The sequence below is a fragment of the Rana temporaria genome, chromosome 1, assembly GCF_905171775.1.
Source record: "Rana temporaria chromosome 1, aRanTem1.1, whole genome shotgun sequence".
NCBI classification, from domain to species: domain Eukaryota; kingdom Metazoa; phylum Chordata; class Amphibia; order Anura; family Ranidae; genus Rana; species Rana temporaria.
Genome location: NC_053489.1, coordinates 471,886,097 through 472,174,454, shown reverse-complemented (window position 1 = coordinate 472,174,454; position 288,358 = coordinate 471,886,097). Strand labels below are relative to the sequence as shown.

Below are 288,358 nucleotides of genomic sequence, written 5' to 3'. Positions count from 1 at the left end.
CCAGGCCTCCCAGGAGGGGAAGAGACAGGGCCTGAGGTGTAGGCCCTAGAAGCAATGGGGCTCAAACGGGAAGGAGGGTGGACACGCCTCCTGGCCTGAGGAGCCGGGGACCCCATAGCAGGTGTGGGTGGAGGGGTAGAGGGGGCCACCTCAGGGGAGAGGAGGGCGAAGAGCCAGTCGGCCTGACCTTGAAGAGCCAGGTCGCGGACCCTGGACAGAAGTAGCTCAGTGTCCATGGCCGAGGGACAGGGTCAGTCAGTCAGGGTCAGTCAAGGGCAGCTCTTCCCAGCACGTCAGCAGCTCTTCCAAACACGTTTACCAAAAGACCCAGAATTCCCTGGGGCGATCCCTTTTATCTGAGCTCAGGCCCATCCCATCCCCCAAATTAACCAATCCTTTAGCGACCACCACCTTGTCCAGTACCTGGCCATGCCCCATCAGTCAAGGCTCTCTTTCCCTAAGGGGCTCAAGAGGCCTTCATTGACTTTTTCATCAAATGGTAATATATCAACTTTGACAGGCAGAGAGAGGTTGCCCGTGGCTTTGCAAAGTCAAAACTGTACTGCCACTGGCCAATTTCTATCAAGCTCTATTAAGAAATAGTGTTAACAGTACAATTTAAAAAAATAAGGCTAAGCCCAAATTTCCTAGGAACAAAAAGCACAGACTGAGGTTTCACTACAAACACTACGAGACTAAAGAAAATAGAACAGTGTAAAATTGACCAGCAGCAGGATAGTTTTAATCAGGGATAATAGACCTATGCCTAACTTTAATGTTATCTGTGGGGATAGGGGAGTTCGGGAAATGTGAGTGATGTACTACTGTAATATTGTCAGGGATGTGCTGGCCATAGTACACCTAAAGCTCCTAGGCAGAGGCATATATGCATGCACAGACGTGCATCTGTAGGTGCTCCTCTTGCCGGACATAGGCACATGCCTGTTAGCCAATAATGCTGGCGCCAAATAGCCTATATATGGGCAGCAACTGCAGTAATGAATTGCTGTTTGATCTGCAGCTCCATATAACTGTTCCGGTGATCTGTGCTTGATTCCTGTGTTTGACCCAGCTTATCCTGACCATGCTCGCTCTTCTCTTATACTGACCTCGGCATGCCTTAAAGACTTTGTTATATCTTCCATCTGCCTGAAATCCTGTTGCCAGCCTCTGCCTGCACCTTGACCATTCTCTGCCTGCTGTTTATGCTTATACCTGATTCTCCGTTGCTAACTTGGCTGGTCTGACTCTGCATTCAGTTATCCGTCTGTCCTGCTTTGCATAGTGCCTGGTGACACTGGTCCTACCGTATTTTCTGGCGTATAAGACGACTTTTTAACACAAGAAATTATTCTTAAAAGTCGGGGGTCGTCTTATACGCCGGTACCTAACATGCAGAATCTCAGTCAGACCGCGGCCGTCCATTTTTCAAAAGCTGCGCCTCTTCCTCATGCTGTTCCGTGATAGGCGGAACACTCAGCTTCCCAGCAGAGCCTCTGTTCAGTGTTCCGCCTATAACGGATGCCCTCTCGTCCTCGATCTCGGAGGAGAGGGCATCCGTGATAGGCGGAACACTGAACACAGTGTCTGCTGGGAAGCCGAGTTTTCCGCTTATCACAGAACAGCACGAGGAGGTGCGGCTTTTGAAAAATGGACGCCCGCAGTCTGACTGAGATTCTGCATGTTAGGGATAAGGTAAGGGATCGTCGAGGCATGTAATAGTGGCACAGCGAGGCATGTAATGGTGGCACAGCGAGGTATGTAATGGTGGCACGGTAAGGCATGTAATGGTGGCACATTCTGGCATGTAATGGTGGCACAGTGAGGCATGTAATGGTGGCACAGTCTGGCATGTAATGGTGGCACAGTGAGGTGAGGCTCACTGTGCCACCATTACATCTGCTGTGTGCCTGCATCTGCTAATCCTGTTGCCATCCATTGCTTCAGTCATCCAGCCCAGCTCAGGTGACGCACTTGCCACACACTTCTGCAACCAATGGAAGATCTTGTAGGAACTCTTACCTCACCACGCTCTCGCCGCCACTGTCGCAACACCGGAGGCTCTTGAGCCAGGGCTGTATGAGAGGTCTCCCTCCACACGTCAGGCTCTGGTATGAGGTACATGACAAATATGAAGTGGCTCAACTTAAAATAATAAACGATATATCCTCAAAAAACAAACAAACATAAAACCTCAAAATACCAGCCCCCAAAACAAAGGGAAGCCTTTCAGAAAAAAAATTGCTATTGTTAAAACATTAAAGTGATTGACTGCCCAGAGAACAAGCAATTGGAAATAAAGTATTGTTTCCTAACTGACCTGTATCTTTTGCTATACAGTTTGTCCGCATCCCCTATCCTTTCCCTGCACCAATTTCCAATGCAGTGACACAAGGCTGCTCTGTGTCCCCTTTATAGTAAGGAGGGGGAGGGTGGATTTACCAAAAGCCCTCTTACTGGCTCTCTCAGCTTGCAGGCCATACAGTGCCTGCCTGTTCGTACAAAGTACGAACAGACAGCTTACAATGACAGTCTGCAAGAGCCCTGCTGATCACAGGTGCAATGCTTTGCAGGCTCCTAGTAAAACAAATGCTATGTTTTTTCCAGCAAAAAGATATGCATTTATTTATTTATTTTACAAAGGTGAACTTATCCTTTATTAGTGTACACTGCATGCTGAGCACTCTGCCCATTCCCAACATCTCTAAGATTCCAATAATAGCACCAGATGCCAAGACAATATAACTCCTGTGCACATGTGCAGGAGTTACACCATAGGTGGCTGCCTAATGGCTGAAGGAGGGATGCAAACTCAGTAGTGGAGGATTGAGAGATCATCAGGGGACATTTAGGGATTTTAGTGTTGGACAAAGTTCAAAAGTTGTGCACCCCTTTTCTTATGAAGCCCATAAAAAGCTCTGGTGCAACCAATTACCTTCAGAAGTCACATAATTAGTGAAATGATGTCCACCTGTGTGCAATCTAAGTGTCAGATGATCTGTCATTACATATACACACATCTTTTTGAAAAAAAAAATCTAAATCTTTGATGATTCCTAGGAGCACCATCAAATCTATCATAACCAAATGGAAACAACATGGCACAACAGCAAACCTGGCAAGAGATGGCCGCAAACCAGTATCTGTACATAGGACGACAATAAGCCGTATGCTCCATAGAGTTGGGCTTTATGGCAGAGTGGCCAGAATAAAGCCATTACTTTCAGCAAAAAACAAAATGGCATGTTTTGAGTTTGAGAAAAGGCATGTAGGAGACTCCCAAAATGTATGGAGGTCGGTTCTCTTGTCTGATAAGACTAATATGTTATTTTTTGTGCAGTTTTTCAGCAGTCTGGACTTGAAAACTGGTCAGAGTTGAGGGAAAGATAGATGGTGCTAAATACAGGGATATTCTTGAGCAAAACCTGTACCACTCTGTGTGTGATTTGAGGCTAGGACGGAGGTTCACCTTCCAGCAGGACAATGACCCCAAACCTACTGCTAAAGCAACACTTAAGTGGTTTAAGGGGGAACATGTAAATGTGTTGGAATGGCCCAGTCAAAGCCCAGAACTCAATCCAATAGAAAATCTGTGGTCAGACTTAAAGCGGGAGTTCACCCGAAAAAACATTTTTAACATTAGATTGGGCCTAATTATGGGAAGCAGAATTGGGCGTTTTGTTTAAAATCAATGCAGTACTTACCGTTTTACAGCTAGTTGTTCTCCGCCGCTTCCGGGTATGGTCTTTGGGACTGGGCGTTCCTATTTGATTGACAGCCTTCCGACGGTCACATACAGCACGTCACGAGTTGCCGAACGTCGGTGCGGCTCTATACGGCGCCTGCGCACCGACGGTCGGCTACTTTCAGAAACTGGTGATGCGCTGTATGCGACGGTCGGAAGGCTGTCAATCAAATAGGAACGCCCAGTCCCGCAGCCCATACCCGGAAGCGGCGGAGAACATCTATCTGTAAAACGGTAAGTACTGCATTGATTTTAAACAAAACACCCGATTCTGCTTCAAGGCCCAATCTAATGTTAAAAATTGTTTTTTTTTGGGTGAACCTCCACTTTAAAGATTGCTGTTCACAAGTGCAAACCATCCAACTTGAAGGAGCTGGAGTAGTTTTGCAAAGAGGTATGGGCAAAAATCCCAGTAGTAAGATGTGGCAAGCTCATAGAGACTTATCCAAAGCGACTTGGAGCTGTGATAGTCGCAAAAGGTGGCTCTACAAAGTATTGACTTTAAGGGGGGGGGGGCATAGTTATGCACATTGACTTTTTCTGTTATTTTGTCCAATTTGTTGTTTGCTTCACAATTAAAAAAAAAAATCAAAGTTGCGGGCATTTTCTATGAATGAAATGATGGAAATCCTCAAACAATCCATGTTAATTCCAGGTTGTGAGGCAATAAAACACGAAAAATTCCAAGGAGGGTGAATACTTTTGCAAGGCACTGTATGTTCTGTAGCACCCTCCTAGATAGGTGCTAGGATTAGATAGGTAGAATTTAGTTTGTGTTTTGATAGGTAAATTTAGCTGCAACCCTGTAGTCAGTGTGGCTGTGATTGTTTGTTAGGTAAAAGCATAGTTTGCTCACTGTACTCAGTGAAGCTGCATTCTGCTAGTAAGGTCTGCTCAGTGTGCTCAGCTGTTGCCAGTCTGCTGATGGCTTTTTCTGTATCCAGGAAACTTGAGAAGTTTCTGTATAGTAGGTGTGGAGCTATGTAGATGGCAGCATGATTATTGATACAGCCCTGGCCTACCCTAGAGAGGTAGGCTCTGATGGCATGCTGGGAGACCGCATATAGTCTGCAAGCACACTAGGCTCAGGGTATTTTCCTGGAGAGCATTAGTCCAGCCTTGAGGGCAATGCTGCATTAGTAGGCAATGCTGCCATGTCTGCTGTCATGAGGCCTCAGGTGGGTGACCTGAGGGCCTGGACGCTGAGACTGGAACTAAAGAGAGCTGACTGAGGGGGGCTGTCTGCAGAAGATCTGGTTTGGTATCACTAGAGTAAAGTGTCGCTTGGAGGTAGGAATGAGGCAACCAGCTGTCCTTGAGCCTTGTGTGAGTACAGATACTTCTGAGAGATCTTGGGCACCTTTGTGCTTCTGCCACCCCTCTGGTTCTAGATAGTCAGCTGTGGGTCTAGTTAAAGGGCTTTGCCCATCTAGTCTTCTACTTAAAGGGACTCTGCTCTTGTGGCTCTAAGAAAGAGAGTTACAGTTAAATACTACTACTACTGCTACTACTACTACTACTACTACTATTACTACTACCTTAAAGCTGAACTTTACTGTTTTCTACAAGCACAGACTTTAGAATAGTGTGTCCAGATAGAATATTTAAGTCCTCAATTTGTACATAGTTCTTGTTTTTGGAGTGTCCAACCTTATTCCCTCAGCCATGTCCCAGTTCTCTAAAAATTAAAACAACAAAGACAACACCCCTAGACTAGTTATTGAAGAAACGTTTGAATGATCCTGTGTGCCTGGCTGCGGAGCGAAGCTTGTGTGGAAAATCTGGATAGTATTCCTCCAGCTCCTACGGGAGTAGCACTACAGTCCATTATGTTAAAAGCAGCCATTCCATTTTATTAAAGTATTAAAAAGAGCAGCATAGGCCAGGCACAGGGATGCTTCCAAATAAGACATCTAGTCATAGCCATGTGGTGATATGATGAAGTATAATGAGCTTTCTTATGTCCAGCTTGTAGCTTTGCTGCAAAACCCTGCCATCTAGGGCACTCTTTCAGTATAATTTTGACAATGACAAACATTCTTGTGGAGCAAGCCTGGTGCTGTCGGGCGCAGTGAGCACATACTGCATGCAGTTAAAGCAGTTGTAAACCGCGGCTGGTAAAAAAATAAAATAAAACACCTGTAAGGCAATTGTAAGGCATCGCATACTAGCACATTATGGAATACGCACCTTAGAACGAAGACCTCCCGCGGCACCCGGTCACTGCCTAGAGGGCTGACAGCTTCCCCTGGTCTCTCTTCCGTGTTTGCACGCTTCAGGCTGTGTGATTGGCCAGAGCCGCAATGACGTCACTCGATTCCGGCACAAAGCTCCACCCGCAAGGTATGCCGGACTTTTTAAAATGCATGAACCAGTGATGTCACTGGCTGCATGTAGGGTGAGTATCTCCTAAATGGTGCAGGTTTAGGGGACATTCATTTTACCTACAGGTAAGCCTTATTATAGGCTTACCTGTAGAAAAAAATAACAAACTGCTTTAATAATAACTGCAAACAACTTAGATATGCATAATGTTTCAAGTATCAACTGTTCCTTTGTTGGAAGTGCTCAAAGTTCAGCAAAGTACAAGTAGCAATAAAAAAGAAATTAATTGATTAAAACTCATCACATGGAAGTCTTTTGCCATATGTAGAAACACATTTAATAGGTTTCCATTTGTTATGCTTGTACATTCAAATCACGTTAATTGTGTAATGCAGTAAATCTAAATCTAATTTTAGCTGTTTAAAATGTGATCGTTCAATAAAGTGGTCCACAAATACATTTACAAATCATTAAAAAGACATGTAAATCATATAATACATTAGCAAAATGGATATTATATTCTTTCTTTGGCAGGGGAGGTTTGTGATGTGGAGAAAGCTTCCGAATAGATTGATTTTTTTATTTTTTTTTACAGTTCTATGAATGTGTCTGTCAGAACAATTTAAAAGTACACAGGCATCTACTGTGTATGGCATATGTAGCAATGACTTTGAAAATGTAAGACTACTAACCTTGAATTTCAAGCTTTAAAGAAGAACTTAGCCAACTCAAAATTGTTTACATTGTTTTACCTGGCAAAGCAGGCTACACATTAGCTGATCTTATAAACAAGACACACAATTATTTGTTTCTTGTAATCCATATCATTAACAATAATAGACAGTGGACATTTGTGGTATCTGTATGTTGAAGAGGGTGTGAGCCCTAAAGAGGGCAAAGGCACAAAGCCTAATGCCGCGTACACACGATCGGACATTCTGACATCAAAACCGTGGATTTTTTTCCGACAGATTGTTCACTCAAACTTGTCTTGCATACAGACGGTCACACAAATGTTGTCGGAAATTCCGAACGTCAAGAATGTGGTCACGTACAACACTACGACAAGCCGAGAAAAATTAATTCCAATGATTCCGAGCATTGCGTCAAATTGATTCCGAGCATGCGTAGGATTTTTGTGCGTTAGATTTTCCAACAAGAACTTTTGTTGTCGGAAAAACTTCAGAACCAGCTCTCAAACATTTGTCGTCGGAAATGCCGACAGCAAATGTCCGATGGTCGGATCTTCCAACAAGCTCACACCGAACATTTGTTGTCGGAAATTCCGACCGTGTGTATGCAGCATAAGTACTGTATATGCCACCAAATGGTCACCAGAACACTCCACAAGGTTGATGACCTTTACTTTAGGTTGTGGCTGCCGGGCACATCTGTGCAGATAGTAGCTGACCTGAGCATAGAACAGAGTATGGCAGAAGTCAACAGGCCGATACAGGCCTTCCCTGCCCTCAGCTGCACGTAAGAAAGGGGGCACGAGGCAGCTTTTCCCTACATATGAGAGCGGAAAAAATTATAATATTAAAAACATTTAACAAAGTCAATTAGTAAATAATGTTTAACAAAAATGAAACGCATATAAAATAGTGTTGGCAAGTGGAAATATATTAATGTGGGATCTGCCAGGCCATGAACTGGAAGAAATGGGTTGTTTTCACCAGATGGCATGAAAGCTTTTGAAGTGTCTAGCAGTTTTGTCAAGCTTGCATTCTGGTGCTGGACATGGGGTGATTTGGGGACATTTGTTTTCTTCTACTCCAGCTATTGGGAGAAGGGAAACCTGGTGTGGGAAGGTGGATGTTGTCAAGTACTGCTTCCATTTTCGAGGCTTTACTGTGTAGAAGGGCAGGCAGCCTATGCCCTTAGGGTTGTATGGTTACGTTTTGCTGCTGCCTGCCCTTCCAATCTTGTCTCTGAAGAAAGACTCACAGGAAAAGGCCCAACGATGACTGAAGGTTACTCTGAATGAGTCTCCAACCAAAAGTGGCAGCCATGAAAAACCCATTTGCATCCCCCATACATTATCTTTCCCAGCTGCCAATATTTTGCTGTCCCTGCCCGTATTTACTAGACTTGTGCAGGGATGGCCTTCTGAAAAAAAGTATACTATTAAACTGTTCTGCCATTGGCAAATTTGAATGAAGTTGAAGGCTTTATGTTTCCTTAGGCTTTTAGATCTGTTGGAAGATCTAGGGAAGAAGAGAAATGGGAACTAGATTGTGTGCATTGCAGGTGCAGCCAGAGGGTACAGGATAATGGGTGAGTTGAGTACAGGTAAATGATGGAGGCCCAGGGTTAGGGGATATATATTCAGAGGTTAGGAGAAGCAGAGGGCTAAGGGAGGTAAAGTGGGAGTGCGATTTATATGAAGGGACATGCTCCAGTGTCCTGGAGTTGTTTTGTGTGTGTGTGTGTGTGTGTGTGTGTGAGTTTAGAATTAGCAGAAGTTGGTGAGTGTTGTAATAAGGAGAGGATAGAAGTGAGGTTGAGATATATATATATATATATATATATATATATATATATATATATAAGCTGTGGGGTGGAGGACAGGGGTGAAGGAGAGTTTGTTTAAGGATAGCTTTATTGATTTGTTTATTAAGATGATTTATTCTAAGAGGGGGTTTTGGGATGGAGATGGTTTGTGCTAGAAAGATTTGCCTACGGGATTGGCCTTCAGGGGATGGGCAGCTGAGCCAGAGGACCATGTGGACACTAGGTTTGAGAGGGAGGCCCAGAGCATTTCTCGATACTTCTCGCCTGGGTTATTCAGAATATGTGAAATTGATCATCAGGAGGTTATCTGCAGCATCGGTGTGAGAGGTGTGAGAGGTCTTTGGCCACCCTTATTTTATTTGTTTTATACTTGTTTGCTGTCACAGGGATTTGAGGCTGCCAGTAGAGTTCTGCCTAAAGGGGACGCTAGGCTGTATGTGACATACACCTGACCCCTGCACTATTTATGCTATATTGTACAACAGATGCTGGTTTCTCAGTGGTCACTGTTAATGAGGATCTTCTTTAAGGTGGGCTGTGTGAAGAAAAGCATATGTAATGGTGAGTTTCATATTTTACAAAATCAATATGCTAAGGTTTGTACATGTATGTTAGACTTTTGCTTATAAAAACCTAATTAAAGCATATGTTTTGGATAAAATTACTGTGGCACATGATACCATGTACTCAGTGAGTGGCTAATTATTCTCCATTGGGTGCCCAGGCTAAACCACCCTCCCTTCTTCCCAGGAAAAAATATCTATGGCCCTGCTAGATCCACATGCTGTTTTTAGACAATAGATTTCCTATTGGCATTGAAAATGGCCAGAATTTAGTATCACGATTCACCCACAGTACGCTTTTCTGTATAGTTTTCCAGTTCCCTGCAAGATGTTTTTACTGTGTCTTAACGTGACTGGAAATGATCCTCAAAAATTAGGAGGAGTTAGTTTGTGAGTGGAATTGTTAACCGCTTGCCGACCAGCAGCCGTCATTATACTGCGGCAAGTCGGCACGATCCCGCGTACCATCGTAGCTGTACGTCGGTTCCTTTAAGCGGGATAGCAGGCGCGTGCTGCACAGTGGGGGTGTGATGCTCGTGGCCAGCCACAAGCAATCATGGGCATGAGAGGCAGAACAGGGACGTGTGTGTGTGTAAACACACACATCCCAGTTCTGTGAGGAGAGAGAGATCATGAGTTCCTACGAGCTGGGGACCACAATCTCTCATCTCCTATAGTCAGTCCCATCCCCCACAGTTAGAACACACACATAGGGAACACAGTTAACCCCTTGATCGTCCCCTAGTGTTAACCCCTTCCCTGCCAGTGACATTTACACAGTAATCAGTGCATTTTTATAGCACTAATCGCTGTATAATTGCCAATGGTCCCAAAAATGTGTCAAAAGTGTCAGATATGTCCGCCATAATGTCACAGTCCCAATAAAAATCTCTGATCACCACCATTACTATTAAAAAATAAATACAAAAAATGCCATAAATCTATCCCCTATTTTGTAGACGCAATAACGTTTGGCAAACCAATCAATATACGCTTTATGCATTTTTTATTACCAAAAATATGTAGAAGAATACCTATCAGCCTAAACTGAGGAAAAAAATAGCCTTTTTTTAAAAAAAAATTGGAGCTATTTATTACAGCAAAAAGTACAAAATATTGTGTTTTTTTTTTTATTTGTCGCTCTTTTTTTGTTTATAGCGCAAAAAATAAAAACTGCAGAGATGATCAAATATCACCAAAAGAAATCTCTATTTGTGGGAAAAAAAAGGACATTAATTTTGTTTGGGTATAGCGCGCACAATCGCACAATAGTCAGTTAAAGCGATGCAGTGTCGTATCGCAAAAAACAGCATGGTCATTGAGCAGCCAATTCTTCCAGGGCTGAAATGGTTAAGAACTGCAAAAGGACCTGGAAGGAAAAGTGATTGATCTTTAGAACAATACCGGAGATTGGGTAGAGCAAGGTGAAAATGAATCTACCACTTTACCTGTGTTTGTTATTTCATTTTCAGTTTCATTTAATCTTAGAAGCTATATGCAGTATTTACTATATATATACAAAATACATTATGAATCATAATAATGTAAATTTTTAAAAATAATAAAAAGTAAAAAGAGATATAAATTTTTTTTTTCTTTCTGTTACATTTTAGCAAATTGCTGAAGTTGTGTTTTATTCTTTTGGTTAATACATTGCTCCCTGTGTAGAAATAAATACTGTATTTTTATTGGTTTTATTCTACAGTAAAGAATGAATGCAGAAGTACTGAATGCAGAACAGACTGAAGTGGATGAATTTGTTCCAATGTATTTTCCCCCCAGGAGTAAATGAAAAAGTCCATGACCATCAGGAACTAAAATAAAAGATGCACATCACTGGTTTTATTTTCTTGGGTTATCTGGTAAAAAAGCAAACGCATATAAAATCACTGAGAGCCTGTGCAGCCCATATAATTGCAGGATCTGTTTCATCTTAGCAAGCCAGCTCAGAAATATACTGAAAGGGCCTGGATTCACAAAGACTTACGCCAACGTATCTACTGATACGCCGTCGTAAGTCCAAATGTGCGCCGTCGTATCTATGCGCTGATGCTCTAAATCAGATACGCCTGAATTGTGGCAAGATACGACCGATGTAAGTCTCCTATGCCGTCGTATCTTGGGTGCATATTTACGCTGGCCGCTAGGGGCGCTTCCGTTGATTTACGCGTCAATGTAAATGAGCAAGATACGCCGATTCACGAACGTACTTGCCCCGTCGCTGTAATCTACGTCGTTTACGTAAGGCGTTTTTCCGGCGTAAAGTTAAACCTCTAAAAAGCTGGTCTAAGTCGTTTAGGGTATGGACGTCGGAAATGCCGTTGGATTTTACGTAGTTTGTGTAAGTCGTACGTGAATGGGGCTGGGTGTAGGTTACGTTCACGTCGAAAGCATTGAGCCGACGTATCTTTGTGAGTATTTGCAACGTGATTCTGAGCATGCGCGCGCATGCGCGCGCCTGCGCCGTTCGTTCGGCTATGCATTTTCATGGGGTCACGCTTCATTATAATACTACACGCCCCCTGCCTTGCTACTTTGAATTAGGCGGGCTTACGCCGGCCATTTTACGTTACGCCGGCGCAAGAAAGGGAGCAAGTGCTTTGTGAATACAGTACGAGCCTGTCTATGTTACGTCGGCGTAGCGCATATCAGATGCGCTACGCCGCTCTAAAGATACGCAGATCTCTCTGAATCTGGCCCTAACTATTTAGGTTTGTGTCCTGAACATTGGAGGCATGATCTACTGGAGGAAGAAGGGTAATATGGTTGAGGTTTGGATTTGTTGCAGCGAATCCTTCAGATTCTGCCAATTTGACTGAATTTGCCAGGACATTTTTTTTTTTTAAAACCAGTCCACCAACTAGAAAAGGGGACTCAGAGCAGCCATATTGTAAGTGCATTTGAATTACTGTATAGGGATAGGGAGAGCTGAATAACTGCATAGGGAGAGACTGTGCTTTACTTTTTTGTATTGCAGTTGTAGCATGTCCCCTTTCCATAGTTTTGCATTTAACCCAAACGCCCTTTTTAAGACTTTTATCTGTGAGAAAAATATAAATCACGCTACCTCTAAACCGTGTATAACAAATGTTTCAATCACAAAACACATAAAACTATGTGATATATATTGATATAAATCATAAACTATGTGGTATATGATGGTATATATAAATCACTAATATACCAAAAAAACAAGAGAGGTTGATAGCCACTAGAGGGCACTATATGGCACTCTCAAGTCCCTCAATAACAGTGAAACAGTGATAATATTGATAATGAACATAAAAAAAAATGGGATCATATCATTAGATCAATAAATATTAACCAAATAAAATATATATATATATATAGACATATAAATAAAACAAATATTGTAGCAATAAAGTCCATAAATGTTTAACACATGAAATGCCGGACACCCGTGCTCTGTGCCAAGTTCCAAAATCAGTTGAAAACGTGTCCAAAGCAAAGTGATGTATCCTCCACCAAACTATAGATTGGCTCCTTACCAAATCGACATGATCCCTTATGACAGGGGATCATGAACAGCATATAATAGATAGTCCCTCCCAGTCTTGCAGTTCAGACAGATATGATCCTTAACATTGGGTCTCATCCACAAGTGATTAAACTTTACCAACATCAATGCCCACCATGTAAAAAACAATAACAGCTCCACATAGCACATTAAATGAGTAAAAAAGATTTATTAAAAGTTGTATTGCACTTACAAACATGCAGTAAAAAATGCCTTGAATCTAATGTGCCGGCCGGTACACAAATTCCCAGACACCCATCCACTGGGGGAACGTGTGGAGCTCGTGGGTGACGACAGCAAAAAGTTTGATTGGAAGATTTTGAGCAATCAACTTTAGCAGCTGTCCCATCCATTGCAAACTGCAATGTGCTACAAGAACAGTACGTTTTTTAGTGCTCTTGATTTGTTCTTTTGTCCTTTCCTCCTGCTTGGTGCTACTTAGTACAGTCACTAGCTGGACCCTCCTTGCCCCCTTATGCTTATAGTTTTTATTTTCACTGCAGACAGGCAAGTTATTGTCTTCTTACACTTCAAAAGACTTGAAAAACATACTTTGCATTTCACTTAAGGTGTTACTAAGCCCAGGAGCCTGCATTTACTTTATCTGGTCTAGGGATGAGCTTCGTGTTCGAGTCGAACCCATGTTCGACTCGAACATCGTATGTTCGACCGTTCGTCGAAATACAAACGTTACGGGTCGTTCGCGCCAAATTCGAGTGGCGCGTCACGGCCCATAATTCACTGCGGCATTGCAGTGCATTGCTGGCTGATGATTGGCCAAGCATGCACTATGACCCGCATGCTTGGCCAATCACAGCGCGCAAAAAACGGAGAGCCATAATTGGCCAAAGCCAGGGTGGCTTTGGCCAATTATGGCTCAGGGGCTTTAGTACACGCCCCACACTATAAAAGGCCACCTGCAGGTCGGCCTTGTGTAGTGTGTTGCGGCGGTGGTTAGAGAGAGATTGAGAGAGAGAGAGTGTCCTTTTTTCTACGTAGATAGAGCAGGCAGGCTAGTCAGTTAAAGTTACAGTGTGTAGAGGATATATATGCATCCCAGGTGTTGTACATATATTTATACACTGTATAGTTTAGCTAGATCAACTATTCCTAATTTACTGGCAGGCAGGTGATTGTGCTAGCTGCAGTATTCTCACGTGGTGTATTGCCTGTGTCCTCTGCAGTGTGCACCATAAAGTTATTTGTTGTGTGTACTGCCTTTGTCCTCTGTAGTTTGCACCTAAAGCTACTTGGTGTGTACTGCCCGTGTCCTCTGCAGTTTGCACCTAAAGCTACGTAGTGTGTACTGCCTGTGTCCTCTGCAGTGTGCACCATAAAGCTACTTGGTGTGTGTACTGCCTTTGTCCTCTGTAGTTTGCACCTAAAGCTACTTGGTGTGTACTGCCCGTGTCCTCTGCAGTTTGCACCTAAAGCTACATAGTGTGTGTACTGCCTTTGTCCTCTGCAGTTTGCACCTAAAGCTATGTAGTGTGTGTACTGCCTGTGTCCTCTGTAGTTTGCACCTAAAGCTACTTGGTGTGTGCTGCCCGTGTCCTCTGCAGTTTGCACCTAAAGCTACGTAGTGTGTGTACTGCCTTTGTCCTCTGCAGTTTGCACCTAAAGCTACTTGGTGTGTACTGCCCATGTCCTCTGTAGTTTGCACCTAAAGCTACTTGGTGTGTACTGCCCGTGTCCTCTGCAGTTTGCACCTAAAGCTACGTAGTGTGTGTACTGCCTTTGTCCTCTGCAGTTTGCACCTAAAGCTACTTGGTGTGTACTGCCCGTGTCCTCTGTAGTTTGCACCTAAAGCTACTTGGTGTGTACTGCCCGTGTCCTCTGCAGTTTGCACCTAAAGCTACTTGGTGTGTACTGCCTGTGTCCTCTGCAGTGTGAACCATAAAGCTACGTGGTGTGTACTGCCTTTGTCTCTGCAGTTTGCACCTAAAGCTACGTAGTGTGTACTGCCCATGTCCTCTGCAGTGTGCACCATAAAGCTACGTGGTGTGTACTGCCTTTGTCTCTGCAGTTTGCACCTAAAGCTACGTAGTGTGTACTGCCCGTGTCCTCTGCAGTGTGCACCATAAAGCTACGTGGTGTGTACTGCCTTTGTCCTCTGCAGTTTGCACCTAAAGCTACTTGGTGTGTACTGCCCGTGTCCTCTGTAGTTTGCACCTAAAGTTACTTGGTGTGTACTGCCCGTGTCCTCTGCAGTTTGTACCTAAAGCTACGAGGTGTGTGTACTGCCTTTGTCCTCTGCAGGCCATTAGTATGTCTGGAAGGACAACAAGGAGAGGCAGAGAGTCACAAGGGCAAGCAGGCTCTGCGTCTAGAGGCAACAGTGCTGGTTGTGGACACGGTGCATCCTCATCAGCACGTGGCTGTTGGACATGCTCGTCCTTGTTTTCGGCAGCTGGCCGTGTTGAGCCGCAACATGCCGAAGACTTGGTAGAGTGGATGATTAAGCCGTCCTCATCCTCCTCATCCTCTCTCACCCAGGCTCAGGGTACTTTGTCTGGCAAAGCAGCTGCCAAGGTGTCCTCTTCCCTCTGCTCAATGGCATCAGTCACTCCTTCCCTAGCCCCACCATGTCCTCCTGAGGAGTCCCCCGAACTGTTTGACCACAGTCTTGGGTGCATGTTGCATGAGGATGCGCAGCGTTTTGAAGGCTCCGATGATGGTACACAGCTAGAGGAAGGCAGTAACGTGAGCCCAGAAAGAGGGGGTGCCCAAGAAGGACAGCAATCTGGCAGTCATGTTCCCCCAGCTGCAGCATACTGCCAGGTTTTCTACAGTGATGAGGAGGGAGGGGATGATGAAGTCACTGACTCTACATGGGTGCCTAATAGGAGAGAGGAGGAGGAGGCACAGGCACATCTCCAAGGAGGCAGGATGCCCTGCAGGGGCCAGCTTAAGGGCAGCACAATGACTGCATCACAATGCAGAGCTACGCATATGCAGGGCGCTGCTGTGTCTCAGCGTTATTCCAAAAGTTCTTTGGTGTGGGCCTTTTTTGAGACGAGTGCATCAGATTGCACCGCTGCTATTTGCAACATATGTCTCAAGCGTATCTTGCGTGGCCAAAACATCACCCGCTTGGTCACCACATTCTTGACCAGACATATGTCGACCTGCCATGCAGTACGTTGGCAAGTGTACCTCAAAGACCCACACCAAAGAACAAAGCGGACCTCCCCTTGCCCCTCATCAGCTGGGATCTCCAACCCCACTATACCCTTAGTCCTCTCTGAAGCCTGCACTGATAGGACTGAAGGTTTAGAATTTGGTGTGTTACAGCCTAATACATGCGGGCAATCTACTATTGGTACACCGATGGCAGATTGTACCAGGCAAATTTCCCTGCCCCAGCTGCTGCAGCGCCAAAATAAGTTCTCTCCCAGCCATCCACATGCCCAGCGGTTAAATGCTAGCTTAGCTAAATTGCTAGCACTTCAACTGCTGCCTTTTCAGTTGGTAGATTCTGCCCCCTTCCGTGAGTTTGTGGAATGTGCGGTACCTCAGTGGTAAGTTCCCAAATGCCACTTTTTCTCATGGAAGGCGATTCCGGCTCTCTACCGCCATGTGGAAGGCAATGTCCATGCCTCGCTGGACAGGGCGGTCAGTGGTAAGGTGCATATTACCTCTGACTCATGGTCCAGCAGGCATGGATAGGGACGTTACCTATCTTTCACGGTGCATTGGGTGACTCTTCTGGCAGCTGGGAAGGACGCAGGACAATGTACAGTAGTGTTGTAGGTTGTTCCACCACCACGCCTCCAAAATGCTACTACTGGTTGTGACACACCTCTCTCCTCCACCCCCTCTTCTTCTTCCTCTGTGGCCTCTTCCTGTGCTGATGTATCCTCTGAACCAGCGGTGCTCCGTAGGCGTTCAAGGGGCTACGCAGGTACGCAGGCAAAGAGATGCCATGCGGTGCTTGAGCTGGTGTGCTTGGGGACAGGGGCCACACTGGGCCAGAGGTTCTGTCAGCTCTGCAGGGGCAGGCTCAGAGGTGGTTGACGCCACGCCAGCTTAAGCCAGGAATGGTGGTTTGCGACAATGGCACCAACCTCCTCTCCGCTCCGGCGACAGTGACCCTGACCCATGTGCCCTGTTTTGCTCATGTCCTTAATTTGGTGGTGCAGCGGTTCTTGGGCAGGTACCTGGGCTTATAGGATGTCCTGAAGCAGGCCAGGAAAGTCTTGCTATTTTTCTCAATGATTTTCATCCATATTGCAGGGACCAGACATTACATTAAAGCCGCAAGCAGTTTTCAATTACTTTTTTCTTATAGTAATCTCATTTTGTGCAGGGACAGTTCTAAATATGTGCCACCTCACAGGCATACTATAGACACCCAGCAGGTACGATATTTAAAGGAATTTTTCATTTTCTTTTTTTCACTTTAAGCAGCATTAAAATCACTGCTCCAGAAAAAACGACCATTTTGAAAACTTTTTTTTCCATTGATACATGTTCCCTGGGGCAAGACCCGGGTTCTCAAACCCGTTTTCCGACAATAACTTGCATATAAGGCTTTAAAATTAGCACTTTTGAATTCGAGTCCCATTGACGTCAATGGGGTTCTAAATGTTCGCGCGAACGTTCGGTCTGTTCGAACCGAACAGGGGGCTCATCCCTAATCTGGTCTCCCACAGTTCACAGAACATGGAAATGCAATTGTTTTAGTAGATATAAACTACTAAATACCTTTTCTTTTCAGCAGTATATAGCAGTCTTGTGACTTCTATTAGTGCCTGGTTAAAGCTTGTAGAAGGAGTTAAAGCTTGTAGAAGGAGTTTTCATACTGCACTGGCTGTCCTATCAGGATGCAGAACCCCTGACCCTCTGTCTGGGCAGTGCTTGTCAGCACATTAACTAATTAGTTCCCTGTGCTGCTGTTTCTTCCTGTCATGTCAGCCTTGCTTAACAGGAGGCTGCAAGAGGCTGATACCTGGTCAAATTGATATACTTACACTACTTGCATTAAAAAACATTTAAAGGTTATAGAGCCGCAATATTTTGTTCTATTATATCTGGCCAAATTTCAGCTCTAAAGATGTTGAATACTCTATGCAGGCTAGATTTTTTTGGCTTCAAAGTCTGAGAAGGGGAAAACTGGACCGTGAGGCTATGGACTACATTGAGGCTCTGTGTGCTGTCTACAGAAGATTGGAGAAACTACTAGACTTATGCCGCTTACACATGATCGAAAATTTTGACAAGAAAACTGTGGATTTTTTTCCGTTGGAACTTTTCAGACCATCAAGAACGCAGTGACGTACAACACTACAATGAGCCCAGAAAAATTAAGTTCAATGATTCCGAGCATGCATTGAATTTATTACGCGCATGTGTGTTTTTTTGCGTGTTACATACAGACGATCGGAATTTCCTACAAGAACTTTTCCCGTCGGAAAATTTGAGAACCTGCTCAAATTTTTGCTGTCAGAAATTCCGACAGAAAAAGTCAGATGGGAATTTCTGACCAAAAGCTCACATCAAACTTTTCTTGCTGGAAATTCCATTTGTGTGTACGCAGCATTAATGTACGAATTTGAACATACTTATCAGTGTCGAGGAGAGAGGTTATCGGACTATGTTGTTTGAGTGGATCGAATCCTGCACCAAATTTTTTCTGAAAAAAGGGATTGATCCTCGGAAAGCGGACAAAGCCAGACTGGAAATAATTCTGCAAGGGGCTAGGCCCAACCATCCAATTGTGCTTTGACTACTACTGAAAAGAACACGAGAGGCTCTTACTTACCCAGAGTTGAATAAATTGGTGAGAGAAGAAGAAGCCCTGTTGGATGAGAAAAATCAAGAGGCAATTGTTTGCGGCGAAGACCCATCAGAAGGCAGAGAAAGTTGCAGCCTAGTCAGCTCAAGTGGACACCAGTGTGCCGGAAAGTGATGAGGAGTCAGAGTGGGCAGGGCCATAAAACTCCTGTGGCACAATCTACACCCAAAGTTACCCCAGTTAAGTCGCCAATTTCAAGAGCAGGTGCAACAAGTTTTGATGCATGTTATGGTGGCTCAAGCCAAAGCACAGGCCAAAAGGACCGGTATCTGGAAGTGTTTCAAGTGTGGGGAGCCAGGGCAGGCGCAGTACCCGCAGATGGAAGGAAATGCTGAGTTGTTGGCAGAACTTATAACAGTATTACAAAAGTTGTTCCTTTCAGGGGCCTCAGTGAAGGAGCCAGCTGAAAACCCTGACAAGAAACAGAGGTCCAGGATTGGAAAAAGGAGGAAGGCCAAGAAAAGACCCCAGTAGAAAAGTCTGGCATCGACGCTCTTGCTACCTTTGCAGTCAAGTAACTCGTCATTGGGTTCAGGGACCCAGGCACAGAGGGTCAATGTCTTATCACAACCTAGGGCCACTGTTAAGTCCTCTCAGGATACACCAAAGAGAGTTTGCAGACCGGACTCTACTAAAAACAACCTAGAGAGCTTCCCAGAGAGATTAGTGGGGCCATCCCCAATTATGTCTGTACAAGTGGAGACATTACACTAGGGACTTGCTAGACACTGGGGCCCAAGTCACGCTCTTATATCGAAACAAGTACCTGAGCCACATTCCTTTACACAAACTTGAAGAACTGGAGATCTGGGGAATTGGAACTGCCAAGTGCCATATGATGGGTATATCCCCATTCAGATATCTTTTGGACCAGCAGCTGTTGGGAAAGTGGAAGCATTTGACACCTTGGCGGTTGTGTGCGCCAGGCCATCAGGGGCCGGGCGGAATTTAATATTATTATATTGGGACAAACACTGACCTGGTGAGGAGGCTGTTGTCGTCTGTATTGGGAAAAGATGGTTCCATCCCTAACAAGATCTATCCCCAGTTACTTCAAGCCTGTCGACGTGTGGCAAGAGAGCAGAGTGCCTCCAGTTGAAGGGGTAGGATGCCTGTGGAAGTTGGAGACCAGGGAGAGAGTGTTGCAGCCTGGAGAAGTTGCTCATTTGAAAGCCACAGTCAAGCTGGCCTGGGACCAACCGAGCCCCTATGTTGTATTAGAAACTGATGAACAAGCTAAAGCTGTTGGATTAGAGATGGTTCCTGAATTGGTCCCCACCAAGGACATGTGCCGAACTAGAAAAAGTGCCAATTAGTGTTAGGAATGTCACAGATAATCCAATCACGCTAGGGGCACACATGTTGGTGGGGCGAGTGAGTGCAGATACCCCTGTGCTTCCTGAACAGACTACCGTTAAAGAGGATTGTCAGCAGATGCAGAAGGAGTTCAAGCGTTGTGCTGAAATTTTACCACCTGTATGTATCTCCATAGGTGACATTCTACAGGTTTTGAATTACAGAGGAGGTCTAGAGCTAGAATTATTGCTCTCGCTCCAACTACCTCACGTGTGGTTTGAATGCCGTTTTCATATGCGGGTGCTGCTCACATATGCGTTCGCTTCTGCTCGCAAGCTCGTCGGGATGGGGCACTTTAAAAAAAAAAAATTACAAAAGTTTCTTATTTATTTTACTTAAAAAAAATATTTTTGACACTTGGGTCACTTTTATTCCTGATACAAGGAATGTAAACATCCCTTGTAATAGAAAAAAAAAATGACAGGACCTCTTAGAAGGAAGGCACACTCCCTCTTCACACAGCACACAGGAACAGAGCTGAGACTGTCAATTGGCTAGAGGTCCCTCCCTTGTCACCTTTTTTTCTCTTGGTGTCAAGAAAACTTGTCAAAAATGACTTATGCAGATAGCAGAGGAATGAACCAGCAGAGAGAAATGGCATTTAATTCTCTTAATTGAGACAAGTGCACACTATATAGGGATATGTTTTGTTCATATTTTATGCATGGGCTTTACATCCACTTTAAAGTTATGTATTACCTCTCACAGATTCTGTAGTATTAGCACTTAAAATTATTTCATCTGCTTTTCTCTCCAGTAGGATAGATCCCGCTTTGTTCAGGAATCATGCAAGGTCATCATCTACTTCCTGGACTCAGATGCTGGCTGAGAGATGGAGCAGTCATGTAAATTCTGTTGCCTGTGCTGACCTTTTTTTGCTTGTTGTTCACAAACATCTTACAGAACTCATTCCCTGTTGTAGCCTCTCATCTTTTGACATCTTTTGACTTGCCACAAAATTAGAATGTTGCAGTCTGATCATTGGGTGAGAAAAGAATGAGACAATGCTTCCTCCTGCCTGCAGCAGACTGATGGCATCATATCAGCATAGGCTAAGTCACAAGACTGGATCTCAGAGACAGCTTTTTATTGATAGATGGAGTGGATTTTTCTGAAAAAAAAAAAAAAATAATATATATATACTGTTTCTGTATATTGTGACTTCTTAAGAATGTATTTGTGCAGACTAGGGATGAGCCGAACACCCCCCGTTCGGTTCGCACCAGAACCTGCGAACAGACCAAAAGTTTGTGTGAAATTTAGAACCCCGTTAAAGTCTATGGGACTCGAACGTTTGAAATCTAAAGTGCTAATTTTAAAGGCTAATATGCAAGTTATTGTCCTAAAAAGTGTTTGGGGGCCCGGGTCCTGCCCCAGGGAACATGTATCAATGCAAAAAAAAGTGTAGCGCCCCCTTTGCTTTTATCATGGGCACTACGCTAGAGTTAGTGGGGAATGGGAGAGTTACTTTGCTCCCATTCAAGATTCCGGACGTCTGTCATTCCAGAATTGTCCACTGGGTCAGTCTGTGGTCCAGGGATACAGTGCCATCCCTGGCCAGCAGTAGGCGCTAGAGGGTTTCTGGCAGAGCAAGCTTTCTCAGCAGCCAATTAGAGGAGTTTTTCCTCGCAAGGCATGCTGGGGGAGAGTATATCTGTGACAGGGGTCATGTGTTCTAAAACTTTCACGGGGTCCCCGTTCCACCTTCAGGGTACGCGCATCCATGGACCCCGCCAGCGTGGCTCACCTGGCCAAGGCTCAATACTGCCTCAAACCTCATCGGGAGGAAAAGGTGGACTTCAGTGTTTCGCTGGATTCCAGGATCTATTGAAAGAATCCAAGTCTGGGATCGGGTGTTCGGATTACTGACAGGTATGCTTGCTGTCATCCGGGGGCCTGTTTAGGAAAAAGTCTACTGGGAGGAGTTGCTCTTTATTCACCTAAGTCCTTTATTGAAATTGGCCTGTGACCAAGGCCCTAGAGCCGGGTCTGTGAGACAGACCCGTTCCTCCCAGACGGTTCAGAGTGACACTTCAGGCTGCCAGGCCTATCATAGGGGGCACTTTACCCACTCCGAGTAGAGTGGCGACGAGTTGCAGAAGTTGGTACTATACAGAGTAGTACTGACTGCTCCATTGTTATCCAGGCCTGATACCGCAAGGTTTTCTCCTCCTATCCTTTCATCAACCTTGTCCTTCCAAACTAATGTTGATGTTGGCCGTGTCGGCCTGGAAATAAAGCATTGAAAACCCTTCAATTATTGTCTGGACCTTCTATTACTATTTGTTCTACCACTGCACCCCTGGAGCCATGTCAGGGTAACTTAATTTGCCGATCCCAAATCAATCAGCGGTTCCTTCGGGGGTGAGCACTACAAAAGTTTTAAAAATTGACATTTTTTCGGGAGCAGTGAGTTTAATAATGCCTAAAGTGAAACAATAAAAGTGAAATATTCCTTTAAATTTCGTACCTAGGGGGGGTATAAAGTATGCCTGTGAAATAGCACATGTTTACCGTGCTTAGAACTGTCTCTGCACAGTGTCATTTCTGAAGGAAAAAAAGTCATTTAAAAATCGGCTCCCGGCAATTCAGAGAAAATTCATTCATAAAAAAAAAGCGTGGGGGTCCCCCCCAAATTCAATCACCTGGCCCTTTAGGTCTGGTATGGATATTAAGGGGAACCCCGCCGTCAATTTAAAAAAAATGACGAGGGGGTCCCCCCAAATATCCATTCCAGACCCTTCAGGTCTGGTGTGGATTTTAAGGGGAACTCCACCCCAAATGTTGATGTTGAGCTCATGCATGCTCTTTCCTTCCTGTACATTGTGACCTGGCCATAGATCTTCGTAACGTAGGTTTGGATATAGTTGCTATTGGATACTGAACGCTAGGGAGGGAGCCAGAACATCAACCCCCTCGCTACCAGAGGACCTGTCACCTTGCTAGTACAATGCTATACGACTGGTTGCTTCTAGCTTGTTCCTTTACTTGGTTACCCATAGCAACTACATTTTTTATTCACACTGCCCAAATGTTATTTTTGTCACAGCAGGCCTATTATTAATAAAATAATAAATTCTTCATGTACACATGTTAAAAGGAATATTTACTTTCTTTATGCACATAGAAAATATATTTTTTTTTCTTGACCCCTATCCCACATCCATCCATCCATCACCATGTCAGCAGGATTTTCACAGCCATGTGAAGGTGCATTCATCCCACTCCTGTGTGGGAGGCACCGAATGGAGCAATATGAATGGAGACTGCAGTGACAGCACCAACAGACACTACAGTGTTCCCGTGAAAATTAAGACTTCCCATGTACATCTTATCTGCTTCATTTTTTTTATTTTATTACGCACACACTTCCACTGACCGCAATCTTGCAAAAAAAATATCATATGAACTATTACAATATGCAATAAAACAACTTTAGTCAGTTCACTGGCAACTACATCTTTTTGCTGGGGTCTTATGAAGTAATGTGTCCCCGAATGAGCACAGCAGTATAACCAACTAAATAAGAGAGCATTGTGTGGCTGGAGGGTAAAGCTGGCTATACGCTTATAGATTTTCTAACAAACATTTCTACAAATATATGTAGCGATGGGTTGCTTCGAGTTACAACATCCACACATTTCACCCTGCTGCCAGACATCACTTAGAAACACTCCTTTAGTCAATGTTATTTTTTGTTATTTTATTAGGGGATTGAACTTGATTGGGGAAAGGGACATGGGATGCCCATAAAACAGATTAGTACTTCAAATGCCTCGTACACACGGTCGGACTTTTGACCGTGCAAAAGTCCGCTGTGAGTCCGTTGGAAGTCCGACGGAAAGAAAGAGAACAGATTCTCTATCTTAGGTCCATCGGACTTCTGACAAAAAAAGTCAGATGGAGGCTACACACGGCCGGACTTTCTGAGAAAAAAAGCCTGTCAGACTTTTTTTATCGAAAAGTCCGACCATGTGTACGAGGCAAAAGAGTATAGTAACTATATCACACTTCTTAGAAAGGACAAGATGGCTGACCCTAAACTTGACAGACATTTACCTCAGAACATCTCTTCCTCCAGCACACTGCTTGATCGATATTTACCTTAGAACACTTATTCCTGTCACAGTCTTAGTAATCCTGTCATGCCATCAGAAAATGACTAGGCCTCACTCTGAATAAGTCCCAGTTAATGTTTGAAGATGAAACCATTGTAGGCCGGGGGCCTGCAGTACACCCTCATGGCAGCAACTGGTTAATTGAGAAGATTTAATGGTGATGGACTAGTGATCCCAGCAAGTCTGACTTGCAAATCCTGCCTGCCCTCATGGCTGCATCGATTTGACACAAACTCCACAGTCTCTCCCTCTGGGTCTGCACCCAGCTCCCCTGGCATGCCTCTTCCAGATCTCTCCACTGTGCTTTCACTCACCGATACCTGCCCTGGATCCTTCCTGAAGGACTTACTCTGGACATGCAGACCAACTGTCTCTCCTAGCTCCTGTTCCAGGACACCTCTCCATGACCCTGTAAGGAGAGGCTCCCGAGCTCCTCAGATGGGGGTGTTGTTCCTGCACGACAGTCTAGCACTCCATCCTTCAGTTCACCCAGCTGACAACTCCTCCCCCAGTAGGTTGACCATGGTTATATGTAGGAGGCCTGCCCCCTGCCAATCCTAGTTGGGGATTGGTCAGAGCTCCTCACATGTACCCCATGTCACTCTAGCTCTAAGCCCTGACCTTTTTCCAGAAAATTTTCCCTGGAAACAGAGGAGGCGCCCAAAGTACATGTCAGTCACCTACTGCTACACTAAACCACTCCCCTGCCCCCAGATCAAAAACAAACAGGCCTAGCTCGCAGCATAGGCCTGCTTAAATTTACCTGCTTACACAAAACCCTACACTTAGCACCTACCTAAGGTAGAGGGTGCTACATATACATGCATGCATTCGTACAAGAAGTCTATGTACATTGGGTGGCTGGATGAATGTCGTTTTGAAGTTCTATAAAATTTTGTTCGCTTTTTAGCCGTTGAAAACCACACACACTATTAGAAATTAATTTGAGAAAATTTTTTTCCATCCTGCTCCTAAATTTTCCTGTCCCTGTAGTCACAAAAAGGAATGTCAATTTGACCCCACTAATGATTAGAAAATCAAATGAACATTCTTAACCACTTCAGCTCCGTAAGGTTTCACCCCATCATGACCAGGCCATTTTTTTAACACAGCACTGCGTTACTTTAACTGACAATTGCGCAGATGTGCGACGTTGTACCCAAATAGAATTGATGACCTTTTTTTCCCACAAATATAGGTATTTGATAACCACTGCGGTTTTTATTTTTTGCGCTATAAACAAAAAAAGACAATTTAAAAAATAACAATATTTTTTACTTTCTGCTATAAAACATATCCAATAATAAAAATTCGAATTTCTTGATCAGTTTAGGCCAATATGTATTCTGCTACATATTTTTGGTGGAAAAAAAGCCAACAAGTGTACAATGATCGGTTTGCGCAAAAGTTATAGGATCTACAAACTATGGGATATATTTATGTATTTTTTTACTAATAATGGTGGCGATCAGCGATTTTTAGCGGGACTGCAACATCGCGGTGGACAAATCTGACACTAAGTGCCAATAAAACAATTAGTGCTAAAAACAAAAGCACTGTTACTGTACTAATGACACTGGCAGGGAAGGGGTTAGCATCAGGGGCAATCAAAGGGTTAAATGTGTTCCCTGGGAGTGCTTGCTAACTGTGTAGGGGTTCTTTGACTGGGAGAAGACAGAGATCGGTCTCCATCTTCCCCTCTGACAGAATGGTGATCTGCCTTGTTTACATAGGCAGACTGCCGTTCTGCCTCTCTCAGGAACGATCACTGGGTGCCAGCAAACATTGGATCTGCCAGGCCCACTGATTGGCTCCTGCTGTGTCCAATTAAAATGACGTACCTGCTGAAGGGCCGCCCTGCCGCAGTACATGTACGTGGGGCAGTCGGGAAGCGGTTAAAATTAAATGAAATATTAAATATTACTAGAGTATTGTCAGTTTTAGGTATTTTGTCATGGCGAACTGAAGGTGGACAGCGCTATGCTATTCAGTTATCTAGGGCGGATGTCTAGGCTATCATACCTTAAAACTTCAGACTAAGTTTGCAGTGGGTACTGTGAAAACCAGGTATCTGCCCCCCACCCCTGCAGCCTCACTGTACACATCAAATGCAGCCACTGTGCCATCAAATGCAGCCACTGTGCCATCAAATTCAGCCACTGTGCCATCAAATTCAGCCACTGTGCCATCAAATTCAGCCACTGTGCCCATCAAACGCAGCCACTGTGCCCATCAAACGCAGCCACTGTGCCCATCAAACGCAGCCACTGTGCCCCATTAAATGCAGCCACTGTGCCCCATTAAATGCAGCCACTGTGACCCCCCCCCCCCCGCCATCTGACCGACACTTACCCCATCTTGGTGGTGGGTCAGGCAGACCCGAGCTGTATCCTCCGTGTGTCTCTTCTTGCTTCCTGCTAGGTGTCTAATAGCAGCGCCTGTCCTTTCAGCTAATCAGGTGACGTGCATCAGACCCACGCTACCTGATTGGCGGTTCAGTGTTAGAAAAGCCAATATTCATTGGCTTTTCTAACATAGCTGGGTGGGCTCCGAGCGCAATACTCTACGCTCCGAGTTCACCTTTTTTGAAGCCTATGGCTCCAATTAGGTGCTTCAAAAATACACCCCCGCCGACGTAATTTAGGCGCATGGCGTCTTAAAAGGGGTCAGATGCCTGAACAGGGGGTGGCAGCAGCGGCAGCCATGGATAGATTCATGCAATGGATACATTTATCCATGATACAAAGAGGGGGTGGCTGGATAGAGGGGGCAATGCTGTGTGACCTTAATGGACCTAACCCTTCTATACATGTGCCTGTATGGTCAAAGCAGTGTGACTTCTACTACCAGTCCGGTAAGGCCAAGTGAGAGTTGTCCTTAGCCTTTGTGAATAGTTCCACTTGGAGTATCCCACTCATCTCTTCTCCCATCCATGTTCCAAGACAAAATACAAAAACACAAATACCCTGGACTGGTTATTGAGCAATGAGTAAACCCTCAGCAACTAAGTGGGAACTATTAGCAATCAGCTACAGGTAACCAGAGAGAGGCCTGAGAAGTCAACACTCAGCAAGTCCCATGGGGACAGTGCTACATACAATTTAAATTATCTTTTATTTTTTCACCTATTATAGACCTTACTAACCGATCTGTGACTCCTGCCCCTCTCTGCCAATCTCTTCACTAGCTTCCACTAGTCAAACGTTCAAAATTCTAAATACTAACCACAACGTACAAAGCCATCTACAACATCGCCCTGGCAACACCAACATTATCTGCAGATATCAGCCAAATTATTATTATTATTATACAGGATTTATATAGCGCCAACAGTTTGCACAGCCTAAATCATCCTCTCCGCTCTTCCCAGGATGTCCTGCTCTCTAGCACTCTTGTTACCTCCTCCCACGCCCGCCTCCAGGACTTTTCCAGAACCTCTCTCATCCTCTGGAACTCCTTAACTCAATATGTCCAGTCAGCTCCTACCCTGTTTGTCACCTCCACCTAAAAAGCCACCTCCAGCAGATAAATCCCTGCAGTTATTACCTTTAGTACCATCTCCCCCTCCCTTTAGAGTGTAAGCTCCATGAGCAGGGCCCTCCTATTCTTTCTGTATTGTACTGACCCCCCCCAAACTGTTGGCGCTATATCAATCCTGTATAATAATATTAATAAAACAAAGCATGTTCTCTGTTGAATCAGTCAGGGGTCTCATCCATACTGACATTGTTTGATTACACATACAGCTAGGACAGTAAAGGCACCGGGATTTATGAAATTTCCTTTAAAACAATATTTTACAAGTAAAAATAGAGAGTCAAAGGTTACTTAGTGTGATAGCGTGTGCACGGTATAGTCTTTAGCGGAATAAATGGGAAAAAATGTGAGCACTCAGAGCAGGGAGATGATCACAGAAAAGCCTGGTAATTGAACAGCTGTGTCCTGTGTGTCTTTGCGGTGAAAACAGCAGCAACCCGATTGGTGTGACAGCCAATGACATTGGCGTGCAGCTGCAGAGCATCACAAGTAACCTCAGCAAACACGTGGGGCTGCTCCACGGACGTCATTCCATCCAAGCTGCACTTGAAGATCTGTTGCTGATGCTGGCATCAGGGAAAGGCATTTGCAACATCCTTCTACCGGTCATGCAATACAAACACAGGCTGCTGTGTTAATCATTTTAACTTTGTGTAACAGATGCCGCGTACACACGATCGGTCAAACCGATGAGAACGGTCTGATGGACCTTTTTTTTATCGGACCAAACCGATCGTGTGTGGGCCCCATCGGTTATTTATCCATAGGTTAAAAAAAAGCAATCTTGTTTTAAATTTAACCGATGGATACCTAGCCGATAGAAAAAAAAACGATCGTTTGTAGGCACGTCCATCGGTTAAAAATCCATGCATGCTCAGAATCAAGTCGACGCATGCTTGGAAGCATTGAACTTCGTTTTTTTCAGCACGTCGTTGTGTTTTACGTCACCGCGTTCTGACCCGATCGTTTTTTTAACCGATGGTGTGTAGGCGTGACGGACCATCAGTCAGCTTCATAGGTTAACCGATGAAAACGGTCCATTAGACCGTTCTCATCGGTTTGACCGATCGTGTGTACAGGGCATTAATGTTTTGTACAATGTAGAATGCAAAATCTTAAATCAACTGATCCCCAAGCCCTGTTCTTATAAAGTATTTATTCACATAGCAGACACAATATGCTGTAAATGTAGTGATGGGAATACATAACATAATGCGGAGGTATTCTGTAGTCCACAGAGAGAACAGGCAATAAATACTAACCGATAAAATTTAGAACAAACTTACATATAAAGTGTTGCCTCTGAAATGCTTTCCACAATCGTAGCGATTTTCGGAGGGGCTTTACAGGCAATGAGGAGGTGATATGACGCCTCCCCTCTGCCTGTTTTAACCAATTCAATATCAGGCACTTTCGCCCCTTTCCGCCCAGGACAATTTTCAGCTTTCAGCTCTGTCGCACTTTGAATGGCAATTGTGCGGTCATGCTACACTGTACCCAAATTAAATTTTTATCATTTTGTTCCCACAAATAGAGCTTTCTTTTATTGGTATTTGATCACCTCTATGGCTGTTGTTTTTTGCTAAACAAACTAAAAAAGCAACATTTTTGAAAAAAAGTTTTTTTTCATTTTGGTTAAAAAAAAATGTTTTCTCCTTTACTGACGGGCACTGATAGGCATTGATGAGGTGGCACTGATGAGTTGGCACTGATATGTAGAATTGATAGGCACTGATATGCAGCACTGATGGGCACTGACTGGCGGCTGTGATGGGCACTGACAGGCAGCACTGATTGGCACTGTTCTGATTGGCATTGACAGGTGGCACTGATGGGCAGCACGGATGATGAGGTACTGAGAGTTTCTACTGCTGGGCACTGATGGGCACTGACTGGCACTGTCGTGGGCACTAATTAGCACTGATAGGCACTGTGAGCTGTTTTTTATGGGGCACTGACTGACAGCTTATGGGCACATTTTAGAAACTGTTGTGGCACATCTGATGGGGCTGTGCTGATAATCAATGTGATGGTTATCAGCACAGACCCCCCCTGACAGGGAGAGCCGCCGATCGGCTCTCCCTGTCAGTGCAAACCGAGGAATACTGTTTACTGGCACTTCCTGGTTCATGCGATGATCAGCTGTGATTGATCACAGCTGATCAGATTGACATGCTGCACTCGCAATCGCCGCACTGCGGGCGCGCACCGGCATGTTGTTCTGCTAGAGGTCATATGACGCCCAGTCAGGATAACAGAACCACTTCCTGGCCGTCAATCTGCTATAGGCTGGGCAGGAAGTGCCACACCAATGCACTGCAACCATTTGCATTGAATGCAGTTGTGGGGCATTTGTCCTGCATCCCCAATTGCTTAAATGGGTCATGGTAACCAAGTGCAACATGAACAATAATTGTGGCCGCCGGCGCAAAGCAGCACAACCACAGCATGAAAACACCCCCCATTTGCATGCCTTTTCAACATGATGGGGACAGTTGGGTAGATGCTATAAACATAGCTCAACCACACTTTAACATCCTCCAAACAAGCCCTAAGCCCTGGTTCACATTGATGCGATTTACAATGTGATTCCCAAAAGTAGTTTCTGTACTACTTTGGCGATTTCGGGGTGCGATTTCCATTGACATCTGTGCAGAAACCCGCACAGATGTCTCTGAAATCGCCCCCGAAGTCGGGACTGACATGCGGAATGAAATTGTGCGAGTTCAGCTGAACTCACACTATTTCATTCCCGCAGTCAGTGTGAACCTAGGCTCAAGCACTGTACACACTAATGTTTTTTTTTTCATTCAACCCAGCAGGGCTGAATGAAAAAAAACTGACAGCTCCAAGGGAGCGATCAGCGATCTCCCCTACATCTCAATTGTACTCTGACAGGGGGGTGGCCCCCTCGCCAGAACACTCCAGTCAGCAGATCTTTTTCGGTCATGCCCCTTTGACAGAAGCCAGCAGTTGGACCAACTCCAGTACACACAGGCCAAATGTAGGCCAGTTTCTAGTGAACTGCCCAATATCGCCCAACATTCAGCCTGTGTGTACTGGGATTAAGAGCCCAGGAAGGTATCAGCTCAGATTTTTTTTATGTCTAGGTTACTAGGTATTTTTTCACTTAACAAAAAAAGAAAAAAACTTTCAATGGTATACTGTATTTCAAAGAGAGTTTATTGTGAGGCCGCGTACACACGATAGGATCGCCAGAGGAGAACGGTCTGAAGGACCGTTTTCATCAGTCCAAACGATCGTGTGTAGGCCCCATCGGTTATTTAACCTTTGGTCAAAAAAATGAGAACTTGCTTTAAAATTGAACCGATGGATTGCTAACCGATAGGTCAAAACCTATTGTTATTACGCAAAAGCATCGGTTAATAACCAGCGCATGCTCAGAATCAAGTCGACGCATGCTTGGAAGCATTGAACTTCGTTTTTTTCAGCACGTCGTTGTGTTTTACGCCACCACGTTCTGACACGATCGTTTTTTTAACCGATGGTGTGTAGGCGCGACGGACCATCAGTCAGCTTCATCGGTTAACTAAGGCCCTGTACACACGATCAGTCCAAACTGATGAAAACGGACTGAAGGTCCATTTCATCAGTCCAAACCGACCGTGTGTGGGCCCCATCAGTAGTTATCCTTCGGTCCAAAAATTTAGAACTTGCTTTAAAATGTAACTGATGGACTGATAACCGATAGGTCAAAATCGATGGTTAGTACGTAAAAGCATCGGTTCAAAACCCGCACATGCTCAGAATCAAGTCGACGCATGCTTGGAAGCATTGAACTTCGTTTTTTTCAGCACGTCGTTGTGTTTTACGCCACCACGTTCTGACACGATCGTTTTTTTAACCGATGGTGTGTAGGCGCGACGGACCATCAGTCAGCTTCATCGGTTAACTAAGGCCCTGTACACACGATCAGTCCAAACTGATGAAAACGGACTGAAGGTCCATTTCATCAGTCCAAACCGACCGTGTGTGGGCCCCATCAGTAGTTATCCTTCGGTCCAAAAATGTAGAACTTGCTTTAAAATTGAACTGATGGACTGATAACCGATAGGTCAAAATCGATGGTTAGTACGTAAAAGCATCAATTCAAAACCCGCACATGCTCAGAATCAAGTCGACGCATGCTTGGAAGCATTGAACTTCGTTTTTTTCAGCACGTCGTTGTGTTTTATGTCACCGTGTTGGACGTCGGTTTTTGAACTGATGGTGTGTAGGCACATCAGACCATCAGTCAGTTTCATCGGTTAACCGATGAAACTGACCTTCAGTCCGTTTTCATCAGTTTGGACTGATCGTGTGTACAGGGCCTTAAGACAAATGTCCTTCAGTCCGTTTTCATCGGATGGACTGATCGTGTGTACGCGCCTTAGGGTTTATCTGCCCTTTAAAGTGACACTAAACTCTGGTTTTAACCACTTCCCATCCGGCCTATAGCAAATTGATGGCAAATATAGCAATTGTTCTGACTGGACATCATATGACATCATTCAGAACAAGCCGCTCGTGCGCGCCCCTGGGGCAAACCGCATCTCGGATCACGGTAAAGAGCCTATTACATAGGCTCTTTACCATGTGATCATCTGTGACCGATCACAGTGTACATAGGAACTGTTGGTTATCAGCATTCCTTGACTCACGCTGACAGCGCATACAGAAGAGCTGATAAGCAGCTTTCCTTACAGGGGGGATCTGCACTAATAATCAGTGCAATCATTATCAGTGCAGCCCAATCAGCGATGCCTACAAGTGATGACAATCAGTGCCCATCAGTGAAGCCAATTGGTGCCAATCAGTCATGCCTGTCAGTACCTCCTCATCAGTGCCACCTGTCAGTGCTATCTATTAGTGCACATCAGTGCCACTTATCAGTGCCCAAAAAGACTACCCATCAGTGCCCAGAAAGGCTTTCCATCAGTGCTGCCTATCAGTGCTACCTATCAGTGCCCATCATTACTGCATATCAGTGGCGCCCATCAGTACCGCCTATCAGTGCCGCGTATGAGTGCCCATCAGTGCAGTCTCATCAGCACACATCAGTGAAGGAGAAAATGTATTTATTTATAACATTTTGTAATTTTTTTCAGTCTTTTTTCCTTTGTTTAGCAAAAAATAGAATAACTCAGTTGTGAATAAATACCACCAAAAACAAAGCTCCTTCTGTTTCCAAAAAAATGATAACAATTTTGTTTAGGTACAGTACTGCATGACCGCTCAATTGTCATTGAAATTGCGACAGCACTGAAATCTGAAAATTGGCCTTGGCAGGAAGGGGGTGAAAGTGCCCGGTATTGAAGTGGTTAAAAAATAAACATTTTCAAATATGCTCTCAGCCTCCTTCAAATGTCCACATTCAAATTTTTATTTTATTTTTTTACCGCTGTGATCTGACTTCTTATTAGTGGTTGGCTAATGTTCATCACCCATATTCCTATTGCAAGTATAAAAAATGCCACCATCCCTTGCTTGCTCCAAAGAGGGACTAGAAACTATGGACTATGGGCCAGATCCTCAAAAGGGATACGCCGGCGTAACTGCTGTTACGCCGTCGTATCCCTGTTTATAACTATGGAACTGATCCACAGAATCAGTTTTCCATAGTTAGGCAGAAGATCCGACATGTATAAGGGACTGATGCCGCGTACACACCATCACTTTCTGCGATGAAAAAAAACGACGTTTTGAAAAACGTCAATTTAATTGACCGTGTGTGGGCAAAAACGTCATTTTATGTCTTCTGAAAAACGACCAAAAAAAATTGAAGCATGCTTCAATTTTATGTGTCGTTTTTGGCCGACGTCGCTTTCTGTGTTCTAAACATTGACCGTGTGTACGTAAAAACGTCGTTTTAAGCACGCGCATGCTCAGAAGCAAGTTAGGAGACGGCAGCGCTCATTCAGGTAAAACGACTGTTCAGAATGGAATCAGCACATTCGTTAGGTCTTTTTCAGCTTATATACAAGAAAAGAAAGCGCTTCTTTAACCCCTGCTTTTAACTGCTACCCAAAAATGGCCGTTTGTTGCGGCTGATCTTGTTACATAGTTATGACAAGCTTTTAAGTAGTTTCTTTCTTGTTTGATAATGTTTATGTTTGTGTTCTGTTATTTAGTTGTATCTTCCATCTTCAAAATTTGAAATATATATATTGGGCAACCTTTTTTTTTTTTTGATTTTTATTTTGTCACCAATTTTAGTGAAAATCTCTATTTTGTGTTGATTTGGGAGTGTGTGAAGTGGCTGCAACAACATAATTTTTTGTGGAACTCACCCACAAGCATGTTTTTTGACCTTGTTAATGTTTTCAAAAACTTTTCGGGAATGGGTCTGCCCACTCACTAATGATCTCTCAAATCTACAAAAAAGAAACATAGTCAAATTTGGCTGATAACTCAAAAGTGCATTTATTCTGCACAAAAATTAACAATTAAAATGGTGACAACCCAAAAACACAACTTAATAAAAACAAAGATGCCAAGGAAGGCAGCACTTTAGAGCGTGCTTGAACTTTGATGAAAACAAGGGTCCCCGAAGCCACCAATTCAGCCTGTGAGTCAACATAAAATTCCATCAGGGGCACCGTTTTATTTTTTGGGCTTTTTCTTCCCAGCAGCCTTCCCTGCAGTCTTCTCTGCAGTCTTCCCTGCAGCCTTCCCTGTAGCCCGAGTCCTTGGGGGCTGGGTTCCTGGAGGCAATGTAGTGCCAGGAGCCAGAGCAGCCTCATGAAGAGGAGGAGCAGGAGCAGGAGGAGCAGCAAGGACAGGAGGAGCAATCCGCACAATGTCGGTGTCGTCATCGAGCTGCCCCAGGGATGCCATGCTTATGGCTTTGAAGATGAGGAGTTCGCAGCGCACACGCTGGCTCTGCCCAGATTGTGGAGCTTGGCTGCAATGAGCGCTGGGAACCCCTCTTCTTCACTGGGTGGCTCTCGGATGGCCGCAGTAGCTTGGCGAAGCAGGGCCTGGGTCTCCTCCTCCATTTGGCGCAGACTCCTGACCCGTTTAGCGGGATTGCGGAATGGAGGGATCCGGGAGATGGTATCCCGCCGCCGTGCCTCCTGGGTCCTTCTGGGGCCTGCCACCTCCTGGCTCCCAGTGGGTTCTGCCACCTCCTGCCTTGCAGTTGGCCCTGGCTCCTCCTGGCTCCCTGTGGGGCCTGGCTCCCCCTGGCTCCCTGTGGGCCCTGGCTCTTCCTGGCTCCCTGTGGGCCCTGGCTCTTCCTGGCTTTGGTCTGCCTGTGTATCAAAAAAAGGAACATAGTTTATTTGTGTTTGTCATTAATCACACACATTTTTCAAATCATGAGAGATGCAAATTGAATGTCAATATATATTACACACAGGGTCGCCATCCCTAATTATGTGGCCCCTTACACACCTTCAGACATGGTCCCCCTGGAATTATGGGGGTTGTTGCAGGCCTAATTTTGGAAATAAGTGGCCTTTTCCCCCAAAAATTAAGTAGTCAATTTCGTGTCAACTAGATTTTACACAAAAAGGGTGTTTCCCATCTGGGACCCCTTGCAGGTGTATTGCGTTAACCCCCCCTACTGGCCTCTCCGAAAATGCCACCCACTCCTTCTGAAACATTATTAATTGGCCAATTTTGGCCCCATCCTGTTTTGCCACTACTGACTATTGATCTTATCCCAAAACTTTGGAGATTCACTTAGAATTTCGAACAATAGTAACAGAAATTTAACATTATTACTAGACTTGTCATATACTAACTAAATTCATACAAAAAACACATACCATGCTCCATGGGTCACAATTGGGGTCCTCCAGGAACTCGTGCTCTTCCTCCGAGCTTGCCTGCTCTTGTCTGCAGAGAAGACTGGAGGATTGGCTGCTGGGAAGCTGGGAACTACCTCTTGGGGGAAGGGTAGACAGGGATGCCCTGGTCTCAATGTGGTCGTCCAGGAACTGCAGCTGACTGTAGTACCACAGGGTTGGTTTGTAGATGGAGTCAGCTGCAGCCCCAGACCTCATTGAGGCCAGGACTTGGACCCGTTGGGCCCTGTAGGTGCCCCTGATGGAATAAATTTTGCTCTTCACTGTGGCTTTTGTGGCGTTGGGGACCCTTGTTTTCAGAAATTCAAGCATGCTCAGCTTTGCTTTTTCCCTGGCATCTTTGTTTTTATTGATGGTATTTTTGGTTTGCCACAGAACAGGATGTTCCTTCCATTTTTGTATAAATTCAGTCAGGAACTCCGCATCCTTGAAGGGATCCATTCTTTCTGCACATGAAACATAGAAGCCAAAACATAATGTAATTAAAGCCACTAGCTTACTTCCCCTAACTAGCCCACAAACTCATTCCCTCTTCACTATAATAAAGTAGCAAAAAATAACTTACGTATCGTCGTTAGCAAAGATCGTGACTTCCGCCTTCTTCAACAGACTATGCACGCCGTTTACAAACACGTCCGATCCCTTTTTACACTACGCACGCGTGACGCTCCGCACGACACCCCGCCCCTGACGTTCGGTATCGTCCTTTCCACGCCCCTTCTCTGTCGTTTGGTGAGGGAGAAAAGATGGACAACATGGAGGTCTATTCCAGCTCAAGCCAGGAGGCAGGCCAGGCCCAACCACGCCGCAGATTCAGATGCAGAGCCTCCAACATGTCATTCAATGAAATGGTAGAGATGGTCACCATATTGAGGAGGGAGGACTATGATGCCAAGCATGGCCCCTACATGCATCCAAATAAAGTGAAGGCCACAATAAAGGAGAAGGTTATCCGTAGGCTCCAGTTTGGAAGTTTGGAAGACGCAGGAGCAGAGAGCACCTGCGCAAAAGGTGGTCAGATTTGAAGAAGAGGGAACCCCACCAACTCGCAAAAATAAATAGGGTGATTCGAAGAAGAAGTACGTTTTTTCCATGTGTATTAATTATTTGGGTGTGTTCTTTGTGCCATGTGGTGTTTTTTTGCAGGTTGACCAGAATTAATATTATGAATGTGGACGCATGATTCAGTCGTCGTAGTCGTCGTTCATTCGCTGACTTTCAATAATCCAATACCATATTACTGAGAAATGGCATCATGCCTAGTTTGCATGTGCAAAGGGGAGTTGAATCACTGTATCATAAATAAAAACGTAATTGTAGGAATTGGGGGCGAATGAACGACGACTCCTAGGACCAATTATTCGACACAAACATGAAAGTTGTGACATTTTTGGGGGTTAAAGGTGTCTTCAATTCTGGTATTGATGTAAATGTGTTTCTGCTTATTTTTGCCCAAAATTAAATACCTTGAGATACCGAAAAAGGAGCGTTTGCTCAGCATTTTTTTTATTGAACATGTTTACTCAGTAGCACAATTGTTTGTCACAATCACAACCTATGTTGGGTGACACACAGGGGTGAGCAGATCCAGGGGATACTTGGTTAGCTTACATATAGAAAAATACACCAATTGTACCCAGATTTTAAATTACTTTGTGAATGGATTAAATACTGGTCTATCTTCTTTGAACGCTTTTTAAAAACAACAATATTGCCATCTTTTCTTTTCTGTAAAATATTTTTGGGTCCTTTCAGGCCGCTCTAATGTTTTAACCTCCTGTTTTCCCTTTCTTCAATGTCGTAGGGCACAATGAAGCAGCAAGGCAGGAGGCACAAGCCAACCAAGCCACACCCCCGAGGGATGTAGATGAAGGGGAACCTGCCACAACATCCGGTAAAGTAACATATACCACATTTTCAGGGAATATAGATATAGGCATTAAATCTTTTAACACATGTTTTGGTTCCACATTTCAGGAGGAAATCGGGCTGGTCAGGGACTGGACACGTATAGTGCCCAGCTCCTCATCGCCGAGGTTCTGACATGCAGGGTCCAAGTCGAGGACATACGTCTGGCCTGCCGGGAAATTCGCCACAAAGCGAAGACGCTGGAACGTCAGCTCAAAAATTTAATTAATGTTTTGGGGAGGGTTTAATTGTTTGTGGTCCTTTTATTTTGTTTGTGAAAAAAAGGCTTTTAGATGTTAAAAAAAGAAAAAGATTATATTTTGTACTAATTAAAAAAAAGACAAAAAAAGAATAAAAAGATTATATTTTGTACTAATTAAAAAAAAGACAAAAAAATAATAAAAAGATTATATTTTGTAATAATTAAAAAAAAAGAAAAAAAAAGAATAAAAAGATTATATTTTGTAATAATTAAAAAAAATAAAAATATTTGTACTCCAAAAAATGTGTGGGTAGTTATTGGTATCAATGCTGACTCATTAAATTACTCAGGCATATTTGTAGAGTTATTAAGATTTACACTCATGGGAATTTAGGACATCCCAAACACATGGCTGGATGAGAACCTAGGAAAAAGAAACAATACACAAAATAACAAATAAAAATGATACAAAATAAATTTACACTGTTTAATCAAGAAAAAAGAATATTTTATTTTTTTAATGAAGATCGGGCATTGCAATGGCCCCCCTCCCCATAAAATAGTCCACATAGGATTGACGCACTGCACGTGCGGTTTGGGGGGCCAAGCCTCTATGGCTAGCCTCACGTCCCGGCTCCGGAGCCACAACATCTGCCTCATCAGGCAATACCGTGAGGTAATTGTGGGAATGTCTTTTTAAAAAATTGTGGAGAATGCAACAAATTACGTGATTCCACTTGTATTCCGCAAGGTTGATTGCTGTTAAAAACAATCGGAATCGGCTGGCCATGATTTCAAAGGCATTCTCTACCACACGTCTTGCTCTGGCCAGCCGATAATTATAAACCCTCCTCTCATGGGTGAGGGTGCGTTGGGGAAATGGCCTCATGAGGTGGGGACCCAAAGCAAAAGCCTCATCTGCAACAAACACGAAGGGCAGACCCTCTTCGTTCTCCTCCGCAGGTGGCAAGGCAAGGTCCTCCGACTGAAGCCGTTGGGCGAACTCCGTCTCCGCAAAGACACCGCCGTCCGACATCCAGCCATTTTTCCCAACATCCACATACATGAACTCATAGTTGGCAGACACCACCGCCATCAAAACAACGCTGTGGAACCCCTTGTAGTTGTAGAAATGGGATCCACTATGGGGTGGGGGCACAATGCAGATGTGCTTGCCATCAATGGCTCCTCCGCAGTTCGGAAAGTTCCAACGCTGGGAGAAGTCCGCTGCCACAGTCTGCCATTCCTGTGGCGTGTTGGGTAACTGGATAGAAAGATAAGAAAAAATACATTCAAACAAACATTGTGAACAGAATATATCTACAATTTCAAGGGATCCCCCCAAAAAATGAAAAAAAGGTTAAGATTAAAAAATAACATGTGAACACTGAGCATATTAATCACCCCCTCTGATGTTCAAAAACTATAATTAGGGGGAGGGGGGGCCCAAGATGAGTTTGTCACCTGAGAAACCACCCCCAAAAAAACTAACAAAAACAAATCAAAACTAAATATTAGTATGTAGTCAAACAATCTGGGGGGGGGGGGGGTTGGACAATGGAGACCACAAATAAAGGGGGATATAGGGACACACAAAATGCAGCACTACAATGGAGGCCACAAATAAAGGGGGATATAGGGACACACAAAATGCAGCACTACAATGGAGGCCACAAATAAAGGGGGATATAGGGACACACAAAATGCAGCACTACAATGGAGGCCACAAATAAAGGGGGATATAGGGACTATGCTAGGTGGGTTTGGCCACAAAATAGAATGATGGACAGGTTGGCTAAATACAATAAACATGTAGGGCTTTACAAATTGTGTAGAACAGCATACATGGAGACAAAATGAACATTCTGAGCATATTAGAAACAGGTTAATTTTTTTTTTTTTTTTGGCCATAGTTTGACCATTGAAAGAACACCACTTACCTTAACATAGTCCTCCTGAAGAACCTGAATGATGGCCGAACAGGTATCCGGGATTATGAGGCCCAGAGCCTGGGGGGAGATGCCCGTCGAGAACTTCAAGTCCTGCAGACTTCTCCCTGTTGCAAGGTAGCGCAACGTAGCAACTAGCCTCTGCTCAGCAGTGATGGCTTCCCGCATAACGGTGTCCTGCCTGGTGATATATGGCGACACCGAAGCCAAAAGCTGCTGAAATACGGGGTCAGACATCCTAAGAAAAATCCTGAAATCATCAGGGTTATTTTCTCGGATCTCCCGCAGCAGAGGCATATGAGAGAACTGGTCCCTGCGTAGCAACCAGTTCTTGGTCCACAACCTCCTCCTCACCCTGTTCATGGACCGTCGCCGGGATGCAGCACACATCCTAACAACAAGCACAGCACGATCTCGGCGACGAGTTCGTACCCGCAACATGGCTAGAAAACGGTCGTCAAATCAGATCAGACTAAAAATTACGCCCTGAAGTACAGAATGGCCTCTGAAGAACGACCTGCTAAACAGCACCGTGCACACAAAAACGTAATGCCAAAACAAATACGTCCTTAGTACAAGCACTGTATCACAGATCCGACGACAAATACACAAACTGTACAACAGAAAATGAAATTTAAAGCACAAACACTGAAAATCAGGAATCGTCTCTCACCAAACTTTTACTAACACGCAGCAACACGATATCAGCAAAAGAGGCCGTCTTCCGCATGGAAACGACCCATTATAGTGACGTCGTGCGTGATTGACGGAACTGCGCTTTGCTAGAGCGTTGGGAAAAAGTGATGGTGTGTATGCTACGTCGTTGTTCAAATTGAAGTTTCAAAAATGTCGTTTTTTTCAATCACAGAAAACGTCGTTTTTTTACATCGCAGAAAGTGATGGTGTGTACGCGGCATGACACTGCCGGATCTTAGGATGCAGTACCGCATCCGCCGCTGGGGGCATTTCGTGTCGAAATGCCGCCTCGGGTATGCAAATTAGCACTTACGGAGATCCACAAAGCTTTTACGCTTCGTTTTTTCTCCGTAAGTTTTAGTTTGCAAACGCAAAATTAGGGCTGCTTTTACAAAGTGTAAACTGTTTACACCTTGTAAAAACAGACCCTTCTGTCCAGCAACGCAATTTTTTTTGGTTTTGAATTTTTTTTTTTTTCCCGTATCTTTTTTTTTCCCGACGCAACTTTATTGACCCGTTGCAATCCACAAAGCTCGGCGTAACGTAATTTTGCACTATGCACGTCGGGAAAATTACGTCACGAGCAAGCGCAGTACGGCCGGCGCGGGAGCGCGCCTAATTTAAATGGGAATCGCCCCCATGAAAAGAGGAACACCTTGCGCCGGCGGAATTTAAGTTACACAGCCCAAAATTTCTAGGTAAGTGCTTTGTGGATCGGGCACTTAGGTAGAAATTTTAAGGCAGTGTAACTTAAATGGGAAAAATTAAGTTACGCCGGATCTTTGTGGATTACCCCCTATGGAATTTGTAGTGCTCATGGAAGAGTGCACATGACTGCAACTAATGTGCACCGCCTGCTCCAAACAAATGGAACTAATGGGTAAAGGTAGAAGTTCAGGTGCTCACAAAGACATTACCAGGAGATAGAAAAACACAGTAATAAACAGTTTCATGAAAAATATATTACAGGGCCACTAAATAGTGGATGTGAATGCATTACTTTTAAAGAATAAGGATGTTGTTTAGTGTCACTTTAAGTAAAAAAAAAAAAATGTGTAAAGTAAAAACTTTTCTGCTGACTTAGCCGTACTGCAATGAAATGAATATTAATAGAGACCTAAGATGACCTGGAAATAGTTGTGGAGACTGAATTACATAAATGCAGATGATGCTGCGTTTCAGTGACACTATTACAAGGATAGGGTTTTGTATGAAAGTTCATTTTATTTTGAGGATGATAAATATAAGAATTGTTCAGGATGTTATTTTTGCTTTTTTTTAGGGTGAATTAATTTATTAAAGAACTATAATATGCGTCTGTATTAGATAAGTAGAAAGTGCTGACATTTTGGGAAGGGAAACAATCAGCTTCCAGGTTTTATTGTGCAAATCCTAATTGAACAAGCTGAAGTTAGCTGATTGGCCTTCATACACAGCTGCACCAGATCCTGAGCGCTCCAGAGCCGGTTCACACAGCCACGGCACGACTTCGGGGGCGACTATGCAAGTCGTCCTGAAGACGACTTCAGAGGCGACCTGCAAAACGACTTCTGTATAGAAGTCAATGCAGGTCGCCCTGAGCCGCCACTAGGGTTGCCACCTCATCCCTTTAAAACAGAACACATATGAATTACACAGGTTCTGTGGCCGATTAAGGTGGTAATTGAACTCAAGTGGAGCCTTATCTAAATTAAATTAGCCTCAGAACCTGTGTAATTCATATGTGTTCTGTTTTAAAGGGATGAGGTGGCAACCCTAGCCGCCACCGAAGTCGTACAGGAACCATTTTCTAAGTCGGAGCGACTTGCGTCGCTCCTATTAGAACGGTTCCATTGCATTCAATGGGACGCGACTCGTCAGGCGGCTGAGCCTGATTTTACCGTTCGGCAGTTTTTGGCAGTTTTCCTATGGGAAAAACTGCAATGGAGCATAGACACGGCCAAGATTCCCGGCTAAAGCTCCATCACAGTTTTCCTGTCGGTAGGGGGAAAGACTGACCGAGCGGGTTCTCGGCTTTCCTCTCTGGATTTCCGACGGGAACTTTTCCCGTCAGAAATCCCGCACGTGTGTGCAGGGCATTATACTGTATGTATGTCAGTAATGTTTACTGTTTTTGGGCTTACCTTGCCCCTACACTTATCCTATTTTAATATTTGTATCAATACACTTGGCACTGTTGCCTTTTAATGAATTTATGTTCTCACTCAAATTCTTGCCTTAAAAGTCCAAGTTTTTTTTTTCCTGCTGCACTTTTGTGCACTATACATATATTTAAGAAGTTAACCTGCTGCATACCCATATAGCAAGCAATTGTGATGCAAGTTTGAAAATGACTTGCTAAGCTATTGCTAGACTTGCGCGGTTTCACAAGTTTGTTGCACAATTGCAGCAAGTCCGCAATGTATGACTCCAGATGACTCCAACTTTCTTTGCAAACATTCTGCAAGTCTGCTGCAAGTTCTAGTTCAGTTATGTTGTGCAATAGTCATCCTACCACAGGGGTCACTGTGGCTGAATTTTCATGTTGTAGACTTGCAAAGCTCTTGTTGTAGATTCACCACTGCAGCTTTGCTCTTGCCAGAGACTTGCAATGCAAATTTGATACAAACTGGAAAGGTGTCAACTAGAACTTGTGCTTCATGTGCTCTGCAAGTGTACAACTTGCCAGTGAAAATGTGCAGCAAGTAAAAGAGGAAGTAAACCCTGATGGGTTTTACTTCCTCTTTGTTCCCCTGCAAACCCTGCAAAGTAAAAGCATAAAGGGCTAGTGTGCATCACATACTAGCCCATTATGTGCCACTTACCTGCAAACGAAGCCTGCGTTGTCCCCGCATCCATCTTCGCCCCTCTTCCTACCGGGGCCGTGGACTCCATCTCTGCGACTGGTTGAGCCCGCATAACGTCACTCACACACATGCGCGTGGGGGCCATCAATCACGGCATTTGTGAGTGAAGAAACGGAACGGAGGTTGGTTTCTTCCCAGCGCATGCGCCAAAGACATCATCGGCGCACTACAAGGTAAATATCTCCTAAACAGTGCGCGTTTAGGAGATATTCCCACTACCTACAGGTAAGCCTTATTCTAGGCTTACCTATAGGTAAAAGTGACAATCGGGGGTTTACAATCACTTTAACAGACAACAGTTCAACTCTTTGTGGCAAGTTATCCTTGCTATCTGGGTAGTAACCACAGAGTCACTGGCTCAGCATGGCCATCATTTCGACAATGCCTTTTATTTTTCTCAGTCAATGCAAACCATTTTCTGATTGGAAAAGGTGGTGAGGCGGGGTGATGGAGTCATGATTCTATGAAATACAAACTATACCTGGAATTTAAAGCGGAGGTTCACCGGAATTTTTTTTTATAAAGCCAGCAGCTACAAATTCCGCTGCCGCTCGGCTCTCCCCGCCACCATCCTCGGTGAGGGAATCGGTAAGTGAAGCGCTGCGGCTTTACTGCCCGGTTCCCTACTGCGCATGCGTGAGTCGCGCTGCGCCATCCTCACTGGTCCCTGTGTGTTTCCCAGAACACAATGGGGGGTCAACGCGAAGGGGCGGGACTCCTGCGGGAGTCTATACCAGAAAGTGGTGCAAATACCTGTTTTATACAGGTATCTGCACCCCCTCCCCCCTGAAAGGTGCCAAATGTGACACCGGAGGGGGGGGGGGGTTCCGAAAAGCAGAGGTTCACTTTTGGGTGACCACATGTCCCGGATTGGCCGGGACAGTCACGCATTCTGCAGGTCTGTCCCGGGCACCTTCACTCTGGGACAATACAGTGTCCCAGAATGAAACTGACACAGGTCCCAGCATGAACCCCTCAGAGCTTAAGATGTGACACCCCCCCAAACTAGTGAAGAACTACAGGACCCAGCATAGATCTGTGAAATCTATGAGGTCACACCCTTAGATCTCGTGGGTTCATGCTGGGAGTTTCAAAATTGGGGGGGGGGGGGTCACATCTTTAGATATCATCGGTTCATGCTGGGAATGGTAGTCCTTTACTTTGGGGGGGGTGTGACCTCCCCAAAGTTAAGGACTACAGGTCCCAGCATGAACCCCCCCCCCCCTAGAGCTGAAGATGTGAGACCCCCTGCCCCCCAAATAGTGAAGAACTACAGGTCCCAGCATAAACCTGTGAAATCTATGGGATCACACCCTTAGATCTCAGGGGGTTCATGCTGGGTGTTGTAGTCCTTCAAATTGGGGGGGGTCACATCTTTAGATATTAGGAGTTCATGCTGGGACTTGTAGTCCTTCACTTTTGGGGGGAATGTAACCCCCCAAAAGTGAAGGACTACAGGTCCCACCATGAACCCCTCAGAGCTGAAGATGTGACACCCCCCCCCCCAACTAGTGAAGAACTACAGGTCCCAGGATGAACCAGTGAAAACTATGGGGAGTCACAATTTGTTTTAATAAAAAGTTATCTTTTTTTAGGAGGGGGGGGGGGGTGTTTGGAACTGTGGTCACCCTACACAGCACCCATCAAAAGGTGCCCATCAGCTGCCAATCAGTGCCCATCGCCAGCCTGTCCCCCTCTATAAACGCCTGTCAGTGCCCCTAAAACTGCCAATCAGTGCCAATCAGCAGGAAGGGGGTGAAAGTGCCTGGTATTGAAGTGGTTAAGCTTAGTTGGGAATAGGCTGAACTTCCACTGTCAGTAAGAAATGTGAACAAGGCCTTAAGCGTCTATAGGGATAAAAAGTGGGATTTCACTCCTGTACTATAAGTCATGGGAACAAACATGTGGAAAAGGCCTCTGAAAAACCCATCTACACTCGCACCGAAACCAGACCTTGCTGGCCCTCTGAAAAGTGATCGCTCTTCAGAGGGCAGGTGACAGGCAGATAGGAGACATAGAAGTGCGACTGCAGAAAAATGACCCTGTGGTCCATGGAGTATCCCCCCCCCTTTTTTTTTTGTTGACGTGTCACCACCTATTTTAACCACTTCCCTACCCGCCCATTGTCATATGACGTCCACAGATGGGATCTCCCATCCTGGGTGGACGTCATATGACGTCCTGGGCTTCCCTTCCCCTTTGGGGGCGAGCGGCATTGCTCGGGACCCGGTGCCCGGCGGCCGCAATGTCTGCCGGGCCCCCGCGATCACAGCAGGACCGTGGATCTGTGTGTGAAAACACATAGATTCACGGTCCTGTCAGGTGAGGAGACCGATGTGTGTTCCCAGTACAGAGGAACACACATCGGTCTCCTCCCCTTGTGAGTCCCCTCCCCCTACAGTTAAAATCTCTCACTGGGTTACATATTTAACCCCCTGGTGTTAACCCCTTCCCTGCCAGTCACATTTACACAGTAATCAGTGCAGTTTTATAGCACTAATTCGCTGTATAAATTGTGAATGATCCCAAATATGTCCGTCGCAATGTCACGGTCACAATAAAAATCGCAGATCGCCGTCATTACTAGTAAAAAAAATAAAAATGCAATAAATCTATCCCCTATATCATGGGTCTTCAAACTACGGCCCTCCAGTTGTTCAGGAACTACAATTCCCATCATGCCTATTCATGTCTGTGAATGTTAGTATGTTACAATGCCTCATGTGATGTGTAGTTCTACAACAGCTGGAGGGCCGTAGTTTGAGGATCCCTGCCCTATATTGTAGACGCTATAACTTTTGCGCAAGCCAATCAATATACGCTCAGTGTGATTTTTTTTTACCAAAAGTATGTAGAAGAGTACCTATCGGCCTAAACTGTGGAAAAAATATATATATTTATAGATTTTTTGGAGATATTTGTTGTAGCAAAAAGTAAAAAATATTGTTTTTTTTTTTCAAAATTGTCGCTCTATTTTTGTTTATAGCGCAAAAAATCAAAACCGCGGAGGTGATCCAATACCACCAAAAGAAAGTCCCACCATGTGACCCCCCCAACTAGTGAAGAACTACAGGTCCCAGGATGAACCAGTGAAAACTATGGGGAGTCACATTTTTTTAAATAAAAAGTTACCTTTTTTTGAGAGGGGGGGGGGGGGTTGTGTCCCTGAATGGCAGTGTTTGGAAATGTAGTCACCCTAGGTGAACCTCCGCTTTAAGCTTGAACATACATTCATTCTTGTAAGCTGTACATCTGCCCAAGCTTCTCAGAGATTCTTTGAGATGTGAATTAAAGGTCACTCTGACCTCATCTGCTATGTACCCTGAGAACTGTTGCAGGCACCTAAAGTTCATCTTCCAAGAATCAGTGGATGAAAAAAAAAAACTGTACTCGGCAAATGAGATGCAGATATCAGATGGATGTGCAGTAAAACCTAGAAGGATTTATGTGAAATTAGCCAGGAAGAGATCGAACTTCATGCAAAGAACACTTGGGTATAAATACTGACTTTTTCGCAAGGCAGAATTTTACACCTAAAGGAAACTGATGCTTGGAGAAACATGAAAGCTGCCATTCATGACCTTTCCTTTTGAAAGTGCAAGGTCCCTGGATGTCATGCTGATTTAATTGATTCAATGCTTTTTTAGCTGCTGGCCTTAAACAAGTTTGCCAGCTAGGAACTCTGTTTACTCTAAAACTTAAAGGGGTTGTAAAGGTTTGTTTTTTATTTTCTAAATAGGTTCCTTTAAGCTAGTGCATTTTGGTTCACTTACCTTTTCCTTCGCTTTCCCTTCTAAATGTTTTTTTTTGTCTGAATTTCTCACTTCCTGTTTCTCCTCAGTAAACTTGCCACCATCATCCAGGCGGTGGTTAGTCAGCCAGAACAGCTTACTGAGGAGGAACAGGAAGTGAGAAATTCAGACAAAGAAAAAAAAATTAGAAGGGAAATCGAAGGAAAAGGTAAGTGAACCAACAATGCACTAGCTTAAAGGAATTTATTTAGAAAAAAAGTCTTGTGATCCCTTTAATTGGTCCGGAGAAATGGGCGGGCAATGTCTGCAGCGCTGCTTGTGTGGGGCACTGTGACCTGGGGCGGCTTTGTGTGCTGTGTTGGGGGTACAGTGGAACCTTGGGGCCAGATTCACGTAGCCGCGGCGCAGCGTAACGTAACCCTTTTACGTTACACCGCCGCAATTTTTCAGATTTAGTGCCCGATCCACAAAGCGCTTACCTGGAAATTTGCGGCGGTGTATCGTAAACACGTCCGGCGCAAGGCGGTCCAATTCAAATGGGGCGGGTACCATTTAAATTAGGCGCGCTCCCGCGCCGGACGTACTGCGCATGCTCCCGTCGCAAATTTCCCGACGTGCTTTGCGCGAAATTACGACGCGCCGACGTTTTGAGAATCGCGACGTCAACAAAGCACTTACGCCGGGAAAAAGAAAACATTTAAAAAAAATTCAAAAGCGACGCGGGAAAGACGGGCATACTTTAACATGGTGGAGTACTTTTACACCATATTAAAGGTGCCCTATCTTTGCGACGGAAATCTAACACTTGTAACGACGGGAAAAATCTTCGTGGATCGCCGTAACTCCTAATTTGCATACCCGACGCTGGTTTACGACGCGAACTCCCCCCAGCGGCCGCCGCGGTATTGCATCCTAAGATCCGACAGTGTAAGTCCATTACACCTGTCGGATCTTCTGGCTATCTATGCGTAACTGATTCTATGAATCAGTCGCATAGATACTCTGAGAGATACGACGGAGTATCTGAGATACTCCGTCGTATCTCCTTTGTGAATCTGGCCCTTGGTTTAAAAATAACGCGGTTAACGAGCATTTTGAAAGACAATCAACTTTTTTTTTTAAATTCTGACTCGGTTTGCGAGTGTTGTCTCGCAAAACAAGCAGAATTCAAGCAAATAGGGTGTGCAGTACCGCATTTGGCCAGAGGTGCGGGGGCGCCAGTGACACTCGGAACGGTCTCCGACTCTGGCCACATGCGGAACAAATTATTTTAGTTTCCATTGACTTCTATGGGGAAACTCGCTTTGCGAGTGCTTTGGATTATGAGCATTCTCTTGGAATGGATTATGCTCGTAATCCAAGGTTCCACTGTATATGAGACCGAGCTGCCTCAGCAGTCATAGGTGGCTAGGCACAGCTACGGGGCTCAGATTTGTCTCAGATAACTCCATGTGTGCAGTGTGGCTCACGCTGGTGTCACCATACTGGTGGGTGTCACCCCCCATAGCGACGCCACTGATTGCACCCACAATCAGCAGATCCTCCAATTTAGTGCCTGTATCTGACTGAATGAACTACGAGCGTGCTCATCAGTGCACTTGCAGTTTAATGAAACTACACGTTTGTTTGCCACGGTGGCAGAGGGGCTTGTAGTTTTTAGGGTGCTTAAAGTGATATTAAAGGCAATAATTTTTTTTTAATAATAAACATGTCATACTTACCTTCTCTGTGCAGTGGTTTTGCACAGAGCAGCCCTGGTTTTCTTCTTCTCGGGTCTCCCCCCAGTGCTCCTGGCCCCTCCATCCTGCTAAGTGCCCCCAGAGCAGGCAGCTTGCTATGGGGCCACACAAGCATGCTCGCTCCCCAGCCGTTGCTTTGTGTGTCTATTCACACACAGAGCCATGGCTTGGACCCACCCTCTTCTCATTGGCTGTGATTGACAGCAGCGGGAGCTGGGAGAGTCCCCTTAGAGCCAAAGCTATTATGCACACCACTGGATCACAATGGGGCTCAGGTAAGTATTGGGAGGATGCAAAAGGGTAAAAAGCATTGAGTCGAACCACTTTAACAGTAAGAAGTCATAATCGGCAACTCTCAATTTCTCTTCATATAAATATCTCTAAGCAGTCTAATTGGAGAGCCCAAAAATGCCAGTCTGCTTGTTGGCAGCCTGTGTAACAGAGTAAGCAAGACAATATATTTTTTGGTAGGAGAGAGAAGGGGAATGAGCTATTAGCAGACTGTGTATTTAGATTTCTCTGGCTATTTATGCCTCTTGAACAGCCCAGCTGTATAAAGAACCTACAGGGAGCTGGCTTTCAAAAATGGAACTCACCATCTGCTGGCTGCAAGCAGTAAACATAAAACGCTCTTATGCAATATTTGATATTTGTGTGATAAGAAGAAATATTGTACAGATCATAATGAATAAATAAACACACATAAAAAGCACTATGCATTTCTCTTAAGAAAACATACTTCTGGACAAAACAAGTTATACATTGAACTCTGTACAGTGGAACTTTTTTTCTGTATTTTGACTTATTATATTTCTGTTAGTAATAATGCAGTGGCAAAACGCACACACCTTTCCACGACTGAACCTTAGAGCTGTAGATAAAAGGGAAAATTGTATCAAATACTTACCGTAATTTTTCTTTCCTGATGCCAAGACATGGCAGCATATATATGATATAGCTCCGCCCCTATATCCACCCACAGGACTCGTTTAACTCTCTATAAAAGTCTGACTGAGAGCAACCACCCCCATTCTCCGTATAAAGCACAAAGATTAGAGGGAGGGTTCGTATGCTGCCATGTCTTGGCATCAGGAAACGAAAATTACGGTAAGTATTTGATACAATTTTCCCTTTTCCTGACGCCAGACATGGCAGCATACATATGATAAATGATGAGCTTTTGAGAGGGAGGGTTTAATGCTGTGAACTTAATCTTTATTTAACAAAAAGACATAGAAGCTTGGATAGATTTCCTCCCAAACTCTACTGTATTAAGAGCTGCTGGATCCACTCTGTAGTGTTTTAAGAACATATAATGTGATGACCAGCTAGCCTCTTTGCAGACTGTCTCCAGAGACAACCCTGCCTGTGCCGTCCAAGAAGATGACATCACCCTGGTTGAGTAATGAACTCTAACCACCTCTGGAGGATCCTTCCCGTCTCTTCATGCCCACTGAATATTTTCACTATTCGGGCCGAAATGGTTCTGGCCGAAGCCCCTTACTCTTTAAATCGTCATGATTCTGAATGTAGAAGTAGCCCGAGATAGGCTTTGAGGACTTTTGGAATGTCCAACTTGTGCAGATCAGCATCTGATTCCGCTGGGAAGGCTGGAAGCACCCATTCACTGGAAAGATGAAATATGGATGCCACTCTGAAACAAAATGATCCAATGGTCTCAGCACAACCCTGTCTGGGAAGAATATGGAATAAGGTTGTGCCACCCCAAATTTTTGGAGTCAACACACTTTCCCCCGAAATCATGGCTAATAGAAAAGCCGATTTTAAGGAGATCTCCCATAAAGAACAGTCTTCTGTCAAGAGTACATGAGGGTTTGCTAGAAAATTGAGGACTACTGCCAGGTTCCATTGAGGGAACCTATTTCTCTTGGGAGGGCGTAGTCCAAGTGCCTCTCTCATGAAGTGATCCATCAGCAGGTTTGCTGCCCATTTCTTTTGGGTAAAAGCCAAGATGGCTGAAATTTGCACCTTAAGCAAACTGAGCCCCAAATCCAATTCAGATTGTAGAAAAGACAGGATTTGAGATACATTTGGGCCACTAGGGTCAAACTGATGTCCAGCTGCAAAGCTTGTGAACCTAATCCATATTCTGGAGTAGATAGCATTGATTGACCCTTTCATAGAACTCCTCTAAAGTTCTAATCCCCTATGGAAAACAACCTAACTCTTGTAACCTCTGCCTTACAATTTCCAGGCTGCTAAGGTTAGTCGTCATGGTTGCAGATGTAGTGTATCTCCCTCAGACAAGAGGAGATGAGGAGTCACCGGCAGAGTGATCGGTGTTCACACGCTGATACCCATTGCCAGAGAGACCCATTGTCTGTGAGGCCAGTAAGGAAAACCTGTGATGACTGTCAAAAATCTCATCAGAAATTTCAGGATTAAAGAAATTGGAGGGAAGGTATAGGCCAGTTGCCCAATCCAAGGATTGGTAAAGGCATCTTTCCCCTCCTCTAATGGATTAGGGTAGCGTGAAAGGAACCGGTTCCCTTTGTAGTAGGCTGATGAGGCAAAACAGATCCAGTTCCTGGAACCCCCACTCATGGATGATCCTTTGGAACACTTCGGGGTGAAGGGACCATTTGTTGGGATCCTTGAATTGTCCGGATAGACAACTAGCTTCCAACTTCTGATAGCCTGGAAGATATATGGCCCTCAAATCTGGGAGATATTGCTGGGCCAAAGTCATGATTGGTTCCACCTCTCTCAAGAGGGATTGGCTGTGTGTATGTGTCACCTTGTCGCTGTATATAGGACACTGCTGCCGTGTGGTCCAGACGGAGTAGGACTGGCAGACCCTGTATGTGTGGCAGTAAAATGTTCAATGTCATGAATGCTGGTAAGAGTTCCAGAATATTGAAAACTAGGCCCTGAGTGGGAAATTCCCACCTGCCCTGGATCTTGAGATGCTCGCAGATGGTGCCCCACCCTGCTGTGCTGGCATCTGTGGCAACGATTCATGGCTGCAGCCCTAATAGACTAAGCCATTTAGCAGTTTTTTTTTTTTTTTTTATCACCAGAAACTCTGGTGCCTCCGGCTGGAGATCCTTATTGGCTGGGCAAAACAAACTCTTCCATTGCATCAGGAAGCCTTGTTGGAAAACTGAGTTTCCAGTGAGCCCAGAGGATCATCGGAATACAAGAAGCCATTGTCCCGAGAGGACTCATGCACTGGGATGCTGACATTACTGGTGTAGCCAACGCCTGTTGAAACGTCTCCCTGGCTCTAGGTTATTTGAGGTGGCAAAGAAACTGAGGCCGCCTGAGTATTAAATTGGGCCCCTAGGTAAAGAATATTCCTCGTAGGCTCCAGCTGGTTTTGGTAATGCCTGCCCCTCAACTTGAAACTGCTGGTATGACTGAAGGATCGGGACATGCCGATGGGTATATTGCAAGTCCACTGAAATCCTCCAGTAACCTGGTTGAATGACCTGGATTTATGGTATGGAGAGACTCCATCTTGAGTCTATACCTATAAATTGATTCAACCTTTTGAGATAGTTCTGGAGGCTGCCGTTTGAACAACCAATAATGGCCTTGCCATTGGTAATTGTTAAGCACAAAATGAATGTGTGAAATGCGTCTATGTGACCTTGTGTTGGTGTTATCACTTTGAACAATAAAAGGCAATCGGAATTCCTGGATGTGCAGCCATTTCTTTTCTTTGCTTTAAAATTGTCTGCCGACAATTGTGTGTTGTCGGATTTTTCGATCGTGTGTACACAATTCCGTTGGACAAAACTCCAAAGTACAAACACGCATGCTCAGAAGCAATGCTCACCATAACACAACATTAGCAGAAGTTGCCCAAAGGGTGGCGCTAAAGAGCTGAAACCCCATGTAGTTTTGTGTTTGTTGGCTGACAATTATTTGCCGTTTGCATGCAAGACAAGTTCCTGGCCAAATTCCTGGCTTAAAGGATCACTAAAGGATTTATTTTTTTTGCTAAATAGCTTCCTTTACCTTACTGCAGTCCTGGTTTCATGTCCTCATTGCTCGTTTTTGCTCTGATGTTGCTGTAATACTGCTCTGTTCTGGACACTTCCTGGTTGTCTCCTTATGAAAAAAGTCATGGGAGAGTTTAGTTTCGTTTTCCTAGCCATGACTCTCTATGGCACTGTCCAGCACAGAGGCATGAAATAACATGCAAAGACTAAACTACTTTCAGTTTCGTTTTTGCATCTAGGAGGTACATTATATGATTGATTTTTATCTATTTTTAATCGTTTTTAAAAGGAATCAGTTAAAGTGGTTGTAAACCCCCGGATATAACATTATTTAAAAAATTAGCACATATCACAGGCAGCTGATCGCTGCCTGTGAAAGTGTACTCACCGCCGTCATTAGCTCTAAAATCTTATTTTTAGTTTTGATGACGTCACCGCGCTTGCGCATTGTAGCCCCGCAAAACCGGCATCTGAATGTGTTGCCGATTTTCATTTCCATTCTTTCCGGCCCTGAATGTGAGCGAGCTTCGTGGGCGAGCTTTCCCTCTGTCCGCAGAGGAGAAGTCTCGCGATGCTATAGTCCTCCTGTTCCTGATACTCCCCCTCCCGTGTGACTGAATATTGCCGTGTATCATGGTTGCTGCGGTAACAGCAATCAACATCAAGACTTGGTAACAGCTCTACGGCGCATGCGTGAGATTTAGACCAGGGAATCAGGAAGGGCGGAAGTGTCGTCAGATAAGGATTCAATCAGCAGCACTAACAATGGCGATTTCTATGTCCGGAAGGAGAGAAAAAAACAACGGTTGTTAAAAGGTATTTGCGGGCCTCGTTTTTCACAATCTTATATGCAATATGCATTGCCATGCCCTTGTGTGACATGCTATTTAAAAAATAGAAAAAATCGACCGGGGTTTACTTCCTCTTTAACTATTATGTCTCTATACCCTGTAAACAGTCATTTCAGCAAAACACTTTTTTTCCTTTAGTGATCCTTTAATGCCGCGTACACACGACAGTTTTTAATGTCATGGAAAAAGACAACGTTTTTCTCGACGTGATTCTTGTCAAGCCTGCCTTGCATACACACGATCGTGAAAAAAGATGCTCGAGCAAAGCGCGGTGACGTACAACACATACAACGACACTATAAAGGGGAAGTTCCATTCAGATGGCGCCACCCTTTGGGCTGCTTTTGCTGATTTCATGTTAGTAAAAGTTTGGTGAGAGACGATTTGCGCTTTTCAGTCTGGTACAGCGTGACGAATGTGCTATCTCCATTACAAACGCTAGTTTTACCAGAACGAGCGCTCCCGTCTCATAACTTGCTTCTGAGTATGCACGTTTTTTTCCCGTCGTTAAAGCCTACACACGACTGTTTTTCACAACGTGAAAAACTACGAGAAAAATTAGAGCATGTTCTAAATTTTTAATGCCCATTTTTCACATCGAGAAAAATGTTTTGGAGCCCACACACCATCGTTTTTAATGACCAATTAAAAAAATGGCATTTTTCTCATCATGAAAAACGGTCGGGTGTACGCGGCATTAGGCTTAATGCACACTAGCTTACACTGGCAGCTCTGAAACTTGAGTTTAGGAGCTTTTGGCGTTTTTTTTTTGCCAAAGCTCCTAAACTCAACTTCACAAAAGCCTATGTGTCAATGTACACATTATTATTGTTATTATACAGGATTTATATAGTGCTTTACAAAATGAAGGCAGACATTACAATTACAATACAAATTGGGGCAAGAGGAATCAGAGGGCCCTGCTCGTAATGCCGCGTACACACGGCCGTTTTTGGGGTTGTAAAAAATGAAATTTTTAATGGTCTAGAAAAAACAAAGTTTTTTTCAACCCGATCGTTAAAACGGCCTTGCCTACACACGATCGTGAAAAAAAAATGCTCTAGCAAAGCGCGGTGACGTACAACACGTACAACGGCACTATAAAAGGGAAGTTCCATTCCGATGGCGCCACTCTTTGGGCTGCTTTTGCTGATTTTGTGTTAGTAAAAGACAATTCGCGCTTTTCAGTCTGTTACAGCGTGATGAATGTGCTATCTCCATTACGAACACTAGTTTTACCAGAATGAGCGCTCCCGTCTCATAAGTTGCTTCTGAGCATGCACGTTTTTTTCACATCGTTAAAGCCCATACACGACCATTTTTTACGACGTAAAAAAAAAAACGTCAACTTTAAAAACGTCGTAAAAAATTAGAGCGTGTGCTAAATTTTTCATGGCCATTTTTTACATTGTGAAAAATGCTCTGGAGCCCACACACGATCGTTTTTAATGACATAAAAAAAAAAAGTATTTTTTTACAACCGGAAAAACGGCAAAACGGCATTAGAGCTTAGTTATAGGCTTTTAGCAAATTTTAGGAGCTGGTGCATTTAGGTGAGCTTCCACCTCCCTCTCCTGAAAGCGGGGTTCCAACCACAATTAGTATTTTTTAAATGTATGTCCTTTCATCATGCATTTTTATAATATAAATCCGGTCACTTACTATTTTACAATCCGCCGCCGCTCCGCATACAGTAGTTATTAAAAAAAGTCCACACCGTTGTCATTTTGCTTGTGGGCATTGTGAAGCCCACAAGCACTTACTTCCTGGAAGTCTTGGATGAGGAGTGATAATTGGGTAGCGCACTGCATCCTGGGAAATGATGACATACATTTCCCAGGAGCATTAGAGGGATTTCGTGGGACTGCATATCAACAGGCATTTCCAGATGAGTAAAACAATTTTTTTTTCTTTTTTTCTTTTTTAGGTCTAATGAGCACAATAATGAAAAAAAAATTGGGATGGAAACTCCACTTGAATGCGGAAGAACTGCATTCAGAATAGGAATGCTTTGACCACCTGTCAGGGCAAAAAGCAAAACGCATTTTCCCACAGCTGTGGTAAATGCAGGCCAGTGTACATGAAGCCTTATAAGGTTGGTTGGAGCAGCTGCATCAACTGATGTTACCAGCTTTTCTTTTGACAGTACTGTCAGGAGTGAAGATGGCAGATGGTGGTATGATGATATACTGAGGAGCAAAGACTTCTTCAGGACAAGAAGTAAAAATGGTGAAAGCTAGCTGCCAAACGTAGATTGTTAAAGAAGAATTCCAGGTATTGATTATTTTTACATAGTTGATCCAGCTTGAACCGATGTAACTATGCATATGCAGTACCATACCTAGCCGATGCCCCTGGAAATCACTTAGACACTGTTATGCCACCTACACACGCTCTGAATTTCCGACAACAAATGTTCGATGGGAGCTTTTGGTCCGAAATTCCGACCGTGTTTAGGCCCCATCGGACATTTTCGGTCGGAATTTCCGACAACAAAAATTTGAGAGCTGGTTCTCAAATTTTCCGACATCAAAATTTGTTCTTGTAAATTCCGATCGTGTGTAGACAATTCCGACGCACAAAATTCCATGCATGCTCTGAATCAAGTATGAGACGGAAGTGCTCGGTCTGGTAATACTAGAGTTCGTAATGGAGATAGCACGCTTGTCACGATGTAACGGACTGAAAAGCACGAGGCTGAAAAGCGCGAATCGTCTCTCACCAAACTTCTACTATCACGACGGGTATTGAACTTCCCTTTAATAGTGTCGTCATACGTGTTGTACGTCACCGCGTTCTTGGCAATCGGAATTTTCTACGACACTTGTGCGACCGTGTGTATGCAAGCCAACATCCTTCGGAAAAATATCCACGGTTTTGTTTTCGGAATGTCCGATTGTCTGTACGCGGCATTTCTCAGCCTTTTTAACCAGGTTGGCATGGCACCCTGGGGTGCAATGTCATTTCTGCAGGGGTGCCTTGGCAAAATTACAAAAATTTACCCAAATTGGCCCAAAAAAATCTCAAGTCATTAAGTGGGTCAAGCCTGCCTTTTCTACACCAATGACGTCACCGGTTGATAAGGATCACATTAGGTGCTCCTTGTTTGCCCCTCTCTGTCAGCACTGGGGTCAGGTTAGCTGGGTGAGGGAGAGAAAATAGAAAAAAGAATACTAGTCAGTAACAGTATGCAAAAGTGTATTTGCTTTTTAAGAATACGGTGCCTTGAAAAAGTATTTATACCCCTTGAAATTTTCCACATTTTGTCATGTTACAACCAAAATCGTAAATTTATTTTATTGGCATTTTATGTGATAGACCAACACAAAGTGGCTCTTAATTGTGAAGTGTAAGGTAAATGATAAATGGTTTTAAATTTTATGTGAATGTGAAAAGTTTGGCGTGCATTTGTTTTCAGCCCCCCCAAGTCAATACTTTGTAGAACCTCCTGTTGCTGCAATTACAGCTGCAAGTCTTTTTGGGTATGACTCTACCATCTTTGCACATCTAGAGAGTGACATTTTTGCCCATTCCTCTTTGAAAAAAAGCTCAAGCTCTGTCGGATTGGATGGAGAGGGTCTGTGAACAGCAATTTTCAAGTCTCGCCACAGATTCTCAATTGAATTTAGGTCTGGACTTTGACTGGGCTATTCTGACACATGAATATTATTATTATTATACAGGATTAATATAGTGCCAACAGTTTATGCAGCACTTTACAATATAAAAGGGAGACAATACCGTTATAATACAATAAAATACAAGAGGATTAAGAGGGCCCCGCTCAGAAGAGCTTACAATCTAATAGGGTGGGGCAGATGGTACAAAAGGTTATAACTGTGGGGAATGAGCTGATGGAAGTGATAAAAGATTAGTTTGTAGACGTAATTGGCTTCCCTGAAGAGATGAGTTTTCAGGGATCGCCTGAAGGTAGCAAGAGTAGGGGACAGCCGGACAGCCGGACATGAATATGCTTTGATCTAAACCATTCCATTGTAGCTCTGGCTGTATGTTTAGGGTTGTTGTCCTGCTGGAAGGTGAACCTCTGCCCCAGTTTCAAGTCTTTTGCAGACTCGTTTTCTTCTAAGATTGCCCTGTACTTGGCTCCCTCCATCTTCCCATCAACTCTGAGCAGCTTCCCTGTCCCTACTGAAGAAAAGCATCCCCACACTTTACTTTGTGCTGGTCTACACATACAGGGCCAGATCCACAACCAGCGGGCGCAACGTAAGTTTTGTGATTTAAGTTACACCGCCGCAAATTGTCCAAGTTAGTGCCCGATCCACAAAGCACTTACCTGGAAATTTGCGGCGGTGTATCCTAAATCAGTCCGGCGCAAGGCGGGCCAATTCAAATGGGGCGAGTCCCATTTAAATTAGGCGCGCTCCCGCGCCGGACATACTACACTTGCTCCCGACGCTATTTTCCAGACGAGCTTTGCGTTACGTTACGTTGCGCCGAGTTTTGTGAATTGCGGCGGGTTAAAAAGAGATGCGGCGGGAAAAAAAAATGTAAAAAAAAATTTGACAGCGATGCGGGAAAGACGGGTATACTTTTACATGGTGTACTAACTTTACACTTTGTAAAACCAGCCCTATCTTTGCGACGGCAAACTAATACTTACCGCGACTTCACGAAGGGAAAACCTTTGTGGATCTCCGTAAGTGCTAATTTGCATACCCGACGCTGGTTTACGACGAGAAATGCCCCCAGCGGCAGCCGCGGTACTGCATCCTAAGATCCGACAGTGTAAAACAATTACACATGTCGGATCTTAGGGATATCTATGCGTAACTGATTCTATGAATCAGCCGCATAGATAGAAACAGGGATACGACGGCGTATCAGCAGATACGCCGTCGTAACCCTTTTGTGGATCTGGCCCCAAAATCCCCAGGAGAAGACGACTTTTTAAAATAAAGCACTTGTCAAAAACCGACTCTTGATTTTTTTTTTTACATTTCACTGCTTTTTGGGGTAAATGGGTAGGAGTACGATGTACCCAATATCCATTCACATTGGGGACTGGGATCTGGAGGCCACCTCTTAATGGGAGGCTTCCAGATTCCGATAAGCCCCCCGCCTGCATACCCCCCCACGACTGACCAGGGTTGTCGGGAAGAAGCCCTTGTTCCCATCAACATGGGGGCAAGGTGCTTTGGAGGGGTCAGAGCCCCCCAAAGTACCCATCCCCTATGTTGAGGGCATGCGGCCTGGTATGGTTTAGGAGGGGGGGGCGCTTGCTCATCCCCTCCCTATCCTGACCTGCCAGGATGCATGCTCGGATAAGGGTTTGGTATCGATTTTGAGGGGGGGACCCACGCCATTTTTTTTACAAAAATGTGGCGTAGGGGGGGGGGGGGGGGTCCTCTCCGACTCCATACTAGACTTGCAATTTTTTGCCTGCATTTTTTTTTTTTTTACATTCAGCTGTCAGCAGAAAACCCTGCTGACAGCTGATGACTCACCAGTTGTTAAGGACACAGCGGCTGGCTTCCTGGCCCCCTGCTTGGCAACCATACAGTGTTAAATCACAACACTTGCTTTTCTGGTGCACGTCGATTGAAGTCTATTACACGCAAAACTCAGAAAAAAGTCCCTTTCCAAAAACGCACCAGCCGCAAAACGCATAGATGTGAGCTTGTACCATAGGAAACCATGTTAAATGGACTGTAGTGCATTTCTGCAAACTGCAAAACGCACTGAACCTAGGGTCAAAGATGCTTCTTTGCTGCTACAGACCCCAAATTTTCAAAATGTATTTCCATCACATTGCTACAGCACACATCAACTTGTGACAAAACTGGGAGAACATTTTTGGAAGCAACGATTTGCCAAAGTCATAATCCTTTTCATTTTTTATGGAAGATTTTACTAAACCAATGGTATGTGCCAAGCAGTCAGTGTGTGTCAATGTACTTAAAGTGATTGTAAACCCTCCCTTTGTAAAAACAACCCTTTCAGTTTAATAGAAATGAAAGGCAAAACATTTTTGTAAGGATGTAAAAAAACAACAGCAAACTGAGCTTCCCAGTGAAAGGCTGTGCAGGGAGGGGGTGTCAGGACAAGTCTGATCAGTGGCGGTTCGTCTATAGAGGGCTCTGGAGCGCCGCCCCCTCTGGCTCTCACCGCCACTGAGTGAAATAACATAGATTCATGCATTGCACGAATCTATGTTATTTTCGCCGCTGCCGCTGTTATTCAGATGGTCGGCGCTCAATGTCCGGCCATCTGAATAACGCCAGCTGGTTGGCTGTAGGGAAATGTCTATCAAAGCCAACGGCTCTGATAGGCTTTCCCAATACAGCCCTCGGGTCCCGGAAGCTTATTCTTGGAGCGCACAGACTGTACGCCCCCTGAATAAGATGACAGGCGTCTCAGCCAATCACGTTGGCCGGTTCTGGCTACCTGTAACCTGATTGGCTGAGACGCCTGTCAGTCATCGAGGGCGGGAGAAGACATCGTGGGACGTGGATGCCTGACTCCAGTAAAGGTAAGTGCCAGGCGGGGGGGGGGGGGGGGGGAGAACGCAATTTACAGGGCACAGTGGGGACAATTGACACATCGGCGACCATTAAAGGGCACAGTGGCTGCTTTTAATGGCATGGCACAGTGGTGACAATGGATGGCACAGTGGCTGCGTTTAATGGCATGGCACAGTGGTGACAATGTATGGCACAGGGGCTGCGTTTAATGGCATGGCACAGTGGTGACAATGTATGGCACAGGGGCTGCGTTTAATGGCATGGCACAGTGGTGACAATGTATGGCACAGTGGCTGCGTTTAATGGCATGGCACAGTGGTGACAATGGATGGCACAGTGACTGCGTTTAATGGCATGGCACAGTGGTGACAATGTATGGCACAGTGGCTGTGTTTAATGGCATGGCACAGTGGTGACAATGTATGGCACAGTGGCTGTGTTTAATGGCATGGCACAGTGGTGACAATGTATGGCACAGTGGTGACAATGGATGGCACAGTGGTGACAATGGATGGCACAGTGGCTGCGTTTAATGGCATGGCACAGTGGTGACAATGTATGGCACAGTGGCTGCGTTTAATGGCATGGCACAGTGGTGACAATGGATGGCACAGTGACTGCGTTTAATGGCATGGCACAGTGGTGCGAATTGATGGCACAGTGGTGCAAATTGATGGCACAGTGACTGCATTTGATGGCATGGCACAGTGACTGCGTTTAATGGCATGGCACAGTGGTGCGAATTGATGGCACAGTGGTGCGAATTGATGGCACAGTGACTGCATTTGATGGCATGGCACAGTGGTGCGAATTGATGGCACAGTGGCTGCATTTGATGGCATGTAACAGTGGCTGCGTTTGGGCACAGTGAGACTGCAATTTTTTTTTTCCTTTGCGCCCCCCGAAAAATTTGGAGCACCAGCCGCCACTGAGTCTAATCATTGGAGGGGAGCTCACTGACTTCACAGCACAGCTATAGAACTGACCATGGTGTGCTCTCATGCTTAGTGTGGTTAGTTTTTAATAGGAAAGCAGAGGGACTGGCAGGAATGTTTTGGACTTTTTATATCTGCCCCTGGTCAAATCAGATACGGTACAAAGTGTGTACACTAAGTAAAACACACTGGGCCGGATTCAGATAGGTTAGCGGATCTTTAGATCCGCGTAACCTATCTGTTTTACGTTACGCTGCAGCAAGTTTTTGAGGCAAGTGCTTTATTCAGAAAGCACTTGCCTGTAAAGTTGCGTCGGCGTAGCATAAATCCCCCAGCCGAATTCAAATTCGGCGGGTAGGGGGCGTGTAATATTTAAATCAGGCGCGTCCCCGCGCCGAACGAACTGCGCATGCGCAGTCCGCAAAATTTCCCAGCGTGCATTGCTCCAAATGATGACGCAAGGACGTCATTGGTTTCGACGTTAACGTAAATTACGTCCGGCCGTATTCGCGAACGACTTACGCAAACAACGTAAAAATTTCAAAACTCGGCGCGGGAACGACGGCCATACTTAACATAGGATACGCCGCACATACCCCTCATATAGCAGGGGTAACTTTCCACCGGAAAAAGCCGAACGCAAACGACATAAAAAAAATGCGCCGGGCGGTCGTTTGTTTCTGAATCGGCGTAACTCCTCATTTGCATATTCGACGCGTAAAAGATACGGAAGCACCACCTAGCGGCCGGCCTGGAATTGCAGCCTAAGATCCGGCAGTGTAACACAGTTACATCTGTCGGATCTTAGGGATATCTATACGACTGGCCAGCCTTGGAGATACGACGGCGTATCAGGAGATACGCCGTCGTATCTCCTATCTGAATCTGGCCCACTGACACACAGTTCAGTTACTTCTTCTTTATTGTTTCCTCTTTTCATGGCTTATTTAATAACAACCCGGATATTTGTGTCATACAAGGCAAGGCATATGCAAAAAACATAATACCTAACACTAAATAGGGCAATGGGCAAGCTGTCTGGCCAACTCATTCCTGTCTCCTGAGACATTTTTTGCATTCTAGATTTTGTTGTACCATTTAATCTTTCCACCTTCCCACTGCTCTGAGGGGTGTGGAAAGCTATTGTGACCCCTAAGGTTGTCCATATTTCTTTGGTCACTGAAGACATGAAAGCCGGGCCCTGGTCACTCTATAACCTCTGGGACACCATATCTGCACACTATTTCTGTCAGAAGTCTCTTGGCTGTGGTTCTTGCCGTCATGTTGGTGACAGGGTAGGCTTTAGGCTATCCGAACATGTCAACGATGACCAATGCATACTCATATCTGCCACTCTTTGGCATCTTGTTGTGGTCAATCTGTATTCTCTGAAAGGGGTACTGAGATTTCGCCAGATGTTTCAATGGTACCTTTTCTGTTCCTCCTGAATTGCATTTAGCACAGATGGTGCATGACTTGCAGAAATTGTTGGTAAGTGGGGGTGATCCCTGGAGCCAAGTAGCCAAGTAGTATTTGTTGATCAGGGCGTTCATCAAGGTTTTTGACAGGTGGTAAGCACCGTGGGCCCACTGTACCACTGCTGGGAACATGGATCGTTGCAGACACGGCCTCTTGTTTAATTCCATGATTCCTTCAGTTTCTGTGGCTCCTTTCTTGATCCACACTTCTTTCTCCTCATTGCTTCTTCTTGCTCCTTGAGATGGGTCATGTTCACAGGAGGGTTTTGTAGAACCATGGTGGTTTGTATAGTTATGGGGTATTCATCGGATTGTCTAGAATGTGTATATTCACTCTACTGACGACTTCTTGTACTCAGTTTGCAACTTGTTTTGCAGTGGCATCTGCCAGGTGATTGCCTCATGCTTCTTGAGTCCGTTAGATGTTTACTCTTTTCCCCTCTGCCAACTTGCATGCCATAGTCAAGGCTTGAAGTTCCGCTTCCTGCGCAGACTTGGAGGGCCTGGAGGACCGTATCCTCAGTAGTAATGGCATATCTGGTGTGGTACTGTCCTGTATGGATTGTTGCAGTCCTGGAGGATGTCATGAGGATCATTTCCTCCCCTCGAGAAGTGGGAGCAGAGTGGAAGGGTGGCACATCTAAGAAGGGTAATGTTGTCCAGGAGGAGCAAGGCACACTGAAGTCTTAGATGTCTTGCTGAGGACAGGTGTTTTGGCTGCACCTGGTTCAGTATGGTAGTTATGTCATGAGGGGCAAGGAGCACCAGAAGGTGTCCCAGGGTGAGGTCAGCAGTTTTGTCCAGAAGAGCCTGGGCTAAAAAAATGTCTCTGAGGCAAGAGGGTCCCCCCTTGGCCACTGGTTTCAGTTGGCAGGACAGGATCTTCTTCAGAACTTCAAAATTGGTTGTAGCTTCTGGAGACAGTGGGAAAGGGTCAGACTTCTAGCCGTCATAGAGGGGTTGCATCAAGAGGGTGGCTCTTGGGATCCAGAAGCGACAATAGGAGATCGATCCTAGAAACAGACACAGAGCAGGGGGTCATCTACATACTAAAGAAGTACGATGTCTGGGTGTAATTTCATCCAGGTGTCCAGAATGAGGGCCATTGCTTTGGCAAATTAGAAGGGGGAGTTCTGGGCCCCTTGTGGCATAAAAGTCCAGGTATAGCCCCCCCCTCGTGGGCGAAAGCAAACAGGAATTGGCAGTGGGAGTCGAGGGGGATGCTGAAGAAAGCGTTTGCTAGGTCAACCACTGTAAAGTACTTTGCTGTGGGCGGTATTCCTGCCAGCAAGGTGTGAGGGATGGACACGATAGGTGTTTCCATAAATCAATAAAGCTACATTTTTTACTTTTTCCTATAATAAATATCCCCCAAATATATATATATATAAAAAAATGAATTTCTTCCTCAGTTTAGGCCGATATGTATTCTTCTACATATTTTTGGTAAAAAAAAATCACAATAAGCGTATATTGATTGGTTTGCGCAAATGTTACAGCGTCTACAAACTATGGGATAGATTTATGGCATTTCTATTATAATCTTTTTTTATTAGTAATGGCGGTGATATCCAATTTTTATCAGGACTGCGACATTGTGGAGGACAGATCGGACACTTTTGACACTATTTTGGGACCATTGACATTTATACAGCGATCAGAGCTAAAAATAGCCACTGATTGTTGTGTAAATGTCACTGGCAGGGAAGGGGTTAAACACTAGGGGGAGGTTAAGTGTGTTCCTTCAGCGTGTTCTAACTGTAAGGGGGGATGGGCTACCACTGACATGACAGAAATCACTGCTCTCGATTACAGGGAGCAGTAGATCCCTGTCATGTCACTTCGCAGAACCATGAAATTCCTTGTTTACATATGCACTTCCCCGTTCTGCCTCTCCTCGCGGGTTGCCGGCAGACATCGAGTTCACGGGACCAGTGGGCACACTCCCGTGCGCCCGCTATCCTGCTTTTGTGGACTGACATATGGGGTCAGTTAGCGCATAAGTGCCATTCTGCCGGCGTATATCGGCGCGAGCCGGTCGGCAAGCGGTTAGAAAACCATTTAAGAATAGGTTTTTCAGTGCAGACGAGCGATCCCGCATCTCTTCTGCAATAAAGTTCCTTACCTTCCTATCTGCACATGCAGCTAATTTTACAATTTCAGCATCTGCTAAAAACAAAGAGAATGAACTTGTGTGTATGTGGAAATTCCAGTGCAAAGGCAGAAGATTAGAACCGGGAAGGAAACCAGCTGAAAATATTAGGGCCCATGAGGGATCTCCGAGACATCACAGCAACGTAATGGAGGTTAATATAGTTCCACTTCCGGGCCTATAAATATCATTTAGGGCAATCTAGGATGGAAAGGGTTCTGGGGTTTTAGTAGATCACAGGCTCAGCAGTAGCATGCAATTCCAAGCAGCAGCCAGCAGATTAGCATGCATCAAGAAGGGTATCTACTCAAGGGACAAAACAACAATCCTACCTCTTTCACAAGACTCTGATTTGGCCACATATTGAGTATGCTATCCTGTTATGGTCACCAGTCCTCGGGAAGGATGTGCTGGAATTGAAGATAGTCCAGAGAAGGGCATCAAAACTGATGAGGGGACCTCAGTTATGAGGAACGGCTACATACATTAAACGTATTCTCCCTGGAGAAAAGACACTTAAAAGGAGATATGATTGCAATATACAAATATTTAATTGGTGATCCTAACATTGGCAAAAGACTATTAAGACTCAGGTCACTTAAGAAGACATGGGACCATTCAATAAAGTTGAACCAGAAGCAGTTTAATCACAAACTGCGTGGGGGGGTTCTTTACTATCAGTGCAGAGTGTCAATAAGGTAAAAAAGCTCTTAGGCCGGGTACTCACGACCAAACATGTACGATGAAAGCGGTCCGTCGGACCGTTTTTACCGTACATGCCTGCCAGAGGGCTTCTGTACGATGGTTGTACACACCATCGTGCAGAAGTCCGCGCGTAAACAATACGCGGGGCGTGTCCGCGTCGTCGCCGCGACGATGACGCGGCGATGACGCGGAGACGTGGGCGGGCCTGCCATTTAAAGGCTTCCACGCATGCGTCAAAGTCATTCGACGCATGCGAGGGACGGCGGGCGCCTGGACATGTACGGTAGGTCTGTACTGACGACCGTACATGTCCGAGTGGGCAGGATTCCAGCGGACGGTTTTAAAACACGTCCACGAATATTTGCCCGCTGGGAAAAGGCCCGGCGGGCAAATGTTTGCTGGAATTCGGCCCGCTCGCGCCTACACACGACCAAACATGTATGCTGAAACTGGTCCGCGGACCAGTTTCAGCATACATGTTTGGTCGTGTGTACGGGGCCTAAGATGGGCATCTTAGCAAATACAATATACAGGAATGTGGGAAGTGATAGAGACATAAATTCATACACACTCATGCACCCACACAGGTTGAACTGGATGGACTAATTTCTTTATTGAACCTTACCAACTATGAAATTTTGAACTGCTGTGTGGCTTCCATTATGCTTTGTAGTATGGCAACTTTTCAACATTTAATGTATAATATAGAATACATGATGTACTTTTTATATAAGTATTTATATATATATATATATATATATATTTTTTTTTTATATAGAAAATTACCCTAGAGTTGTTGGACGCCTGACTATCACGCTAATATGAATTTGTTAGACATGCCATGCTAAAACCTTTTGCACTAATATGAAGTTGGCCCTCCTATAACAGGCTTAAACCAAAAGTGTAACCTCCGCTTATCTGCTTCCTCTCCCCCCCTCCGGTGCCACATTTGGCACCTTTCAGGTGGAGGGGGAAACAGGTACCTGTTTTTGGCAGGTACCCATCCCCACTTCTGGGAGACAGCACCATTCCTCTGAAGTTTGGCCCCCCTCCTCCTTTCCGCCTGGCCAGTTAGAAAGCACAGCGCACTTTACGTAAGCACAGTAGAGAACCGGCTGTAAAGGCCAAAAGTCTTCACTGTAGGGTGACCACATTTCCAAATTACCATTCAGGGACACCCTCCCTTCCAGGGATGGACTGGCCATTGGGACTACAGGGAGTTTCCCGGTGGGCCGATGGCTCAGTGGGCTGGCTTCAGTGACAGTGGACTGCCGCCCTCCTCTGCTCCTCTGTCTCTCCCTCCCCGCAGCGCTCACCTGGGGGGAACAAAGAAGCAGGGGGAGGACCAGAGGAGCAGGGGGGACAACAGAGGAGCATGGGGGAAGGGGACAGACAGCTGACTCAACAGCTATGGCCTTTCTCACTTTTGCCTAATCTTGTCCCATAAGGGGGGGCACCAAACTGATTCTTTGCCCCGGGTGAAATAATGTCTAGCTTCCCCACTGGTACTGCCTATAAGAGTACCAGCCGTTCTACTCTAATAAAGTAGAACGGCTAGTGGCTAGTGAAGGGGGCTCAGGTGGCCAGGGGGGTGCAGGTGTTGTCGGCCACCATGGGAGAGATCTGTCAATGTGGGCCAGTTTGGATGAAGTCCAGGGCCAAATTTCTGTCCCAGTCCAGCCCTGCTCCCTTCCCAAAAATCAGCTTGTGCTGTAACGAATCACAGCACAGTGATTGGACACAAGAGGCGGGATTTATTATTTCTCCAATCACAAGCAGGTGGTGGGGATTGTGCTCCTCCAGGCATTCCTGGCCAGGACAAGTACTGTCAGTGAGTAAAGCGGTGATGTGGTGGCTTTTTTGGGGGCATCAGATTGGCCCTGGGGGGGTTAGCTGTGTCAGTTTCATTCTGGGACACTGTATTGTCCTGGAATGAATGTGCCCGGGACAGACCTGCAAAATGCGGGACAGTTCCGGGCAATCTGGGACACGTGGTCACCCTACTTCACTGCCAGTTTCCCTTATGATGAATGATGGATGCAGCACTCGACACCCAATTTGAAAATTGACTGGCAACATTGTGGGCTCCCTGGACAGATAAGTGTCAATATATTAAATGTCAGAAGCTACTGTATTTGTAGCTGCTGACTTTTCATTTTTTTTCCCCCCAGACGGAACATCACTTTAACTTGCCTAGGCATGCTTTTTTTTTTTTATTTTTTTTTTATATGTAAGGGTTTCATATTTTGGAGTGTGTCTGTAAGACTCTATGCCTAACAGAATTTGTGAGGCCAGGTGATGGACAAGAGGACATGGCTTGTAATCAGAGTTTTAATTCACTCCAAAAAGATGTTCAGTAGGGCTGAGGCCTTGTGAAACCAAGTCTTCATGGACCTGGCTTCGTGCACAAGAGCGCAGTCTCGATGGAACCAGCGATACTTTTGGCAATAAGTTATTGGTGTGGTCGTCAGGTGTCCACAAACTTTTGGCCATATATTGTTATGTGCAATATATGTACAGTACTGCATAAACTGTCAGCACTACATATGCCTGCAATAAAGCGATAATAGTCATGTAAATATTTGTAGGCAATGATGGCTCATGTGGAAGAGTGAATGGTTGACTGACTGAACCACAATAAAAATAATAATGCACAACCAACACTGCCAGGAAAAAAATTATGTCACAGGAAACTGAAACTTAAAATATGTTTGACTTTTGTGTCAGAACATTGAAAAAAATAAAAAATAAACACAAGACAGTCTGATGTCTGATGATTTCAGACCTATTTTGTAATTGTTGACTTAATTGTTTTTTTTTTTTTTATTTACCATTTGGATACTGAAGAACTCTGCCCAAATGTCACAGGTGGAGTGGCAGCACATGTATGCATATACAACATAAACATTTTAGATTTGTTGCTCTTTTTGCTATAATGCAGTAATTGGAAAGTCATGGGCAGAGATTTTTTAACCATAATGCAATAGCAGATCTATTTCAGATTCAGTTTTTTTTTTCACTTCAGTTCTATATGTCAGTTCCTATTCATGTTAGTATGTCCAGGCATGCAGAAAAATGGGTTGTCTTTTCAGGTTAACCCTTAGTGGTGGCTCTGTGTTTCTGAGAGCGTGCATTTTTTTATTCATTTTTAAGCACATATTTGAATGCATGTTCCAAGAAAAGAGGATATGTAAAATGCATTTACTGTAATTACATTAATTTACAAAATGATTTTTTGTCCAAAAAAGCAGCAACATGCAGCTTGGAGAACTATTTAAAGCTGAACTCCAGGAACATTAACTTTAATTTGAATATATTCATCAATGACCACAAAGGATATAAATCTGCGTTGTGTGCACTAAACGTTTTTTCGAACCCAGAGTATTACCTTGTAAGAGTAGCAGTGACAATAGCATCATGCTTTACATAGTCTGTGCAGAGAGCAGAGCTGTGGAAGGTACCCAGCAGCCCCATACCCCCCCCCCCCCAACTACAAGCTGTCTGCATAAAACCACAGGAGGGGGCAGATACAAGACCAGTTATCTTGCACAAGAAGCGAGAGCAGCAGTCACCAGTCCTTATTACAGGAAAATCCTACACAGACGCAAAATGTAGAAGTTGTTTCATGCTGAATTACAGTAGGGATCTGAAAGAAATACCCAAAGGACATCAAAATCCAAGTAAGAATCTACAAGCCTGTTGTAGTTAGACAATATGCATGTTGCCTAAAGTCCAGCTTTAAGGATAAAAAAAAAAACGTTTTAATCAAGTTGAGGCTAATTCCCCCTATTCTCTGTCCCGTTTCTATATACACCCCGCACTGCTGACCTAAGATCAGCCAGCAACCTGCTCCAGCAGCTGGGGCCTACACTGAAGTGGGACCCGAAGAAGTGGGAGGCCGTTACTACATGGCCTAGACCAGGGGTCCTCAAACTTTTTAAACAGGGGGCCAGTTCACTGTCCCTCAGACCGTTAGAATGCCGGGTCCTTCACTGCCGCCCCCCACCAAAAAAAACTGAAAGTGCCCCAACCCGTGCCCATCATTGCCGCCTTACCATCATTGCAGCCTTACCGTGCTCTCACTGCAGCCTCACTTTCAATGCCGCCTTACTGTACCCTCATTGCAGCACCCTCACCAATATTACAGCCTCCCTCACCATCATTACAAGCCCCCTTTACCATCATTGCAAGGCCCACTCACCATCATTACAAGCCCCCCCACCATCATTGCAAACCCCCCTCACCATTGCAGCCCCCTCACCATTATTACAAGCCCCTTCACCATTGCAGCCCCCTCACCATTATTATAAGCCCCCTTCACCATTATTACAAGCCCCCTTCACCATTGCACCCCCCCTCACCATCATTACAAGCCCCCTCACCATTGCAGCCCCCTCACCAATATTACAAGCCCCTTTCACCATTGCAGCCCCCCTCACCATCATTACAAGCCCCCGTCACCATCATTACAAGCCCCCCTCACTATTGACGCCCCCACCATTATTACAAGCCCCCCCACCATTGCAGCCCCCCACAATAATTACAATCCCCCTCTCACCATTGCAGCCCCCCACCATCATTACAAGCCCCCCCCCCACCATTGCAGCCCCCCACAATAATTACAAGCCTCCCTCACCATTGCAGCCCCCCACCATCATTACAAGCCTCCCTCACCATTGCAGCCCCCCACCATCATTACAAGCCCCCCTCACCATTCCAGCCTCCCACCATCATAACAAGCTCCCCTCACCATCATTACAAGCCCCTCACCATCATTACAAGCCCCCCTCACCATTATCACAAGCCCCCTAAACATTGCAGCCCCCCACCATCATTAAAAGCCCCCCTCACCATTGCAGCCCCCCACCATCAATACAAGCCCCCACAATAATTACAAGCCCCCTCACCATTGCAGCCCCCCACCATCATTACAAGCCCCCCTCACCATTGCAGCCCCCCACCATCATTACAAGCCCCCACCATCAATACAAGCCCCCCTACTATTGCAACCCCCCTACTATTGCAGCCCCCCACCATCATTACAAGCCCCCCTCACCATTCCAGCCTGCCACCATCATTACAAGCTCCCCTCACCATCATTACAAAGCCCCCCCACCATTGCAGCCCCCCCCCACCATCATTACAATCCCCCCTCACCATTGCAGACCCCCTCACCATTATCACAAGCCCCCCTCACCATTATCACAAGCCCCCCCACCATCATTACAAGCCCCCCTTGCCATTGCAGCCTTACTGTGCCAAATGATGTCTCACCAGTCAGTGTGTGCATCGGGATCTCCTGCACCTGCTGTGTCAGAAGCTCACTGAAAAGTTTGGGCGCGCTGTGAAAGTAGTCCCGCCCTCCTCCTAGACTAGCTCATGTGATAGACAGAACACTGCGTCTATCACACGGTCTAAGAGGAGGGCGGGACTTTTATCACAGCACGCCCAAACTTTTTGAGTGAGCTCCTGACACAGCAGTCTACCGGCCCTGCGTTCAGTGGGCCGGATAAAGGTCGTCGGCGGGCCGTAGTTTGAGGACCCCTGGCCTAGACCAATGACTGTAACTGAATTAAGATCCTTCCTGGGATTCTGCTCTTATTTTTGCAGGTTTGTAGCAAATGTTGCCAGAATTGCTCGGCCCCTCAATGAACTGTTACAAGTGGCCACGGGGAAAGAGAGAATGAGTCCAAGGCAAAGAAGTCTGGCTGTCGTAGGAGGGGAGAATCAGTACAAGATCAATGGACTGATCAGTGTGAAGAGGCATTTTGACACCTAAAGAGGAGTCTCACCGAAGTCCCGGTTTTGGCCTATGCTGACCTTGGCAAGCCTTATGAACTTCATGTAGATGCCAGTAGAGATGGTTTGGGAGGAGTTCTCTATCAAGAACAAGACGGTGGTCTCAGACCAGTGGCTTATGTGAGTCGCAGCCTTACTCCTTTAGAAAGAAACTACCCCATCCACAAGCTGGAGTTCCTGGCTCTAAAATGGGCTGTAGTAGACAAACTGAAGGAGCTGCTTTCATAGTAAAGACGGATAATAATCCTTTAAACCTACCTTCTGAATTCGGCCAAATTGGATACAACAGGACATAGATGGCTGGCCACCCTTGCTGGATTCCAATTCAGCTTAAAGTACAGATCTGGGGCAGGAAATCAAGATGTAGATGCCTTATCTCATAGACCTCATAGGTTAGGGAAGAGCCAGGGGATTGGGCCTATGTGACTGCAGAAGGTGTACGGGCCTTGTGCCAAGACTTGGCTCGGAAGATCAAGGGAGATGTTGCAGTCAAATATATTGGAGTCCACCCCTCTGGGATACCCAGATGCTACTGTGGGCTGAAGCAAGTCCGAGGTGAGGGCCTTCCTCAGTTGTCCAAGAAGCTATTCAAGCCCTGAACAAGCAGGATGCAGACTTGTTGATGAATAGCTTTGTGGCTGGAGCGAAGATTCTATACCAGGAATGGAATAGATTTCAGTTAGGAGATGGAGTACTGTATAGGCATTGTCCTTCAGAGGATAGGGAGGAAAAAATGGCAGTTATTTCTCCCTGAGAAACATAGTTCAACCATCTTGACCAATTTGCATGATGACCATGGGCATTTGGGAACAGAAAGGACCTTCTGCCTAATTAAAGATAGATTCTACTATTAGATAGATTTTAATGAGAGGAGAGGTAGTAAGTAATTGTCACTCCTCTCTGGCATGCATCCAGCGTAAGACATTACCAGTTCGGGCTGCTCCAATGGGACACTTTCAGAGCCAGGAGCCTTTAGAGCTGGTTTGCATTGACTTCCTGTGCCTAGAACGTGATACAGGTGGAAGAAGTAATATCTTGGTGGTGACTGACAATTTCACCCATTATGTGCAGGCCTATCCCACTAAAGACGAGCGGGCAACCACTGTGGCCAAAGTCCTTGTTGAGAAGTTTTTTTTTTATCATGGGCTGTGTGACGGTAGTAGAATGATATCCCCGTCATACATTCCCTTCTTCCCATAAGGAAAATCACCCAATATTCCACAAGTAGGAATCCCTGGAATCGCCCAATAATCCACACACTGGGCCAAAGCTTAATGCTGGAACAAGAGAGACTTTAATGGTACAACACCTAGCTTATATGTAGTTACAAAACTGTTACAATGACAATCTCCGCCCCCCCTCACACAGTGGGGGCTCCCATACAGATTATAGGCAGACACTTCGGAGCCGACCCTGTAGACACATTTCTTAAGGGTAAACACAGGTCTTCTTCACACACTCAATAGATCAATTACCCTTTAAAATAGAGAGCTGGCTGGGGAAGGGACATTAACATTTCAACAGTCTGTTACACAGAGGAATGAGTCACACATGAAATCACCTTTTACCTCTAACACACACAGCATTACTAGCAGGGAGAATTAAACTGAAGCATATAGGCAAAAAGTCCTTCACAATGGCCCCCCTTTTTCTCCCTGCTCCGGCAACCCGGTTGGACCTTTCCTGGTCCAGTAGGGTTGACGGGTTCAGAGCTTTTAGTCCGAGGTTAACTCCGTTTGGCGTGACACTCCATCGGCATTCCCGTTTTGCTTGCCTGGGCGATAATGAATCGTAAAGTCATAGGGCTGTAAGGCCAAGCTCCAGCGTAGCAAACGGGCGTTGTCCCCTGAAACCCGGTTAAGCCACACCAAGGGGTTGTGATTGGTGATGAGAGTGAAAGCCCGGCCATAAAGGTAAGGTGTGAGCTTTTTGAGTGCCCATACCAAGGCCAAACCCTCTTTTTTCAATGGCGGCGTAACTGACCTCCCTTGGCAACAGCTTCCGACTCAGGTATGCCACCGGGTCGTCAGATCACACGCCGGTCAGTCCCCAAGTCTTTGTGCGATCTGCAGAGTCACCAGAAGCCAGTGTGAAGACGACGGATGGGTCTGTGCGCCACCGTCTAGGTGTCCCGCTATGGGGGGGGGGGGTTGGATCAGTGCCCCATAGGGTCAGCCACCCCCTGCTCCCTCCGGAGCCACCAGTTCTCCTCTTTGAGCTTCTCCAGCTCTGTCTCCAGCTCATGGAGCCGGGGGGGGGTCGGCCTGCTGTGACCTCAGGCGGTTGTTCTCCTCCTCCATGCGGCTCATGCACTTCTCCAGCTCCATGTACTCGCGTATCAGCTCCTACTTGCTCATGTCCTGCAGGCTCTCGGCAGCGCGACTTTGTGCTCTGGTGGTTACTGCGTGGACCTCCAGCGCAGAGGTAGAGGCGAACGCCGAAGTCAGGGGGCCAATGTCGTTGCCCAAGATGACTTCAGAAGGTAAGTCTTTCATGACGCCCACATGAACATTGCCAGCTCCCGCACCCCAGTCCAGGTGTACCTGTGCAGTAGGAATACGGTATACTGCCCCCCCTGCCACCCTCACAGCAATTGATTTCCCCGGTTTCTCTGATGCATTAATAAGGTGTATTTGTACCAATGTGATGGTCGCCCCACTGTCTCTTAATCCCCGGGCGGTTTTTTCGTTAACCATGACCAGCTGACAATGGTGTTTCCTGTTGTCCGTAATAACAGATTGTACCGTGAGGGCTTCGTGAAGGGTGCCCAATGATTCTTCCTGACCCAGCTCCTGGGGATCCCAAGCCGAGTCTACACAATGGGCTGCTGCTGGTGGGCGGTACCCAGGTCGAGACCAATTTGACCTGGTGTTGTCGTCCATGGGGCAATTCCGCTTGAAGTGACCCAGCTGTTTGCACCGGAAGCAGCGTTGTTCATTGTCCTCCCGGCGTGGATAGCGAGGGCTAGATGTTACCGGTCTGTTCGGAGGTTGGTATCTAGCGGCTGGTGGGTGTGAGGGCACTGTTGGTCGTGGAGGTTGTACCTGTGGTGTGACCTGGTTCGTCTTGCGAGTATCCGCATATTCATCCGCCAACTTAGCGGCCTCTGGTAGAGTCATGGGCCTGCGATCTCTCACCCAGTCTTTGACATCCGTCTGGATGTGATTGTAAAACTGCTCCAGGAGCATTAGTTGCAAAATGTCCTCTGCGGTGGTGGCCTGGCTGCTGTTAACCCAGTCAGAGGCCGACAGGGATAACTGGCATGCCCATTCCACGTAAGAGTCTTTCGTGATTTTGCGTGAGTCCCTGAACTTCTGTCGGTAGGACTCTGGGGTTACTGCATAACGAGCCAGGAGCACTTCTTTAACCCTGGCGTAGCTATGGATCTCCTGCTCTGGCACGGTCCGGAAAGCATCAGAAGCTTTGCCTGACAGTTTGCCTGACAATATTGAAACCCACTCTCTTCTAGCTATTCGGTGCAGGTTACATTGTAGCTCAAAATCTGCCAGGTAGTTATCAATTTCACAGTCTTTTTCATCAAAAGCTTTAAAAGCGCTAAACGGAATCTTCCTTGTGTCTGCTGTGCTGTACTCACTGTTTGGAGAATGTGCGGCTGCTTGTTGGACTGCTGCCAGTTTTAACTGTAGTTCTGCGTCTCTTATTTGTTTAGCCTCCTGCGCTAACAGGTCCATCACTTTCAGCACCACATCCGCCGTTGGGTTCGGACCGAACCATGCTAGCTTCTCTCTCATTACTTTGTTGGCTGGTGATTCCTCTTCCTGAATCACTGGTGTCTCCATCTCTTGTACTGCTGGCGTTGCTGCAACCAAGTTCTCCTGGTCTAGCTTCATTAATTCTGCTATGATGACCCGCTTGGTTTTGTTGCTAGCAATTTTTCCACAAACTTCCAGTAGTTCTTCCAGTGTCTGCTTGGAATCCGGGTGTAAAGGAGAGTAGAAGGGAAAATCCCGCTGCTGCCAACCAGTTGTGACGGTAGTAGAATGATATCCCCGTCAAACATTCCCTTCTTCCCATAAGGAAAATCACCCAATATTCCACAAGTAGGAATCCCTGGAATCGCCCAATAATCCACACACTGGGCCAAAGCTTAATGCTGGAACAAGAGAGACTTTAATGGTACAACACCTAGCTTATATGTAATTACAAAACTGTTACAATGACAATCTTCGCCCCCCCTCACACAGTGGGGGCTCCCATACAGATTATAGGCAGACACTTCGGAGCCGACCCTGTAGACACATGTCTTAAGGGTAAACACAGGTCTTCTTCACACACACAATAGATCAATTACCCTTTAAAATAGAGAGCTGGCTGGGGAAGGGACATTAACATTTCAACAGTCTGTTACACAGAGGAATGAGTCACACATGAAATCACCTTTTACCTCTAACACACACAGCATTACTAGCAGGGAGAATTAAACTGAAGCATATAGGCAAAAAGTCCTTCACAGGCTGCCTATTACAATCCACTCTGATCAAGGATGGGACTTTGAGAGTCGGCTAGTCCATCAGCTGTGGGCATAAAAAAGTCCCAGACCACGACTTACCATCCGCAAGGGGATACTCAGCCTGAGAGGTTTATCCGAACTTTGTTGAATATGTTGGGGACCAGGCCCAGACTGGCCATAGGGCAAATCGGGCCCTCGGCGGGCCGCATGTCACCTCTCCCCAGGGGTAAACCAAGAGGTTGCAGGCCGAGAGGGGACGCCCAGTTTACTTAATAGCAGAGATCCCCCAGAGAGAGATGAGCTTGACGTATCACAGCCAGCTCTGACATTTCTCCCCTCCCCCTGCTGCCCGCACGACCAGTTAGAGGAAAGGAGCTGCTTCTACTCTTCCCCCTCCTCTCCTCCTTTATCTGCCCCGCCCACTCTCCCCGACAGACACTGTTCTGCTGCCTAAGGGATGTGGGCGGGAAGATTCATGCTAAAGCTAAACAGAAAGAAAAGATGGAGTCTGATATCCATCCATCCAGTCCTACCCTCCTGCCTCTGAGTGAGTACTGTAAGTACTGTACACTGATGTAGGGGTGCCCTTCGTTCCCTTCTCTGTCTCTCTTCACCTTTCTTTCTTTCTCTCTCCCTATTATCTATCTATCTTTATCTATCTTCCTTCTTTATCTATCTATCTATCTATCTATCTATCTATCTATCTATCTATCTATCTATCTATCTATCTTCCTCCCCTTCTTTCTTTCTATCTTTATCTTTCTTTCTTTCTTTATCTATCTTCCTTCCTTCCCTTCTTTCTTTCTATCTTTATCTATCTATCTATCTATCTATCTATCTATCTATCTATCTATCTATCTATCTATCTATCTATCTATCTTCCCTTCTTTCTTTCTATATTTATCTGTCTTTCTTTCTTTCTTTCTTTCTTTCTTTCTTTCTTTCTTTCTTTCTTTCTTTCTTTCTTTCTTTATCTATCTTCCTTCCATCCCTTCTTTCTTTCTATCTTTATCTTTCTTTCTTTCTTTCTTTCTTTCTTTATCTATCTTCCTTCTTTCTTTCTATCTTTATCTATCTATCTATCTCCCCCTTCTTTCTTTCTATCTTTATCTTTCTTTCTTTCTTTCTTTCTTTCTTTCTTTATCTTCCTTCCTTCCCTTCTTTCTTTCTATCTTTATCTTTCTTTCTTTCTTTCTTTATCTATCTTCCTTCTTTCTTTCTTTCTTTCTATCTTTATCTATCTATCTATCTATCTATCTATCTATCTATCTATCTATCTATCTATCTATCTATCTATCTATCTCCCCCTTCTTTCTTTCTATCTTTATCTTTCTTTCTTTCTTTCTTTCTTTCTTTCTTTCTTTCTTTCTTTCTTTCTTTCTTTCTTTATCTAGCTTCCTTTCTTCCTATCTATCTATCTATCTATCTATCTATCTATCTATCTATCTATCTATCTATCTATCTATCTCCCCTTCTTACTTTCTATCTTTATCTATCTATCTATCTATCTATCTATCTATCTATCTATCTATCTATCTATCTATCTATATATCTTCCTTACCTTCTTTCTATCTTTATCTATCATTCTTTCTTTATCTATCTTCCTTCCTTTCTATCTATCTATCTATCTATCTATCTATCTATCTATCTATCTATCTATCTATCTATCTATCTATCTATCTATCTCTATCTACCTTCCTATCTATTTATCTATCTCTATCTACCTTCCTATATATCTATCTATCTATCTATCTATCTATCTATCTATCTCTATCTACCTTCTATCTATCTATATCTATCTACATATCTATCTATCTATCTATCTATCTATCTATCTATCTATCTATCTATCTATCTATCTATCTATCTATCTATCTATCTTACCTTCTTTCTATCTTTATCTATCATTCTTTCTTTATCTATCTTCCTTCCTATCTATCTATCTATCTATCTATCTATCTATCTATCTATCTATCTATCTATCTATCTATCTATCTATCTATCTATCTATATCTACCTTCCTTCCCTTCTATCTATCTATCTATCTATCTATCTATCTATCTATCTATCTATCTATCTATCTATCTATCTTTCTATCTATCTCTATCTACCTTCCTTCCTTCCTTCCTTCCTTCCCTTCTATATATCTATCTATCTACCTTTTTTTCTATCTTTATCTTTCTATCTATATCTATATTTCTTTGTATTTTTTTTTTCTTTCTCTCTCTCTTTGTCTATCTATATTTCTTTATCTCACCCCACATCCCATCATTAACCCTGCCGCGCCAGAGAATTACGTAATAAAAGGAATTTTGACATAAAAGTGAGAGTACATGATTTACAGCCTGGAGATAGCGTTACTAAAGAATCTGGGGGTTCCAGGGAAACATAAGCTGGTTGATTCATGGCTACCACAACCTTATGTCATTTGTAATAAGCTTCCTGGGCTACCAGTCTACCAAATCAGACCTAAAGGAAAACAAGGGCCTTTGAAGCTGTGGCATCAAAACCATCTACTTCTATTGTCTAATGCAGTTAGGGTGCCTCAAGTGCTTCCTTCACCTCCACCCAAGACTCACTCACAGCGACAAGCCTCTACTCCCACTGTATCACCAGAGGAAGAAGAAGATAATGAGGAAATGTGGTTGATGTCATTATAAACTTTTTAATAACTTTTTCTTCCCATAAAGTTTATTAAGTTTAATGTCTCCGTCTCTTTGGGGACCAAAGAATTCAAGTGGGGGGAGAATGTTGCCATTAGCTGGCTATTATTCAGAGACATTGTGTAGTGTTATTATTGTGGAGTTGTCTTCCTCTAGTGTTGACTGGAATCAATATGTAATTTCCTTTCTCTTTTGGCAAAAGTTAGAGCAAAGCACCGCAGGAGGTATAGTTCAGAATGCTGAAGTTTCAGTGGTAGCAGGACTGATCTGAACTACAACTAACAGAATGCTGAGAGAGAATATAAAAGGGCTGGTTGTGGCTTCATTCCGAATATAATAGTCTGCATATTGTTTTTTTTTTGTTGTGCCATTCTTAATGGCCTATGGGGTGAGGAGACAGAAGGGAGTGAACCTGATATAGAAACTACAGTGCCAGTTCTCTACCCTTCTGCTGACCCATTCACTAGGGATGAGCTTCGAGTTCGAGTCGAACTCATGTTGGACTCGAACCTCGAAGCCTGTTTGGCGAACAACGAACAATTTAAGGTGTTTGCGGCAAATCCGAAAAGCCGCGGAATACCCTGTTAAGTCTATGGGAGAAATCTAAAGTACTAATTTTAAAGGCTAATATGCAAATTATTGTCCCAAAAAGTGTTTGGGGACTGACATCGAACCCGCCCTAATCGCTGCCCACAATCACACCAGTGCTGCCATATAACAACAGCGGCTGGTCGGCAAGTAGTTAAACCCAAACACATATGAATTACACAGGTTATGAGGCTAATTTAATGAAAATAAGGCACTGAGTTGAGTTTAATTACGACCTTAATCAGCCACAAAATCTGTGTAATTACTAAGTGTTCGGGTTTGAGACCGGGTTCACACTTGAACGACAAACGCTCCGACATTGGGAGTTTATGTCGCATGACGTGGGAAAATCAATGTTTCCCTATGGGAGCTGTCTTAACTGGTCCGACACAAGTCGTTCCGACTTTGAAAATGCTCCCTGTACTACTTTGGTCCGACTTTGATCCTATTTCAGCCCATTGAATATCCCTGAAGTCGGATCAAAGTCGGATCGTCGTCTTGCCTGATCCGACTTTGGAATGTGACATGTGCTCTAATGATCTCGAAGTGGAACGCCAAATTTAAGGCTTCATTTCCGATGACGTTTTTACAGCCACTTTTCTGAGCGTTTTTTACAGCTTCAAATGGCATAGGCGTTTTTGTGCTGTAAAAAAACGCAGGATCAGGGCGTTCTGAAGCTCCAGAGTAGAGCTCAAAAACGCTCAAAAACGCCACTGATGGACAGGCGTTTTTAAGCTATAAAAAAGGCTAACACAAGTGGCTGTAAAAACGCCAGTGGAAATGAAGCCTAAATAAAAAAACGTCATGGGTTCCCCCTCCAAGAGCATACCAGCCCCTTCGGTCTGGTTTGTATTTTAAGGGGAACCCCTACGTGGAAATAAACGGCGTGGGGGTCCCCCCAAAATCCATAACAGACCCTTATCAGAGCACGCAGCCTGGCCGGTCAGAAAGGGGGTTGGGGACGAGCGAGCATCCCCCCTCCTGAACCGTACCAGGCCGCATGCCCTCAACATGGGGGGTGGGTGCTTTGGGGCAGGGGGGGGCCTGCACCCCCCTGCCCCAAAGCATCTTGTCCTCATTTTGATGAGGACAAGGGCCTCTTCCCGACAACCCTGGCTGTTGGTTGTCGAGGTCTGCGAGTGGGGGGCTTATCGGAGAATCTGGGAACCCCTTTAATAAGGGGGCCCCCAGATCCCGGCCCCCCCACCCTATGTGAATGAGTGTGGGGTACATCGTACACCTACCCATTCACCTGGAATAAAAAGTGTCGAAAATAAAACACACTACATAGGTTTTAAAAGTAATTTATTAGGCAGCTACGGGGGTCTCTTCCGACTTTGGGAGTCTCTTCCAACTCCTCTGCTCTCTCCGGTTTCGTTGCGCACCGTGCACACGACGTTACAGCGGGAGAGAACGTTGCGTCCACATCGGAAAAAGAGCAGAGGGAAGAAGACGATGGAGAAGACTGGGCCAGAGCAAGCAAAAGAGTGGGCAAAAGAGCAGAAGATAACGGAGGAGACCTGGCAGAAGCCAGCGGGAGAAGAACCGGAGAGGGCGAAGAAGAGGCTGGAGAGAGCGGAGAAGTTGGAAGAGCTGCCTAATAAATTACTTTAAAAACCTTTGTAGTGTTTTTTATTTTTGACACTTTTTTTCCAGGTGAATGGGTAGAGCTACAACCCCATACTCATTCACATAGGGTGGGGGGACGGGATCTGGGGGCCCCCTTATTAAAGGGGGCTCCCAGACTCTGATAAGCCCCCCCGCCCGCAGACCTCGACAACCAACGTCCAGGGTTGTCGGGAAGAGGTCCTTGTCCTCATCAACATGGGGACAAGGTGCTTTGGGGTGGTACGGTTCAGGAGTGGGGGGGGGGGGGCGCTCGCTCGTCCCCACCAATTTCTTGACTGGCCAGGCTGCATGCTCGGATCAGGGTCTGGTATGGATTTTGGGGAGACCACCATGCCGTTTTTTCGGCGTAGGGGGTTGCCCTTAAAATCCATACCAGACCGAAGGGCCTGGTATGCTCTTAGAGGGGGAACCTATGCCGTTTTTTTTTATTTGGCATGGAGTTCCTCCTCAAGATTCATACCAGACACCGTGCCTGGTATTGTCGGGGATCAAAGTCAGATCCCTGTCCATTGAAGTCGGACGCATGTCGTACCAGTATGAACCTAGCCTCAGACACTATATGCTGGCTGTCAGGTGCTGTGTGTTGTGTGATGGGTGTTGGCTGTCAGGTACTGTGTGTTGAGTGAATATGGGTACTGGCTGTCAGGTACTGTGTTTTGAGTGATGGTTGTTGGTTGTCAGGTGCTGTGTATTTGGAGATGGTTGTAAGGTGCTGTGTGTTTGGTAGTGGCCATCAGGTAAGGGGTGATGGTTGTCAGGTACTGTGTGATAGGTAATGATGGGTACTGGCAGTCAGGTGCTGTGTGTTGGGTGAGGATGGGTACTGGCTGTCAGGTGCTGTGTGATGGGTGATGATGGATACTGGCAGTCAGGTTCTTTGTGATGGGGGGAACTGTCAGTCAGGCACTATGTGATGGGTGATGATGGGCACTTGTTGTCAGGTGCTGTGTGATGGGTGATGATGGGTACTGGCAATCAGGTTCTTTGTGATGGGGGGTACTAGCAGTCAGGTACTGTGTGATGGGTGATGATGGGTACTGGCTGTGAGGTGTTGTGTGATGGGTGATGATGGGTAATGGCTGTGAGGTATTGTGATGGGTACTGGCTGTCAGGTGCTGTGTGTTGGGTGATGGGTACTGGCTGTGAGGTACTGTGATGGATGATGATGTGTACTGTCAGTCAGGTACTATGTGATGTGTACTGGCAGTCAGGTACTGTGTGATGGGTGATGATGGGTACTGGCTGTCAGGTACTGTGTGATGGGTGATGATGAATAGTGGTTGTCAGGTACTGTGTGATGATGGGTACTGGCAGTCAGGTACTGTGTAGTGGGTGATGATGAGTACTGGCTGTCAGGTACTGTGTGACGATGGGTACTGGCAGTCAGGTACTGTGTGGTGGGTGATGATGGGTACTGGCTGTCAGGTACTGTGTGACGATGGGTACTGACAGTCAGGTACTGTGTGATGGGTAATGATGGGTACTTGCTGTCAGGTAATGTGTGATGGGTACTGGCAGTCAGGTACTGTGATGGGCGATGATAGGTACTGGCTGTCAGGTACTGTGTGATGGGTACTGGCAGTCAGGTGCTGTGTGATGGGTCCTGGCAGTCAGGTACTCTGTGATGGGTACTGTCAGTCAGATACTCTGTAATGGGTACTGTCAGTCAGGTACTCTGTGATGGGTACTAGCAGTCGGGTACTGTGTGATGGGTACTGGCAGTCAGGTACTCTGTGATGGGTACTGTCAGTCAGGTGCTCTGTGATGGGTACTGTCAGTCAGGTAGTCTGTGATTGGTACTGTCAGTCAGGTGCTCTGTTATTGGTACTGTCAGTCAGGTACTCTGTGATGGGTACTGTCAGTCAGGTACTCTGTGATGGGTACTGTCAGTCAGGTACTCTGTGATGGGTACTGTCAGTCAGGTGCTCTGTGATGGGTACTGTCAGTCAGGTGCTCTGTGATGGGTACTGTCAGTCAGGTGCTCTGTGATTGGTACTGTCAGTCAGGTACTCTGTGATGGGTACTGTCAGTCAGGTACTCTGTGATGGGTACTGTCAGTCAGGTACTCTGTGATGGGTACTGTCAGTCAGGTGCTCTGTAATGGGTACTGTCAGTCAGGTGCTCTGTGATGGGTACTGTCAGTCAGGTGCTCTGTGATGGGTACTGTCAGTCAGGTGCTCTGTAAAGGGTACTGTCAGTCAGGTACTCTGTGATGGGTACTGTCAGTCAGGTACTCTGTGATGGGTACTGTCAGTCAGGTACTCTGTGATTGGTACTGTCAGTCAGGTACTCTGTGATTGGTACTGTCAGTCAGGTACTCTGTGATGGGTACTGTCAGTCAGGTGCTCTATGATGGGTCCTGGCAGTCAGGTGCTCTGTGATGGGTACTGTCAGTGAGGTACTCTGTGATGGGTATTGTCAGTCAGGTACTCTGTGATGGGTACTATCAGTCAGGTACTCTGTGATGGTACTGTCAGTCAGGTGCTCTGTGATGGGTACTGTCAGTGAGGTACTCTGTGATGGGTACTGTCAGTCAGGTACTCTGTGATGGGTACTGTCAGTCAGGTACTCTGTGATGGGTACTGTCAGTCAGGTACTCTGTGATGGGTACTGTCAGTGAGGTACTCTGTGATGGGTACTGTCAGTCAGGTACTCTGTGATGGGTACTGTCAGTCAGGTAATCTGTGATTGGTACTGTCAGTCAGGTGCTCTGTGATTGGTACTGTCAGTCAGGTGCTCTGTGATGGGTACTGTCAGTGAGGTACTCTGTGATGGGTACTGTCAGTCAGGTACTCTGTGATGGGTACTGTCAGTCAGGTACTCTGTGATGGGTACTGTCAGTCAGGTACTCTGTGATGGGTACTGTCAGTCAGGTACTCTGTGATGGGTACTGTCAGTCAGGTACTCTGTGATGGGTACTGTCAGTCAGGTAATCTGTGATTGGTACTGTCAGTCAGGTGCTCTGTGATTGGTACTGTCAGTCAGGTGCTCTGTGATGGGTACTGTCAGTCAGGTACTCTGTGATGGGTACTGTCAGTCAGGTACTCTGTGATGGGTACTGTCAGTCAGGTACTCTGTGATGGGTACTGTCAGTCAGGTACTCTGTGATTGGTACTGTCAGTCAGGTGCTCTGTGATGGGTACTGTCAGTCAGGTACTCTGTGATGGGTACTGTCAGTCAGGTACTCTGTGATGGGTACTAGCAGTCAGGTACTCTGTGATGGGTACTATCAGTCAAGTACTCTGTGATTGGTACTGTCAGTCAGGTACTCTGTGATGGGTACTGTCAGTCAGGTACTCTGTGATGGGTACTGTCAGTCAGGTGCTCTGTGATTGGTACTGTCAGTCAGGTGCACTGTGATGGGTACTGTCAGTCAGGTGCTCTGTGATGGGTACTGTCAGTCAGGTGCTCTGTGATTGGTACTGTCAGTCAGGTACTCTGTGATGGGTATTTTCAGTCAGGTACTCTGTGATGGGTACTAGCAGTCAGGTACTCTGTGATGGGTACTGTCAGTCAAGTACTCTGTGATTGGTACTGTCAGTCAGGTACTCTGTGATGGGTACTGTCAGTCAGGTACTCTGTGATGGGTACTGTCAGTCAGGTGCTCTGTGATTGGTACTGTCAGTCAGGTGCTCTGTGATGGGTACTGTCAGTCAGGTGCTCTGTGATGGGTACTGTCAGTCAGGTGCTCTGTGATTGGTACTGTCAGTCAGGTACTCTGTGATGGGTATTGTCAGTCAGGTACTCTGTGATGGGTATTGTCAGTCAGGTACTCTGTGATGGGTACTAGCAGTCAGGTACTCTGTGATGGGTACTGTCAGTCAGGTACTCTGTGATGGGTACTGTCAGTCAGGTGCTCTGTGATTGGTACTGTCAGTCAGGTGCTCTGTGATGGGTACTGTCAGTCAGGTGCTCTGTGATGGGTACTGTCAGTCAGGTGCTCTGTGATTGGTACTGTCAGTCAGGTGCTCTGTGATGGGTACTGTCAGTCAGGTGCTCTGTGATGGGTACTGTCAGTCAGGTGCTCTGTGATGGGTACTGTCAGTCAGGTGCTCTGTGATGGGTACTGTCAGTCAGGTGCTCTGTGATGGGTACTGTCAGTCAGGTGCTCTGTGATTGGTACTGTCAGTCAGGTGCTCTGTGATGGGTACTGTCAGTCAGGTGCTCTGTGATGGGTACTGTCAGTCAGGTGCTCTGTGATTGGTACTGTCAGTCAGGTACTCTGTGATGGGTACTGTCAGTCAGGTACTCTGTGATGGGTATTGTCAGTCAGGTACTCTGTGATGGGTACTAGCAGTCAGGTACTCTGTGATGGGTACTGTCAGTCAGGTACTCTGTGATGGGTACTGTCAGTCAGGTGCTCTGTGATGGGTACTGTCAGTCAGGTGCTCTGTGATGGGTACTGTCAGTCAGGTGCTCTGTGATGGGTACTGTCAGTCAGGTGCTCTGTGATTGGTACTGTCAGTCAGGTACTCTGTGATGGGTATTGTCAGTCAGGTACTCTGTGATGGGTACTGTCAGTCAGGTACTCTGTGATGGGTATTGTCAGTCAGGTACTCTGTGATGGGTACTGTCAGTCAGGTACTCTGTGATGGGTACTGTCAGTCAGGTGCTCTGTGATGGGTACTGTCAGTCAGGTACTCTGTGATGGGCACTGGCAGTGAGGTACTCTGTGATGGGTGATGATGGGTACTAGCAGTCAGGTACTGTGTGATGGGCACTGGCAGTGAGGTACTCTGTGATGGGTACTAGCAGTCAGGTACTGTGTGATGGGCACTGGCAGTGAGGTACTCTGTGATGGGTACTGTGTGTAGAAGAGAGGAGGCGGCTCTAGGACCGCAGCGCTGCCTGTTCTATCAGGGTGGATGCAGAAGAAAGAAGGAGGAGAGCTCCTGTGACCCGGGAGGAGGATAGGGCGAGGAGAGAGCAATGCTAAATCAAGGGTACTGTTAGGAGGCACAGACACCCAAGGTAGGGAAAGGATCGTACGAGGAGGAGGTGTGTATGTGATCAGCAGACACACACACACACAGACCAGTCCGGAGAGATCGGCCTCCCTCATTCTCCTCTCTAGGTATCACACAGCAGGTCGCCCCGATGAACATGTCAGTGTTGACTTTACAAGAATATGAATTCGAGAAGCAGTTTAACGAGAACGACGCGATCCAGTGGATGCAGGAGAACTGGTAGGTGCAGGCTGATCGCCCTCATTGATGAGTCTATGTATCTGGATGGATGGCATGGATGGCATATCACCCACACATTCATTCTGTAGGAGTGAGATGATGATGGTGATGATGTCCCTCCCAGAGGATTTCACCTTGTGGATCACATGCACGATGTGCCCTCCATGTGTTGCCCTGGGGATGCCTCTCCCAACATGCAGCCATAGGCCTTTGTGGCATATGAAGGGTGCAGGTGTCATGTGCTGGGGCCCTGGTCTATCCACAATGAATGGAAGCTCTATATTTCTGGACTGGGTGGCTTACATGGCTTTCCACATACGTGATCACTTGCATTGCCCGGGGCAAGAGCGCATACATGGGCAGGAGGGGGGTTCTGGTACAAGCTAAGAGGCCCTGCTTCGCAGACAACAGAATATTTCTGCCTTCATCTGTGCATGCTGATAATAGTCATCAATATATGGCAGCAGTAGTAATAGCTGGATCTGCTCTGCTGGGGTCAGGAAACTGCAAATCAATAGCTGCCATTGATCAGTTTATTGCATTCAGTTTGTCAAACAAGTGTTTGGGGTGTGGATCTCCTGATTTCAGGTACATTAGAATGTTGTGGATGTGCCAAGTTCATGCTTTTCTACCTAAATCTGCCATGGTCTGTTTGGAAATCAGGCCATGAAACACACAATTGCCTTATTTAACCTTGCAGAATGTTGTTGTTGTTGTTGTTAAATATTTTCTTATATGTATATATTTTATTTTGGTGTAACAATGTGTTGGGTTCATGTTTTATAAATATAGAGGATTGTTTTCAAAAATCTTCATTCATTCTTTATTCTGGATCTTAAAGTATTTAAAGACTTGAGGCAGGAGTAAAGATGCCCACACACGCATCAATACGATTGATTAAAATGATCACATTCAAGGTCAGTTAGAAAGCATCAGATATGGTTTATTCACCTTTTTATTAATCGTTTCCTTCACTGTAAAAAGTCTTTGAAAAAAGTAAAAAAAAAACAAGGTGATTGTTTCTGAATCAATTGCTTCATATGCCAAGTGATCAGCTTCAATACAATCAGTTTTCTAGCCCATCCAATCACTTATATTAGACCCAGCAATGTGGTCATTATAGCAGGAGGAAATCTATAAATGTTCAGTTAGGTCAGAATATTGATATGATTGTTTTATCAGATGAATGGATCGATTAACGTATGGGCAGTACAGCCTCGGAGTTCTATGCTTCTCGAGTTTTGTTCTACACAAGGTACTGTGCCCACAGGGGCATTCAGACACGTAGTACTTGTTAATCTAAATGAGTTTTGACAAAAGAATAAAATGCTCGGAATGAAGCGTTGACTTGATCCTATTGGTGGGCTGAGACATGTCTGTGTTAATAGAAGTTTTCAAATCTGTCCTGCACAGGGTAAATTGCCCGCAGTATATTGCACCCTTTCTACCCCAGAGGAACCCTTGATATTATAACCAAGTCCCAAGGAAAACCCTTGCTAAAAAGGAAATTATCTACCTTTTAGGTCTACTGGTCTAGTATGTTGTAGTTATAATTAAATAATACTGGGGTAGATTCAGGTAGATTTGCGCAAGTAGGCGCAGTGCACCGTTTTTGCTCTACCCTTGATTTCTGCGCTACCCTTGATTCACGGAGCAGTAGCTCCGTAAATTGCGTGGGCGCTCCGGCAAAATGCCCGGCGTAAGCGCGTGCAATTTAAATGATCCCATAGGGGGCGTGGATCATTTAAATTAGGCGCGTTCCCGCGCCGAGCGTAGTGCGCATGCTCCGTCGGGAAAATTTCCCGACGTGCATTGCGGTAAATGACGTCGCAAGGACGTCATTTGCTTCAAAGTGAACGTGAATGGCGTCCAGCGCCATTCACGATTCACTTACGCAAACGACGTTAATTTCAAATTTCGCGAAGCGGGAACGACGGGTATACGTAGCATTGGCTGCCCCTGCTATTGGCAGCCTTACGCAAAAACCGACGTACGTAAACGATGTAAACTGCGTACGCAGGGCTCGCGTAGGGTTGTGAATCGACGTTAGTATGAAATTTGCATACTATACGCTGACCACAACGGGAACGCCACCTAGCGGCCTGCGTAAGAATGCAGCCTAAGATATGACGGCATAAGGAGCCTTATGCCAGTCATTTCTTAGGCTGCAGTCGGCGTAACGAGGTTCCTGAATCAGGAGCATTCGTAATGCCGGCGCAGGTAAGCAATTGCGCTGCGTAACTATGGTTACGCAGACGCAATTGCTCTTTGAATCTACCCCACAGAGTGTGGCATACCTAGAATATTTGAAACCCCCTACTCTAGTTGATAAAGTTATTTGCCTAAAGCCTCGTACACACGATCAGTCCATCCGATGAGAACGGACCGACGGACCGTTTTCATCGGTTAACCGATGAAACTGACTGATGGTCTGTCGCGCCTACACACCATTGGTTAAAAAAACGATCGTGTCAGAACGCGGTGACGTAAAACACAACGACGTGCTGAAAAAAACGAAGTTCAATGCTTCCAAGCATGCGTCGACTTGATTCTGAGCATGCGTGGATTTTTAACCGATGGTTGTGCCTACTAACGATCGTTTTTTTCCCCATCGGTTAGGTATCCATCGGTTAAATTTAAAGCAAGTTGGCTTTTTTTTAACCGATGGTTAAATAACCTATGGGGCCCACACACGATCGGTTTTGACCAATGAAAACGGTCCATCAGACCGTTGTCCTCTGTTTAACCTATCGTGTGTACAAGGCTAAAATGAAAATGAAAACTATCAATAATGATCAGAAAACAAATGCAGGCAGACTTCTTTACATTGGTAGTCAATTGAGAAAGGCTTCCCAAAATTGTAGTCAGAAGGAGAGGCGTGCCCTAACATTGGTGGTCATTAAAAAAGTGGTCCCTTTCCAAGTGGTTGATCCCTGTTAGGTTGGAGGTCAATTGAAAGAATGAGCACTTTCATTGGGGATCAGTTTGAATAGCACTACCAAGAGAAAAGAAAGAAAGAGGGCGCACCAACCTTGTGCATTATCCTATGGTGTTTATTAAAAATGAAATAAAAAAACTACTGACAAACAAATGGAAAACATTTGCGAAAAACAAAAGATCTCCAAATGACAGCAATTGTTCTGAAGATGAACGACTCCAGATGGTACCAGAGGAGTAAACAGGGGCCACTGCCAGCTGACGCGTTTTGAAGGAACACCTTCTTCTTCAAAGCCCAGCCTTGCCGAATGTTTTCCATTTGTCTGTGATTAGTTTTTTATTTCATTTTTAATAAAACCCACCTAGGGATAATGCACAAGGTTGGTGCGCCCTCTTTCTTTCCTTTCTCTTGTGATCGCTAGGATACCCCTATCCTTGAGGGCAGCAAGGCCTGTGACACCGTCCTTTCCAACCCTAGTTTACCCAGTACCCACAGGAGTATTTGTCTTTCTGAATAGCGCTACTCCCTCCCTCAACAGGTGGCATGTTGTCAACTGGTATTGGCCCTGGAACTATGCAGGGACCATCAGATGCTAAGTCAATCAGCCACTGCTCAAGGAACCCCTTGCAACCCATGTAGGAGCCCTAGGGTTCCATAGAGCCATTATTTACAATGGCTGGTAAAAGAGAGGCAAGAACTTATAACAATGGAATCCTTTATTCAAGATGCTACAAATTCAGATTTAACAAGAGAATGAATTGTGCCCTAGCCAGCCATGTGCACATTCTCTACAGCCTGGGCAGGAAGTGGGTTTAAAAGTATCTGCAATTGAATTCTACTTTGGTATTATGTATAGTAATACTAAGGAAAGGATTAGTCCGCGGTCACAATATCTGTCCCTACCTCTGTTCTGGGCTGTGGGATTTTATTTTTTTTGTCAAAATAGTATTAGGCTGCATTCACACCTAGACGTATGTTACCGCGGCGTATTTTTCCGCGACAAATTGCGGCGTTTTGTCCCGTGATTTGCCGCGACAAAACACGGTAAAATACGCTGCGGTAACATACACAGGAGGGGTGACAACATTGTCAGCTATGGCCGAAAGCCGCCTGAAAAAAAGGTCCGGGACTTGTTTTGGGCTTCAGGCGTTTCGGCGTTCGGCGTGGAGATGTGAACCATCTCCATAGCCGACAATGTAAACTCACCCCTCCAGCGTATCAGGGGCTGCTGCGGCGTCGCGCTACAGGCGTATATACGCCTAGGTGTGAATGGGCACTTAGTTTTAATGTTTTCTTGGTAAAGGAGAGCTCCAGAGGTAACATCTTTTCTGATGACAGAGTTGTTTACAACTCAAGGTATCCCTTAGTAATATATTGCTTTTATTTCTGAAATTGAAGGGCTGCTGTTATGCAAATTAATGGTTATGTTAAAGCAGAAAGGAAGAATTTTCTTGCATCTGTCTCCACTGATTTATGGGAATCTGTAGGTACTATGCTGTACCTATACCTCCGCCCACCTTTGACAGTTAAGCCAATGTAAAGTAATTCTGCACATCCCGCATCGGTTGACCTCCTATACACCTCACTCTGAATGATCCATTCATGTGGCAGTGGTGCAGGATCGGAATGACCTTGTTGTGCAGTCATTCTGAATGACTGAAGGTCAAAGCCAGTCTGTACCTGCACCTCTGCTTTGTGAATGATTTATTCTGAATGAGATGTAAACATCAACAATGTGTTGTCAGTGCATGCGCAGAATGACCACAGCCTTCAATCGTACAGAGTGACTAAGGCCAAAGTCATTCTGCATCTGCACTACTGATGAAACATTGTTATTTCCCTCCCTCCTCCTGACTGCACATCGGTTATATCTCAGCCTAAATACTTGCACCTCTCAACCCCCCCCCCCCCCCAAATATTTTTTAGTTTTCATAGGGGGTCTATTAATCAATACCTATCCCTGTGATCCCTTGTTAGGTGAAGGAAATCTTGACAATTTGTATACAGCCATAGACAGCCACAAAGTCCTGTTGTGATCGGAGTTAGGATGCTACAAATCTGCTCAGCAATACATCCTGAACATAAGGAAAAAGTTACCTTTGGTGAAAGGTGCAAAAACAATTGTACACTGTGTACGTAGAGTTAAAATGAAAATGCAAAGCTTCTTTAATATGGTTCTCCATCTTTCTGTAGCTGCCCTATGTACACAATTTGTCCATTAACCAACCACTTTCCTTAAAGTGGATGTAAACCCACTCTCATACTTTCTAAACTACTGCCATAATGCTGATCTATAAGGATATAGATGCCTCCTGCATGTATCCTTACCTGTCAAATGTTTCCCCTCTGTCTGTTATAAGAACTGAAAAACTGCAGATTCTGTGGGTGGGTCTGTTGTCTGGAGCTCTGTGGGTGGAGTCGTGATGTCAGTAGACTCCCCGCCCACCTCTATACTCCCCTTACACTAAATTCTGCTATGATCACTAACATCCAGTCAAACTCCAGAAAAGTAACCACATGACTTCAGAAAAGGAGTGGGGGTGGGAATTAAAAAATAATGCCTGTCTTCAGGCTAGTGCATGAGATATGTAAATAACCTGTCATTCACAGCAAAGGGGCGGAACGGACTAAGGTTTTTCTCTGAAAGTCCGTTTTATTTCACTGAACAATAAAAGAGGATTGCTCAGAGCTGGATTAACTCTGTGTGGCAAGACTGGGCACAGATGATAGGAAATCTTATACTGTACATTGTGACATCAAAAAAAATCGGGTCTACATCCACTTTAGCATTATTATGGTGTCAGTAAATTAGGAAGAGCGGATCTAGCTAAACTCAATACAGTGTATAAATATATATACAACACCTGGGATGCATATATATCCTCTACACACTGTAACTGACTAGCCTGCCTGCCTGCCTGCCTGCTCTATCTAACTCCAAAAAATGACATTCTCTCTTTCTCTGTCTCTCTCTGTAAACCACCAACACACTACACAAGGCCGACTTCCAGGCAGCATTATATAGTGTGGGGCGTGTACTAACCCCCCTGAGCCATAATTGGCCAAAGCCACCCTAGCTTTGGCCAATTATAGCTCTCCGTTTTTTGCGCGCTGTGATTGGCCAAGCATGCGGGTCATAGTGCATGCTTGGCCAATCATCAGCCAGCAATGCACTGCGATGCCGCAGTGAATTATGGGCCGTGACACGCCACTCGAATTTGGCGCGAACGGCCCAAAACGTTCGTAATTCGATGAACGATCGAACATACGATGTTCGAGTCGAACGTGAGTTCGACTCGAATAAGAAGCTCATCCCTGGTGCCCACATCCTTGCAAAAAAATATTGCGCCCAGGGCAGCCATCCCTCCTGCCCACCTTTTGTCCCAGCCCTGGTGGTCATATACACTTTGATAAATGATCAACTTCTTTTTTCATAATTGGCAAAATCTGTGCTTTTTGCACTAATCCAAATCATTTGGTGGAGGGGGGATTATAGTGTGGTGTTGATTTTCAGGGATTGGGCTTGGCTCCTTAGTTTCAGTGAAGGGAACTCTTAAAGCGGTAGTAAATCGATGTGGTGTGTTTTTTTTTCTGGAACTTCCAAAGTTAAAGCGGTGGTTCCCCCTAAAACAAATTTCTAACAATACATTCGTAAGACCCGTTACACTGCGGGTAGGCTGGCTTTTGTTTTTGTTTTTTAGTACATACCTCGATCTCACCGTTTCGTCCCTTGGCGGTGGGCGTTCCTAGTTGATTGACGTTTCTCCGACGGGCGCATACTGCGCGTCACGACTTTCCGACAGAAGCCGAACGTCATTGCGCAAGCGCCGTATAGAAACGTCAATCAACTAGGAACGCCCACCGCCAAGGGACGAAACGACGAGATCGAGGTATGTACTAAAAAACAAAAACAAAAGCCAGCCTACCCGCAGTGTAACGGGTCTTACGAATGTATTGTTAGAAATTTGTTTTAGGGGGAACCACCCCTTTAAGCTATAATGTGCTAGTATGCAGCGCATACTAGCACATTATGTGAGACTTGCCTTAGAACGAAGCCCTTCCAGAGGTGAGCTGTCACCACCGATGAGGCTTCCATCTTCACCCGTCTCCCTTCTGGGTTTGCAGACTCCGGCTCAGTGAGTGGCCGGAGCCACAATGACGTCACTGCGCACGGAAGTCGCCGTTTATGGCACAGGACTCTGAAGGAACGGCCCAAGTTACAGGCTTATCTATAGGTATAAATTATGCACAGAAGTTTACTCCCACTTTAAGGTATCAGCATACCAAGACAATTTGGACAATTTCATGCTCCCGACTTTGTAGGAACAGTTTGGGGATTGCCCGTTCCTGTTCCAACATGGCTGCACACCAGTGCACAAATAAGGTCTATAAAGACATAAAAAAGTGAGTTTGGGGTGGAGAAATTTGTCTGGCCTGCACATAATCCTGACCTCAACCCGGTAGAACATCTTTGGGATGAATTAGATTGGAGATTGTGAGACAGGCCTTCTTGTCCACATCAGTGCTTTGACCTCACTTCTGAAGGAATGGTCAAACATTCCCATAGACACACTCCTAAACCTTGTGGACAGCATTCCCAGAAGAGTTGAAGCTGTTATAGCTGCAAAGGGTGGGCCAACTCAATATTGAACCCTACGGACGGAGACTGAGATGTCATTAAAGTTCATGTTTGTGTAAAGGCAGGCGTCCCAATACTTTTGGTAATATAGTGTATCTGTTAGTTATCAATCACATCTTCCTTTCACCACAGATGCGACCTCATCTGATCAATCAAAATATGACTGCATTCATGAGCAAAGTATCTCAGTGCTGCCGGTCAATGTAAAACCATCAATGATATTCCTCCCTGGCTGATTGACTCAGTTTGACTGAATCCAATCGAATTGAGTCCAAATCCATCGGAAGAGAAGTTATGGTTTTTCAATTGTCTGCAGATTCCATTGTTTTTATTAAATTGCACATTGATTGGATTAAAAAAATAAATAAATCATGTGGTCACCATTACTATGAGCAGGGCTGTGTGACAGCAGATCACTGTAAGGAAGGCAGAGGTGTTGAACGATTTCAAGGAAATTATGCATTTAGTTTGAGAAATGGGCAAGCTGAAAACCAATAAAAGATAACTCCACTTTCATTGGGAAAAAAATAGCAAATAAAGAAAAAATAATATAGCATATACAATTGCAATACAAGTCATATTGTAAAATTGAATGTTATAAAAAAAAAAAAAAAACGTTCCTTTTCAATCTGCAGCGACTGTAATATACTATAAATGCAAAGCATGATGGCTGCATGGAGTCGTTCTGTACACCGAATGTGAACTGACCTCTCCCTAGAAACACCATCCTGCTTGTGTGATTGGCTCACTGATTTTCCCAGGAGTCTGCCAAAGGTATAAGTCAGATCTCAGGCATCTCCTGCAACAAAAATGTCATTTTTGGTGAGATATTTCCAATTGGAACACATCTAAAGGGATACAGACCCAGCAGCTTTTCTCATTAGTGCCCTGCAGCTGTCACAGCTGACTGATAATTATGAAACCACTCCCATTAGACCTACTTGACACAGAGGCACAGACAAACACACATGGATGTCTTCAGAATAACAAAAGGTAGGAATCTGCAACAAAAGTTGTTATAATCCTTGCAATGCACATAGATCACCCAGAGGGGAATGTTTTTTTCCTCAACAAAAGTGGAGTTACTCTTTAAAGGAAACCTGCAGTGAGAGAAATATGGGTCAACATGACAACCAAGCTAAGTATATACAAAAGGAGAGGTCAGCCATGGCAGCTCCTATGTTTCTCTCATGAGAAGTTTCCTTTTAAGGCCGGGTACACACGGACAAACATGTATGGTGAAAGCGGTCCGTCGGACCGTTTTCACCATACATGTCTGCCAGAGGGCTTCTGTACGATGGTTGTACACACCATCGTACAGAAGTCCGCGCGTAAACAATACGCGGGGCGTGTCCGCGGTGTCGCCGCGTCGATGACGCGGTGTCGCCGCGACAATGACGCGGCGACGTGCGCGGCCCGCCTTTAAAATGCTTCCACGCATGCGTCGAAGTCATTCGACGCATGCGAGGGACGGCGGGCGCCTGGACATGTACGGTAGGTCTGTACTGACGACCGTACATGTCCGAGCGGGCTGAATTCCAGCGGACTGTTTTAAAACAAGTCCAGGAATATTTGTCTGCTGGGAAAAGGCCCGGCGGGCAAATGTTTGCTGGAATTCGGCCCGCTCGCGCCCACACACGACCAAACATGTCTGCTGAAACTGGCCTGCGGGCCAGTTTCAGCAGACATGTTTGCTCGTGAGTATGGGGCCTTAGAGGACTTCAGGGAAGAGAAGTATGAGTATTAGAGGAGATAGGCTATAAAGAAAATCTGTTAGGCCCCGTACACACGAAAGGATATCCGCTGGAAACGGTCCGCCGGACCGTTTCCAGCGGATAAATCCTCTGGCGGATTTGGATCTGATGGCTGTACACACCATCAGATCGAAATCCGCGCGGAATACATCCGTGGTGACGTGTCGCGGCGACGTGCGCGACGCTGGAAGGGTAATACTTCCACGCATGCGTCGAATCATTACGACGCATGCGAGGGAGGGGAGCGGACGGACTGATCCGGTGAGTCTGTACAGACGACCGGATCAGTCCGCTGGACTGGATTCCAGCGGATAGATTTCTTAGCATGCTAAGAAATTTTTATCCGCTGGGAATCCAGCGGCTGGATTTTTATCCGCCGGGTCGTCTGTACGAGGCCTAACGGTTACAACCTGACAGGTTTATTTGAAGGCAGTGCAAAGGGTAAGAATAGGGTTATCAGTTTAGAAATCAAAATAATAAAATATAAAAGGTCTTGTTTTTATGTTTATTTTGTATAATACATTCATAATGCACAATTAAAGGTGCGTGCACTATTTTTTCTCTACCGCAGAGCATCATAATACATGCTAGTGGCGCACATAAATGCAAGGGCATTGGGTTGCCTATAACTTTTGGCCAACCGCATATATGTAGGGGCAACAAAAGTGGGCTTTAATGCCCAGCTTGGGGTTACCACCAGCTCTCAGTTACAGCTCTTGATGTTGTAGCCCATCACGGTGGTCATGTGATAGAGAAACCGCACCACCTCCTGGGCATTAAAGCCCACCTAAAGGGCTGCTGGAAGGTGGCATTAAAGGGTTAAGCATACCAAGTTGTCTTTTGGAGCATTACCAAGGCACAGTTGTGTGAACCTATCCGAAGGCTGCTTTCACACTGGGGTGCGGGCGGCGGCGGCAGTAAATCACTGATATTTTTAGCGACGCTTTACCGTCGGGTGCTTTTAACCCTCGTTGGTGGCTGAAAAAGGGTTAAAGGCCCTTTGCCGGTGGTTCCCGCCGCGCTGCCTATTTACTTGAATGGGCAGGAGCGGTGTACACACCGCTCCAAAAATGCTGCTTGCAGGAGTTTTTTTAACATCCTGCCAGCGCATCGCCTCAGTGTGAAATCTCTCGGGCTTTCACACTGAGGCTGCAGGGGAGAAGTTTTTTTAGGCGCTATTTTTGGCCCAAAAGCGCCTGAAAAACACCACAGTGTGAAAGGGGTCTAAAGGAAACCTGTCCTGAGAAAAAATATGTATGGTCTTATTGCTGACACCTCCTGAAAATGCTAGATGCCTGGTTGTCATTCTGAGGCTATGGCTTCTAACCTTTGACGCGCTGATCTGGCATAAATATCGATAAAAGGAACTTTTCTGTGACTTTTAGGCTCCATGAACACTAGCATTTTTTAAAAGCTCAAAAAACGCTTGATGAACAATCCTGATAATGAAATGTTTGTGCCGGCTAGTAGTAGCGTTAGTGTTTTATTAGCATTTTTGCACACGAAGGGAGAAAAAAAAAAACACTTGAAAAAAGCTGTTAGGAGTGTTTCGTTTTTTTTTTCTGCCGGGAAAAAGCTCCCAAAAACTCCACAAAAAAATAAATAAATTCTGCTCCTAAATGCTGAAGCTTTAAAAATGCTTCTAGCATAAAATAGTGCACATGGAGACATATGATTAACATATATATTCGCTTCCAAGAGCAGAAAAAAATACTCATAATAGCGTCTTGGAGCTTAAAATAAAAAAAACGCTAGTGTGCATGGAGCCTTCATTTTCTGCATCCTTTTTCCCAGTCTGTGATTCTGAAGTATAGAAGCCAGAGAAAGGCCGGGAATTATTTTCACAAGATGGCTGGCAATGGTCTAAAATGTTTCTCCTTTGGCAGCAGTACTGTTATCTTTAAAAGGCAGCCATATACAACCATGGCATCCACTTGCCGACCGCCCACAGTACATTTACGTCATTACTTTGACATTAAATACCGTTGTTATGGCAACAGCTAGCTACCATAACACTGGTATTATTTTGTACTGTGGGCGATTTCGATTCTGATAAAAGCGGCCCCAGTGGTAGATTTGTCACAGGTTCACTTTTCGAGGCGACGGGATTGGTGCCGCCTCCTGCCGCTACACGATCGTCTCTAAGCTTACCCAAGCCGATCAGATCCCTCAGATTCCGGGCCAGGAAGTTGAGGGAGAGCAAGATAGTCCCCACATTGCTCTATGCTCTTGGAGGACCAGAGCAACGTTAGGCCCCGTACACACGACCGGATCTGTCCGCTGGGATTTATCCGCGGATCAGTTCCAGCAGACAAATCCGGTCGTGTGTAGGGCCTAGCGGACATTTTTCGGCAGACATTTGTCCAGCTGACCGTTTTCCAGCGGATAAAAATTTCTTAGCATGCTAAGAAATCTATCCGCTGGAAACCTGTCCGTCGGACTTATCCGGTCGTCTGTACAGACTCACCAGATAAGTCCGACCGATCCCCATCCCTCACATGCGTCGAAGTGATTCGACGCATGCGTGGAAGTATTTACCTTCCAGGGTCGCGCACGTCGCCGCGGATGTTTTCCGTGGGGATTTTGATCTGATGGTGTGTACAGCCATCAGATCAAAATCCGGAGCAGGACCTGTTCCATCAAATAATCCGCCTGTCTGTACGAGGCCTTAGACGTCACTTTCGCCTCTTCGGGTTTTGTATTTTTTTCTGTTGAATGCAAAATATCCCCCCCTTTTTTTTTATAAATAAAGGTAAATGAAAGATCTGGGGTCATTTCAGATCTCTCAATAAATAGGACCTGTCATGCTTGTTTCTATTACAAAGGATGTTTACTTTCCTTAAATAAGTAATACAAAAATAAATAAAGGGTCAGTGTAAAAATGAAATAAAAAATAAATAAAAAAAGCACTAGACCTCCTCTGTAACACTAAACAGGTAACCTGTAAAAATGTTTAATGTGTCCCATTTTTCAGTACTGTAGTTTGTCGCCATTTCAGGAGCATGCGCAATTTTAAAGCATGACATGTTGGGTATACATTTACTCAGCGTAACATCTTTTACATTATACAAAAAAAATTGGGCTAATGTTAAAGGTGTGTTTTTTTATTTTTATTTATTAAAGTGTATTTTTTCTAAAACAAATGCGTTTGAAAGACCGCTGTGCAAATACAGTGTGGCATTAAATATTGCAATGATCACCATTTTATTCTCTAGAGTCTCTGCTAAAAAAATATATATATACAGTATATAGATATATAAAATGTTTGGGGGTTTTAAGTAATTTCCTAGCCAAAAATACCAATTTAAACTTGTAAACAAAAAGTTCCAGAAAAGGCCTGGTCTATCCTGGATATGAAATTGCCTTAGAAAATTCAATAACTATTAATAAATATGCTAGCATTTAAAGTGGATGAATGTCACAGATGTGTGCTAAAATATGTTAACTGTATTATGTTCTGAAATGTAAATAATTGCAAGACCATTGAAGCCGGAACTACACCCTCTTATCCTTTACAGCCAAGGACGGTGCCATCTTAGGGCCAGATTCACAAAAGAGATACGACAGCGTATCTCCTGATACGCCGTTGTATCTCTGTGTTAGGGCCGTCCTAACTATGCGGCTGATTCATAGAATCAGTTACGCATAGCTAGCCCTAAGATCCGACAGGTGTAATGGAATTACACTGTCGGATCTTAAGGATGCAATTCTAGGCCGGCCGCTAGGTGGCGAGGCCATTGCGGCCGGCGTAGAATATGCATATGAATACTTACGGCGATCCCCGAACGGCCCGTCGATCTAACTGTACGTCGTTTCCGCCGAGTTGCGCCACGTAAAATTAGGGCTGAGCCCTAGTTGTCCTAAGCCATGTTAAGTATGGCCGTCGTTCCTGCGTCGAAATTTAAAAATCAACGTCGTTTGCGTAAGACGTCCGTGAATGGCGCTGGACGCCATTTACGTTAACGTCGTAAATTACCGACGTCATTTAGCTCAATGCACGTCGGTAATTTACCCGACGGAGCATGCGCAGTACGCTCGGCGCGGGAACGCGCCTAATTTAAATGGTGCATTTAATTTGGACCTCGAGATTCCTGTCACCTTACCTGGTGCACAGTACCACTGGTAGGCGTCCTTACCCCGACGCCACCATGGGACCTTATGTGGTCCCCCTTTCTTGTGGGTCCAATACCATGGATCCCCCTCTGTGGAGGCTACTAGTGGCCCGAGAAATCCTTATCCGGGCTCCTGTTCTCGGGGCCCCCTACTTGCACTACAAATCCCTGTATTCAAGTAGGTCCATTCGCCCATACACGTGCCCCATGGTCGGTACACGGGACCCTCTGAGGTGACGGCCGCCTCCCCCGCTGGCTTCATATGTGGGGGGGTTTTTAGACTCTTCTGATGAAGTGGCGCACAGCCACGAAACTAGTTAAGATGTTGTGATATGACCTTCTACCCACTATGCTTCTCCCCCTTCTGGGGACTACTATACTGGCGATTATGTTGGTCATACATTATGTGTTGTTTTGTTACCAATGTATCCCCTTTGTGTCGTTATCGACATTTTATTTAATAAAATTGTTTTTTATTATTTTTTACTTGTTTTGTTGTACACTACCCACATATACTACCAGTACCGTGATAGTCCAACAATGGCCCATTTACTTCCCCCATTTTGCTCTCGGGTTGGGGACCCTAGAGCTAAACTCTATATATCTAGATTCTGGATGATGGTACGCCCCCTTAAAGTGTAAAAATGTTATACACTCTCAGAGGTTATATAACTATTTAGAAAGGATAGCAGCATATACCTTAAATATAAAGTATAACCTCAAGTAATAGACTTTTCTTTTCTTTTTTTTTAAACATTTGGCCGACCAGGAAAGTGAATGTAATGGTTACTTAGCTTCCCCCACTCCTATGGCATGTCTCGTAGGCCAGTGGGTTGTGCACACTTCGGTTTTAATATACAAGGTTGGTGCACAGTGGACAGACACTTGTACAATGTTTGCCCACGTAGTTGCCAAGCCCCCATGTTAATTGCCTGATTGCCCTTATGCTTCCTTGGCCCCTGAGGCCCTGTACACACGAGGAGACATGTCAGATGAAAACGGTCCGCGGACCGTTTTCATCGGACATGTCTCCTGGGAGCTTTTGGTCTGATGTGTGTACACACCATCAGACCAAAATCCCCGCGGACAGAGAACGCGGTGACGTAGAAGACACCGACGTTCTCAAACAAGCAAGTGCAATGCTTCCACGCATGCATCGAATCAATTCGACGCATGCGCAGGATTTCGGTCCGCTGGTTAGACGTACTAACCAGCGGACATGTCCGACGGACAGGTTTCCAGCGGACATGTTTCTTAGCATGCTAAGAAACTTTTGTCCGCTGGAAACCTGTCCGCTAGGCCAGGAAACCTGTCCACTAGGCCGTACACACGACCGAACATGTCCGATGAAACTGGTCTACGGACCAGTTTCATCGGACATGTTCGGTCGTGTGTACGGGGCCTCAGCCTTTTCTGTTTCTCTTCTAGTGCCTGGTCCATGCTCTCCTGCTGCTGCCTTTTTTTCACCCCACATGTCTGTTCCTCTTTGTAGCTACAGCTCTTGGTACTCTCTCTGCTAAGCTTCTCCATTACCAGAGATCCAGGTGAGGTTCATCTTTCAGCTTTTCCATAGCTGCAGCTCGAGGTTTGATGTACTCACCAGCTTCTCCACAGCTATTTTCTTCTGGCACTCACCATCCATCAAATTCTCTATACCGGCACTCCACCAAGCATCTTTCACCTGGTATGCTTCATCCATCTGTGTCCCTCAGCCACTCTGAGGCCCCGTACACACGTCCGAGGAACTCGATGTGCCAAACACATCGAGTTCCTCGTCGAGTTCAGTGTGGAAGCCGCCGAGATCTTGGCGGGCCGACTTTCCTCATTGAACAACGAGGAAATAGAGAACATGTTCTCTTTTCGGCCCGACGAGTTCCTCGTCAGCTTCCTCGCTGAAAAGTGTACACACGACCGAGTTTCTCGGCAGAATCCAGCTCCGACCAAGTTTCTGGCTGAATTCTGCCAAGAAACTCGGTCGTGTGTACAGGGCCTCAGTCCTTACAGCTGGACAAATCTAGTCATCTTTCAGTGCTTCTGTTGGTTTCTTCAATTTCCTCCCTAGCCAGCTGTTTTTTTTTGTCTGTGATACTATCAGATCTTTCTACTGTGTCTGCTAGTATTAAGGGAAGCACCCTGGTGGCTTCCACTGTTTTTCACCATTTTCTTGCTAGTTGATTGGCTTATTTAGTCAGTTTTCCTTTTTGCATCCTCCTACTGAATCTGCTGGTATTCTAGGGCAGTGTTTCTCAACTCCAGTCCTCGAGGCGCAGCAACAGGTCATGTTAGTGACCTCTTGTTACTGTCTGATTTCTATAATCTCAATAAAAGGTTGCTTTCTTTCTTCATTTTTGAAGTTTATATTTTAGGCCTCATGCACACAGGGCATTTGCTTTTCTCCCCTGAAAAAAACTTCCTAAAAAAACTCACCTAAAGCTGTGTATTGCACAAGCCTTTTAGGTACATCAAGCATTTGAGCATTAATGGATTTCAATGGCCAGAATACAAATTTATTCTGGTCATTGGAATGCTTAAAGGGTCACTAAAGGAAAACATTTTTTTTGCTGAAATTACTGTTTACAGGGTATAGAGACATAAAAGTTACCTGATTCCTTTTAAAAATGATTAAAAATAGATTAAATTCAATCATATAATGTGCCTCTAGTTTCACTTTCGGTTTTAAACTGGTTTCATGTTTATGTGAAGTAAAGAGACCCACAGAACAAAAATAAACAAATCCAGGGCAGTGTTTTATTTTTAAAATGAATCTGATTGGTTCTGAGGAGTTTTAGACACACAGTAATGACAGCTTAGACCACCTTGAAAAGCTCCCAGTACCATGGTTATAAGGAAACAGGCAACCAGGAAGTGTGGAGATCACAGCAGAATTACAGCTACTTCAAAGCAAAAACGAACAATGAGGACATGAAACCAGTACTTCAGTAAGGTAAAGGAAGCTATTTAGCTAAAAAAAAATTCCTTTAGTGATCCTTTAAACGTGCCTAGCGTTTACATACGTTTAGGTGTGTCGGCCGTTTTTTGCTCAAGCTCCTTTTGCGTGTGTTTTTTTTTCTTCAGCCTGTAAAAGTTCCTTTTCTAATACATCTGTAAACACCTATGTGCATGGACACACATGATAACATCGAGGTGCTTTTACAGGATGAAAACAGAAAACTCCTGCAAAAGCTGTGTTTTTTTTTTTTTTTTTAAGCTCAGTATGCATCAGGGTGGATTTGATTTAAATCAAGTCGATTTAAATCACATTTTTTAAAGAGCACCTGTCATCTCTGTCCCGCAGCGACGCCTCCTCTGACCCGCTGTTGACTCTCCGACAGTCCCATTCACTTTATTGGGACGACTGGTGATGCGGCAGTGACACAACAAGGTGAGGGACGTGGCAGCAGCAGGTGAGTGGATGCCCGCTAACAGTCGCTGCTCTATGATGAGTCTGAAATGACAGGTGCTCTTTAAATGTAAGGATTCTTGCTGGTAGTTAGTCTTTATAATTTTCAAACAAAATGAAGGTTCCCTATTTAGAATAATAAGCTGTCAGGTTAGTAAAACAGCGATATCAGAACCAATTTAATCATACAGTTTTTAGTGTACATAGATTTGCAAAACAATGGGATAAAGGAATATTCCTGAACTTTGTTTTATCTCATGGTTACTGTGCCATTGTGTGAATGCATCAATGCAGTGCATGTTATCTCAGCTTTCAAAGCTTGGATTCATTGACTGAGTTTACCAAAAATGTAACTATTGCAGAATATACAGCATCATGCTACATACCTAAGCTCCATTTCATGCTGAATAAACTAAATTATTAATGTATCTTAAATAGACAACTATCTTAAAGTGGAGCTCCACCCTAAAGTGGAACCTGCGCTGATTGGAACCCTCCCCCCCTCCGGTGTCACATTTGACACCTTTCAGGGGGGAGGGGGGGTGCAGATACCTGTCTAAAGACAGGTATTTGCACCCACTTCCGGCCCAGCATTCACGGGCAAAAGACGGGCATTGCATCACATCCCGTCGCCCCCCATTGTGTGCTGGGAACGCTCGGCTCCCAGCACACAGCGGGAGCCAATCGGCGGGCGCAGCGCGACTCGTGCATGCGCCGTAGGGAACCAGGCAGTGAAGCCGGAGCGCTTCACTTCCTGGTTCCCTCACCGAGGATGGAGGGGGGAGCAGCAGAGTGACGAGCGATCGATCGTCCTCTGCTGCGGACGGCGCTGGACTCCAGGACAGGTAAGTGTCCTAATATTAAAAGTCAGCAGCTGCAGTATTTGTAGCTGCTGGCTTTTAATATTTTTTTTTGGCCGGACATCCGCTTTAAGATAGACTTTTACTCCAAAAGCATCTTATTCAAATAAATTGGATTAAAAAAATCGATTAAAAAAAAATAAAAAATAAAAATCAGATTTAATGTTTTTGTAAACCCACGAACCCCCCCCCCCCCCAAAAAAAAACTAGAAGACAAAGGCATAATGAGCTAGTATGCATGGCATACTAGCTCATTATGAATTACTTACCTTAGATCGAAGCCCCCGCAGCAGTCCTCATACCCCGCTCTGGCCGGCAACATCACTCCCGGATTTACTTCCAGGTATCGCGGGCTCCAGCACTGTGATTGGCCGGAGCCGCAATGACGTCACTCCTATGCATGCACGCGGGAGCCGCCAGTAAAGACACACTCACTGAAGCAACACCACGTACATGCCATCGCTTCAGTGCACGTGTGCCGATGACGTCGGCACATGCAGATACAGGAGATATCAGGGCCGGGTAGCTACAGGTAAGCCTTATTATAGGCTTACCTGTAGCAAAAAGTGTTTTTAACCACTTCCATACAGGGCACTTATACACCTTCCCGCCCAGACCAATTTTTAGCTTTCAGCGCTGTTGCACTTTGAATGACAATTGCGTGGTCATACAACACTGTACCCAAACGAATTTTTTTATCATTTTGTACCCACAAATAGAGCTTTCTTTTGGTGGTATTTGATCACCTCTGGGATATTTATTTTCTGCAAAAAAATAAATAAAAATTTACCGAAAATTTAGAAAAAAATTGTTTTTTTTTGTTTCTGTTATAAAACATTGTAAATAAGTACATTTTCTCCTTCACTGATGGGCACTGATGGTACTGCACTGACGGGCACTGATAAGGCGTCACTGATGGGCACCGATGAGGTGGCACTGATGTGGTGGCATTGATGGGCACTAATATGCCGCACTGATGGGCGGCACGGATGGGCACTGATAGGCGGCACGGATAGGCGGCATGGATGGGCTTGGATAGGTGGCACAGATAGGTGGCACAGATGAGCACAGATAGGCGGCACGGATGGGCACGGATAGGCGGCACGGATGGGCACGGATAGGCGGCACGGATGGGCACTGATAGGCGGCATGGATGGGCACTGATAGGCAGCATGGATGGGCACTGATAGGCAGCATGGATGGGCACTGATAGGCAGCATGGATGGGCACTGATAGGTGGCACGGATGGGCATAGATGGGCACTATCGTATGTGTTGTACTAATGGATGCCAATCAGTGCCAAACAATGCCTTCCAATCAGTGATGCCCATTGTGGGCACTGATTGGCATCCATTGCGGCACTGATTGGCATCCATTTTTTGTGTCCTTCTCATCCCTGGTGGTCTAGGGTGGCATACCTTTTTTTTTGCATCCCTGGTGGTCTAGTGGGCATCTCTGGTGGTCCAGTGGGCATCCCTGGTGGTCCAGTGGGCATCCTCGGGGGGGCTGTGCTGATAATCGATCAGCACAAACCCCCCCTGTCACAGGAGCAGCCGATCGGCTCTCCTCTACTCGCGTCTGACAGACGCGAGTGAGGAAAAGCCGATTACCGGCTTTTCCTGTTTACATTGTGATCAGCCGTGATTGGACACGGCTGATATCCGTGAGAGACTCTTTACCTTGATCGGTGTTGCGGGGTGTCATACTGACACCCTGCAACAACGAGCGCCTCAGAATCCTGAGAACGTCATATGACGTCCAGTCAGGATTCTACAACCACTTTGCCGACGTCAATTTGTCATTGGCGAGCGGCAAGTGGTTAAATAAAAAACTTTTGTTTTTTTTAATCATTGATTTATATCCACCCTGCTTTGCATTGGCTACAATGAGGAAAACTAGAATGTCAATGAAGAACTGTATAGGGTTTGCCTATCTCCCCACTTAAAACCAAACACCTATTAATTACACAGGTTCTGTGGCTGGTTAAGGTGGTAATTAAACTCACTCGGTGCCTTATCTGCATTAAATTAGCCTCAGAACTTGTGTAATTCATATGTGTTCAGGCTTAAAGGGATGAAGTGGCAACCCTGGCTTTGTAGTGGATGGGATCTGCACGTCAGCATCCAGCCCAGGGATTTTCAAGCCTCAGTTTGCCCATTATCAGCTTGCAATTAGCATAGGTCATTTGAAAGCATAGAATGCCTGTTTGGATGTTTATGAAAAAAAAAAGCTGAACTGGTCATTACTGTAGGTTACTTTTCTCTGCAGTGGATTATGCCTTGCCATGAATTTTTTTTTGCGGATTTGTATTGTTAGGACAGCAATGCCAAAACGTACAATGCACATGAGATTCCGCATTACCTTTTAGGATGTACGGTTTAGTTTAGGGTTTTCATAAATTTGATGGCTCTAATTTCCCAAACATGTGCCATGTACCAAATGCAGCATCCAGGGGCGGACTGACAACTCATTGGGCCCCCGGGACATAGGAGATTATGGGGCCCCTGGGCAATAGGAGATTAATGGGGCCACACAGTATACACACACACATATAGTATACATACACAGTATATACACACACAGTATACATACACACAGAATACACATACACACACTGAAAAGGTACTGGAAAGGCTATAAAACACAGCTTTTTACATACTGTCCCTGGTTTTACTGAGGCTGGCAGCCTTGATGGGGCCCCCTAGTGGCATGGGGCCCTCGGGCATGGCCCGAGTTTCCGAATGGTCAGTCCACCCCTGGCAGCATCATCCTTTAGCTAGGTCTGTGTGACATTATAGAAAGAGGGGAGGCTACAGAAATGACAGCCACAGCTATATCTTCTAATGTGCTGCAAGAAATAGACAAATAGGGGATAAATTAGGCAAAACCAATATGTGGGTTTCTTTTTTTATTATTATTGTGCTAATCCAGAGCAATGGCATTTGCTGTTCTGCACAGTTCTTTTATATGGATTTTAGAATAATAAATAAATCAAATAAATAACAAAAATATATTATATCTGTATTAAGACATGTCCTCTGAGAATGTTATCTCTCTCTTTAATTGATAATGACTGTTATGAAGGCACACACTAATTACCCAGGTGAATTATGCGCAATCAGAAGGCTGCAGACAAATGAATTCTCCAGATGACACTACTTGGAATGAACAGTCAGCGTAGAGGCGTAGAAATCTAGCCTTTATTTGCTCTGCATGCAGTTTACATCAAGCGGAGGATAATTGGTTTTAAAGGGCAAGCACATCAAAATGAGACTTGCCTGACTATTTTTCTGGAAGTACTAGTTGCTTGGCTGTCCAATGAGTTTAATATGTTTTGCATCATAGACCCGGAACAGGCATAACGATTTGGAGAGTCAAGTGAAGTCTGATCTTTTATACTTCTCTTGGGTCAGTGATTTAGAAAGTGCTGACATCATAGTTTCAGAATAACAGTCGCGCAACTACCAATTCCAGAAGATGAGGTTAGCAAAAGGCAGCACACATAATTTACATGATAATGGTTTCCTTTAACAAAGTCGTGCATTTACCTGTATTACACATAGGGTTGCCACCGTTTCTTCAAGTCAAACCCTAAGGGGTAGATCCACAAAGAAAGTACGCCGGCGTATCTATTGATACGCTGGCGTAATTTCAAAATTCCTGCGTCGTATCTTTGTTTTGAATCCTCAAAACAAGATACGACGGCATCTGGGTTAGATCCGACAGGCGTACGCCTTCGGATCTTAGATGCAATTTTTCGACGTCCGCGTCAAGTATGCAAATTAGCTATTTCCGACGATCCACGAACGTACGAGCGGCCGTCGCATTTTTTTACGTCGTTTCCGTTCGGCTTTTTCCGGCGTATAGTTAAAGCTGCTATCTGGTGGCGTACTCAATGTTAAGTATGGCCGTCGTTCCCGCGTATAATTTTTAAATTTTTACGTTGTTTGCGTAAGTCGTCCGTGAATGGGGCTGGACGCCATTTACGATCACGTCGAAAACAATGCCGTCCTTGTGACGTCATTTGGAGCAATGCACCCTGGGAGTTTTGACGGACGGGGCATGCGCAGTTCGTTCAGCATGGGGACGCGCTTCATTTAAATGAAACACGCCCCCTACCCGCCCAATTTGAATTCCGCGCCCTTACGCCGCGAGAGATACACTACGCCGCCGTAACTTATGGCACGAATTCTTTCAGGATTCAAAGAAAACAAAAGTAAGTTACAGCGGCGTAGCGTATCTCACATACGCTGCGCCCACGCAGATGTATGTGGATCTGCCCCAAACACTTTAGCGGTGCATAGCATTTTTTTATTTTATACATATATTTTGTTACTACATAACATTTCTAATCACATGAAGTTAATAACAAGAATCCCCCTTTACATCCACAGAGTTCCCCTTTTATATCTAAACTTGCAGAGTTCCCTTTCACTGTTCATGCCGCGTACACACGGACGGAATTTCCGACAACAAATGTTCGATGTGAGCTTGTTGTCAGAAAATCCAATCGTGTGTATGCTCCATCGGACATTTTCTGTCGTAATTTCCAAAAACAAAAATTTGAGAGCTGGTTCTCAAATTTTTTGACAACAAAAGTTGTTGACGGAAATTCTGACCGTGTGTACACAATTCGACGCATAAAAATTCTACGCATGAATTTCATTTTTCTCGGCTCGTCGTAGTGTTGTACGTCACCGCGTTCTTGACGTTTGGAGTTTCCGACAACAATTGTGTTTGACCGTGTGTATCCAACATCCGTCGGAAATGTATCCACGGTTTTGTTGTCGGAATGTCTGATCGTCTGTACGCGGCATAAGGGGGGACTCTGCAGACTCTAATGTAAGGGAGAAATCTGGGGATTCTGACATAAGGGATGCTCCGGGAACCCTGATTTAAGGGGGAACACTGAGGACTCTGATGTAAAGGGGAACTGTGATATAAGGGGTGCTCTGAGAGCCCTGATATACCTTAGTGTACTCCCTCAATGGCAGGAGAGTGAGTGAATAACTTATATAGCACTACAAATGCGAACTAAATCGCCTCAAGGCGCTTGGCATACATTTTTCCCATTCTGTTGACCTTCAGAATAGGTGGGTCTTGAGTTTTTTTCTGAAGGCCAGGTGATCAATTTCCGCTCGGATGCTGGTTGGTAATGCATTCCATAATCACGGTCCTTGGACTTCAAATCGTCGTTCTCCTTTGGTTTTGTAGCGGGCTTTTGGAATTTGTAATGGTTTTTGATTAGTTGATCGCAGAACGCGATTGGTGTTTTTTTTTATTTTCTCTCTTAAATATTGTGGGGCGGTTCCGTGTACACATTTGTGCGTCAGGCAAAGGGCCTTGAATATGACTCTGTCCTTTACGGGCAGCCAATGGAGGGATCTCAGGGATGGACTGATTGGTTCCCAGGGTTTTTCCCTGTTACCAGCCGTACCGCCGTGTTTTGGACGACTTGGAGACGGGCAATCTGGTAATTTAGGAGTCCGAGGTAAAGGGAATTTGCATAATCTAATCTGGAGTTGATAATTGTCCCAACTACCACTGCTAAATCTTCCTTTGCGATATAGGGAACAACTCTACGTAGGAGACGTAACAGATGATGAGATCCACTAACTACTGATCCTATTTGTGCATCCATTGTCATGTCAGTCCAAGACTTTTGACTTTGGTGCTTGCGGTGATGGTTTGTCCCAGAATGGGTGGTGGTGTCCAGGTAGTCCTGGCCAGTCCTTTTCTGTTTGCATGGAGTTGAAGGAGTTCTGTTTTTACTCCGTTGAGTTTGAGGTCACTATCCGTCATCCAGTTGTCTATCTGACTAAGGCATTGTTCTAATACGAGGTGTTGGTTCTTTTTTCCACTGATACGAAAATAAAGTTGTGTGTCATCCGCGTAAGAATGATAGAGAAGGTCTTGGTTACTAATAATTTTTAAGAGTGGGCAGAGGTAAATGTTGAAGAGTACAGGCGATAAGGGTGACCCCTGGGGGACTCCGCAAGCCACGGTACGAGACTCAGACGTGAAAGGTCCTAGTTTCACTGTCTGGGATCGTTTTTCCAGAAATGTGGAAAACCAGGGTAGCTCAGAGTCTGCAACTCCAGCTACCTCTGTGAGGCGGAGAGAGAAGGAGGGAGACTTCAGTCACAGACAGGGATGGATGGTGAGCTCACTTACCCCTTGGCAGTCAGCACCTCTCATCCAGATGTATCTGAGGCTGATGGACTTCAAATTTCCAGCCCCCACTTTCCTTTTCTGAGGCACAGCTGTGGAAATTGGAGTGTGAACAGACACAGAATGGTAGGGGTGAGAGGAAGAGGTGAAGTTCGAGCCCTCTCTCCTTTCCCGTCTGTGTGTGTGTGTGTGTGTGTTTGGGGGGGGGGTTGTTAGGGCTGGCTTTGGGCAGTGTGAAAGAGTGTAACAGACACTCTCAGCTTAGACAACTGCAGTCCTTCCCGGTCTAGCATGGATTTGGAGGGGACCCCTACACCAATTTAAAGAAAAATTGTCATGGGGTCCCCCCAAAATCCATACGAGACCCTTATTCGAGCATGCAGGTCAGGAAAGGGAGGAGACGAGCGAGCGCACCCCCTGTCAGAGTCAGACTGTGACTCTGACAACCACCGGGCAAGGTATGGTTTTTCCCCTACCTTTCCTTGCTTGCCAGGCTTCATGCTCGTATAAGGGTCTGGTATGTATTTTGGGGGAGACTCCACGCCATTTTTTTTATTTTGGCGTGGGGGATCCCCTCTGAATCCATACTAGATACAAAGCCTGGTGTGGACGTGGGGGGGACCCCACGCTGTTTTTTTTCACAATTTTCATTTTTTTTGCTGACAATTCTTTTTTTTTTTACATTCAGCGGAGAAGCCCGCTGACAGCTGATGACTCATCGGTTGTTAAGGACCCAGCAGGCCGGCTTCCCGGCCCCCTCTTTAGCAACCAGTTATATACAGTGAATGTGCAGCTAATAAAAAAATTGCGGCAAAATCGTGGTAAAAACGCAGTCCATTGAAGTCTATTGCATGCAAAATGCTGCATTTTGTGGGGAAAGATGAATGCAGCAATGTACGGAGACATGCTTAATGAAAACCTGCTCCAGAGTACTCTGGACCTCAGACTGGGGCAAAGGATCATCTTCCAACAGGAGACAACGACCCAGCTAAGATAATAAAGATGTGGCTACAGGGCAACTCTGTGAATGTCCTTCAGTGGCACAGCCAGAGCCCAGACTTGAACCTGATTGAACATCTCTGGAGAGATCTGAAAATGGCTTTGCACCGACGCTCCCCATCCAACCAGATGGAACTTGAGAGATCTTGCTAAGTCGAAGAATGGAGAAATTGCCCAAAAATAGGTGTGCCAAGCTTGTAGCATCATACTCAAAAAGACTTGAGGCTGTAATTGGTGCCAAAGGTGCTTCAACAAAGTATTGAGCAAAGGATGTAATGTACATGGAATTTATTTATTTTTTATTTTTAACAAATTTGCAAAGATTTCCAACAAACTTCTTTCAGGTTGTCATTATAGGGTAATGTTTGTAGAATTTGGAGGAAAATAATGAATTTAATCAATTGTGTGAGTGTATGTGTGTGTGTGTGTTTATATATATATATATATATATATATATATATATGTAGACACACACACACAAAACAAATATATATGTATGTGTGTGTGTGTGTATATATATATATATATATATATATATATATATATATAAACTGAGGAATACTCAAATTTCACATATTGCCCCCCCTTTTTTTTTTGTCCCAACGGTGTGTTAATCAGGCTGGCATAGATGCAAAAATACGTGAAAAAATAACTGCTCACACACGTACACATTTTTTTCTTCTTTTTTTTTTACAGAGTTGAGCAACAACAGGAATTTGAATGGGTTTTATTCTTATTTTGTCTTCCCTGACTGCATCGTACAGGCTAGCATCAGTGAATGACAGCTGCAACAGCTCTAATTGTCTGGCCAATGACTATTATCTTCTGATGTCTGCTGACATACAGAACGCCAATAGGAACGCAGAATATCTGTGCTGACTGCTGGAAATTAATCCATACAGGCTTACGTCATGGAGGAGGGAGCCTGTCTGAAAATCACACTGCTAGAAAGTTTTGAGTCATCCAACAGAAGGCAGCTGAATGAACAGCTCATTCTACGTTACACTGCTATAGTGCTTTCTAATGCAGCTTGCTCTATATCTTTGGTTTTGTATTGAGCGCTGTGAGCAGGGTTAACAAATTATAGTAGAACAATAGAACATCAGATCTTCACTGGTATATACAGTACAGCACCGCCAAGCTTATCTACGTATTGGACCAGATACCTTTTTGGCTTGTTGAAGAAATATATATAACTTTTCTCTATTTTTTCAATATTATTTTTATAGAATGTTTTGAAAGGAATACAATTAAACAAGTTACATTGTATAGATAGAATGTTATACATTTGGTCATCGTATATTAAAGTGTATCCAAAACTGAGAACAAAAATGTAACTTATTGCAGCTTCCATGTGGTGGATGGATTGGTTCCTTTTTTTTTTTAGGGCGGTACACACTGCTGTGATACCAGACATCACATGTGATTCGCACTTCATTGCTGTGCAGATCAAATGCAATGTCTGTACGATACAAATTTCAGCCATTACAAACTGTATGGCTGAATTTGCATTGCATTTGGACCAAACTCGCGCAAGACCCTTTTCTTGGTCCGCATCAGAATAGGATCGCATGGGTGTTCATCCGATTTTGCAAATCACGCTATTTTGCAAACTTATTGTGGGGTGTCGTTCACTTAACATACACTCCACACTCAGTTTGCATGAACGGGTTTGCGATTTTAAATGCGGTGCAAATTTGCAACCGCATCTAGTGTGAACCGAGCCTTATGCCGCGTACACACCATCACTTTATGTGATGAAAAAAAACGACACTTTCTGTGAAGTAAAAAATGACGTTTTTGAAACTTCAATTTTCAAAGACGAAGTTGCCTACACACCATCGTTTTTCTCACAATGATCTTGCAAAGTGAGGTTACGTTCCACCACGTTTTACCATTGAAGCTCGCTTTATAAGTAGCTTCTGGGCATGCGTGGATGAAAAAACGTCTTAGAAAACGACGTTTTTTGCTACACACGGTCAATTTCTGTGAAGTAAAAAGTGCACTTTTGAAAAACGACACATAAAATTGAAGCATGCTTCAATTTTTTTTGGTCGTTTTTTACAAGACATAAAACGACGTTTTCCCCCACACACGGTCAATTAAAGTGACGTTTTTAAAAACGTCATTTTTTTTCATCACATAAAGTGATGGTGTGTACGCGGCATTAGGGCTAAGTACATTCTCTGCAAGTACAGAAAATTACCTGTTGATTCTGTCTAAAAAATGTTTGTCTAATTTTTTCTTTACAACTTATTGTAGACTAAACTGAAGTATCAATTTATATAATTTTATCAGCTTTCGTTTTGTGAATTACAAAGCAGTGCCCCTCTCTTTTAGCCCACGTTCACATCAGGCCTTTTTTACATCTATTGACATCTATTGCCGGTGTCCTACCGATTAATGCCTCCCAACAGAAAATGCATCCAACGAACCGCGCATGCGTAGTGATGACGTCACTTTAGCTGACCAGGAGACCAGATGGAGTGACATTGCGTACTACGTATACAAAGATCGTCGGATGCGATACCTGACAAGAGGCATTATTCGACGTTCTGCAAAGCAAGGAGGCAGAATCTGACTATAAGATTCTGCCTCGCTCTGTACACGGCAGTAATCGGCTGTGTAAAGATGCTCTAAAGGGGAGGGGGAAGTGTTGGGGTCACATTATCCCCAATAATCTACTTTTTATCAGAAATGATTTCTAGGTGAATGTTTCAACTTAAAATCCCAGGGAACAATAAACTACAGCGACAATTGACCTCTCACATAAAGAGTTTTGCGGGGGGGAGGGGGGTTTATACAATGTGTACACTATAAGGGGAATCGCTGGCATTCCGTTCATTATGCGCAGAGAGAGCGAGGCAGAATCTGACGATGCCATACAGTGCTATTGCATGCTGTACAGTACCATCGCACGACGTACAGTACCATTGCATGCCGTACAGCACTCTATAGCTGGGTGATGATGGAGGACAGTAAGGCCTGTGCGCTCTATGGCTGGGTGATGATGGAGGACAGTAAGTCCTGTGCGCTTTATAGTGGGATGATGATGGAGGACAGTAAGGCCTGTGCGCTCTATAGTTGGGCGATGATGGAGGACAGTAAGACCTGTGCGTTTTATAGCTGGGTAAAAATGGTGGACAGTAAGTCCTGTGCGCTCTATAGCTGGGTGATGATGGAGGACAGTAAGGTCTGTGCGCTCTATAGCTGGGTGATGATGGATGACAGTAAGGCCTGTGCGCTCTATAGCTGGATGATGATGGAAGACAGTAAGGCCTGTGCGCTCTATAGCTGGGTGATGATGGAGGACAGTAAGGTCTGTGCGCTCTATAACTGGGTGATGATGGAGGACAGTAAGGCCTGTGCGCTCTATAGCTGGATGATGATGGAGGACAGTAAGGCCTGTGCGCTCTATAGCTGGGTGATGATGGAGGACAGTAAGGTCTGTGCGCTCTATAGCTGGGTGATGATGGAGAACAGTAAGTCCTGTGCACTCTATAGCTGGATGATGATGGAGGACAGTAAGGCCTGTGCGCTCTATAGCTGGATGATGATGGAAGACAGTAAGGCCTGTGCGCTCTATAGCTGGGTGATGATGGAGGACAGTAAGGCCTGTGCGCTCTATAGCTGGATGATGATGGAAGACAGTAAGGCCTGTGCGCTCTATAGCTGGGTGATGATGGAGGACAGTAAGGCCTGTGCGCTCTATAGCTGGGTGATGATGGAAGACAGTAAGGCCTGTGCGCTCTATAGCTGGGTGATGATGGAGGACAGTAAGGTCTGTGCGCTCTATAGCTGGGTGATGATGGAGAACAGTAAGTCCTGTGCACTCTATAGCTGGATGATGATGGAGGACAGTAAGGCCTGTGCGCTCTATAGCTGGATGATGATGGAGGACAGTAAGGCCTGTGCGCTCTATAGCTGGGTGATGATGGAGGACAGTAAGGCCTGTGCGCTCTATAGCTTGATGATGATGGAGGACAGTAAGGCCTGTGCGCTCTATAGCTGGGTGATGATGGAGGACAGTAAGGCGCGGGGTTCCCCTTAATATCCATACCAGACCTTAAGTGCCTGATATGGAATTCGGGGGGACCCCCATGTTTTTGTTTTTTTTATTTGGTTTTGCCGTTCTTTTTCAATGACTTTGATCTGTATTGCCGGGACCCGACAATTCATGAATAGCCACGAGTAGTTTTAAATTGCTTTTTTTCCTTTAGAAATGACAATTTGTGCAGGGACAGTTCTAAACACTGGAAACATGTGCTACTTTACAGGCATAGTATATACACCTCGCAGGTACAAAATTTAAAGGAATATTTCACTTTTATTGTTTCACTTTAAGCATTATTAAAATCACTGTTTTTAAAACTTTTTTTGCATTGATACATGTCCCCTGGGGCAGGACCCAGGTCCAAAAAAACACTTTTTATGACAATAACTTGCATATTAACCTTTAACATTAGCTCTTTTGATTTCTCCCATATACTTTTAAAGAGGGTTCAGCGGCTTTTCGAATTTGCCGCGAACACCCCAAATTGTTCGCTGTTCGCCAAACGGGCGAACAGCCAATGTTTGAGTCAAACTCATATATATATATATATATATATATATATATATATATACATACATATATAAAATGCACTTTTTATCTATCAAAAAGTGTTTTCCAGCACTAAACCTTTCATCTGATTTCTAAATGGCTGCATTTGTAAATTCCAAAAGCCAATATAAAGGAATAGTAGTGGTAAAAAAAGCACCTGTTGGTTTAATTCTCCTTTAAGGGAACGTGACAAGGGGTGTTTCCTATGCCTGCATACTTTTTCTGATAGGTGTCCCTCATTCCCATCTCAAAAAGTTGGGCGTTATATAGATGGGCCTGGTTGAGTGCAAAAAATGAATACAGAAAGAATACAGGGTGGGAACGAAAGGGGAAGGCTGGGTGGTGATAGGGGGGCAGTTGGCTGAATCTCTCAATGCTGGCAGACGCTGCTTCTCTGCTCTTAAAGCGGGAGTTCACCCATTTGTGTTTTTTTTTCTCTTTTCCCCATAGCTGGATGCTCGTTTTGTCTAGGGGAATCGGCTATTTGTTTTAAAATATGATCCGTACTTACCCGTTTTCGAGATGCATCTTCTCCGTCGCTTCCGGGTATGGGTCTTCGGGAGCGGGCGTTCCTTCTTGATTGACAGTCTTCCGACAGGCTTCCGACGGTCGCATCCATCGCGTCACTAGTAGCCGAAAGAAGCCGAACGTCGGTGCAGCTCTATACTGCGCCTGCGCACCGACGTTCGGCTTCTTTCGGAAAATCGTGACGCGATGGATGCGACCGTCGGAAGCCTCTCGGAAGACTGTCAATCAAGAAGGAACGCCCAGTCCCGCAGCCCATACCCGGAAGCGACGGAGAAGATGCATCTCGTAAACGGGTAAGTACGGATCATATTTTAAAACAAATAGCCGATTCCCCTAGACAAAACGAGCATCCAGCTATGGGGAAAATGTGTTCTCCATGGGTGAACCTCCGCTTTAAGTCCAAGTGCAAGAAAAAAAAAAAAAAAACAGCTCATGTGGATCATTACAGGCAGGGGCTGAGCCTGTAATCTGTCTAACTCTTGAAGGTAGTCCCCCATTTCGGGCTGTACACCCTCTTCTCTCTCCCACATGCTCCTGCTGCCAGCAACTCCCATTTACTATCTTTATTCTCTTGGTATCTTCCTCTCTCCCCCTCCTCTTCTTGCCCAAACACAGCCACTCCACTAAGCAAAGGGAGATATCAAATCGAGGTGTCCTTGCAGTTGGAACAATAAACTCTGAGCCGCTGTATCCCTTCACAGATGTGAAAAACCTCCCTGCCAGGCATCTGCAATACTATATTTTTTTTTTTTTTTTGCAAATAATACACAAAAAAATGATATATATATATATATTAAATATATATATATATATTATAATATAATATATTTATTTATTTATTCAAAAGCTGGCTGTGAACATGGGGGTGCTAAACGATTATTTTGGGGGTGTTTAGCACCCACCTGGCACTGTCCCTGCGCCTACCCACATTCTTCGCTTCCAGGACAAGAACAAGGAGATGGGGAGGGTGAGGAAATACTGTACAGTCTGAATTCGACAGTCTCTATTCAATAGCGCTAAAGTGGCAGAAAAAGGAGCTGGAGGGGGAGAGAGAACTCGACCAACATCTCCTCTCGGCTGTCTCCTCCACTTCAGATTTGGTATGCCACATCCAGTGCTAAGCTGATAGGAGTAGTGAGAAGTTGCTGTCACTACTCCTATCAATTTTCAGCATCAGTAACTCTGCTCATGGTGCCCCTCCCCTCACATGATACCATGGTGCCAAGGGCAGGCGTACCTCCTGCCCACGCCTTGACCACACCCTGACTTTTGGGGATGGTCCATTAAGGTGAGTTTGGAGTTCTCTTTAGAGATCTGAAAACTTGTTGGTAGCCCTTGTAGAAGGGGTGACCGTGCTACAGTTTTTTTGATGCCAAGTGTCAACATACTTCTCGTCCTTATTACTAGTCACCCTATATGCTAAATTGTGTTATTACTATTGTTAATCTATTTCTATGCTTACTTCGTTACCAACCATATCAGGTGACAACATATTAAAGTGATATTAAAGTCTTGGTTTATTTTTGTTTAAAAATAACAAATATATTATACTTACCTGCTCTGTGCAGTGGTTTTGTACAGAGCAGCCCTGATCCTTCTCTTCTTGGGTCCATCACCGGCGATCTGGCTCCTGCCGAGTACCCCCCACAGAAAGCAGATTGTCCATTTAGACTGGAGCTGTGGCTCGACCCCGCCCCCTCTCTCTCCTCATTGGCTCACTGACTTTCACAGCAGCGGGAGCCAATGGAGGAGTCCTGTATAGCAGATGCTCTTGTGCAACATCACTGTATCAAGATGGGATTCAGGTTCTTTGATATAGTGCTACTACTGGGTACTAAGTATTACTGTCAGTGATTTTCCGTGATATTGCATGCTTTGTAAACTCAACGCAGTCCTTACAGAGGTCAAGGCAAATAGAGTACAGCTTCTGAGCTTTGTAAAATTTCAATCAAGGGCTTTTGGAGCTCACATTTATTTATAACAAAGGAACAAAACCCAATGTTGTGCAAGTCTGCTAATGATTTTTGACTTGACTCAGTCTTAAGTCAGATTTCGGTGGCATAAGGCATAACCTTTTTTATTTAACTGTACAAAAAGTCTATATTCTAAGATGTTTTATTGTAGAATAATGCATTGGTATTGATTGAATTTGCCTTTTGTCTTAGAATTATTTTTTAATCTCATTTTACCATATTTCTACCTTGAATAACATTGACTATTGTACTGCGTTCCAACTTCTGATATTTTACAAATACATTTCTTGGATTCATTTTTCGGCAGCTCTGCCTGTCCCTTTACTATGTGCCTTACTATGTGCCTTACTATGTGCCTTAACCAAAATTGTGCCTTTAGCTGTGTTATACAGTTTTTTCCAATTTTAATTTGTTGTTGTTTTTATCTGATTATATGCCTGGTTGGTCCTTTTAGCAACACTTGCTGCATGCAGACAATTATAGATCCAAAAGCACCTTTTTAGAATGAACTAGCTCCATTACATTGTTAAAGTCAAACTCTGGATACAAATTTTTGATTTAAGCTTTATTTCCCAAAAACCACAAAGGATATCAATCCACTTTGTGTGCATGAAATGCCTTGGAAAAATAGCAGTGTCTTTAAACCTTTGCTGTACTTAAAGCGGAGGTTCACCTTAAAACTATTATATACCATCCCATCCAGCATACTTGCGTCAGCTACAGTATGCTGTTTTTTTTTTTTCTCTCGCTGTACTTACCGTTTAATCGTTCATTTTCTTTTCATCCTCCCGCGGGGAATAGGCTTTCCTATGAAGAGGCGTAGATGATTGACATGCGGCTAAGGCACGTCACACGTTCCGAAAATAGCCAAACTAGGACTCTGCTATATACGGCGCCTGCGCAGTCAACTCCTAGTCTGTGCGCAGGTGCCGTATAGCGCCGTGAAGAGACGAGTCCTAGTTGCCTTAGCCGCACGTCAATCATCTACGCCTCTTCATAGGAAAGCCTATTCCCCGCAGGAGGAAGAAAAGAAAATGAACGATTAAACGGTAAGTACAGCGAAAAAAAAACAAAAAAACAGCATACTGTAGCTGACGCAAGTATGCTGGATGGGATGGTACATAGATGTTTTTTAGGGTGAACCTCCGCTTTAAAGGGGTTGTAAAGGTTTGTTTTTTATTTTCTAAATAAGTTCCTTTAACCACTTTACCACCGGGCTTGTTTTTCAGATTCTGTGTTTACGAGACTAAAACATTTTTTTTTGCCAGAAAATTACTTAAAACCCCCAAACATTATATATTTTTTTTCGAACACCCTAGAGAATAAAATGGCAGTCATTGCAATACTTTTTGTCACACCGTATTTGTGCAGCGGTCTTACAAGCGCACTTTTTTGAAGAAAGAAAAAAAAAACACTTTTTTGAATAAAAAAATAAGACAACAATAAATTTTGCCCAATTTTTTTATATATTGTGAAAGATAATGTTACGCCGAGTAAAATGATACCCAACATGTCACGCTTAAAAATTGCGCCCGCTCGTGGCATGACGTCAAACTTTTACCCTTAAAAATCTCGATAGGCGACGTTTAAAAAATTCTACAGGTTGCATTTTTTGAGTTACAGAGGAGGTCTAGGGCTAGAATTATTGCTCTCGCTCTAACGATCGTGGCGATACCTCACTTGTGTGGTTTGAACACAGTTTTATTATGCAGGCGCTACTCGCGTATGTGTTCGCTTCTGTGCACGAGCTCGTCGGGACGGGCGCTTTAAAAAAAATCTTTTTTGTTTTCTTATTTATTTTTATTTATTTTATAATTTTTTACACTGATATAAAAAATAAATAAAAAATTGATCACTTTTATTCCTATTACAAGGAATGTAAACATCCCTTGTAATAGAAAAAAGCATGACAGGTCCTCTTAAATATGAGATCTGGGGTCAAAAAGACCTCAGATCTTATATTTAGACTTAAATGCAAAAAAAAGTAAAAAAAAATTTAAACTGTAATTTTTTCAAATGACAAAAAAAAAAAATGTTTCTTTAAGACGTTTTGACGTCACTTCCGCCCAGCAGAGCTATGGGGACGGGTGGGGGCGATTTTTCCCTCACTCGCATCCCCAGTCAGCTGCCGAACGGACCCGATCGCCTTTAAAAAAAACTCACTTACTCACTTCTATCTGGCTGTTACCAGGCAGTATTCGTAATCTGCCTAGTTCCTGGTTCTAGGTGGTTCAACTTCCTGTCCTAAGACCCCATTGCCTCCTGGGAAATGATGACACTAAAAATGGGAAATGTGCCTAAAAATTGCCCAGCATGCACCTCTCCCTGAAAATCAGGAAGAAAAAGGAACTGGGCTTTACATGCCCACATATATGATGGATACGGCCACAACATGAGCTATAGGATATAAGACAAGTATTTGCAATGATTTCTGGAACCATTGGGGAGCTATTTATATGTTTTAGGGACTATTTAATGTGATTAATTTTAGCTTGCAAAAAAAATAAAAAAATATGCCCGGAACCCCGCTTTAACTGCTAAATTCAAATCCTTCTTTCTAACCATTGTACTGTTTGTGCACATACGTGTAATTTTCCTGCTCATGTGACTGGTGCACTGCTATTCCAGGACTTTCTTATCTCCTCCTATTACAATTGATCATTTTAATTATAGCAGGTAGACCCTCCCATTTAGCTGTCAGAAAGTGACTGCAATGCATGTAATTGTATCCACAGAATAGTACAGTACCAGGAAATAGTCTACCATGAAGTTTGTTGCAATTCCCTTACTATCTATAGCTGACCTCGAGCAAGGATGTTATTTTTTGCTAACTTTAGGTGAGCTTGCCTGCAAAGGTCAACCAGCCCACCCGAGAAAGCATGTTTTTCTGTTGGCTCCCTGTATACCATAATCTGTTACACTGAATGGATAAATATTTAGGGGATCCACGCTATTGTGGGAATGGATATGCAGAACAAAGCTGAGTTTGTATAGAAATCCAAAAGATGTAACTTCATGGCAATAAAGCCTCTTTAACCACTTAAGCCCCGGACCATTTGGCTGGCCAAAGCCTGGGCCACTTTTTGCGATTCGGCACTGCGTCCATTTAACTGATAATTGCACGGTCGTGCAATGTGGCTCCCAAACAAAATTGGCATCCTTTTTTTCCCACAAATAGAGATTTCTTTTGGTGGTATTTGATCAGCTCTACGGTTTTTACGTTTTGCGCTATAAACAAAATAGAGCGACAATTTAAAAAAAAAATTCAATATTATTTTTTACTTTTTGCTATAATAAATATTCCTCCAAAAATATATATATAAAACATTTTTTTTCCTTAGTTTAGGCCGATACGTATTCTTCTACATATGTTTGGTAAAAAAAAAAAAAAAACGCAATAAACATTTATTGATTGGTTTGCGCAAAAGTTATAGCGTCTACAAAATAGGGGATAGTTAAATGGCTTTTATATTATAATTTTTTTTTACTAGTAATGGCAGCGATCAGAGATTTTTATTTTTATTGTGACAGTGACATTATGGCGGACACATGGGACACTTTTGGCACCATTTTGGGAACATTGTAATTTTTACAGCGATCGGTGCTATAAAAATGCACTGATTACTGTAAAAATGACACTGGCAGTAAAGGGGTTAACATGTAGGGGCCCCTGAAGGGGTTAAGTGTGTCCTAGGTAGTGATTCTAACTGTTAGGGGGCATAGCTAAGAGTAACACGTCACTGATCGATGTTCCCGGTGACAGGGAACAGACGATCAGTGACATGTCTCTAGGAAGAATGGGGAGATGTTGTGTTTACACTGACATCTCCCCGTTCTTCAGCTCTGCAACACGATCGCAGGACACCGGCAGACATCGAGTCCGCGGGTCCCACGGACACGGTCATGGAGCTCGCGACAGGGTCGACAACACGGCGGCGGTGATCAGACATCGGTCAGGGGCTCTTCTCCTCCTTGCTTCCGCTGTGTGTCTTCTCCCCAGGCATCCAATAGGAATAGCCTGTCCTTTCATCAAATCAGGTGAGGGGTATCAGACACACTTTCCGATTGGCCGGGTGGAGGATCAGTGTTGCAACAGCGAATATTCATTCGCTGTTGCAACATACCTGGAAGGGCTCCGGATGCATCCTCTGCGACCCGAGCCCACCCTATTTTGAAGCCTATTAGAGCCTCTAGCTCTAATCAGGTGCTTAAAAACAAATCTGCCCGCTGTAATTCATGCGCAAGGGGCCGGACGCATTAATAGGGGGTGGCCGCGGCGGCCATGGACAGATTCATGCAAAGCATGATTCTATCTATTATGCATATAGGGGGTGGCCTGGAGAGAGGGGGTGGCGCCCGAGCGCCCCTAATGGACGGGCCGCCTCTGTTCAGATGTTTTTTTCTGCATCCAATAAACTCGCCAGCATGTTCATGCACACGTAGACTGTTATGAACTGTTTTTGGCTGTAAAATCAAAACTAGCGGGTTCTGAGAGAAGTTTTTCAGCTATAGAAATGCTCTTTTTTTTAAAAAACGCTAAAAACACTGGGAAAACCTTGAAAAACTTACTGCAAAGTTACTTCCGTTTTTATACATGAGGCCTAATGCCGCGTACATGCGGTCGGAATTTCCAACAAATGTTCGATGCAAGCTTGTTGTCAGAAATTCCGACTGTGTGTATGCTCCATCGGACATTTGCTGTCGTAATTTCTGACAACAAATTTTTGAGGGCTGGTTCTCATTTTTTCCGACAACAAAAGTTCTTGTCGGAAATTCCGATCGTGTGCAGCCAATTCCGACTCACAAAAATCCACGCATGCTCGGAATCAAGCAAAAGCGCCGCACTGCCTATTGAACTTCATTTTTCTTGGCTAGTCGTACATGTTGTATGTCGCCGCTTTCTTGACGTTCGGAATTTCCGACAACACTTGTGGGACCGTGTGTATGCAAGACAAGTTTGAGCCGACACCCGTCGAAAAAAAATCCACGGTTTTGTTGTCAGAATGTCCGATCGTGTGTATGCGGCATTAGCATATAGGCAGAAACAAAGAGGGCAGAGGGGAAAACATGCAAACTCTATGCAGATAGAGTCATGGTTGGAATTTGAACCAGCTCTGCAAATGAAGTTGCTTCAGAGCTTAGTAAATGAGGGGAAGCTCTGCTGACTTCCATCATCCAATCATGTGCAAGCAAAAATGCTTTTTTTTTCCTTGCACGTGATTAGGTATTGTTTGCAATGTGAAGCTTTACCTTGTTTACTAAGCTCTGGAGCAACTGCATTTGCAAAGTGCACAGTCTATTTGTCTTCAGTAAATCAACCCCAGAGTATTGGTTGGTGCTGATAAGCCTGTTGGTTTAAATCAGGGGTCTCAAACTGGTGGCCTCTAGCTGTGGCTGAACTACATGTTCTATCACGCCTCTGCCTGTGGGAGTCATGCTTGTAAGGCCCCATACACATGATAGAATCCATCCGCTGAAAAATCCCATCGAATGGGTTTCAGCGGATAGATCCTATGGTGTGTACACTCCAGCGGATCTGTTTCCGCGGATATTTATCCCCTGGGATGGATTCCAGCAGATCAAAAATTCGCTGACATGCTAAACAAATCTATCTGCTGGAATCCACCCCAACGGATGGATCCGCTGGTCTGTATAGACTCACCGGATCCATCCGTCCGAAGGGATCCCCCGCATGCGTCGTAATGATTCGACGCATGCGTGGAATTCCTTATATGACAGCGTCGCGCACGTCGCCGCGTCATAATCGCGGCGACGGCGCGACACGTCATTGCCAGAGGATTTCGGCGCGGATTTCAATGCAATGGTGAGTACACTCCATCGCAGAGAAATCCGCTGAAATCCTCGAGAGGATTTATCTGCGGAAACGGTCCGCTGGACCGTATCCGCGGATAAATCCTCTCGTGTGTATGGGGCCTAACTGTCAGCATTGTGTAGCGCTACCACCGAAGGAGCCGCTGTTTGATTCAGGATCGGCTTTCTAAGTTACCTTCTTGACTTGGTCTAGGGGTTCTGAGTGTGAATAAAGAGCAAGTGTCCAGACACAAATTCAGTTTCAAAGCTTTATTCCAAGGCCCAAACTGGCCAACATCAACAAGGCACACGACAGGAAAAAAAGGCTGATGAGGGTAGGGAAACCCTAGTTTCAGGCCTTTAGATATTAGGAGAGAGCAAGCCTGCTCTCAGCAATGATGCAGATCAATTCGTCGCCACTCAATCAGGGCGGGTAAAGTGCCCCCGGACAGGCAGTTATCTCAGGCCTGGCAGCCGGAGCGTCACTTGCAAAAAATCACTGGGAGAATACAGGCCTTTGCCACAGGCCTGCCTCAGGTCCTCTGCTACAGGCTGGACAATTTAGGATTTAGAAAAGTCAGTTTGAGTAGATCCTCCCAGTTAGTTCAATCAATGCCACCCACTGACAGCTTAAGCATACCTGTCATACAGTGCGGCGACTGGATCCCCGGTGGTTCGTCTAGGCCTTCCGGACAACCTCTGGTTCTCGGTTCTCCCGAGCCAATTCCCACCGCACAGCTCCCAGCCTGGGATCCTCTCAGCAACAGTCTGGGACCCAGCAAGCCGCTGGGGTCCCTCTCTAATTAAAGTGCATAGTGCATGACTTCGGCGTGGCAGGACGCGGTGGCGGGGCCCATGGATGCGCGTACCCTGAAGGTGGGTACAGCACCTGGAACTCGGGCCCCGCAAGAACAACCCGCCAAAAGCGGCCGCCACAGATATATCCCCCTCCCAGCATGCCCAACGAGGAAAAAAAACCCTGATTGGCTGCTAAAAAGAGGTGGATCCCCCAGAACCCCTCTAGCGCCAACTGCCGCCCAGGGGTGTCAACGCACCCCTGGCGCACAGACTGACCTACAGGACAGATTCCGGAATTGGCAGCAGCCTAAATTTCACATCATTCGTGAATGGGAGTGATTAAGCCTCCCACTAATTTTAGTGTAACGCCAGTACTGAAAGTAGGGGGGTGCTACAATTGCAAATAGGGTTGCCGTCTTTTCTTCAAGTCAAACCCGAACACTTTAGCGGTGCACAGCAATATTCTTTAGTATAGTATAAACCAGGGCTCGACAAATCCCGGGAGCCAGGTCGCCATGGAGACTAGAAATAGAGTCCTGGCGACTTAGCTTGGAAGGGGGGCAAATCTGGTGGTGAGCCGCTGGTATTACCACCAGATGTGTAAGCTGGGGCCATCTGGTGGTGGCCGTTGGTATTACAAGTTAAGCATTACAAGTTAAACAGCAATTCTAATGTAATTTTTCACTATTTTCACTGCCATCTTCTTCCCTCTAATTAGAACCCCCAAACATTATATATATTTTTTATCCCAACACCCTATAGAATAAAATGGCGATCGTTGAAATACTTTCTGTCATGCCGTATTTGCGCAGCGGTCTTACAATTGCACTTTTTTGGGGAAAAAATTACACTTTTTTTTAATTAAAAAACAAGACAACAGTAAAGTTATCCCCATTTTTTTAATATTATGAAAGATAATGTTACGCCGAGCAAATTGATACCCAACATGTCATGCTTCAAAATTACGTCCGCTCGTGGAATGGCGACAAACATTTACCCTTTAAAATCTCCATAGGCGACGTTTAAAAAATTCTACAGGTTGCATGTTTTGAGTTACAGAGGAGGTATAGGGCTAGAATTATTGCTCTTGCTCTACCAATCGCGGCGATACCTCACATGTGTGGTTTGAACACCGTTTACATATGCGGTCGCTGCTCACGTATGATAGACAGGGGGATGTAGTGGCGCTTGCAAATACTAAAAACCGACAATAATTTAAAACAATAAATTATTCTAAACAATGATTCCTAAAGTATGAGAGTGAGTCCGTCCTCTACTGGGGTAAAGTTGTGTTCCACTCGAGGTCTATGCCCAAAGAATACCATCCAGCATCAATAATTAGATGTGGAAGGAACTGCGAGTGAATAAATAATGAAATCCAATGGATAAAAGTGCCTAACTGGCCGCACAGTGTACATGGGATAATAATCCTTTTTTAAAAAATATGTGTCATAAATCCTTAAAGTGCTTGATAAAAAACAAGTGCAAAGTGCTAATAAATAAAACAATAATAGCAGTGAATGAAAGCTCCAGCTCTCCTGGAAAGTGGTTAATTACTAATTAGCAAACACATGCAGGAAAAAGCAACAACTAAAAAGAAGTCCAAAAATGCAAGTGTCCTAAAAACCTAAATGGTTCAATCATAAAACTGTTGTTTTTTCTGTGCGATGAAAAAAATATAATAATATAATAATAAAAAAAAAAAAAAAAAAAAATCCTATGATTAAGCGACGTAGGGCTGTCGCGATACGCGTGAGGAGGACACAGAGGGCTTGCTGGTGAAGTCACCTGCTTTGCGGCCGCAGAGCGGTGACACTCGATTCTACACACGCTGTTTAACACAGCAATGTTTGTGAGTGTATTCGTTTTTCTTTATTAAACTGATATCCTGTGGTTTTATGCTATGGAGGCATTCCTGTGTTTCTTTTTGAGAGCCTGAATGGGGAGGAGTGTGAGTCGTTTTTGGATCCTGGATTTTATCTATGTGACTGCAGAGCAGCTCCTGTTACAGGCTTGGTAAAAGCCTCAGGAAGGTAAGAGGCTAGTAAAAATAATCCCCACACTGAGGAAAATCGGGCTGTTTTGATTCACAGACATATGAGCACAATGTAACAAGTCTTCACTGAATGAGCACAATGTAACAAGTCTTCACTGAATTAACCACTGATCATCTGAATTGTTGAATGGAGCACAGATGCACTTTGCACTTTGGACTTTATTTTTAATATTATCATTATCACTTGATTGTGCACTGGATATAGTTTTATTCACTATCACTAATCCTGCAGTGATATTGTACTATCTGTTTTTGGACTATTATTTATGATTTTTTTATTTTTTATTTATTATTATATTATTATATTTTTTTCATCGCACAGAAAAAACAACAGTTTTATGATTGAACCATTTAGGTTTTTAGGACACTTGCATTTTTGGACTTCTTTTTAGTTGTTGCTTTTTCCTGCATGTGTTTGCTAATTAGTAATTAACCACTTTCCAGGAGAGCTGGAGCTTTCATTCACTGCTATTATTGTTTTATTTATTAGCACTTTGCACTTGTTTTTTATCAAGCACTTTAAGGATTTATGACACATATTTTTAAAAAAAGGATTATTATCCCATGTACACTGTGCGGCCAGTTAGGCACTTTTATCCATTGGATTTCATTATTTATTCACTCGCAGTTCCTTCCACATCTAATTATTGATGCTGGATGGTATTCTTTGGGCATAGACCTCGAGTGGAACACAACTTTACCCCAGTAGAGGACGGACTCACTCTCATACTTTAGGAATCATTGTTTAGAATAATTTATTGTTTTAAATTATTGTCGGTTTTTAGTATTTGCAAGCGCCACTACATCCCCCTGTCTATCATATGCTGTCAGTGCGTGAGCACTATTAGTTGTGGCTGCTGCTTGATTGTAACTTTTAATTTATTTGTACCATTATATTTTTTCCCGGGTTAGGCTGGTTTGCGCATTAGTTCCCCCCTTATTTTACGCTGCTCACGTATGTGTTCGCTTCTGCGCGCAAGCTCGTCGGGACGGGGCGCGTTTTCTGGCTCCTAACTTTTTTAGCTGGATCCTAGATTCCAAGCAAATTTGTCAACCCCTGGTATAAACTATACATATATTTTGCTATTAAATAACGGGCAAAATGAAAATGAAGTTAATACCAATAATCCCCCTTTACATCAAAGTCCACAGAGTTCCCCTTTTTACATCTAAATCCACAGAGTTCCCTTTACCTGTAAGTTAGGACTCTGTAGACTCTGATGTAAGGGAGAACTCTGGGGACTCTAACATAAGGGATGCTCTGGAAACCCTGATCTAAGGGGGAACATTGAGAACTCTGATGTACAGGGGAACACTGTGGCCTCTGGTGTAAGGAGGAACTCTGATAAAAGGGTGCTCTGAGAACCCTGATTTTCCTTAGTGTACTTACGCAGGAGAGAGAAGAGGGAGGGACTTCTGTCATAGACAGGGATGGATGGTGAGTTTACTCACCCCTTGGCAGTCAGCACCTCTCATCTAGATGTATCCGAGGCTGCTGGACTTCAATTTTCCAGCCCACGCTTTCCTTTTCTGAGGCACAGCCCTGGGGATTGGAGTGTGGACAGACACAGAGGGGTAGGGGTGGGAGGAAGAAAAGCAGATCAAGCCCTCTCTCCTCTCCTGTCTGCGTGGGGGGGAGGGGTTGTTAGTGCTGGCTTTGGGCAGCATGAAATAGTGTGTAACAGACACTCTCAGTTTAGACAACTGCAGCCAGCAACCCTGCTGGGAAACTATAGTCCAGTCTGAATAATGTGCCTGGGTTTCAGGCAGTCTGAAACCCGGACACATGATTCTAAACCCGAACTGTCCAGGTGAATCTTGGACAGGTGGCAACCCTACTTGCAAAGCCTCATGGGCCAGTTTCAGACCCCTGGTTTAAATGACGTGGTCTTTTTCACTTTTGTCTATGCCACCTACATTTTTTTCCCCAGCATGCATTTTTTAACCATCTATATGCTGTGTTTCAATAAAATGAATATCTGTTGTAATGCTTTGGGTGACATTCAAAATGAATGACAACTCATGCTTCATGCAGTACGTTCATTTTGTTTTACCATGGGACTCATTGCTATAAAATCTTCAAAGTAACCAACATAGTATAAAAGGATTGTCATCTAGTTTCAGCTTGTAAATGGGGAATTAAAGGGGTTGTAAAGGTTTATTTTTTTAAACAACAAACATGTCATATGTACTTCCACTGTGCAGTTAATTTTGCACAGAGATCGTCCACTTCTGGGGTCCCACGGTGGCTCTCTCGGCTCTTCCCCGCAATAGCTAACCCCCTCTGGGAAGCTCTCTCGCTCTCCCAAGGGGGTTAGCTTGCGGGCGCGCTCCCGTTGCATACAGTTGGCATCCATAGATGCCAAGTGTATGACTCGGTCCCACCCCCTGGCGGCCACATCATTGGATTTGATTGACAGCAGCGGGAGCTAATGGCTGCGCTGCTAACAATCTATCCAATCAAAGCCGGGACTCCGTGGAGAAGAGCACGCCGGTGACGCGCACAGCAGGTGAACGGACTCAGGTAAGTAAAACAGGGGGGAGGGGGGCTGGGTACCCCGTGACAGCCAGGTATTTTTTCACCTTAATAGGATGCATTAAAGCGGAGTTCCGGCCACAATTTCACTTTTTAAATATAAATACCCCTGTAATACACAAGCTTAATGTATTCTAGTAAAGTTAGTCTGTAAACTAAGGTCCGTTTTGTTAGGTTGTTACAGCATTTAGAGACTTTATAAAATAGAAATTGACTGGGGCCATCTTAAGTGTGGGCATCATGAAGCCAGACTGTATGACTTCCTGGATTTCAGCCTTGCAGATCTCGCACATGCTCAGTGCTGCACAAGCAGTGTCAGATCAGGTTTCAGCACCTGTACTGTCCAAGTCACATGATTCTTCGAGACTGGGGAGTGCACAGACTCCTGGAAAGTTACACCCACTACATTCCCAGGAGTCTGTGCGGTGTAGGTTAGGAAGCTTAAGCACCTAGGTGCAGGAAGAGGGAAGATTAACTATTCTGCCTAGCAACAACACTTTGAAGGCATCTAAAAAAAAAAAAAAAATTCTTAAAGGACTAATGATTTTTTTTTAAAACTACTGATGTAATGTTATATTTATGGGCGGAACTCCACTTTAAGGTGAAAAAAACAAGAACCTTTACAACCCCTTTAAGGCTCTGTAGACAATTTTTTTCCCCATAAATGTCACTAGTCAAAGTTTTTAAAAAGACTGCCCTGCATTGAAAAGGATTATTATTTACCTGTGCCTCCATCCACACTGCCGTCTCTGCTGTTCTGAGCATTGCTTAAAGGTCTCAACAGCTGATACTGATGTATCATATGTCTGGTCTCCCACTGTGCGTGTCGGTTCCATCTGCTTACTCCTACATCACTCCTGTGTAGGCAGTGTTAGATGTTGGAGTCCAGGTAGCTGGACAGGTAAAGCTGGCTACACACAGTTTTTTTTTCCTCAATCAGCAGCTGATTGAGGAAAATTTTACATGTTCCTTCAACAGGATCATTTCAAGCTTAGAATCACACACTCAGTGTCCCAGATCAAACCAGTTGCAGTGTCATCACACCAATGTAAGCCAGCAATGATGTCCCTGATTGTTGCCACATCGGTTCCAGTGACACCAGACCACTGTATATCAGCAGAAGCATTCCTGATTGTTGCCACACTAGTCACCAGACTAGTGTAAGCCAGCAATGGTGTTCCTGATCACCGCCACACCAGTGCAATGTTGCCTCTGCCTGTACTAACCTTGGCCTGTTTATTGATCATGTTTCTACCTGTTGCCTTCACCGATCATTTGCCTGTTTGCTTTCCATGTCTCTCCCTGCAGCCTGAACTGACCCATCTGCATGTCTGACTCAAGGTCCAGCAGCAATGAGTCCTGGACTACCATCTAGTTGCCCAAATATAGGTTCATTGCTGGGTGAAATGCTTTAGTGTCATTAAACCCACATCCTATCAACTGTCAATACATGCATTACATTATGTTCATACTCCCTCTTCCATTAGAGCATTTGTTTTCTGTAGTCTGGAAAAATCCTGGTTGATCCTGCTGTTCACTGTCCCTCCCTCCTTGCCTGTGTCCCTGCTGCAGCCTGATATTTTGAAGACCAGCAGTTACTTCTATTGAGCATGCTATAGTTTCAGTTCTCTTCTAAGCTGTTAATTTCCTCCATTTTCTTATCTGCGCAGCCCTGTCAGGAAAGGGCTCACATGCTTATGGCACTGCAGCTCCCAGATCTATATGCTGCAGTTCTAGTATCCTCCTCCGGGTGTCTCTCAGCAGCCAGAAGCTCATGGGAATCCAACATTATCTGATGCTTGTTGCAGGAATTGTATTTAAAGAGGAACTGCAGTCTGCTCACATAAATTGTAATAAAAACATCTTTGCCATTCTGAAGCTTCGGAAGCTGTCGGAAATTCTGATGGAATTAGATAGAGAACATTTTCTAAATTTTTCAGACTAAAATAATTTCAATCGGAATTTCCGCTCGTCTGGATGCAATTCCGACGGACTTAAAACCATGCATGCTCAGAATCAAGTTAACGCATGCTCCAAAGCATTGAACTTCATTTTTCTGGGCTCATCGTAGTGTTGTACGTCACTTTGTTCTTGGTGGTCGGAATTTGGTGTGACCGTGTGTATGCAAGACACTTTGAGCGGAATTCCATCGGAACTTCAACGGAAAAACCGCCCGACAGAAAAACCGGTCATGTGTACAGGACATAAGGGTCAATGCACACTGGCTTAAAAATTGCTGCTCCTACGGAAGTTTTGTGTTCTGCTTGAAGAAGCAGCTCAATGTTATCCTATGTGTCCATGCACATTAGGACGATTACAGGCATATTTGAGGTTTAGCGTGTAGAGGCAGCAAAAAAAAAAACTTCTGGTTTGTGTTTTTTGATTGGAGCTTTCTGGCACAACAAAAGGCAAAACTCTCCTAAACTCGCCTAAACTGTGTACAAAAACGCTCCTATGAGTGTTTTTTTTTTCTGCCAGGGGTCGCGGTTTTTTTAAGCCCAGTGTGCATGAAGCTTTAGTCAACATTAAGGTTATAGAAACCAAGAAAAAAAAAAACGAATTGTTTTTTTTTTAAAGTAAAGCAAATAAAAAATTTGGCCACCACAAAATAAAATTGTACAAAAGAACAGTAGAAGCTATTTTTGGATTCGGTGTCTTCCATTAAAAAAAAATTCTCTTTATAAAACCCCAACCTTTCCTCTTCACCACCTTTTATTATACTTTCTTTTTATTACACTTTTTTTCATTACAAAAACAGTACATGAATACAAAATACATTGAGAGCTGGTTCACACCGGGGCTACACGTCAGGCGGCGCGTCCCATTGAATGCAATGGAAACGGTCTAATAGGAGCGACGCAAGTCGCTCCGACTTAGAAAAAGGTTCCTGTACGACTTCGGAGGCGGCTCGGGGCGACCTGCATTGACTTCTATACAGAAGTCGTTTTGCAAATCGCCTCTGAAGTCGTCCTCGGGACGACTTGCAGAGTCGCCTCCGAAGTCGTGCCGCTGCAGTGTGAACCGACTCTGATGCCGTGGACACACCATCACTTTATGTGATGAAAAAAAATGACGTTTTTAAAAACGTCACTTTAATTCACTGTGTGTGGGGGAAAACGTCGTTTTATGTCTTGTAAAAAACGACCAAAAAAAATTGAAGCATGCTTCAATTTTATGTGTCGTTTTTCAAAAGTGCACTTTTTACTTCACAGAAATTGACCGTGTGTAGCAAAAAACGTCGTTTTCTAAGACGTTTTTTCATCCACGCATGCCCAGAAGCTACTTATGAAGCAAGCTTCAATGGTAAAACGTGGTGGAACGTAACCTCACTTTGCAAGATCATTGTGAGAAAACGATGGTGTGTAGGCAACTTCGTCTTTGAAAATTGAAGTTTCAAAAACGTCATTTTTTACTTCACAGAAAGTGTCGTTTTTTTCATCACATAAAGTGATGGTGTGTACGCGGCATAATACTTAAATAGTACACAAACAAACACATATACAAATACGGTCTCAATGTACCTCTTCATAAAATCACATTTCTATTTATATACTTTCCCTTTTCTTCCTTTCTCCTTTTCCCGGGAGGTCCGCTAACCTATCGCATAGTAAAAGTATCCAAACCTGCATTTTTGGTCCAATTAAAAGGGGGGACAGGAGTACATTAAAGGAGAGCTATACTGGCCAGAGGATAACATAAGAATACAAGGGGGGGGGGGAAGAGGAGGGAGAGAAGGGAGAGAAACACTGGAGGAGAAAGAAAAAAAAAAACACACCCTAAAATGTGCAAAACTTAAAGGGGTTGTAAAGGTAAATGTTTTTTCACCTTAATGCATCTTATGCATTAAGGTGAAAAAACATCCGACGGTACCTGCCCCCCCCCCTCGTTTTATTTACATGACCCCTCAAAAGTCCCGCGCGCGTCCACGTGATCCTCTTTGGTTTCCAGCCTGGCCGTTGATTGGCTAGGCTGGATGGATTGATAGCAGCACAGCCATTGGCTGGCACTGCTGTCAATCACAGCAGATGACACGGCACGCAGGGGGGCAGGGCCGAGTGATACAGTCGGCGGCTATGCCCGCCGCTGTATCACGGGAGCGCGCTCGCAAAAGCTTTTCACGATGCAAGCTTGCTCGCATGAAGGTGGAAAGCTTTTGCGAGGAGGAGCCGAGACAGCCGCCGAGGGACCCCAGAAGACAGGGTTAGGGGACACTCTGTGCAAAATGAGCTGCACAGTGGAGGTAAGTGTAACATGTTTGTTTCTTTAAAAAAATAAAAAAAAAAGTTTGCCTTTAGTGTTCCTTTAATTCAACCACAGAAAAGAGAGAGAGAAAAATTTCTTTCCCCCTATGGAAGGGAAAAATGTATTTTAGTGTTATCATGTGTACATATCTTAACAAAGGCTTCATATTTCAAGCCTGTTTGTGTAAAAAAAATATATATATTTAGGTGTTTTAAATATTATATGTTCCTATAGGGAGGCTTCCCGTTCCTAGCCTATTTATATAAAAAAGGTGGGAGGAGAAAATGTATTTTAGTGTTATACTTGTGTACATGTCTTTACGAGGGTTTCTCATTTCAAGTCTACTTGTGTGAAAAAAGAAAGAGAGAAAAAAATATATATATATATAAACACCATAAAATGTGCAAAACTTAAAGCGGAGGTTCACCCAAAAATCAACTTTCTGCCATTAGATCCAGCATACTGCTGACATCTGCAGTATGCTGTTTTTTTTTGTACTTATCGTTTTATCAGCGTTGTTATCCGGCTCCGAGCGGGGATTTCTGTGGGGAATAGGCGTTCCTAAGCCAAGCGGATTTGATTGACGGGCTGCTAAAGCACGTCACGCCTTCCGAAAATACCCAAAGTGACACTCGAGTGTTTACGGCGCCTGCCGTGTAGAGCTGACTGCGCAGGCGCCGTAAACACTCGATCGTCACTTCGGGTATTTTCGGAAGGCGTGACGCGCTTGAGCAGCCCCGTCAATCAACTCCGCTTGGCTTAGGAACGCCTATTCCCCGCAGAAATCCCCGCTCGGAGCCGGATAACATAGGCTGATAAAACGATAAGTACAAAAAAAAAAAAACAGTATACTGCAGATGTCAGCAGTATGCTGGATCTAATGGCAGAAAGATGATTTTTGGGTGAACCCCCGCTTTAATTCTACCATAAAAAGAAAAAAGAGAGAGAGAAAAAAAAAAATTTCCCCTTCTTTTTCTTTCTCCCTCTCTTTGGAAGGGAACATTTGTTTTAGTGTTATACCTGTGTACATATCTTAACAAAGGCTTCTCATTTCAAGCCTAAATGTGTAAGAGAAAATATATATATATATATATATATATATATATATATATATTATTTTGGTGTTCTAAATATTTATGTGTGCCTATAAGAAGGCTTCCCATTCGAGGCCTATTTAAAAAAAAAAAAAAAAAAATGGTGAAAGGAAATTTTTTTTTTTTTTAGTGTTATACTTGTGTACATATCTTTACGAAGGCTTCTCATTTCAAGCCTACTTGTGTGGAGAAAAAAAAAACAAAAGGAGGGGGGGGGGGTTTGATCAGAAAGAGACGAGCTCCAAAAGAGAGAGGGAGCGGAGGGAATTATCCCTACGCCTCCTCTCCTCCACGACCTCCCCAGTCCCCCACCCCCCCCAATATATGCCTCCAATTCACTAAATTGCCTCCATCCTCTCCAAGTCTCATCATGTCTTGGTCTACGTTCATCATCAATTGACAACAACTCCTCCATCCTCCTGACCCTATTCATCTCTCTTAGCCATTCTCCCACTGATGGAGCTTTTTTTCCCCATCCAATTCCTTGGAATTAATCCTTTAGCTCCATTCAGTAGGTATGGGACCATGGAGTTTCTATACATTTTCCTTGTCATCCCCGTAGTATGAAACATGCAATGCCAGGGATCTTGTTTCATCTCTAGTCCACTTATCTTCTTTATCATGCTTAACACCTCTCCCCAGTAGACTTGTATCTGGGGGCAATGCCACCATATGTGGGCATGTGTTCCCTCTATCCCACAAAATAGGGGTGATACCTCACTATTTATTCTATGTAGCTTCGTTGGAACGTAGTACCACTTAGTAAGGAGCTTATAATTCATCTCTTTTACTTTTGTATCTGTTGATGTAGAATAGACAAAGTCCAAAACTTGCTTCTTCTTCTTATTTTCAGATATAGTTTGGTTTAATTCTACTTCCCAACATTCCAAAAGTTTCAAATGATCTAACTCACTCCTGGGTATCAATACCCTATATATATTTGATATCCCCTGTCTTCCTATGTCCCCACGGGCTATGAGTTTTTCCTATGGGTTCAAATCATCCATAGCTCGCAGGGGTTTCGGAAGTGATCTTACAAAATGTTGGACCTGTCTATGTCTCCAATTGTCCACAGGAATTAATCCATATTTTTCCAGCAACTCGAACATGGAACACAAGGTTTTCCCTTTCATTAAATCCTGAAGTTTCAATGCGTCCGAGGTTGCCCACCCTAGATACAAACCCCCCCTCACCTGGGGGGAAAAAGTCTGTACCCGTGAGGGGCAACAGCTGACTATTATAGGGCCGTTTTTTAATTTTATATATTCTATCCCATATTCTAAAGGTTTCTTTCGTTATTGATGGCATATCTTGTGTAAAGCCTCTATATTGCTTTGGGACCCATATTCTCTTTCCAAGTTCCTTTTTGCTTAAACTTTTTTCTACTTCTACCCACTTCTTTTTTTTTTGCCCTCGTCCTGACACCAATCAGTTATCCTCCTCAGGACAGCTGCCTTGTAATATCTTTTAAAGTCCGGTAGGTATACTCCTCCCTCCTGTCTAGGTCTAGTCAAAATCTCGACTGATACACAGGGTTTTTTTTCCTTCCATATAAACCTCCTTATTATCTTCCCCAAGACTTTAAAATATACATCTGGAATTTTTATCGGGAGTGTTTGAAAGATATACAAAGCTTTAGGAAATATCATCATCTTGATGACATTTATTCTACCCCACCAAGATAACCTGTCTGTCAAATACCCCTTTAATTCTGATTTTATTTATTTAATAAGGGGATATAGTTGTCTTCATATAGATATCTCTCTGTATTGGACAGGCATACCCCTAAATACTTCAACCCCTTCTGTTTCCACATAAATAGGTAGAGGACTCCAAGATCTCTGCGTTCTTCCGGACTTAAAAATATACTCAATATTTCAGTTTTTTCTTTATTAATTTTTAAAATTCGAGATTTTCCCTAATTTTTCATATTGTGCTATTATCTTTGGTAATGTCTGACTTGGGTTAGATACATAAAGCATCATGTCGTCCGCAAACGCAGAGATCTTATGCTCCCTTGCTCCCACTTTTATCCCCTCTATCTCCTGATTAGTTTGTATTGTTGCTAGTAGCGGCTCTAGAGAGAGGACAAACAACAGGGGGGAAAGAGGGCTTCCCTGACGAGTCCCATTATAAAGTGCTAAGCTATCCGAGAGAGTACCATTCATCCTAACCTGGGCCGAGGGTTTTGTATATAACGCTCCTATCCACCTAACCATATTTTGGCCTAAACCTACATGTCCCAGGGTTGCTAACATAAAATCCCAATCAAGCCTGTCAAACGCCTTCTCGGCGTCTATTGACAGAAACAACACTGATTCCTTACTTTTTTTGGCTTGTTGGATCAAAAATAGTGTTCTTAGAACATTGTCCCTTGTTTCCCTCCCAGGGACGAACCCAGCCTGGTCCTTCTCTATCAATCCTGTCAAAGGTCTTATTCTCTCTGCCAGGATTTTGGCATAGATCTTAATATCGACATTAATCAAAGATATGGGCCTATAACTGGCACATAATGAGGGATCTTTATCTTCCTTACCTATAACAACTATGTGGGCCCCCAAAGCTTCTTCACGTATTGTCATACCTACCTCTATGGAGTTCATATTATCCTGGAGGTACGGTATAATGCCGCATACACACCATCACTTTATGTGATGAAAAAAAACGACACTTTCTGTGAAGTAAAAAATGACGTTTTTGAAACTTCAATTTTCAAAGACGAAGTTGCCTACACACCATCGTTTTCTCACAATGTTCTTGCAAAGCGAGGTTACGTTCCACCACGTTTTACCATTGAAGCTTGCTTCATAAGTAGCTTCTGGGCATGCGTGGATGAAAAAACGTCTTAGAAAACGACGTTTTTTGCTACACACGGTCAATTTCTGTGAAGTAAAAAGTGCACTTTTGAAAAACGACACATAAAATTGAAGCATGCTTCAATTTTTTTTGGTCGTTTTTTACAAGACATAAAACGACGTTTTCCCCCACACACAGTCAATTAAAGTGACGTTTTTAAAAACGTAATTTTTTTTCATCACATAAAGTGACGGTGTGTACGCGGCATAAGGGTTTCTCCATAGCTCTTATAATATATAATGAAGTAAACCCATCTGGGCCAGGGCTTTTGCCCATTTTAATATAATTGTTTGGCTTATTTCCTCTCTTGATATTTCCTTTTCCAATTTTAAGATTACTTCTTCTGCCATTTCCGGGATCTTTGCCGTATCTAAGTAATTTTTAATTTTCTATTCTATTCTATTCTAGTCTGTGTTTCTGTTATACTTAGTTCTTTATTCACTTTATATAGATTTCGGTAATACTCCTCGAAGATTTTTGTTATCTCTTTAGTAGAGTGCCTCATGTCCCCATGCTTATCTTTCATTTTCATGATATACTTCTGTGTTTTTCTAGGTTTTATAGTCCTTGCCAATAGTCTCCCGGGTTTGTTCCCCATCGCGTAAAATTTCTTATTCATATTATCGAATACCCATTTAGTTTCCTGTTCCACTAGATCCCAAAGCTTTCTCTTTTCCTAGTTAATAATACCAAGGTTTGTTCTTCCTGAATTTCCTTGTGTTTATGTTCTAGGCCCTGGATCTCCTCTAATAAAGTCTGTTTCTGGGCCTGCCTGATTTTCTTCCTCTTAGCTTTTTTCGCTATCATCTTCCCTCTCATATAAAAACTTTACGTGTTTCCCATAGGATCGATGGAGCCACATTTTCGATATCATTTTCTTTAAAGAAAACACACATATCCTTCTCTAGATCATCGGCTATCTTAGTGTCGTTTAAGAGGGACTCATCTATTCTCCATGCTCTCTGACCAACCGGATCTCCCCTATATCTAGGAACATCTCCACTGGGGCATGGTCAGAGAGCGTTATTGACTTTATGTCTACCCTTCTCAATCCCTCAAGTAGCCGATGATCCAGCAGGATATGGTCAATTCTCGAATATGATTTATGCACAGAATAGTAGTATGTAAAATCCTTGTCTCTTGGATGTAGAATTCTCCATGCCTCAACCAAGTGCATCTGATGTAATTTATGTTTAATTGCTCTAAGATATTTTCCCTCCGACCTTAATGAAACAGATTGGGTATCTAATATTGGATCAAAGACAAAGTTAAGATCACCTGCCAGAACCACTTGCCCTCTTCACCACCTTTTATAGAATACCCAGACCTCCTTTTGATTATTGAAACCATAATTCTGATTGGATAATTGCTTAGATTTTTCTATGATTAGTTATAACTGTAAGTAATTATTTAAACATTTGCTATGCATTTTCCTGGTCAGCGGTGAAATTCTGCCAGTAATAGAGTTTATCAACATCAGCAGAATTCTTAAGTGGTGTTAATCACCAGCGTCTTCTGCCATCTGTTGTAATTTTTACATTGTGGAATCAGGAGTCATTTTGGTTAGCAGCACAGGTGCACCTTTTTGCGCATGTTGCAGATGCTGCAGATTTTCAGGGGAATGCTGCTAAATGTACATTTTAGCAGCTGAGCAGTGAGATCTGCAGTCCATTCTTTTACATGAAAAGACCAAACTCATTTACTAAGGTAATGCAGAGAACTAAGATGATCTCTAAGATGATTTGCAATAACCCATATCAAGCATTTTGACAGGTTACTCTGAATTACTACAGTTCACAAATATCATCTGTGTTCTTATAGTATAACAATTGGCAAAACTTCTTCCCTCCTTTTTTATTATTATTTCTTTATTTTTTTTAGTTTTGGATAGAGTGGCGATGGACAGGACCGTCTTTAATTTTGATTGGACCATGGGCAAACATTTTTTTGGTCACCCCCCGCCCATCCAATTTCGCGCTCCACCTACTCATACAATAAATAGCAGCTAGACTCAAAAACAGTTTACTCAGATCAAGCAGCTATTGTGATTGTTTGCTAGAGGTTACAGTGTATCATTACCGCTCACTGACTGGTTGCTAGAGGTTACAGCACACATTATGGGTCACTGATTATTTGCTAGGTGTTACAGCACATGACTTCTGTTTGTTGATTGGTTGCTGGAGATTACTGTACATCAACACTCCTCACTGGTTGCTAGAGGTTACTGGACATCCTCACCACTCAACAATTGGTTGCTAGAGAATACTGCACATTATCACTGCTCACTGATGGATTGCTAGAGGTTACTGCATATCCGATTCCTTACCGCTCCATGATTGGTTGCAAGAGGTTAGTGCACATCATTACTGCCCACCAATTGGTTGCTAAAGGTTACAGCATATCATCTCAGTGCAGTAAATAACTACTGCGGTATAGTTTGGATAATGCATATTTTCATGCAGTAATTTATCGCATTAAACTGGTTGCTAAGGAGCGTGCCGGCCGCTGCATTCTCAACAGATGACTCATCAGCTGACAGCTGAATGTAAATAAAATATGCTGGCAATTAAGAATTATGAGGATCAGCTTAGCCCTGGAAGGCTTCTGCCCTCTAGGGCAACATTGCCATATACTTGCTGTTTGTGAGGCCTCAGGTGGATGACCTAAGGGTCTGGATACTGAAGATCTAGTTTGGCACCACTGGAGAAAGGTGTTGCTTGGAAGTTGTAAGGAGGCAACCCCAGACATTTTTGTGAGTACAGACTACTGTGAGAGATTTGAGAGACTTTTGGGATGCTGCCTGTAATAGAGAGCCAGCTGTATGTTTAACAGGGACGTTGGCTGGTGTCCTGAAGAGCTTAGTCTATCTAGTTCTACATCAAGGGACTCTGCTCTTGTTGCTCTAAAGCAGTGGTCTCAAAGTACCGGCCCGCGGGCCATTTGCGGCCCGCGGACCAGTTATAAATGGCCCCCAGGCAGGGTGGAAGTGGGGGGAGCAAAGAGGGAAAAAAAAAAAACTTTTTTTTTTTTTTTTTTAACTGGCGCCATCTGGTGGTGAGCCGTTGGTATTACAAGTTATTACCACCAGATGTGAGCTGGCGCCATCTGGTGGTGGCCGTTGGTATTACAAGTTAAGCATTACAAGTTAAACAGCAATTCTAATGTCATTTTACACTATTTTCACTGCCATCTTCTTCCCTCTAATTAGAACCCCCAAACATTATATATATTTTTTATCCTAACACCCTAGAGAATAAAATGGCGATCGTTGCAATACTTTCTGTTACGCCGTATTTGCGCAGCGGTCTTACAAGCGCACTTTTTTGGGAAAAAATTACACTTTTTTTAATTAAAAAATAAGACAACAGTAAAGTTATCCCCATTTTTTTAAATATTATGAAAGATAATGTTACGCCAAGTAAATTCATACCCAACATGTCACGCTTCAAAATTGCATCCGCTTGTGGAATGCCGACAAACTTTTTTACCCTTTAAAATCTTCATAGGCGACGTTTAAAAAAATCTACAGGTTGCATGTTTTAAGTTACAGATGAGGTCTAGTGCTAGAATTATTGCTCTCGCTCTACCAATCGCGGCGATACCTCACATGTGTGGTTTGAACACCGTTTACATATGCGGGCGCTGCTCGCGCATGTGTTCGCTTCTGCGCGCAAGCTCGTCGGGACGGGGTGCGTTTTCTGGCTCCTAACTTTTTTAGCTGGCTCCTAGATTCCAAGCAAATTTGTCAAACCCTGACTTACACCAGTGCTGGTGGTAATAATGCGCTCGCTGACACCAGTGCTGGGGGGTTAATAATGTGTTCGCTGACACCAGTACTGTTGTTTTTGAAGTTTGAAAGTTTGCATGCGGCCCCCCATGGCATATGAAAACTTGTCTTGTGGCCCTCAGGTAATTTGAGTTTGAGACCCCTGCTCTAAAGGAAGAAGTCTGTGTATAACTGTTTTTGGATTATGCCACTCTGTTTCCCTCAACCCTATCCCAGTTACTCCAAAAATTAAAACAACAAAAGAGAACACCCTTAGTCTGCTTTTTGAGAAGAGTGACTGTAAGCATGTGCCTGGCTGCTGGGGCATTCTACTGGGAAAGACCCTAGGCAAATTTCCAGTGGCTCTTACAGGAGCAAGCTGTACATATATATATATATATATATATATATATATATATATAATCCCAAATTCAAATTATGTATTAATCAAGTCACAGCCTTAAAGCCCTTGAAGAACAGAGACATGTCGGGAGCTGTGAAGACGATCGCTCATGCTGTTTATATGTGTAGGTCAGGTTTCTGCAAGGCAGGCACTACACCGTGAGCATGGCAAATGTGTTTATCAAGATGCTCCTCTGCATTATTGATTGGAGCATCTTTATTTTCAGGCAAATGAAAACAAGCTAAAACAACATGACTGGGGCTTGTCTGGATTTTAACCTAGATCACCTTACACTGCTTTTTATTAGCCTTGTTTTTAAAGCTGTCGTCTTTTTGGAAAGACATCTTAAAGGGGTTGTAAAAGTTTGTTTTTTATTTTCTAAATAGGTTCCTTTAAGCTAGTGCATTGTTATTTCACTAACCTTTTCCTTCGATTTCCCTTCTAAATGTTTTTTTTTTCTTTGTTTTCTTTGTCTGAATTTCTCACTTCCTGTTCCTCCTCAGTAAGCTGTTCAGTAAGGATGAGCCAAACACCCCCCCGATCGGTTCGCACCGGAACCTTCGAACGGACCGAACGTTCGCGCAAACATTTAGAATCCCATTGACGTCTATGGGACTCGAACGTTCGAATTCAAAAGTGCTCATTTTAAAGCCCAATATGCAAGTTATTGTCGTAAAACGTCTTTGAGAACCCGGGTCTTGCCCCAGGGAACATGTATCAATGGAAAAAAAGTTTTTAAAACAGTCGTTTTTTCAGGAGCAGTGATTTCAATCACTTGCCACCCGCCAATGACAAATTGACGTCGGCAAAGTGGTTGTAGAATCCTGACTGGACGTCATATGACGTCCTCAGAATTCTGAGCCGCTGCGCGCCTCGGGGGCGCGCATTGCGGCGATCGTTGTTGCAGGGTGTCAGTCTGACACCCCGCAACACTGATCAAGGTAAAGAGTCTCTTACGGAGACTCTTTACCACGTGATCAGCCGTGTCCAATCACGGCTGATCACGATGTAAATAGGAAAAGCCGGTAATCGGCTTTTCCTCACTCGCGTCTGTCAGACGTGAGTAGAGGAGAGCCGATCGGCTGCTCCTGTGACAGGGGGGGGGGGTTTGTGCTGATCGATTATAAGCACAGCTCCCCCGAGGATGCCCACTGGATCACCAGGGATGCCCACTGGACCACCAGGGATGCCCACTAGACCAGTGTTTCCCAACTCCAGTCCTCAAGGCACACCAACAGGTCATGTTTTCAGGATTTCCCTCAGATGAAACGGCTGTGGTAATTACTAAGGCAGTGAAACTGATCAAATCACCTGTGCAAAATAATGGAAAGCCTGAAAACATGACCTGTTGGTGTGCCTTGAGGACTGGAGTTGGGAAACACTGCACTAGGCCACCAGGGATTAAAAAAAAAAAAAAAAAGTTTGCCACCCTAGACCACCAGGGATGAGGAGGACACAAAAAATGGATGCCAATCACTGCCGCAATGGATTCCAATCAGTGCCCACAATGGGCATCACTGATTGGCAGGCATTGTTTGGCACTGATTGGCATCCATTAGTACAACACATACGATAGTGCCCATCTATGCCCATCCGTGCCACCTATCAGTGCCCATCCATGCCACCTATCAGTGCCCATCCATGCCACCTATCAGTGCCCATCCATGCCGCCTATCAGTGCCCATCCATGCCGCCTATCCATGCCCATCCGTGCCGCCTATCCGTGCCCAGCCGTGCCACCTATCTGTGTCCATCTGTGCCACCTATCCGTGCCCATCCGTGCCACCTATCCAAGCCCATCCATGCCGCCTATCCATGCTGCCTATCAGTGCCCATCCGTGCCGCCCATCAGTGCTGCATATTAGTGCCCATCAATGCCACAACATCAGTGCCACCCCATCAGTGCCGCCTTATCAGTGCCCGTCAATCAGGCCCGGACTGGCCATAGGGCATACCGGGCATATGCCCGGTGGGCCGTGGTGGCCCGCGGGCCGCCAGTGTCACGCGAGTGTCCCGCGGGCCGCCAGTGGCCCGCGACGGCCCTCGGGCGGCATGGCATGTCTCCCCCCCAGCAGTGCTGTGTCTTACAGCCGAACCCCATGTCAAAAACTTGAGCGGTGATTGTCCAGGCTGGCCGCACTCACTACAATTGCCGGAGGCGGAGCCTAATACTCCGCCCACCTTCCTCCGCACCATCCTTCCTGCCCGGGCTCTCTGGACTGGATGAGAGAGTGAGGGGAACTTACATGCAGACCTGCACGTCCAGCAAGCAAAGCACTATTGCATCCTCCTCCTAAATGTAAGTGCTAGTTCCACTGCCACTTGCCAAGCCTGTGTGGCACGATGTAGCCAAGGAGGAGTTTGATGTACCCTAGCTGTTGGCTCCTGTCTCTGCCCACCTCCTGTCAGTCAGACCTGTGTAGCTAGCACAGAGCTGAGGAGGATTTTAAGAGCACTTCCTATGGTTCCAATCCATGCTGTATAGGTCTGTCCCCAGCAAACACATGGCTCCAGCAATGTCCCTGTTGGTGCAGACATGGACAAAAGCTGCAATTAAATGCCACATGGGTCTGAGGTGTCCCGTCCATTAAGGGTACATGGGCACTGCCCCCTCTCTACAGCCACCCCCTCTATGTAGAATGGATAGATTCATGCATTGCATGAATCTATCCATGGCTGCCGCTGCCACCCCCTATTCATGCGTCCGGCCTCTTTTCCGATGCCGAGCGTCTGAATTACAGCAGCAGGGGTGTTTTTTTGAAGCACCTGATTAGAGCCGTAGGCTCTAACAATCTTCAAAAAGGAGGACTGCAAGCACAAAGCATTGTTCTTGCAGTCCACCCAGATGTGTTAGAAAAGCAAATTAATATTTGCTTTTCTAACACTGAACCGCCTCTCCGCCAATCAGGTAGCGTGGGTCTAATACCCGTTACCTGATTGGCTCCTATTGGATGCAATGGAACAACAGAGGAGGGGAAAGAATGGAGGACACAGGAGCTGTCCCACAGCTCGACACCGTCACCCACTGCCTGAGATGGAGTAAGTGCCGGGCAGGCAGGGGCCACAGTAGCAGCATTTGATGGGCACAGCTGGCAGCATTTGATGTTCATGAGTGATTTCATTAGACGTGGTACAAGTGGTGGCATTTGATGGGGTAAAAGTGATGGCATTTGATGGGCAGGAGTGGCTGCATTTGATTGGGCACAAATGGCTGTATTAAATGGGGCACAAGTGGCTGTATTAGATGGGGCACAAGTGGCTGTATTAGATGGGGCACAAGTGGCTGTATTTGACGGGCACAATGGCTGCATTTGATGGGCACAGTGGCTGCATTTGATGGGCACAGTGGCTGCATTTGATGGCTACAGTGGCTGCATTTGATGGGTACAATGGCTGCATTTGATGGGTACAGTGGCTGCATTTGATGGGTGCAGTGGCTGCATTTGATGGGCGCAGTGGCTGCATTTGATGGGCGCAGTGGCTGCATTTGATGGGCGCAGTGGCTGCATTTGATGGGTGCAGTGGCTGCATTTGATGGGTGCAGTGGCTTCATTTGATGGGTGCAGTGGCTGCATTTGATGGGCACAGTGGCTGCATTTGATGGGCACAGTGAGGCTGCATTTGATGGGCACAGTGAGGCTGCAATTGATGATTTTTTTTCAGTATTTTTCAGTTTGTTTGCGCCCCTCCAAAAATTTTGAGCACCAGCTGCTACTGGGTCTGATAGCTTCTGTCCCTGCCTGTCACCTATCTCTTTGATGATAAAAACACCATGGCTCGGACTCACGTAGAGCGGCGTATATTTGTGCGGGCGTAGCACATCTCATATGCGCTACGCCGATGTAACATTGAGAGGCAAGAACAGTATTCACAAAGCACTTGCTCCCATTACAAGTAGCTGCTACTCACATATAAAACTGCTTGTTCCCAAGCTACAAGCGCTTCCTACTATATGAATTTACACTATGGATACCTGGGCTTTACTCTTTCATGTACATGGTGGGACTGGGCCATTGTGGTGGATAAATCAGACACTGTCACTTTTTTTGGGACCAGTGACAGTAATACAGTGATCAGTGGTAAAAATATGCCCTATCACTGTACTAGTTATTCATTTATTTCATTTTACGTACTTATATAGCGCCATCAAGGTGGATCCTTAAGAGGAAGAGGTGTGATTTACAGGTGATAGGGCAGGTTTTAAACATGAAGGGGCGTGGCATTGACAGAAAGGGGTAGGTCATATTTAAATTAGGGGGTGCACACGTTTAGTCAGGCCTAGGGCAGCACAAAACCTAAATACACCACTGCCCCCCAGTGCACTCTCAGCTGCGAGTCGGAGCCGCAGAGTGAAGTCGCCTCCTTTATGTCTACACAGGGGGAGGGAACCCGACATGCAGTCGCACACGGATATGAGGTACATTATGGGTCTGAAGGGAGGGTCTGTATTGTAGGGGGGTTTCTGTATTGTGGGGGGGGGGGTTCTGTATTGTAGGGGTGGTCTGAAATGTAGGGGGGGGGTTTGTATTGTAAGGGGAGTCTGAAATGTAGGGGGGGTCTGTATTGTGGGGGGTTTGTACTGTAGGGAGGGGGTCTGTACTGTAGGGGGGTCTTCACTGTAGGGAGGGGGTCTGCATTGTAGGGAGGTCTGTGTAACATGCAGGGGGTCCAGAACTGTTAGGGGGGTGTCTGTGTAACAAACTGTGGGCTATGTAATGTAAAGGGGCCCAGAGGTGCAGGGGGCTGTGTAATGTAAAGGGACCCAGAGGTGTAGGGTGCTGTGTAATGTAAAAGGGTCCAGAGGTGCAGGGTGCTATGTAATGTAAAGGGTCCAGAGGTGCAGGGTGCTATGTAATGTAAAGGGTCCAGAGGTGCAGGGTGCTGTGTATTGTAAAGGGTCCAGAGGTGCAGGGTGCTGTGTATTGTAAAGGGTCCAGAGGTGCAGGGTGCTGTGTAATGTAAAGGGGTCCAGGGTGTTGTGTAATGTAAAGGGTCCAGAGGTGCAGGGTGCTGTGTAATGTAAAGGGGTCCAGGGTGTTGTGTAATGTAAAGGGTCCAGAGGTGCAGGGTGCTGGAACCCCACATCTCATGATTAACCGCCGCAAAGTGAAGCCGCGCCGCCCCCCCCCCCCCCCGGGCTGCTCAGTCTAAAATGCCCGGGCCTATTTTTTGTCCCAGTCCGGGCCTGCCGTCAATGCAGTACCATCAGTGCCCATCAGTGAAGGAGAAAACGTACTTATTTACAATGTTTTATAACAGAAACAAAAAACTTTTTTTTTCTACATTTTCGGTCATTTTTTTTTGCAGAAAATAAATATCTCAGAGGTGATTAAATACCACCAAAAGAAAGCTCTATTTGTGGGAACAAAATGATAAAAATTTCGTTTGGGTACAGTGTAGCATGACCACGCAATTGTCATTCAAAGTGCAACAGCGCTGAAAGCTGAAAATTGGTCTGGGCGGGAAGGTGTATAAGTGCCCTGTATGGAAGTGGTTAATGATGCTTAAATAAAAAAAAAAGAAAAATTCCTTTTTGCCCCGATTAGAGAGCGAGAACCCAGAAAGAAGACCAGGGGGTGAATAAGGCGCCGAGACCTGCTGGAGTGCTCTGTTTGACAGGTAATTCTGGCAAAACGTGTTAATATGCCATGCATACTAGCACAATATGGCATAAGCCTCCTGTGGCCCCATAAAATAAAATGTGGCTGAGTTTAATACCGCTTTAAGAGAATATCTATTGATTTTTCTATATTTGTTCTTAAGTTTTTTTTCTCTAGGTAGTAAAAATAATAATAATAAAAAAAAAAGATTCACTATAAATAATTTGTACTTGCCATTTACAAATATTATACCATCCTCTAGATTGCTACAATCTATTGATTTAGATTTAATTTCAGTGTTTGTTTTTTGCTTATTCTTTACCAAATATATTAAAAACTTTGTATACCGACAGAGATCAGCAGCATACGCCTGACGCACACAGCAGAATAACTCACCAAAGTGACATTATCATTCTATTCAGTTCAAGGTTATAAACAAAGAATACAGTTTCAGTCAGACAAAGAACCACAAGGCAAATGTATTTCAAAATTCCAAAGTTTTTTTTAGCTGACCCATGTTGCTCTGTGAATTATTTTCTGAAATGTAATTTGTAAACAAAGATTGTAAACTATATACAAAAACCGACAGTTTAAAAATGTGTAAATAAAAAAACAAAAACATGTTGCTTGATAGTGAAAACAGCATGGCAACTGGCAAAATGAAGCAATGCAATGACAAATGCAAACAGTCCCGTGCATATTCAGGTACACCGGCAGCATACTGGTATGTATGGTGGATATATAAATGGTAAAATGTCGGGTTTCTGTGATGTAAAAAAATGAGACAAAGATTAATAATTTCACAACTTTTTTCACCTTTTCATGTGACTTCATTTTTCTCAGCACGTCGTAGTGTTTTACGTCACCGCGATGGACACGATCAGATTTTTGACTGATGGTGTGTAGGCAAGGCTGATGAAAGTCAGCTTCATCGGATATCCGATGAAAAAATCCATCAGATTAGATTCGATCAGATATCCGATCATGTGTACAGGGCATAAGTATAAGGCCTAGTACACACGAGAGGATTTATCCGCGGATACGGTCCAGCGGACCGTTTCCGCGGATAAATCCTCGAGAGGATTTCCGCGGATTTGGATCCGATGGAGTGTACTCACCATAGGATCTAAATCCGCGCCAAAATCCCATCGCGATGACGTGTCGCGCCGTCGCCGCGATGATGACGCGGCGACGTGCGCGATGCGGTCATATAAGGAATTCCACGCATGCGTCGAATCATTATGACGCATGCGGGGGATCCATTCGGACGGATTGATCCGGTGAGTCTGTACAGACCAGCGGATCAATCCGTTGGGATGGATTCAAGCGGATAGATTTGAAAGCATGTCTTCAAATTTTTATCCGCTTGAAATCCATCCCAGGGGATAAAAATCTGCGGAAACAGATCCGCTGGGTTGAACACACCAGCGGATCTATCCGCTGGAACTGATCCGCAGATCAATTCCAGCGGATAGATCCTCTCGTGTGTACGGGGCCTTACTGTAAGGCCCCATACACACGAAAGGATTTATCCGCGGATACGGTCCAGCGGACCGTATCCGCGGAGAAATCCTCTCGAGGATTTGCGCGGATTTCCATGCGATGGAGTGCACTCACCATCGAATCGAAATCCGCGCCGAAATCCTCTGGCGATGACGTGTCGTGCCGTCGCCGCGATGATGACGCGGCGACGTGCACGACGCAGTCATATAAGGAATTCCACGCATGCGTCGAATCATTACGATGCATGCGGGGGATCCCTTTGGACGGATTGATCCGGTGAGTCTGTACAGACCAGCGGATCAATCCGTTGAGATGGATTCCAGCGGATAGATTTGAAGACATGTCTTTAAATATTTATCTGCTGGAAATCCATCGCATGGGAGAAAAATCCGCGGAAACAGATCCGCTGGATTGTACACACCATAGGATCTATCCGCTGAAACCCATTCGCTGGGATTTTTCAGCGGATGGATTCTATCGTGTGTATGGGGCCTAAGTGTGCACACTTATACAACCATATTCTTTTATTCTTTTATTTTTTCTTCCATCCACCATAAAGATTTCAGTTTGTTGTTCAACTGAGTTGCAAAGTTTATAGGTCACATTTAAGGTGGACAAAAATTCTGAAATGATTTATCAAATTTTTTTACATGACATTTTAACAGGGGTGTGTAGACTTTTTTTTTTTTCATATCCACTATGTATGTTCTCTAAAGACCAAGGGCCAGATTCACAAAAGAGATATGACGGTGTATCTCCTGATATGCCGTCGTATCTCTGAGATACAATTGTCGTATCTATGCGCCTGATTCATAGAATCAGTTACGCATAGATAGCCCTAAGATCCGACAGGTGTAAGTGACTTACACCGTCGGATCTTAGGCTGCAATTCTAGGCCGGCCGCTAGGTGGCGTTTCCATTGCGGTTGGCGTAGAATATTCAAATGACTAGTTATGCCGATTCACGAACGTCCGCTTTGCCCGTCGCTGTAAATTTACGTCGTTTCCGTAGAGATACGCCGCGTAAAACTAAAGCTGCCCTCTAGGTGGTCTAGCCAATGTTAAGTATGGCCGTCGTTCCCGCGTCGAAATTTGAAATTTCACGTCGTTTGCGTAAGTCGTCCGTGAATGGCGCTGGACGCCATTTACATTAACGTCGAAACCAATGACTTTCTTTGCGACGTCATTTAGCACAATGCACGTCGGGAAATTTTAGGGACGGAGCATGCGCAGTACGTTCGGCGCGAGAAGGCACCTAATTTAAATAGTCCCCGCCCCATTTGAATTAGGCGGGCTTGCGCCGGGCGGATTTATGCTACGCCGCCACCAGTTTACAGGCAAGTGCTTTGTGAATCAAGCACTTACGCTAAAAACTTGCAGCGGTGTAACGTAAATGTAATACGTTACGCCGCCGCAGCGTAGGGCGATTCCACGTGAATCTGGCCCCAAGAGTATCAGCAGCAACATATGTGCAAATTGTATTCCCCAGTGGAGAGATCGTTGCTATCTCCTCTACTAATGACCAGAAGAGTGACCAAAACAACACTTCCTGGACTAATATGTTGCACTTGATTCTTGAATCTGTAAATCCTATTGGTGTCCAAAGTTCTGAGGTGTGGCTTTTAAGGGTCTGTATTGAAGATGCAGCATGTACCGGTTGGTCAGATGTACTAGATCTCATTTTTGTCTAGCCAACAGCATTAGTGCTATTTGATTTATACCATGTGCTCAAAGGTTTTACATCTGTGACAGTTTCAGCACCTACAATAGAAAAAGCATGGCCCTCCCAATCCACTTGTCTTGTATTGTAACCGTAGTGCCTGGCTTCATTTGCAAAGCACTGCACAACTTACTGGCGCTATATAAATATAAAAAATAATGATAATAAAAATGATTCATAAACTATAGCTAAAGGCAACACTTTTTTTAGTGGAGAAGGATTAAAATGCCTGTTAGTTTTTTTTTTTTTTTGCTGTCTGTGCCCTCCCGCTACTGGCAATCGAATCCAGTGATACGGGAGCCAGGGGGCGGGGCCAAGTCCAGCTGTCTGTGTCAATAGACGCAGCAACAGGACTCAGTAGCGTGCCGGCACGAGTGCCCCCATGCAAAGTGGCTCTAAGTGGGTCACTCGAAAAGAGGAGCCAGGAGCCCCACTGAGGGACCCCACAAGAGGAGGAGCCAGGCTGCTCTGTGTAAAACCCTTGCATGGAGAAAGTAAGTATAATATGTTTTCTATTTAAAAAAAAAAAAAGAACCTTTACAAGTCAACCCCTTTAAGAAGATCCACCCTCTCTGTTTGTCCTGTTTACCATTATCACAATAGTGAAGAAAAAAAGAAAATCACAAATTTGGTTTGTCCCCAGAAAAGTAATAGAGGGGAAATCTTCCAATCTTCCGTCAGAAAAAATCTGACAGGGATTATAACCCTCCCTTGCTCTATTCAAAAACAAAAATAAATAAAGTTTTGTCTATAGTCAGGGCTGGACTGGGACAGAAATTTGGCCCTGGACTTCATCCAGACTGGCCCACTTTAATTTTAAGTGTCCCCCTTGCATCAGAGTCCCCCTTACATCAGTGTCCCCCCATCAGAGCCCCCTTGCATCAGAGAGACCCCCTTGCATCAGAGCCCCCCTTGTATCAGAGTATCCCCCATCAAAGTCTCCCTTGCATCAGAGTTTTTCTTGCATCAGAGTGTCCCCCCTTGCATCAGTGTCCCCCCTTGCATCAGAGATCCCCCTTGCAGAGTGTCCCCCCTTGCATCAGAGAGTCCCCCTTACATCAGAGTGCCCCCTTGCATCAGAGTGTCCCCCCTTGCACCAGAAAGCCCCCCTTACATCAGAGTGTCCCCCCTTGTACCAGAGAGCCCCCTTTGCATTAGAGTGTCCCCCCTTACATCAGTGTTCCCCCTTGCATCAGAGTTCCCCCCTTGCATCAGTGTCCCCCCTTGTACCAGAGAGCCCCCTTTGCATCAGCGTGTCCCCCCTTACATCAGCATGTCTCCCATTGCATCAGAGAGCCCCCTTGCATCAGAGTGTCCCCCATTGCATTAGAGTGTCCCTCATCAGAGTTTCCCCCTTGCATCAGAGTGTCCCCCATTGCACCAGGGTGTCCCCCATCAAAGTGTCCCCCATCAGTATGTCCCCCCCTTGAATCAGAGTGCCCCCTCTCCTCCCACTCCCACATGTACTCATTCACAGCTCTTCAGAAAGGCAGCATTGTTCCTCTCTCCAGTCATGTGATAAGTGACAAGTGATAAGGGGAGAGAGGAAGGAAAGTCTGCCGGCTGTCTATCTCCCCCTATAGGGCGGGAGGGAGCAGAAAGGCTAATACTCAATCCAGCAAGTGACGGCTGCTTCTCTTGACAGGAGTGAAATCGTGATTACTCACTGTCAGAGACGAGCAGCTCGAGGACTGCACCTGACCGGCCCACTGAGCCATCGGCCCACCGGGAAACTCCCCGTAGTCCCAATGGCCAGTCCCTGCCTGTCTATAGTTCTAGTTTTAATACTCTCTGAATTGCAGGAAATGCCTCACCCCAGCACCTGTGTGTATACTGGTTTAGAGAGGTTTTGTACCAAGCTTGCACATGAGAACATGCACCAATTGCTCCAATGTAGAAGAAATGAAACTGTAGCTATACATTTAGCTTTCATTTTTCTACTGAAGTAAAAAGGAGGCCTGATAGGGTGTTTGGCGCAGCAGCTCCATTTTTTCTTCTTCAATTTTCTGATCTTGGCCTCCCAATTTGTCCCTGAAGCACAAATACCTGCTACCCAATCTATATAGAGTTTTTAAAGGACAGAAAAAAACAGAAACTATTTAAAGTGGCTGTGCCAAGATTGACACGTCCTGCTGAGTTGCAGCATAATGTAGTGATCATTGCTGAAGGGGGACACCTTTTAATTAAGGAAATCCTCTGGGATTACCTGTCTAACCAATGTCCCTCCAGTGATAAATGATCACTGCAATAAGTTATGATATCTCAGACTAAGTTCTACGCATACTGCAGAAACAGCAGCTCCGAGTAATTTCTTGTGCCAAAGTCGTAAAAGACTTTGCAAGCAAGGCTGTTGCTGTGTAAGCATTGGGACCATAGGGAAAACAAAAGCAGCAGCCTCACCTGTTGCAGGCATTAGCATTTTCTTGGAGGCCATGGTAAATAGTGAGGAAACCTGAGACGTTTCCAGCAGGAAGAATGGGAGCACACAACGGACAGGGCTAACTATGGGGAAATACAAAGCCATAGTGTTGGGGCAACAGTCATGTTAACATGTGAGGAAGGGGGATGAAAGGGAAAAACTTGGGAAACCATTCAAGGAACAGCAACTGCGGGGAGCACATAAAGGCAGACCCGGAGCTAGGAAAGAAATGGATAAGCGCAGGTCATACATGACAGGGTGGAAGGGGAAGCAGACAGCGTGGGGTTAATTGTGTAAAAAGTGGTAAGAAATGTATAGTTCTTATCGGCTTGGCTGATGAGATGAGGTGATGGGGAAGTGTGTAGGGGTAGTGGCGGCTGGTGCTCAACATTTTTGGGGGGGCACAAACGTAAAAAGAAAGAAATTGCAGCCTCACTGTGCCCATCAAATGCAGCCACTGTGGCATCAATTGTCACCACTGTGCCATGCCATCAAACGCAGCCACTGTACCATCAATTGTCACCACTGTGCCATGCCATCAAACGCAGCCACTGTGCCATCAATTATCACCACTGTGCCATGCCATCAACTGCAGTCACTATGCCATCAATTCGCACCACTGTGCCATGCCATCAAATGCAGTCACTGTGCCATGCCATCAAACGCAGCCACTGTGCCATCAATTATCACCACTGTGCCATGCCATCAAATGCAGTCACTATGCCATCAATTCGCACCACTGTACCATGCTATCAAACGCAGTCACTGTGCCATGCCATCAAACGCAGCCACTGTGCCATGCCATCAAACGCAATTACTGTGCCATGCCATTAAACGCAGCCGCTGTGCCATGCCATCAAACACAGTCACTGTGCCATGCCATCAAATGCAGTCACTGTGCCATGCCAAACGCAGTCACTGTGCCATGCCATCAAATGCAGTCGCTTTGCCATGCCATCAAACGCAGCCACTGTGCCCCTCAATTGTCGCCACTGTGCCAATTGTCACCACTATGCCCCTCAATTGTCGCCACTGTGCCCTTTAATTGTCACCACTGTGCCCTTTAATTGTCACCACTGTGCCCATTGTCACTACTGTGCCCATTGATGCCACTGTGCCCATTGTTGCCACTGTGCATGTCACTGTGCCCTTTAATTGTTGCCACTGTGCCCATTGTCACTACTGTGCCCATTGATGCCACTGTGCTCTTTGTCGCCTCTGTGCCCATTGTCGCCGCTGTGCCCTGTAAAATGCACTTACCTTAATCCTTTGACGTCCTCCGATGTCTTCTTCTCCTGCCTTGGTGACGCTTCAGCCAATCAGGTTACCGATAACCAGAATCGGCGAACCTGATTGGCTGAGACGGCCGTCAGTCTTATCCAAGGAACGCACCCCATACGTTCCCTGGATAAGACGTCCGGGAGACGAGGGCTGTACATGGAAAGCTGGCTCTGATAGGCACTTCCGCACAGCCAACCAGCTGCCGTTATTCAGGTGGTCGGCGCTCAATGTCTGGCCACCTTGAATAGACCAGCGTCAGCTGGCAAAATAGTTATTTTCAGTGGCGGTGCAGAGCCAGAGGGGGTTGGACCGCCGCTGTGTAGGGGTATATGCCAAACAAATACAAAGAGATTTCCGAGCTCAAACTTAACAACCAGAAAGCGACCAACCGAATTGACCTGTCTAACAGTATGCGTTAAGAACAGGGGTTTAGACTGCACACATTTGCAAATGCATGCGTGAGCTACAGGCCCCGTCAAGGTACCCTGTTTTCTGTAGTCCTAACTCTAACTTCTGAGAGTCTCCAGAATGAAAGCACATGCATTTTAATGGATAGACAGAGAGCAGGAGAGCCTGGAAGGAGCCCACTCCACCTTAAAGGTACAGGGGCACACTAAACACTCAGCACATAGCACTATGGCAGCAAAGGTGTCCGTTCGTTGACCAATATATGCGAATACAAACAAGTAGCCCCTGTCCCCCACCTCTAACTGGGTAGGAGGATAGTTTACAGGGAGGGGTGTGACGGAATCGGTAGGAGAATTGAAGCTGTCGTATGAATGCCCTCCCTCCCTCCCTATTTGTTTTGATTACTTTGGGTTTGGTGGTATTTTGTAGTGCATGTTTTGGTAGATTTGGGTCCTTGAAAGGGTTGAAAATTTGGTGTTTTGGGAAAAAGGTGGGGAACCATCGTTGGTGTAGTGCCCTCTAGTTGGTGTGGTCCAAAAAATGGTGACCAGGTAGTGGAATACTTGTAATGAGAGTTCAGCTGGAATTGTCTCTGGGGTGGTTTCCTGCAGCCGGGGGCATGATTTAGCTAGTTGGTGCCACAGACCCAATGTTTCAGGATTATGGTACGTAAAGGGACTTACAGCCCAAATTGATCTGTAATGTTATGTTTTTGTTATTTATTCATACGTTGTTTATAATAAAATGCCTTACGCCCATTTAATCTCACTTTGGGTGTTTTATTTGGTGTAGTGAGGGGTAGAGTTTTTTTTTTTTATAAAATAGGGTGGGTTTGCGCCACGAGCCCACCCAGGTGTTACAACGGCGAATACATATTCGCTGTTACAACACTGATCCTCCTCCCGACCAATCGGAAGGCGGGTCTGATACCCCTCACCCGATCGGCTGACAGGACAGATGATCCTATTGGACGCCTAGGTGCAGCCTGATGTCCGACTATGCCTCAATCCCTGACCACTGCCGATGTGCCCGCCGATGCCCCGACCATGCCGCTGCCCTTTGTGCCCGCCTCCTAGTTGGGATAAGTGGTGGTGGACCGGCAGACGGCGAGGGGGGAGATTGAGGTGCTGCGGGGGGTGGTTGTTTGCTGCCCCCCCGCCTAAACAAAAAGCCACCACTGTCTGGGATATTTATGTTAGAGCATATTTAGGCTGTAATGAGTCTGTGTATATGAGCCCTTAGGCCTCTTTCACACTGGGCGGATCAGTAATGATCCGCCCCATGCACCTCCGCTTGCTCAGCGGGGATCACTCCGTTGATCCCCGCTGAGCCGGCAGATGACAGGGCGGTCCCCGCACACTGTGCAGGGACCGCCCTGTCTTTTCTCCGCTCCCCCCTATGGGGGGGATCGGATGAACACGGACCGTATGTCCGTGTTCATCCGATCCGATCCACCAGACGAAAGGAAAAGTAGGTTTTTCCTCCGTCACACTTTGGCGGATCGGAGCGGGTCGGATGTCAACGGGCATGTCACCGCTGACATCCGCGGCTCCATAGAGGAGCACGGAGCGCCCGTACAGGTCCGCAAAAAAAAACTGACAGACAGACCTGTACGGGTGCTCAGTGTGAAAGAGCCCTTAGGTGTAAAATAGAGATTATACAATTTTAAAATATGTATATGAACATTTCAGTGACTCTGCCAGAGACATTCACATGATTGGATTTTATTTTGCAGGCCAAGAAGAATGTTGCAATTTCTGTTATTCCATATAGTTATGCTTTAAAGAAGCATATTTATACAGTTTTCATTCTACCTTAAAAACTACTAGGAATATTATATATGGGGCACTTAATTTTGAATATTTAAGATGCCTCTTCTGCAAAAAAAAAAAGAAAATGTGTGCTGCGTTTGCTAGAATTTGAAATGTATGTGTATTACATTTAGGCCTCGTACACACGATAGGTTAACCAGAGGACAGCGGTCTGATGAACCGTTTTCATCGGTCAAAACCGATCGTTTGTGGGCCCCATAGGTTATTTAACTATCGGTTAAAAAAAAGCCAACTTGCTTTAAATTTAACTGATGGATTCCTAACCGATGGGAAAAAAACGATCGTTAGTAGACACAACCATCGGTTAAAAATCCACGCATGCTCAGGATCAAGTCGACGCATGCTTGGAAGCATTGAACTTCTTTTTTTCCAGCACGTCGTTGTGTTTTACCTTGCCGCGTTCTGACACAATCTGTTTTTTAACCGATGGTGTGTAAGCGCGACGGACCATCAGTCAGCTTCATCGGTTAACCGATGACAACGGTCCATCAGACCGTTCTCATCGGATGGACTGATCGTGTGTACAAGGCTTTACCAGTGCATTTAAGTTTTTTTCTTTACGGCTTGCAGTGGGAATTCAAGTGAATTCAATGTTCAGCCACAAGAATTGTGCGCCTCATTACTGTGCAGAGATTTTCATCCCAACCAGTAGGTGACCCAGAGACTCACGCTGACATTATTAGAGCATGATGTACTGTTCATAAGATGGAAGAAGTCAGCATTTTTTTTTCAGTTTCCAGATTAGAAGAGCACATTTTGTTACTTTCTGATAAAGCAAACTTTACCATTCAGCTGCAGCTTGCTGCCTCATTACTAAAACCAATCAAAGAAATGTTATGGGAAAGGAACTTGTAAAACAAATGTTATAATTATTAAAACCTCCTAGACTCTAAAGAAAAAGTGTGGTTACCCAGAGCAACTAATTAGCATAATTGTATTCATTGTCTTGACTGCTTTTCACCTATTAACATTAACCCATGTGGCTTTTTATTTTAGTATGTGCATTATCATCGCTGCTTATTGAAATGCCTTATCAAAAAAAAAAAAAAAGGTGTATCAATTAAATTGAAGCCTGTATATAAAGTGCACCTGCATTTGCATCTCTCACCTTTCTTTCTGGTGAGATCCTGAAAAAAGCTCAGGATCCCAAATATTATACAAAGATGCTCCAGAACGTCCCGGAGCAAAGGGAACCTAGGTGGAGGGGTCACATGACTGGGGGGGGGGGACGCTGTGAGAAGATACACCAGGAAGTGGTTGCAGGATAGGGCAGTATTGAGTGTACACAGGGCGGTGCTAGCCAGCCCGCGCTGTGTCTGATAGGGCAGGGGGGCGGAGCCTGGCATTTTGGCGCGAGACAGGGAAGAGGTAACACACAAGCACAGAATTTTTCCCTCCTTTTAAAAAGCAGCGGTGTGGTATGTGTGTTGGTGTTTTTTATGTTTTGTTGCTTCAGGTACTGGTTCCTGAAGATCGGCTGGTGGTTGGTATATTTATATATATATATATATACACCATATATTGTTGGTACAGGTTGGGGCCTATCTTGGTATGGGCACCTTCCCTATCTGGTTATGTGCTATCGGTCATCGAGCTGAATGGTGAAAGAATGTTCTAATCATTTGTCTCTGAGCTGGTGGGATCACGGCTAGAGGCCAGGATGCTGTGGTGATGGTGGACAGTCGATGAGATAGTATTTTCCTTATTTCAAGAACCTCAGACATAGCAGTCAGAAAATGTTTGGGTTTTATGTTTATACGTTTAAATATATATATTAATTTATTGATATATATTTATTTATTGATATATATTTATATTTTTTAAAATAAAGGTTATTTTTATAAAGTTATATTTGGAATTAATAAAGGGGCCTTTGTTGGCCAGAAGGTGTCATGCATTTAATTTAATAATTTAAGGTTAAGTAGAAGGGGATTAAGAGGGTTTAGGGCAACAAGCACACTAGCCTTACACCAGTCAAGTGCAGTAGCATCTTCAGCCTTTCAGGTTTACTGTGTATATGCTTCCAAGTCACTGCCGGGAGAGCAAATAGAGTGAAAACAGCAGTGTGGTGTGAATCACATGCGATATCTGCCATCCTTAAAAGTGTGAATCCAGTCTTAAAATCCCCCTTTCTATTTTGTTTAATTTTATCTTGTTTTGTTTCCTATCTTCCTCCGGGAGCAGAGAAATCTACTAGGCTGCTAAGGTCTTCAGTCTGCAAAATCTAAAACGTGGAATAAGGAAGGCGCCACTTTCTTGAAAAGCATGGTACTCTCTTGGAACATTAACCCTGTACTGATTGGGATGGAGAAGCACTGACTATGTTGAAAACCCTTCTTACATTGCATAGGCATTTATAGGTAGATTCACAAAGAGTTAGGCCGGCTTATCAGTAGATAAGCCGACCTAACTCAGAATCTACGCCGACTTATGTTTAAGTGTATGCTCAAACAGAGATACGCTTAAACATATCTAAGATACGACGGCTTGCGCCGGCCTATCTTAGATTGCAATATCTTGGATGGCCGCTAGGTGGCGCTTCCATTGCAGTCGGCGTAGAATATGTAAATGAGGAGATACACCGATTCACGAACGTACGCCCGGCCGACGCAGTACTTTTACGCCGTTTACGTAAGCAATAGGCCGCGTAAAGTTAGAGCTAGGCCCTAGTGGAATAGTAATGTCAAGTATGGCCGCCGTTCCCGCGTCGAAATTCAAATTTTTTTACGTCATTTGCGTAAGTCGTCCATGAATCGGAAATTCACGTCGTTTACGTCCACGTCGAAATCAATAGGCCCGTGTGGCGTACTTAGCTGCAATGCACACTGGGAAATGTAGGCGCCCGGCGCATGCGCAGTAATTGGAAACGTAAAAAATGTGAGGTCAACCGCTATTAACATAAAAAACGCCCCCCTCAAACACATTTGAATTAGGCGCCGTTACGCGCGTAACTTAGCAGGTGAATCATGTACTTGCCTCGCTAACTTACGGCGGCGTAGCTTAAATTCCTTAAGCTACGCCGCCGCAAAGTTACGCCAACGTACCTGAATCTACCTATTAGTGTGGTCACTCTGCAATAGAAAGGCCCTGTGGACTGGCAAGAAAACCTGGTATTTTTTACATTTTTTAAAGACATCTTTTTTTTTTTTTTTTTTTTGTATAGAATATGGAAGGATAAAAACCTTTTGCCTGGTTTTTATTTCTGCATTTGAGCGATTCACTCAATATAGTTCTGGTGACAATTCTCTGCACTACGGATGCATAGTTGCCAATAGGCAGAGTCTTTTTATAGTTAGGGCTTGGGGCATTCATTTGTAGGCACGACATAGCGAGGAAAAAAATGACAGGATTTAATTGAACATTAGGCATGGCTTAAAGGGGGCGTGGCTCAAACGGGGTGTGGTTAGAGTCTGAGATGAACGAGGGATAGAGAGAGAGAGATACCAGATCCTACACCACAATAGAAATATGTGTATTCCAAAAGGTTTAAAAATCAGCAGATAAAGATATTTCAAACACCTGGTGTTAGCGCTTCCATCATCCCAACACCATGGTTGTTATGGTGTCAGGATTATTGAAGCGCATTATTACATTGTAATTAAAAAAATGAAATCATTCAAGTCACCATAATTTTTGCACATAATCATTTCACACTTCCATTCGGAGCCCAGGTCTTTAGTAACCTTTTTACAGATTTCACATAGCTCCTCTTTTGTGCAATGGTTGTGCCTGTTTCTTGAAGCATGTCCTAAATAAATGATGTTACTAACTGTGACACCAATCAAATTGCACAGACAGGTGTGACCACAATTGACCAGTAACTTTTCCTTGTGTACCACTGCTAAACTGGCCAGGAACGGTACTGTACAGTCCAGTTAACCGGTTAAGCCCCGGACCTTTAGGCAGCTAAATGCCCAAGCCAGGTTTTGCGATTCGGCACTGCGTCGTTTAACAGACAATTGCGCGGTCGTGCAACGTGGTTTCCAAACAAAATTGGCGTCCTTTTTCCCCCACAAATAGAGCTTTCTTTTGGTGGTATTTGATCACCTCTGCGGTTTTTATTTTTTGCGCTATAAACAAAAATAGAGCGACAATTTTGAAAAAAATGCAATATTTTTTACTTTTTGCTGTAATAAATTTCCCCCAAAAACATATATAACATTTTTTTTTCCCCTCAGTTTAGGCCCATACGTATTCTTCTACATATTTTTGATAAAAAAAATCGCAAGAAGCGTTTATCGATTGGTTTGCGCAAAATTTATAGCGTTGGGGATGTTTTTATTGCATTTTTATTATTTATTTATTTTTTTACTACTAATGGCGTCGATTAGCGATTTTTTTCGTGACTGCGACATTATGGCGGACACTTCGGACAAGTTTGACACATTTTTGGGACCATTGTCATTTTCACAGCAAAAAATGCATTTAAATTGCATTCTTTATTGTGAAAATGACAGTTGCAGTTTGGGAGTTAACCACAGGGGGCGCTGAAGGTGTTAGGCTTCACCTAGTGTGTGTTTACAACTGTAGGGGGGTGTGGCTGTAGGTCTGACATCAGCGATTGTGTCTCCCCTATAAAGGGGATGACACGATCGATGCACCACCACAGTGAAGCACGGGGAAGCCGTGTTTACATACGGCTCTCCCTGTTCTTCAGCTCCGGGGAGCGATCGCGAGGGGGCGGCTATAAACGAATAGCCGCGCCCTCGTCCCGGATCTCTCCCTGCGGGTTTCCGACCGCCGCATGTACCGGTGGGGGTCCCGATCGGAAACCCCCGACCCACGGAAAGGCGGGGACGTACATGTACGCCCATATGCCTGTACGTGCCATTCTGTGGACGTACATGCGGCGGTCGGCAACCGGTTAATCAAATTTTTCCTGACTGATGCACGTTCCATACTGCAAGAAACCATCTTGCTGCAGGCCCTTGCATATGCTGCTCCATCAAGAAAAACAAGAGGACACACTGACAAGGTTTTCTTCCCACAGCTCACAGGGGTCTCTGGATTGTCCTTGGTGACAAGTAAAATGGCTTTCAGCAAAGACTCATCTACTCTGAGCTTGGATACAGGTATCTCTCGATCTCCCCATTACTTTATCCTGTATCTCTTTTTCTGGCATGGATTCCATGGCAATTTTAGATGACATCTCGCCTTTTACCAAAAAATGAAGTATAATAACAACATATAATATTTTCTTCCTAGCGTTTATTTAAATGTTTTCATTCTAAAATGTCCTTTTGATAACTCAGAAAACATAACTTTGTAACTTCTGGTTCTATTCCCCTCTTGGCTAAGTAATTAGTCCCCATGGACGACGTAGGAATTCTAGACCAGGTATGATGAATAGGTGTTCCTGTAATAAGCTGCTGTGCTAGGATGGTGAGCAACTATAAGAATAGACCTGCTGTTAGGCGATGTCGGTGCTTTTGCAATTTAAAAAATGCAGTACGGATGAAAAAATGGAAATGAATTGATAACTCACACCTGGCTGCTGATTTCTCTTCTTTTCTTTTGCCTTGTTTTTCTATTTCAATAACTTGTTATAGTAGTTATTGTCCCATGGCTTCGATCTCAAGATGTCTAAAACCGCATAACCTGGGAAAGGTGAAAAAGCTTGTTTGTTTACATACTTTTCTTACAAAAAAAGGGGAAAAAAAAGGCCTCCTGGGTGCACGTGGCTATACAAACTTTATGAAAATGTGCGTGTTTCTGCGCTGGGAGACATAGCTACCCATAGTAATGAATGGCTGTAAGCTAGCTGTGTGTAAGTATACAGTATTTTGGCATGTAATTGGTATGTACATGCTATGTGTTAGAAATATAAAGGGCCTATAAAAATGTCATAGGTTGTCAGGAATGTACTGTATGTGTGTAATTTATGTCCCTAGAACAGGGGTCTCCAAACTTTCTAAACAAAGGGCCAGTTTACAGTCCTTCAGACTTTAGGGGGGCCAGACTAGGGCCATTGGGAGTAAAAAATGCCCAGTGGGAGTAAATAATACCATCTTTGGTGACAGTGGGAGGACTAGTGCCCCATCATTGGTGTTAATGGAAAGAATTGATGATGTCAGTTGGAGGAATAGTTCCCCATTGGTGTCAGCAACAAGAATTATGCCCATTTAAATTGGATGGAATAATGCCCCAAGGGCCACATTAACCACTTCCCTACCGGCCCATAGTAAAATGACGTCCACAAAGAACCTCTGCCGTTCAGAGTGGACGTCATATGACGTCCTGGGCTTTCCGGGTGGATATCTGAATGATGCCTGCAGCTAGAGGCATCATTCAGATATCCTTCTCTTGTGCCGGCGATTCTGCACAACGTAAGAACGATCATAGCGGCGGTTCCGCCGCTAGATCGTTCTTACAGGCGGCGGGAGGGGACACCCCCCCCCCCTCCCGCCGCCATCCGGTGCTTCTCCGGGCTCTCCCGTGCCATCGGGGGCCCGGAGAACGAATCGTCCGGCGCTCGCAGGAAGCATAGAGATGACTGGTGACCAGATGGTCACCAGTCATCTCTATGACCGTCGGAGGACCCGGGCACGATGTGATGACGTCACGCCCGGGTCCCCGTAAGTAAACAAAGCCGCGATTGCGGCTGCTAAGCAACCACAAGCATGAGATCGGTGAATTTTTTTTCACCGATTTCATGCTTTCCAGCCTGGAGGAGAGATGTGGGGTCTTATTGACCCTGCATCTCTCCATAAAGAGTACCTGTCACACACATTCCTATTACAAGGGATGTTTACATTCCTTGTAATAGGAATAAAAGTGATAAAAAAAAAAAAAAAAAAGTGTAAAAAAAGAAATAAATATATATAAAAAAAAAAAGAGAAATAAAATTTATTTTTTTAACGCCCCTGTCCCCGGTAGCTTGCGCGCAGAAGCGAACGCACATGCAAGTCCCGCCGACATATGTAAACGCCGTTTAAACCACATATGTGAGGTATCGCCGCGTGCGTTAGAGTGCCAGCAACAATTCTAGCACTAGATCTCCTCGTAAATCTAAACTGGTAACCTGTAAAAAATTTCAAATCGTTGCCTATGGAGATTTTTAAGTACCGAAGTTTGGCGCCATTCCATGAGTGTGCGCAATTTTAAAGCGTGACATATTAGGTATCTATTTACTCGGTGTAACATCATATTTCATATTTTACAAAAAAATTGGGCTAACTTTACTGTTTTTTAATTTTTTAAATTCATGAAACAATTTTTTTCCAAAAAAAAGGCGTTTGAAAAATTATTGCGCAAATACCGTGCAAGATAAAAGGTTTCAATGACCGTCGTTTTATTCCCTAGGGTGTCTGCTAAAAAAACATATATAATGTTTGGGGGTTCTGCGTAATTTTCTAGCAAAAAAATTATGATTTGTACATGTAGGAGAGAAGTGCCAGAATAGGCCTGGTATGGAAGTGTGTATAACTGCCCTGTATGGAAGAGGTTAAGGCAAGCAAAGGGCCACATCCGGCCCCAGGGACGCAGTTTGGAGACCCCTGCCCTAGAACACTTAATGGTGCTCCATGGATGTTGGGCCTCTCTGTGGCTAGGCTGTGAAAAAGTCTTATGCCGCGTACACACCATCAGTTTATGGGATGAAAAAAAATGACGTTTTTAAAAACGTCACTTTAATTGACTGTGTGTGGGGGAAAACATCGTTTTATGTCTTGTAAAAAACGACCAAAAAAAATTGAAGCATGCTTCAATTTTATGTGTCGTTTTTCAAAAGTGCACTTTTTACTTCACAGAAATTGACCGTGTGTAGCAAAAAACGTCGTTTTCTAAGACGTTTTTTCATCCACGCATGCCCAGAAGCTAGTTATGAAGCGAGCTTCAATGGAAAAAGTGGTGAGAACGTAACCTCACTTTGCAAGAACATTGTGAGAAAAACGATGGTGTGTAGGCAACTTCGTCTTTGAGAATTGAAGTTTCAAAAACGTCATTTTTTACTTCACAGAAAGTGTCGTTTTTTTTCATCACATAAAGTGATGGTGTGTATGCGGCATAACATGTGGTATCACCATACTCAGAAAGAGTAGCAGAAAGTATTTTGGGGTGCAATTCTTGCTATGTCCATTCTGTGATTTAGAAATATCTTATAAATTGACAACTTTGTGTATAAAAAAAATAATTAATTTTCTTTCCACATTTTCTAAAAACTTGTGGAGAAAAAAATCACATGTTCAAAAGACTCATATTGTCTCATAGAATATATATTGGGGTGTTTTCTTTCCAAAATGGGGCCATTTTGTGGGCGTTTTCATTGTCCTGGTGCTCCAGGGCCTTCAAAAGTATGATAGGTAGTCAGGAAATTAGATGTGTAATTTATGCTCCTAGAATGCCTGAGGGTTACATAGTTAGTCAGGTTGAAAAAAGATACAAGTCCATCTAGTTCAACTAATAAAGAGAAAAAAACATCATACAATCCCATATACACAATCCTATACCCACAGTTGACCTAGAGGAAGGCAAAAAAAAAACAAAAAAAAACAGCAAAGCATGCTCCAATTTGCTACAGCAGGGGAAAAATTCTTCCTGATCCCCCAAGAGGCAATCGGATATTCCCTGGATCAACTTTACCTATAAATGTTAGTACACAGTTATATTATGTACATTTAGGAAATACAAGGCCTTTTTAAAGCAATCTACTGAGCTGGCCAGAACCAGCTCTTGAGGGAGTCTATTCCACATTTCCACAGCTCTCAGGCCCCGTACACACCATAGAATCCATCCGCAGATAAATCCCAGCAAATGGGTTTCTGCGGATAGATCCTATGGTGTGTACACGCCAGCGAATCTTTTTCCGCGGATAAATCTCCCCTGGGATGGATTCCAGCAGATCGGATATTTGCTGACATGCACAACATATCCATCTGCTGAAGTCCATCCCAACGGATGGATCCGCTGGTCTGTACAGACTCACCGAATCCATCCGTCCGAAGGGATCCCCCGCATGCGTCGTAATGATTTGACGCATGCGTGGAATTCCTTATATGACAGCGTCGCGCACGTCGCCGCGTCATAATCGCAGCGACGGCGCGACACGTCATCGCCAGAGGATTTCGGCGGCGCATGAAAATCCGCCAAAATCCACGAGAGGATTTATCCGCGGAAACAGTCCGCTGGACCATATTCGCGGATAAATTCTATCGTGTGTATGGGGCCTTACTGTGAAGAAACCTTTCCGTATTTGGAGATGAAATCTCTTTTCCTTTAGAGGTAAATAGTTCCCCCTTGTCCTCTGTGATGACCTTTAAAGTGGAGTTCCACCCATAAGGCCTTGTACTCACGGCAGGACATGTCCGATGAAAACGGTCTGCAGACCGTTTCCATCGGACATGTCTGGCCGGGGACTGCCCGGGGACTTCTGTTCGATGGCTATACACACCATCGAACAGAAGCCCGCGCGTAAACATTACGCGGGGCGTGTCCGCGGTGTCGCCGCGTCGATGACGCGGTGTCGCCGCGACAATGACGCGGCGACGTGGGCGGGCCGCCTTAAAAATGCTTCCACGCATGCGTCGAAGTCATTCGACGCATGCGAGGGATGCGGGCGGCAGGACATGTACGGTAGGTCTGTACAGACGACCGTACATGTCCGGGCGGACAGGTTTCCAGCGGACTGTTTTAAAACAAGTCCGGGAAACAGTTGTCCGCTGGAAACCTGTCCGATCCGTCCAAAAATGGTCCGCTCGGGCCAACACACGGCCAAACATGTCTGCTGAAACTGGTCTGCGGACCAGTTTCAGCAGACATGTTTGGTCGTGAGTACGGGGCCTAAATATAACATTACATCAGTAGTTTTAAAAAAATGTCATTAGTCCTTTACGAAAAAATTTTTTTTTTTTAGATGCCTTCAAAGTGTTGTTGCTAGACAGAATAGTTAATCTTCCCACTTCCTGCACCTAGGTGCTTAATGCTTCCTAACCTACACCGCACAGACTCCTGGGAATGTAGTGGGTGTAACTTTCCAGGAGTCTGTGCACTCCCCAGTCTCAAAGAATCATGTGACTTGGACAGCACAGGTGCTGAAACCTGATCTGACACTGCTTGTGCAGCACTGAGCATGTGCGAGATCTGCAAGGCTGAAATCCAGGAAGTCATACAGTCTGGCTTCATGATGCCCACACATAAGATGGCCCCAGTCAATTTCTATTTTATAAAGTGTCTAAATGCTGTAACAACCTAACAAAACGGACCTTAGTTTACAGACTAACTTTACTAGAATACATTAAGCTTGTGTATTACAGGGGTATTTATATTTAAAAAGTGAAATTGTGGCCGTAACTCCGCTTTAATAATGATGAATAACTTAAAACCAAGTTTACTATATGGACCTGTTTTGCATTTGTACATGTTGATCATATTATATCCCCCTTAGGCTCTATGTACTCTAATATATCCTCATAGTTGAGCTCCTCCATGTCTCTTATCAGTTTGATTGCCCTTCTCTGCACTTTCTCCCGTTCCCCAATTCTCCTTTTTGAGAACTGGTGCCCAAAACTGAACTGCATATTCCAGATGAGGTCTTACTAATGATTTGTACATTCGCAAAATTATATCTTTCTCTCTGGAGTTAATACTTCCCTTAAAGAGGAAGTAAACCCTGATGGGTTTTACTTCCTCTTTATTTCCCTGCAAAGGTAAAGCATAATGGGCATCGCATAGTAGCCCATTATGTGTTACTTACCTGAAACCGAAGCCTGCGATGTCACCGCTGTCCCCACTGGCAGCGAGCGTCCATCTCCATCCCTCTTCCTTTCGGGGCCGCAAACTCCGGCTCTGTGACTGGCCGGAGTGTCGCGTGATACAGCATGACTCCTTTAGAAACGGCATGATCTGCCCTTTCTAAAGTGCTCATGCACCGTAGACATCAGCGCATGCACCGTAGACATCGGTGCACGGCTTTATTGTAAATATCTCCTAAACCATGGAGGTTTAGGAGATATTTCCAGCACCTACAGGTAAGCCTTAATATAGGCTTACCTGTAGGTAAAAGTGGTTGTAAAGGGTGTACACATTGGCCCTGCGCCAATCCAGTGGTACTATTCCAGTCATTAAAGAGTCCCTAACATTTAGAAACAATGGCTTTGAAATTACAGAGCTCAATTCTTTTAGGATCTGTGGGTGTATGCCATCTGGCCCAGGTGCTTTATCCACCTTTATTCTGTCTAAATATTTCTGGACCGTATCTTTTGAGCCATTATGGATCATTTGGGGCTGTGTCACTACCACCCCCATTATGGACATGAGCTCCCTCATGCTCCTTTGTATACACACAGCTGAAGAAATTGTAAAGGACCTACATGCTCAGACCTGACCTTTTTACTATTATTATAGTTGAACAAATTTTGGGGGTATGTCCTACAATCATGGATGTTGGGTTTCTGAATGTGGCCAGGCTTTAAAATCTCACACATGTGGTATCGCCATACTCAGGATGAGTAGCAAAATGTGTTTTGGGGTATAATTGCAAATATACTTATGCCGTGTGTGAGAAATAACTTGTGACAATTTTGTGTAAAAACTTAGGGCTAGATTCAGGTAGGGGCGCGCAATGTTACGTAGGCGTAGCGTATCGTATTTACGCTACGCCGCCGTAAATCAGAGAGGCAAGTGCTGTATTCACAAAGCACTTGCCTCCTAAGTTACGGCGGCATAGCGTAAATGGGGCCAGCGTAAGCGCGCCTAATTCAAATGAGTATGAGGGGGCGTGTTTTATGTAAATGGGTGGTGACCCGACGTGATTGACGTTTTTTACGAACGGCGCATACGCCGTCCGTGTACATATCCCAGTGTGCATTGCTCCAAAGTACGTCGCAAGGACGTATTGGTTTCGACGTGAATGTAAATTACGTCCAGCCCTATTCACGAACGACTTACGCAAACGACGTAAAAAATTCAAAATTCGACGGGGGAACGACGTCCATACTTAACATTGCGTACGCCTCATAGAAGCAGGAGCAACGTTACGCCGGAAAAGCCTTACGCAAACAACATAAAAAATTCCGCCGGGCGCACGTACGTTTGTGAATCGGCGTATCTAGGTCATTTGCATATTATACGCTGAAATCTACGGAAGCGCCCCTAGCGGCCAGTGTATATAATTGCACACAATTATACGCCGGCGTATTCAAGTTACGTCGGCGGAGGAAGCCTATTTTTTAAATGTATCTGCCTTTGAGAATTGGCGTAAAGATACGACGGCGCAGATTTGAAATTACGGCGGCGTATCTGGAGATACGCCGCCGTATGTTGTTGCTGAATCTAGCCCAAATTGTCTTTGTTTTCCCAATTGTGGGGAAAAAATTACAAATTCAAAAAACTCACAATGCCTCTTACTAAATACCTCGGCCTGTCTACTTTCCAAAAAGGGGTAATTTGGGGGTATTTGTACTGTAATTTCAGGGCCTCAAGAAACTAGATAGGCCGTCAGTACATCAGGTGTAATCAATTTTCAATGATTGGTATCATAGCTTGTAGACTCTATAACTTTCACACAGACTAATTTACACTAATTTGGGTTATTTTTACCAAAGATACGTGACAGTATAAATTTTGGCCCTAATTTTATGAAAAAAAATTACTTATTTGCAAGGCGTTATAATAGAAACTAAAATAAGTGTTTTTTCGCTTATATAGCAAAAAAAGAAAAAACCCAGGGGTGATTAAATACCACCAGTAAAAAGGCTCAATTTTTTGTGAAAGAATTATAAAAATGTTGTTTGGGTACAGTGTAGCATTACTACAATTAGTAATTGTCATTTAAAATGTGAGAGCACCGAAAGCTGAAAATTGTTCTGGGTAGGAATGGGATAAAAGTGCCCTGTACTGAAGTAGTTACATATCCTGAAGCATAAGGATACAGTGTTCTGCCTTATCTCTCTGCTGTATTATTCTGTGTCAGTGATTTAGAAAATCTTTGTGCCAGAAGGTCAGCATAATAGTCAGGAAAGTATAATTTTCAGAAGTCAGCACTGGCAGTCCACATATTTTTCGCATGGCAGGTTTCCTTTAACAGAGTGAAGTTTTGTGCGATTTAATCCCTTACAAATGCAGCTATTAGTTGAGCAGGACCATGCTGCATAGTGCACTGCTTGCTTTACAACAGAATGCATGCATAATCACCCTCAATGTGAAATCCAAGATCTTCTTCAACATCTTGACAGTTACACTGACAAGGCTAATTTGATGTGCATGACCGTGGAAGTGAGAGATTCTTTGCAGTGTTTACAAGTAATATAGACCATACATTTTCATAATAAAATACAATTTCAAACTTGAACGCAGTTTCCCTACAAATGATTCCTTTTTTTTCTGCAGAAAATAAAATTATTATTTATGCTGTCCAAATCAGTTGGTGGTCATCAGTATTACACAGGAGACATTATATTATGTCTGCCAACCAGCAATACAGAGGGTAAAAATAAGAAATAGTCTTTATGCTGGGACATAACCACTTCCTTTGTAATTACCATGATACACGATCTGGCTTTTCTAATAAAATTAATGGAATAGCAGACAGCAAGATTTCATTTCAGTCCAGCTGTGATTTGCTGAACGGGAAATGACCAGACCACCATGGCTGTCGCTAAATAGGAAAATCAGGCATAAATAGAAGTGTCAATTAGGTAGTTTCAGAAAGAGTTAGGTCGGCTTATCAGTAGATAAGCCGACCTAACTCCGAATCTACGCCGCCGTATGTTTAAGCGTATGCTCAAACAGAGATACGCTTAAACAAATCTAAGATAGGCCGGCTTGCGCCATCCTATCTTAGATTGCAATTTTTCGGATGGGCGCTAGGTGGCGCTTCCATTGTGGCCGGCGTAGATTATGTAAATGAGCTTGTACGCCGATTCACGAACGTACGCCCGGCCGCCGCAGTCGAATTACGTCGTTTCCGTAAGGCCTTAGGCGGCCTAAAGTTATTCCACCTATGAAGTGGAATAACAATGTTAAAGTATGGCGGCCGTTCCCGCCGCGAGGTTCGATTTTTTTTTACGTCGTTTGCGTAAGTCGTCCGTGAATCGGGAGTTACGTCGTTTACGTCCACGTCGAAATCAATAGGCCCGTACGGCGTACTTAGCCGCAATGCGCACAGGGAAATGTAGGCGCCCGGCGCATGCGCAGTAGGAGAAAACGTCAAAAAACGTGAGGTCAAGCCTCATTTCCATACAACACGCCCCCCTCCAACCAATTTGAATTAGGCGCCCTTACGCCCGACGTGATTACACTACGCCGCCCTAAGTAAGGAGGTAAGTGCTTTGAGAATCATGTACTTGCCTCTCTTACTTAAGGCGGCGTAGTGTAAACACGCTAGGCTACGCTGTCTTAAGATTGCACGGCCGTACCTGAATCTACCTAATTGAGTCTGAAAGTAGACCCCTATATCAGACCTATGCAGTCAGTCTCACCTTACCAACATTGGTACTCTTATGCCGCGTACACACCATCACTTTATGTGATGAAAAAAAACGACACTTTCTGTGAAGTAAAAAATGACGTTTTTGAAACTTCAATTTTCAAAGACGAAGTTGCCTACACACCATCGTTTTCTCACAATGATCTTGCAAAGTGAGGTTACGTTCCACCACGTTTTACCATTGAAGCTTGCTTCATAAGTAGCTTCTGGGCATGCGTGGATGAAAAAACGTCTTAGAAAACGACGTTTTTTGCTACACACGGTCAATTTCTGTGAAGTAAAAAGTGCACTTTTGAAAAACGACACATAAAATTGAAGCATGCTTCAATTTTTTTTGGTCGTTTTTTACAAGACATAAAACGACGTTTTCCCCCACACACAGTCAATTAAAGTGACGTTTTTAAAAACGTCATTTTTTTTCATCACATAAAGTGATGGTGTGTACGCGGCATTATCCTGAGACTGATTTGGTGAATTGAAGGTGCTTATGGGATCATGCAGGTACACCTGTCTTTTGGGTTTTCCTCAAACTCTCAGTATAGCTCATCCGGGCATTCGTGGTTATCCTTTTCTCAACCAATTTCTGGTCTCTGCTTCTCATGGAAGAACAAGTTTGTTTTTGACATTCTAGATCCCCATTTATTAAAAAAAAAAAATTAAAGGAGCAGTAAAGGAAATTTTTTTTTTTTTGCTGAAATGACTGTTTACAGGGTATAGAGACATAATAGTTAAATGATTCCTTTTAAAAATGATTAAAAATTGATAAAAATCAATCATATAATGTTCCTGCAGTTTAGTTTTGTTTCTAAACTAGTTTCATGTTTCTGTGAAGTACAGAGACACACAGAACAAAAACAAACAAACACAGGGCAGTGTTTGTTTTTAAAATGAATCTGATTGGTTCTGAGGAGTTTTAGACACATAGTAATGACACCTTCTTGATCATGGACCACAGTGAGAAGCTCGCATGAGTTTTTTCATAAGGAGCCAGACAAGCAGGAAGTGTGGAGATCAGAGAAGGATTACAGCTACTTCAAAGCAAAAACGAACAATGAGGACATGAAACCAGGACTGGAGTAAGGTAAAGGAAGCTATTTAGCTAAAAAAAAAAAAATCCTTTAGTGACCCTTTAAGTGGCTGATGACAATGGCTGTCTGTTAAAGCGGAGCTCCGCTGAAAAAATAATATTAAAAGCCAGCAGCTGCTGACTTTTAATATTAGGACACTTACCTGTCCTGGAGTCCAGCGCCGTCCGCAGCAGAGGACGAGCGATCGCTCGTCACTCTGCTCCCCCCTCGCCATCCTCGGTGAGGGAACCAGGAAGTGAAGCACTCCGGCTTCACTGCCCGATTCCCTACGGCGCATGCGCGAGTCGCGCTACGCCTGCTGATTGGCTCCCGCTGTGTACTGGGAGCCGAGTGTTTCCAGAACACAAGGGGGGCGGGAGGTGACGTCATGCCCGCAGTCTGCCCGAGACTGTGTGGCTGGAAGTGGGTGCAAATACCTGTCTTTAGACAGGTATCTTTACCCCCCTCCCCCCTGAAAGGTGTCAAATGTGACACCGGAGGGGGGGAGGGTTCCGATCAGCGGGAGTTCCACTTTAGGGTGGAGCTCCGCTTTAAGTACCTTCAGTGATGCATTTATTGCCAGATCTGGATAAAAAAATTGATTGGGCAACTGTTGTCCAATTTCTTTGGGTACAATAAGTCAGTTTAGACTGCTCAGTATTGCAGGTAAACACTTTTGCTTTTTTTGCCCCAAAGAGAGAGGCTCCACCCACCTGTTACATGTGAAGGACTCTTTTTTTTTTTTGGTTCCTCATTTATTTGATGTAATGATGCGGGTAGGTCATTATTTGAACCTTTTTGATGTTTATACAGTATCGGTTTAAGGTGGGTTTAGCGGTTTAGTTGTGGTGAAGATACCCAAGGTGAGCAAATAACCATCTATGCAATGCAAAATACATGCTTTATTAAGTGAAAAAGCCCCCTGACGGTAATTTGTGACACACCCTATAAATATATATATGGCGCCTGAATCCTCATGTTTGCATATCTAGAATGTCAAGACGTACCATTTTTCTGCTGAGCCCTGAATACATTTTTTTTTTAAATTACACCTTTGGCAATATATTGGCTTTTTGCAAGAGAGCTGTTTTGCAGAAAACCCACAGCAGGTGCCATGACTTTATTTAAAATTGCTTAGGCAATAGTGTTTATAAGCAATTCTGCGGATATTCATTTTAATTATTTCAGGAGTTTGAGCCAGGCACCATCACCTAAAGTGGTATTTAACACCCCAAAATGTTTTCTATTGCAGCTTACCAATTCTTAACACTGACAGGAGTGCTTACAATCATCAGCTATTTAATGATTTATGTAAGAGATTTTTCAAAAAAAAAAAAAATGTAATGCTCCATTTACACAATAGGAAATTCCGACAGCAAAAGTCCGATGTGAGCTTTTCAACGGAAATTCCGACCGTGTGTATGCTCCATCGGACTTTTGCTGTCAGAATTTCCACCAACAAAAGATTGAAAGCTGGTTCTCAAATTTTCAGACGGAAAAAAATCCTATGAGAAAATCCGATCGTCTGTAGCAATTCCGACGCACAAAATTCCGACGCATGCTTTGAAACAATTCGACGCATGTTCGGAAGCATTGAACTTTGTTTTCTCGGCTCGTCATAGTGTTGTACGTCGCCGCGTTCTTGACAGTTGAAAGTTCAGAGAACTTTTGTGTGATCGTGTGTATGCAAGCCGAGCTTGAGCAGAATTCCGTAGGAAAAACCATCCAAGGTTTTTCCGATGGAAAATCCGATCGTGTGTACACGGCATCAGGGTCTTTTCACATCAGTTAACGAAAAAAAGTTCAGGTTACACCAGTCTTCATCACTTTGTATGTTAGTCTTCAGGTCACTCCAGTTTACATCCATTTTTGTCCACAAAAATGTAAAGCTGTGCACCTTTTCTGTGTTTTTTTTGTTTTGTTTTGTTTCTTACTGTTGCTATGAACTTGGATGTAAGCAGACAGATGTACAGTATGTCAATAAACATCTGTCCACCGTTAGACATAAATTATGGTTCAGTCTGGATCCAGGCTAAACACCCCATTCAAATGATACAGTTTTTGCCCAAAGAAACTAAAGCCTTGCATTGTGTTTTCAGCTTATGATATTCAACTTTAGTATTTTAGCTTTCATAGGCCGCATACACACGATCGGTTAAACCGATGAGAACGGTCTGATGGACCGTTTTCATCGGTCCAAACCGATCGTGTGTGGGCGCCATCGGTTATTTATCCATCGGTTAAAAAAAAGCCAACTTGTTTTAAATGTAACCGATAAATTCCTAACCGATGGTGTGTAGGCGCGACTGACCATCAGTCAGCTTCATCGGTTAACCGATGGAAAAATCCATCAGACCGTTCTCATCGGATGGACCGATCGTGTGTACAGGGCTTAACTCTTAACCTATGGTGACTTATTTGGATCTTTATTTTTTCAATGGCATACACCCTAATTTTCAGAATAAACAATTGAGTATCTTTTCAAGTCTAGTATTCCCCCATTGCAGTACCTTGTCTACAGAAGGCTGGCACAGTGTACAGCATCGGTGTTCAAAAGCAAGTATCCTAGTCCACAAGCTAAAGACAGGTAGTCAATAAAAGTTCCTTCCTGCTTCCACAAAGCCAGTCAAATAAAATTCCTGGATTAAAACAGTGCTTTACCATTCAGTCTTTTAATAATATATATTTTTTAATTAAAAATACGTTGTATTAAGAAGACAAGATCAAGAAACAGCAATAAAGAATTAAGATAGTCTGTTATATCAACAATAAAAAATATGCCGTGCCCATATACAACAAATAGTCAGTTGCCCTCTAGGGGAGGGGCCACACAGATGAATTGGCATAAAATACAAGGCATTGATCGTGCTGCCGAATAAACTCTGACGTATTTATGCTGTATCACAACAGTTTTACCACAACAGTTTATCCAGAACTAATTCTACTGGGGATAGCCCAGGGGTATCCAGCCATGGGTTCCATAAGTTATTAAACTTGAGCAGGTGCCCTCTGTATTGGTAAATGTACATTTCCAACCGCAAGGTATTTCCCATCTGCAAGATCCATTCTTTAAGTGTAGGGAGTTCAACTACCTCCAAGCGCCTGAGTATAAGTAAACGAGCCTGAAAGAGGGCCCTGGCTATGGCCTGTTTAAATTGGTCCTCAATTAAAAGTTCATCTAGAATACCTAATATACATTGTTTCGGGTCAGCTGGACAGTACCTTGGAATACCATATTAATGGTGGATAATACCCCAAACCAGTATAGATGGAGTTTGGGGCATCTTCACAGCAGATGGATTAAATCACTGTGATCTCTAGAACATCTGGTGCACATAGAGTTGTCTCTTACCCCCATTCTACACAACCGAGCAGGTATAACGTGCACCCACAGGACCATGTAAAGCTGGAACAGAGGCTGTGTTACATTGAGGCCCGGTACACACGGTCGGACAAAACCGATGAGAATGGACCGAGGTTCAGTTTCATCGGTCCAAACCGACAGTGTGTATAGCCCATCGGTCTGTTTTCCTTCGGTTCAAAATTTTAAAACATGCTTCAAAACCGAACCGATGGATCTCTGCCTGATCAGTCCAAACCGACGGTTAGTACAGAAAAGCATTGGTTCAAAACCTGCGCATGCTCAGAATCAAGTCGGCACATGCTTGGAAGCATTGAACTTTGTTTTATTCAGCACGTCGTGTGTTTGACGTCACCGCGTTCTGACCCGATCGGTTTTTGGAACGATGGTGTGTACGCACATCAGACCATCAGGCCACTTCAGCGGTGAACCGATGGAAATGGCCCGTCGGACCATTCTCATCAGTTTGGAACGACCATGTGTACGCGGCCTAAGAGAGCATTCTGGCACTGCCTGCATAACTTCCTCCCACTGTTCCTCCTCAAATGTCCCCACATCTCTTTCCCATTTACTCATAACTCCAGAAGGGAAACCCCGTAAAAATATAGAGGATAACATCGAATAGCAATTGTAAATAAACCATTTGAGCTGAGAGACCCCGGCCATATAATTAAATATAGGGATCGGAATTGTAACCACAGTTCCCCTTCAGATTGTGCACTAATAGCATGCTGCAACTGCAAATAGTAAAAGCACATAAAGTGCGGTAAATTGAATTTTTGTTGTAATTCAGAGAAAGAAGATAACTTGCCATTGCAAAAGATATGTTTCAGACAAGTAATCCCATATTTCGTCCACCTGGGTCCACTGTCCAGTCGAAGCAGTTCAGTATAATATTTGTTATGCCAAATAGGACTTTAATTTTTGAAACCAGTGACGTTTTTCAATTGCATGGTTCCAAATCTTTTGCATAAGGAAAAATGTAGGGAATTGCTTATTAGATTTGGCATATGCCAATGCTTACAGCCCCATAGCCACATCACTAGTCCCAGTCACATGACCTATTAAGGCTGTAAGGCTGTAGTGGAGTCCTCACTCCCCTTCGCCTCTACCCGATCCACCGTCAGGACTCGAGAAATGTGTTGTAACTGAGCAACTAGATAATATAACTAGGGGTTGGACAAGGCCAATACTCCACATCTTTGGGTTTCTAAAGTTGTTCCGGTTTAACTCGCGGAGGTCTGGTTAACCACAAAAAAGAAAAAAAAAATATTGAGTTAATAATGTGAAACAATTTTAAAGGGATCGACATTGGAGTATTGTGTAGAACGTAAAGAAGCAGGTTAACTTTCACGACTACCGACAACTGGAGTTTGGACCACGCTTTGGCTTTATCTCTAATTCGCCTTAGTAGAGGGGATAAGTTGAGGGAAACATAATCCTATGGTCTAGGAGTGACATGCCTAAGTATTTAAAGGAGATAGACACTGGGATGTTTTTCAAGGTAGCTGCCCAATTGTCAGGATTAGCATCCAGTAACATGACAAAGGATTTAGTCCAATTTATAACTAATCCTGAGTAGGTTCCAAATGTGGAAATAACTGACATTGCTTCTCTCAGAGATTCAGAGGTGTCTCCTAAAAGGAGCATGGTGTCTTCCGCATTCAGCATGATTTTCTCATATAACCTTTCATATTGGAATCCATGGATACTGGAGTTCGAGCAGATTATGGTTGCCAGTGGCTCAATGGCGATAGCAAAAAGTGTGGGGGGGGGGCAGAGAACACCCCTGTCGTGTGCCACAATATAAATGGAAGGGTTGTAAGATCTGTCCCGCCTCTCTAATCGTCGCCACCAGGGCATCATACAACTGAAACAATGACAGAATGGAGTCACCAAATCCAAACCTGGCCATCTTTGCTCATAGATACTGCCATTCTATACTGTTGAATGCCTTATGGGCATCTAGTGACAGCAAAGCTCTATCTCCACTGTTGTCTGCTGGGGACTGTATGTTAAGGTATAGCCTGTGCAGGTTAATCGCTGTTGATTTCTGCAGAATAAAGCCAGCCTGGTCTTCATGAATAATAGTAGAACAAGCCCCATTCAGTCTTACAGCCAACACCTTGGCTAGTATTTTGATATCACTCTGCAGGGGGGATATAGGCCTATATGAGCCTGGATCTAGGCGGTCTTTCCATGGTTTTAGTATAAGGGCAATAGTGGCTTGAGCCATAGAGTCTGGAAGGCATCCACTCCTCTTGGCATAATTGAGCACTTTAAGTAGGTGCAGCAAAATGATTTCCACATATTGCTTGTAAACCTTCATCGGGATACCATCATCCCCGGAGCCTTATTATTGCAACACTTTACGCAGACAATACAGTTATAATACAATAAAATACAAGGATTAAGAGGGCCCTTCTCAGAAGAGCTTACAATCTAATAGGGTGGGGGCAGGGGGTACAAAAGGTTGTAACTGTGAGGAATGAGCTGATGGAAGTGGTAAAAAATTTGTTGGAGGCGTGATAGGCTTCCCTGAAGAGATGAGTTTTCAGGGATCGCCTGAAGGTAGCAAGAGTAGGGGATAGCCGAACAGGTTGAGGTAGCGAGTTAGACAAGATTGGTAATGTAGCTCAGGGCAGACTTTTGAATGGCTTTGTATGTTGTGATTAGTATTTTGAATTTAATTCACTGGGAGATTGGGAGCCAGTGTAGGGATTGGAGGAGAGGGTTGGCAGACATTGAGTGGTTAGTAAGGTGGACAAATCTGACAGCAGCATTCATATTCATATAGCCTTCTGATTGAGAAAGCAACTAATGGCCTTCTGAAGCTCCTCTGTCTATGGGAATCTGAAAGACCGGGCAACGTTATCCCTCCCAGGAAATCCTGTAGATCTTCAAGTGAGTAGCCCCTCTGGGAGCCATATAGACCTGTGTAGAACTCTACTAGTTCTTGCATAATGAGATCTATTAATAACTTTCCCCAACTTATAATGCTACAATGGTTGGCAGGGTATGTTGAGACTGTACAGTCTTAACCAATAGGCATCCTGTTTCCCAGACAACAGCCAAATCTGGGTGGTGAGAATGATCCCACCAGAGATGAGGGTGGACAGCCAAAATGCATTTAACTTCCAGGGTGCTTGTGTGAGTGAAGTGATAGGTTTAGCATTCAAGTAGACAATTATAGGCAAGTGATCTTATATTCCCCGCACCCCATATTGTATATTCGCTATGAGGGGAACTACCGACAAGGTACAGAGACACAAGTCAATTCTGGAAAGAGACATATGTGTTTTATAGAAGCATTAAAACTGCTTTTGTTGAGGATGACGAGCGCTCCATGGATTCAACCACCCCACCTCTTCTACAAATTTTAACAGTGCCGTTCGGCAGCTGACAATGGGGGGGGGGTGTTTATCTAACTGTGGGTTTAAAATAGCAGTTAAGGTCACCAATTAAGATCAGGGGGACATCTGGATTGCCCAATTGGTACGTCAGAAGAACTCTCAGAATATCTGATGTGAAAGGTGGTGGATTATACATAGCAGCAATTATACACTTCAATTTAAATAGTCTGCATAGCAAAATTACATATCGACCCTCTGCATCTATCGATTTGTCAAACAGTTGGAAGTCCAATGACCTGTGCACCAAAACACTCACCCCCCTGGAATAGGAGGTGTGAGTGGAGTGGTATGCCCAACCTACCCAGGAGAAATTCAAAGAGGCTAAAGTGTCAGGAATTAAGTGAGTATCTTGCAGAGCGCAGATTGCAGGCAAGTATTTCTTAAGGGATGTAAAAACCATAGTTCGTTTGAGTGGATTTTGAATGCCTCTAATGTTCCACAAGACAATGGGGACTGTAGATAAAATTAAGTCAAGTATATATCAGAAAAACATGTCAAAGCCACACATGTAACCCATACAGCTCAGACAGATCCCTGCCAGGGTACGCACAATGTACACAGGGGCACACCCGCATTAACAGGGCCCTTTCTCTGACCAAACACCTTGAATATTAGCAATAAACACAATTTTCAAGTGTGGACCTGGGAACTCTGCAGCCATACTGACTCTGATTAAAAAAAAAGGCTGGTTAGCATTGAGAAAATAAAAGATGGAACAAAAACAGTCTCTGCCAACGGGTGGGTTCTTCCATATAATGAAAAATCTTGGCATATTGGCCTGACTGGCATGTAGGAAGAAACAGGTAGAGTAGTTAACTAAACCAGGTAATACTGCCAGTACGGGGTCACTGCTCATAACCCAAGTTGTAATCCACTGGAAACCTGGGAAAGTAATTAATAGTCCCAGTAGGAAACTCTTGAAGAAATAAAGTAGGAGCAATTCCCATTGCATTCCAAAATTGTGATATAGCTATATCTCCCAGCTGAATATGCAGGATCACACTAGGGAATTAGAAAGGAGCAAGGCTCGGATTCTCTTGTAGTGTACCCGCTGAGCTTGTCATTCTCCGTCTACCTCCACACAGTCTGCTTGCTGAAAAGGTGGTCATTGACATCCAGCCATCTTGAGGCCTCCACCTCATTTTTAAAAAAGTGGGCTTGACCCCTGACTCACACACTGGGTTTGGCAGGAAAAAGCATAGCATACGTCGCATGTAATCCCTGTAGTCTTTTTTTAACATCTGTAAACTGGGTCTTTCGCTGCTGAACCTCTGTAGTGTAATCTGGATAGAAAGAGATGAGGGCTCCATTGTGCATAACATTCTTCTTTTCTCTGACTAGGCGTAAAATTATTTCTTTATCCTTGTAGTTAAGGTGGCAGGAGCCTAGGAGGCACTCTATGCGCTCGCTTCAATGAGTATAATGGAGAAAAGGCTTTCTTACCGAACACCTTCACTAGCCACTGTTTCAATTAATTCTGTGGGGTCCCTGCCCGCCAATTTCTCAGGGAGCCCCACAATCCGGACATTATTTCATCTTAAATGGTTTTCAATGTCCTCAGACTTTAGCTTGTTCGCCTTAGCAAGCCACATGGTGGAATGCACATCCCTGATCAATGGGGTCAATGCATCCTCAACATCGCTAACTCGGCCTTCCACTGCTGTGGTACGCTCCTGGATCTTTTGTAGATCATGGCGGATTAGGCCCAGCTCCTTCTTCATACCCCCAAAGTCCGCTTTCAGGGTATCCACAGAGGCTGTACATTTATTAAATGCCCTAATCATTTCAGCCAAAGTGGGTTCATGAGCCTCATCATCCTCTATGTCCTGCTCTGCATCAGTAAGCTGAGGTGTAGTGGCTACTGTGGGGCCTGTGTGAACATCTGTCCCTTATTCTCATTATGAAAGATTGCAGGGGTTGCCTCTAAGTCTGTCTCTGCAGCCCGTCCTATTACCCCCCCCCCCCAGTTAGCTTCTGGGCAAAATAGAGCATGTCTCGAGGGTGCTCTTTTCCATCAGCTCTGGGCATTTTAGGAGGCTTACTCACTGTCTGCAGCTTCTCCACTCCGTGTGTACTCTGAGACTGAGCTGCCACAGCGCAATGTTAGAGGTCCGGCTGCCCATCTTCTTCCTGCCGTTTGCATGTCACCATGCCACTGGAATGATTAGCCGAGGATGCCAGGAGGATCAGGGATGGTTTCAGCAAAGTCCGGTTTCTAGCAGGACCTATACAGGATCAATCGCGGGAGCTCTGTAAGACACTTCTGCTCACATGCTGCTCTTGGCCACGCCCCCTTTTATTAAATATATTTGATGTTAGCCAAGAAAACCCCAAGTTGTAGGGAATTCCAGAGCCTTGAGTGGAAGGCTGGCAAATCCTTTGGCTGACCTTGGATATTTTCTAATATATTAATTAAATTGCCTCTAAGGCCTCGTACACAACCTGTTTTCCTCGACAAAATCCATCAAGAAAAATGCTGGCAGAGCATTTTTGCCAAGAAAAACATTTTTTGTTGAGAAAACTGTTGTGGAACTCGACGAGAAAAAAAGAGAACAGGTTCTCTTTTTTTCTCGTCAGGAGTCTCAATTTCCTTGTCGTGTTTCTCGTCGGGCTGTTTTACGATGAGAAACACGTTCGTGTGTATCCTTAGAAATGCGCGCATGCTCAGAATAAAGTATGAGACGGGAGCGCACCTTCAGTAAAAGTAGCGTTCGTAATGGAGATAGCACATTCGTCACACCGTAAAAATTATTGCATCGTTTAAATGCTGCGCATTTAAATCATCTTTAGAATGGTACAATAATTAACAATAATAAACTTCTTTTGCTGCTGATATTCACACAGAGTTCTGACTAACTTTTTGTAACATTTTTCATGCTGATCTCATGAATATTTTTGAATAATTTTTATAGCAAGAGATAAATATATATATATACTGCACACCGAACGTAGGTACGACACATGTGTGTTAAGCTTTATATACACTACGCATGTGTGACACTCCGCACATGTCGCCCGCCCATGACGTTCTTACTCAATGTTTTCCCGTCCCTTCTCTTTCGGCGCGCAAACGACGAAATCAGCTGAGAAGGTGTCTGAAATTAGGCCTAGATCATCCAAAAACGACAACATGGTGGAATCAGATGAGCAGGTGTCTCATTCAAAAAAGAAGACGTGGTGAAGTCTGATGAGCAGGCCTGTCTGTAATTATAAATTCGTCGAACGACGACACAACAAGCCCGAGCCTGATGAGGAAACGTTAGAAACGAGGAGCAGAAACAAGGCATCTAACATGTCCTACGCGGAAATGGTGGACATATTGCTAAAGTCTGATTACGATGGAAGGCATGGGCCCTATATCCACCCTAATTTAAGGAAGGGCAGAATTATGGATAAAGTGCAAAAAAGTCTGAATAGACATTTTGGGGTGAAACGATCGAAGGAGCAGCTCAGAAAGAGGTGGTCAGACCTCAAACTCAGGGAGCCGGAACAGTTAAGGAGCAAGAGAATGCTTGAAAAAAGTAAGTACTTCTGTGTCCCTATTATTATTGTTTTTCAGAACTTGCATGTTGCTCCGTGTTGTTGTTTTTGAATATAGGACCTTAGAAAATAACGGTTGTTACAGCTGTACCAAATCAAGGTGTGCAGTAGGGAGATGTACGTCATCAAACAAAAAATGGAAACATTTAAGGACATAATTGATGACTTGGGGGGGGGGGACCAAGAAAACCCCCTTTTTTTTGTTCCCAGAAATTTGAAGATGCACACAGTGGGTCAACATGTGCTACCTGCCATCTCGGGATATCTATGTACGTGTTTTGTGGGTGCAACCCATTCCTCACAACTCAAGTAGGTGAAAAGAAGAAGGGGTTACACCCACAAAACACGTCCATTGATCACCCATGATGGCAGATAGCACATGTTGACAATAGGGATCAGGAGGGAAATACCCATTTATAACCCTAAAAAGACTGTGTGCATCTTCAAATTTTGGCTTGTCCAGGGGTGACAACACCCCATCTTATTATGGGCAGGTAGACAATTTAATAAAAATTAGAATGTCTGAGTTATTGCCTAGAGGTTTACATTGTTGTATTTTGTGTTATGTAATTTAAATTTTTTATGGCAATTAAAAAAAATATATATACACCTCAAATATTTTATAAAGACCATAAGTAAAAATTTTGTAAATACACCAACAAAGTGTGGCTTGTTTTTCTTAAATGCCCTAGAACTTTTCATGTGTTTAGTTTTGGTGTTACCTGTGAAACAGTTGTTAGTTCATAAAGAAAATACACTTGACACTACAAGTAGTACACTAGGAAAAACTAGGAGGCAGCTAAAATCAACACAGGCAAGACATCAAAAATGTAATTTTAACAGATTTCTTTATGATTTTTCTTCAAATAATAAAGTTACACATTGGTTGGCATAGGAATGGCCCCCCTTTCCGTGAAATACTCCACATACATATACCGGACTGCACGGGCACTTTGGGGGGGCAAGCCAGGACGGCCATGTTCTAGGCACGGCAAGGCGATTACACCTGAGCCAAGTCCGGCCTCGGGCCCAACTGTGGCCATATAAGTAGGAGACTGTCTCCTTAGGCCCCTTTCACATTGAGGAGTTTTTCAGGCGGTACAGCGCTAAAAATAGCGCTGCTATCCCGCCTGAAAAACTCCTGCACTGCAGACTCAATGTGAAAGCCCGAGGGCTTTCACACTGAGGCGATGCGCTGGCGGGAGACAAAAAAATCTCCTGTCAGCAGCATCTTTGGAGCGGTGAGAGGAGCGGCATGTATACCGCTCCTTCACCGCTCCTTCCCATTGAAAACAATGGGAACCGCGGCAATACCGCCCGCAATGCGCCTCTATAGAGGCGCATTGCGGGCGGTATTAACTCTTTATCGGCCGCTAGCGGGGGTTAATACCGCACCGCTAGCGGCCGAATCCCGTGGTAATCCCGGCGGTATAGCGCCGCTATATTTAGCGGCGTTATACCGCAACCGCAGCTCCTGCCTCAGTCTGAAAGGGGCCTTAGAAAATTAGGTAAAATGCAGCAACGAAAAATAATGTAGGTCCATTTATATTCCGCCATGTGCATAGAGGTTAAAAACAGGCGGAACCGGCTGGCCATTATCCCGAAGGCGTTCTCCACAACTCTTCGGGCTCTGGCCAGCCGGTAGTTGAACACCCTCCTTTCTGGGGTGAGGGTCCTCTGGGGGAATGGCCTCATTAGATGCGGCTCTATCCAAAGGCTTCATCAGCCAGAAACACGAAGGGGAGTCCTTCCACATTCTCTGCATCCGGTGGCAATGCAAGATCATCGCTCTGGAGACAAAGCGCAAACTCCGTCTGCCTGAAGGCTCCCCCATCCGACATTCGGCCATTCTTCCTCACATCCACAAAGAAGAACTCATACTGTGCTGACACCACCGCCATCTGCACAATACTATTAAACCCCTTGTAGTTATAGTATTGGGAACCCGAACAGGGTGGTGGCACGATGCGGACGAGCTTCCCGTCAATGGCTTCCCTGTAGTTGGGGAAGTCCCACGGCATAGCAAACTCCGATGCCACAGTCTGCTATTCCTGTGGCGTGGACGGAAGCTGTGGAATCAAACAAGATTCCAAAAAATTTTACTTTTGCACATAACATTGCAAGCAGATTATACAAAAACATTATTGGCCAACATCATGCTAAAATTTATTTTACGGAGCATTTCAATACAAAAATATAAGGCCCAATTATCACATTCCTCACCCCCTCTGATGGACCATTGTAAATAATTTAGGGGGGGGGCTAGATGAGTTTGGGACCTCAAAAAAAAAAAAAAGGTGAAGCTATACTTTAACCACTTAAGACCCGGACCTTTATGCAGGTAAAGGACCTGGCCAGTTTTTGCGATTCGGCACTGTGTCGCTTTAACTGACAATTGCGCGGTCGTGCGATGTGGCTCCCAAACAAAATTGGCGTCCTTTTTTTCCCACAAATAGAGCTTTCTTTTGGTGGTATTTGATCACCTCTGCGGTTTTTATTTTTTGCGCTATAAACAAAAATAGAGCGACAATTTTGAAAAAAAGTTTAGGCCGATACATATTCTTCTACCTATTTTTGGTAAAAAAAATTGCAATAAGCGTTTATCGATTGGTTTGCGTAAAATTTATAGCGTTTACAAAATAGGAGATAGTTTTATTGCATTTTTGTTAATTTTTTTTTTTTACTACTAATGACGGCGATCAGCGTTTTTTTCGTGACTGCGACATTATGGCGGACACATCGGACAATTTTGACACATTTTTGGGACCATTGTAATTTTCACAGCAAAACATGCTATAAAAATCCATTGTTTACTGTGAAAATGACAATGGCAGTTTAGGAGTTAACCACTAGGCGGCGCTGTATGGGGTTATGTGTGACCTCATAAGTTTTTCTAACTGTAGGGTGGCGGGGCTGGACGTGTGACGTCATTGATCGTGTTTCCCTATATTAGGGAACACACGATCAATGAAGCTGCTACTGTGAAGAACGGGGAAGCTGTGTTTACACACAGCTCTCCCCGTTCTTCAGCTCCGGGGATCGATCGCGGGACTCCGGTGGCGATCCGGTCTGCGGGTCCCACGGTCACGGAACTTCGGACTGGGTCGCGTGCACGCGCCGGCGGGGCATGCGCGTTACCCTGCGGCTGGGCTTAAAGGACCACGTACAGGTACGTGGATGTGCCCAGCCGTGCCATTCTGCCGACGTATATCGGCGTGAAGGGGTCCCTAAGTGGTAAAAACACATTTTAGGGGGTGGAGGATAAAGCACTACAAAGGATCTTACAAAATACATTGGGAAGTGACTAGGCTAGGTGTGTTTGGGCCCAGGATAGAATCCTGGAGAGGTTAGTGAAGGGAAATATGCATGTAGGCCGAAAAAGGGGCATTAAAAACTTACAGCATGCATGGGGACATTCACAGCATATTACAATCATGGAAATTAAGGAAGGAGGAACAAAGTACAATACAATAGCATACATTAAATTCATTAAATGTGATATTAAAGGAGAAATCTTACCCTCATATAGTCGTCCTGCAGGACTTGTATTATAGCAGAACAGGTATCTGGGATTATGAGGCCCAGAGCCTGGGGGGAGATGCCCATCGTGAACTTCAAGTCCTGCAAGCTTCTCCCAGTTGCCAGATAGCGTAACGTGGCAACTAGCCTCTGCTCAGCGCTGATGGCTTCCCGCATAACGGTGTCCTGCCTGGTGATATATGGTGACACCAAAGCCAAGAGCTGCTGGAAAATGGGGTCAGACATCCTAAGGAAATTCCTGTAATCATCAGGATTATTCTCCTGGATCTCCCGCAGCAGAGGCATATGAGAGAATTGATTCCTACGGAGCAACCTATTCTTGGTCCATGAACGCCTCCTCACCCTGTTCATGGCCTCGTCTAGGTCTAAAACAATAGGACCAACACAAACTGACTGCACAATACGAACTCTACGATGAGCAGGTGCCTGCAACATGGCTAGAAAACGAACGTCTAATCAGAACGAACAAACTAAACAGAATGCACTGAAGAACAGCAGGTCCTATGAAGAACGACCTGAAAATCAGAAACGAGCGGACAGGATTTGAAAGCACGAAAAAGCGTGAATAGTCTTTCACCAAACTTTTACTAACATACGGTAACACAAGATGAGCAAAAGCAGCCCCAAGGGTGGCGCCGATGGAATGGAACTTCTCCTTTATAGTGCCGTCGTACGTGTTGTACATCACCACATTTAAGAACGACAAGATTTTGTCTTGACAGTGTGTATGCAAAGAAAGCTTGACAAGATTCTCGACAAGCCTGTCAAGAAACTCGTCGAGGAAAACAACGTTTCTTTAAGGCCTCATTTCCACTGGCGTTTTTACAGCCACGTTTCTGAGCGTTTTTTACAGCTTAAAAACGTCTGTCCATGTTATTCTATGGCTTCATTCCCACATAGGCGTTTTTGAGCTGCAAGTGGCATAGACGTTTTTGAGCTGTAAAAAAAACGCGGGACCAGGGCGTTCTGAAGCTCCAGAGTAGAGCTGTAAAAACGCCAGACGTTAAAAAACGCTCAAAAACGCGCGAAAACGCTCAAAAACGCGACCGCGGCATTTTTAAAGCTGCAGCTCACAAAAAAAAATTTTTTTTTTTTTTTTTTTTTACAAAATAAACAAGGACAGGCGTTTTTAAGCTGTAAAAAAGCCTAACAACAGTGGCTGTAAAAACGCCAGTGGAAATAAAGCCTAACGATGAGATTCTCGGTCATGTGTACGAGGCCTGAGGCTAGCCATAAATGGACAGGTATCTCTCTGAGAATAAAGGGCAGAATAAAGTCTACCTGTTGATTGCACTGGGACCCTCTTTGTCACTCATATGATTGACCAGACACAGTGCTCAAAAAAAGTCACAACTTCTTTTAAAAGCAGGAAAGGTCAACCATCTATTTGAGCATAGGAATCACTTGTTTACCCACACCATACACCCATAAATGTCCCTGTCCTTGCCCAAGTGCTGTAAGCAAACAATGAACCAACTCTATTTCCTAAATTCTTCTTACAACGCAGTGTCTAACATGGTATATTCAAGAGAAATGTCATATTTAAGGTGTGGCTTTAACCACTTAAGGACCACCTAACGCCGATATACGTCAGCAGAATGGCACGGCTGGGCACAATCACGTACCTGTACGTCCTCTTTAAGTGCCCAGCCACAGGGGCCCCGCCCGCGACCTGGTCCGAAGCTCCGCGGCCGCGTGACCCGCGTACCCGATCGCCGCGGACCCGATCGCCTCCAGAGTCCCGTGATCGGTCACAGGAGCTGAAGAACGGGGAGAGGTGTGTGTAAACACACCTTCCCCGTTCTTCACAGTGGCGCTGTCATTGATCGTCTGTTCCCTGATATAGGGAAAGGCGATCAATGATGTCACATGTCCATCCCTGCCCCCCTACAGTTAGAAACACATATGAATTCACACTTAACGCATTCAGTGCCCCCTAGTGGTTAACTCCCAAACTGTAATTGTCATTTTCACAGTAAACAATGCATTTCTATAGCACTTTTTGCTGTGAAAATGACAATGGTCCCAAAAATGTGTCAAAATTGTCCGATGTGTCCGCCATTATGTCGCAGCCACAAAAAAATTCGCTGATCACCGCCATTAGTAGTAAAAAAAAATTATTAATAAAAATGCAATAAAACTGTCCCCTATTTTGTAAACGCTATAAAATTTGCGCAAACCATTGGATAAACGCTTATTGCGATTTTTTTTACCAAAAATAGGTAGAAGAGTATGTATCGGCCTAAACTGAGGAAAAAAATAGTTTTTTAGATATTTTTGGGTGATATTTATAATTGCAAAAAGTAAAAAATATTGTTTTTTTTTCAAAATTGTCACTCTATTTGTCGCAAAAAATAAAAACGACAGAGGTGATCAAATACCACCAAAAGAAAGCTCTATTTCTGGGAAAAAAAGGACGCCAATTTTGTTTGGGAGCCACGTCGCACGACCGCGCAATTGTCAGTTAAAACGACGCAGTGCCGAATCGCAAAAAGGGGCCTGGTCCTTAAAGTGGAGTTCCACCCATTTTTTTATGTTTGTCTGTGCTGCATGCTGTAATCTCACAGTGGTCAGATTGGACAATTTTTATTTAATTTGTTGCTTGTAAATACCTTTATTTTGTAGTCCTTCATTACTTCCTCCTCCTTATTTGCCTAGGCTATTTGCAAGGGTTTCTGGGATAGGCATCATGTTTCCCAGTAGTCCTTGCAAACCTGACTGAAACCTATTACATTGCTTGTGCACTGAGCATGTGCGAGATATGCAAAGCTGAAATCCAGGAAGTCATACAGTCTGGCTTCATGATGCCCACACTTAAGATGGCCACGGTCTATTTCTAGATTATAAACTATTTAAATGCTGTAACAACCTAACAAAACGGACCTTAGTTTACAGACTAACTTTACTAGAATATATTAAGCTTGTGTATTACAGGGGTATTTATATTTAAAAAGTGAAATTGTGGGTGGAACTCCCCTTTAACCTGCATATTGGTCTGCGTCTTAAGTGGTTAAAAGACTGTCGTTTCATAAAGTATTTTTTTATTTTTCAATTTTTTTTTTTGTACATAATGTTGTATTTGATTTATGCAGCGACGGCTGCTTAGCTTAGGTGCTGCTCGAGTTACTTACATTTTAAAATCCTTTTCCAGCTATCCCCCCCCCCCCCAAAAAAAACCCTGCAAGACAAAGGCATAATAAGCTAGTATGCATAGCATACTAGCTCATTATGAAATACTCACCTTAGATCGAAAGCCCCCATAGTGGTCCCCTTACACAGCTCCGGCCGGCGACATCGCTCCCGGAGTATCGTGGGCTCCGGCACTGTGATTGACTGGAGCCACGATGATGTCACTACCGGGCATGCGCGTGGGAGCCGCCTTTAACGGCACACTAGCTGAAGCAACGGACGAACCGCATGAACCTTTGCTTCAGTGCGCATGTGCCAATGATGGCGGCACATGCTGATACAGAGAATATCTCCTAAACCATGCAGGTTTAGGAGATATCTGGGGTAGCTACCGGTAAGCTTTATTATAGGCTTACCTGTAGTAAAAAGTGGTCTGTAAGGGTTTACAACCACTTTAGTGCTATATAATTTTTGGAAGTTAGAAGAAGGCAAAAAACAGGGAACCCTCTCTGGATTAATAGCCCCAAGGTTAATATAAAGCCTAATGTACAGCCAAAATTTTACATTATACCCTGATTTTTTCAACAAATAGAGAACATTTAAGAATTCTATGAAATGTTAAGGCACTCTATATCAATGCATGAGTACACCAAGGTTAGATTGAAAAATGTAGACTTCTTTTCTGCTAAGATAAACATATGAAATATATTCAAAGCACAAAATGCCATGTAGAAAAATTGAGTATAGAAATAAGAGACACCCATCAGAAGACTGATTGATATAGCACAAGATCTGGGCTAAGATATTAGCAAGACCTTGGAGCATGCAACGTTAATGTAAAAGATAAGAAATTCATGAATAATGCAGCATTTGATGGGAAACCAGCACCGAGATTTAATGATAAAGGTACCTTTTCATTCACTTTAGGAACACGTTTTGCAACATCAGAATCTCCAAACTGAAATGTAAAATGAAGTTTAGATGTAAATTTAACTTTTTAGAATGAAAGTTCACACTGTTGGCCTATAATAGATCCAATTTGCTAACTGATAGATGAGCACATACCTTGTGTTACAAGACGCCGGAGAAAAATTTCTAGAGTGACTGTGATTGGGATAAGGATGGTGGAGTGCTGGATTTGCCAGTTTGTGGTAGAATGCTATTGTGTGGTATTAGACTTGTCTTTATCCTGAAGTATCAGAAGGTTCTAACCTTTAGGATTTGGGATTTAAGTATCCACCTTCTTTTTTTAAAAAGTTAAATGGAAAAAAAGAAGGTGGATACTTAAATCCCAAATCCTAAAGGTTAGAACCAAGGTTTAGATCTTGCTGAAGGTATGAACAGCATTGCGAAATGTAGGTGTGTTCAAAAAATTGGCATAGCGTTGTAGTTTGTAGTGTCACACAAGCCCCTCCCATAACAAACCTTCATAATCCATTTAAGAAATAAGAGAAAGGAAGGAAGCCACATTTTGGAATCCAAGCCTTTGCTAAATTATGTGTTCTATCCAATGCTATAAAAGCAAATGGCATAGTTATAGAATCTGGTGTATATTAACCTTTTTGATGAGATTCCAAGGAACCCTCATAATCCATTGCTTGTGCAAAGTTCATAAACACAAAATAGTATATACAGAATAGAAACCGATAGGGGCTAAGACTATTAACTAGTATAACTATTGCCAGAAGTTGGTGGGAAGGCTAAGATGACTGATGGCAAATCATATGAGGTCCCAACCTACTAATAATAATGATCTTTATCCAGCTTTTAAAATCCATCATTTCAGCTTCCCATCTGCCTTCTGACATAATCATTAGCTTGTCATAACAGTAGCAGGAAAAATTGCCCCAAGGTTGGCGGTCTCAGTGGGAGCAAAAAATGCCTTATTGTTACAGTCGGTGAGAGCAAAGCATGCCCCATCGTCGGTGGGAACAAAGCATACCTTATCATCGTGGAAGCAAAGCATGCCCCATCGCCGGTGGGAGCAAAGCATGCCCTATCGCCGGTGGGAGCAAACCATGCCCTATTGTCGGTGGGAGCAAAGCATGCCCCATCGTCAGTGGGAGAAAAGCATGCCCCATCATTGGTGGGAGAAAAGCATGCCCCATCGTCGGTGGGAGAAAAGCATGCCCCATCATTGGTGGGAGAAAAGCATGCCCCATCCTCGGTGGGAGCAAAGCATGCCTCAACATCGGTGGGAGCAAAGCATGCCCCATGGTCAGTGGGAGCAAAGCATGCCTCAATGTCGGTGGGAGCAAAACATGCCTCATTGTCGGTGAGAGCAAAGCATGCCTCATCGTCGATGGGAGCAAAGCATACCCCATGGTCGGTGGGCGCAAAGCATGCCCCATCGTCGATGGGAGCAAAGCTTGCCCCATCCTCGGTGGGATGAAAAGGATGTCTGAGATGCTGGGAAGAAAGAACACAACAGCATTAGTGGTGTTGCTAGTTACTTATTCGAGGATATGCGCCATGTCCTACACCATATCTTTTGACATTACTGATGACATTGATGCAGGACCATCAAGCTGAAGATGCTTTGCCCCAACAGCTTGCTTTAACTCCCTGCCACTTTGTTTACTGGAACCCTAAAAATGCTGCTACTTTACTGGGACCCCAAAGAGGGTGAGGGCCTTGGGCTATCGCCTAGTTTTCCCCTAACTGCAGGCCCTAGTTGGAGTGCAAGTGAATTTCTGAACACAGCAGGACAACCTGCTTGAAATTTCTGGATTTGGCACACTTGGCAAAATATTCTTTTGTAATTACGATGCCTCTACTTTCCTGTATGACGTTCCTTAAATTAATGAAATATGTACTGCATACTGTTTTAAGGTTTATTCTTTTTGTAAAACTTGATTTTCTAATAAAAATTGTTAATTTAAAAAAAAAAAAAATCTTTTGAGAAGTCTGCTACTCTACATGTAGTTTCTGTGGCATGAAAGTAGAATGTAATTTTTTTTCTATATGCTTGTTAGCTTTATACAAACATGAACAAACAGTTGGTCAGACTAGGCAATATCTGTCTTACATCGGCCTCTGTTAGCAAAATGTTTTCAGGCTTGTATAATCAGTGATCTCAGACTCTTCTAGCTGTAGTTAAAAATCTTGTTCGTGTCCAATAACCCTTTAATCCCTTATTTTTAAGATTAAAAGCATTGAATGGAACAAAATCTAGCTTTCTAGGAGCCTGGATCAGTGGTAATCTTTGTTGCTGCTAATTTCCATTCTATACTCCTTGAATGTATTACACTGCTCATCTCAGCAAGTAAATGGGAGAGATTGATTGATTCAGCAGATGTTTCCTCTTGGCAGGTACACTCTAGTTACTAGAAAATAGTTTTCCTATATTCTTTCTAAGAATGTCTAATAGTGTTGCTCAGTTGCTGCTTTCTTGTAAGGCCCCGTACACACGACCGAGTTTCTCGGCAGAATTTAGCCAGAAACTCGATCGGAGCCGTATTCTGCCGTGTACACTTTTGGCCGAGGAAACCAACGAGGAACTCGTCGAGCCAAATAGAGAACATGTTCTCTATTTCCTCGTTAGTCAATGAGGAAACTTGGCTCGCCGAGATCCTCGGCGGCTTCACAAGAAACTCGACGAGCAAAACTATGTGTTTTGCCTGTCGAGTTTCTCGGACGTGTGTACGGGGCCTAACAGAGTATTTATACTACAGCACAGTGGTGACTGGTGCTAAAAAAATTTTGGGGTCGCAAACAAGCAGAAAAAAAAACATCAATTGCAGCCACTGTGCCCATCAAGCCCCATTGTCCTAATCTTTGGTGCAGTGGATAGAGCCAACAGACGCATGACATAAAAATTTCAATTATGCCCATCCATCCTGCCCCAAGGGTGGTGGAGGTAGACCCTTTCCCTCTTTTCTAGCTGTATCACGGGAGCTTTCCACCATGCGACCTCGCTCGCATGAAGGTGGAAAGCTTTTGCGAGGAGGAAGCGAGACAGCCGCCGAGGGACCCCAGAAGACAGGGTTAGGGGACACTCTGTGCAAAACGAGCTGCACAGTGGAGGTAAGTATAACATGTTTTCTATTTAAAAAAAAAAAAAAAAGTTTGCCTTTAGTGTTTCTTTAAAGCTGTTATAGCTGCAAAGGGTGGGCCAACTCAATATTGAACCCTACGGACTAAGACTGGGATGCCATTAAAGTTCATGTGTGTGTAAAGGCAGGTGTCCCAATACTTTTGGTAATACAGTGTACATACACACAGTTTGCTAAACAAATTTGGTAGGAGTAGAGCACATGGAATACCTTAGCAGAATTATGATGTTCTTTCATAAATCAACGAGCAGGTAGGTGACACATAAAAATGAAAACTAAAAAGGTGTTGTCACCCTGTAGGTGTGTGTGTAGGTGAATCATTAGAGTGATTGACCAGTATTACTATTTTTTGCAGGTAAAATATTTCACATAAATAGAATATTTTATATTTTGTTTAGCATTTTCACATCATTTGGTTTACAGCAGTGTCTGCTATTCAGTTTGTTTTCTCTTTATTAAAGTGATACGGAGGTATGTACAAATGTATCTTGTTAGGATCATTATGTCAGTCTTCTAAGTGAGTAGTGGTGTATCCTGACCTATGTGTGACCTGCAATTCCTGAGGTTTTAGCCTTCTGTGCTCTATGTTGTCAGTCTTGATATCTCCAGTTGCACTTTTATTAATGAAGTGGGAGTACAGCTGTTATCATTTCAACAAAAAGTACTATTGGCACTTCGCTTAGCTTAGTATTGGTGCCAAGTGCCTAATCAGCTGCATACGGAGGACTGCCAAGAAACTGACACTGCGAATATTTAGCAAAGAGGCTTAAACTTTACATCTTGACATGTGGGTTGAATCTACTTCTTTCCAACTGCAGATGACTGTCTAGTGGAGCTTCTTCGTGTTACTTCTTACATTTACACAAACACAGCTGTTCTTGATCTCTGCCAAGTGCCATCCTGACTCATTTACTTACCCTTTATCTCCTTTTCCTTTACCAATATTTTACAATGAACAATATGAAAGTGAGTTTAATTTTTTTTCAAATTTGAGTCAAATTTCCCAGAATATTGGTACATTTTCATATAAGGTGTGTGCTTTCGGTACAGAGGTGTAACTAGAATCTTCAGGGCCCCAGTGCAAGAAACCATAAAGAGGCCCCACCAGGGGCATTGCTAGATCTACAAAAGATCTGGGACTAGAGCCCATAGCATCGAAGTAAAGAAAGTTATACACATGTATATAATATACATGTGTATGTGTGAGTTATATATATATATATATATATATATATATATATATATATATATATAATGTAGCACTACCCCCGGAGGAGCTGCTGGTTGTTTTGGGTGGCACATTTACCTCATGGCTCCCCTGAATTCCTAGGAGTGAATGATGCGTATTGCATTTGGTAGAAGTAAAGGAATGTCCGCAACAGGTGCTCTTTGCTGTGCTCTTTATTACCCAGCCAGGTAAAAACAAAAAAACGTGTGGTGAGGAAAGTAAAGTTGAAGAAGAAAGGAGAATAGCAAATTCAGGCGTAATGATAGGGAAACAGTCCTGCTCCCAAGCGTAACACTTCTCTGCGCCTCTCCTGCCTGAGTGGGATTAGTGTACCCGGACAGGCCTCTCTCACTGACCTGCCAGCCGGAGTATCACTCAAACATTTGTAGGATAATATAGAAATAGAGAACTCCAGCGCTGTCTGATAGACTGGGGGGGGGGGGACTGCAGCAGCACCTGTGGATCTGATCCTAACAGAAAAAGTAATAATAATGTGAAGTATGGTAGCTGCGCTGTGGGGGAGGGAATGGGAAGGTGGAAGTGAAAAGGGAATGAGAAGTACAGGGATCGTGGGTGAACTTAAACAGTGAAATAAAAAATAAAAAATGTAAGGTATCTGATGATACTACAATGAACAATACAGATGACAGTGAACAAACACCTATAATCCTGTAAAGATTTAACAGTGAAAATACCAAGTAAAATGGCTACTACATATACAAATACCAAAAATAGCATAAAATAAGTGGAAAAAATAAATAAAAAAGCAAAACTTTTAAAAATCACACATGTGATAAAGTCCTGTCCATAAATAAGGATCAAATCTAGCAGTCCAGTAATTCCTCCACAGAACAGTGTCTAGATAAAACACCTCCACCAAAATTGCAATGTGCACAAATGAAATCTTCAGTGATGTGCTGGCAGCTCACCTCACAGCTGCTTATGCAAAAAGCTGACCAAGATCCTGAGGTGTCATCACTGAAGAGGTGTTTTATCTAGACACTGTCACATATACCAAAAACGTAAATGTATTTTATTGGGATTTTATATGCTAGACAACACAAAGTGACACATAATTGTAAAGTGGAAGGAACTTGATAAATTTTTTATTTTATTTTTTTTTACAAGTAAAAATCTGAAAAGTGTAGCGTGCATTTGTATTCAGCACGCTTTTCTCTGGTACCCCTAACTAAAATCTAGTGGAACCAGTTTCCTTCAGAAGTAATCTAATTAGTAAATAGAGTCCACATGTGTGTAATTTAATCTCAGTAAAAAAAAAAAAATATATATATAAAGCTGTTCTGTGAAGCCCTCAGAGGTTTGTTAGAGAACCTTAGTGAACAAACAGCACCATGAGGGCCAAGGAAAACACCTGACAGGTCAGGGATAAAGTTGCAGAGAAGTTTAAAGCAGGGTTAGGTTATAAAAACGTATACCAAGCTTTGAACATCTCACGGAGCACTTTTGAATCCATCATCCGAAAATGGAAAGAGCAGGGCTCAAGTCCTGCGGGAACGCGTGGGAACGAAGTTCCTGCACTTTTTTCACAGCAGGAACTCAGTTCCCTTTGCAGGACTAGAGCCGCCGAGCCAATCCTTCACTAAGTGGCGATGCCCAGCTCGAGTCACTGTCAGGGGCAGGCGAACCTTAGTAATCATTTATGTTACTGGCCGCTTCCTGTATATGGATTCATCGGGTAGTGTGCGGGTATTCCGTCACTTCCTCAAAGCAAGAAAGTTCTTTTTAAATCCCGCGATAACTCGCGGCAGACCTCCGCAATGTCTCCTGGGAACAATGACAAAAGCTCCCAGGAGACTTTGCAGCATTGAGGAAGTGACGGAATACCCGCACACTACCCGATGAATCCATATACAGGAAGCGGCCAGCAACAAAGGATTACTAAGGTACAGTGGATCGAAAAAAGAAAAAAAAACACATGCGGTTTAGTAATTATGCATATGAGCGTATAATTTATTTATTTTTTTGGTGGGGGAGTGGATCTTGGGTGGGAGTTCCCACACTTTTTTCCCCAGGACTTGACCCCTGGGAAAGAGTATGACACAACTGCAAACCTACCAAGACACGGCTGTCCACCTAAACTGACAGGCCGGGCAAGGAGAGAATTAATCAGAGAAGCAGCCACGAGTTACCCATGGTAACTCTGGAGGAGCTTTTAAAAAACAAATTTGTTACACTTACCTGCTCCATGATTTTGCAGAGAGCAGCCCTGATTCTCCTCTTCTTGGGTCCCCCATCTTTTACTTTTGGCTCCTCCTGCATTAAGAGTGCCCCCATAGCAAGCCACAAAGTATAGTATAGAGTGCCTCTATAACAAGGTAAAAAAAAAAATTGCTTTAAGAATCACTCACTTCCTTCTCCTGTACAGGTCTATGTGTCTCACAAGGCATTGCTCCTCACACATTCACAAGTTCTCAGGCACTTATTGATGTGTATGAACGGTGTTCTGAGCTGTATGTACATAGCTCCCAACTGTCTCTCATTTCAAGGGACTGTCCCTGATTTGGAACAATGTTCCTCTGTCCCTCATTCATTTGTCCCTAATTTTGGTCTGATCTATAGAGTGTTTTCCAGCCCTAAACCTTTCATTTGATTTCTAAATTGCTGCATTTGTAAATTCCAAAAGCCAATATAAAGGAATAGTGGTGGTAAAAAAACATGTGTGTTTAACCAATCTTTTTTTTGTTTGTACAATTCTCCTTTAAGGGGACGTGGCAAGGGGTGTTTCCTATGCCCGCATACTTTTGCTGATAGGTGTCCCTCATTCCCATCTCAAAAAGTTGGGAGGTATGTATGTGTGCTGCACTGTGTAAACTGACATGTATGGATGATGTACTGCGATCTATGGGGTAGATTCACGTACCTTTAGGCGGGCGTAGCGTATCTCCTATACGCTACGCCGCCGTAACTTTGAGAGGCTAGTTTGGTATTTTCAAAGATTTTGCCGCCGAAGTTACAGCGGTGTAGCGTATTAGGGCCGGCGTAAGCCCGCCTAATTCAAATGTTGAAGCTGTGGGCGTGTTTTATGTATATTAACTGTGACCCCACGTAAATGACGTTTCGATCAAACGGTGCATGCGTCGTCCGTGGACGTATCCCAGTGCGCATGCTCCAAATGACGTCGGCAAATCGCCATGCTTTCGACGTGAACGTAAATTACGGCCAGCCCCATTCATGGACAAGTTACGCAAACGACCTAAAATTTGAAAAATTAGACGCGGTTCCGACGTCCATACTTAACATTGGCTGCGCCATGTTTTTGGTGGTTTATCTTTACGCCTGAAAACCCCTTACGTAAACGGCGTATCTTTACTGCGACGTCCAGGCGTACGTTCGTAAATGGGCGTATCTAGCTGATTTATATATTCTAGGCGTAAATCAGCATACACGCCCCTAGCGCCCAGCGTAAATATGCTGTTAACATACGACTGCGTAGGAGACTTACGCCGGTCGTATCTTAGCAATATTTAAGCGTATCTCAGTTTGAGAATACACTTAAATATACGACGGCGGGGATTCGGACTTACGACGGCGTATCTACTGATACGCCTGTCGTAAGTTTTTATGAATCTACCCCTATGTGTGCTGCACTGTATTTTCTGATATATAAACAAATAATACATTCTGTATGCAGGCCAACTAATCGATTATGAAAATGGTTGACATCTATTTTTATAATCAAATATAATAGATTATGTTGATTAGTTGTTTCAGCCCTCAAATAAATTAATGGTTTCAATCTGTGATAAAAACAGAGGTTTTAGTTGCATAAATTTGTAAATATGTGGTTTGTGTAGTCCTGTCCCTAACACTAATTTAAACAGATGTCCCATAATGGGACATTATTTAATGAATGGCAGATATCCTGTTACACATGCATTGTCTGTTTTCCTTTACATAATCCACATTCATACATCACTCCGTAGCTGCTCTATATACAGTAGTTAGTCCCACCCTTTTTCTTCATGCTTTAGGCTGCATTCACACCTAGGCGTACAAAATCGCGGCGTTTTGTCCCGAGAATTGCGGCGACAAATTGCGGCGTTTTGTACCGCGATTTGCGGCAACAAAACGCCGCGATTGTGAATGCAGCCTCACCCCCCCTATGGAGATGGTTCACATCTCCTATGCCGAACGCCGAAAGCCACCTGAAAAAAAGGTCCGGGACTTTTTTTCAGGCGGCAGGTGTAAGGCGTTCGGCGTGGAGATGTGAACCATCTCCATAGAGGGCAATGTGTTTTCATCCCTCCAGCGTCTCGGTCACTACAGGCGACAAAACGCCTAGGTGTGAATGGGGGCTTAGTCATCCGTTCATCACATGTACTGTATTCTGTTGGAGCTAGACATAATAAGATTTTTTTTGGACCTATTTGATGATCATCTGTTAACGACACCTCAAACGCAGTTCGCAAACGCAGTGCAATCAGGTTCAGTGCCACTCCAAATAAGGTACATGCATGCGGTGCAATTTGAGCCCATGTAAATAGCACCACACTGAACCACATATGAATGCGCTGCAGTTTCTGTGTATTTCTCATGCAGTGTACAGTGTGAACCGAGCCTTATCCTTGCACAAGTTTTCTATAAAAGCTCTATAGAATGTCATTTGGTTCGGGTCACAGTCTGCTAATTCTACTGAGAATGTAAGTTACAGCTATCTTGCCACAACTATATCAGTTATAGAGGTCACACATGAAGTGCTTAGTCTGGAAAGACAGAACAGCAGGTATGCCTGGAAGTAGATTATTCCTTAAAGCTGCTGGGACCAATAGTTTCTTACAGCGCCTGATGGCTATATACAGTATATGTTATGATTTTATGAACAATGCTATATTTTATCAGCGTTGGTTAGATGATGGGATACGGATACTGAAATTATTTTGATGCTGTCTTACAGTTTTTTATAATATTATTTTTTTTCTTTCAGGAAGAAATCGTTTTTATTTTCCGCATTGTACGCTGCCTTTATATTTGGTGGTCGGCACCTAATGAAACAACGGGAAAAGTTTGAGCTAAGAAAACCGCTCGTTCTATGGTCTCTCAGCCTTGCTGTGTTCAGGTATAAAAAGTTTAACAATCTATCACTGGGATTCTGATTGGGTTGGGTGGGGGTTGTCACTAGGATGCGAAAAAACCTAGAACAAACTTGGTCACCAAAACTGCTGTTAAAACCGCTTGCAGGCTGCGAATAGTGGGGAATGGCCAAAATCATTCTTGAACTCGATTCATTCTTCTCTTTCTGACTGATTCCTCTGTTGCATCAACTTAAATTGTTTGTCCCTTTAACTCTACCATTTAGAGTGGAAATAAACTGAATTATTTTCAACCAATAAACTTCAACACTTGGTCCAGCCCCCGGGATCACTCCTCTAAAATGTTTCACCTAATAGGCTTAACTCCTCTATGAGCTGACTATAAATCAGGGGTGTCATCGCGGGCCACATCAGCATTATGGTTGCCCTCAAAGGGCCTGTTGTATCTGTAAGACTATATACATTTACACAGGGCTCTTTTTTTTCTCAGAGAATAGGTGCAGGGACTCAACCCCCCTCCCCTCTTTGGAGATCCAGATTGAACAGTGGGCGTGGCCAAATTGAACTAACCGCGGGAGAATCCTAAAGGCGAGACCATGTGCTGAAGCTTGTCGGATGTTTAAAGTTTTGCCTGTGAAGACATCATCAGTGTGCGGTTTTTCCTTTGGATTTTACTGAGCTATGTATGGAGGAGTGACAGACCTCAAGCCAGTAACAGTTTCCAATGTGCAGTATGAGGGAAGCTTCCAGAGGGTTGGAGCAGTGCACATTTCTTTGACTCTACACACCACACCATAAAGGGTTATTCTAAACTAGACTACAGGTACTCCTCACCTAACGACCAGGTTCCATTCCAACGACCATGTCATTAAACAAATTGGTTGTTAAACGAGGAGTAAGTATTTCCACAAGTAATCAATATTTTAAGCATTCTTAACTACTGTAGTGTACTGTATTGTGGAAAAAAGGTCTAAACACAAAACTCCAGCTCAACAACATTGTTTTAATTTGCATAAGTACAGAACACCAACGAAAATTCTGTACTGTACTCTACAATACAATGATGTATAGCGCGTCGTTTAAGTGGGGAGAACTGGTCGCAAGTCCGAGTGGTCGTTAAACAGGTAAGTCGTTAAACGAGGAGTATCTGTATTATGGAATTATACAACATTTATCAAAGTGGTACAAAATATGAATGATCTTGAGGTTGATAAAGGCTGCTGTTTGTATTTTTCCTACATACTGTAAAGCAGGGGTGCCCAAACTTTTGAAGCACGAGGGCCACTTAAGCGACTTTGTAACCGGTCACGGGCCACAATGAGCGCAGCAGGCGGATGGCAGGTCCGTGTCCGCTCTGCATATGCAGAGTGGATATGGACACAACCCACTATACTCTTTTTTTTTTTTCCTGATGCGCTGCGGTTTACTAGCAACCGCTGGGGGCAACGCAGTGTACCTTTGGCTTTCCTGAACTTTGCAATAGACATTCTATTGTATTCTGCAGGTTTGGTGCACTTTCAGAAAGCTCACCAAACTCACAGTTATAAACAGAAGTCTATGGCTCAGTGCAGGTAACCCGCCGGTAAACTGCTCTGCATCTGCGGGTCAGTTTGAAAGCAGCCCAGTAACCACTGCAGAACAGATATGCCCATATATACACTGTGATTTTAGTAATAAACTTACCTTTAATAACAGTGGGGCAGATTCAGATAGATCAGCGGATCTTTAGATCCGCGTAATCTATCTTATTTACGATCCGCCAGCGCAAGTTTTTGAGGCAAATGCTGTATTCAGAAAGCACTTGCCTCGAATGCTGCGCCGGCGGATCATAAATCCCCCGGCGGAATTCAAATTCCGCGGCTAGGGGGAGTTTACTATTTAAATCAGGCGCTTTCCCGCACCGATCGTACTGCGCATGCGCCGCCCGCTAAATTTCCCAGCGTGCATTGCTCCAAATGACGTCGCTAGGTTTCGACGGCCATACTTAACATAGGATACGCCGCATATAGCAGGGGTAACTATCCGCCGGAAAAAGCCGAACGCAAACGACGTAAAAAAAAAGCGACGGGTGGGCGTTCGTTTCTGAATCGGCGGAAATCCTCATTTGCATATTCGTTGCGTGTATAAAACTAAACGCCACCTAGCGGCCAGCGGGAGAATGCAGCCTAAGATCCAACGGTGTAAGTCACTTACACCTGTCGGATCTTAGGGAGATCTATGCGGAACCTGATTCTATGAATCAGCCGCATAGATCCGACCGTCGGATCTCAGAGATACGACGGCATTACAGGAGATACGCCGTCGTATCTCTATCTGAATCTGCCCCAGTATTCTATTCCATCCAAAAGCAGGAGGCCGCGGGGCCACATCAAAGGGCTCCGCGGGCCACTGGTTGGGCACCCCTGCTGTAAAGCATATATATTAGGTAGAAAAATACATGACGTATACAATACCAGGAAATAACATTTTATTATATGCATGTTTGCAGAATATCTGGCATGTTCATTCATTTTGTTTTCTTTTAGTATATTTGGTGCAGTCCGGACTGGTGCATATATGGTATACATTTTAATGACCAAAGGCCTCAAGCAGTCCGTTTGTGACCAGAGCTTTTATTATGGACCAGTCAGCAAATTCTGGGCATATGCATTTGTGCTCAGCAAAGCACCAGAGCTGGGTAAGTAACTTTCATCCTAAAATGAAAAGAATCTGTTTTTGCTTTGAATTACTGAAAACATTTTTTTTTTACGTAACTGTAGATGGCTTGGTTCAAGGGGCTACCCGTGTGAAATATTTTTAGCTTCTATATGTTTTGAAATGTTTATGTGAAAGCTGCTGTTTGAAGAAAAAGAAAAAAAACAAAAAAACAACATATTGCAAAAAAAATTCTGCTAAACCGATGTGTCCTCAAACAGCTAGGATAAAACTTTATTTGATAATGAGCTATGCAAAGCTGACAGTCCTGGTAAATTGTAATTCTTGCTTTCCTTTAAACTAGTGTACCTATTGTCAAAAAGTAAAATCATATATTCATTTCCACATTGTACTTCAATTATTTCTATTAACCCTTTTTGTTCTTGAGCCATGTTTGGCCTTTTTTTTTTTTTTAGCATACGTTTTAAAAATAATTTTAGTCATGAAAATTAGGTGACCCCCCCCCCCCAAACATTATACATTTTTTATAAGCCAAGTCCCTGGAAAATAAAATTGTGGTAGACCCAAATTTTAATGTCACATGATATGTGCGCACTAGTTTATCAAGTGCAAAAGGTTGGGCTGAGTAAATATATACCCAACAAGTTTAAAATTTTGCAAGAGCCTGCAAAATGACAACAAACCTTTTGGTACCCCGTATTTTCCATAGACAATACTTTAAAATCCCCTACAGGTCATCAGTTTAATGTTAAGGCCCGGTTCACACTTGTGCAATGCGAGAACACCGCAAATCCACTGCGGGTTCCTGCATTGCATCCGACACGTACGGCTATTCACACTGCCATATGCGAACTGCAGGGGAGTGTCATTATATCTTAACGACACCCCCATTTCAGCTTGCGTATAGCAGTGCGAACTGACAGTTTGGACATGAATCGGATCGCATATGTGTGAACACATATGCGATCCGATTCTGGTCCGAGCAGAAAAAAGGGTCCTGTGCATCTTTGGACCGAATGCGGTGCGATATCAGCCATACTATCTGTATGGCTGATATCGCACCGCACAGACATTGCATGTAATGTGAACAGCAGTGCACTACGGATTACATCCGAATTACATGCAATGTCTGGCATTGCACAAGCGTGAACCGGGTCTAACTGTGGATAATGGACCTGGAATTTTTTATCTCACTTTGGCAATATGTAACGTGTATCGCAAGCAAAGTTAGAAAGTAGAGATATAGGGCTAGATTCACGTAGAATGGTGTAACTTTGTGCGGGCGTAACGTACCTTATTTTTGTTATGCCTCCGCAACTTTTACAGGCAAGTGCCGTATTCTTAAAAGAAAGTTGCGGCGGCGTAGCGTAAATAGGCCGGCGTAAGCCCGCCTAATTCAAATTGTGAAGAGGTGGGCGTGTGTTATGTAAATCAGGCTTGACCCGACGTGATTGACGTTTTTCCCGAACGGCGCATGCGCCGTTCGTGGAATTTGCCAGTGTGCATTGCTCCAAAGTACGCCGCAAGGACGTCATTGGTTTCGACGTGAACGTAAATGACGTCCAGCCCCATTCACGGACGAATTACGCAAACAACGTAAAAAATTCAAAATACGATGCAGGAACGACGGCCATACTTAACATTGGTACGCCGCACTTATGCCACCATATAGCAGGGGTAACTTTACGCCGGGAAAAGCCTAACGTAAACAACGTAAATGTACTGCGTCAGCCGGGCGTACGTTCGTGAATTCGCGTATCTAGCTAATTTACATATTTAGACGCGTAAAGAGACTTACGCCAGTCGGATCTAATGGAAATCTATGCGTAACTGATTCTGTGAATCAGGCGCATAGATACGACCGGTCGGACTCAGAGATACGACGGCGTATCTGGAGATACGCCGTCGTATCTCCTCTGAGAATCTGGCCCATAGTACATATCACAAATACAATTTTGGGCGTAAGCTATTTAGCCTCCTAGTACATTTTAACTATGGGAGGAAACTGCAACACCTGGATAAAACAAACCTATACACAGAGAGAATATGCAGCATTCATTCGTGTGCACTTCATTCACTGAACTCTAGATTTAAAACTAAACTCTGAAAATAAAAGAGAGAGCTTTTAAAAGAAGAAAGGCGAAAAGTCTCTTCTGCCAAAAAGTCTACTACGTACACTGTATGTGCATGCAGCATACTCTCCTGGCTTATTTCTAGCATCTGCAAGATGCTGAGAATGGAGCTGGGTGGCAAGGAATATGTAATTCCTGTGTGAAGGTGTTATGAGTGACTGCCCAATGGATGGATTGGAAAGAGGATTATTGGGGAGTTGGAAGACTCAACAAAAGTGATGCAGCTGGCAACCTAGAATGAACAGTACCAGAGGTGGGTACACTTGTAATGCAAAATGACATGAGATTGTAGGCCACACCCACCCGGACCAAACTTCCACAGATACAAAAAAATAAAATGAACACTGGGCACACACACAGGCCTCTTGCTGGTTGTTGAATGGCGTCCAGAGAGAGAGAAAGCAGGCCCCGCGTGTCCTTTTACTTGCTTACCCAGCAGGCTGTGACTTGGCATTGTGGGTTTGTAGCTTGGCATTGTGGGTTTGTAGTTCCCAGCCTGATTTAACAACATGAGTACTTGCTCATTGTCCTATATATCCCACAATGCATAACTGTTTTTCTTAACCAGAAGGATATATCCTGATAAAGTTTCAATGGCCACTAGAGGGAGCCAAACCCTTTCTAAAGTACAATACATTTCTTAAATGATAATATTGGTAGTAGACCTGTGCTGCACATGCTTGCATACCTTCTTTGCACTGTCAAAGTTTTTCAGAATTTTAAAAAGGAGAGAATCCCACAAGCTAGTCTGCTAGTCTTTTGAAGCTTGCTGCTTAATTCCTTCTTTACTTCCACTTCTGCTTTCTCCACCAGTACAGATCCACCCCCCCCCCCTCCTCACCAGTATAGAACCCCTCTCTCCCCACAAAAACCTACACCTTCCTCCCATTAAGCTCACTCATCAGATGCAACAGAGAGATGAAACTACAGCAGGAAGTCTTTCCCTCAGCTGTTCAATGTGACTGAAGTTGAGGAGGAGCTTCCCTCGACTTTACATACAAGCCGTTGAGCTATGCAAATCTTGTTGCATAAGCATTTATTTTGAAATCCTATGTTAGTTCATTCAAATGTGAGTTTACGTTGATTTGCATATGAATTAGCTGTGGGCACTGTGTACACGGCTGTAGCTTTAGGGCCCTTTCACACTGGGGCATTTTTCAAGCGCTTTAGCGTTAAAAAAAGTGCCTGTAAAACGCCTGAAAGAAGCTGCATCTGCAATCCCAATGTGAAAGCTCGAGTGCTTTCACACTAAAGCGCCTGAAAAACACCCCAGTGTGAAAGTGGTCTTAGCGTTAAAAAAAAGCGCCTGAAAGAAGCTGCATCTGCAATCCCAATGTGAAAGCCTGAGTGCTTTCACACTGAGGCGCTGAGCTGGCAGGGCGTCAAAAAAAGTCCTGCATGCAGCTTCTTTGCAGCGCTTTAGGAGCGTTTAATACACCGCTCCTAAAGCCCCCTTCCCATTGAGGAAGCTTTTTTTAACGCCAAAGCGCCTGAAAAGCGCCTCAGTGTGAAAGGGGTCTTAGCAGCGCTTTACCAGCGTTTTTCGGGCGCTGGCAGTGTGAAAGGCCTCTGAAAGCACTTGGGCTTTCACATTGGTATTGCAGATGAGGCTTCTTTCAGGCGCTTTACAGGCTTTTTTTAAACGCCAAAGCGCCTAAAAAACGCCCGAAAAATGCCCCAGTGTGAAAGGGGCCTTAGTGGGACACAACCCCTGTAATAGGACAACGGGAGTAGGTTAAAAATCCAAGACAGTCCCGCATAATATGGGACTTCTGGGGGGGTATGCCCACCAGTGTCCTGCTTAGTTGAACCCATGTAGCACTGCATCATTATTTTTTATACCAAATGAATGTAGTTAATTTGGATATATACAATTAACATTTAGCACCCTCCTAGGTAGGTGCTAGAGGAGTTTATAGCTTTTAGGTCTTTCTGCTTACCAGGAAGGCTGCCAGGTAAATTTAGATGCTCTCTGCCTACCAGGGAGCATGGATCCATTAATAGTGTCTGCTCATGGTGCTCAGGTGCGGCTTATGTTGTCTGAATGTTTCACACTTGTCCAATAGGTCGGGGCATATTGGACAGTGGGAGGAAACCTGACAAATGAGAGCAGGGGTTACGGAGGGAGGGGGCAGCTGCCCCTCCTCTGCACAAGCTGCCATGCAACCTCAGGTGGTTGACCTGAGGGCATGAGTCTGAGTAAAGTTGTAACCCAGATGTCCTGCAGAGCTGACTGGAAGGGAGACACACCAGGAAGGATCTGTTTATGCCTACTGTGAGTACAGATCTGTGTCATGGGGCCTGTCCTGTGAGGGCCATCCCTTCAGCTAGTAGTGTCAGTGAATGGGTGTCAGCCAAAGGGGATGCTAGTGAGTGTCCTGAAGATGAAACAGTTTAATCAAGTCTGCTGCCAGAGCAAGGAAAGGACTTATTTCTCCAATACAAGTGTAGTATGGTATAGCAGAGCATCTGCTACCACATTCAACCTGGTGAGGCCGAGTGAGAGTTGTCCTTATTTGTAATTAGTTCCAGTTGGAGTATTACACTATTCCCTTCTCCCATCCAAGTTCCAGCAACAAATACCAAAAAAACGAAACCCTGTATTGATTATTGGATAACGAACAAATGAGACAGTGGCATCTCCAGCTTTCATATTTAGGGGGGCACATGGGGGGACAGGGACAAAGGTAGGGGGGCCAACTATAAAATGCAATTATATATATATATATATATATATATATATATATATACTGTATATATATATATATATATATATATATATACCCTGGGGCCCTTTACTACGATCCCACAATGGGCCCTTTCACATGTTCTGCAGTGAGCTCCCTTCCTACTATACTGGGGCCCCCCAGGGTGGCAGAAAACAAAAGATGTATGTCACCAGCACACCAGTAAAATATATAAGGGTCCAAAGCAGTGGGAGAACTATCAGGGTTGCAAAGGTTGTCTTGCCACCGGGCCCTGGTGTTCTGCCACTGTGGGGGTTCCCCAGCTGTCCTGTCCCTGCTATTGAAAGCACTGGTCTGGCGTCTGTCTCCTTGGCAGCTGTGGCAGTCTATTAGGATCTACTGCTGGTGACATTATGAGTGCATGCAGGGAGAAGGCTGGCACTATTGGTTATAGAGAGCCGAGCCCCCAGCTGGTCACCTAGCAGCAGTAATGCTGTATAACCTTCTCTGTTGACATGCTGATCGGGATGTGATCCAGGTGATGCTCCCAGTCAGATCTAATAAACACAGTATTTATTAGCATCAAGAGTACAACCACATATATATATATATATATATATATATATATATAATCAACCGTATGTTCAGCAGCCATGTGGGCTCTATGCCTGTAAAGTGTGGGCTTTGATCAATAAAATCACTGATATTTAATACTAGGATTTGACTAGGAGCATCACCTGGATTACATCACGATCAGCATGTCAGAGAAGGCTCCACTGCTGCTAAGCAACCTGCAGGGAGCTCAACTGTCTACAACCAATAGAGATGGGCTCGGGTGTGTTTGAAATCCCACAGGCCGATCCCGACAGGAAGCCGACACTCAACAGTGCTAAATCACAGCCACTGAGACAGTCCTGATCTGTGCAGCTGCTGAAACGGGAAATGTCTCACTGCCTGTGATTAGCACTGCGCAGTGTCAGCTTCCTGGCAGGCTGTGGCATGTGGAATTTTGAACATGCCCAGCCCATCTCTAACAACAAATTGTGCTGGCCCTCCTGTACATCAGCCCCATAAAGTAACCAGCACTGGGTTCCAATGTGCTGCCGCCGCTGCCATGGAGACAGAGACCAGCGCTGTGAATAGCCGGGACACGACAGCGACTCTGGTTGTTCCAGCACTGGTCCACACTGGGAGGATTCCCCCATCCACCTATAATGTGTAGATGGGGGAATTGGATCATTTCTTTTTTTTTTTTCATTCAACCTAATAGTTGAACGAAAAAAGTGATCAATGTATGGGCTGCCTAAGAGCCAAGACCAGTCATAGACAGTTTAAATCTCAGCTGGTTCGGCAGGAACTGGCTGAGATTTGAACCATCAATGAGCAGATTCTCTTATGATTATCACTAGTGGTTGCTATAGCCACTAGTGATAATCACTGTTTGTCAGGAGAATACAATTGCTGGGCAGGAGGGATATTCCCCTGTCACCACTGTCTGTGTTGATGGGGGAATCATGCAAGTTTCTTTCCTGCAATCTGTGGATGCAGGAAAGAAATTTGCACCGTATATTATCTGCCTAATTGAAAGTGAAAGTAAATTGTGAATGTCTTGAAAGAACAGGAGAGGGGGAGGGAGACAGATGGGGAAAGAAGGGATGGAGATAATGCTGTTCAGTGATTACAGTGTACTGCAGTCTGCAGTGCACACACTTACCCACGGTCCAGGCTAGAATCTCAGGAATCTTTCACACACATGGTGGGGCACAGCATAATGTTGGGGGGGGGGGGGGGGGGGGGGAATGAGAGTATGGGTGGTCGTGTGAAAACCCCTAGTAACTGGCTGCAAGATAATGAGGGGGAGACCCAGGGAAGTCTACACACAGCTTCATCTAAAGGGTACAGCTTCATCTAAAACCCTGAATCTCCCTCTTTACCCTTTAGGAGGGCTTTTGACACTTTTTTTTATCTACATGTTTTCCCTGTTCATAGTCTCACTGCAAATTGGTCCCTATTATAGCATCTATGTGATGTGGCAGTGCCCCCAAGGTTTTATAAAAGGTTGTATAGAAATGTGGATTAGTGTAGTAATAGAACTGCACTCACACACTGTTGCTGACATAAAACAAAAATTGAGTTTCTGGAGATTACTTCTGTGACAAATGACATTGCTTCCCTCTGGAGCAGAAGTGTTTGTGAGCTGATGGGTATTTCATACAGCCACAGGGGAGAAAGTTTTGCAGGTATGTATGCACAGTTTTCCCCCAGCTGTTTTCCAGGCCTGGCAATAAAAATAAGAAAAGTTGAATTTTTGCTTTAAAACGGTAATCCAGTTTGTTTGAATTGTCGCCCACAATGGAGGGATTTAGGAGCCTGCAGCACCCATGTCCCCAGACTATATTCTGCTGACCACTAGTAGCTTAGGGCCCCCCACTCTTCACACGTGACCCTTGCATCTAGACATGAGCAGATGGATTCGTTGCCTTTTGCTATTCAGAGAATGTAAGGGGTGATTTAAGGACACAATTTTGAGCAATATAACGGGTGACATAACCACTATATCTTGTTTCTGTCAAAGCAAACACTGAGTGAATCATAATAACAGTGTCACGGTGCATTTATCACAAGGCATAATAAAGGAGTCAGCAGTATAGCACTTCGTAGTATATTGCGTTATACTATATTGGCATAGCACAAAACCTGCCTTAATGAAATGTTTATGAGACATTTATAGCTTGTATTCATAAGGCAGTGTACAATGTATTTTCTGTAAAGAAGAAATCCTGTGGAAACAAAACCATACAGTATCTGTGTTTTATTTTTAAAGAGGTGAATTCCTCACTTTTTTGTGGAATGAGCTTTATGAAGTCTTTCTTTTCCAATTAATATAGCTTGCACTGCCTGCCTGCGATTACATTTACCACAAGGCCCTGCCTTGGCCCACAGGGTCCTATTCCTGGCCCCAATCAGCTGTTGGGAGGGAGATTCCCTGGCCCGAAAGTGAAATATAAATGCAAGGGCCAGGGATAGTGGTAATGCCATTACGCAAATATGACGATGGCAATATTTGGAAAGTGACTTGTGTTGCTGTGTGGGCAGAGCCTGATGGGGAACTGGGAGACAACTACTCCCATCAGGTTTTCCTTAACCTTTGATTTGATTTGAAAGCAGCTGTTGAATGTAATAGTAGCTATGGATCGACCCATTTCCCAACTCTTTGGTCATGCACCTGTTAGTGTGATGGACACAGTGCCTGGGGTGGGAAGGAGTGCACTAAGGAAGTAGTGTCCGGTATGGACACTCCAAACTCAGTGCTGGACACCAACAGATTAATGTAGGCCACAAGCAAAGTCAATTTCAGTGCAGCAACAGAGAGAATTCTAAAGGATGTCTACAACACCCTTCATGAATTTGCCTCAAGGTGTTTTAGAGCAAAAAGTGTTGAATGTTGGCAATGATAGGGACACTACACTGCAAAACAAGAGATGGTATTTAGATATGGGAAGAGGTAACAGACAACACGAAGAAGGACTTTTTTTTATGCTGATGGGCAATAGATGGTACATGTGTGTTAGATATGTAACATACTTCAGGACAGTGGCGGATGCTCCACTAGGGGCGCAGGGGCGCCGCCCCCCTAATCCATGCACCTGGCCCCTAATCTACATGCAGGGCGCCGGACACATGGATTTCAACAGTTTTTTTTTAAGAACATGATTAGAGCCAGAGGCTCTAATTTGCTTCAAAAAAGGATGGGCTCGGGGCGCAGAGCAATGAGCACTGAGCCCACCTAGTTGTGTGAAAATAGTGAATTAATATTCGCTATTGTCTTCCTGATCCTCCTCCGGGACAGTCAGGAAGCGAGTCCTATGACCAGATTGGCCGAGGGGAGAAGCGATCACATTGGCCGCCGAAGAGGAGAGGAAAGGGGAAGCCGCCGGGAAGGAGATTCCGAGAAGGATATGCAGAGAATGAGACGTCAAGAAGGAGATGCAGGCCCGCATCCTAGATGGGCTAGGTGTGGGGTTTGTCAATCGCCTGTGCGATGGGGGAGGGGGGCTTTTGAGTGATGGACCGAACAGGGGGATGGTTTGTTTGCCACCCCCCAAAAAAGACAGTCGCCACTGCTTTACTGTGCATGGTAATACACACATATATAGGTGTTGTTGGACCGTTTCAGTTTCCATGTAAAGCACACTAAATTACGGCACACAGATAACTGGCCACATAGGAAAGCATAGCATTTCTACTAAAGCCCAATTCCAGGCAAAAATAAAATGTATATAATGCCTTGTGCATCAATTATCTAACACCTCTTCTAAAGACATCCTGCAGTGTAAGGGATCAAAGTTAGTTTCCTCTATGAGCCAAGCCAATTTCCTGCCCTGAGGACAATTATTGTCTTAAGCACTGGTTTTCTCACTGACCTTGTGAGTTCTCCAGCCTCTGTAGCCAATGAGACCCACTTGCTGAAAGTGTTGCCTCCAACAATAATGTGGACACCAAAAAAGGAGCCCAGGGAGTAAACCAAAGAAGAGAAGGCTGTGGCTTCAGGTACTGTAAGTAAAATGGATTTTGATTGTTTTTTTATTTTTTTTACCAGTAGTTAGTTAAAAGGTGGTAGGGGGGAGTTCCTAATATCCTGGAGTTGGGCTTTAAAAATATTTTTTTGTGTAGCAAAGCTCATTTGTTTTACTGCAAGAAAATGGACAAGTATGAATAGGCCTTTATTCTACATCAGCTAGTAGGCACAGGTTGCCTATTCCATTAACAAAATTGAAGTCTCTGAAGAAACTAGTAAAAAAAAACACTTATCCTACAAGCAGCTGGTCTGGGTAGATCAAAGATTTTTGCTCTGCTCTATGCATAGAGAAAGAACATACAGAATGTCGACTAACATGATGCATAGCAGAACTTACTAATGATTCGACAGAGGACACTGACATCCCTAAAGTGGCTGCCCTCTGCATTCTCGCCACAATGATGGGCGACAGCCAAGCAGTTTGACCTTCTGTGTCTGGAAACCTTTTTGGTGTTTGTTTATTCCATGCAGTTCCTAACCACTGTGTAATTACTAAATTAGCGGGTACAAGCTGGAGTTTTCGATTTGATGCGGTCTGACCTCTATTTCCACTATACTTCCCTTTTCTATGTGTCTTCTGCAAATAGTCCTGTACCTAGCCCTTCTGCATCTTCTAAAATGGTGGCTGTCAGCCAGCGTGTTTAACGATAGTGCTTTGATATCTAGTATCTGGTGCATTCTACCACATATCGTTTTTTGTGTGCATCTGTTCTAATGTGCAGGTGTGTACCTGTTCCCATTCTTTCAGGGAAAGCTACATGTTAACTATATGAAGATTGTAGTTGTAAGAGAAAATTTTGCCACACAGATCTAATGCCGCGTACACACCATCACTTTATGTGATGAAAAAAAATGACATTTTTAAAAACGTCACTTTAATTGACTGTGTGTGGGGGAAAACGTCGTTTTATGTCTTGTAAAAAACGACCAAAAAAAATTGAAGCATGCTTCAATTTTATGTGTCGTTTTTCAAAAGTGCACTTTTTACTTCACAGAAATTGACCGTGTGTAGCAAAAAACGTCGTTTTCTAAGACGTTTTTTCATCCACGCATGCCCAGAAGCTACTTATGAAGCAAGCTTCAATGGTAAAACGTGGTGGAACGTAACCTCACTTTGCAAGATCATTGTGAGAAAACGATGGTGTGTAGGCAACTTCGTCTTTGAGAATTGAAGTTTCAAAAACGTCATTTTTTACTTCACAGAAAGTGTCGTTTTTTTTCATCACATAAAGTGATGGTGTGTACGCGGCATAAGGCTTTTAATTCTACAAGTTCAAATTGTTCTACATTCTATACATTATGAATGCTAGAAATGTTGGGGCTCCAAAAATGCCAGTCTGTTTATAATAAACTGCCCTGAGGGTTATATAGATGAAAGTGGTATGTGGTATGCCCCGTACACACCATCACTTTATGTGATGAAAAAAAACGACGTTTTTAAAAACGTCACTTTAATTGACCGTGTGTGGGGGGAAAACGTCGTTTTATATCTTGTATAAGACGACCCAAAAAAATTGAAGCATGCTTCAATTTTATGTGTAGTTTTTCAAAACGTCGTTTTTTACTTCACAGAAATTGACCGTGTGTAGCAAAAAACGTCGTTTAAAAAGACGTTTTTACACCCGCGCATGCCCAGAAGCTAGTTATGAAGCAAGCTTCAATGGAAAAAGTGGTGAGAACGTAACCTCGCTTTGCTAGAACATTGTGAGAAAAAGGATGGTGTGTAGGCAACTTCGTCTTTGCAAATTGAAGTTTTAAAAACGTAATTTTTTACTTCACAGAAAATGTCATTTTTTTTCATCACATAAAGTGATGGTGTGTACGGGGCATTAGAGTTCTTCTTTAGAGACCTTTAGCAAATCAATTGGCTTTGACATCCTATTCCAAAATCCTCAGCAAAATCCCTATTGATTAGTTGCAGTCTTCTAAATGTACATTATCCCTTTCATGCCTACGCCTATGTATGACATTTGGTGTTTACAAGTTAAAATCCATATTTTTGGCTAGAAAATTACTTAGAACCCCCAAATATTATATATATTTTTTTAGCAGAGAATCTAGAGAATAAAATGACGATTTTTGCAATATTTTATGTCACACGGTATTTGTGCGGCGGTGTTTTAAACACAACTTTTTGGGAAAAATTAACTTTCATGAATTTTAAAAAAATGAAAAAGTAAAATTAGCCCATTTTTTTTGCATAATGTGAAAGATGATGTTACGCCGAGTAAATAGATACCAAGCATGTCACGCTTTATAATTGCACACACTCGTGGAATTGCGACAAACTACGGTACCTAAAAATCTCCATAGGCGACACTTTAAACTTTTTTTACGGTTACCAGGTTAGAGTTACAGAGTAGGTCTAGTGCTAGAATTATTGCTCTCGCTATGACGATCACGGCGATACCTCACATGTGTGATTTGAACACCGTTTTCATATGCGGGCGCGACTTCCGTATGCGTTTTCTTTGCTGCGCAAGCTCGTGGGGAGGGGGGCGCTTTAAAAAAAATGTTTTTTGTTTTCTTATTTATTTTTATTTTTTTTATAATATTAAATTGTGTTTTTTTTTTTTTTTACATTTTGATCACTTTTATTGCTGTCACAAGGAATGTAAACATCCCTTGTGACAGTAATAGGTGGTGACAGGTACTCTTTATGGAGGGATCGGGGGTCTAAAAGACCCCCGAGCCCTCCTTTGCACTTCAAAGTATTCAGATCGCCGAAAACGGCGATTCTGAATACTGTGTACTTTTTTAAATCCGGCGCCATTGACAGCCGAGAAACCCGGAAGTGACGTCATGACGCCGCTTCCGTGGTTTCAATGCGGAGACTGAATCAAAGCCGTTTACGGCTTAGTGTCAGTCTCCGCCTGGACACAGAATGCGCCAGATGGAGGATCGGGTCTCCCGGTGGGACGGGAGGCCCGGTCAGAGCGGCGAAAGGCGGCGGGAGGGGGGATGTCCCCTCCCGCTCCTCCGGCATAACAACCGAGCGGCTTTTAGCCGCATCGGTTGTTATGTTTGGATAGCCGATCACCGGCTCTAAACAACAGTACCGGGATGATGCCTGCGGCTGCAGGCATCATCCCGGTATAACCCCCGAAAGCCGAGGACGCATATATGCGTTGCGTCGGCGTGAAAGGGTTATGGCTGTATGTGTTCTGTAAAGTGGTCAGTTTTATCTTGTAGTATCTAGCCTGTAAATTCACAAACCTTTGTTTTACCTATTGATTACTGTATTTATCTGCGTATAACACACACACTTTTTCCCCCTGAAAATAGGGGGAAAATCGTGGGTGCGTGTTATACGCAAATAGTGTACCCTGAAAGGGAAGGAGAGGGATGAACTCAGCCGGAATTCATGAGCCGTCATCTCCTGTTCGGCTCTCACTTGGCTTTCACGTCACACTCACAGTCCAGCCTCCGCCACTGGCATTGGACCAGTGTTCTGTCTATTACAGGAGCTGGTCCAGTGCCCATGGCAGAGGTCGGGACTTTGTGTATGTGTGACTGCCGAGTGAGAGACAAACAGGAGATGACGGCTCAGTGATTTCCTGCACTGTCCAGGCTGCATTGATGGTAAGGTTGCAGATGAACATTGAGGCTACAAAGGGGCATTGATCAGGCTGCATTGATAAGGCTTCATTGATGAGATGGGCATTGATCAGGCTGCATTGGTGAGATGTGCTGCAGATGGGCACTAAACAGGCTGTATTGATGGGCATTGACCCTTATTTTAATTCACAGTTGTTTATTTAAAAAATATGTTTTTTTCCCTGAAACTTCCCTCTTAAAATGTAGGTGCGTGTTATACGCCTGTGCTTGTTATACGCTGATAAATACAGTACTTTGTTCATGATTCAGATATATTTGTAGTAGAAAGTAAATACTACAGGAATGCTTCTGCTTTGAAATTTACCTGAATATATTTCTAAAAATAAATACACAAATTACATAGTTAAAGCAGAACTCCGGGCAAAAACTTTTTTCCATGCCTTTGTTGCTGATCTCCTACCTTCACCAACTTTGCCATCCATGTTCTTCTGAGCTATGTAGTTCCTCCAATAGCCTGCTAAATTTTCTGATAAACTGTTATTGCCTGCTGACATCCTGTTTGTAAGACCACTGGATTCTATCCCTAAGCTCAGCCAGCGGTCTGACATGCCCCCTTCTAGTTCAATCCACTGGTAGGCCACTGATGAGCTGCACTGAGAGCCACTGATGAGCTGCACTGGGGGCCACTGATAAGCTGCACTGGGGGCCCCTGATGAGCTGCACTGGGGGCCCCTGATGAGCTGCACTGGGGGCCCCTAATGAGCTGCACTGGGGGCCACTGATGAGCTGTACTGGGGGCCACTGATGAGCTGCACTGAGGGCTCCTGATGATCTGCATTGGGGCCCCTGATGAGCTGCACTGGGGGCCCTTGATTAGCTGCACTGGGGGCGGGCCCCTGATGAGCTGCACTGGGGGCCACTGATGAGCTACACTGGGGGCCACTGATTGCTGTTAGAACGATCTCAAAGCTGCTTTCTAATACTGAATTACATCAGAGTACAGTGTGTATAATATATAGTTATGAGATGTATCTACAGCTGAGTAATGATTAAATTAATTAAGTAAGGGCAATATGATTATCTAGAAGAGAGAAAGCCCTAGGTCTGACACAGCGCTAAAGAAATGTAAAATTGATTGTGTATCATGTGTTGAATAAAAAATTGAATGAAATATAGTGAAAAAATATATATATATAGATGAAGCAGCCAGCACTAAAGTTCAGCACTAAAAAACTTGTAAGCAATATATAATTCTAAAACGTGCAGCGCTATAATAACAACACAGATAAAAGAAAAATGAAGTCAAAAAGTGAAGAAAAAATTTATAAAAATAGGAACCCCAAAAAGGTATATAAATCCGTGGAAAATTCATAAGTGAAAACAAATCAGAAAAAAACTTGTGCAAAATCCCATCTAAATAGTAACAAAGAAAGTCCATATGAAGGTAATCTTTCAAAATGTTGCAAAAAGGAAATACCACAAAGTTGAAGAGGTGTCGCAAAACCCCCGTAGAAGTCCGTTAGTGACGAAACGTACATAGGGTGCTGGTGACGTCATTACGTTCCGTCCATCGAGACGGTGGTGTTACGAGCGCACAGGAAGTAAGGAGAGACAATTGGGGATGCCGCTGCTCCCACGACATTAACGCTGATTTATAGCATAATTTCTGTAAGTGCATCTATTACCTATTAAACGTCCTTTTAAATTGAGAATACTGCACCATGAAGGTTTCTGTCTTTTAATTCTGAGTCATCCTTGGAACATTGGCGGTTATATCCTGATTGGTTTGTGGGGAGACCTATATCCCTAGGCTTGGTGAGACTGTGATCCGCAGTCGTGGCTCTCTGGTAAGCAGACTACCATATCACTGGGTGTTTTTGTTTAAACACAAATTGCTTTGGAACATTGGCGACACCTCTTCAACTTTGTGGAATTTCCTTTTTGCAACATTCTGAAAGATTACCTTCATATGGACTTTCTTTGTTACTATTTAGATGGGATTTTGCATAAGGTTTTTCTGATTTGTTTTCACTTATGAATTTTCCACGGATTTATATACCTTTTAGTTGTTCCTATTTTTATTCATTTTTTCTTCACTTCTTTTTACTTCATTTCTCTTTTATATGAGTTGTTATTGTAGTGCTGCACTCTTTTGAATTATACAATATGATTATCTCCTGTTGTGGCCGGAGGGGAGAGAACAGACATGTAGCCAGATTCAGGTAGAGTTACGCTGGCGTATCAGTAGTGAATCTGCGCCGTCGTATATTTAAGTGTAATCTCAAATTGTAATATCTAGCTAAGATACGACCGCCGGCGTATCTTAGCTGTCTATTTCCACTGGCCGCTAGGGGCGTGTACGCTGATTTACTCCTAGAATGCGTAAATCAGCGAGATACGCCTATTCACGAACATACGCTTGCCCGTCGCAGTAAAGATACGCCGTTTACGTAAGGCGTTTTCAGGCCTAAAGATATTCCACCAAAAAGATGGCGCAGCCAATGTTAAGTATGGACGTCGGAACCGCGTCAAATTTTTTAATTTTTACGTTGTTTGCGTAAGTCGTCCGTGAATGGGGCTGGGCGCAATTTACGTTCACATCTAAACCAATAAGTCTTTGCGGCGTAATTTGGAGCATGCGCACTGGTATATGTCCACGGACGGCGCATGCGTCGTTCCTTCAAAACGTCAATCACGTCGGGTCACGATTCATTAGCATAAAACACGCCCACCTCTTCACAATTTGAATTAGGTGCGCTTAGGCTGGCACATTTACGCTACGCCGCCGTAACTTAGGACGCAAGTGCTTTGTGAATACAGCACTTGCCTCTCTAACTTACGGGGGCGTAGCATATATGAGATACGCTACGCCTGCCTAACGTTAGGCACATGTACCTGAATCCAGCTACCGCTTTACATTTATAAGGGTCTATAACTTATCATACCGTGTGTTATGTATGGCTTGCTGGCTGCAGAATGAGGGGTGTTGAATGTTGAAGTTGGCTTGTTCACATTTACATGTACAAGCCTAGTGTACCTCCCACATTCATTATAATTTGCAAAGCACAATGGGAAATGTAGTCTGACTACAGTGTAAAGAGAGGATATGATGCAATCCCTGTCCTAAGAGATCCTCCCTGCCAGAAAAGATGATGCATTTTTTGAATCACAGAGCTGACTTCCTGAAAATTCAACCAGACATATCTCTTAAACTGTAAGAAATTTCACACATGTAATAACTGTTTAGTGTTTTTTTGTGGCGGGTGTACAAATGGGGGATTTTTTGAAAATCCCGGAGTTCTGCTTTAATGTATCTAGGTACTGATGAGTGCTTGAAATGCCATATCTGCAGTGGAGAACATTTAGAGGTGAAATCATTTCAGTCATAATGCTGACAAGTCCTAGTATGTTCTTTTATAAGCTGTAAATGACTTAATCTCAGCTTAAACCCTGGACTGACTTGTCACTGCACTGAATCAGTTTATGTAGTACAATGTCACCGTTAAATACAATAGAGTATCATATATCATTTTAGACTGCAGCAATCATTTTCCAATAAATGTATTTTAAGGTATATACTTTAACAACATTAGAAATTATATAGCGGCTAATTGCTTTGACTAGTGTGCATGTGTGTGTGTGTGTTTATGTATGTACAGTATCTCACAGAAGTGAAAGGTAAAGTGACGAGCGCAATAATGTGACTGTGTATTCAATGTGTTAATCAGTGAAGAAAACTGATAATAAACTAAAATTGAAACATAGTGCCAAAAAAACATCAATAATGGATAAAACGTTTAGCCAGCAAGTGGCCAGTGAAAAAAATGTGCACAAGAATAGCTGCAAATGTCAGCAGACAAACATGAAAAGAAACTAGATAAGTCCTGGAAAAATAGGCTAAAAGTACAGCCTTTAAGATATCATGTGCATAAATGTGATGAAAGTTCCATAAAAAGCAAATAAACTTCTCCAATGGTGATAATGTGGTGTTTTCAAGGATCTTCTAATGTAGATCTTCAAATAATGTGAGCTCACAAAGCGCTTACCTTCCCAAGGAAGGTTCAACAGCACCTCTTATGGACATCCATTTAATCAAGGCTTGATTACTTCCTTGGGAAGGTAAGCGCTTTGTGAGCTCACATTATTTGAAGATCTACATTAGAAGATCCTTGAAAACACCACATTATCACCATTGGAGAAGTTTATTTGCTTTTTATGGAACTTTCATCACATTTATGCACATGATATCTTAAAGGCTGTACTTTTAGCCTATTTTTCCAGGACTTATCTAGTTTCTTTTCATGTTTGTCTGCTGACATTTGCAGCTATTCTTGTGCACATTTTTTTCACTGGCCACTTGCTGGCTAAACGTTTTATCCATTATTGATGTTTTTTTGGCACTATGTTTCAATTTTAGTTTATTATCAGTTTTCTTCACTGGTTAACACATTGAATACACAGTCACATTATTGCGCTCGTCACTTTACCTTTCACTTCTTTACTGTATTTTTATTTATATTTATACACCATTAGATTGAGCAGCATTATCACTTCAGTTCATTATTATTTTATTTTGCATCTCAAGGTTTACTAGGTAGGCGCGAGAGCACCCCCACTTTATCATCTCACAGAAGTGAGTACACCCCTCAGACGTTTGTAAATATTTTATTATATCTTTTCATGGTACAACACTGAAGAAATTACACTTTGCCAGGGATGTGGTGTGAGGCACTGGCTAGTATTACAACCAGATACACACAGGTTGCATATTCCACGAACATCAGAGCGAGAGCAATTATACTAGCACTAGACCTCCTCTGTAACACTAAACCTGTAACCTGTAAAAACATTTTACAGCGTCGCCTATTGAGATTTTTAAGTACTGAAGTTTGGTGCCATTCCAGAAGTGTGCACAATTTTAAAGCGTGACATGTTAGGTACCGTATTTATCGGCATATAACACGCACAGGCGTATAACGCGCACCTTCTTTTTAAGAGGGAAGTTTTAGGAAAAAAACTTTCATTTTTAAAAAAAAATAACTTTAAAAAAAAATAAGAGTCAGCGTCCATCAATGCAGCCTGATCAATGCCCATCTGCAGCCTCAAAATTTCCCATCAATGCAGCTTGATCAATGCCCATCTGCAGCTTCACAATTGCCCATCAATGCAGCTTGATCAATGCCCATCCACAGCCTCACAATTGCCAATCAATGCAGCCTGATCAATGCCCATCTGCAGCCTCACCATTGCATTTCAATGCAGCTTAATCAATGCCCATCTGTAGCCTCACAATTGCCCATCAATGCAGCTTGATTAGAGCCCACCTGCAGCCTTTCTTATTGCCATCATTGTAGCCTGATCAATGCCCATCTCAGCGCCGTCAGATGCATACAGCGAGAATCTCCTGTTTACTCAGTGGCCTCTTTAATACAAAGTCCCGCCTCCTGGACCTGCTTCTCTGATAGACCCAGGAGATGGGACTTCTGAGTAAACAGGAGATTGTCACTGTATGTAATCTGATGGCGCTCGTCCCGCCCCATTCCCCGTTATCTCTGAGTCAGCCCAAATTGCAGGATCGGCGTACAACACGCACACACTATTTGCAACCGATTTGCAGGGTGAAAAAGTAAGTGTTATACGCCAATAAATACAGTATTTACTTGGCGTAACATCATCTTTCACATTATACTAAAAAATTGGGCTAACTTTAGTGTTTGTTTTTGTTTTTAAAATGAAACCGTTTCTTTACAAAAATTGCGACCACCAATTTGTTCTTTAGGGTGTGTGCTAAAATATATATATATATATATATATATATACTGTATATATATATATATATATATATATATATATATATATATATATATATATATATATATATATATATATATAATGTTTGGGGGTTCTGAGTAATTTTCTAGCAAAAAAAAAAAAAGATGATTTTTACATGTAGGAGAGACGTGTCAGAACTGGCCTGTGTATATAATTAGAATTAGAATTAGAATTAATTACCATAAGAAAGTAATATACAAATTATTATTATATATTATTTTTAAGGTAATTTACTATATTTTCAAAAACTACTCAAGCAGGTGGCTTAATGGACAAATTACTGAAGTTTGAAGTTATAACTTCCAACCAGTAATTTAAATTCCAATAACTGTAGGCGAGTCTTGGTCACGTCACTTCCGGTCCCTTTGGTTGTCGGCGGTCGGTGGTGTTAGCCGCTGGGCACCATTCGACTACCTGACACGCATGCAGCCTTTGTGCCGGGCTAAGGCACCACACATGTAAGCAGCCAATTCGGCATTGTTTTTTTATTGCTTTTTAAATAAACAGGATTACACTATTTGGTTCTTTCTCTATATATTTTTTACATATCCCATCCATGATCTCTGTCGAAGGAAGGGGTTTCCCTATGTGCTTCTACAGTCTCCATTACTAGCAAGTATTGCCTTGCAAATAGGGTGACCACATTTCCAAACTACCATTCAGGGACACCCTCCCTTCCCAAAAATCAGCTTGTGCTGTAACGAATCACAGCACAGTGATTGGGCACAAGAGTCGGGATTTATGATTTCTCCAATCACAAGCAGGGGACAGGATTGTGCTCCTCCAGGCATTCCCGGACAGGACAAGTACTATCAGTGAGTAAAGCGGTGATGTGACGGCTTTTATGGGGGCATCAGATTGGCCCGGGGGGTGGCTGTGTCAGTTTTATTCCGGGAAACTGTATTGTCCTGGAATGAATGTGCCCGGGACAGACCTGCAAAATGCGGGACATGTGGTCACCCTACTTGCAAAGTCTGTTTGACCTGCTTTTTCACTAAAGGGGCCATTATTATCTGGTAAGCGGAACCCACATACGGATCACTTTGGGTGTAATTTGCTCAGCTGGAGAAGGATTATTCTCTGTCATTTGTTTACAGAAGATTTTTCAGCACAGAAGAATCACATCTTGCTAGGACTTTGATTGAGATCAAACCTTTTGCAATTTAATCATTGTGTAATTTTTTCTGTATTCAGTGTTTTTCACATAAGTCACATTAATTTATGTTTTTTGTGTCACATTCCATTTTACTTAGAGTACTATAGTGTGTTGCTTTATTATATATTTGTTCATTCACTATTTGCCCAATAGTATTTCTATGTGGCTCGTGAACACCCCCTACATATATATTCACTAGGTCCATATATATTTGGACATTTTCATACTTTTTATAAAAGGTTAGTGCAACGCATACAATTCAAATGATGCAATAAAGGTATAAGTGAAAAAACCCAGCGGAAAAAAAAACTGAGCCAATAAGTCAATCAAAATCAAAATTAAACTCCCTCGGGGGAGGAGCACACAGACGTCACCCGCTGCCGTCCTTTCGTGAAACATGTTGTTTGTTTGTTTTATGCTACTGATCGTTCTGATCTTTGTGAGTAGTTTTATGCTTATCCAATAAATTTTAGGAATTTTGAAACGGAGAGCACTTAGATCAATTTTTCTTCCATACATGGTTTATTATCCTGCTGCGGACTACTGAGGGACCTGATAAGACAATTTGCCATCGGGTGTATCTGCAGTAATGTTATCTGCTTGTATGACTACCTGGTAACACAGGAGTCCATGCCTTAAGGTGAGAGTGGCCAATCCTATAGTGGATTTTGTGAATTTCCTTAGGCCCCGTACACACGGTCGGTTTGGTCCGATGAGAATGAACCGAAGTTCATTTTCATCGGACCAAACCGACCGTGTGTATAGGCCATCGGTCTGGTTTCCTTCGGTCCAAAATTTCTAAACATGCTTCAAAACCGAACCGATGGACCACTGCCCCATCGGACCAAACCGATGGTTAGTACAGAAAAGCATTGGTTCAAAACCCACGCATGCTCAGAATCAAGTCGACGCATGCTTGGAAGCATTGAATTTCGTTTTATTCAGCACGTCGTGTGTTTGACGTCACCGCGTTCTGACCCGATCGGATTTTGGACTGATGGTGTGTACACATATCAGGCCGTACGGCCACTTCAGAGGTGAACCGAGGAAAACGGTCCGAAGGGCCAGTCTCATCGGTTTGGTCCGACCGTGTGTACAAGGCCTTAAGTGTTCAGCTTGCATTCATTCGGGAGGGTATTTATTTATTTTACACGTATTTATATATTTTTGCACTGATTGCACCTCTTTCTATTTGTATTTTCATACTTTTGTCTCTGTATGCCACCAGAATAAAAATTAAAATAAAACAATCCATATTAATTTGAAGTGCAGAATTTCAGTTTTAATTCAAGGGGTTAAATATTTAAATATCAAGTACAAAGTTTAGGAGCTGCAACCATTTTTGTACACAGTCCCCCCATTTTCAAGTGCTCAAATGTAATTGTAAAAAAAGTATAAAATTGCGCATAGAGTACAAAATAAGCAGCCAACACGTCACTAGACATACTGTATAGTGCAAAATGGAATTAAGAAACAAAAGTGTGTCACTAAGTGAGCAAGTAAATAAAATGTGAACCTGAAAAGGTGAGGTAGGCAATGCAAAATTAAAGTAGTAGTAATTTCCTCAAGAGTGCCTGTTTGACCCACGTGCTATACGGTATGTGTGTCCATCGAATCTGGTAATCGTGAACACTTTACCATTTTTGACTGTATTTTCAAGATTCATCCCGGATTATCCAAAAAATACCCTTTCACTTTATTTTGAACTTTAATGCACCTTCCAAAGATGTTTTTTATTCAGTTTGGACTTTTATGTTTTGGTTTTGTTCACATTCAATTTGGATTACATACCTCACCTTTTCAGGTTTACTTGCTATAATGTGACACAGTGGCGTAGCGTGGGTTGTCAGCGCCCGGGGCAGGGCAAGAGATTTGTGCCCCCTAACCCACGGACTTTTAGCACTCTCTGAGTCCTGACTCCTACACCAACCTGGTACGAGGGGGAGGGGCTATGTATAACGTCACCCGCTATCGCTGTCTTATGTGTATTACGATCGGATACACTGATTTTATGCCTGTATCTCAGCACTCAGATGAGAGTGCTTTTACACGTGAGTTGCCTTGTTTTTATACACATTAAATGATCATTTGCCTTCAGAGAGCACTAGATCTCTTCTCCTTTTTTACATACATTATTTTGAATGCTTTATTTGATCCGCTTATCTGGCTGCTGTTTGGAGATCGAATCTCTGCATGTTGATTGACATCCCTGAGAGCAGGAAGCTTGCTTTATTTCATGCTGATTGACCCTTTATTGGTCTGAGCAGTAAGGTGAGAGGCCATCCTTTTCCATTTGGTGGAGGTTTTTCTATCCTGGACATCACTCTTGGATTGTGTTTTTGCACTGATCTACATTGTTGAACATTTCGTCTGCACCAGAGCACTTTATGGACTTTCTTTATATATTAAAATAGGGTGGGGTGGTGGCGCTGCCCTACCTATAAACTAGTCCAAACCATGAGGTGGGTACAAGGACCCTAAAGGGTACAAATAGGTGATAGTGGAAATATCAGTTGTCTATCATGCTATATGAAAGCAAGTGCATAAAATGTGCAAAGTAGCAATAGAACATAATCAAACACAAATGTGAAATAAAAACCACAAACTGTGCTGGCACCGACAGCTGTCAGTTAACCTGTGCAACCTCAAAAGTGTATATTGGGTACAATCCACACAATAAGTTAAATAATGTTGATATAGAAAAAATATGTGTGTACAAAACATAAACACGTGAATAGTCCCATCAATTGTAAAAAATTATATATAAGTGTAGATGCGATGAAAAAGACTTTTCTCCAGAGGAAAAAGTAATAAAAAATATATTGAATGTTAAAAAGTCATATAAGAATGGAGAAACTGTCCAAGGATAGAGGTGGTTCAACCGGTGCTGTTAAAGGTGCACCTAAAAAGGTGAGTGATCAGATATACCAGGGCTCAAAATTTCAAGTCCTGAGCCACTAGCCAGACCTTAAGAGTTACTCGCCACCAGTTGCCCCACCCAACCTCTTCCCTGCCCCACCCCTGCCCCACCCCTAAGTCCGCCCCTAAACACGCTCTTGTAAATTATCTCATGAAATTACACTGTTAAATGTTTTCAGCAGAATTAAGTTCCAAAAATAAATAACAACAACTTTAACAATATTAACTTAAAGTATATCAGTACCCATCAAATGCAGCCGCACTGTGCCCATGAATGCAGCCTCACGGTGCCCATGAAAGCAGCCTCACGGTGCCAATGAATGCAGCCTCACTGTGCCCATCAATGCAGCCTCACTGTGCCCATCAATGCAGCCTCACTGTGCCCATCAATGCAGCCTCACTGTGCCCATCAATGCACTCTCACTGTGCCTATCAATGCACTCTCACTGTGCCCATCAATGCACTCTCACTGTGCCCATCAATGCACTCACTTTAGAGGGCCCATGTGTCACCCCTGTACATCTGGATAGGAAGAGGGCCGGGGGCAGCATACAGAGGAACCGATCCCCTCCATTTTCCCATCCCTGATCCCATTCCCCCCTGCACTGCTACCACTGTCACTCATCCCAGCCCCATGCTTCAGGGGGCCCATGTCTCACCCTGTGCACCCGGATAGGAGAAGCAGCGGGAGGCATATAGAGGAACCAATACCCTCCATTTTCCTCCTGCAGTCACAGCTATTGTTTCCTCTATATGCCGCCCGCTGCCCCTCCTATCCGGGTGTACAGGGGTGAGACATGGGCCCCCTGAAGCATGGGGCTGGGATGAGTGACAGTGAGCGGTGGTAGCAGTGATGGGGGAATGGGATGGGATCAGTGGTGGTGGGTTGGAAGGGGTGAGTGGCAGCAGTGGTGGGGGGGATGGGATCAGTGGTGGCTGTGAGGGGGGTTAGATCACTGGCAGTGGTGATGGTAAGGGGTGATGGGATCAGTGGTGGTGGTGGAATCAGTGGCGGGCATGGTGGGATCAGTGGCGGGGGTGGTGGGATCAGTGGTGGTGGTGGGGGGATTGGATCAGTGGTGACTGCGAAGGATGTAAGATCACTGGCAGTGGTGACGTATGGGGGGTGGTATCGGTAGTGGTGATGGGATCAGTGGCAGGGGTGGTGACATCAGTGGTGGTGGGTGGGATCGGTGGCAGGGGTGGTGACATCGGTGGGTGGGATCGGTGGTGGTGGTATCAGTGGCAGGTTCGGTGGTGGTGAGTGGGATCGGTGGTGGAATCAGTGTCAGGGGTGGTGACATCTATGGTGGTGGTGGGATCAGTGGCAGGGGTGGTGACATCCGTGGTGGTGGGTGGTATCGGTGGCAGGGGTGGTGACATCGGTGGTGGGTGGGATTAGTGGCAGGGCTGGTGACATCAGTGGTGGTGGGTGGGATCGGTGGCAGGGGTGGTGACATCGGTGGTGGTGGGTGGGATCGGTGGCAGGGGTGGTGGTGGGTGGGATTGGTGGTAGGGGTGGTGACATCGGTGGTGGGTAGGATCGGTGGCAGGGGTAGGGACATCGGTGGTGGTGGGTGGTATCGGTGGCAGGGGTGGTGGTGGTTGGGATTGGTGGCAGGGGTGGTGACATTGGTGGTGGTGGGTAGGATCGGTGGCAGGGGTGGTGGGATCAGTGGTGGTGGTATCAGTGGCAGGTTCGGTGGTGGTGGGTGGGATCAGTGGTGGTGGTATCAGTGGCGGGTTCGGTGGTGGTGGGGTTGGCAGTAAGAGGCAGAGGTGGTGGTGGAGGATGGCACCGGGGATAGGGATAAGATCTGTGGTGGTGAGGGGGGGTCAGTAAGAGGCAGAGGTTGGGATCAGCTGCACTGACTATTATGTCACTTACTTTCTCAGAAGATTCCTTCCTCTTCATCGTTGCTCCCATGCCTCCAGGGACGCTCCTGTGTCATGGTATGAGAGCTCCTCCCCCTTCACTGCATTGGTGTCAGCTGGTCAGCTGACTTTCCCTTCCACCCTTTCTTCTCCTGAGGCTTTGCCTTTCCTCAGCGAGCAGCGCTCCCCCTTGCGCAGTGTACCAAGGTCCCACACCTCTAGATGGCTAGGGAACAGAAACTTTCACAAACGCCGGTCTAGGGGGGGCGGGACCTTGTTACACAGCGCGACGAACAGAGACAAGCCAGCTCATTCAGGACCGGACTGCTGGCGCGGCTTTGAGCTTAAATGAGGAGGCTGCAGAGCTCCCCTCCCTCTCTCTCCTTCTTATGTTATTACACAGCGGGGATGTCACGCTGTGTGTGCAACATAACAATAACAAGAGGAGGAGAGAGAGGGAGGGGGGCGCTGCAGCCTCCTCACCTCAAAGCCGCGCCAGCAGTCCGGTCCTGCCGCTGTGTGTTCTCTGGCTGTAAACAGTTTCTAGCCAGGAAACGATCAGCCTGGTCCACCCCGCTCCTCACTCGCCCCGAATGAAATTCCACTCGCAAATTGCGAGCAAAGAGTGCAAATTTTGAGGGCTGAGATATACAATGGTGAAGTTCCACGCAGTGGTCACGGTGCTCCCCCTCCTGGGTCCCCACTCACCAGAGGCACTAACCCCTGCAGGGGTAAAGTGCACGTAGTTTTAGCCTCCTACAGCTCCTCTGCTCTGCTTGGGACCTCCTTCACTTCCTTGCCGAGCTTTCCGAGTCCAGGGGTTAGAGTTCTTTAAGTATCCACAGTCCCCCGGGAAAACAAACACACTGACATAGCGTGGTATGTAGGAACAGGTGGTAGTTTATTTGGCACTATCAAAAACGTGCACAATACGGGTATGGTATAAAAATTAAAAATAAATATAAACGATAAACAATAAAAACAGGTGGGGCAAGAAGCTCCGCTCTGTAAGGATAAAAACTAAGAACAGACAATGCAGGTAGAGCAGCCTATTAGCATAGCTCCGACCGCCGCACTAGGTTTGCCAGGAAATGTCGGCAACTGCCTGGGAACGGCATGCGTTCCACTGACGGACAACTGGAAACCGGAAGTGCGTGCGGGTGTGCGTGTATCCGCTTTACGCACGTTTCGTCAAAATACGTCTTCTGAAGCGGGTGCACGCATACAGCAGTAGGTCACTTATATAACAGGCTTCAACATGTAAACCCCTCCCACTAACGGCGGTGTCCAATCATTTCATTTTATGGGATACCCATCGAATCAGGTATGGGGGAGGTATACCCTTGGGCGTTCCCTATTTACATATTTTCGCCTGGACATCCTAAATAAAAGACATAGTATATTACAATTTCGATGTCATTAGTATCTGCAAAGGTCAACCATTGGTGGCGTCTAATGCCAATAAACGTGATATCAATGTAAGTGTCCTATTCTGCTGACCATGCCCTGTACTAGCAAGCGTACATGTGGGCAAATGTAATAAAAGTGTACGATCAGTGAAAAAAGTGAAATACCTTCATAGGAAAGAAGTGTACAGAGCGCAGACGAGCGCATAGGTATACCCTAACATGTCAGTATATGTAAGTGAATGTGCTTAACGGGTAAATAAAATATTGTATAGATGGCCAATATAGAACGAGGTATGTACTGCATATAACAGAAATAAGTACTAAGTGTGACAGCAAGGAAAGAGGAAGACCAGCATAAAAAGTCTGTAATACCCTTTCTAGATATTAATAATTGCTCCAATAGACTAACAGGTCAAGGGTCATCAATCATTAAACATAAACTATAATGTGCGGAGCCAGCCCATGTTTCCTCGGGGAACGGGGCATTAATGGGACATTAATAGCCGGTAAATATAAGTAAAGATGCACTAGAAGTGCAAAGCCGGTAAGAAACTACCCCATAGGCAGTCAAACTACATCGGCCACATAGGGTGTGTCATGAGATAAACCAGAGAGGATATTGGAAGGTCGTAATAGCTGCAAAGACCATAGCTAGTGCTGGACATTCCGGCACCTCATGATAAGGTGAATGAGAATATATATCGGTGGATTGTGTGTCCTGTGATAGTGCAATTATGGGATGGTTAGAAATGAGAAAAGGTATATGTATGAGAATAAGGGAATCTGCAGTTGTTCTCTACTACACCAGCAACTTGGAGGGAAATAAGGGTGTGCGTGAAAATCATTAGTATATAATGATACCTGAACAGTCGTCCTAAGGGGCATGTTCATGGGTTGGCCAGAAAACAATTTAAGTCAATGTCCTTGTTTAACCCATGAGGTGCCAATGATCCCAGACGGTATATCCAACTAGTCTCGTTCTGGGAGATAGCAGTTGTCTTGTTACCACCCCCTCCAGTTGTCCTTAACATGGTCAATACCATAAAAGATCAGGCCACTGGGGTCTTGGTGGTGGACCTCTTTGAAGTGACGTGAGAGGTAATGTTTGTCATACCCTGTTTTGATCCTATTTATGTGCTCACGAATTCTCACTTTCAAGGGTCTGGTGGTTCTTCCCACATATTGTAGGTGGCAAGGACATTCAATGATGTACGTTACATGGGTGGTACTGCAGGTAATGAGTTCTTTGATTTTGTATTCTTTGAAATCAGTTCTTGATTTAAAATTCATTTTACGTCTTGGTTGTTTTTTACTAACCCTGCAGGCCAGGCATTTCTGGCATTTGTAGAAGCCTTTGAGTTCGGGGCATAGGTTGGCAGATCGTGGTGGGTCTATAACATTGTGCACAATGTGTTGACGGAGAGATGGGGTACGCCTATAGATGAAATTTGGTTTTTTACCCAACACTTTGGTGAGGGCATGATCTTCTTGTAGGATCGGCCAGTATTTTTTAATTATGTGTTTGTTACTACAAACTGATTGGTTGCTAGAGGTTACTGCAAGATATTATTGCTCACTGATAGCTTGCTAGAGATTACAGCAGATCATTACTGTTCACTGGTCGCTAAAGGTTACTGCACATCATTACCACTCACTGGTTGCTAGAGGTTACTGCATATTATTAATGCTCCCTAATTGGTTGCTAGACATTGCACCGCAACTTCTTCCTCATAGCAAAGCGGAAGAGCTCACAGTCTCCTAGACTGCACAGCACAGGAGAAGAGCTGCAGGTGACCTGCCACCTGCCGCTGCGCCCCTCTAAATTTTGCGCCCGGGGCGACCCCCCTCCTGGCCCCCCCACGCTACGCCACTGATGTGACAGCAGGCAGGTAAAATCGCCTGGTTGCATCCAGGATGGAAAATATAGATGTCCCAGATTTAGGCTTAATGCCAATTTATACCACTGCTGGGAGTCCTGCAGGGGAAGAGTTAATGAGCCCAGCTGAAGTAAGTGGGCTCATTAAGACCTCTACAAAAACACCCAGCATGCTAAGGCAATGTGCGATCTGTCCTGTGCGGTGAGACAAAGCCTGTGTGGCAAACTTCTAAAACAGGGAGGTTAGGGGCTGGGGCAGCACAAGGCTGCACCTAGTTGTTAGATAGGGAATCTAAGCGTGTAGCAAGCGGTCAAGCTAACCAGGGTTTCTTTTTGTTTTGCTGTTATATTTTTCACTGTATATAGTTTAAATAAACCGCACCTTTTGTTTTTTTCACCTACAACTCTGTCTGCTGTGCCTGATTTTGTGTGCTGAACCCATCCAGGGGGCCACACATACCCGCTGCAGAGCTAACCCCCTCACAATAATCATAAATAAAATGTTGATTTTTAATATCTTGTTGAGAATCATTTACTGCCAATGACTGCCTATAGTCTGGAACTCATGGACATTACCAAAGACTGGGTTTCCTCCTTTATGATGCTTTGCCAGGCTCTTACTGTAGCTGTCTTCAGTTGTTCTTTGTTTGTGGGTCTTTCTGTCTTTAGTTTTGCCTTCAGCAAGTGAAATGCATGCTCAATTGGGTTGAAATCAGGTTATTGACTCTGCCATTGCAGAATATTCCACTTCTTTTCCTTCAAAAGCGCGTGGGTTGCTTTTGCAGTGTGTTTTGGGTCATTGTCCATCTGTACTGTAAAGCGCCGTCCAATCAACTTTGCTGCATTTGGCTGAATCTGGGCTGACAGTATCTCTAAACACTGCAGAATTCATCCAGCTGCTTCTGTCTTCTGTCACATCATTAATAAACACCAATGACCCAGTCCCACTGGAAGCCATGCATGCCCATGCCATCACACTGTCCCCACCATGTTTTACAGCTAATTTCAACCCTTCTCTGCGCTTTTTTCGTCCCGTCATTCTGGTACAGATTAATCTTAGTTTCATCCATTCAAAGAATGCTTTTCCAGAACTGGTCTGACTTTTTTAGATGTTTTTTTTTTTTGCAAAGTCTAATATGGCTTTTCTATTGTTCAGGCTTATGAATGGTTTGCACCTTGTGGTGAACCCTCTGTATTTTCTTTTGTGAAGTCTTCTCTTGATTGTAGACTTTGATAATGATACTCCCACCTCCTGGAGAGTGTCCGTCACTTGTCTGGATGTTGTGAATGGGGTTTTCTTTACCATAGAGAGGATCCTGCGATCTAGAGCTGAAACAAGTAATAGATTAATCGTCAACTAATCGATTCTGAAAATAGTTGTCAACTATTTTCATAATCAATTAATCGGCCAACCGATTAGTTGGCCTGCATACAGAATTAATTTTTTGTTTACATATCAGGAAATACAGTGTAGCACACATACTGCTCAGTACACCATCCATACATGTCAGTATACACAATGCAGCACACATACAGCTCAGCTCCATACATGTCAGTAAATGCCTGAGAACTTGTGAATGTTGTAGGAGCATTGCCTCATGGGACATGTAGTCCTGGGCAGAAAGTGGGTGTTTTCAAAAGTCAGAGTTTTTTTTTGTTTTTACCTTGCTATAGGGGCACTCTATACTATACTTTGCAGCTTGCTATTGGGGCACTCTGAAGGCAGGAGGAGCCAGAAACATCAGTGGGGGACCCCAGAAGAGCAGAATCAGGGCTGCTCTGTGCAAAACCATTACACAGCGCAGGTAAGTATAACATGTTTGTTTAAAATTACTTTAAAATTACTTTAAAGACTTTGCCGGGAAGATAAGTATTTGAACCCAGAGAAGGTGGAGACTGATAGATTGGTCTCAGCTTTTAGGACTACTTTTATATAAAAGATTGATTTCACCCTTCATATAGCTTCTTGTCTGACTGACAGTTAACATGACCATATAGCCTACTTCTGGGTATATATATATATATATATATATATATATATATACAAATTATAAGTAATCTATATTATTTAATACTTTCACTGTTTCACAGTATAAATGAACCCCTTATAGTAGCGATTATGTGCTCTTTTTGGTACTATAAAGGGCTATTTTCTTTACCCCACTATGACAGGTGATACAAAAAAAAGCATGTTGCTACTAAACATCTTAGGCCTGGTTCCCACCTAAGCATTTTTTGGTTATTTTTGCAGAAACGTACTACAGTTAATTTAACATGGTTTCTTATGGGACATGTTCACATCTATGCTTTTTTCAGCCACTGCATATTTGGAAAAGGTCAATTACTTGCTTTTTTTCGTTCAATAGACTTCAATGGAAAAGCTGCAGAAAAGCATGTAGTGCAGTTATGCAGCAATTAGCTTTTTTAAGCTGCCCAACAAAAATCTGGTAAAAAAAACATATATAATGCAAAACGCTAATTTTTTCAAAAACGCGTGTGCAAAAATCCAAAATGCACAGCAAAAAGCACTGCAGAAACGGATTAAGTTCGAGCCTGGCAAACTACATACAGTAGGTGTGAACCGAGCCTTATGTGTGCCATACACATATTGATTTTTGGACAAGAATATTCAAATGAAAAATCTTTGTACATTCACTGAACTAAAGAATGTTTTTTGAAAATTTCACTTGCTTTTAACATTCAGTTTTAAAATGAATGTAATGTCTGAATGAAAGCCACATACACTGTCTGGAAATTCTTTTCACCAAGAAGTTTTCTATTCTGCTCTACTCTGCTTGAATTTTCCCATCATTGTGGTCGAAAAGAATGTCGATTTGACCCCACTAATGATTAGAAAGTCAAATGAAGGTTCTTAACCACTTAAGGACCGAGCCTCTTTCTGAGATTTGTTGTTTACAAGTTAAAAACATTTTTTTTATAGAAAATTAATTAGAACCCCCAAACATTATACGTTTTTTTTCTAACACTAACATTTTAGAAAATAAAATGTCGTTGCAATACTTTATGTCACACCGTATTTGCGCAGCGGTCTTACAAGTGCACTGTTTTTGGGAAAAATAAACTTTTTTGAATAAAAAAATAAGACAACAGTAAAGTTAGCATAATCTTTTTTTATATTGTGAAAGATAATGTTACACCGAGTAAATTGATACCCAACATGTCACACTTCAAAATTGGGAGCATTTAAAAAGGTTTTTTCTTATTTATTTTACCTTTTATTTTTATTTTTACACTGTTCTTTTAAAAAGTGTCACTTTTATTCCTATTACAAGAAATGTAAACATCCCTTGTAATAGGAAAAAAGCATGACAGGACCTCTTAAATATGACCTCAGGTCTCATATTTACACTAAAATGCAATAAATAAAAATGGCCCTTTAAGAGCTATGGTATGGAGACGGTGGGGGTCATCATCTCCTCACTCCATACCACACACGGAAGATGACCTGATCTTCTTCTGCCGCTGCCAACGGCTCCGCATTAGTGGTCTCTGCAGCGGATTCGCCTCAAGATCACTTTTATCGGCGGTGGGAGAGGGCCCCCCTCCCGCCCCTCTCTGGTGTCCTCTCCCACCGCCGATAAAAGTGATCCTGCGGCGAATCCGAAATTAAACCGCCCCCTGAAGAAAAGCTAGCTGCTGCCATAACAAAGCTTTCCCTCTTCAAAAAGCCGACGTTTATCGGCATGCGGCAGTTCAGAAATGGTTATAATGACTTTTTGGAAGGAAGAACTAGGGTCAATGACTGGCAGGTTACCCATGAACAGAGGGTCCCAGATTGAGCCCCCAAATGTAGCGGTTTCCCCGTAGGGGCTGCTGAGTGATTGTGGCCCACCTGTCACCCTGCCAAGCCCGGCATTCACTTCCAGACACTCCAAGACAATTAAAAAGTCCATCAGCTTTATTTTTGTATTTTATTAAGGGAACTTAGATGGAGTTAAGGGATTTATGGGATGCCCAGAAAATCAATTCTTGCTTGGTTTGGGACAATTCAGATATTCTCCTCCTGCACAACCCTTGCTGCAGACTATATCTCCTTCTCCCTCCAGCACAGTTCTTCAGGCGCAGCTAGCACATGGTTAGGTCCAAATCTGGTTTCCACAAGACCTTAGCAAAGTTCCTTATTACAGGCAGGGACCTCTGGCCCCTTTAGTGTAACAACAAAAACAGGAAAGTCTTTAGTGCTAGCTGACCTTGGTGGACTACTGATCCCAGTCTGCCCTTTGCAAGTCCTGACAGCCTTCCTGACTGTAGCGGCCCAACTTCACTGCCAGTAACATCACAGTCTCTCCTGCTAGCTCTAATTGTATCTCCGACTGCGCACTCCCAGTCCACTCCGGCATGCCTCTCCCAGCTCTCCCAACTGTGCCTGCCACTCAATGAGACTTGATGGATCCCTCCTGGAGACTTGCCTAGCAGTATTCCCCGCTATCCTCTCCTGCTCCTGTTCAGGACAACCCTTGGGTTGTGTGGGGTTCCTGTTCAGCACGAATCCCCTGGCCCAAAGCAACTCCCCTCCCCAGACTGGGGGGGCTCCCTCCAGGGCCCCGAAAATCTAATACTCCATCTCCAGTTCTTCCACCTGAACAACTCCTTTCCAGCTGGGCTGACCCTGTGTATTTAGGGAGGCCTGCCCCCTGCCAATCCAGATTGAATCCGCCTCAGAAAACCCAAAACAGCTCCACCCTTTTTACCCTCCTTTCTTCTAGAAGCAGAAGGGAGGTAAACAAAAGATGATGCTGTCTGTGAGTCAGCAGCCTACTCTAGGCCACTCCCAGCCCACACAGATCAAAACAAATAGGCCTGCCTAAATTTACCTGCGCTACAACAAATTCTCACTCTAGCACCTACACTATGGTGATGTGTGTGTGTGTGTGTGTGTGTGTATATATATATATATATATATATATATATATATATATATACACTGTGTGTATATATATATATATATATATATATATATATGTATATATATACTTTTTTATTTAAAAAAAGGACTCATGCATCTGACTGTGGCTACAACCCCACCTCTTCATGTAATACATTTTTAAATATTGTAAGAAACTTTACAAATGTACCTGCATTCAGATTGGTAGCACGTTAACTTGGCCCTGTATATGACACTGTAATTATGTTTCACCAAGGCAGCTGCCAGTTATTAATGTTATCTAAATGCCAAATGCTCCATGATTCTGTTTTATACTACTTTTTCGATGTGTGGCCTGCTTTGCATTTACTGCTGCAATAGAAAACAAATAATAAAAAGAGTGGGGAGCATATATACATATAGATAATCCTTTTGAAGCAGAACAGAACAGTTTTTACTGACAAAGCATTTATTATGCAGTTCACATTGTCTTCTGATCTATACAGTGGGGGAGATTTACTAAAACCGGTGCGCAAAGAATTTGGTGAAGTTATGCATCGTAACCAATCAGCTTCTAGGTTTTATAGTCAAAGCTTAAAGGGGTTGTAAACCCTCCTGTTTTTTCATCTTAATGCATCCTATGCATTAAGGTGAAAAAACTTCTGTCAGTCACAGGCCCCCCAGCCCCCCTGTTTTACTTACCTGAGCCCTGGAATGTCCCACGGCGAGGACGCGCCGTCTCTCTACCTGGGGATTTTGGCTCTTGATTGGATAGATTGATAGCAGCGCAGCCATTGGCTCCCACTGCTGTCAATCAAATCCAATGACACGGGGGCGGGACCAAGTCCTGCATTCGGCGGCTGTGGACACCAAATGTTGGACACAGGAGCCCACGTGCAAGGTAATCTCCCGGGAGAGCGCTTCTCCTAGGGGGTTATGTGATGCGAGGAGGAGCCGCGAGAGCTGCTGAGGGACCCCAGAAGATGGCGGTTGGGGCCACTCTGTGCAAAACCAACTGCACATTGGAGGTAAGTATGATATGTTTCTTATTTTTTTAAGAACATTTTTGAACCTTTAGTATCACTTTAATTGAACAAGCTGAAGTTATAAGCTAATTGGTTACCCTGCACAGCTGCACCAGATTCTTTGTGTGCCAGTTTTGGAAAATCTCCCCCACTGCCTTGCTGCAATGCAAGTGACTTCAGCTAATATGCATAGTTTCCTGAGTAGGGTACAAAGCTGCTCATCTCTACAGTGACTAACTGGCAGTGTTACCGTTATGATCTCTTGGTGCACCTAAAATATAGTATGCAGCATCTTGAATGTACAGTGTGTGCCTAAAATACAATTCTTATATGTTTTTTCTGTGCTTGTCTTTCAGGGGACACCATTTTTATCATCCTTAGGAAACAGAAACTCATCTTCCTTCACTGGTACCACCATATAACAGTGTTGCTGTATTCATGGTATTCATACAAAGACATGGTGGCCGGCGGCGGGTGGTTTATGACCATGAACTATGGAGTACACGCAGTTATGTATTCTTACTATGCCTTGCGAGCCGCTGGCTTTAGAGTGTCGCGAAAGTTTGCCATGATGATCACTTTATCCCAGATCACTCAGATGCTTATTGGGTGCGTGGTGAATTACCTGGTCTTTGCTTGGATGCAACAAGGACAGTGCCCATCCCACGTACAAAATATTGTGTGGTCCTCCATCATGTACCTCAGCTACTTTGTGCTTTTCTGCCGCTTCTTCTTTGAAGCCTATATGACCAAAACAAGGAAAGCTGCCTTCAAGGCTGACTAATGGTGAAACTTAATGCCAAGTCATAGCTCAGGGTCATCAAAAATGAAGAGAAGATGAATACAAACAAAACAGAATTGGGAGTGAGCAAATATTTTAAAGGCACAAAGAAAACCATATCTCAAGCACTTAGATCCTAGCGACAACTAAAGTGAATTTGTAATCGTTTATTTAATTCTTGTCTTAAAACGTGAAGCTGATCAGTGCGCCAAGCACTCCGAGTATGTCGAAGGAACGGAAATTGGTCTGTAACATCAGCCCACTTTAACAAGTCCTTTGGAAAAAAAGGCTATTGCTATGTTCTTCAGTACAAACTCTGGTGTTTTACTACTGCCCGTAATCTGTTACTGACCTATTTCAAGAATGAGACAAGGTATACACAGGAATATAAATCCAGTCTTCTGGCTAAGGTTTATAATCTTTTGCGTTCTGGATTTTACACCTAGGATGCTGTATTGTATACAGGTGTGGTTCCTATCAATATGCAAATTAAACCATCTGCCCAAGCTGGTTACTACAGTATTAAATCTAGACTGTAATCATTTTACATATCTTTATATCTGGTGTGTCTCACAGTGGACTTGTGCACCTGGACAACACACGTATCAAAGCCTCATCACTTGCTGAACTACCTGCTAGAAGGGATGAAAAGAGAAGAAGGTTAAAGGTGTTATCTGAATGTTTTACTCAGAGTCCATGACAAATGCCTGGTTTCTATAACGCCTAATAGTTCTTGTTTTCTATTTTTTGAGAACGGTTTCCTTATCTGACTACTACTGCAGGGCTGTGCGCGTGAGTTCGGTAACACTGTGCTTTATGTATTTGCTTATGAAGCAGTACAGAGTTGATTAAAGTGCCCTCTTCTGGTCCACACAGATAACATAACACACCAGATCTTTACTATTTCTTTTTTCAATAAATCTGAGAGGAGAATAACAATTCCTGTAACAATCTCCCGTATTCCAAGGGACTTGTCTTACTTCACACTCTTGTATTTTTCTATGTCTTGTGTGCATTGAAGACAGGTTAAAAAAAAATGCCAATGGGTACTTACTGTACCTGGGTCTGAAATCAAACTTACGTTGTTTCAAGCCATATTCTTCAGAAACTCATAGAGTGTTTTGTCTGTTATAACCAAGTCTGGAGAAGCCAAATACATGTACAATTTCCTAGTATTTCAAGGAAGCACTTATTGTAACTTGATGTTAAATGTTTTGATGTAGTCTTCTTAATTGTATTAGTTAGCTAGATTAATATATTAGCAGATTAGAGAAGAAGGGTTAGAGGCTGCTGTCATGCGTCAGAGTACAGTTAAGACTTACTGTAAATGCAACCCTGTAGGAACTTGCAGTCATCATTGTACAACCCTGTGGTATATAGGAGCACATTTCCTAGCTACTTAAAAATAAAAAATGTTTCTTTAATTTACAGAAGAAGTACAACACAAGGGATTTTTTTTTAGCTTTAAATGGTGCTGCCATCCATGCTGCTTCTTTTTTTTATTTTATTTGTTTCATGATCTAGAAATGGCAGAGGCTACTTAGCATCTCAGTTATGGGAAATAAAAAAAAAAGGATGTGTAATGTTATGATGCATTTTGACTGAATTATCAGAATGAAATGAGAAGATCTTGCAATTTACTATTGTAACAAACAATAAAGTTTACATTTATGTTAAAGTACTGGATGTATTCATTACTGATGACTGCAGAATTAAAAGGATTTTCCCCCTTTACTACACAGGCGGTGCTGCTTTTTATGATCAATGCAACATAAGTGGCGAGATGGCTTACTTTGGGCTACACAATTCTTGTTCTAAGCACTTTTACCTATTCTCATTAATCCGAATTTAAGTGACAAACATAAATTATCAGTTCATACATGTATGTATTCATTAAACAATCATTAAAGGGTCACTAAAGGAATTTTTTTTTTTAGCTAAATAGCTTCCTTTACCTTGCTGCAGTCCTGGTTTCATGTCCTCATTGTTCGTTTTTGCTTTCATGTTGCTGTAAATCCTCTCTGTTTTGGACACATCCTGGTTGCCTGTTTCCTGATGACCACAGTACTGGGAGATTTCTCACGGTGGTCACTAATCAAGGAGCTGTGTGTAAAACGAAACTGGATTGGTGCTGAGGAGTTTTAGACAAAGTATCACTGATCTCTATTGGCTGACTGCCCTCTAGTGGCTCTCTGTACATCAGAGAACCAGCAAACAACAGCAAAAATGAAACTACACTGCAGGCACATTATATGATTGTTTTTTTTATCAATTTTTAATCATTTTTAAAAGGAATCAGTTAACTATTATGTCTCTATGCCCTGTAAACAGTCATTTCAGCAAAAAAAAAAATTTCCTTTAGTGACCCTTTAAGTGTCAGGTTGTTAGCAAGGACAAAACTGAGTTGTATTATCTAAAACGGACCTTGCAGTACACTGCACTTTCCGCATATAATGTCTGGGTCCCCTTCCCCTGTAAAAATCTCCAAAATCACCAATGTTCAAAAGGTCCCTATAAAGATTTATACTTGCCCTACTCCCATCTTCCACATCCCTGGGCCTGACATTGCTATCCCTCCATGGATATTACTGGGAATGCAGAGCAGCCCAAATCTCACAAGAAGACTCTCCAGTCCATTGCAAGAGCATATACTCATGACAGATGTAAGTATATACTCTGTTTTATTTACAGGTACCTCTACAAAAAAAAATCTATTTTTTTTACAGGGGAGAGGGCAGTGACGTTATAAGCGAACCTTGCATTTTACTGCAAAGCTTACTTTCCTCATCATTTTACCTTTAAAATAAAATTGTCTATTCAGTCAAGGGGACTCATTAGATAAGGAAAAACGGTGCAGCTTTAAAAATGTTTATTAATATAACTGCCATACCTGTGACCATTTGCATCCATTCCTGTAGCCTGGCAAAAAAAACCTACAGATAGCTTTGCCTCATCCAGTCTCCAACCATTTATCTTTAACAGGAACAAACGTTCTCCTCACCTGTGTGCATGCACAGTATGCTTTATCTCACAACAGTGTGTGAGCTCATAGCAAGGGGCAGGCAAAGGCATTCTTGCCAAAAACGCCCTTCCTGCATAAATATGTGGAACTTTTAACACAACACCATCTACCAACCTCACCGTCCTCTTATCAATTATATATGCTCTGCCCCTAGAGGTAACCATCTTACCTCTGATAAATTACCTAACACCCCCACCCCATTTGAGTATGAATTTACATTGTACTTCAACTCATTGAAGCAGGATAGGCATTCTTACTAAAAGTGCATTTTCTGTATAAGTGTGTGATGCTTTTAGCTCAACACTTTGACTAGGCACAACCAAGAAAACACTCCACTTCAGAAAGTATGCAAGTGGGCCTTTATTCTTCCATATACTTTTTTTCACAGTCGGCGTCCCATTCTTGGCACCCTTCAATATGCTTTCACTATCAAAGCTTTATAGAGTGTTTTTTGCCTTTCTTAGGATTACCTGTGGGTATAGGATTCTGTATTTGGAGGTTTTCAACGTCTTTTTTCTATAGGTTAAATTAGATTGACTTGTGTTTTTTTTTTCAACCTATGTAACTTTTCTTCTCACTATTGTGCCCGCTCTCCTTCTTTACCCTCCCTCTACCCCAAAATGTACATATTTCACACAAACTTCTGCTATCTCCTACTCTTTCTGAACACACACATGCAGTCAAAAACACCAGTACACTGAGACACTCCCATCTTACCCCCCCATCTTACCTCCCTTACTCTCATGCTTATATGATCTGGGGATATCTACCCTAACTATGACCATCAATTCCCCTTCATCCAAGATGCAGCCCCCCCCCCCCCCTTTCCTTCACAAGTGACCTCTGGAATGCCAGATAAATCTGTAACAAGCACCTCTCTGTCAACCTTTTTATGACCAACTGCTCTGACTGATTTGCTTTTACTAAAGCCTAGGTCCAGCAATCAGGATGTGGCTTTGCCTTACTAAATGTCTTCTCCCATGGTGGCCGCCACTGGACTCACTCACCCGGACCCAGGAAGGTGTGGGTGCCAACAGTCCAGGAAGGACTTGTGCTGATACCTTTAGCCTGACAGATATGGTCTTAAGTTGCTGCCATCATCAATCTGGGGGAAAATGTAAAACTGGTTTATCTTAAACATACCGTACAGAGCACAGGGCTTGTAGCAATGAACCATGGATTATATACAGGCTACTTTCAGATTATTGGACACTGACAAGAACTCTTCTAGGATCACTTACTAGGGTATGCTCATATAATCCTACCCAATCCCTGAGGCTTCAGTTTTGTTGGCATTCCTTAGTGTCTGTACTTTGACCCCACTATGTGGGGCAGGCCTGCAATGTTTATTTCAGGCACTGGATCCCGCTGTAGGCTCTCTCCTTGGCAGATTGTTTCAGCAAGTGAACCCAGTGCTTTTCAGGTCTAGAGCATAGTCCATCTCTATGGTTCCGAGATCCCAAAGACCTCTTTGGGAATATGCCCACATTAGCAGGCGAAACTTGGACTCTTAACAAGCCAAGCGACATGGACAAGGTAAGACAGGATTTCCCTGTACTTTGGATTGTTCTTGGCTAAACACATTCCACAGCACTTAGTATATACTGTACAAGTGGCACAGGAATGGGAAGTTATTCCATTTATAGTGTTACTCCCCAAAATATTTGTCTCTGCCTAAAAGTATTTCTAATTAAAGTGTTACCCATAACAACTTGATAAGTGCCCCATATAGGACTTTAAATCTCTAAACTGATTTTTTCATGTACCAAAGTTCTGGAGGGAATCGGCAAGATCTGTCATTGCTTTAGACAAGGAGAATTTCTGGCATCATTAGATGTTCAAGATGACTACCTGAATATCTCATCTTGTTCCCACATCAACAATTTATATTTGCTGTGGGAGACGAGCACCTCCAATTTGTGGCACTACCAATCAGGCTCCCCTGTACCCCAAATGTTTACAAAAGTGCTTGCGATTCTGAAGACCCAGGGCACAGAATACTTGGATGACCTTCAACTGAAGTATTCCTTTGCCACCAATTTGTCAGACAACGTCCAAAAGACTATTCATTTCCTTCAAACTTTTGACTGGTTCAAGACTGCACTTAAGCCCTTACATCATCTGGAGTACCTGGATCTTTTTGTGGATACAGCCCAAAGCATAATCTTCCTTCCTCCAGGAAAGAATGCCTCCTTAAGATGCCACTTGCAGACCCTCAGATTCAAAAGGCACCCCTCAGTTTGCTTCTGCATAAGGGCTCTAGGCCTAATGATAGCCTCCTTTTGAAGCAGTCCTCTTTTCCCAGTTTCACTGCAGAACACTTCAGTTCAACATCCTTCCCTCGTGGAACAAACAGATCCACTTTCTGGACCATCCTATGCGTCTTTCCAGCCAGACAATTCTCTCCCTGGTTGGGTGGATCTCTGGGTCTACACTGGAGTCATAAAAGTCATTCCTTCCCATGTCCTGGATGGTGGTGACAACAGATGCCAACCCTACTGGTTGGGGGGTCATTTACAACCACCTAAATGTCCAGAGGACATGGTGTTTGGCAGAGTCAGAACTTTTTTTTATCAACATTCTGGAGCGACATCAAGTTATCTCTACAACACCAGACCCCTGCCCCTTCTGCAGGCCATCCAGTCAGTGTTCAGTCAGACAATGCAGCAGCCAACTATAAGCCATCATGAATTCACCAGAAGGCCAGATTTACTGGCACAGGGTTCCTTATTCCACCCTGATTTGCAGTCACTGGCTTTATTGGTATGACTGTTGAAACCCATGTCCTGAAAGATAGGGGGATATCGGACTCAGTCATCACCACCTTACTCTGAGTAAGAAGATCTACCTCCTGCAAGATCTACCATTGTATGTGGAAACCCTATTTTGCCTGGTGCAAGGACAGAAATATGAGTTCTAGGGAATACTGTTTGTATCTTAGGCTTTCTTCAGTATGGTTCGGCCAGCATCTGGCCCTGAGCACTATTAAAGGACAGGTTTTCCCGCTTTACCCATTCTTTTCCAGAATTAAAAAAAATCCTTGCATCACAGTGCTTAATCGAGCCTTCTTCAGAGAGTTGCTCATATTAATACCCCAATCCAATCTCCCGTGTCACCTTGGGATCTGAACCTAATACCCTCTGTATGCCACAGAACCGGTCCCCCTTCCCCTATCACCCCCCCTCCCTCTATGAGTTGATCAGAGATATCCTCTTGGGAGACTGGGAGACTTCACATGTAAAGTTGCCTTCCTTGCGCCCATTACATCAAGTGCGATTCTGAGCTTTCTTGTAAGGAGCTGTTTCTTGTATTGCTCAAGCACAAGGTGGTTGTGAGACCAAGACTTTCTTTTCTACCCAAGGTTGTTTCGTCTTTTAACCTCAATGAGAATATTGTGCTGCCTTCCCTCTGTCTTGCTCCAAAACATGCCTAGGAAATGTCCCTTTGTTGCCTATATGTTGCCAGGGCTGTCAGGGTCTACTTAGCAGCTACAACATTTTGTTGTCCCTACAGGCTCTCATAGAGGATGCCCTGCTTCCCACTCTACCATCACTAGATAGATCAGACAACATATTTCGAGGACTTATTGCCTTAGTGACAGGGTTCTTTCTTTCCTTAGCAGAGCTTCAAATCAGTTGCTGTCTCTTGAGCTTTTCAGTATCAAGCATCTGTATCTCAGATTTGTCAGGCTGCCACCTGGATCTATGTCCTCTGTTTTCCTGTTCTCCAAGTTTTACCAGATGGAGGTTCTGGCCTCAGCTGATGAGAGTTTTACCTACAAGGTGCTTCAAGCTGTTATCTGAGCATCATTTACCCTTTTATGTGGGCCTGTTAGCAGTTCTGTTTGCTGTGTTGTTGCCCACTCCTCAGTCTATTACTTGAGGATACCCCATGGTCTGTGACTGCAAGCCGTGTCCTGTACAGTAGGATTACGATAAAGGGAATTTTGACTTGCATGCAAAGGAGTCTCACCTCTGTTTCCTGTTGTCATTACTTATTTATTGCTAAAAAAAAAAGACTGAGTTGAGTTATTCAAACACACACTAGGGGCAGCCCTGGCAACGTTCTTGCCAGTGTCCAATCTTCTGAAGGTAACCTGCACCTAACCCAAAGTCTATAACTACAAGCTCTGTTTCTGTACTGTACTCCATGATAAGCAATCTATAGATAATTCCCTTTTCCGGCAACAGGATCTCAGCGTAGAGTAGCTTTTAGCACAAATCCTTGCATGGGACAACTAGGCATTGGACACAATAATGGCAAGTATGCATAGACAGGGGCTAATATAGTAGTAGGCTGCCCTCATACTAGTCATTTTGCCCTTCAGTGTGATCAGTTGGGGCAGCAACATTTTACCAGTAATAGTGCTATGTGAAAGCCTACTTGATTGGCTATTATATTGATTGGCTAAATTTTGCAGTAGAGAAGTGTAAAGGGTTCATTAAAAGTGTTTGGTTAAAATTAGTCTAGGTTAGGTTAGGTTAAGTGCTAGGCAGCTCATACATTATACATTTTAACAAAAAAAAACTGAATGAAAAAAATGTGCTGATTCCACCATCCACACATTTGAGGTGGAATGAGGAATCACTCCTGCTGTTCTAGTGTGTAGCAGCATGATCAGTGTTGCCAACTATAGATGGGTGATGGTACAGAAGTTGATTGATAGATCAACTCCTGGACAACCAGAGTGCCCACACATGGATCGAAATATGGATGGTCCCTCCCTGCTGAACTTGATACATTTTTTGATCCATGTATGGCCGGCTTTAGAGACATTTAGATACATTTTAAACAGGGGTTGGTTATTGGGGCAAGTTAAGCTGGGCTCACATATATGGGAATTAGATGCATTTTACACAGCATCCAATTTGCATAACATGTGAGTGTGACCAGCTTTCATTGGAGCCGGTTCACACATGTCCGGGGCAGCTGCAGTGCGAATTTGAAAAGGGTCCTGTGCATTTTTGGGTCCGATTCAGGTGTGAATTCAGTGAAACATTTGCACCTGAACTGGTAAACACAAACGCACGGGACACCAGACTGCAAACTACAGCTAGACATGTGTGATCCCACTCTTATAGAGCTTGAGCAAGGGGCAGGGTAAAGGAAACTTGTGCAGAAAGAAATATGGAGACTGCTAGTGCTGACCTCTTCAATAAAAGTGTAAAACCCAAAAATAGTGTAATATATTGAACATATGCACTCACAGGCTCAAGCGTGGTTTGCTATGGAATGGACAAATGCCAGTGTCCAAATGCATGTTGGCTAATAGATGTAATGCCTTAAATGAAAAATTAAGTGCCAATGATTAAAACCTACTAAGGGAGTGTGTGGGTGAAACCAGTCTTCTTTAAACCTCAGTAAGCTAGAGTCTGATGTTGTCACTGATGTTTGCGATGTCATCATGCCTTTCAGATACCCTCCCTTTGACACAATCTATCTGTGCCCAAGGGTGGATACCCCTAACCACAGGTTACCACTGAATGTGTGGATTCATGCTTAATGCCACAGACATTGAGTTGTACAGACTGAGCTGCGGAATACTTAAAATCCTGGTCGCAGGTATATTTGCTGACCCATGGCTGTTTAGGACATGTGAATGCAATGGGGTGCTGAGACTTCTTGCTTAAGCTGTAGTCAGCCCACCGGTTTCTGTCCTCACCCTCCCATTTTCTTTCCGTGGACATTTTTGAAAGGACCAACTGTGTGTAGCACCCTGATGTTTAGGCACGGTTGCTCCTAAATTTACCTGTCAGGTGTAGTTACGTTGGCTCATTAATAGAGATTAGTTGAGTTCACCCTTAGTCTGGAATTGCTACACTTCACTCTTTTGCTGCTGGGTGGCCGGGTACCTAGTGGCATTAGATGGGACAAGGACAAAGCATGGACAGATTAGGAGTATATGGGGTATCTCAGACAATGGGCAGGAGTTTTCTTAAATACCTTGGCCTGCTGGGAGAACCTATATATTTGGGTGGAGTCAGATGATCGTGGTTCTGGACGGCTGTCTGGGTGGACGTGTGTTGTACTGCCTGGGCTGCTAGGCTGAGTTTGTGCCTATCCCGAGCACATCTGGCTGCTAGGCTGTCTGATGGTCTATCCAAAAGCAAGAGAGCAGTGTAGGGTCAGCATTGCCGCTTGCAGTCCAACCAGAAGTGATGATTCTGCCGGCCAGAGAACCTGGCATGTTTGGAGGTGGAGGGGAAGCTGTTGCCACTAAAGGACCAACCACCTTATTACCAGGGAACACAGTGAGTAGCTGAAGCAAGTACCAGAGCAGTAGTCTCACCAACCAGGGACCATGAAGAATTGGAAACTTCAGCAGGTGTCAAGCCAGGGACTCAGCCAAAGGAGGTGATGCTTGCAGAGCAGCCTTGTGTATCAAGCCAGGGACAGAGCAGGCCAGTGGGGTGAAGCTTGAGAAGTATCTGGAGTGCCAAGCTTAGGGATCCAGCAGAGAAGTGGGGGGTGGGGACGCTTGAGGAAGATACTTAAGTGAAGATTGGAAGAGCTCAAGGGATTCGGTGGCAGTGAATCAGCAAGTCTAGTGAGAGAGACTGGGAGTTCAGTGGGTTGAGAACCTACAAGAAGTGACTGTAGAGAAGGTAAAGGAGTTTGTTACATCTTGTGTTAGGAACTGTTCTAAGACTGTTGCCATAATAGACAGCATTCCTACACATGCAGATGTAGTGTTTTGTTGGATGCCTTTCCCTGCATGGCTGTCTACCTGTAGAAGTCTCAGAGTCAGCTAATTAACATTGCAACTACCTAAGAGTGTCCTGACCCTATAGCCTTGTACACAAGGCCGGGATTCCCGGCGGCCTAAGGTAAAACTGGAAAACTGCGGGGAGAGCTTTGGCCGGGAATCCCGGTCGTGTGAGTGTAGTAAATCTGGTGGAAAATAGAGAGCAGGTTCTCTATTTTTCCCGCCGGGATTCCCAGCAGTTTTCCCGGCAAGGAAGCATACACACGCCCGGTTTTCACAGCAAAAAGCTCTCCCAGCAGTTTTCTTGCCGGAAAAACAGTCGTGTGTACGAGGCTTTACCCACTCTCCCAAAGTTCTGTTCAAGAGAAATAAAATCTCTTTGCATTCAAGAAGTGTCTGGTGCCTATGAATCTATCTTGCATTACACCCACTATGCCTTCCAACCCACTCTATACTGAAGGATGTCAGCAGCGCTTGGCTCTGGAGGTTCTCATTGAAATAAAAGAGGCCAGGGATTTTGCTACATATGCAATTGCCACCCCAGTGTATAGTAGTTGATGTACTAGCTTTTCAAGAGTGCAGGCACCAACAAACATAAAACTCACGCTATGCAAGCTCAAATCCAAAATGGCACTACTAGAGCCATTTATGTATGCAGCACCATTTTGGATTGATCCCTGCACAGTCGTGACCATTGGTTGCAATGCAGTGGAATGTTTACAACACTGCCAGGTGGTCAAGGAGGTTCATTTTCTGAGGACAGATGGCATGCATACTGTAGGGAGCATCTCCTCTAGCATGTCCTTTGTCTCTGACCATCTTCTTGGACTGCTACTGATATAGACATTCAATATGAATGGTAAACCAGGTCCACTCCATATGCATTGAACATCAGTGCATGATTTGCTAGTTAGGTTCCAGCTTATTTTACTGCACTTTAGCGTAATGTAAGGGTTTATCTCAGCTATTGGTTATTTAATTTAGTAAATTAGACACAAAATCTTGCCAGTGATAAGGTCTGCTTTTGGAAAGGAGAATGGACATATGCAAGCACACATGATTTTAAATCACCTGGCTCCATTCTTTTCTTCATCCTTTGCAAAACAGGCAAACAGCTAAATACATGAAATACATATAAAGCAGCTGCTGTACATGTTAATGGATTTGTACAACCCCAATTCCCCAAAAAGTGGGGACGGTATGTAAAATCGACAATAAAAACAGAATGCAATGATTTGCAAATCTCATAGACAATTTCTTCACAATACATAACAGAAAACATATCAAATGTTTAAACTGAGAAAATGTACCATTTTAACCACTAGCCGACCAGCCGCCGCAGTTTTTAGCAGCAAATCGGCTCGGCTGCGCGAAATCACGTAATATAACGTGACTTCGCATTGTAAACACACAGCTCCCGGTCCTGTCAGGGGGAGAAATGACTGATCGTCTGTTCAAACAATGTATGAACAGCGATCTGTCATTTCCCCTAGTCAGTCCCACCCCCCTTCAGTTAGAACACACCTAGGGAACATATTTAACCCCTTCCTTGCCCCCTAGTATTAACCCCTTCCCTGCCAGTGACATTTTTACAGAAATCAATGCATTTTTATAGCACTGATCGCTATAAAAATGACAATGGTCCCAAAAATGTGTCAAAAGTGTCCGAAGTGTCCGCCATAAGGTCGCAGTACCGATAAAAATCGCAGATCGCTGCCATTACTAGTAAAAAAAAAAATTGTTTTCAAAATTGTCGCTCTATTTTTGTTTATAGAGCAAAAAATAAAAACCACAGAGGTGATCAAATACCACCAAAAGAAAGCTCTATCTGTGGGAAAGAAAGGACGCCAATTTTGTTTGGGAGCCACGTCGCACGACCACGCAATTGTCAGTTACAGCGACGCAGTGCCGAATCGCAAAAAGTGACCCGGTCGTTGACCAGCAAAATGGCCTGGGGCTGAAGTGGTTAAGAATATAAGGTAATTAGTATGTCTCAAAAAAGTTGGGACAGGGCAACAAAAAGCTGGCAAAATAAATAGCACTAACAAGGAAGAGCTAGAGGAACAATTCACAACTATTTAGATTAATTGGCAGGTCAGTTTCATGATTGGGTATAAAAAGAGCATCTTAGAGAGTCATGGGGGGATTTACCAAAACTAGAAAGTGCTAAATCTGGTGCAGCTCTGCATAGAAACCAGGTTTCCAGGTTTTTATGCCAAAGTGTAACTGAACAAGCTGACGTTAGAAACTGATTGGCTACCATGCTCAGCTGCACCAGATTCTGAGTGCTCTGGTTTTAGTAAATGTCCCCTATAATGTCTCAGAACTAAAGAGGGCCAGAGGCTCACCAATCTTTGAAAATTGTCAAACAATTTCAGAATAATGTTCCTCAATGTAAAAATGTAATGACTTTAAATATATCATTATCCACAGTACGTAATATCAAAAGATTTTAAGAGTCTGGAAAAATCTCTGTAAAATGTATAGTACTAAGTAATAAATAATTGGCACCTTTAAAATTCCATAACTAGAAGAAACTGTGTTTGGACATAAACATGTCATTTACGATTGCATTAATAAATAGACACCTACATTAATTGGTGTTGTTTATATCTGCTTGGGGTTCAGCTTTAGGCTTTTATGACTGTTTTCTGTATTTAATTTGTACATTTTTATAAAACGGTCACCATCATTACTTTTGGGTTTTGCTTTTCTGTTGTTCAAACAGGTAAAAAACAAACTAACTATATAATCTTTTTGTATTATAATAAATCGCTAGAATAACTAAATTCTATCTCACCCAAAATGTTATCTGGTCTACTATGCTATTATTTTAACATGTAAAATTGTGATATCAACATGAAATATGAAAAAACAAAAACGATTAGTGAATGAAACCTGACCAGAAAGTTCCTTCTCTAGCTGCCTTGAAATGTTCTCCATGTGCCTACGTGGGTTTCCCCCAGGTACTCTGGCTTCTTCCCACACACCAAAGATATGCTGGTACAATAATTACAATGTAAAACACAATATATATATATATATATATATATATATATATATATATATATATATATACACCGTGCCTTGAAAAAGTACCCCTTGAAATTTTCAAAAATGTTGTCGTGTTACAACCAAAAACTTAAATGTATGTTATTGGGATTTTATGTGTTAGACCAACACAAAGTGGCACATAATTATGAAGTGGAAGGAAATTGATAAATGGTTTTCCATTTTTTTTACAAATAAATACCTGAAAAGTGTGGCGTGCATTTGTATTCAGCCCCCTTTACTCTGATACCCCTAACTAAAATCTAGTGGAACCAATTGCCTTCAGAAGTCACCTAATTAGTAAATAGAGTACATCTGTGAGTAATTTATTCTCCGTATAAATACAGCTGTTCTTTGAAGCATTCAGAGGTTTGTTAGAAAACCTTAGTGAACAAACAGCATCATGAAAGCCAAGTAACACACCAGACAGGTCAGGGATAACGTTGTGGAGAAGTTTAAAGCAGAGTTAGGTTGTAAAAAAAATATCTTAAGCTTTGAACATCTCAAGAAGACCTGTTCAATCCACCATCTGAAAATGGAAAGAGTATGGCACAACTACAAACCTACCAAGACATGGCCGTCCACCTAAACTGACAGGCCGGACAAGGATAACCATATTCAGAGAAGCAGCCAAGAGACCCATGGTAACTCTGGGGGAGCTGCAGAGATTCACAGCTCAGGTGGGGGAACCTGTCCACAAGACAAATAGTAGACAGCATCATGTTGTGGGGATGCTTTTCTTCAGCAGGGACAGGGAAGCTGATCAGAGTTGCTGGGAAAATGGATGGAGCCAAATACAGGGCAATCTCAAAAGAAAACCTGTTAGAGTCTGCAAAAGACTTGAGACTGGGGGCGAAGGTTCACCTTCCAGCAGGACAACTACCCAAAACATACAGCCAGAGCTACAATGGAATGGTTTAGATCAAAGCTTATTCATGTGTTTTAATGGCCCAGTTAAAATCCAGACCTAAATCCAATTACCTGAGCCCCATCTAGATCTAGCAATGTTGCATGAGAGCCTCGGCTGTCCAGGTGCGCCATTGGCTCCCGCTGCTGTGAAAGGTAATGAGCCAACAAGGAGAGAGAGGGGGCAAGGCCGAGCCGCAGCTCCATATCTGAATGGACACACAGAGCAGCGGCTTGGCTCAGGTGCCCCCCATAGCAAGCTGTTTGCTGTGGGGACACTAGGCAGGAGGGAGGGGCCAGGAGCGCCCACGGGGGACCCAAGAAGAAGAGGATCAAGGCTGCTCTGTGTAAAACCACTGCACATAATATGTAAGTATAACATGTTTGTTATTTTAAAAAAATCAAGACTTTACTATCACTCCACTTCATGTATGAGTATGCAGTCTGCTCTCCTCCTATTTCATACATTGAGGGCAAAAAATGCTTTAGTCTGCTCACCTTTAGGGCTGGTAGGAGGATGTGAACTCCATCTCTTGGTACTTCCCAATTTCAAATGCATAAAAAAGAAGAGGGGGAACTAATAGTGCTCTCCGTATTTAATAAAATCCAGATGAAAAAAATTAAATTAAATTACAAAACCACACTTACAAAAGAAAAAACACCACCTGTGCTTATAACAGCATTTTTACATTAAGCAATGGCAACGATACTGTACTGATCTCACCATCCAGCAATTCTAAAAGGGTTGCAAAAGGACATAATTGACTAGGCTGTGCCCAATACGTGTTACGTCTGAGGGTTGGACTTCCATTAGTAGGAACACCATCTTTACCCTTAAATAGTCTTACTGCTTAGTTCCTATATATACAATGGTGCCTGAATTAGGAAGGGACATTCCCTGGAGCCTGGATGATCAGCAGGACCACGGGAGCAGCAGAAAAATATCCCAACCTCCTGCTGCAGCCCTATAATTAAACGATTAAACACAGAGACTCAAAAAATTTTTTAAACCAGGTAAAAAGCAACCAATAAACAGCACCAGTCATCAAGGGAATGTCAAAACGGGCTCCCCCATTGCAAGAAACAGATACATTTACATTACAATAAAATTAAAATTAGATATGGGAACAGGGTAAAACACCAAAAAAATATATAAATACATAAATCAACCAAATAAAACACCATAATAAAAATAGACTCCAGGTATGTACTGCACGCCAGATGGATAGGTACATAAATCCAACTGCAGGAGGCAAATAAAAAATTGCTAGTAAAACAGTTGAGATCAAATTCAATATTGAGGAAGCAGGGTGAAAGGACCTTAGCCTCATAGATCCAAAAAGATTCTCTCTGGCTTAACTGCCTAATGAAATTTCCCCCTAACCACTGTTTTGACCAGGCCAGAACTTCAATCACGTTGGTATGATACAACCCAAAATGTTCAGAAACATTGTGATTCCTCTCTCCTTTAATAACCACCTGCTGACTGCTGACAGTAAATACACATATAGCCGGACAGGTGCAGGGTGGGCAATATACACGTGCATGCCCCCTGCGCACTCGTGCTATAATTGTACACAGCACGAGTTTGACAGCAGATTTAAGCCAATGATTTTGGCTGAAATCTGCTGATCAATTGTGTTCAATCACACACAGGGTTTTTCCAACACACAGAACTCTGTATACAGAGAACAGTGATCTGCCTGTTTCTTCTAACTGAAAAGCAGGGAGAAAAAACAGCCAGGTTAGTAAGTAAAAGCAACGCACTTTACACTTGCTAGGCAAACAAGCTAACCCCTTTATTGCCCCTAGATGTTAACACCTTCCCCAGCCAGTGTTATTAGTACAGTATAAATTAACAAATCTTTTACACGGTTACGAACGTATATATATATATATATATATATATATATATATATATATATTTGTAGTCAGCGTCTTCCCTCGTGATATGAGACAACCCTAATGACCAAGACCTGCGGTGTGCCTTGGCCTAGCTGGTCGGTACGCCTAAAAGAGGGCATACCCTTAGATAAGAGAATGATAATGACTGATGTCTGAAATGAAATGAAAATATGAAATGAAAATATGAAATGAAAAAGGGGGACGGGAGGGTGGGTACCAGAAGCCAAGCCGACGAGGGACCTGCAGGAGGAGGAGAGATTTATACCTCCCAGACTCCTCCTACAAATCCAGGCTAGCCTGCGGCCAGCCTTCTGACTTGTAGTCAGCGTCTTCCCTCGTGATATGAGACAACCCTAATGACCAAGACCTGCGGTGTGCCTTGGCCTAGCTGGTCGGTACGCCTAAAAGAGGGCAAAAAGACACAAATGTAGGTAAGTAAAGAACTTTTTATTGAATGGATACCACTTAATCTAACAATGAGACAAACGCCCTGCTGACCTCCGTACAGGGTTCAGGAATGTATCTACTGTAGCAGGAGGACCTCCAGCGCCCCATGTTCTTAATGATATAAGACGGGACCCCCTGCTTGGAGGCTGCAGATGCTGCCCCAATCCTAAATGAATGTCCAGAAAAGCGCTTTGGATCTAACCCTAACTTGGCGAGTAAAATCCTAATATGCGAAATGAATTGGTTTGAAGTAATAGGACGTGTAGGAAAGGGGAGCAACGGGCTACTTGGAGGGGCGCCTGTGAACAAACTGCAAAGGGAGTCAAGCACTTCCACCGGACACCATGTACTATTGGTTCGGTAGTACTTGACGACAAACCCCTGTCCCGTTTGCCTAGTCTTATTGTTGGGTAGCTGTAATTCAAAATATTCCGGAAATCTGGTGAGACTCCCTCTGAGCAGAACAGGCGCCTGACCGCTGGCCTGGGATACTTCTCCGGGGCGGAGAAACCCGAAGAAGCTAAGATAGATAGCTTCTTTGAGAACCAGGCTAGGACCGGCGCCAAAAGGGGAAAGAGACAGTATGTCCGACATGTCACGGAAAATCTGACCCGTAACCGGTTGCCGAGACAACTGAGACCTCCCCTGGGACCTTTGGATCCCCTTCAGCATGGCTTTCAGCGGGTGAGCAGCAAAAATAGATGGACTGTCAGGAAAATGCAAGGACCTAAAATGCTGAATGCCTGACTAATAAATCTTAATGGTACTGGCAGACAAACCCAACTGACTGTGGCAATAAGCCACAAAAGACATAATGTACTTAATGTCCCTGGGGCAACTACACGGATATGACGCCATGAACCTAAGAAACGTCTTCCAGCCCGTTGAATACGCTTTCATGGTATTCCTGGACAAGGACCTGTTGGCCAGATCAATAGCCTGCGTCCAGAAAGCATTCAATCCATGACCAGCAGCGAGTAAGGGGGAACTGGCTGCCCCGTCCGTTCTGCCCCCGGATGCTGCAAGAAAAATTGAGGCATGTTTAGCCGGGATAAGGCATCAGCTGTACCGTTGAGCTCCCCACTAATAAACTCCCCACGAAAATTTAATTTATGCGTCAGGCCCAGCCACGTCAATCTACGCATGAACGACATGATCAGCAGAGACCCTGACCTTCCCTTATTGACAATATTAGCCATAGCCAAATTGTCAGTAACGAAAATGACAGTGTTGCCTGACCACCCCGGACCCCAAGTGACTGCCGCTGCCAGAATTGGATAGATCTCGAACAAGGCTGACGTTAGAGAGAACTTCGGTAGGTGGAAAACCTCTGGGGGCCAGCGGCTGGCCAGCCACTCCTGACCACAAATAGCCCCAAAGCCGACTGACGCGGCGGCGTCAGAGAACACCCTGGGCGAACAATCAGATGGCTGCGGAATGAACATGGAGATGCCATTCCAGTCGCTCAGAAACCGATCCCACATGATGAGATCAGCTTGGGCATCAGCTAGAAGCCTAACTAGAGTCAGGATCCTGATATTGCGGGAAAAGGGCCAGCAACCAGGACACAAAAGCCCTACCCTGAGGAATGATCCTCATAGCATGGTTCAGCATCCCTAGTAGCGACTGCAGCTCTTTCTTTGAACAGACAGGGGATCGGACAAACATCCGAACTGTCTGGCGTATCCTATCCAGCTTCTCCAGGGGTAGACTAGCCACCATAAGATGGGAATCAAGCGTGATTCCCAGAAAAGTGATGACTTTAGTCGGCCCTTCCACCTTATGGGCGGCTAAGGGGACATTTAATTCTGAAAAAAGTTCAGACAGTACGTGCAAATCCCTGGGCGGGACCTCAGGGCATTCCAATAGTAAGAAATCGTCCAGATAATGAATTACCTTCTGACACCCTCTGCAATTACCCAAGATCCAGTGAAGAGCCTGGGCAAAGATGTCAAACAGGTAAGGACTGCTCTTTGACCCAAACGTCAACCTGGTGGCAAAATAGTATTGACCGCGCCATTTGATGCCGTGCCATTGCCAGAGAGCAGGACGGATCGGAAGCAGCTTGAACGCATCCGTGATGTCAGCTTTGGACAGCCAAGTGCCCCGGCCTAACTGAATAATCTGCTGGATAGCCAAATCTACTGAAGAGTACTTCAGAGAAAACTCCTCAGAGGGTATGAGTGCATTGAGGCTGGGGATATGAGAAGAATGAGGCGCGGACAAATCATAAATTAACCGATATTTATTGGAAAATTTTCCACAGACTACCCCAATGGGGCTGACCTTCCACATACAGAATGGTGATGCAGAAAAAGGCCCAATTAGGAACCCCTTGGTCACTTCGGTCTGCAACAATTCGTCCACAATTGCAGGGTGACTGTCTGCTGACCTCAAATTCTTGCATTCGAAGGTCTCGGTGGGAAGAGCTATGAGGCCAGTGTGAAAACCTTCAGAAAACCCGTCAAGCAGAAACTGCCTGACCGCTGGGGATGGGTGACTCTTCAGATACTCCCCCAACAAGGAAAAATTTACTTGGCATAGTCATGATACATTGAGCGGCTTGCCCAGACAAGCGGTTTTAGGATGGGCTCTGAAGCAATTGGCACATACATGCAACAGTCTGCACTGATTGTAATTGCAACTTGTGTAGTTATAATTGTTGCATAATTGTGCTTTACCAAGATACCGGACAGGCCTGCCCAGTTTATCTACCTGACCTGTACTACCAGGAAAACCACCGGCTGCCTGCTTGGAGGTTCCCATATGACTAGTAGGTTCAGGATTTGGACACCACGCTGTGGTATGCGCAGATGATTGGCAGCTGGCACACACGGGTGACTTTTGGTTGGCAAAATGCCTGCAAAAGAGCTCCATGTCAATGTTGGCCCAACATATGACAGCCTGGAACTGGGCCCATGTAGCCGCCACTTTAGCAGAGAAGGAACGATGATAATCGTAAAAAGTAAAACCCCCATACTTGTGTGCCAAATCCACCACTTTGTGTAGGTACAGGTCAAACTCCTCCCTCCTACCCGGGCTGACTGAGCAGACAATGTCTCTAAAGATGCCAAAAGCCAAGACAAACTCCGGCACACTGAGCTTGCGGTTAAGCCTGGGGTCCTTGGTTTTGAGCACCACCGATACTTCCCCACAAGCAAACGATTTGTTCTCGGTGACATCCTGGGTAGCTATAAGTAGGGAGGCCAGATTTACGTCCTTCCCTTCCAAAATATCCTTCTTGATACTTGCCGGGATGAAATGGGCCGGGGACACCGAAGGCAATGCTGCCATAGGTGATGGAGCCGCGGAAGGAAAAAATGAGACATTACCTGGCGGAGCAGTGGTTGGTGGAGCAAGTACTGGCGGAACAGGGGCTGGCGGAGCAGGGGCTGGCGGAGCAGGGGCTGGTACTACCGCACCCACTGCGCGAGCTTCCATCACCTCCATCCTGCCCTGTAACTGCACCATGGATGTGGAAAGTGTATTCAACACTGCATTTATCTGGATCAAAGAGTTATGTACAGAAGCGTGTTCTGCGCTGGTGGATGGCAGTGACAGGGACGGAGATGGAAACAATAACCTGAACAGCTCAGCTTTCCTAGCCGAAGCTGCGAAAGGAATGCCCTTGCGCCGAAGCTCCGCCACGAGCCTCGGGATAGTCCAACTCCTTAATGATGGTGTGCTGCCATGCTCTGACCCCCTACGAGAGGTAGGTGGGATGAGAGAAAACTCGTCGCTCTCCGAGACGTGAGACATGGCGATATCTATGGGAATAGAAAAAGATACAGACAATAACACGCAACCGTACCCCCCTACGTGCCAAAATACAACCGTGTGTGACAGACCAAATAGCGCGTGAACTAAGATTAGTGACCAAATGCCTTAATGTAAGAAATGAGTGAGCCCGAGAAACCTGTCGCGCCAAGACAGGTAATTAAAAACGAACACTCAAGACTACAATACCCACAGACCGTGGTGGGTAAGTGTGTAAGAACTGAATGATCGTGCAGTATAACGTATGATGTACAGGCGAGAAGATTGTGGTCTACCAATCACTTAACAAACGCAAACCTCGGCCTGTACGGGTATGAAGACGTGACAGACCCTGTAATGTACTAAACCGAGCCCCTGTGGAAGGAAACGGCACACATACGAACCTTGCTTTAATAGCGTTTACAGCTGAAATCCACCTGAAACATTACAAGAACATGCAGTGAGGCAACTGTACGACGATCGCGAACAGGAATGAAACGTGGGTGGAACTGACACCCCGAACAGAAACTGTGACCACGAAGGCCCGTAACACCCGCAGCCGTTGGTGAGAAATGACATATAACAATCCCAAAGACCATGACATAAAGGCAGATGGATAGAAACGACATACCTGACTGATTTGTAAGCCAGACTTATGACAGATCACCGTGACTGACAGCCATGCGAACGCATGACCGCTTGTCCTGTCAAAGCTTGACGGACAAACGCATGACAGATTTCCATGACTGATCGCATGAAAGCAAGCCATGACAAATTGCATGCCTAACCAACAATGACCGGCTTGCGTGACAGCCTACTGGATAGTGACAACTGCCTGACGGATTTATCGTGACAAATCGCATGATGGATCTATCACGACAAAAAACGCCTGACGGTTTACCCACGCATGACCGACCTACCACAACGAACGTATGACAGACTTATCATGACAAACGTATGACAGACTTTGAAATTAAACAATTGACAGATTTGACATGACACAAACCACAAGACAGACAGACCGACAAACGCATGACAGGTTGCAACATGACAACGTATGACGGCTGACACGAGATCGCATGACCGGCTGAACGAGAATCGCATGATAGGCTACAACGATAATCGCACGGCAGGCTGCCAAAATAACTGCCTGAAGGTTCCATTCATGACAAAGCATGCTAGATCTGGAAAATCGCATGCTGGATTAACCGAAATAACTGCATGACAGACTGCAACCGACAATTGCGTGATAGATTACAATGACAGCCTGCATGACGGATCACCGTGGCCAACGCATGACGGCTCTACCCATGATACATCGCATGCCGGATCTACCAATGACAAATCACATGACTGTTTGAAATGACAATCGCATGACGGATTCAAACAGGCAAACACATGACGGCTCTACCCATGACACATCGCATGCTGGACCTACTAATGACAAATCGCATGACTGTTTGAAATGACAATCGCATGACGGATTTAAACAGGCAAACGCATGACGGCTCTACCAATGACAAATCGCATGACAGATTGAAATGACAACTAGCATGACAGACTAAAAAGGCAAACACATGACTGATTACACAGGTAAATGCATGACGGATTACAATGGTAATATGTACACATCCACGAGTATCCTGGAGAACGCAGTTGACACACAAGACTGCTCTCCCCAGAATACCCAACCTGAATGCTATCAGTACTGCTCTGACATGTGCGCCCACAATTGCTGCCTAACTCAACTACCTCTGAAACACAGGCTGGTACATTTAACTGACAGCATCCTGTTTGAAATATGTGACACTGCAGACTGGTGGGGGGGTACTGTTGCAGATCCAAACAAACCCCCCCCCCCCTCCCGCATACCTATCATCCTGCAACACTTGTTCCCCCCCCCCTCTCCCCCCGGCCGTGAACGGCGATCCTACTGTTATCCCTGGCCATGCAGGCGATTCCTACTATACCCCCCTGTCCGTGCTCGGGCCTAGTGCTGGCGGTGCCTGGCGATGGCAGTGCCTGGTGCTGGCGGTGCTGTCGGTACTGGCGGTGCTGGCGGTACTGGTGGTGTCAATCGAACCCCCCTCCCCCCCACCTGCCGCACAGGGCCCACGAGGGCTTAGCCATGGCGCCCGAACGCGCGCCGCCATACATTACCTGGAGCCCACGAGGCGAGGCGATACGCTGCTGCTGCTGCACGCTCCTCTTGATACTGAAAACGAAACCGCCGGCAGGAAATGACGTCAGGGGCGCACCGGAAGATACCAGAAGCCAAGCCGACGAGGGACCTGCAGGAGGAGGAGAGATTTATACCTCCCAGACTACTCCTACAAATCCAGGCTAGCCTGCGGCCAGCCTTCTGACATATATATTATTTGTATAAATCACTTTTTGCATTTTTAATGATTGTATTGGGAGCGCCCTTTATCACAGCATCCATTCTTCATTAGTCTTCACTAATTTCAGGTGCAGCAACCATTCTTTTCTTTTTTTGTTTCACTCTTGGCGCCTAAACCCTATTGAGCATCTGTGGGGCATACTCAACGGAAAGGTGGAGGAGTGCAAGGTCTCTAACATCTACCAGCTTTGTGGTGTCATCATGAAGGAGTGAAAGAGGACTCCAGTAGCAAGCTGTGAAGCTCTGGTGAACCTAATGCCCAAGAGGGTTAAGGTCATGCTGGAAAATAATGGTGGTCACACAAAATATTGACACTTTGGGCCCAATTTGGACATTCTCACTTGGGGTGTACACACTTTTGTGTCAGGGATCATGAATCAGACAGAGACAGAAAATGCAGTAAAAATCACACAATTTAATGTAGTGGTAAAAATGGTACAAATAGTAAACGTAGTCAAAACATGGCCAGGCTTCGGTAACCAAATCAGGTAGTCAGAACAAGCCAGGAAATCAGGGAGCCAGAGATCAGCGTAGTCAGAGCAGCAGACAGACAGGATCAGGAACCAGAAGGGACATCAGCCAGGCAAGTTTTCAACAGGAACACAACAGAGAGTCTCTAGACATGTTGACCAAGGCGAAGGCACAGGAGATCTAGTCCAGGCAGCAGGGCTTGTTAACAAGCAGGATGTGATCGCTAGGTGAGTCACTGTGGAATGATGAGCACTGGCAATTAACTGACAGCTGAGCAGCCTGAGCCATGAGAAGGGAGGGCTGAGCCCAGCCCTGACAGTACCCCCTCCTCAACGACCCCTCCCCCTCGGAGGGCCAACAGGTTTGAGGGAACAACATCTATATAAAGCACGGAGGAGGACAGGGGCATGTACCTCTAAGGATGAGACCCAAGAATGCTCCTCCGGACTGTACCCTTTCCAATGAACCTGGTACTGTATGCATCCATGGAACCTACGGGAGTCAATGATGGATTGTACTTCATACTCCTCATGGTTCTCAACCTGTACTGGGTGATGATATGCCACCGAGGTGGTGAAGCGGTTGCACACAAAAGATTTTAATAAGGAGACATGGAATACATTAGAGATACACATATTAGAAGGAAGGTCTAAAGCATAAGCCACTGGGTTAATCCTGCGGAGAATACGGAAAGGCCCAATAAACCGAGGTGCCAATTTCAGTGAGGGAACACGAGTCAGAGGTTGCAAGATGACAGCCAGAACCACTCTCCAACTTGGTAGGAAGGCACAGGTAGGCGTCTGCGGTCAGTATGTAGAGTAGAGTCAGTATGCCTATCATTGGCATGTCGCAAGGACTCTGGACCTGTACCTAAGTAGAACAAAGACCATGGAGATGCTCCTCTAACGCAGTAATGCTCTGAGGAACAAATTAGTTAGGCAACATGGATGGTTGAAAACCATAATTCGCCATTAAACTAGGACAATCAGTAAGGGGAATAAATGGCACTATTGTAAGCAAGGTAAGAGGTCGGCCCAGTTGTTATGAAACTGCTCCAAGGACTGGTTGGCTCGTCCTGCGCACCATTAGATTGCGGGTGATACGTAGAAGAGAAGGAAAGCTGAATTCCCAACTGAGCACTAGGGATGAGCTCCGCGTTCGATCCGAACGTATGTTCGACTCGAACATCGGTCGTTCGATCGTTCGTCGAAACTCGAACAAAACGGGTCGTTCGCGCCAAAGTCGAGTGACGCAAAACGTCCCATAATTCACTGGGGCGTTGAGCGCTGATGATTGGCCAAGCATGCTGTATGTCCCGCATGCTTGGCCAATCACAGCGCTCAAAAAACGAAGAGCCATAATTGGCCAAAGCCAGGGTGGCTTTGGCCAATTATGGCTCAGGGGGATTAGTACACGCCCCCCACTATAAAAGGCAGCCTGCACGGCTGCCTAGTGTAGTGTGTTGGCGGTTCTAGAGAAGACCAGTCAGTCAGACAGAGAGAGATAGAGAGATAGAGACACAGTGTCTTAACTAGATAGATAGATAGATAGATAGATAGATAGATAGATAGATAGATAGATAGATAGATAGATAGATAGATAGATAGATAGAAAGATAGATAGAGTAGGAAGTGTAGTCAGTATAGTTAAAAGTACAGTTTGTAGAGAATATATTCACATCCTTAGGCGTTGTCAATATATTTATAAACTGTACAGCTCAGCTAGTTTATCTATCAGGCAGGAGATTGTTCTACATGCAGCGCTCTAACGTGTTGTATTGCCTGCATTAGGGATTTACTTTAAATATAATTATTCTGTGTTATTTAACGTGTGCTAGTTAATTGCACACACAGACGCATTACCTGTTACTGCACGTGTGCAATTTATTTGCACAGAAGCGCAGTCGCTGTTAATGCAACTGGGCTATTGAATTGCACAGAACGCAGTCGCTATTACTGCGTGCGTGCTGTTTAATAGCAACTAAAGGCAGTTGGTGTCACTGCGTGCGTGCTGTTAAATCGCATTTGACCGCAGTCGCTATTACTGCGTGCGTGCTGTTTAATAGCAACTAAAGGCAGTTGGTGTCACTGCGTGCGTGCTGTTAAATCGCATTTGACCGCAGTCGCTATTACTGCGTGCGTGCTGTTTAATAGCAACTAAAGGCAGTTGGTGTCACTGCGTGCGTGCTGTTAAATCGCATTTGACCGCAGTCGCTATTACTGCGTGCGTGCTGTTTAATAGCAACTAAAGGCAGTTGGTGTCACTGTGTGCGTGCTGTTAAATCGCATTTGACCGCAGTCGCTATTACTGCGTGCGTGCTGTTTAATAGCAACTAAAGGCAGTTGGTGTCACTGCGGCTATTTTGTTACTTTACACTTGAGCCAAGTCGCTCTTACTGTGTGGTTGCTGTTTAATACCATCTGAAAGCAGTTGGTGTGACAGCGACTATTTTGTTACTTTACACTTGAACCAAGTCGCTCTTACTGTGTGATTGCTGTTTAATACCATCTGAACGCAGTCGGTGTGACAGCGACTATTGCGCCTACGGACACATTTTTATGCCCCTGTGTAACAAGGGCGCCTAATAACAATTTTTGATGCAATACTTTGCACGTGGCTCCTTGTTGCGCTCCAATTACAGATATTGGGAGGGGTTGCAGTGTTATGTTGCGCCTATGGACACATTTTTATGCCCCTGTGTAACAAGGGCGCCTAATAACAATTTTTGATGCAATACTTTGCACGTGGCTCCTTGTTGCGCTCCAATTACAGATATTGGGAGGGGTTGCAGTGTTATGTTGCGCATACGGACACATTTTTATGCCCCTGTGTAACAAGGGCGCCTAATAACAATTTTTGATGCAATACTTTGCACGTGGCTCTTTGTTGCGCTACAATTACAGTATGTTTGAGGGGTGCCCTTTTTTCTACAATTTACAAATCAGCAGGTGTGATATTTGAAGGAATTTTTCATTTTTTTTTTTCACTTTAAACATCATTAAAATCGCTGCTCCGCAAAAACGTCCGTTTTTAAAATATTTTTTTCGATTGATACATGTTCCCTGGGGCAAGACCCGGGTTCTGAAAGACGTTTACCAACATTAAATTGAATATTGGTCTTTAAAATGATCGTTTTTGAATTCGAACGTTCGAGTCCCATAGACTTCAATGGGGTTCTAAATGTTCGCGCGAACCCGCAGTCTGTTCGAACGTTCTGATGCGAACCGAACCCGGGTATGTTCGGCTCATCCCTACTGAGCACAAAAGGCTTGCCAAAACCTGGACAAAAAATTACTACCCCTCTCTGAGACACTAACCTTGGGTAGCCCATGTAATCAAAAGATCTTGCAAGCAAAAATGGATGCCAGTTCTTTGGATGTAACTCCTTAAGTGGAATGCAATGTGACATTTTAGAGAACCGGTCAACCACCATAAGGATAACTGTGGAGTTGGGTAACTTCACAATAAAATCCATAGACAGGTGGGTCCAAGGCCTCTCTCCATTGGGTATTGGTTGTAGGAGGCCCACTGGAAGGTGTTGTTGTGTCTTACTCATAGCACACATGGAACAGGCAGCTACATCAGCATGGAGATTAGGCCACCAGAATTGTTGGGAAATAGCCCAAATGAGTTGATTCTTCCCATGGTGGCCAGAAGCCTTGGGAGAATGGTAAGTCTGGAGCACAGCGGTGGGATGACTCTCAGGGACAAAACATCGGTCACAAGGTTTCTCAGAAGGAGACGGAATCTGAGTGGCAAGAATTTTGTCACCCAAAGAAAGATAGTTTTTCCCCCCTGATTGTCTCTGGGGGATCAGGAATTACTCTTTTTCTCTCTGGAGCAAGTTGGATCATGCTTTAGTGAGGTTTTTGGTCCTTCTCTGAATCAACTGTAAGTATACATACCTCCCAACTTTTTGAGATGGGAATGAGGGACACCTATTAGCAAAATTATGTAGGCATAGGACACACCCCCTGCCATGCCCCCCTTAAAGGAGAATTTTACAAAAAAAAAATGCTTTTTACCACTACTATTCCTTTATACTGTCTTTTGGAATTTACAGATTCAGCCATTTAGAAATTGGATGAAAGATTTAGCATTGGGAAACAGTTTTTGATGGATAAAAGTACATCCTATATGCAACTATATAGCTCAGACCAAAATGAGGGACAAATGAGGAGGAAAGAGGGACATTGCTCCAAATCAGGGACAGTCCCTCCAAATCAGGGACAGTTGGGAGCTATGAGTATAGGATAGTGCATTCTATTTTTTTTCTCTTGGTTTAACAAGCTGGACTTGTATATTTTATTAAAGATAACTATGTAATCACAAAAGCAAAGTATTGTATAGACAAAGACAGTAATAGAGTAATATCCTTTAACAAGAGGCATAATATTTCATACATTTTCTAATGAAGCCTGTCTGATTCTGATGGCAAGCAGTGAAGTATATCTTGGAGAACTGTGCCCTCTAGTGACTAGAATAGGATTTAGCAGTTCCATCTTATATTATTGAGCTATCAACATTCAATACCTATGCATGGCAGCTGCAGTGTGGAGGCTTTTCCATTTCAGATAAGCCTTCACAAGCAATAATATATTTGTAGATTTCCTGCTACTCCTTTAAAATCTGCATATACATGTACAAGTACTTAGGACAACAATTATACTACACAGTCCCATCAGAATAACATTTAGTACCGTGATTGTTTGATGATAAAGTAAATTAGATAACAGTGTCATCCAGATTCAATAAAAATTTGCAGACAGGAATTGGATGACTGGTTTCTGAGTATCAGGATTCAGTAATCACTGAATGAATCACTTAGATATGATACAAGCTAAATAAAGGACAATATGTGTATCAGGCCCCTTTCGCATTGGGGCGTTTTTCATGCGGTACAGCGCTAAAAATAGCGCTGCTATACCGCATGAAAAATCATGCCCTGTAGTCTTCAATGTGAAAGCCCGAAGGCACTCACACTGAAGCGGTGCGCTAGCAGGAACGCTCCAAAAGTCCTGCTAGCCGCATCTTTACCGCGCTATAGGAGCGGTGTGTTCACCGCTCCTATACCGCGCCTTCCTATTGAAATCAATGGGAAAGCGCGGTAATACCGCGGTATTAACCCTTTTTCGGCCGCTAGCGGGGGTTAAAACCTCACCGCTAGCGCCCGAATATCGCGGTAAACACAATGGTATAGCCGCACTACAAATAGCGTGGCTATACCATCACCGCGGATCGACGCTGCAATGTGAAAGCAGCCTAAGGATACACATATTTTCTTCAAGATAAATACTAAGGATTGTTATAGGGTAAAGGACAAGTGAGCCTGACCATGTGTTTTTGTTAACCTATTCATGAGTATTTTGGGCCTCTATGTTATTACAGAGTCTGATAAGATGGCTAGACTTCTAAATTCACTTTATAGTCTCCTGGCTACATAGGGAGAGGGACACATTTCTGTGGAATAAAGAAAATGTAATGCACCAAGGGATGTATTTAGAAGTAAAAAAAAAAATGCATAGCAATTCACCCATTGAAAGTGCATGTACATTCATTCGGGTAAATGGGGCAAAAAAACAAATGTTATTAGGCTATTCCAAAACTGGTTGAATATTTTTTATTGGTTTAAAATACCCCATTACCATTAAATAGAGCTAATTTTCATAGGAAAGGCCTGTGATACTTAGCACCATATAGTGGCCAAATGCGGTATTTTCTGCTTTAAACAAGGAAAAACATTCAACAAGCATAAAAAATTGCCTAATAGCATTTGTTTTTTGCCCCATTTGCACAGAATGAGTGCAATATGCTCGTTCGCTGGGCAAATTTCTGTGCAAATATTTGTAAATACACCCCAAAATGTGCTGTGGTGCTTCATTTATTGGTGTGCATGTAATATGTTGCATTGAGGAAGGGATCCTGCGTAGCCCTGAAACAATGGGTTACATAGGACACATGTGGATTTGCACTAATATAAGTGTATATTAAATGCATTGGATTGCTGGTGATGTCTCATCCTTATACTGGGGTCTATGCAGCGCCATTCGCTAGTGTCACTACAAGCACAGATCTGTCACCAAGGTTGAACACTGTAAGGAATGCAGTCCATATCTATACTGTTGCATGGTTTATAGTGAAATCATTTCACATCTACCCACATAGACCTACTTTCTAACTTTTTCCATTTGATCGCATGATATTTCAGAGCCACAAAGGACAATGGTGCTGGAGGACCTTACTCTGAAGCCTCGTACACACGACCGAGAAACTCGACGGGCGAAACACATTATTTTCCTCGTCGAGTTCCTTGTTAGGCTGTTGAGGAACTCGACAAGCCAATTTTCTCCATTGCCGTCAAGGAAATAGAGAACATGCTCTCTTTTTGGCTCGTTGAGTTTCTCGACAGTTTCCTCGTCGAAAATGTACACACGACCGGTTTCCTCAGCAAAAAAAATTCTCCCAGCAAGTTACTTGCTGGTTTTTGCCGAGAAACTCGATCGTGTTTACGAGGCCTAAAAGATGCTGTGATTGCAGGTCTTATTGAGGAGCAAATAGCTATATAACGCCCACATGTGTCACTGACTGCAAGTCCTGCTGTGATCGATGGCAGAGTGTGTCCATAAGGGCCACCAGCCCTTAGTACTAGCCGAGGGGGCATATATCCTTCTCCCCACCAACTTTTGTCCTCCTCTGGTCTTGGGACAAAATGGGAGACCATGCCTATGTGGCCATTGGTGGTCATGGGTGGCAGAGCAATAAAAGGTGTCTTCCACCTAGCAAAAAAGAAAGAAGACCGGGGCATTTTATTCATTCAAAGTAAAGTAAATGGGCAACCATTCCTAAGTGTGTTTGAGTTATAATAGAAAACAAGATTACAATTTCAGCAATGACATTAGCCTAGGACCAAGTCACTAAGGTATATCTGTGATCTAAAGCCTATAATCACTGTCACTGCAGGTTTCCAGCAAAACACATAGTTTACCTTATAGCCTGGTGGTATCTCAGGCAGCTAATTATATGACAATTTAATGGCCGCTAAGACTAGTAAAGGTCAGTGACCTCTGAGAACTGAGCTGCACAGCTTATGACAGGTATTTGGCCTTCTGTGTTCATCATATTTATGAAGCCTTATTAACCAATGAAGGCATGTGCCATAATATAGCCTATTTCACATATTATATTTAGGGACATTTTTGGACGGTTAAACCCGTGTTTTTGTCAGGAAGTTCTTTCATGTCCCGCTCAGAGTTAGGACAAGCATGACACTGATTCCAGGAATGCTGTACATCAATATTTGCCTGTGTTATTTTTACTCTGACTCATATATCTGAAAGGAGGGAAATCTAAACCTGCTTTGGAGCTCTGAGTCTGAGGTATGATCAACAGATTACCTACATCTGAGGCAGGGAAAGCGAATGGAAATAATTTACATTTCACAGTCTTGGTCATTTGCCAAATGTTGCTCGCGTCAGATATAAACTTTAATCGGTTCACGTGTAAACAATGTCATGGTAAGCTCAGAGCTAAATCACTCAATCGCAATGCCTTGTAGAGGAATATCCATGAGTTCTTTACTGTATGTCACACTGTACTGACATGGAGTGATGACACATATCTACAGTAAGCAAGATAATATAGAAACTATGGGCTAGATTTACTAAAGGCAAATAGACGGTTCACTTTGTAAGGGAATTTTCCCAAGAGCTTAGTGAATGAGGTGAAGCTCTGCTAACTTCCATCATCCAATCATGTAGAAGCAACAACATTTTTTTACATTTTGCACGCAATTTGGTATTCTTCGAAAAGTGAAACTTTCACCACATTCACCAAGCTCTGAGGAAAATCCCTTTGCATAGTATAAATTCCCTTGCAAATAAAACAGCCAATTTGCTCTTAAAGTAGAACTATGGGCAAAACTTTTTTTTTTTCATTTTGGATAGCGCAAGGGAGGGAATTTTTTCGCCATCTGTGTCCCACTGGGGAGATTTACCTTCACTCCCTGTCCCATAGCCAAACAGGAAGTGAGAAGAAATCCCTGCAAATTAAGGAAACTAGTGTCCTCATTGGAAGATATCCAATCTTTTCCTTTTCTGGGGACAACCTACAATTTGGGGATTTTCTTTAACTTTCATTTTCAATGATAATGGCAAATGGGATAAATAGAGAGGGTGAATCTCCTTAACAGGGGCACAGACAGCAATAAAAAACGAAAATCGTTCTAATCTTTCTTTATTCTATCCAAAACTAAAATAAAAGTTTTGCCTTTAGTTATACTTTAGGGGTACATAAACCCTTTTGTTTCTGCCGGTATGTTATGGTATACATATTATGGATTTTATAGCAACCTGAATGCAGAAGTCCCACTCAGATACACATGCACAGAAATATTACTAGGATATTTTATACCTGCACAGAGCTGATATTAATGGCCCCATCTGAATGGTTTTGCAACCACACCCTCCATTTTACCATGACGCATCACCAAACAAGTGTTCAGCTGGTTAAGTAAGAGCAGGATTACTGACCCACATCAACATTGAGAAAGCTGCGGTCCATTTGGATTTATTGTATACATCTGTGGCGCTGTTAAAAAAATTCTGCAAGTGTTCAGCTGGCCTCTATTTAAAAAAAAATTGAAACAGGAGTGGATACAGTAAAAAGGTGTAGTCATTTACTGTGACTTACCAGTTCACAGCTGGCAGAGTGCAAGGCAAGTCCTTCCACATAGAAGCTTTGCTGAGAGAGAGGGCATCTCCAGTGTGGTTTCATTATTATTACTACGTTACTTATTTATTAGGAAATTATGTCACACAGGAAGAAGATTTTGCCCCATGTTTCCCTGCAGTTTTAAAGGTGAGATCTCCATTGTAAAACATTGGGTGACCAGTAGGGATGAGCCGAACACCCCCGATTTGGTTTGCATTAGAACCTTCGAACGGACTGAACGTTCGCGCGAACTTTAGTACCCCATTAAAGTCTATGGGACTCGAACGTTCAAAATCAAAAGGGCTCATTTTAAAGGCTAATATGCAAGTTGTTGTCCTAAAAAGGGTTTGGGGACCCGGGTCTTGCCCCAGAGAACATGTATCAATGCAAAACAAACTTTTTAAAACACCCGTTTCAGGAGCATTGATTTTAATGATGATTTTAATGATGCTTAAAGTGAAATAAAAAGTGAAATATTCCTTTAAATATCGTACCTGCTGGGTGTCTATAGTATGCCTGTGAAGTGGCACGTGTTTCCCATGTTTAGAACTGTCCCTGCACAAAATGATATTACTATTGGAAAAAAGTCATTTAAAACTGCTTGCGGCTTTAACCACTTAAGACCCAGACCATTATGCAGGTTAAGGACCTTGCCCCTTTTTGCGATTCGGCACTGCGACGCTTTAACTGACAATTGCGCGGTCGTGTGACGTGGCTCCCAAACAAAATTGGCGTCCTTTTTTTCTCACAAATAGAGCTTTCTTTTGGTGGTAATTGATCACCTCTGCGGTTTAAATTTTTTGCGCTATAAACAAAAATAGAAGACAATTTTGAAAAAAATCAATATTTTTTACTTTTTGCTATAATAAATATCCCCAAAAAAGATATAAAAAACGTTTTTTTTCCTCAGTTTAGGCCGATACGTATTCTTCTACCTATTTATCAGGGAACAGACGATCACTGACATTGCCACAATGAAGAACAGGGAAGGTATGTTTACACACACCTCTCCCCGTTCTTCAGCTCCTGAGACCGGTCGAGGGACACCGGTGGCGATCGGGTCTACGAGTGCCGCGGGCGCGGTCACCAAGCTTCGGACTGGGTCACGACCCAGCGGCTGGGCTCCTAAAGAGGACGTACAGGTACGTGCTTGTGCCCAGCTGTGCCATTCTGCTGACGTATATCGGCGTGAAGGGGTCCTTAAGTGGTTAATGTAATGTCTGGTCCCGGCAATATGGATGAAAATCATTGAGAAAAAGGCATGGGTTCCCCCCCCCCCACCCAGCCCATTACCAGCCCCTTTGGGTCTTGTATGGATATTAAGGGGAACCCTGCACCCAAATTAAAAAAAGGAAAGGCGTGGGGCCCCAAGGCCCTATATACTCTGAACAGCAGTATACAGGCGGTGCAAACAAGACAGGGACTGTAGGTTTGTTGTTAAGTATAATCTGTTTGTAATTTTGAACTGGTACATTTTTGCAAAGGACACAGTACACTAACTGACAATACTTGGAGCTCCCTGCCTGTGGTATTAGTATGAGAACACCAGCAATTGTGTTCAGGTAGCTTTAGGTGCACACTGTGCAAAGGACACAGTACACTAAGTGAAAATACTTGCAGATCCCTGCCTGTGGTATTAGTATGAGAACACCAGCAATTGTATTCAGGTAGCTTTAGGTGCACACTGTGCAGAGGACACTAAAACTGAATACTGATGGTCCCTGCCTGTATTTTTATGAGAACACCAGCAATTGTATTCAGGTAAGCTTTAGGTGCACACTGTGCAAAGGACACTAAAACTGAATACTGGAGGTCCCTGCCTGTATTTGTATGCGAACACCAGCAATTGTATTTAGGTAAGCTTTAGGTGCACACTGTGCAAAAGGACACTAAAACTGAATACTGGTGGTCCCTGCCTGTATTTGTATGAGAACATCAGCAATTGTTTCCGGTAAGCCTTAGCTTCACACTGTGCAAAGGACACAGTACACTAAGTGAAAATATTGCAGATAGCACAATCACCTGCTTGCCTGTCAGTATATTATGAAGAGAATAACAGAAACGGATCTAGCTAAACTGAATACAGTGTATAAATATATATACAACACCTGGCATGCATATATATCCTCTACACCCTGTAACTGCAGCTAACTGACTCGCCTGCCTGCCTGCTCTATCTAACTCAAATGAAATTACACTGTCTCTCTCTCTCTCTCTATCTCTCAGCATGCCGGAACACACTACACAAGGCCGACTTCCATGCGGCCTTATATAGTGGGGGGCATGTACTAAATCCCCTGAGGCATAATTGGCGAAAGATACCCTGGCTTTGGCCAATTACGGCTCTCTGTAGAGACGTTGCTGTGATTGGCCAAGCATGCGGGTCATAGTGCATGCTTGGTCAATCACCTGCCAGCAATGCACTGCAATGCCGCAGTGAATTATGGGCCGTGACGCGCCACTCGAATTTGGCACGAACGGCCCATAACATTCGCAATTCGACGAACGGTCGAACATACGATGTTTGAGTCGAACATGTGTTCGACTCGAACTCGAAGCTCATCCCTAGTGACCAGACATCATTCATTGGGCAAGGGGCCCCTTCTTAATTGAAGTATGAGCTTTTGGGGGTGGGGGCCCTGTTGCACACTTTAATAAGGACTAGGTATGCAAAAAAGAAAGCACCAAAAGCAGAAAATCTTAATTTAGATTTGGATTTATTCAGATATAAAATGCCAACACATGTTGTGGGTTCAAAGGGTCCCCTTTCATGTCCCTTCATTGTAATTATGAGCATAATTTTTGTCTAATGCTCAATAATTGTACTGTATGTATTCTACTTCTACATCATTTCGGACTTTCTAATATGGTATGGTAAATACCTACGTAATAAATCAGATTTTCTAATTTTCTATACTACTTACACACCAATCAATACTGCATACTGATCATATTTACTTATGTGTTATTTGAAGCCCTGATGAAAAGGAACCTCTCGAACCCTAATGTATGAATTACAATAAAATTAAATCTTGAATTTTTCTGCTTTTGGTGCCCTCCCCCTCTTACAAACATAGTCTCTACTCTAGTAAAGAGCTGACCTTTGTTCACTCAGCCCTGTGAGAGCTGACTAAAGAGATTCATTACCTAAGACATGATTGAGAATACCTGTTGTAACTGATTCTTGCCCAGAGCCAGCATCCCTTTGAGTGAGCCTTGGGGGAGGGGGGCGGGACAGACTTCTTGATCATGTGATTACTGTTATTGGCTGTCACAGTGATCACATGATCAGGTGCCTGTCCCACCAGCTCCTGATTATGACTAGAGAATGAGAGTTGTCCATGACAGTTGGACCCATGTTCTGGAGCATGCAGTGAGCATGCCCTCAGGACAGAAACCCTGGCTGTCTATGGACGTATATGTGTGGTTTGTGTACAATAAAGCCTACTCTTTTTGCTGCTGCACTTATGTGTTACGTGAGCAGAAAGAGGTTAGAAGTTTCAGTGCTCCACACCCTTCCCATGTTGCACACTTTTCCAATTCAGGTATTTCATTGATAAATTTGTATAGAGAACTGAACCTTCGCAGCGTTAACTAGATGGTTATGTTAAGAGCAAACAAGCTTGATCAGTATCTTCCAAATACAGTATGACCTTCTAAATCCCTACTCTAGCCAATGCTTTTTTTTTTAGCATGGGAAAGATTAAAAATCACTGCCAAATGTTTTCTAATTGCCTTTGTTTGGGGAGCTTTGCCCTCACATCCTGTCTTGATGACTAGTGTCACCATATCGGGACCAGGAGCAAGGAGAAACTTTATTTATTTATTTTTAATTTGGGGTTATCATACTAATACAACATTTTAATTGCTGCTTAAATTTAACATGATAGGTTTAGAGGATGGCTTAATTCAAGGGTTGTTAAGGTTGTGTTTTAAGAGTTAGATTAATGGTTATTTTTAGGGATTCATTTTTACAATACAGACATGTTTAGGAATTGGATTAGGTAGAGCAGGGTTAGGGTAACTTGGTAATTTCATATTTATCTTTTTCCTGGTTTAATATCCAAGCTGTGGGGGCTCAAAGGGGTTGTGTGTTAATTTCATTGACATTGTCAACTGTACAGAGGGCATAACAAGTAAAATCAAACAGTCTCTGTAACAGAGATGTATATATCTGTGCTGTGGCGCTGTATCTTGAAATATCCATAGAAAGTGGAAAAAAAATCCTAAAATATCTGCCCTGTGAGAGGTAATTTTCAGTTGTCCTTTGTTCCCTCAGCTTAGTGGCAGACATTTAGATTTTTTAGGGTAGTAATTGAATTCCTGATCTTACCATGTGTGGCCACATTTAAAATATATTATAAGGGGGAGGCTTCAACAGTATGTTGGAGGTATCAGCTGTAAGATAATACAGATATCATGGGTATTTACAAACTTTCCTTTTTATACAAGCAATGACTTATATAGCTGGAAACAGTGACCATGTGGTGGATGGATTGTGCTTTTCTATGCAATTGCCATATTATGTATATGGTTAGTTTTAGATTGAACTGGTAAACCCAGTAGTAGAAGACAGCTCTGTTATCAAGGGAAGAGCTGGTATTCCTAAAGTTTTGTACAGTTAGTGATCACTGATCTATATAAAAAGGAATATATAGGGTTGTTATATACATTCTTGGAAATTATTAAAGGGTGTTGTAGGCACCCTTTAGAATTACATCGGGGAACAGCACCGAAAGTGTCTATATTTGGGCCTAATTCATGTACCTGTCAGAGTCTGCATCCACACTGTACACTCCTTCCTGCACTCACTAGCACACTCCCTCTGTGGCCGCTGTGCCCATCACACTGACAGACGCGGGGCCAAGGAGTTTATACAAGGGTGGGCAGACTATGATGGTGAACTAAGAGACCAGTTACCCATCAGGTCTCCTTTAATTTTGACTGATTGGGCACAGCAGTGGGCATATCCATAGCTGCTATTCAGTACAATAGAGGCTTTTGAATCCACCCACTGCCATGTGCAGTCAATTAAAAGTAAATCAGACCTGATGGGGAACTATTGGTAAAAAAATGAGGGATGGACAGCCGCACTCCAAACCAAACAGGTTGTCTTTATTCAAATCAACAGCAAGAACACAGCAGATCACAGCAATAGGAACAGGAGAATACCGACGTTTCGCACTGGCTTCAGTGCTTATTCATAAGCCATGAATAAGCACTGAAACCAGTGCGAAACGTCGGTATTCTCCTGTTCCTATTGCTGTGATCTGCTGTGTTCTTGCTGTTGATTTGAATAAAGACAACCTGTTTGGTTTGGAGTGCGGCTGTCCATCCCTCATTTTTTTTACCAATATTTGCCTTAGTGCATTGCCTGCACCCTTGGAGTCCTATATTTTTGAAACGACCCTACAATAGACCTACCTTGAGCGGTGATCTTCTCTCTCTGATGGGGAACTAGTTTCTCAGTTCCCCAACATGCTATACCCACCCAGTGACAGATCATTTCCCCGATAAGGGCATTGCCTTTACCTGTATCTGTATTTACCCCTATTTACATTTAATTTCAATAGATTATTATTGAAAAAAAAAAGAAATTCATCAAAATGTATAGTAGTCTTTAAACAATACATAACAACTGATTGGATGGTATGTGTAGAGTGAAGAGACATAGAATTTCCCAAATGGGCAAATCAGAAGAGAAGAGCAAGATGAGGAAGGGAAAGAGAAGACGGAATGTAGTACGGGGACCCTTGTTTACATTTAGCTTTCAATTGGGGAATCTCCCAGCTGTTAGCTGAATGGGGCTGGAGATACAGCTCTGTGCAGGAAGTTGTCATACATGACAGCTTCTTAAGTTCAGCAGCTCATTGTCAAATTACACACATGTACTAAATGAGTCAGATATGTTTATCATTCCCCACCCTAGTCAATTGTTCTTTCCAATTGGAGAGAGGCAGACGAAAGCAAACAGCTTCTGCTGTGTTCTCTATTGAAAGGAAAACATACTGCTCTGGGAGACCATTTTTCAATCTGTATTGCATGTTTATTAGTTTATATTATGTTTAAAAATATATCAACTTCAAAAAATAGGTACAAACCCTATTATGGTTTCATTTTAGGCATTAACATGCAAATTCAACATAATTACAAAAATTAATGACCCAGGTAATGTTCTTAATCTTTTGTCAGACGTTGTTTAATAAAATTGCCCCTGAAATGGTTTAACTTATTGTAAATATAAATAGACCTTTTCTAAAAGGGTGTACGAGAAGCACCAGGTCTGGCTTGGATTGCTATTGCCCTCTAGCAGTTTGGGTGTTAAATAGCAAGATCAACACTGAACAAAAAGAAACAAAAAGCAGAAGAAAATTAAAAATAACTTACAGACAACAGATACGCCATATGGAATAGATAAATAGTCACTTTAGGCCTGTTTCCTTTGTAAATGTTTTCATTATTCTTTAATACTGCTAATTTCTTTCCAATAGGTCAGGATATCTCACGTTTGATGTCTAAATCTTTGACATCATCTGTACAGATTCCTATTGATACTCTTGTGGATGAACCGTTGGGTGGCATAAAGATATGTTCTTCCATCATCACTAACATCTGGCAGGATTTTCTTACAAAGAAAATATCACGTATCTGAAATAGGTGAGACAATATATCAATTCTTAATTATTAATCTGGTTTCTGTTACCAGAGTGTGTTATTATTATTCATGATGACCTAAGAATATGTCTTGGGTTGCCATAAAGCTTGTGCTCACCTATTAGTTACAATTTATATTATATATTGGACCTGGGCAGTGATATGGGACATCACCTTGTTATTATGACTTTTTAATACCCATGATATTAAAGAAATTCTGCATCAAAAAAGAATATGACAATTCTGGTACAATATTAATCAGTTTGTAAAACAAAATATTGTCTTTATCGGCATGACTGTGATAACAAACTGTCTTATCTGGTGATGATCTGTTACAGGCTGATCTCTTTTGTTACGCTTTGAAGAATTGTTGTACTTGTTATAAAGAAGGGCATGAGAAAGTATTGCAGATTTCCCAGTTTCTTGGAGTTTGTCATATTCTCCTCTGTTTATAATATGCAAGGTAGGACTAGGGACTTTTAGCCTTAAAGGCAAACACTATTAACAGGGCATTGTGGATTAAAGAAAACACACCCCAGAAGATGTGCTACAGTGATGAGTGGCTATCCTGAAAGGTGGGTTCTGTCTTAAAGCGGAGTTCCACCCAAAAGTGGAACTTCCGCTTAATCCAGGCATGTAGTATTTTTTTGGGGGGGGGGGGAATGGGGGTTTCAGTAGGAGTGGGACATCCTGTCCCACTTCCTCCTTCCACCCAGGGACCGCTTAGGCGATACGTCATATCGCCTACGGCGGCCCCTCCCTGTAGGCGATCACCTGTGACACATGACAGGTCCCAGGCCATCGCCTGTCCACTCAGGGAGCGCTGCACCGTTCGCTCATGCGCAGTGAGTGCCTGGCCGTGAAGCCGAAAGCTGTCACGGCCGGGTGCCCACAGTTACAATGGAGGCGCCGTCGGAGAAGAGGGGGAGAGGAGCAAAGCTCCGGGCATCGCGTCGCTGGACCGTGGAACAGGTAAGTGTATGTTTATTAAAAGCCAGCAGCTACACTTTTTGTAGCTGCTGACTTTTAATAAACATAAAAAATGGCTGGAACTCCCCTTTAACTGCTTGAGAATCATAAATGTAGCAGATACCCTCTAAAAAAAGTTCCTGGGCCAGATTCGGGTAGGGAGCGCGTATTTCTGTGCGGGCGTAGCGTATCCTATTTACGCTACGCCTCCGCAACTTTGACAGGCAAGTGCATTATTCACAAAGCACTTGCTCTGTAAGTTGCGGCGGCGTAGCGTAAATTGGCCGGCGTAAGCCCGCCTAATTCAAATGTGTAATTACAAAGGGAGAGCATCTAAAGGGGAGACCCTGGTTGGTTACCAACACCCCTGAGTTACATAGGAAAGAAGAATTCCCCCAGGGTGGGGCTTTAACGGTAACAATTAATTTAGGAAGCGTGTGATTGCAGTAAAATTTATTATATAATTTAATGTCCTCCGGTCCTCCATGGTTCATATACGTGGTGATGGGTACGTTATGTGTATTGTGTAGATTTTACTTCATGTTCTTCCTGTTATGTACCATGAACACTTTTTTGTAATATGCTTTATTGTATTTTCTATTGTATACAGTACAACCCCACATGGATTTTGGCCCCTGAAGAAGGGACTTTATTCCGAAACACGTAGGGCCTGAATTTATCCCTGTGGATGAGTCCATCACGCATCTATGCACTTTGTTCTTAAACAAATAGTTTTTTTCATACCTTTTGTATTAAATTATATAATAAATTTTACTGCAATCACACGCTTTCTAAATGAATTGTTACCGTTAAAGCCCCACCCTGGGAAAATTCTTCTTTCCAATTCAAATGTGTAAGATGTGGGCGTGTTTTATGCAAAATCATTGTGACCCTACGTAAATGACGCTTTTTACGAACGGCGCATGCGCCGTCCGTGAAAGTATCCCAGTACGCATGCTCCAAATTAACCTGCAAAAAGCCAATGCTTTCAACGTGAACGTACATTACGCCCAGCCCTATTCACGAAAGACTTACGCAAACGACGTAATCAACGAAAATTTTGACGCTGGCCCGACGTCCATACTCAGCATAGCAGGGGTAACTTTACGCCGGAAAAAGCCTTACGTAAACGGCATATCTGTACTGCGACGGCCGGGCGTACGTTCGTGAATAGGCGTATCTAGCTGATTTACATATTCTAGGCGTAAATCAGCGTACACGCCCCTAGCGACCAGCGTAAATATTCAGTTAAGATACAACGGCGTAGGAGACTTACGCCGTCCGTATCTTAGCAACATTTAAGCGTATCTCAGTTTGAGCATACGCGTAAAGTTGCAACGGCGCGAATTCGGACTTACGACGACGTATCTACTGATACGCCCGTCGTAAGTCTTTCTGAATCCGGGCCCCTATGTTCAGCTTTTTTCCTTTTGTTGCAGCTCCACCCGCCTCTATTACCAGACATTACCAGTTGTCAAAATGCAGCTGTACCTTTGTAAAATGAAAAGTGTCATTGAGTAATACTGTATAACATTGTATTGTTATATTGTATTTACAGATTTTTTTAGATGTCATACATTGTCTCACAAAAGTGAGTATACCCCTCACATTTTTGGAAATATTTAATTAAAACTTTTTATGTGACAACACTGAAGAAATTACACTTTGTTACAATGTAAAGTAGTGAGTGTACAGCTTGTATAACAGAGCAAATTTGCTGTCCCCTCAAAATAACTCAACACACAGCTATTAGCCCAGGTTCACACTGGGCTGCGGGAGTGAAGCCGTGCGAGTTCAGATGAACTCGCACGATTTCACTCCCGCTGGCAGTCCCGATTTCGGCCACAATTTCAGAGACATCTGTGCAGGTTTCTGCACAGATGTCAATGTAAATCGCGGCCTGAAATCGCAAAAAGTAGTACAGGAACTACTTTTTGAAATCGGTGCAGCGCCGAAGATGCAGCGTCGCACCGATTAGGACGGTGCCATTGCTGGCAAATGCCGCCGATTTGAGATGTGATTTGACATCTCAAATCGCATCTCAAATCGTACCAGTGTGAACCAGGCCTGCATGTCTAAACCGCTGGCAACAAAAGTGAGTATACCCCTAAGTGAAAATTTCCAAATTGGACCCAGTTAGCCATTTTCCCTCCCCGGTGTCATGTGACTTGTTAGTGTCACAAGCTCTCAACTGTGAATGGGGAGCAGGTGTGTTAAATTTGGTGTTATCGCTCTTACGCTCTCACGCTCTCATACTAATCACAGATCACTGGAAGTTCAACATGGCATCCCATGGCAAAGAACTCTCTGAGGATTTGAAAAAAAAGAACTGTTGCTCTACATAAAGATGGCCTAGACTATAAGAAGATTGCCAAGACCCTGAAACTGAGCTGCAGCACAGTGGCCAACACCATACAGCGGTTTAATAGGACAGGTTTCACTCAGAACAGGCTTTGCCATGGTCGACCAAAGAAGTTGAGTGCACGTGCTCAGCATTATATTAAGAGGTTGTCTTTGGGAAATAGACGTATGAGTTCTGCCAGCGTTGCTGCTGAGGTTGAAGGGGTGGGGGGGTCAGCCTGTCAGTGCTCATACCATAAACTGCACACTGCATCAATTTGGTCTGCATAGCTGTTGTCCCAGAAAGAAGCCTTGTCTAAAGATAATGCACAAGAAAGCTTGCAAACAGTTTGCTGAAGACAAGCAGACTAAGGACATGGATTACTGGAACAATGTCCTGTGGTTGAGACCAAGATAAACTTGGTTCAGATGGTGTCAAGCGTGTGGGGGCAACCAGGTGAGGAGTACAAATACAAGTGTGTCTTGCCTACAGTCAAGCATGGTGGTGGGAGTGTCATGGTCTGGGGCTGCATACGTGCTGGGGAGCTACAGTTCATTGAGGGAACCATGAATGTCAACATGTACTGTGACATACTGAGGCAGAGCATGATCCCCTCCCTTCAGGGACTGGGCCGCAGGGCAGTATTCCAACATGATAATGACCCCAAACACACCACCAAGATGACCACTGCCTTGCTAAAGAAGCTGAGGGTAGGGTAAAGGTGATGGACTGGCCAAGTATGTATCCAGACCTAAACCCTATTGAGCATATGTGGGGCATCCTCAAATGGAAGGTGGAGGAATACAAGGGGCTAGATTCAGAGAGAATTTACGCGGCGTCTCTATAGATACGCCGCGTAAATTCAAATCTGCGCCGGCGTATCTTCTTTCTGTATTCAGAAAGCAAGATACGCCGACATTAGCCTAAGATGCGACTGGCGTAAGTCTCTTAAGTCGTCGTATCTTAGGGTGCATATTTATGCTGGCTGCTAGGTGCCGCTTCCGTAGTTTTCGGCGTAGAATATGCAAATGACCTAGATACGCCGATTCACAAATTTATTTACGCCCGGTGCTATTTTTTTTTTTACGTTGTTTACGTTAGGCTTTTTCGGCGTAAGGTTACTCCTGCTATTAGGAGGCGCACGCAATGTTAAGTATGGCCGTCGTTCCCGCGTCGAAATTTCAATTTTTTACGTTGTTTGCGTAAGTCGTTCGCGAATAGGGCTGGACGTAATTTATGTTCACGTCGAAACCAATGACGTCCTTGCGGCGTACTTTGGAGCAATGCACACTGGGAAATTCCACGGACGGCGCATGCGCCGTTCGGGAAAAACGTCAATCACTTCGGGTCACCAAGAATTAACATAAAACACGCCCCCTCATCCATATTTACGCCGGCCCCATTTACGCTACGCCACCGTAACTTAGAAGGCAAGTGCTTTGTGAATACAGCACTTGCCTCTCTAACTTACAGCGGCGTATCGTAAATACGATACGCTGCGCCGCCGTAACTATGCGCGCCCCTACCTGAATCTAGCCCAAGGTCTCTAACATCCACCAGCTCCGTGATGTCATCATGGAGGAGTGGAAAAGGACTCCAGTGGCAACCTGTGAAGCTCTGGTGAACTCCATGTCCAAGAGGGTTTAGGCAGTGCTTGAAAATAATGGGGCCACACAAAATATTGACACTTTGGGCCAAATTTGGACATTTTCATTTAGGGTGTACTCACATTTGTTGCCAGCGGTTTAGACATTAATGACTGTGGCCTTGTACTCACGGCAGGACATGTCCGATGAAAACGGTCTGCAGACCGTTTCCATCGGACATGTCTGGCCGGGGACTGCCAGGGGACTTCTGTTCGATGGCTATACACACCATCGAACAGAGGTCCGCGCGTAAACAATACGCGGGGCGTGTCCGCGGTGTCGCCGCGCCGATGACGCGGTGTCGCCGCGACAATGACGCGGCGACGTGGGCGGCCCGCCTTTAAAATGCTTCCACGCATGCGTCGAAGTCATTCGACGCATGCGAGGGATGGCGGGCGGCAGGACATGTACGGTAGGTCTGTACAGACGACCGTACATGTCCGGGCGGACAGGTTTCCAGCGGACTGTTTTAAAGCAAGTCCAGGAAACAGTTGTCCGCTGGAAACCTGTCCGATCCGCCCGAAAATGGTCCGCTCGGGCCAACACATGGCCAAACATGTCTGCTGAAACTGGTCTGCGGACCAGTTTCAGCAGACATGTTTGGTCGTGAGTACGGGGCCTGTGTGTTGAGTTATTTTGAGGGGACAGCTAATTTACATTGTTATACAAGCTGTACACTCACTACTTTACAATGTAGCAAAGTGTAATTTCTTCATGGCCGCTAGATATATCCCTTTAAATAAAACACAGACACAGTGTAATGCCGCGTACACACGATCATTTTTCAGCATGAAAAAAAAACTTTGTTTTTCAGCATGTCCAAAAAACGACGTTTTCCCAACTTCATCATTAAAACGACGTTGCCCACACACCATCGTTTTAAAAAAATTATCTAGCAAAGCGCGGTGACGGGTGGCGGCTTAGCAGACTACATCTCTCAACAATCCACTCTATCCAGGGGAGAATGATGGCAGAGACTATAAGAGGAATTGCCCAGCAGGCCTGTGCTCTCTTCTTCCCGAGACCCATTGTGCGAGCACCGGTCTCGCTGCTCCGCTGTAAGATTGCGGCCTACCCTGGTGCCAGATGTCATCGCTGGTTCTGCACTCTATACAGCAGTACAGTGATGGCTGCGCAGAGGACAATTCCCACAATGCTCCCCTCACTGGCTCAGGGGTGTAATGCACTAGGGGGAATTAGGAACAGTCTGAGGGAGTGGAGATTAAGTCTGCTGAATCAAGTTACTGTAGTCTGCTTCTGGCTACATAAAATAAGACCTTGCAAATAAAATAAATAAAGCTTCCACCTTTAAAAAATGTATTTCTTTTTAACCCTTTATTAACCATTTGTTCACTTTAAAGTGGGAGTTCACCCGAAAAACATTTTTTAACATTAGATTGATGCTCATTTTGTCAAGGGGAATCGGGTGTTTTTTTTAAAATCTAAGCAGTACTTACTAGGGTTGTCCCGATACCACTTTTTTAGGACCGAGTACAAGTACCGATACTTTTTTTCAAGTAGTCGCCGATACCGAATACCGATACTTTTTTTAAATGTGTCCCCAAATGCAGCAATGTCCCTCTAGCCATGTCCCTCACATATGCAGCCATGTCCCTCCAGCCATCTCCCTCCATACCTTTGCCGCCGAAAGCCGCCGCATGGAGAAAATCACAGCATTCATTTGAATAGCTGTTTTGCCCGCGTGTATAGACACTCCCCCTTGCTCGGGATTGGACAGATCACGATCACCCATCCAATCCCGAGCAAGGGGGAGTGTCTATACGCGCGGGAACACTACAGCTATTCAAATGAAAGCTGTGATGTTCCCGCACAGCGTTTAACCCATGCGACGGCTTTCGATGCGGCGGTGCGATGCGGCGGCTTTCGATGCGGCGGGGGGGGGGGAAGTATTCTATTTAGGTATCGGGGGTATTTGCGCAAGTACGAGTACTCCCGCAAATACTCGGTATCGGTACCGATACCGATACTGGTATCGGTATCTGGACAACCCTAGTACTTACCGTTTTAGAAATAGATCTTCTCCGCCGCTTCCAGGTATGGTCTTCGGGATTCAAGTTACTGTAGTCTGCTTCTGGCTACATAAAAAAAGACCTTGCAAATAAAATAAAAAAAGCTTCCACCTTAATAAAATGTATTTCTTTTTAACCTTTTATTAACCATTTGTTCACTTTAAAGCGGGAGTTCACCCAAATTTTTTTTTTAACATTAGATTGATGCTCATTTTGTCAAGGGGAATCGGGTGTTTTTTTTTTAAATCGAAGCAGTACTTACCGTTTTAGAGATGCGACCGTCGGAAGCCTGTCGGAAGCCTGTCAATCAAATAGGAATGCCCAGTCCCGCAGCCCATACCCGGAAGCGGCGGAGAAGATCTATCTCTAAAACGGTTAGTACTGCTTCGATTTTTAAAAAAACCCCGATTCCCCTTGACAAAACGAGCCTCAATCTAATGTTAAAAATTTACTTTTTGGGTGAACCTCCACTTTAACCAGTGTTTATTTACTACTTGTTCCCCTTCTCTTAGCAGCTCTTTTAATACTGATTTTTTTTATTTCGATTTTTCTATTTTCTAACATAACTGTTTTTTGTTTTCATTTGTTTTGCTTGTTTCATTTCAGTGTCACATAAAAAAAGGGAAAATCTGAAAAAAGTGACAAGCACATTCTACACACTTCGATTTCCAAAAATAAAGCAGGTGCCAAAGCTCAAGGAGCCAAGTCCCATTCCACTGGGCTGCACACTGATGACTTTTCCATCATTCAATGTGTTTATTAGCAAGCTTCCGTTTCTTAATAAACAACTTGGACTTTGGAAAAGTCATCAGTGAGCAGACCAGTTTTTACAGGTTAAGTTTGCTATGTGTTGTAGCAGAAAAAACATTTTAGTTTCATTTTAAAAAGACAAATTAGTAAATAAAATGTATACTTTTCATTTACTAACACTTGTGAAAATAGAAAGAAAACTTTTTTTTTCATTTATTTACTGTATGTTTTTTGACTATACATTACATACAAAATAAAATAACTTTTGCAAGATTGTATTGCCAAAAAAAGCCCCTAAAAGTTATCTTAGGTACTGACCCCTACACTATTTGGGTTACGCACTCCTGACTCCTGCACTCTTTGGGTTACACACTCCTGACTCCTGCACTCTTTGGGTTGCGTACTCCTGACCCCTGAACTCCATATGTTACACACTTCTGAGAACTGTACTCTGTGTGATAAGCACTCCCAAGCCCTGCCATTTGTGTGCTATGCACTCCTGAACCCTGCACTGTGTGCATCACATACTCCTCAGCCCTGCACTGCTGTAAATACACATAGCCAGATTCAGGTACATCGGCGCATCTTTGTGCCGGCGTAGCGCATCTCATATTTAAAGTAGGGAGGTAGTGGGCGTGATCTATTAAAATGAAGCGTGACCCCATGTAAATGAATGGCCGAACGAACGGCGCATGCGCGCGTATGTTCAGAATCACGTCGAATTTACTCCCTAAGATACGCCGGCTCAATGCCTATGACGAGAACATAACCTACGCCCAGCCCCATTCACGTACGACTTACGTAAACGACGTAAAATACGACGGCTGTTCCGTCGTCCATACCCTAACATGACTTACACCTGCTTTAGGTGGAATAACTTTACGCCGGACGTACACCTTACGTAAACGGCGTAGATTACAGCGACAGGCGTAAGTACGTTCGTGAATCGGCGTATCTAGGTCATTTACATATTCGACCCGTAAATCAATGGAAGCGCCCCTTGCGGCCAGTGTAAATATGCGCCCAAGATATGACAGCATAGGAGACTTACGTCGGTCGGATCAAGCCAGAATTCAGGAGTATCTTGTATTGAGAATTAGGCACACAGATACGACGGTGCATCCGAGAACTTACGCGGCGTATCAGAAGATACGTCGGCGTACGTGAATCTGGGCCACAGTGTATACGTGTACCCAGGGCCGCTGATAGGGGGGGACCACCGGTCCTTCTGTAAGGGGCCCGCACACACACAGGGGCCCCGGACAGGGAGGCAGATCGGTGCGGTATTACAAATACAGAAACGATCCATCCAGCAGCTGAAAGACGATTTCTCTCCCTTCTGTCGGTTTTCAGGTGCTGGATGAATCTGAAAGCAGCGCTGCCTGTTTTCCTCTGGTGGAACATAGAGATACGTGTTACTGTCAGGACACTGAGAGCAGGGGAAGTGCTGGTGGATGTGTCATTTACGGGCCCCTTCCTAAGGCTGTCTTAATACACAGGCACCTCTAAGAACTGCCCAGGGGTCCTTGGTGCTTGGGGGGGCCTAGAAGTTTCCTCCCACTGCTCCCAAAAGTACCCTGGTAACAAGTTCCCCTCACTTTAGCCGGCTCTTTCCGTACAGGTCAGTTCTGTATCTCGTGTCCAGATTCCTAATGTCTCTCTCTCCCTCCCCTGCATCTTCCTTCCCACCTCAGCCAATATACTAGGCAGTCCTAGCAACCAGTCACCAGATTGTTAATGTAAAAAGTTAACTCTGGCAGCTCCCCCCCATGTCATCTATCTAGTACTGCCATACTTCCTGCCTTCGCTCTATTGTTTACTAGTGTAAGGTAATAGAGTGCTATCTACACACTGGTGTGAAGGGGACAGAGGACATTACAGTGGGTGGAGGGGTGTGTATAGGGGACAAAGGACATTGCATTGGGGGGACAAGGGACACTAAAGTTGGGGGTGAGGGGATGTAAAAGGGACAGTGGGTGGAGGGGTGTGTAAAGGGGGCAGAGGACATTGCTTTGGGAGGACAAAGGACATTGCTTTGGGAGGACAAAGGACACTCCAGTGGTGGGAGCTTGTCAAGGGTTTTTTATTGGGCACTTGATAGTTATTTGTTTTAATCTTTGTTTAGAATCTTTGTTTAGAATCTTTGTTTTTCCTTAATGTTGTCCAGGTATATTTCAATTTGCTTACCCCTACTATATGGTGTAGCATGCTCAAAACAAACCAAGATACATAGATTGCAATGTAATTGCGCTTACGTATATCTGTGTCTGAAAATGTACATAATCCATGTGCTTTACTCCTGTCCACTCCCACGTGCTAACGTATTCTCACCAAAAATTCATATCTTCCAACACGTCAATAAACTCTTCTCTTTCTATGCCTTTTCCCAAGTTTTCACAGTTTTGATATTGTATTATGGACATCGATATTTAAGCGCTGGTACACATATACACACACTTTTATCCGCCATGGGTGGACGGTAATTCTCAGCTGCTAGGGTATCTTAAATAAAGTGTTTGATAGCATCTATATTTTACCTGAATGTTGAATAATTACCTAGTACTATATATACTGTGCTGTATAGATCATATTCCTAACCACTGCACTCTGTGTTCTGGGCTTTAAATGGCATACTCCTGACCACTGTACTCTAAGGCCTCGTACACACGATAGGTTAACCAGAAAAAACGTAAAACACCTCGTATATCGAGAAATTCACGGTACCTAAAGGTAAGCCTTATTATAGGCTTACCTGTAGGTAAAAGTGGTTATACAGTAAATGGTTTACAACCACTTTAAGGTAAACCATCACACTTTCCAATAGTTCCAGACCTTTTCACCTCTTCCTCAACCTACTTCCAGTATTGCTGGCAAAGCCTTCTCTTACTGAGTTGACTGCTTGCAGGATTTTGATCTTAGCATAGATACAGAATATTTTCTCCTTTGGTTTGGCACATTATCAAGCACAGTGTACATTTGTAGACACTCTCATTAGCATTAGCATTATTAGCGGACAGCTTCTGGGAGGCCTCTGTCCTGTCTGGCACACTGCATATTGTTCAGTCAATTTCCAGAGTATTGTTTTGTTTCATGGCCAGGTTATCATATTCAGCACTGACAGCGACAAAACAAGCAGAATGTGACCTAGCTTTGATTCTTTGTCAAACTTGCTTATTAATGGTGATTGTGTCCATACTTAAAAATGTATGGTGGGAATGTAGTGTGTCTATGCTCTAAAACAGTTATTGAACAAATCTCAGGGCTCTCTGGTACATATAGATAATTTTGTCCCCTCCTTGTTCATCTCCATTTTTTTAAAGTACAACAGATATCTATTAGAACCACAGTTGTCACTTTACCACTTATGTAAAATCCTTGGCACTACCACAGTATACTATACTCACTTATACAACATACAATATTCTGTCCTTTCTCTCCTCTCTCTCTCTCTCTCTCTCTCTCTATATTTATGGTCGTAGCCCTCTGACCAAGAGAGATGTGGATCACATAAACACGCGACAAGACTTACAACATAAATAGACCTGAAGCGTGCCTTGGTGGTCTGGTCAGTATGCCAAGAAAAGGGGGCATACCCAATGGGTAGTTAATTGAAGAAGGATATGCTGAGAAGTGCCCTGAAAAAGGGAGGGGCGGGAGGGTGTCGAATGCGATTGAATGCGCAGACTCACGGACATGAGGTGAGCTGGGAAGAGTCGGCCCAGGGACATGTAGTACCGCACACTGAACCGACAAAGAGCATGTGTGAGTGGGCTGCTTAAATACCCTCCGGGCTCCTCCCATAAACTCAGGCCACCATATCGGCCTTCTAATTTATGGTCGTGGCCCTCTGACCGAGAGAGATGTGGATCACATAAACAGACGACAAGACTTACAACATAAATAGACCTGAAGTGTGCCCTGGTGGTCTGGTCAGTATGCCAAGAAACGGGGGCAAAAGACTCAGATAGGGAAATAGCTTTTATTGATTTCTTGTATTTATTAAGCCAGCTTGGTAAAGGCTTGTGCCATTTCTTCCTGAGAATTTGGGATGTATGTGGCAAAACAAGGAGACCTCCATCAGCCTAGTATCTTGATTATGTGATCTGGTACTCCCTGTTGGAAGGCAGCTGAGGCTGCTCTAATTCGGAAAGAATGTCCAAAGAACTGACTGGGGTTTGAAGCCCAAGTTGCTTAGGAGAATTCTGACATGCTTGACAAACTGGCTGCCACTCAGGGAGCTGGTTTAGAAAGGGTAGCAACGAGCTACCATCAGATTGGCTGGGTAGGTGGAGCAGTAGTCGGTCGAGCACTGTCACTGGGCGTCAGGCGTCATTAGTCTGAAACAGGTTGATGTCACCCCAGGGCTGGTTTGATGCGTTTGCAGACTGTGAGAGTGTAGTGGTTCGAAAGCGAGTCAGGTGGCGTCGGAGCAGTGTCTGACTGCCGGAGCCGCTGACTGACTTGCTGACCGCTGACTTGCGATTGAATGCACAGACTCACGGACATGAGGTGAGCTGGGAAGAGTCGGCCTAGTGACGTGTAGTATCGCACACTGAACCGACAAAGAGCATGTGTGAGTGGGCTGCTTAAATACCCTCCGGGCTCCTCCCATAAACTCAGGCCACCATATTGGTCTTCTAATATATATATATATATATATATATATATATATATATATATAATATATATTTTTTTGGTGTTGTTGAGCATCTCTGCTTCATATATCTCATCATGACACATAGCAGGAAGGAGTTTTTCCATCTAGATAACTGTATGGATAATTGTGTATCCATATGTTACTAGTGGATATGTTACTAGTGGATATGTTATGTTACTAGTGGATGCAGCAGTGAAAAAGGGGCCTAAAAATGGTGTATAGTACATGGCAAGGGGACATAGGCACCCAACACTCACTAAAGTGTTCAATGCTAAGGAATCTGCTTCAAAGAGAAGTACAGGATTTCAAATAAATAAACATTTGTAGCGGTACCCCCGTAGAGGCTGCTGAGTGTTGTAATCCGTCTGTCACCCTGCCCAGCCAGGCACACAGTTCTCACCCTCAGGCAGAAAAACAGTCCTTGAACTTTGTTTTGTATTTTTTTTGAGGGGAATAAACTTGGATGGGGATAGGATATTCATGAGATGCCCAAACTGATTGCAGAAAAATATACATGGGACCGACTATATACACCTACGGTGTGTATACAACTCCAGTCTTCAACTCCAGCACATCACTTGCCTGCAGACTATCTCTCCTCAACACCTCCAGCACATCACTTACTTGCAGTTCCGGGACCAGTTAGCACTGATTTGTAGGCCTGACACAGCCAGGCCTAAGGTGAATGCCCTTTGAAGGCATGGACTGCGGGCCCATTTAATGTAGCAAAATTTTAGAGTCCCAGGGCTAGCTGTTTACATTGCTACTGTGCCCAGTACCACATCTTCAGACCCTGTCAGCCCTCATGGCTGCAGCTGCCTCTCTCCACTGCCCATAACACCCCAGTCCACACCTCTGGCTCTGCACCCATCCCAAACTGCAATCTCCCAGTTCTCTCAGGCATGTTTTCAAGATCTCCCGACTGCGTGACACTCACAAGCCCTATTAGCTGTGATCTGTTGTTCCTCTCCTGGAGACTTTGCCTGGCAGTGCCTCTGCCGCTGTCCTCTCTTGCTGTCACCTGTCCAGGACACCTTGTGTGTCATGAGAAGGGTCTTATCTGCATCCAAGCCCCAGGCCCAAGGTCACTCCCCCGAACTGGGGAGCTCCCTCAAAGTCCCTGACAGCCTAACACTCCAACTCCAGCTTCCACCCCAATAACTCCTCTCCAGCTGGGCTGACCCTGGGTATTTCAGGAAGCCTGCTCCCTGTCAATCCAGTTTTGGGATTGGTCAGGGCTCCTCAGAACAACCCAAACAGCTCCACCTCCCCTCTACACCTCCCTTTCAAGAAAACACCAGAACATTCTGGAAAGAAGTGGGAGGGCTTAGTGATGCTGCCTGTGAGTCACCCAGCTCAACTCTGAGTCCCTCCTATCCCAGATCAAAACACACCCAGGCTTGGCTAACAGCCAAGCCTGGAAATGTACCTACTCTCACAAAAAAACATTATTCTTTAAGCACACTAGAGGGTACTACACATTCATACTCACCTAGGTGGATGCAGCATCAGTCCAATGCTGCAGCTGTCCTCTACCACCTCTAGGACTGAGAACTGAGCTATCAAAGGCTGCTGATATCTCAATTTGCAAGTCTGCTCTAAGCACAGAACGGTGACTATCAGTTACCATCCTGTGCTCTGCCCCTCCAGTGCTCACTGGAGCACTGGGCTATGGAGGGGGCAGGAGCGGCTGGCTCAGGCTCTTAGTGGTGTGCTGAGAGGCTGAGTCAGCTGGCAGTCAGGCATCTCGGCAGATCCCGACATTATTGACAGGATTCCTGAAGAGCCTGGGTCAGCTCTGTGACGTCAGCCAGCAGGAAGCTTTAGCAATCAAAGACCAATGCTCGCTCAGTTCTCGAGTAAGCTCTGAGCACAGAGTGGGGACTTTCAGTCTCTGCTTTGTGCTCTGCCCCTTCAGCAATCAATGGAGCGCTAGGCTGTGAAGGGGGCAGGAGTGGCTGGCTCAGGCTCTCAGCAGCATGCAAATACAGATTTTAATGCATATTACCAAGCACCTATAGATGTGAATCCAGCCTTACTGAACTTGTGGTTACAATGTATAAGTCAGCCCAGTTTTAATCACAAGCTACATCTTCTATATTATATGAGATGGTCTGCTACAAATATTTTATAAGGATATAATGCCGCGTACACA

At 44.1% G+C, this 288,358-nt stretch overlaps 1 protein-coding gene across 1 annotated transcript; it reads left to right on the top strand.

Annotated features, from left to right (window-relative positions):
- The first annotated feature begins 84,959 nt into the window (after window positions 1-84,959).
- Window positions 84,960-237,460, top strand: ELOVL6 (ELOVL fatty acid elongase 6). The gene is made up of 4 exons (XM_040329251.1): window positions 84,960-85,306; window positions 198,308-198,439; window positions 200,939-201,090; window positions 235,358-237,460. Exons 1-4 carry the CDS (start codon window positions 85,218-85,220, stop codon window positions 235,783-235,785), a joined length of 801 nt encoding a protein of 266 aa, XP_040185185.1. The 5' UTR covers window positions 84,960-85,217; the 3' UTR covers window positions 235,786-237,460.
- Window positions 237,461-288,358: the final 50,898 nt, after the last annotated feature.

Coding starts and splice junctions, on each gene's coding strand:
- ELOVL6 (XM_040329251.1), top strand. CDS start 85,218: ATGAACATGTCAGTGTTGACTTTACAAGAATATGAATTCGAGAAGCAG. Junction 85,307..198,307: donor CAGTGGATGCAGGAGAACTG/GTAGGTGCAGGC, acceptor TTTTTCTTTCAG/GAAGAAATCGTTTTTATTTT. Junction 201,091..235,357: donor CAGCAAAGCACCAGAGCTGG/GTAAGTAACTTT, acceptor CTTGTCTTTCAG/GGGACACCATTTTTATCATC.